Genomic DNA, 253,793 nt, shown 5'->3' on the forward strand with positions numbered 1-253,793 from the left:
AACAAGCCCTGTCCGTGCAGGTGGGGCTGGCCGTACCTGCCAATCTCAAACTCTGATCTTACAGAAAAGGAAACAGGCTCAGCGAGAGGGGGTGACTTATGTGACACCAGGGAGATCTCTCTTGCCAAGGAAGCCGTGACCTGCAACCTTGCTGTATTATGCAGAGGAGACTAAGCCAGTTCTCACATCAGGTTTTACTTAAAGAACCCTGTTTTTCTAGACCTGGAGTCACAGGGAAGTTTGGTTACAGCTGGAAAAATAACAGGTGCACTGGGTAACACATTCATTTATGTAATAAAATTGATGTCTTTGCCCGAGATTTTATGTAGAGGGAACAAGGGTGGAGTATATGAAAATACTTGGAGTCACTTGACAGATGTTGGAAGGGGGAAAGCAGAAGCAGAGTAAAGCATGTCCAGGCCAGCCTCTCCAGGTCCACCTGCACTGGGCCCTCCAGGCCTGGCCCGGGGGGGCGGCGCTGCACCCTCCACTCCAGCCCTCCCCAAGGCCTTTCCCGCAGCGTGCCCTTCTCCAGAGCCACCTCCTTGAGCAGCTGCCCCTCTTCCTACCCCTTCACTGGGTAACGTCCACTCTCCCTGCAGGACGTAGCCTCATTCGTCCCCCACCCCACCCCCAGAAGCCTGGGCACACGCCTGCACTGCGTTCCCATGGCAACCGGAATTTACTACCCCTCCCAGCATCTGTCCCTTCGGGTCTGGGTTCAGCTCCCTGTTTCCCCCGAGGGCTGGGCCTTGCCGATTCACCCCGTCCCCAGTGCTGGGCACCTGGCCTGGCACACGGTGAGCGCTGAAGGGAGGCAGAACTAGCCGGGAAGGGGCGAGGAGAGCCCTCTTCCACTGGGTCCTGGGTGAGCTAGCTGCCCTGTAGGGCCTTCAGTGTGTAGAACGGGGACCCTCGATGTCGCCCACCTCTTCTGCAGGGCGCTGGAGGGGCCGAGCACAGATACCCGGCCAGAGCGCGGCAGGGGCTGGACGGCCGGGTCACCCCGGGGGCCGCGTCTCCTCCTGCTGCTCCGCCCGGGCGCATGGGGCCGCGCTCGAGCGCACCGGGACTCCACAAAGCGAAATTCGCGGCATCGGGACGCCGGGGTCTGCTCACCTGGAGGTGACGAGCACCGGTGGGGACTGCATGACGGCCGCGGCTGGGGCGGGGCGCGCTGTCACGGGACCCGCGGGCGCCGGCGTCGCCGCGTCCCCGCCCTGCGCGCACAGCGGCTCGGCACGGGCCCGCCCCCTAGTGGCCACCGCGCTGGCCCGGAGGCGGACGTTCACTCACAGGCCCCTGACCGCCCCGCCCTGTGCTCCCGCGCCTGGGGCTGGCCCAGCGTCCGGAGTCCACAGAGTGGCCAGGGGGTGCGCAAGGGCAGGGAGCCTGTGGGCCACGCAAAGTCTTGATTTGCACCTGTTGTCCTGGCGTTACTAGTAATGTGATTGACCAGAGTCCCTTCACCCTGGGAGCGGGCAGCGCCAAACGTTAAACACGGAGAAATGCAGTGAAGAAAGATTGGCTATTTTATTATGAGTGGCGCCACCCAGGAGAATGGAAGGTTAATGCTCAAAGGCCTGAACTCCCTCACGGCCTGTAGGTTACAGATTATATAGGGCAAAATCACAGGACACTGTGGTTAGGGGGTTGCGGTCTTGGGGTCCTGCTAGGAGCTAAGTGGTGGGAGGTGCAGTAAGGGTAATGCATAGTTTCCTTAGGTCTCGAGGTCAGTTTTGACTGTCTCAGCATCTCTCTGCCTGGTTTCATGGGAACTCTGGGGGGTGGGGGGTGGCCTGGGAGTCTTTTCACCTTAGGGTCCAGAGTTGAAACATAATTTAGGTCAAGATGTTAATCTTGCCCTGGACGGTTTGGCTCAGCGTTTAGAGCGTTGGCCTGCGGTCCAGAGAGACCCGGGTTCGGTTCCTGCTAAGGGCACGTACCTCAGTTGCAGTTTATCCCCAGCCCTGGTTGGGTCGTGTGGGTGGCGACCACTCTATGTGTCCCTTTCACGTCCATGTTTCTCTCTCTGTCTCCTCCTCTCTATCTGAACAATAAATGAAAAAATGTCCTCGGATGTTACTCTTGCCCTAGCCAGGTTCTCAGTTGGTTAGAGCATCTTCCCCGTACTCCAAGGCTGCAGGTTCGATCCCTGGTCAGGGCAGAAGCAACCAATCAATGCATAAATAAATGAAACAACAAATTGATGATGAAAGAAAGAGAGAGAGAGAGAGAGAGAGAGAGAAAGAAAGAAAGTTATCTTTAGCTTGCCAGAGGTCTAGACCTTGCAATCATTAGTCAGATCCAGGCCACCGTCTTCTGCTGCCTCGGGGGGTTGCTGCTTATCCAGGAGAAAGGCTAGGTCTCTGAGGGATATATGTATTGAGCTAGGATTTCTAGAGCTAGGATTTAAAGCTAAATTTAATCAAAGCCATAAGTTTGTTGGTTTCACGTGTAAGAGTGCCCAGAGTGTCCTGGTTCAAAGGGTAAATTATTTGGTCCCCCTGCCTGGGGCATAGTGTTGGGGAAACAATGTAACCAGTGCTCATGACAAGGGATGGTTGGAGAGATGTTTGGAGGGTCAAATGGGTAACATATTACCCAGCAAACAAGATAAACTAGACCTCTTTGTGGGGGGTCAGCTAAAGAAACAACAGCCCGACTCCAGAGGCCTTCCAGTGAGTGGCTTTCCTGAAAGAGGCCAACAGGGACTTCCCAACAAAAGCTCTGAAAACTGTGTCTTTCTTCTCCTCTGCTTAAAAAAAAAAGTTATGTTGACACTTGTTAAAAAGGTGAGGAAGACTGTATTCAAGACTATTGCAGTAGGAGAGAGAGAAGGCCCGACTCTGAACATAGCAAGGACAAGAGGAGACAGAGCTTCTGCTTGACTGCATTTTCCCGAAGACACACAGACACAGCGACAGGTGGACAAACACACACACCCATCAGCGTGGCTTGACCTTCGGTGTGAAGAGCTGAGCCTGCCCCTCCCTCTACCTCTACTCTGCCCACCTGTTTTTCAGCCTCATACATTTGGGGCATTTTTCTGTGCCAGGCACCCAGCCTAATTCAACCTTATACTAGGGGAAAAGCAACCCATGTGAGGGTGTATCATAATTTGTTTCATCATTACCCTGTTAAATGCCAGTTTGATCATTTTCAGTTGTCACAATTACCTCCATTTTCACAATCCTTGTATATCTTTATCTTCACTTGCATGAATATATCTATAACAAATTAAATTTATGTAAGTGAAAATGCCTAATCAAAGGATTTCTTTCCTTAAAATGATGCTGTCACATTGCTCTTGGAAAATCTCTATGGACTTACATTCCTACCAAGGGTATATAGAATAGCCATTTGTCCATTCTTTCACCAAACATGCATTTATCTCCTCTGGTTTTACTAACCTGAGAGGTAAAGAAAAATGGTATCTTATTTCTTTCTTCCTTTCTTTTATCCTTACCTGAGGACATTTTTCCATTTTTTGTTCAGATAGAGTGGAAGGGAGAGAGAGAGAAACATCGAGTGGCTGCCACCCACACGACCAACCAGGGCCAGGGACAAACTGCAACCGAGGTACGTGCCCTTAGCGGGAACCAAACCCGGGTCTCTCTGGACCGCAGGCCGATGCTCTAACTGCTGAGCCAAACCGGTCAGGGCTCTTATTTCTTTTTATTTGCACTGGTTTACTGGTGGCTTTTGGGGTGGATTGTCCCCTAATGTTTTCATGCATTCTTTCAGATGTGCGCCCCCAGCAATCAGGATCAGCATTTCTATCAGAGCCCTCCAACTCTTATCCAATCCAGGAAGGAGGTGTGGGAGGACAGAACCCAGCTGGGGCATTGCCCTACGTAAGCATATCATTTAGAGGTGGATCAGCTACCTAGGAAAGTGGGGAACACTTGGGGGTTCCCATGGCTTAGGGCCAAGTATCTGGCTTTGTAGGTACCCTCATGCTTTACAGGGCAGCCTCAGAGACTGGCTCCTGCAGTCAAATCTCATGGGTGCCTTTGCCATGTGGGACAGGAGACCTGAGGCCGTCACCCAATCCCATGACACCAGACTCTCTGTGATGCTCTTGCTTGGTGCTCTGCTGTGTGAGTTGAGACTTTCGATCCAAAGTCCCCATCTTCAGGGGTGGCTGCAAGGTCTCCATCCTGCACTGGGGGGCACACTTCGTGTTCCTTCTTCCCTGTGAGCCTCTGTCTTCCCAGGGGAAGACAGTCTGGCCCCCTATTCACTGTGCCTAGAACAAAGCTTCTGTCTCACCAGGATTTCACATTCTAAGAGTTACCAGTTTTTATTCCAAAAGGAGGGGTTTAAAAGAATCTTCTGAGTCAATAGGGGTCTCCCAGAAAATCTAATGGAGACATAATTCTAGAACATTCAGACTACTGATATTCACAACGGACACTTCAACAGAGGGGCCATGCCTCGAAGACAGTGGCCATACAGAGGTAACTGGGTGGACAAGTTAGGTTAATGAACCTTCCAACGGGCTAACTGGGACTTACCCAGAAAACAATAAATGCCACCGTTTACTGAGCCAGGTGCTGTGGTAAGAACGTCACCTGTTTCAAAGTCTCTTCTGCACACCCTGACCGGCAGATGGAGGCTGACAGGTTAATGACCTTAGCTTAATCAAGGTCACAAAGCATGGCAAGGGTGGTTTGGAAGACAGATCTTTACCATGACCTCTACTGTAGTCTCTTTCTTGACTTCAGTGGTGGTGTGTGGTCCTAGTCCCCTAACTTCTCACCTCTAACAACACCTTACAGCTCCAGGTAAACTGGTTCAGCCTGAGCAGTCCAGGTGCAAGAGTTCAGGAGTCTTCTCCCAGGCTTGCCGGGTCTTTGTAAATCCCGGCAGGTCGGGAATTCAGCCACATTGTGATACAACTGTCTCAACCAGTGACCAGCAGATGGCAGTGTTCGTCAGCCCTCTGCATTTATCCCAAACACACCGGCTCCCAGAGGTCCCTGTGTAACTTCAGGGAAAGAACCCACCCTGCTCCCCTCTGTGTCCCCTCTCCACCCCTCCCCCATGCAAAGGCCCAGAGTCCAATGACAGGTTGAGCCAGTGGCCTGCAGCCAACTGGGTGTGGATGCCTGAGCTGTTGCCCAGGTAACCTGGGGCAAGGCTGCCCTGGGTTGAGCATGGGAAATTTCTTGGACCCCAAGGAAACCCAGCCTGAGCATCAGACAGGAAGTGGAGCCAGAGCACTGCTGGAATCTTCCCACACCTGCGACCCAGGCCACCCATCCAGGCCTTTCTGGGACGTTTGCAGCACCTCTTAGCTGAGTGGAGATCAGTACCACCAGATGTAGTGGGGGCCAGCAGGGGTCATCACCATCTCCCCTCTTCTGCCCTCCCAGGGATAACATCCTTAGGGTCGAGCTCCAGGCTACCCTCTCTCCAGCTCTGAGTTACAAAGGCCAGGGACCATGGTGGGTCACAGAGAGAGGGCAGGCTCCTGGCTGGGTGCCTGGCAGTGGCCACATGCCCACATGCCCTCCACCTCTTACAGGTGAACCCTCAGTGGGCATTTGATTGTCAGCCTCACTGTGTATTTGAGGATCTAAAGTCAAGAAGGACTGAGGGACTTGCAGCCCGAGGCTAGAGGCAAGATTTAAATTCTAGTCACTTGACTCTCAGGAGCACCAACGAGTCACAGCCAGGGGGCATCTGTTCTATCTTCCAAAATAGTGCTTTTTTGCAGGGATCCAGACCCCCAAAAGTAGACAAGGCAGAGGCTGAGCCCTCATTACGCCTCACCTACAGGGTGCCCAGGGCAGAGCTGTGGTGAGACACTCTGAGCTGTGTGGAGAGCGAAGGCACAGGAAGGACCACAGAGGGGACCCATCATCCCAGAGGGCTGTGATGCCTAGTAACTGGGTGCTGATCACTTCCTCTCTTTGGGGACGCGGCTTCCTTATAACAAATGCAGGCTGTCTCTAAGGTACCTCCTTGTGCTCATGTCATCAGACACGAGGGGCTGGTGTCTGGATGTGGCAGGAGATGCTTGCTTGAAGCTGAGTAGGCTGCCCCTCAAGCTGATCCAAGTTCTGGTGCCTGAAGGTCACCACACGGTGACTCTAGCTGGCAGAATCCAAGACTAACTTCCTAAGTGGCATCAACTCATACTCCAGACTCATGTTCCCAGGTGGCATGTACAGTCCCACTGCAAAGCTGCCTGCGACACACATTGTGGCTCTCATGGGTCCAATAGACAACGAAAACATCTCACATTCAGAGCTATTAGAAGACTGCCTGGGGTAAGGAGCTCCCTGGACCTGCAAGTATGCAAGCACCACCCACGTAGCAATTTATTATGATTCAGGCATGGCATGGAAAGTTGCCCTAGATAACCCAAAAGTTTCTTTCAGATCCTGGAATCCTGTGACCTGAGTCAGAAACCAAATGCTAGGAGAAAGTGAACAGCTTCTGCAGGGGAAAGTGTTCTCCAAGGTAAGGATCTGGGGTGAGAAGGTGGGGACCACCCCTCCCCACCCCAGTCAAGAAATACCCCCCCACACACACACACCCCACATTCCCCACCCCTGGGGCTTTTCCCCTCTTCCCCTATTGGAGCCAAACTCACCTCCTCTCTCTGAGACAGCTGGAGTCTGGAACTCCGGAGGTTGGGGGCAGTCATCAGATTGATTCAGAAGTTAGAACTCTGTCCCCGGTTCTCTCAGCCTTCTCTGAACTTCTTGCACCTGCCTCTGGGCCTCACCAGCAGCTACCCAGTGACTAGTGACAGCTGGGGCACCACAGAGGCCAGAGAAATTTCCCTTCAAAGTGCTCTTAGCAGCACTTAGAGCACAACTCCCAGGTCTCCTTGCCACCTGGCCCACCTACCACAGGCTCCCTGCAGCCCCCAAGAGGAAGCCTCACCTGAGTCTTGGTAAGCCTGACCAGTGGTTCCTGATTTGTATGGGGGAACCTGTGGGGACGCCTGGTTGCCTGCTTTCTAACCCCGGCCCAAAGACAGCCCTGGTCATGCCAGGCCCATACCACCCTTGCTGCCCAGACTTCCCAAGCTGATCTCGGGCCTTTCTTCTCCACCCACCTGATCGGCCTGGGGTCCCCGAGGAGTGGCCCCTCACCAGGCCTCCCCTCCTGCCCCTAACATGGCCCTGTTTCGCAGTGGCCCTGTCTCCGCATTGTCCGGGACGATAGCCAGGAGTTCGCTTGGGAGGAAGCAGCCGGTGCAGGGAACTCGGGGACCTGGCCCGAGTCACCCAGGACTCCTCCGTGGAACAGTGCGGGCACCGGTGAGACTCGCAACTCCCTGGGCTTTGGATCCTGTGACGTCACACTGGCGCTGATCACCCACTCAAAGTGACCCTGACGCACCGCCCCCTTCTAGATTTGGAGTTGGGTAGCAAATGCAATATTCAAGGAAAAGGACGCGCCTGCCTGCTTCGGGGGTATACTCGGCCCAGCCCCTCACTATTGCCCGCTCCCGCACTTGGGGACGTCCGGGTTGCGAGTGGAGCTGAGCCAACACCGCCTACGACCACCCTCCCCAGCTCCTGCCTTTGAGCTGTGGCCTCAGGAACCTCCCGCTGCTGGCTGTGGACACAAGTGCCCTGCGCCCGCGTGAGTGCGCTCCGGGCGCTCCCGCCGCTGGGCGCCCCTCCAGCTACCCGGCCCCCGTAGCCGCGGGGGGAGAAGGGCAGCGGCACCGCACCCCCGGGGCTCTTCGCTGCCGCCCTCCCCGCCCCCGGCTTCTGGCTGCACCCCAATACACCCGGTAGCCCGTTTCCCTGCGCTCGGCCCCTAGAGGGCGGGCAGGTCGTCACTGTGGACGTACAGATGAACTTGAGGCGCCGCTCCCGCGCGAGTCTCCTCCTCATCCCGGCGCTGCCTTCGCGGGGTCTGTGCTCCTTCAAGATGAGCTTCCACTTACGCGCACGTTCTGCGCCCAGACCTTTGCTCTCCGGATGTCGGTCCAAGTCCATCTGTCTTGCTGGCCTTCCAGTTGGTCACTCTCATCCCTAGGGGTCCCCTTCCCGGCTCCGGCCACCAGGTCCGACCTTTGGGGGCTGTGGCAGGGTGGGGGACTGCCGAATTGGTGATAAAAAACACACATTTGTGGCAGCCCTGAGCACCCTCGTGGCCTCCGTGCGTCCCTGTGGCCTCTGTGCGCGCTGGCCACCGGGTCGCGGCGCCGTCGGGCGGGGCCGAGCCATTCCCCCGCCCCACCTCTGGCGGCTCGGGCATTCGCGGGGCAGGAGCGAGGAGAGGCGAGTGGTTCTACGCAGGACAGCAGGGAAGAAGCTGGGCGGTGGCGGGCCTGCGAGACTCCCCGGAGTCTCTAAGTCCGGAGGGCACGTTTGGCTCGGGTGCAGCGTGGGCGGAGGGAGGGTGGTGTCGAAAGGCCGTGGGGAAGGGAGGCGGGGCCCGACTTTGTGCGGGAGCCACCGGCCGGTATCACTCGCGTGTCCGGAGTAGGGACGCCGCGATCGGGGCGGGGCTGGGGGAGTGGGGCGCGAGCCTCCAGCCCTGGACTCGGCGCTAGGCAGTAGTAGGGGGCGCGGCGCTGCCACTCAAGTGTTCAGCAGGGGGCGCTGCTCCGGGCGCTGGGCGGGGGTGGGGTGGAAGAGGAGGGGGGGCCGCTGCTTGCTGCGCACACTTCCCCCATTATTAAACACTATGTTCAAAAGGCGCCGGGGGACTTCCCGGAGCCACGGAGCTCGCGCCGCCCGCCCGCCTGGCCCACGGAGCCCATGGACCTGAGCGCGGCCGCCGCGCTGTGCCTCTGGCTGCTGAGCGCCTGCCGCCCCCGCGACGGGCTCGAAGCAGCGGCGGTGCTGCGAGCGGCGGGGGCAGGGCCGGCCGAGAGTCCGGGGGGCGGCGGCGACGGGCGGACCCTCGCCGCGGCCGCGGGCACCTCTGCTGCCCCGGCCGCCGCGGCTCCCGGGGCCCGCGCTTCGCGCCACGCCACCGGCTCCGGCTTCAGGAACGGCTCGGTGGTGCCGCACCAGTTCATGATGTCGCTTTACCGGAGTCTGGCCGGGAGGGCTCCGGCCGGGGCAGCCGCCGCCTCCACCTCGGGCTCTGGCCGCCACGGCCGCGCGGACACAATCACCGGCTTCGCAGACCGGGCAACCCAAGGTACTCACGCCTCTCCTGCGCCCGTCCATCCTGTCCGGTCCTAGGCGGAGACCGCCGCCAGAGCCGGCCCCTGCTCCATTTCATTCGGGGCGCTGCCCCCGCCCCAGCCTCAGGTGTTAGAAAGAAACTTCACTGAGGCCCACGCTCCCGAACCTACTGCGCCTGGACTGTGGCGAGAGACGCGACCGCTCGCGGGGCCGGGCCCCAGGGGCTGAGTCGGCCCCTCCGTGGCGTTGCCCTGGCCCTGCGGCCGGCGGGTCCCTGGAGGAGACAGGCTGAGTCGGAGATCCAGAGAAGCCAGGAGAGTGGGTCTGGCCGAGAGGGACTGCCTAGTGGTAGTGGCGGTCTCTGCCTCTTCGTTGCAGCAACGTTAGCGGCAGCTCCTAGTCTCATGGGGGCCGTACAAATTGGGGGTAACTCAGGGGCTTGCTAGACAGAGGCAGGTTTCAGACTAAAGCAAATGGCATCCCAGAAGCTGGTGGCATCACCAGGTACGAAGAGGGCCCTTCTTGGCCGGCTGCAGGTAGGTAGTTATGTGTGCCTGTGCCTTGTGCTGGGCCCCTGGGCCAGCTGGAGGTGGAGGACTCAGGTTGGTGGGGAGGAAAGAGGGCCAACGACAGTGCAGGAATGCAGGCCTCTCCCGGACCAAGCGCCCCACCTCACTCCCCACCAGGCCCTCCAAAGGTAGGACGTGGGTGAGGCCGTGGTGATTGCTGTGTCATCTGGATTTTATTAATCTCTATTGATGCCATTAAAGCAGACAGATAGGGTAGGTTTAAATAATTTCGGCCTTAATTCTAAACAGCCAGAGGCTCAGCATGGAAGGCAGGAGAGAAAGGAAGGCAAATGGGGCTGGAAAGTAAGTGTTGCTGCAGATGGGCCGTGCCTGGGAGCAGTGATCAAATCACTCAGCCCCTCCAACACACACACACACGCACACACACACACACAGTGCCTATACACAGACTGCTTTACTTTGGGTGCAGGGATATCCTTGGCCCAATGGCCTTATAGTCCAGTGGGAACTTTTAAGCATCCTGTTAAGGGCCTGGTGTGCCCCCTAGACTGGGTGCTGGGGTACTCATAGGAAGGCTGTGTCCTGGCATACAGGCGCAGGGAAGCCCCAGCCCTAATGCTGCTGTGTGGGCTGCCACGTTATGGGAGAACTGGGGTGTGCAGGGCCCTTGGGTGACAGAAGCACCAGATGCCCGTTCTTTGGTTGAGTTAGGCCTACCTTAGCCTCAGCCGGAACTAGATCCTTTCCTGGGGGCCAGCTTGGCTGTTAGGCTGGTAAGGCTGTCTTTCCTTCCTCTCTCTGGAGGGAGGGGATGCAGTAGCAGGACCTTGAAGCAGGGAAAAACTGCAGGGCAAACGCAGTGAAAACGTTCCAGCAAGGGAGCCCAGGGGAGAGAGCAGTGCAGTTTCTGTGTGTGTTGCATGTTTGCAGGAGGGGGGTGCCTTTGCTACTGCTTCCCTCTCTATCCTGAGCCTCAGTTTGGAGCAGGGCTGCTTGAGGTCCCAGGAGGCCACTAGCAGCACCCAGACTTCGGACCTCAAGAGCCCAGGGCTTGGCGTCAGTGGTTGGTGAGCAAGAATCTCCACTGGTGGTGGGAGTCTGCAGTCTCTGTGTTTGGGGCAAAACGAAACCATATGACCCTCTTCAAAGGGAGCTCCTTATCTGCTGCTTGGTGGAATTTCAACTCTTTTTTTTCCCTGAGCCCCCAAAGCGTGCCTACGACTAGAAATAAAATTCGAAAGCCTGAGATAAGTCATATCGGAGAGAAAGAATAAGCCAGTGAAGGGACTGGTGGGTCCTGGAGGCGAGGGACTTTATTTGGCCCACCCTCACTGAGGCAAGGCAGCCACGCTGCCCCCAAACCCTTCTGAGAAGGTCCCTTGCGCTCTTTTGCGGTCTTTCCCCTCCACTGGAGACGGAGGAAACGCGGGCAGAAGCTGAGCGTGGAATTCCTGATCCCCACCAGCAGCGCTCATGCTCTGAGACTCTGGGTCCAGCTGGACCTCTGTTCTCTGGGTCTCAGTTTCCCTTGGGCAAAGCGAGGAGGCTGTGTGCACCAGAGGGTCCCTGGAGCCCTGCTGATGCGTCCCCTTCTGTGGACAGCGGACAGACGCTCTTACCGCTGATCCAAACGGGCCAGGGTATGATGCGTCCCTTCTGGAGGAATTGCAGGGCCCCAGCCAACAGGGGAGTCATGGCCGGCTGGAATGTTCAGGCTGGGCTGGGGGAGTGAAGGAGCCCTTTGCAGGGGACTCGGTGGGGCAATAATGAGCAGCCCCTGTATCGTGCGGGACCCTGGGCAAACAGTAGACCCGGGCTCCGGGGCTTAGAAGAGGCACAGACTTCCGATGCGCCCACCAGGCCTTCTGTCTGCCTCCAGCTGAAGGCCCGGCGTCGGATCTAGTCCCGGCAAATCCGCGGTTCTGGGGCAGGTAACGGAACAGAAGTGGCCTTAAGTCTTGGTTTCGGCTTCGAGGCTGCGCTCCTGGCTCCGCAGCTCAGCAATAAGCGGATGTGGGTGGGTTGTCGCGGTAGAGGGACTTTGGGCTCAGTGAACCAAAACCTGGTCTCGATAGTCGGGGCGAGGGCTTCCCTTCCTCTGGACCAGGTGGCAGCAGTCCGGCGGGGCCGAGACGCGGAGGCGGGCGCCAGATCGAGCGGGCCTCACTCCCGCATCCTGGTTGGGTCATTTGCAGTTAGGAGGCCCCGCGGCCAAAAGTGCGAACTTTGTTCTCATTCGGCTCTTTTTCTCTCTGTCTCTGCCCGTCCCCTGCAGACGAATCGGCGGCCGAGACCGGCCAGAGTTTCCTGTTCGACCTGTCCAGCCTTTCGGACGCCGACGAGGTGGTAGGCGCGGAGCTGCGCGTGCTGCGCCGGGAGTCACCGGAGCCCGGCCTTGGTGTCACGGTTACCCCACCGCTGCTGCTGCTGTCCACGTGCCCCGATGCCGCACGCGCGCAGAGCCTGTTGCACTCTCGGTCCGCCGAGCCCCTGAACGGGGAGCGCTGGGAGGTGTTCGATGTGGCAGACGCCGTCCGGGGCCACCGCCGGGAGCCGCGCGCGGTCCGCACGTTCTGCCTGCTGCTGCGCGCGGTGGCGGGTCCGGCGCGGGGACCGCTGGCGCTGAGACGGCTAGGCTTCGGCTCCCGGGGCGGCGGCAGCGCGGCGGCGGAGGATCGCGCGCTGCTGGTCGTCTCCTCTCGAACGCAGAGGAAGGAGAGCCTGTTTCGGGAGATCCGCGCCCAGGCCCGCGCGCTCGGGGCCGCACTGGCCGCGGAGCAGCCGCCCGACCCGGGTCTGGGCGCCGGGTCACCGACTGCTGTCATCGGCGGTCGCAGGAGGCGGCGGACCGCGCTGGCCGGGGCTCGGGCCGCGCAGGGCAGCGGCGGGGGCGCGGGCCGGGGCCACGGGCGCAGGGGCCGGAGCCGCTGTAGCCGCAAGCCGCTGCATGTGGACTTTAAGGAGCTGGGCTGGGATGACTGGATCATCGCGCCGCTGGACTACCAGGCATACCACTGCGAGGGCGTTTGTGACTTCCCGCTGCGCTCGCACCTTGAGCCCACCAACCACGCCATCATTCAGACGCTGCTCAACTCCATGGCGCCCGATGCGGCGCCGGCCTCCTGCTGCGTGCCCGCGCGCCTCAGCCCCATCAGCATCCTCTACATCGACGCTGCCAACAACGTGGTCTACAAGCAGTACGAGGACATGGTGGTGGAGGCGTGCGGCTGCAGGTAGCATGCGGGCTGGGCCAGGGAGGGGGCAGCCGCGCCGCCGCCGACCCCCTGCTGGAGAGCAGCTGCGGACCAGGTCTGTCGCCGAGAGCGGGTGCAGGTCGGACTCTGGCCCCGCGCCCGCACAGAGGAGAGAGCGCGCAGGTTCACACTCACACCCACACACTCGTTCACTCGTGCACCCATTTACTGTGACTGCACCCGAAAGCCCTGGGTAGAGATGACTCGACGCTACGGACTGTCACAGCCATGTGTACTCTGCAAACAGATTATTACCACTTCACCCATCGCCTCCTCTGGGGGAGGATGGTGTTTGTGTTAACGTTAAAACAGACACTAAATCCGGTAGAAACAGGTTAGGGAATTGCCGACTCCAGGGTGGGTGAACTAAAGGGGGTATTTGCTTAAGTTTTATCTCACCCCTTTATGTTTCTGGCCGAGTGTGGGGCAAGGTTGCTGGGTGGCTGAGTTCCGGGTGTTGCGCCCCAGGGACCGAGAGGCCGCAGTGAGGTTTGCAGAGCACGGAGGCCACTCTCTCTGGGGAGGAGCAGCTGCAAAGAAAGGCCTTATCTCTTTTCTGTGACTTGTACAAGGGAATGTGTCCCCTCAGTTTGGAAAGGGAGCATTTGCCCGAAAGAACACATTGTGGAGCTTCCTAGATCTCTGCACAGGTCAGCACCACTCTCTCTTTAAAAAAAAAAAAAAAAATCAGTTCCTACTGGGGATGACCTAGAAAGCAGAAAACATATTTTTCTCTGGGAAGGGAAGTGAAATACAGGCAAGTCTGATCTGACATGAAACTGGGTGGGGTGCATCTGCCAGTTTCTGCCCAAGCTCTTAAGTTGGGCAGCCTGGGGTGGTCGCAGTGCCTTGGGGGGCGCTCAGGAGGAAGCTAGTACAGTGTCTGGGAATGGGGGAGGGGGAACTTTGGCTTTTCCTAGAAACCTGTCAGGAGGTTTTCCTGGGGAGCTGTGCAGAGGCTGGTAGGGCTTGGGAGGGGCCGGAGCTCCTGGGCGGCTCCTGCCCCACTGAGGACTCGGGCTCTGTGCCGGGTGGGTGCAGCCCCTCCAATGGCACATGCCCAGGGCGGGCAGACGTGTGCTTGTGTTAGCTATCAAGTCTGTGTCGGCTTTTACACGCGTTCACTGTGTTGTTGCTGTAGTTTTTGGCAGTGTGATAGTAATGGGAAATGAAGCCACACAAATGTGCTTTTGTGAGCTTGCAGCTCCCTGAAGCCCAGTGGTTCAGAGCAGGAGGACAGTCCATTTCTCCCTTCCTGCTCTGTTCAGGGGCATTGCAGGGTGGCTGCTTTGGCCCCTTCAGAAGGTGGGAAGCAGAGGGGAAGTCTACATACAGGCCCTGCATTTTGGCCCAGAGAGTTTTGTCGATGGTAGGACTGTCTGTCCTTGTAAAAGGGAGTTCGAACACGGCGGCCTTCATTGTTTGATTTGGTTCATTTCTGCCTGGGGGTCCTTTGTGGCCTGTGTAAATGGTTGGGAGAGGGAAGAGACATAAATTGGGAAGAGTCCTTTGAAAACCCCCGCAGTCCTCCTGACTGCTCCTGTTTAAGGCTGTCCCGGGCGGGCGTTCTTCGGGGTCCCTGAGGGGCACTCATTCCAGCCCGCTCGTCATGGGTGCTGAGGTCCAGGAACAGTCATACAAACTCATGCTCAGTTATTACATTCTTAAGGGAGAGAGCGAGAGGAAAGATTTAGCTACAGTCATTTAAGGGCCCCACCTCAGTCTTTTTTATCTTGTAAAATTCCCCCAAAGGAAAAGAAAACAATGTATAATCTGAATTTATATTCTGTGGCTATATGGGTAGCTATAAATAACCAGAAAACGCACCATCTCTCTAGGTTAAAACTGAAGCACTCTCAAAGTGGCTGCTGCACTGTGCCTGCACCCAGTTCCAGTGGCTGGGCCAAGACATCACATGTATGGATTTTGCCAGAGAAGCCTCACTCTGTTTTCTTAGACTATGATTTTCATAACAATTGCTTGGTGATTACTCCAATACCTGTTGTCATGGAGAATAAAAGTTGTGGTGTTAGGAGTTTTAGAAAGGGAGTTAATGAAAAACTATAGCTAAATATTTTGAAGAAATTCTAGGGTATTTAATATCTTTGGACAAAAGCAAATATTTTGAAACTTTTTTAGGGACTAGAAAAAATTGTCGGGGTGGGAGGATGTAGAAGAAATGTCGTGATTTAGCCTTCGATCTTTCTGGCAGGAAAAAAACCCTCCATTTTCTCCATTTCCTCCTGATGATCTCCTTCTGCAAAGATGTGACACAGGAGGAGGTGTCTTCCTTCATCTTGAGTCCAGGCTGCACTCGGGGTGGGTGTCTGGAGTGTTGTCCTTGGCTGGTGACAGTTCTTTCCAGGGCCCTGATGACTTCAGTGTGTTCTTGGCTTACCTAACAAAAGAAGTGCCTCCGGATTCCCTCTGGGGCTGTGTGTGACTACCAGGGACCCCAGTCCCACTGCAGCTCTGCACAGCCTCTGACAGCTGAGCTAACAGCAGGTGAACGGAGAGGATGTCCCAGGGGGCGGACAGGTTCTGGCTGCTGAGGTGCAGTAGACCAGCTTTGCCAAGACAGGAGGAGCGATTCTGCCAGCGCAGGTGGTGGTGCCCGGACTGTCTGTCTTCCAGGCAGTGGGGAGCGGGGCCGGATCACCAGCTGGGAGCTCCCGGCCTCACCCCCGGGGTGCTGGCTGCTGGCAAGCAGAGTAAAGTATGTCAGGACCCAGTAAAGGCAGCCCCGCCTCCCCGGTCACCCAAGTGTTCTTCTGGAAGGAAATCAAACCTTTCATTTTGTTGGGGAGAACTGTGCACTACCTGTGGGATCCTTTGAACCACTCTTCCTGCTGGAGAGGGAGGTTGGGCGTCCCAGGGCAGGCCAGCTGGGGCCCGAGGGCTGGTGCTGTCTGCCGAGCACCAGGGCAGTGTGGTCGCTGCTGCCGGAAGCCGGCCTCCAGCGAAGGGAGACCCCTAGGCTGGCAGCAGCCATGCCCACCGATGCCAGAATGCTTCCCTGGGGGAGTTCTGGTTTCCTGAGCATCGGGCTGGGTCCTCCGAGAGGGTGGCGGGCTTCGTCCCCTTCGCTTGGGAAGCAGGCTTGGGCTCTGGCTCTCTAACACGCACACACGGCCCTTCGCTCCGCAGCCCTGGCTTCTTGTTGCCAACGTGCCCGGGAAAGGGGAGAGCGTGGGCTGTGACCGCGGCGTCGCCCGCCAAGCCCGGTGCAGTAGCTTCGTGGAGCTGTGGGCAGCGGGAGCCTTGTCCAGTGCCCGAGGGGCACCGACCACCCTGTGGCTGTCGTCGGAGAATCATTCAAATCCTTTATCCGTTACAGTTTCATGCACACTCATAGCAACGGCTAACGGGACTGTAGTCTGGTTTCCTCCTTAAAGCGGAGTGAACAATTCTTTCCACGAGCAGCTTGTGCACAGAGAGGTCGGATTCTTCCCGGTCAGAATCTGGTCTCCAGAAAACTGTGACAGGGACAGAGAGACGATACCTGGCTCTGGGCCACAAATGTCACTGTGGCCTCGCGGATTCCCGAAGGGCATGTCATCGGGGATCCAGAACCTTCCCCAGGCCGAGAGCAGGGCCCTCTCGGTGGGCTGCAGGCCGGGCGGGCTGGGCTGCCGAGGCTCTGGAAAGAGGGGTCGGTCTGTGGGAGACAGGCCGGGCCTCGGGGTCCTCTGAGAAAGCGCCTGCACTGGGAGGGAAGGAGTCAGCAGACAAGTGAACCCAGCACTCAGAAAGGGGCAGCAGTGAGCGAGAGGTAACTAGATCGCTCTGAGGGGTCCGGGTGGCACCACAGCCGGTTCCACGGGGGCTCCTGTGTGCCCAGGAGCGAACTGCCCGCCTCAGAGCTCCACAGGTGCCCCCTGGGAGGCCCAGGCCCGCGTGGACAGTCAGCTCCCTCTGCGGCTTCGTGCAGGGCTCTGGATCGCACCCCGTCACCCGCACAGTTCCGAGCAGAGCTGAGGGGACTCTGGCAGAGGTGCCCCGACCCCAGCCCCAGAGACGCCTCTCAGTGTCGCAGCTCTTGCCTGCGTGTGTCCATCGCTCCCTTGGGCTCTTTGGTGCTTCATGGATGCTGCTTTGATTTCCACCTCGGGCAAGGCAGGTGCAGGGGAGGCCAGGACCTCAGGGGTGGGGCTCAGCTCACCAAAGCCAGGACCCTTTCTGTGTCCCTGCAGAGGGGCACAGCTGGCCCCGCTCGCGTTCCCCTGTGCTCACACAGTTATGGGCAGAGCCACACTCCAGCTGGGATTGTCCTGTGACCAAGTCCTGGGACAGCTCCTACCGGCCGGGGTGCCGCCCTGCGCGCAGCAGAGGGAAGACTAGGCTGTGCCTTTTCGGCAGCCCAGGCAGCCCCCTGGGGCTGTCCCACAGTCCCTGGATGACGCAAGCCAGCCTGCGCAAGGGGAGACTGCTTCACCAGGTCCCCAGCAGGTCCCCAGCCCCTGCTCAGCCACCTCACTGCCATGGCCATGTCTGGTGCAGCTTGCTGGGCAGTGAACCAGGGGCAGGCATCAGAGGAGCTCCTCCTGTTCTTTCTTATGGCCTGGAAATGGGAGGCAGAGTCTACCATTAAGAAACACTAGGAAGGTGAAGTGAAAAAGATGGTATTTCTAATTTCTCGGGCAGCTGGGCCTTTTGCACCTGGCGCAGACTCTCCCTTTGTGCTGGGCTTTCTTCCGGGCCCAGAACGTGGAAATGCACCAGCAGGCAACTCCCAAAGAGGGTCACCCTGCCCACTGCATCACCCACGTGGACGTGGCTGCCAGGGGAGGGGTGGGAGTGGGCCTTGGCATCTGCTGTGTGGGCTTCACTTGTTCAGGGCTATTTCCTGCTCACGATTCTCAAGCACCAGCCTCACCATAACCGTGGGAGCCGGTGCGTGCCTTCAGCGGGCCCGGGCCCAGGCGTAGCATCTTCTGGCCAGGGAATGTTTGGGTTGGGGCTTTGCGGCCACAGCAGTGGTTGTAGCAGAGCAACCTGGATGGTGCAGTTGCAGAGTGTGAGGTCACTGAAAATTAGTTTGCATTTCAGGTCATATGCATCGCACTTGGAAGTGCGTGGTCAGTGGCGATGGTCGAGTCCTCCTGCCGTGCACACGTGGCGGAGGTCACGGCCGCTTCCTGGGAGCTGCCTCTGCAGTCAGGCGGGCGTGTGGCAGGACGGCTCAGCGTCTGAACCACAGTTCGCACTTTGGTTTTTTTGCCTGACAAACTCCCTTCTGCCGAAACTTTTATCCCTTTTGTTCCCCCTAACTAGTCAAATAAGTTGTCTAGAAAAGCAAGGACAAGCTTCTGACAGTCCAATCCCCAGCGACTTGAGGCCTGGCGGTGCAGGAGGTGGCCAGCTGCATGCTTTTGCATTTCTGGTCTCCTTCACCCTGAGTGGCGGGCAAACAGGAGTGAAGTGAGGCAGTGGCGGGGGCTGGGCCGGCCGGTGGTGGGTCAGGGGCTGTCTGCGCAGCATCATCTGTGCTGCTCCACCTGGCCGGCCGGGGCGACCACTACACTCGCTTGCCCCATCTAGAAACAGGGGCGAGGTGCCTGTTCTGGGCCTAGACCCCACGCGGACTGGACCCCTGCTGCACCTCCAGGGCTGAGGTGTGCTCGGGGCTGACAAAGATCAGACTCCCCGTGAGGCTCGTCCATGGGTTTCCTGCTGAATTAGAGGTGAGCACACCGATCCAAGGCACACCGGCCACGCTTCCCTGGAGGATGCTCCCCGGGCCACAAGCTGGGAAGGGCGGCACCCAGGCCAGTGAGCCTGTGGTTGGGGCAGCTGCACACGGTGTGCACCTGTTGTACCTCCTGTCTCACCATCGAGACTGGCTTCTCTCAGACCTCACCCACGTGGGCAGCCCCTGGCCTGGACTTTTCAGCAGGGCGAGTCTGAGAAGCGGTGATGAGGTGAGTCAGAGGACTTTCCTTGTCTGCAGTTTGTCTCTGAGGGGCGGACGGCAGCCAAGGGCAGAAGAGGTACCCATGTCTGGTTTCCCCGGGGCTCGAGGCAGCAGCCGCTCGGCTCAGGTGAGCAAGGCTGACTGAGGAAGGGCTGTGCCCACAAGCAGGGTTATTTCTTTGCAACATCCATTTCTGGGTCAGGGCTGGCAGAGTCAGAGCAGAGTCAGCCATCCGACATTCTGTTTAGAAAATGACGACCCCGCTCAGGAAGCTCGGGCTGAAACTTGCTTTCTGGCTGGGAAGTCCCCAAGGGTTCCAAGCCAGGGCCAGGGACCCTGGAAGGGGGAACGTCTCTGGCTTTCTCCACCTCAGACACATCACAGATTGAACACCAGCATCCTGAGAGTCTTTTTTGTTTTTTTTGCATTTATACTGCAGCACAACAGCTTTCATGTTTTCTTTGACAAAGAATCATATTAGCATCACGTTCGGTCTTTTAGCTAGAAGTATTTTACCCCAAATGAAAAGTTGATGCATTTTTTACAAGGATTAAGATGTTGGCCCTGGTCGGTGTGGCTCAGTTGGTTGGGCATTGTCCCGTGCACCGAAAGGTTGCCAGTTCGATTCCCAGTCAGGGCACATGCCTGAGTTTCGGGCCTTGATCCCTGCTGGGGGGCATGCAGGAGGCAGGTGATCCATGTTTCGCTCTCACATGGATGTTTCTCTCTCTCTCTAAAAATCAATAAATAGATCTTTAAAAAAAAGTTGACCGTAACTTGCCCTTCAGCAGATGACAACAGGGGACTCTGATGTTTTTTTCTAAACAATATATAAAGAAGCAGCTCTTCTCACTGTGAAGGTTTCTGCAGAACCCCGCGCCCTGGGTGGGCGGCAGCCGCTGACGTGAGGGGCCTGCCTCTTAAAGGCATACGGACTCTGACCCCAAAACTGGGATTTTAAGGAAATGGGCAAAACTGGAAGTAACGCAGTGCACTCAGCTCGGCCACATGCCACTCCCTCAGCTGCTGTGGGCGAAAGTCAATAATGTGGGTGGTTAGAAGTCCCTTTCATTTCACAGTGCCACTCAGCTTCTCAGCGTGGCTTGGGGAGTAGGAAGAGGAAGGGGTGTGGTTTTTAAACCCTCATTTAACTCCAGCCGAAATCTCCTTTGTGGGCAGTCTTCCAGAACTGGATGCCAGAGCAGAACTCCAAGGCTTGGGGGCTGCAGATGGGTTGTCGCCCTGCTCCCCAGCCTGGCCCCGTGGGCAGCAGGAGCTGGCGTTGTGAACGCTGCCTGTGCCCAGGCCAGCCAGCAGGGCGTCTTCAAGGGCAGGTACAGATCCACTGTGTATATGTATTCTCAAGTTTACATAGATTGTACATATGGACATGTAAATGAACTGTAACACAGCAATCTCTATTTTTCATGAAATTATATAGCAGTATATATTTGTTACACATGCTTGTATACTCTTCATTAACCATTTTGATATTTTGTACAGATAAGTTGATTAAATATTTTATTGATGAAAAGGCTCCTGTCCGGTCTCTGGAGAAGTACTTTGACGTGTTGTTCTGTGTTCGACTCCGCAGCACGTCAGCCGTCAGCCAGGCGTGAGGATGACTGCAGTACCAGGGGGCTGCCTGGTGCTCCGGGTCCACTGGTCTTTACACTTGTCATTGCCCCCGAAACACGTCAGGCATGGGGCTGCTGCTCCCTGGGTCTTGTGACTCGTGTGACACTGCACAGGACGTATGTGCAGCCCCACTCTGTGGGACATCACTGCATCCGAAGGTAACATGTTAATCCTTGTAAAAAAGCATTAACTTTTCATTGGGGTGAAACACTTCTGGCGAAAAGACCTAAAGTGATGCAAATATGATTTTTTGTCACAGAAGCTTGGATTCAGGGGAGAAGGGGCTAAAACACAGTGGAAAACACTTTCTCTTTGGAAAAGGAGCACCGTCACCTGTAAGGAGAGAGTGTTGCCGTTGCCAGCAGTTGGGTGCAGAGCTTCTCCATTTTCACATACAGCTGCTGCTGTGGGACCTGTATTAGTGCAGGAGAGGAGCAGCATCAGGAGCAGGAGAAGAGCAGGAGCAGCATCAAGAGCAGGAGAAGAGCAGGAGCAGCATCAAGATCAGGAGAAGAGCAGGAGAAGAAGCAGGAGAGGAGTAGGAACAGGAACAGGAGAAGCAGCAGGAGAGGAGCAGGAGCAGGAGAGGAGCAGGAGAGGAGCAGGAGCAGGAGCAGGAGAGGAACAGGAGAGGAGCAGGAGCAGGAGAAGAGCAGGAGAAGAAGCAGGAGAGGAGTAGGAACAGGAAAGGAACAGGAGAAGCAGCAGGAGAGGAGCAGGAGCAGGAGAGGAGCAGGAGCAGGAGAGGAACAGGAGCAGGAGAGGAGCAGGAGCAGGAGAAGAGCAGGAGAAGAAGCAGGAGAGGAGTAGGAACAGGAGAAGCAGCAGGAGAGGAGCAGGAGCAGGAGAGGAGCAGGAGCAGGAGCAGGAGCGGAGCAGGAGAGGAGCAGGAGCAGGAGAGGAACAGGAGCAGGAGAGGAGCAGGAGAGGAGCAGGAGAGGAGCAGGAGAGGAGCAGGAGCAGGACAGGAGCAGGAGCAGGAGAGGAGCAGGAGAGGAGCAGGAGCAGGAGAGGAGCAGGAGAGGAGCAGGAGCAGGAGAGGAGCAGGAGAGGAGCAGGAGCAGGAGAGGAGCAGGAGAGGAGCAGGAGCAGGAACAGGAGAGGAGCAGGAGAGGAGCAGGAGCAGGAACAGGAGAGGAGCAGGAGAGGAGCAGGAGAGGAACAGGAGCAGGAGAGGAGCAGGAGCAGGAAGAAGCAGGAGCATGCACAGAACAGGAGCATGCACAGAACAGGAGCATGCACAGAACAGGAGCATGCACAGAACAGGAGCAGCAGCACACCCGCTCCCTAGGCTGCGTGCCCGATCATGCCTCTGAATCCAAAGCAGAAGTTCCGGCTGTGGCCACCTCCTCTAAAAGGCCAATGGCAGAGTTTAGGGACACCAAGTCCCATTGCAGATTCTGCAGGGCCCTTGTGCTCAGTATGTTTCTGGACAAGTACAAAGATCTGTGCTCAGTGACATGGCCCAGGGTCCTTCAGCATCACTCCCAGACCGGGCAGGCGGCAGATGACCCACCACACAGCTTCCTCCCACTATCCGGCCCTCACAGTGACTTTTCAGAGCACGGAGAAAGCTTCCCTCTGTTCCCTAAGTGACAGAGCAGCAGTTGTGGGAAGGGGATGGGGACTTGCCCTCACAATGACCTGTTACCAGGATTAGCTCCTGTGGGGTGTGGGTCAGCCTGTGTGACCCTGCCCTTCACAGTGGCAGCAGCACGGCCCGTCCAGTGTGCTCCCATGTCCCCGAGTGTTAATGCCAGTCCCTGTGGCCATGTGTCTTTCACCAGAGAAAAGCCCAACAAAGTCTCCTCCCTTGTCGCTCCTTCATTTCATCACTAGTAATTAAAGGAGTCTCTTTCTTTGGAATAAAAATTACACTCACCTTGAACCAAGTCCTTCGGGAGGAAGGACAGCTGTGGGCCTTGTGCGCCTGCGTCGGGAAGTGTGGTCTTGCCATCTTTGTTTATAACATCCTTGGTCAGTTCTTCCTTTTCTTATTTTCCAGTCTCTACTTGACCTCATCGGCATTCTGTGCAGAGGACTGCACGTCTCAGCAGACAAGGGTAGTTACGGGGGCAGAGAAGGTCGGGTGCCATTCAAAATTTTATCCTGTTTCCCAAACACTCATAGCGCATGTCCAAAGGCCCAGCAATGCCCGATGCTGCAAGGAGGCGAGCCTGGCTTCTCCGCCCCTGGTCGGTCCTGGTGCCCGAGCCTGCCCACTTGCCAGCAGGCCCAGGCAAGGATGAGTGCCACCGAGGGCAGGCTGCCCGGCCTGGTCCCGGGGCTCCGTTCCCTGCGTGCTGCTCACTCCCCTGCGCAGGAGGACGCGTCACTGCCAGGCTGTGGGCGTCTGCTGAGCCCTAATCACATGCAGGTGTGTGGCCCTTCAGCCACGGCCTTCGGAGGAGGCCCAGATGTCTTTGGAGCCTGAGCAGGGCGGATGTGCAGAGGCGGAACCCTGTCCCTCCGTGAGGGAGGGCGGTGCAGTCGCACTCACACCCCAGGCTGCAGTGGCCGCCCAGTCACGGTCACATTCCCCTCCCAGGGAAGAGGGATTTTCCCACAGACCTACCCAGCAAGAGGCTGCGATGTGGGGTCAGCGCAGGCTGAGGAACCGACGGAGATGAAAACGCAGCGCTGCCCCAGCACCGCCTTCCGAGTTGCCCGGACTCCCCCTGGGCGTGCTGCATGGGGCTAGCGCTCAGCAGGTGAGAAGCACATACTTGGTAGTTGCTAATCCCCAGCTCCAGAGGTTTTCTAGCCACAGGAGAATGGAAGTAACATTTGCAGCTGGAAGGGACGAGAATGGGCCATGAGGGACAGTGGCCTTGTTTTCCTGTCGCCCCCGGTGCCAGAGGGCGCCTGTCCACGTCCGACCTACCTGCCCCAGCTGCGCGAGCTCCCTGGGAGGACCCCGAGGAGCTAACAGCAGGCTCTTCTCACACCTGCACTTACATATTCAGTTGTGAGGATGGAGTCCCTGGGGTGAGACCCCGGCCAGTCCGACTGCCTGAGAGAATCCTGTTCCCTGAGAGCTTGCCCATTAGGCATGGCAGAAACTTTTCTTAACTTAGATAACAAAATGTATTGACTATTCCATGCGGCGGGCCAATCCTACAAGCTCCGAGGATACAGGGGTGACTGAGACCCAGGTCCATCTCCCAGGAGGCTCCTTTTAGGGGCAGGGAGGAGTGTTGATGGCGGGGTGGGGAGGAGCAATAATGCTAACTGCTTCACAGACACAGGGCCGAGACCACGAGGGCTCGGGGGAGGGGGGGAGGGCTCTGGGAGGCAGGAGCAGCTGGTATTTTGGGCCAAGTCTCTGGGGTTGGCACGGGCACCCTGGAAGCTGGAGCACTTGACGCAGAGGTCTTGGGGCTCAGGGCATCTTCAGAGCCGACAGCAGTGGCCGCACCTGGGCACCTGGGCTATGGCGGGCTGCAGAGGGTCAGAGCGTGACTGTCCCCTCAGCACCCAACCCCTGTCCGCAGGCTTTCTTCTCCAAATTCACTGCCCGAGGCATTGCTCCCACCCTAAAACGGTCGGTTGTATCCTTCGTTCTTTTAAAACGACTCCCTTCTTTCCCACCATCTACTCTTCACTTCCTGGCCAACCTGGCCCCCGTCTGCCCCTCCAGACGCCCTTCCCACCCCTCCAGGCTGCCCGGCCGCCCTCTGTGGCCTCCAGGAGGCAGCATGAGGCCGCGGAAGGGATGAAGGCTGGCTCTGGAGCAGCGGCCTACACTACAATCCCAGCCGTCACTCAGCAGCTGTGAGGTCTTGAGCAAGTCGTTACCTCTGCACCTTCGTGGTGATCTGTGAAGTGAGTATGTAACCTTGCAGGGCAGAGGCCCAGAGACCTGACAGTGTAGGGCGAGCAGCGGCTTCTTTCTCTGCCTCGCTCCCCTTCCCCAAGCCCAGCCAAGCTCCACCTGTCCGGGCCCGAGAAGTGGCTTCTCCGCTCTCCCTCTAGGAGTGGGCTCTTTACAGACCCCAGCAACCCCGAGCCTTCTCTGACCTCGGCAGCCCTGCCCGCGGCACAGGGCCCCTCCCCGGACAGTGCACAGACATCACGATGAATCCGACCTCACAGACGACAGGGAGGCAGGGGGCGATGGAGTCGCCTACATGTCACAGATGGTAAGGCCTCCAGAGCTCACCGCCTCATCACTCACACACACGCACGGAAGCATTATCTTTTGTGTAATTCCTAATGAAACAAAATGAACTTAAATCTCCTGAAATCTGATCCTTCCCTAAAAGAAATATCGAGACAAGGGACTTTTCCATTTCACAGAGAGATTCTGACTCAGGAGAACTGCTCAGCTTGCACCCCTGCTCCCCCAAGGAGACCAGGCCAGGCAAGCTCGTGAGTGCTGGTAAAAGATTTATTTCAAAAATGTATTTGGTACTTAGATGGTAAACAGGAAATAAGAGCCAGCAATATTTTATTTTTTACCATATTTTTAAGCTCTGAAAAACAAAATGGTATAATTTTATATACGTGGACTTTTGAAACATGGAATGATGTTGTAAAATAACACAGAAACGCTGGGGACGTTAGTCTTGATTTCAGTAGCATGATTCGCCCTGGACCGGCCCAAGTGCGCGAGTTGGTACACTGAGCCTCTCCTGCACGAGGCCCGCCAGCCGTGGGTCCAGCTGCCAGCACCGATTTCTAGGCCTACCCGCGCGGATGCCAGAGCAACAGGGTGCAGGCCTGTGCCGAGGGCCATGTGCGGACTGGCTCCCCTCTGGCCAAGAGCGCTCCTTGCCTGGAGCTTGGATCTTTCCCTCCAAAGTACTGCTCTGACGCAGAAGCCCTGCCTGCAAGCAACGTGCTCAGCTCACCGCGGGGTTGGCAGCCTATCAGGGCTGAACCTGTCGCCAGCGGGCTTTAGGTTTTACAGGAAGGCCAATACCCCATGTCCGTAAGCCCGAGGCACTGCTGCAGGAGAGTGCATGTTTCTCAGGTCCGTGGGATTTACCAGCCCGGCCCGGGGCTGTCAGTCTGGGGAAGGCAGCGGCACTGTTAGCTCATCCGGCCAGGGAACGGCTGCTTCTCTACTGGATCTCAAGGTGTCCTGAGAAGATCAGTCTACATAATGGAATGACTTGTTTTGGTTCATTAGCAAAATGATTTCTCTCCAACTAATATGCTAATGCAGAAATAGAACAATCATTTATGGCAATTCTCTATTCAGCAATTAAAGACACGCTGGAAAATTACTTACTAGCAGACTGTCAGAAGAAAACAATCACAATACAGCTCAGACTATCCACAGCGCCTAGCGCCGGATGAGGCTCACTGCGTGGCCCTCCACGGACTCCAGTGGGGAAGCATCCACAGACGGGGCGCGCACAGGGCAGGTCCAGGACGACTGGGAACTGCACGGCCGCTCCGCCAGGAGAGCAGGGCTGCAGGGAGCCCCCAGCCCGGCGGGCCGAGGCTCGGCACGCGGCTCGCTGGCTGTCTTGTGGCGGGAGGCACAGCGAGGATCCTTCAGCTCCTGTCCGGTGTGGATCAGAGGGATGTCGGTGAACTCTGTTCTCTAATGCACGTAGACCAGGAAGTCACACTCCTCCAGAAAGCTTCTCAGAGATGGACGCCGGCCAGTGCCGCCTCTGAGGCAGCGCTGCTTGGCTGTGCCCTGGTGGCCAAACGGTTGACTTGGTGTTGTGACATCGGTCTGCGGGCTGTCTGGGTACTGGATCTGATTCTGCCGGTCTCAGCCAAGACCTCTGTGAAGTTAGTTTGGGCTGATCTTCGCCCTCTGTCCCTAAGGGCGATTCAGGTCCACTGGCGAGATGCACTGCCCGTCACTCCTGCTGCTGGAACACGAGTGTCCTTCTCCTGACCTGATGCCCCTCCGAGCTCACTGTACACCGACGTTTCCTGGCCTCATGTTTCCTAATCCCCAGGACAGCCTTCCTACACTGTGACTCAAGGAAATACACTACATTTAGACCTCCTCTGGTCTGCAAGGGTCCTGCTTACCGAGGAAAGGGTATGGTGCCCCAGGCACCTCATGCAAGCATCAGACAGACACCTGCTTAGGTCACTGTGTCCCTGAGTCTTGGAAAGTGTGGCGGAACCTATGGAGCATTTCATCCACTGGGTTTACTTCGGCCTGTAGCACGAGAAGGTGGTAGTTTTAAGCCAAAAGGTTTTCACTTTTTTCCCTCTTCCAACATCAAACATTGCTAAGCACTTATCTACTAAGTCTACTAGTCACTACTAGGAGTCAGCACCCTGCTGCCTCCATGTCCCTCCCAGCTGTCAGCCCGTTTCTTTATGTCGTCATTTCTACTTTGGACAGGTCGTCCTTCAGCCAGTCGGCGACCATGCCAGCCATTTCCTGGTAAGAGTGGAGGACGAAAGCATGAGGAAGATTTTTCTCACAGAGCCGAATATCTCCGTCTGGGAAACTGTTCTTCATGTCTTCATAGTACTCTACTGGACACCAAGAATCTCTAGTTCCGTAGTAAAATATAAGCTAAAAGACAAGACAAAAACAGTTCATTAGAACACACCTTCCTCTCCCGATACAGACGACGACGCCAGCACCCTGAAAGCACCCTGCTCTGAAAACAGCCCCGTGCCTGGCCCTGTGCGCGTCCAAGGCTCCGTCCAGACGGTGGCGCTGCCGAGGCAGCGAGCCTTCACGGTTTGTGCGAGTGAATTAAGAGGCATCTGATGGGGAGACCCATGTAGGGAGAGCCGTGTGTGACAGACCGCCCACGAGTCACTAAAAGGACTCGCCAGCAAAGCTGTGTTGAGGCTGGGATGGCCATGGAGAGAGAGCCGAGGAGAACAGGATGAGCTCCTGAGACAGAAGTCACCGCTGAGCGACGAGTGGCCGTCCGTGACACGTCTAGGGGGTTTCATGCAGCCCCGTGGCAGGCACGTGGGGCATGTCTGTTGATTGCACACAAAGAGGAATCAGACAGACTCCAGCTTCTCAATGAGGCAGACGAAACGTGATCCGAGCCCTGAGCATGTCTATTTTTTCTACAAATAGCTCATGTGGCGGGAGAGATGCTGAGTCAGTGGGGAGGTGTTATAATCATACTTCAGGGGACAGAACCTCCTTTGAGGCATCATTAAGACTGATCTGCCCTGGCTGATTTGGCTCAGCAGTTAGAACATCGACCCATGAACCAAAGAGTCACGGGTTCGATTCTGGTCAAGGGTATGTGTGGATTAAAAAAAAAAAAAGATTGCCCTGGCCGGTTTGGTTCAGCGGTTAGAGCGTCGGCCTGCGGTCCTGAGAGACCTGGGTTCAGTTCCTGCTAAGGGCGCGTACCTCGGTTGCAGTTTGTCCCCGGCCCTGGTCGGTTGTGCGGGTGGCAGCCACTCGATGTGTTCCTTTCACATCGATGTTTCTCTCTCTCTCTGTTCCTCTCTCTTCCTCCCACTCTACCTGAACAAAAAATGGAAAAATGTCCTCGGGTGAGGATAAAAAAAAAATAAATAAATAAAAAAAAGATTGATCTATACCTGCCCATCATTCACACATACATATATGTATATATGTACATATATATGTGTCCAGCTCTAGGCTGTTCTTAACTAAAAACTATGTTCTGGTTCTTTTGTAGTTCTAAAACAAAAAGGCAAAAAAAGTGGAATCTTATTCAGAGTGGTACCTAGTGGTAATTTCTACAAAGAAGTAAGAACTAAGCTTTAAGGCCCCAGGACACCTGTTCTCACTGAAGAAGAGCTATGCCTGGCTCCTGCCCTTACGTGGCCAGTCACCCTCACTGGGGGTCTCCACAGACACCAGATCCGTCACTCACTCAGCCCTCGTTCACGGTCCTGTTCAGCAAATACTGAATGGGCACCTGCCCTGCATTAGGAACCTGGAAACCAGATACCAACGTACAGTTTCTGGGGGGAGCCTAGAGGCACCATGTACACAAGACAACCACAGAGCCGGGTGAGGGGCAGCTGGCAGGAACCAGTGGCAGGGAAGAGGTTCCCGGAGAGCTGAGTCTTCAGGTCAGGCAGCACACTGGGGAGCAGGCCACACAGAGCAGAGTGAAACGTCGGAAGGAACACGCGTGTTTGGGGATGCGAAGTCCATGTGGCTGGCTGTAAGGTGACTGCTCTGGCCACTTGTAGAGAAGTAAGTTTCCCAGACGCTGAGCAGCCACCCGGCTGCGGCTTCCCGTGGCCTACCGTGGGGAGGACAGCTGTCTGCAGGCTTAGTTATGTCAGTGGGGACAATGCCTTCAGTGCTCTCGAAACCAATGCCCACTCCTACCACCAAGAGCTCTTGAACTCTATCAGGAGACAGCGCACGGACAGTCACTGCACAACTGCCCGGCACTTCCTCAGGGTACGAAAAAGATTAAACGTGTTGAGAAATCTGGAAACTCAGACTTGGGCACAAGTCCATCAGTGTCCCTCTGCTCCAGGGCACTCTCTTGCCTGAGGACACTTGGATATGGAGAACGGCCCTCTGGGAGCCCTCCCACCAGGACGAAATACAGCAGCGAAGTCTTGGGAGAAACCCAAACAAGAGGGTCAACCAGGAGGAAAGCACGGCGGAGACCGCCGTCGAGTCCTCGGACGAGAACATATCACTGCGTGCACCTCCTGACGCTCTTCCCTGACATTTCAGACCATTTCTGTGGAGACTTCGCATTTACTATTTTTTATCGGAACTTACTGGAGTGACATTGGTTAATAAAATGATAGATTTCAGGGTTACAAGTTTACAACTTTATAACCCATCATCTGTATATTACATTGTGTTCGCCACTCCAAGTCAAGTCTCTTCCATCACCATTGATCCCCCCTTTACCCTCTCCTACCTCCCCACCCCCTTTCCCTCTGGTAATCACCATGCTGTTGTCTGTGTGTGAGATTACCCCCTAATTCCTTCACCGGTTTCACCCAGGCCCCTACCCACTCCCCCGACAGCCGTCAGTGTTCTCTGCGTGGGTACCTTCCAGGATCAACAGGCAAGCTGTTACGGGCACTGCCCACAGCAGGTCGAGGGTCCTCAGCAGGAGATGTGTGTGTGAGGCAGCGGCAGCCAGGAGTCTGGATTCCCAGGATTTTAGTTCCTGATCCTCCTTGACCAGTAACCACTTGGAGCGGGCCGTGCTGGTTACATCTCGAAGTTCTGTGGGGTCATATCTTTTTGTTTTTCAAGCTCTCCATCAGGCTGTATTCACTAAAGGGTTCTGTGGGAATCTTGGCTTACAAGTAAAACACGTGGTTGTTCCTAGTGCCTTTGCATACACTGGCTGGGGATACTTCCTGTTCCCTGACTGTGAGTCACCGGCAGTAGATCTGAGGAGGGGTCTGCGTCTGTAACCCTACACAGGAAACTAGAGAAGTGGGGGGCCTGGAGCTAGGGGACAGGGCGGGCAGGTGAGGGAGGGAGAACTGGACACGGAGGCACAGCTGTTAGGAGTGCGTGCTCTTCGGTCGATGTGTAGGGATGAGTCACAGGTGACAGTGACCTGGAAATGTGCCAGGCGCTGTGCTCGGCTCCGTGCTCCTGGGTCCTTATGACAGCACTGGGGAAGATGCTTTACACAAAGGGAAACTGAGGCTTGGAGAGACCAACTTGCTTACGTTGACACAACAGTGAGTTGTAAAGCTGGGTCACACATCCAGAGACAACACCCCTATCGGTACCTTTCATTACTCTTTACGGTCAACAATGAACTGACCATGTCATTATAACACCAAACCTGAAGACTGGGAGGTCTTAACCTGGATATGAGAACTGAGTAAGACAACCAAGGGCAGGCACAAACCCAACTGCCTTCACTTAAGGTCTCCTTAGGTTGTCGCATGTCTCAGGGGTGAAAACTACTGTGAAAATGCTGGAAACGTTAACTAGGAATCTCAGGCTACCAGCAGAATGTTTCCATTCAAAGGCTCGTAAGAAACAAAATTATTCCCTGCAGGTTATTTCTCCTTGGCACCTGCTTTGATGTGTATGAGAATGGACAACAACACACATTACTGAGATGGAAATTATCCCGTGTTCCCAAACTGTCCTCATGTTAAGCGATCCATTTCTCCACTGAACACACAGCTGAATTTTCTCAGTCCTCGATTCTGATTTCCCAGGACGTGCTTCTGCATTCCCTTGCGTGTTTTCCGCAGCAGGGTGGGGCAGACGTCGTTCTCCGTTCCCTTCAGGATGCGCAGCCTCCACTGGACGGAACCCACACCTGTCATCCCTCCACGTCTGTTTTCTTCCTTTGTTAACAATTTATCTTTATTGTTGAAAGTATTATAGATGTCCCTCCTTTTCACCCACATTGACCCCCTCTCCTGCCCCCACACCCTGCCTGTGTTCATTGGTTATGCATACAGGCAAATACGTTCTGTGTTTATCTCTTCCCTGTCTCTGGATCTATTTTGTTTGTCAGCTTGTCTTGTTCATTATATTCCACAAATAAGAGATCATGTGATACTTGTCTTTCTCTGACTGGCTTATTTCACTTAGCACAATATTTCCTTTTTCTTTTGACTTTTTGCTCCTAAAACTGCCAGAGTCACCGATGACTCCAGGCTTGTCTCCCATCTGGTACTGGCCAAATAGCTGAAATTCAGAAGTAAGACAGTCTTGCCCGGGAGAAGCTCCCAGAGGAGGGAAAAACACAGGCGTGTGCACACTGGCCCGCAGACACAGCAGGCAGAGAGGTGTGAGCAAGGGGTAGGAGCCCAAAGCAGGAAACCTGGATTCTAAAGAGTCAACAGAGCTTTGTTATTATACATTCTGAGTTGCTGGCTTTTATGCATTAATAACAGAGAATTTATTATAAGAACTAAAAAAATATTAGAAACCATCTTGTGACCCAAGTTTATAAATTCGATTTTGCTAGTAACTAATAAAAATCACTTCTAATGATATACTAACATCTTAAATATTAAACATGAAAAAGCTATATACAAATATCTCTAGTGATATATATAATATTCAGCCATAAAAAGTGAAAGAGTCCTGGCCAGTCTGGCTCAGCAGTTAGAGCGCTGGCCCATGGACCGAAGGGTTGAGGGTTCGATTCTGATCAAGGGCACATGCCAGGGTTGCAGGTTTGATCCCCAGCCCTGGTTGGGGTTGTGCGGGAGACAACCAATCAATGTGTCTCTCTCACACCGATGTTTCTCTCTCTCCCTCCCTCCCTCCCTTCCATTCTCTCTAAAAATCAATGGAAAAATATCCTTGGGTGGGATCAACAACAACCACAACAACAACAGGAAAGAAATGCTGCCATTTGAGATAACGGGGATGGACTTGGGGGCGTCTGTAACCTCACGTCTATGTGGAATCCTAGCAAAGCGAACTCAGAGTAACGAGAACAGATCTGTGGTGGCCAGAGGCAGGGGTGGGAGTAGGGGACTGGGTGAAGGTCAAAAGGTATCAACTTCCATTTATAAGATGAGTTAAGTCCTGAGAATATAATGGTGATTATACCTAACAGTACATACTGTAAAAGCTGTTGAGAGAGTAGGCCTTAAGAGTTCTCATCACAAGAAAAAAAATGTGCTGACTATGTGAGGTGATAGAGGTTAACTAGACTTATCGTGGCGATCACTTTACAATATACACATCAGATCATTATGTTGTACACTTTAAACTAATACAATGTTATATATCAATTATGTCTCGGTAAAACTAGAAAAAAGCTCTTAATTGAATTAATTCTCTCTATTCAGCAGTCCAGTAGGATCACAGGCATTGTAGGAGCTGCAGGGCTAATAAAAGAAAGCTTTTCGTCATCTTAGCATTTTATCTAATTATTTACTTTTCTTTTGTTAACTTTATGGATAAAGTGAACTTTAGAAGTTCCTCACAGTATAATTCACGGTGTGGCCAAGTTCGGTATAAACTAGTTCTTTTCAGTAGTTAAGCCAATTGGGCTTTACCCTTCCACGTCCTCCAGTCTGGTCCACGACAGTGCAGGGCTGAGCAGAGTGGGGAAGGGTGTTTCTGGGGCGACCATGCTCGGAGCGGAGGGCTCCTCACACAGCCTGCTCGGCTCTGGTACCACAGCGGGAGAACTCGGCCCAGGCTGATGGCGCACTGCAGGGAGAGCCTGCTGCAGCAGGGCACAGTCAAGCCCCGGGCACCTCGGTTCTCCGGGCTACGAGCATTGTGACCTTCGTCCAGTTGCTCGGCCTCTCTGTGTCGTTTCCTTCTCTTTAAAGTGGGGACAGAAGCAGCGCCCCGTGGGCTGGCGGGGAGCACCTGGCATGCAGGAAGCACTCTTGAAGAGTAGGTGCTATTACAGAGGCGATGACGACGCAGACAAGGGGACCTCTAGACCTAGACAGGCAAAGATGGGGGCAGATCTGTCTCGATTCTTCCCCACGGTGGGAGCTATGCCCAGGTCAGAGGGAAAAACAGCCACAGGACCTGAAACTAGTTATTTTCTGCTGATAAATTGCTTTTGATATAAGTTAGGCTCAGAAAATGTAAAAATACTAAACATTTTTTTAAAGCTTAAAGCAAAGTATTTTATTATGTATATTATTCATTCTCTCTCCCACTCTCTCTCTCTCTCTCTTACACACACACACGCTGAATTACCCTGAAATGACAGGGGAGAAAGACACTGGATGGAAGAGAAGTCATCAGCCCATGAACAGTGAGACACACCCCATCTTCAAGCCGCTGCGCACACTCAGCCTGCTCAGGGGCTCCTCACCAGCCTGTGCTCGTGAGCCCTGGAACAAGGTTGCAGTGCCCGGGGGTACTCTTCATTGTGCATCTTCCAGAACAAAGGAAGACACCAGCATTCTGAGACCGTGACCTCCCCTCCGGGTAGGGCTCACCGGATGAACTCCTGGGTTCTTCCAGCAGCAGGGATAAGGCCCCTGCTTTCCTGGGCCATGTGAGGCTTCCTGTTAACAGTTCACCGAGTCACAGCAGCCTGGGTGCTAAATGAACAGACTTCCCAGCGGAGGTCACATGCTGATTTCTTCAGGGTGCCCTGAACTGTCACTCTGTGTCACAGCAGAACAGCCAGACCGAGAAAGTAACCAAACAGCATGGTGCAGATGCTCAGGGGAGGTACATTTTCTCTGCCTTACTTTGAGAAGTCAAGAGAAATTATGTCATACTTGCTTTCACTAATTTTTCTTTCCTTTCCGGAAAGAACTCCCACCTGTCCAGTTTTGTTTGTTTTTTTAATTCAAGAAGCAAAAGATCAGATATAAAGCAGCCAGTTGCTTACCAAAGGGTCAAATTAATATTCACACACCTAGGCCTCCTGCCTCCCAGCTAGATGACCCTATTCCCATCCCCCTGGCTTTGCCGGGCCCAGGTACAAGCTGTCAGGGCCCAGCGCACGTACCTGCGGGGCGAACCCAGAGCAGCTGGACGACAGAACGGCCTCAGCCCCTCTCCTCCCCTCAAAGTAGCACAGTTAAGCCTCGACCCACAACCTTAAAGAAAACCTGTTCTGTAGCATAAGCAGCTCTTTCCAGTTATTTAATCCTCACCCAAGGATACTTTTTTCTATTTATCTTCAGATAGAGTAGGAAGGAGAGAGGGAGGGAGGGAGAGAGAGAAACATTGATGTGAGAGACACATGGACTGGTGCCTCTTGCGCGACCCCAACCAGGGGCTGGGATGAACCGCAACTGAGGTACGTGCCCTTGACCAGAATTGAACCCGCAACTCATTGGTCCATGGGCCGACACTCTAACCACTAAGTCAAACTGGCCAGGGCCAAATAATCTTTTTAAAGTACTCAGGGGCATATCTAGGCTATAATTAATAATAATAATAATGATAATAACCTTTTATTGAATGTTTAGCACATGCCACATACTCTTGTGCCATATTTATATGAATTATGGTATTATATTTCTGGAACAACTGTATGAGAATGGAAACATTAAACCATTTTGTTGATGAAAACTGGAGGCAGGTAACGTAACCAAGGCCCCGTGCGTAGCAAGTGGCAGAGATGGAGTCTGGGCTTGGGCTGCGGCTCTGAGGGCTCTGTCCCGATGTTCCCCTTCAATGGCGCCCAGGAGAGAATCCAGGGGTGCTCACACAGGTTTCAGGACAGCTCTCCAGGTCAAAATGACTTGGATGAAAGCAAACATACCTATTCCAGGACAACTGTGACATTTGGAGCAGGCTGCACATTAAACAGGCAGAACCAACGCAATCAGTTTCAGAGCGAGGCTGGCGGCAGGCAGCCCTGGTTCAGGGACAGCGCCTTGCGCTCTGCTAAGCAGGACCTGGGCATGTCGGAAGGGTTCGATGCCTGGATCTGCAAGCACTGCGGGGGTTTGTTCCCAGAGACACATGCACTTCTGGGCCCAGGTGGGCTGAGCAGGACGGGGGACAGCTGCAGCAGAGGCGTTTGGGTTCCTGGGGACATGCTGCCCCGTTCCCAGACCACCTCTCCAGTGCTGCCTACTTTCGTCAGAGAGCTGTGTCGCCTAGGGAACAGGTACAGGGCCCTACGGGCTGACAGCGCTGCTCAGGTTCAGTCTGGCAGAAGCACAGGCTGTTTCCATGAGCCTAGGCCAAAGATGGTGACGGCAGTTCAGAATTTCCCTCCTGAGTTTTAAATGAAAACTTCAAGTTTCTAAATCAAATGCTAATTCACTTTCCTGTAAATGAGACACACCCCCCCGTATAGTTCAAGACAATGACAGAACACAGGGATGCTGACCCCCTACGCTGCTCAGACACCCCAGGTGCCTCATAAAACAGCGCATACCCCAGAGGCCCCCACGAGGATTGGGGCTGGGTGGCGAAAATGTGCAGGTGACTCTCTCCCTTGGGTTTATTCCATCCTGGTTCTCATTCCTGCCCCTCCCCCTCCACTTCCATCTTATTCATTAGCTCCTCTCCTTCCTCCCAACCTTCAAGCTGTTTCTCCAGATCAGCCTTCCTTGTACTGCATACTTCGTAGGTCACTACTGCCCAAGCTCGGGGCTTCGGAGACATCCTCTTCGCTCCCAAATCAAACCCAGTCCACTCTCCCAAGCCTCATGCCCACATATCCAGCTCCTGCCCACTTGATGTCCCACAGGTATCACAAGCAGGTACCCAATGACTACTTTATCCACCATCTCCCACCACTTGCTTCTCCTCCCATATTCCCTATCTTGTCACCAAGTCTAACACAGAGAATTAACCTTAGACTCCTCTGTTACCCTTCTCATACCCCATCAATACTAAGTGCCTTTGATTCCACAGGTCTATAGGTCCATGACGGTCAATGGTTAGAGGCGGGGGGGGGTGCGTGTGGTGTAATGTAAACTTGGATGGAAAAAATATTACATGTTTATTTTTGCTAACTTCTAACTATAATTTAGTATTTCCTTCAATTGTGAATACAGGCAACAAACCACAGTAGTATTAGTAATACTTATATTTTGTCATCTATAAAATTATGGACATTTTAAAATGACAGTCAAGTTGTTGGAGATAACAGAAAGTAACTTATGCTCATCACTACAAATTTACAATACTAATTCTGACTGCTATTATATCTTATTATTTAATGTGTTAATAAAGATGTACATATTATATATATCACAATTTTAAGATATTTCGATAACTATAATATAATTGTTTTGTACTCTCATTCATTTATTTTATGCAGTCAAAACCATTATTCAGAGAAGGGGTCCACACATGACAGGCCCAGAGACCCATGTCACAGTAAAGGCGCGGGGTCCATCCTCTCCGGGCTTCCCCACCCATCTGCCTAGGGCACATGTACTGACCGCTCACCAGGTACCACGCACTGTGCTAGGCCCTGGGGATGGTGAGATGAGAAACACACAGCTCCTTCCCTCAAGGCGGGGGAGGGGGAGAGCTGACCATTTAAAGACTGTGTGATGAATGCAACACCATAACTTGACATAGGGAGCCATGGCAACCAAGGGGAGGGACAAAACCATAGCCCCGGGAAGGCCTCTTGGAGATGACAAAGGAGCCAAGTCTTAAAGGACAGGTGGGATTCAGTCAGGCGAAGCAGAAAAGACCGTGAGGACGCTCTTCTGGAAACGAGTCTGAAATATTTGCTCCAGGAAAGGGATGCGACTTTATGCAGAGTCGAGGCACTGAAAATAAACATAGTTTGATACTGTGCACAAAGTCTCTAGACCCAGAAAGGAAGGAAGGAAGGAAAGGAGGAAGGGAAGGAGGGAGGGAGGAAGACAATCAGCCAGTACATTCTTCGGAGTTAAAAAGGCCAATTTTCCTCAAGAAGATCGAAGGTTCTCTTCATGTGGACGATGAAAATCCAGAGGCAGAAATCTTAATTTAGAACCAAAGCCTACTGATGACAGTCTGATAATTTTGTTGGGGGGCTGGGAGTGGGGGACTCAAAAGCCACCCACATCAGGTACTAGAGAGACTATTTAGACTGCCTGTGGCTTCCTGACTGAATGGCACAAAGATGCATTTTTCAGAATTACTTTGAACATTGAATAACTGAGATATATTGAGTGATTTTTGCAATAAAATATATGGTTCAAAACGCCTTCACCCTGGACAGCCCGGGGAGGTGCGCAGTTTCTGAACGCCCATGTTCGGCTGCACACACAGAGGACCCTTGCCGGGACACCTGGAGCAGGGACGTCCCGAGTCCTGGGGAGCGGCTCCCAAGCGCGATGCATGGCCGGGGCTTGGGAAGGCGGGAGGCCGTGGCCACTGTCCTCCAGGAACTACGCGCCCTTGCCGGTCCCTTATTTTCTCAAGCAGATGGGGACCTGTGTTGGTTCAACTTTCCCCAATATTAAATTACAGCGTGTTTCCTTTTTTTTTTTTCCCCATTATAGAAACAAAAAGTTCCTGTCTCTGTACCTCGTTTCACTTAGGGGTGGGATTGCATTATTCTGGGGGGAGCTCCAGCTTCGCTGGGACAAAGGATACGCGATACAAGGCGAGGTAGCCTCGTCCCCCGAACTAAACAACAGCCACTTCCCTCACTTCCATGGGGACAGCGCTCTCTGAAGAGCAAAACAGAGCCAGTGCCTGGAGTTGGGCAAGTTTACTTCTCCGACTGCATGTTACTATCAACCTCGGAACGCCTGCCACCAAGCACCGTCTCCACGTTTCTCCCATAGAAGTTTCAGTGAACGAGCAGCCCCGGTCTGGGAATGATTACGTCTGCACATGGATTCAGCTCCGGGCAGGAACGAGTTAGCACCTTCCTCTGACCTCCTGAGCACAACATGCACCCGGAATCCAGGATGATGAGCATTTTACAGCAGCTGGCTCCCGCAGGTGTAGGATGGGCTTGGACACACCAGGGGTCTAGTCAGTCAGCAAGTGTGAGTTTTGGAAGTGAGCATCTGCCAGTCTTATTATGAACCGGGGAGCTGAGTTGTTTTTTCATGAACTTCCAGCCTTGGGAACTAAAATGCATTTTTGAAACAAATTCACTTATAATTTAACTGAAAAGCAAGATATTGTTTTTCTTGTATTTTCACATCCTTCAACAACTGAAAAAAAATGGAAAACCCTGGAGACAGGGTCCTTCTGAGGCCCCGAACTACCCCATTCAGCTAGCGAGGGTTTCTTCTGGATCCAAAATTTCAATCTCTAGCCAATTTGAGAAATATAGTGACCACTACGACCACAGATCAACACAAACTGGCATTTTCTAAAGTCCTCTCTGGGTGAAGCTACTACAGATTCATATCGTGAAAATATTTTTTATAAATTTTTTTTTTTTTATCCTTACCCGAGGACACCCTTTCATTTTTTTTTTTTTTTTAATTCAGAGAGAGCTGGAGGGAGAAAGAGGAAGAGAGAGAGAGAGAAACATCGACGTGAAAGGGACACATCCATCGAGTGGCTGCCACCCGCACAACCCAACCAGGGCCGGGGACAAACTGCAACTGAAGTACATGCCCTTAGTGGGAACCGAACCCGGGTCTCTCTGCAGGCTGTGGCTCTAACCGCTGAGCAAAACCGGCCAGGGAGTGAAAATATTTTTTAAAGAACACATACACTTCTTGCTTTAAGATAACTGTACTGGGAGGTAATAGAAATGTAAACTGACACCATGGGCCAGTTTAAGGGCAATGTCTCAAAGTCCATGAGGAGATTATAAACCCAGGAGTTCTGCTTGCAGACCACAGGTCCCTGGCCACTCAGCAGATGTCACAGGTCAGCACTGACCGTAAAGCTTGAAATTAGTGCAGGCCAATGGAAAGATAAAAGCACACATGGAATTAAAAATTTTCTAGTAGCCACATTAAAAAAAGTATAAATGAATGGATAAAATTATTTTTTAAAAAAATATGTTTTTAGCGATTTTAGAGAGATAGGGACTGAGAGAGAGAGAAACATCAATGCGAGAGAGAAATATTGATCAGCTGCTTCCTGAACACCCCTACTAGGGATTAAGCCTGCAACCAGGGCATGTGCCCAACCAGGAATCAAACCTGCGACTTCTTGGTGTATGGGATGACACTCAACCAACTGAGCCATACTGGCAAGGGCAGGATGAAATTGTTTTTAATAATATATTTTACTTAACACAATATATCTTAAAATATTATCATTTCAACATGTAATCAATACAAAAATAATAAAAAAAATTTTACTTTCTTTGGTACTAAGTTTCTGAAATCCAACGTGGTTTGCACACTTACGGTGCATCTCAATTCAGACTAGCCACAACAACCACGCGTGGACAGATGGTGTAGCTCTATCCTAGTCTAGATGAACAGACAGACAAATGATGCCACAGGAGTATGAGAGCCACCTAAATTCTAGGGTGCTTAGACCTCACAGTTGCAGAGATTGTGCATCTACATATTTGAGTAAGATTCTAGCATTTGCCCTGGCCAGCTTGGCTCAGGGGTTAAAGCGTTGGCTTGTAGACCGAAGGGTCTTGGGTTTGATTCCCAGTCAAGGGCACGTGCCTGTGTTGCTGGTTTGATCCCTGGCCCTAGTGGGGGTTGTGCAGGAGGCAACCAAATGATGTGTCTCTCCCTCTCTTCCTTCCACTCTGTCTAAAAATCAATGGAAAATGTCCTAGAATGAGGATTAACCATAAAAAAAAAAAAGATTCTAGCATTTGCAGCAGAAACTCACAAAGGATAAATATTTCAATCGTTGCCTTTCTGCACCTGCTTGTATAGAACACTGGTCTTGGTGTCAGCTGGACATCCCTACTCTAATGCACTGGAGAATAAGACAGGTCACTGAGTCATTGGGTTGTAGTAATGTTAGTTCTTTTCCAATGTTTTCCCTACATTTTAATATAACTCATTTATTCTATAATTATTATTGAGAACCTTCTCAGTACAAGGCCCTAGAAAGAAGTAGGATTTTAAAGATAAACTCAACAAAAAAAGGTGGTTAAATATATTTAGTCATGCAATCAGCTTTACTTACTTTCTATGCAACATTCGAGCACAGCGTTAGTTTTAGCTAGAAGTAGAAAACTCTATCTGAATCTACTAACCCTTGAGGTCTTACAGATTCTAACCAATTCCAGCCTTTCATCTTCAGTCAACATTTCTGCCTATCTACTTACTCCCTTAGAGCACTGAATGGATTACCTTAGATAAATGTTCCTTTATGATTTCGTCGTCTCTCTTCACCACGTCCATCATTTCCTGGCCCCCAAGGTATAAAGCATTAGCTACATTAAAAAAAAAAAAAAAGCCAAAGCCTTAGAATAGACAGGACAAACACAACTGTCAAATGAACTGCGGTAAATTCCCATCCCCCTTTCCCTCTGGCAAGTGCTGGCTGACGTGAGTGCGAGGCTGACGGCGGAGCTGGGAGGCACGCGTGTCTGGAAACAAGAGCACGTCCTATGAAGAACCCGCGCTCACCCTCACCTGGCCCTCACGGCAGCAGCGTTCGGCAGGATGATGGCCCGATGTCACGTGTGTAATTGTACCTGGTCAACGTGTTGTTATGACTTCAGGATTAAAGCACAAATTTTTACAAATAATAATTAGAGACACACATTTTTATAGGTCTTTGACAAAGGTAGCATTTCAAAAGAGCAGAAGACAGATGGTCCGTGGTAGGCAGAATTCTAAGATGACACCATTACTTCTAGAATCCCCTCCCTTCTGGGTGTGGTTGGAACCAAGAATATGATGACAGTGTGCTCCCAGACCAAGGTATGCTGCACGGTGAAGATGACTCCAAGGAAGAGCACCCTGGTGGGCTCAACCGAGTCACACGAGTCCTCCAAAAGCTGAGTCTCTCTGGCTGGTGGCAGAAGGGGAAGTCAGAGGCTCAAAGCACTGAAGACTGAAACACACTACTGTTGGTTTGAAGGTGAAGCTCATGTAGAAAGGACCCAAGTGTGACCTCTAGGAGCTGAGAGGGACCCCTGACTGACTGCCAGCAAGAAAATGGGGACCTCAGTCATAAAGCCACAGGAACTGGATTTTGCCAACCACCTACCTGACTGAGCTCAGAAGTGGATTTCTGGATATGCAGGGGAACAAGAGAGGCTTCTGAGAGGCAGGCAATATACTTCTTGAGCTGGGTGAGAGTTAGGTGGGAGGTTGGCTTTATGCTCATTTACGGGGGTAAACATTTACGTTTTAAACACTTGTCTGTAATGTCATTGTTGAATTAGAAAAAGTTTAAAAATTCAAATAACTTGTAAGGAATTGCATTTTTTAAAAGTAAATTTTTCATCAAGGAATGTATCTCACCCCATCTTTATTCCTACTTTTTCCCCCTGATAATTTCTCATCTAAGTATACTTTTAAAAATAAAAGACAGCAGAATACCAGTTAACCTTTCCAAAGATTGCCTCAAAGAAGTCATCTTTTTCATTCCTCAGCATTGCTCATAACACAACACAGTGATCAAAAAGAATAATACCAAGCAGAAGTGTAATTTCCTAAGGGGAAACACATTTCTCTTGGCAGAGACTGTCTACAGCATTCCTGGAAACCAGCAGAATTCAGAGTTTCAAGCACTGCAGTGAAGGAAATATCTAGAAGCAGGAGTAATGGAAACAAAAATATGAAAGAGAATGATTTAGAAGACCCTTAATTGTTTACTTTTGTTTCATTACAAATCTAAATACAGGTGCTAAAAAAAGCTCACCGAGGAGTCTAATATTCTATTTTATTCATTATTATCAGCTTCTGCAATCTGAGTGGGGCAAGTTATAATTAAGTCCATGAAAGATAAGTCCCAGGACGAACTTGGTGATGTAGTAGATACTATGTACCTACCCAACAATTAATTTTAAAAAATCCTTATTTTCTCTACTAGAGCCATGAGAAAGTCAAAACATACAACTTCATGTCCCTTACAGCTAAGGTGGTTGATAGTTCTGGCTAACAGTCTACTGTGTCCAAGTTCTTGGGGGGAGGACTTCTCTTTCTAAGCAAGCCAGAGCCTCATCAGGAATAAGCCTTTGCTTTTACCCTCCTTCCCCTTCATCTGTCTGAATGTCAGACAGGAGGCCTAGACGGGCCGAAGTCATCATGTGATCACGAGATGACAACATGTAAATAAAGGTCTAGGTGCAAAGGACAAAGGAGTGAAGATCTAGAAAGAACCCACGTCCCCGATGGCACCATTTAGATGTTATTTACCTCTAGACTGTCTACCTCTAGATTTCCTGGTGCATGAGAAAAAGAGGTTCCTGTTTAGGCCACGGTAATATGGCTTTCTGTTATCTACAGCTAAACTCAATCCCAGCTGATTGAAGAAAGTAAAGATGGGTTCTTTGAATTTCTTGGATGCTCTTGGTCGTTGCACAGGGGCTGAGGCTGTCCCATCAGATTCTGGAGTTGGCTGGGGCAGAATGGGGCAGCAGCCCTCCATGTCTATACTGCTAGGACTCCCTGGCAGGGGCAGGTAGGAGCTGACTGGAAAGGAACCTTGCCAGGGACAGCCCTCCTAGCGCATCTTCGGACTGGTCATGAGGCTGGCAAGATGTTGCTGAATGCAGGGGAGGTAGGGACGTGCCGGCCAAGCAGGCCTGCATGGTAGCAAAGTTCTTGGGGTTGAGGACAGACTGTGGAACTGGATGGCCCTGAGACGTGTGTCCCCCACTCCAGCAGAGTTCCACCCAGACAGATCTGCTCGGCTGACCAAGGCTGGGCACTCCGAGGGCACAAACGAGGAAAGTCTGTCAGGAGATGAAGCAGGACTAGATATGTTCAGAAACCAGGGGAAGTCTTCTTACAGGGGAGTTCTTTGGTGTTCTTTATTTGTCTCCAGATTGTATGCCATCTTTTCCTAATGGTGCCCAATGTGGCTTTTAGCAATCTGAGAGCCAAACTTGAAAACGTAATTCTCCTATTCTAAAATTTCTGTAGAACTTGGAGAAAAGTTTATTATTTACACAATGTATTATGTTTCTCCATAAGCCAAGAGTTTGGTTATTATAAACATCCATTTAGTCTGCAAGTAGAGCATCTTATCTATGTGACAAAGAGTGAAAAACACAACTCAGTTATTATTATTTTTTTTTAAAGTACATTTTTTAAAGTGGTGGATAATTTAAATATATATATATATGTAAAAATGTCTTCAGAAAAAAATAATAAAACCTCGAGTCATTTAATTCTACAACCAAGATAATATTCTAGTGCCATATCAGATTACTTTTTGTCCTTAATCCTGACCACATACACACAGAAAACCTTTTCCTTCATTGTTAAATTTTAGGCTAAACTTCCATGAACCATGAAGGTTGCAGCTGACTTTCATAAATGAATTTTCCTCAGCTACACACATAAAGGAGAGAATAGCTAACATGGAAGTCTAGTTTGTGTTACTCAAAAATTATTCTGGGATTGAGTGAGACATATTCTGAGAAGAAATGTGTGGTTCTTTAGTGAAGCTTATGTGTCAGTTCATTGAACAGTTTGGTTCCTTTCATAGCACTGTACATGTTTTCAAAAGTCACCTCCATATTGGTTAAAGAAAGGAGAGATTATGAAAGTCCCTCTTACGAGAACGGACGCACAGACTGACGTAGCCTGCCAGGCATGCCCTTTGTCTCTGCACTGGTTTTCTAGTTAGGTAACTGAAAGGAATTAAAACATCAATTTGACCTAACTAACAAAAAGGCCCTAGAATATTTTTTAAAGTTAATTATCTTGACCTGTGATACTGCTAAGCTAAAATATATTTGCTTTTAGCTTTGATCAGAAAATCCAATTTAGCTGTCTCAGTGAAAAGTCTACTTCTCCTGAAACAGAAGAACATGTAAAGAAAATATGTAGTAGCAAACATTCCAGAATTAAAATTAAAGAAAAAAACCCCCTATGTATTTTCTTTAAAAAGAACGTTTGAAACAACCCAGCTGCATAAGGTGAACAAAGGAGCACGAGTGAAGTTTCTAAGATATGCTAACTGAACACGGGCTACTCTCCTCTGAGCGCTGGATGGGAAAAGAGGGGTCAAGACTCAGGCTGGTGAAGAAGGCCAAGGCCCAGAATCTCAGCCTGCAGGAAGGGACATGCCATCTCTGCCAAAGGGCAACAGTGTTTGAAACACTTGAATATTTTGATTCCTTGAATTTTTTAGACCTTACAGCAACAACAACAACAAAATATGTGTATGCAGTAAAGGATACAGAAAATCAGTTTCTATCTAGACAGGGCAGGATTTATTATCCACTCCTTGGACTGGCAAACTTCCTCCATTTGTTTCCGTAAGATTTCTCCTGAAGCAGACGTTACATAATGTGCAAACACTGCAAGGCCTGAAAGTCAAGCTGGCCTGTTAAAGGTCATTGTCTGGATGACAGGCCACTGAGAAGCAGGTCTGCAGAGGGAATGTCCAGAGGGTACAGTGAGAATGGCCACTGAGGATGATCTTGACCTGGTCTCCCTTCCTCTGAATATCCCCTTTGTGCACCCTGAAAACCATGCCACCGACTCAAGAAGCTGGTTTGAATATTGATGACCTTCACCATTTACAAGATACAAGCTCAGGAAGAGTCCACTAATCATCTGCAAGGGCCAGTGTCTTATAAGTATTCTTCCCTCTCAGCTTCTCAGCTGGGACCTTCTTCTATGTGTAGTAAGCAAGGTAACAGGAACCACTGAAGGGATGGCCAGGGCAAGTCTGGGCAAAGGTGGCTTCTGTGGTCGTTGTTGTAAGAGGAGGCAACGGAGGCATGGGATTCAAAGGGGACAGGTGGGAAGTAGCTGGCTAGGATGATTGAGATGCTTGGTTTAAGGACCATCCGAGAGTCACTACTAGGAGACTGAACCAAGAACCCTAAGAAGAAAGAAGCCAGGTATTTTTGCCTCCCTTCTCTTTACCTGAGACCATATAGACTGGCTGGCTAATGGGGAACAAAAACCTCGGACATCAGAAGGCGAGCTCTAGAATGAAGAGAAGAAAGGGGATGTCAAAAATAGGAGGGCTGTGCTCCACACATTTCTTTGCAGGTTGGTTGTCTGGAACAGAGAAGAAATGTGTCTGAGTGTTCGATTTGGTTTGAAGAGTCTATTTTACACAGTATATCTCTACTATGGTTGTGTGGGAAAGGAATCCCAGGTCCTCCAAGCAACAATGCATTTCGCTGGAAGGCTCTGGTTCCCTGACTCATGGAGAGGAATGTGTCCTGTGTTCAAACTGTCCTGTTGCTCGATGCCTGACTTGGGGCTGCTGGAAGATGCAGGAGGTCCATCACTGCAGCTGAAAGGAAGATTTCTTTCTCTCAAGTGGAACTTATCAGGACTACTTTAAGAAGGTGTTTATAATTCTGCTATAGAAAACCTGGAAAACACCTTTAATAATTACCTGTTTTAATAAAAAACATTAAACACTTATTATTTGTTATATGTAATATATTACATACAGCCCTCTGTATCCACGGGTTTCACACCAGCAGATTCAACCAGCCTTGGATTGAGAATATTAAGGAAAAAAAATTACAGAAAGTTCCAAAAAGCAAAACTTGAATTTGCTATGTGCTGAATGGTATGCTGAATCCAGTCAAATGAATTAAGGTGTAGGCATACCCTGCTGTAGTCTATATGCAAATATTATACCATTTTATATAAGGGACTCGAACATCTTGAATTTTGGTAGGTCCTGGAATCAATCCCCTGTGGATACTGAAAGACGACTGTATATAAGGTCATTACACATAGAAAAACAAGTACAACTTTCTTATATCCCATGTTCTGATTTGGGTTTAGAAAATATTTGTAAGGAGGCATAAGGAAAGTACAGGTAGTTGCCTATGGAATACCTATAAGAAACCCTGATGCTTTGGGTAGAGTGTTCTATAAATGTCTATTAAATCCTGTTGGTTGATACTATTATTGAGTTCTTCTTATTCTACCTTGTTCTACCAGTTGCCGAGAGGGGTGTTTAAGTATGGACCTGTGTTTGTAGATCTGTCTATTACTCCTTTCAGTTCTGTCGGTTTTTGCTTCACATATGTTGTAGCAATCTTGTTTGGTGCACACACATTTAGGACTGCTGTATCTTGGTGATAGATTGACCCTTTTGTTACTATTATGAAATGTCCCTCTTTGTCTCTGATCATTTCCTTTGCTCTGGAGTCTACTATCTGATGCACGTTTCCTCTGCTATCCGAGAGTAGAGCCCCCTATGAAACCTTTCATGCGAGCAGTATCTCCTGCTGTCCAAAAGCTGTGTCACGCCACTTCGCTCGTATGGAAAACCATTAGTAAGGTAACTTTTTCTTTTTAAGTGAAAATCCTCTTTGGATTTCTTCTGGTTAGTGAAAACAGGTAACAATATAAGTATTTTGTAAAAGTGAAGTGGTATAACACGAACTTTTGGAAAGTGGGGGACACCTGTATTAACAGTCATTCCTGGTTCCTTTTGATCAATGTTTGCATGATATATATTTCCCCATTCTTTTACTTTCAAGCTACATAAATAATTTTATTTGAATTGAATTTTCTGATGATAGTATACAGTTACGTTTTTTAATCCACTCTGCTAATCTTTGTCTTGTAATTGTATTTATGCCATTTATATTTAATGTAATTATTGCCATGTTAGAGTTTGTACGGCAATGTATTAGTTGTTTTCTGGTTTTTATTTCTCTGTGTTCTTTATTTTGTCTTCTTATGTGTTACTGAATATGTTTCAGAATTCCATTTTTATTTACCTGTGGTGTTGAGTATCTCTTTGTGTAGATTTTATTTTATTTATTTTATGTTTTTTTTTTATCCTCACCCAAGGATATTTTTTCATTAATATTCAGATGGAGTGGGGTGGAGGGTAGAGAGGGAGAGAAACATCAATGTGAGAGAAACACATTGATTGGCTGCCTCCCACACCAATTCAACCTGGGCTGGGGATCAAACCTCAACTGAGGTATGTGCCCTTGACCGGATTCAAACCCAAGACTCTTCTGTCGACGGGCCAATGCTCCAACCACTGAGCCAAACCAGCCAGGGCTCTTTGTATAGATTTTAAAGTGGTTATTCTAGGTATTACATTATATATAGTGTCTATTGGTATTGACTTCTTACCAGTTCAAGCAAAATGTAGAAACCTTACTTCCCGTTTTTGTTCCTTTACCCTCCCCTATTTATAATTGTCTTAAATACTTCTTTTGTATACATTTAGAACCATATCAGTGTTATAATTTTTGCTTCAACTGTTAAACATAATTTAGAAATTTCCAGAAGAAAAGAAAAATGTAATTCCTTATTTTTTTCTATCTGTTGCTTTTTTCTCTCTTAATGTTTCAAGATTCCTTCTTTTTATCATTTCCTGTATGATTAGAGAAATTCTTACAGTGATTCTTTTATGATACATCTGATGGTTATAGATTGCCTTAGTTTTCCTTCATTGGAGAATGTCTTAATTTCCTCTTTTTTCCCTGAAGGATATTTTTTGCTGAATATACAATTCTGTATTTACAGTTCTTTTCTTTTTGCACTTGAAATACACGTGTTATTTCTTTTGGCCTCTAAAAACTGATGAGAAACCAGTTGTCACCCAAATAGATTTTTCTCTATAATTAATGTATCATTTCTCTCTGGCTACTTTCAAGACATTTCCTTTGTTTTAGCTTTCAAAAGTTTGGTTATAATGTGTTGTGTGGTGTGGTTTTCTTTGGGTTATTCCATTTTTGGAGTTCATCCAGCTTCTTGAATCTGTATGTTTATGTCTTTTGCCAAATTTGAGAAATTTCTATTTATACTGTTCTATCCTCATGTTTATGGATTCTTTACTCTGTCCCCTCCACTTTACTGTTGAACCTATCAACAGTAATTTTTAATTTTTAAAATTATTTCAGTTATTGCATTTTCAGTTCTAAAATTTCAAGTTTTTCTTTAAATCTCTTTCTTGACACTTTCTATTTTTTTCATTCATTTCAAACATGTTTACTATTTGCTCAATTGAAGCATTTTATAATGGATGCATTAAAATCTTTGCCAGATAATTCTACAACCTAGTCATTTTGGTGTTGGTATCTATTGTCTTTTGTGATTCAACTTGAAATTTTCTGGGTTCTTGGTATGACAAGAATTTTAACCAAACTATGGGCATTTTGGGTATTATGTCATGATACTCTACATCTTATTTAAACTTTCTGTTATAGCTTTTTTCTCACCTTCCCCCCAACTTCTCCAGAAGACGAAGTGGGATGAGGGGAGTTCCACCTCATACCTCCAGATAGGGTAGAAATCTAAGTTCTCCACCTGGCCTGTTGACACTCAAAGGATGGACGGGGTCCTCATTATTGCTTGGCAGGGGTAGGAATTCTGACTCCCCATTGGTCTTCCACTGTTACTACTCTGGCTGGCAGGGCTGGGGGTGTCTTGCTACTTCTCATATGACCCCCACTGATGTCACGGGGTGGTGGTAGCCCCGTTACTACTAAGCAGTGGTGAAAGTCCTGATGCCCCACTCATTCTCTTCCAGACACCTCCCTAGTAGGGAGAGAGAGAAATGCCTCATTACTGCTGAGTGGGGGAATCAGTCCAGGCTTTCCACTTGGCCTTTGTTGGCATGGGTGGGAATAAGACCAGTTTTTACTATGGTTCTTGGCTAGTTTAGAACAGTTATCTAAAAGTTTCTTTTAGAAAGTTTGCCATTTTCCTGGTCCTTTGGCTGCTGTCGGGACTTTTTTGGGTCTGCACCCATTTGTGTTTCTAGGTTCTGGCTCCAAATCTAGACTATATGTGGTAGAAAAAGAAAACCCAAAAGCACTCTCCATTGTGTTGTTCCTTGGCTCCAGGGTCCCTACAATCTGTTTTCTTCTTTACCTTTCAGAGTCTACTTATGTTTGTTTTACATATAATATACAGGGCTTTTAGTACATAGTAGGAGAAACAGGGCAAAATACATCTATGACATCTTCTCAGGAGCAGAAGTCCTTGAGAAAAAATGGAGTCCCTAATAGAGAAGGCTTTTTGAAAGCCTTTCTATAGAGTAAAAAGAAAAATATCAAAGAAGAAAAAAAATTTAATGGGAAATAAGATGAGTTATTGAAGTACGTATAAGTAGAGTAATCGTATATGTTTGCCAGAATTTCAAGTGATTTCTGTTTGGTCTCGAATAATTTCCAAAGGTGCACAGGCCCTCAGAGATGATCTAGTCTACTCTTGATCTGACCAATGATCAAGAACCAGAAAGGGGAAAGGACTAAATTGAGGCTACAGAGTGAGTCTGGGGCAAAACCAAATGAGAGTTGAAGGTTTCTGACTTGTAGTTAGTGCCATTTTCACAGATGGGGCTGTCTCTTTCTTTGCTATAATCTGAGGGAAAGATGAGGGGCTGGACCAGAAGTTCTTTTTTTTTGGTTCGTGCCCCTAGCGGGAACCGAACCTAGCACTCTTTGGTCCGCAGGCCGACGCTCCAACCACTGAGCCAAACCGGCCAGGGCTGGACCAGAGGTCTTTAAAGGACATCTCCAACTTTAGTCTTTGGTGATTTTTATGACTGTCCTGAACCTTGCATCCATTCTCCCTATCTTATCTTCTTCTACTGCTATGTTAAGGCTGAGCATACACAATGGGGGTTGGGTAGAAAATGAAGGGGAAAAAAAAAATCTACAAATACAGAAAATGTATTAAATTTCTATTTGTGATGACTGCTTCTTGCTACATATTTGGAAAAACACCTCCCATACAATGTGTAGCCTGTACAATCATGAAGGCAGGACTGTGACTTGGTCCTGGATTCTAATGCACATGACCTTGTGGCACTCGTAATGCAAGGTGAACGTGGTAATTTTACTCGGGAGTCCCGCATTTAAGATGAACCGGGACAAGCGACAATGGCAGCAGCTGTGGTGAAAGGAGGCCGACTGCCCGAGCTGGGACACCACTGACTAGCTGTGCGACTCGGGGCGAATCCCTGTACTGCTATGGACAGAGACATAACTTTTCTGTCCCTCAGTATCTTTACCTGTAAAACAGAACATTCACAATAATTAACCTTATTAGTGCTTCTGAGAAATATGGGTAAAATCTTAGAATGGTGTCATTAGCTGCTACCGCAACCATTGTTATTCATTGGAGGCCTCTTATAAATAAAAGACTAGAAAGACAATGTGCATATATTATACTTAATCCTAGAATAATCTTTAAGTAAGGATATTATCATCCTCATTTTATAGATTAAGAAAGTAGAATTATTTTATTATGAAAATCATTTATAAATACAGTACAGATTAGTATTAACTAAAAACACACGTTACATTTAATAAAAGTTTGAAGCCAAAAGTAGCAAAAACATTTCCTGGCACATTTAGAAAATATAATCAGCAAAGCAGTTATATTATCTGTGTTATATTACCACGACTAATATTTATTACTTTTTAAATTTAACCCTCTCTAAAAACATTTAAGGAGGAAAATTAAAGCAGAGACTGTTCACTCTACATGGATATTGGGCCTGGTTTCCTTGGGCTGGTTTTGCAAAGTTCTTAACAGGACTCTCAGGGTACACCCTGAGTCCCTGTGCAGAAGAATTCTTTCTCACCGTTCTGCAGCCAGAGTGGACAAATAGCAGGATAAGGTTTAAAATTAAAGCTGGAAGAGCCTTTTCTGTCTAACAGAACTCCCCTCACTCTAGTCTCATTTTATTTCTAGTTTTAAACTTCTGGAAGGAAAAAAATCCAACAATAATTCCTTGATTGAATTCATCCACCATCTGAGATTATTCTCTTAACACTTTCTGATACAAGAATAAACCCATACATTTTAAATGTGCTTACCAATGCAGAAAGGTTCCAACACATTCTGAACCAAAAATTCACCCCGCAGGTTCATCCTCTGAAGGATCATTCTCACAAACCAGGACTTGACTGTCTCCGGACATGGTTTAAGCAGTAAGTAGCTAGAAGCATAGAGAGCATATCGAAGCCAGCACAACAACGGAGTGGCGATCCTGCCGTTCGGTGACTCGGACATTCGCTCAATTGTTGGGAAGAGCAGAATGGAGCGAATTATCTGCAAAAGAAAGCATGTGTTATGAGAAGTTTCTTAAGGGATAACCTATTGCTTTATTGTTTCTTCTACATAGTATCGACAAATGACTGGATTTTGGGAATATGACTAAAGATCTGTTCAGACTAAGAATCAGCATCCACTGCCGTCTCCGCCCACAGTCAATCTGGGTAGGATATAAGGATGTCCCATGAATTGTTGGGGTTAATTTTCAAGGCGAAGAGGAAATCAAGATCCTACGTAACTTCTTGACTATGACAGCAATTCATAATCTCTTTGAAGATTTGATGAAAGTAGAAATTAATATACCATTTTAGTAGTTAACAACTTGATTCACTAAATGATATCATAAGAAAGTAGAGCCACATAAAAACTCTATTTCTAGCCTTGGTTGGTTTGGCTCAGCAGTTAGAGCATTGGCCTGTGGACCAATGAGTTGTGGGTTCGATTCTGGTCAAGGGCACGTAACTAGGTTCCAGTTCGTCCCTGGCCCTCGTTGGGGTCATGCAGGAGGCAACCAGTTGATGTGTTTCTCTCACATCAATGTTTCTCTCTCTCTCCCTCTCTCCCTCTCTCCCTCCCTCCCTCCCTCTCTCCCTCCCTCCCTCTCTCCCTCTCTCTCCCTCCCTCCCTCCCATTCCATCTGAAGATAAATGGAAAAAAATCTTCAGGTAAGGATTAAAAAGCAAAACAAAAACAACAACTCTATTTCTAGTCAGTATTTCTTTTATTGATTATATTTGGAGATTTTGAAAAGCTCCTCTATTCCTTAATCTTACTAGCCAAAGATAATCTTTATATTTCTTACAACTGATTCAACCTGAATAAAGTGCAAACCAGGGACAAGTGAAGCTAGAAATCTCTACCTACATGGGAAAGTGTTTAAAGACAAAATATCATTTCAACTCAATTCCTCAGAATATCAGGAAATGTATTTTAATAATACTTCAGAAGAAAAGAGAGCATCACAAAACATTTTAAACTTACCATTATTTACCATATTAATATTAAAATTAATACATAAAAATAATTTCTATGGGGCATTAGAAGTCAAATCAGTTAAGCACAATCTATCAATAACAGAGTAACAAAGATAAAGCACCAATGTTAACAGACTGTAGAGCAGGAAATGAGAATGAACGCAATGGTTTTGCTTTTTTTTTTTTTTAAATAAAAAACCTTTTAAATTGTTAAGTATCACAAAGTATACAAAATTTAAATGTGACATTTAACAAATAATCTGTAAAATGAATAGCTATGTGGGTCAAGAAACAAAACACAGCCAGCATGGCATCTTCCAATCACAACACCTCCTCCACTCACATGTCAGGTAACCTTTATCCTGACTTCCTTACTTTGCTTTATATCAATACTTATCCCTTAATATTATAATCACTTCCTTGTTTTGCTTTACATTAATACTTTCATCCTGTCACGGAATGAACTGTATCTCCCCCAAATATAGATGGTGAAGCCCTAACTTTCAATGTGACTGTATCTAGAGACAGGTAATTAAGGTTAAATAAAATCGTCAGGGTGGGGCTGATAGGATTAGTTGTCTTTATAAGGAGAGATCCTGGAGAGCTGGCTCTCTCTTCGCACACACACAGAGGTCTGGTGGTCTGGTGAACACACACAGGGAGTGGGGGCCACCTACAAGCCAGGAAGAAGTCCTGCCAGAAACTAGCCATGCTGGCTTGCTGATTTTAGACTTCAGACTCCAGGGAAAATCAATGTCTGTTGTTTAAGCAATATAGTCGATGGTTTTGTTACGGCAGTTCCAGCAGACTAATATATATCCCTTATACTATAGCCAATTTTTGTCTGTTAATGAACTTCATATAAATGAAGGCATGCAGTATGTTTTCATGTTTTACTCCCTTGACTCAATATTGTCTATAAGATTCATCCATGTTGATATACATAGCAATAGATTATCTTAGCTATATAGTTTTCCATTGTATGAACATACCTCAACTTATTTTACTGATAGATCTTTGAGTTTTTTCAATCCAGAGATACTATAAACATACTGCTATGAACATTTTTATACACAGCTCTTGGTACATATGTATATGTATTTCTATTGACTAATCAGCTCGAAGTAGAAATGTTGGGTCGTATGGTATCCATATGTTCAGCTTTACTACATAATTCCAAATAGTTTTCCAAATTATGTAGTTGTACCAATTTACCCCCTAACAACAGACATGAGAGTTCATATTGTTACATATCTTCACCACATCTGGTACTGGAAAACTTAGTAATTTTGACTAACCTGGTGTATATTGGTATTCCACTGTGGCTTTACTGTGTGTTTCTGATGACTAATTAGGTTGAATAGCTTTTACTGGACATTTTCTATACCCTCTTAAGTGCTTCTTCAAGTCTCTTGCACATTTTTCTATCTGGCTGCCTGTCTTTTTTCTTACTGATTTGTAGGTGTTGTTTTTATTCCACATACCAGTCCTTCCTTTAACTTGTGGCAGTCCTTGGCTTTCCTGTTCAACTCTTATTATTCTTATTTTTTTCATAATAGAGATAAGTTCTTAAGTTTGATGCAGTTGAGTTTAACAGTTTTTTTTTCTTTTATAGTTACTGTTCTTTGTGCCTGATTCAAGAAATTCTTCTTTATCCTCAAATCATGAAGATACTATACTTTCATTCAAAATGTTTTAGGAATTAGATAATGTTACCTCTTATCTGTTCGACAGTGTGGGCTTAACTTCAGTGTGAGTCTGTTCCTGTGATTTCAGGTATCAGTCAGTTGCCTTTTCCCTTACGTATTACAGTCCTTCTGGATGAGCTGAGTGCACCTTCCCGTCGGGACCTGAGAGTAAAGGTGGGTTTTTGTGGACTCGGTCTCTTTTCCTCTTTGACATTCCTTTTTCATACTAACCTGTTGGATGGCACTGCCTAGATGTTCAAGTTGATCAGGCAGCACCTGTAATTCTGCCTGCATCTCTCTTATTACCAGAGAAAAGGGATTTGAGGGTGAAAACTGTGGAGGACTCTTGTCTTTCTAGCCACATCCTCTTGTTTCCCCTTGGTTATATCTGTCAGCTAAATGCTCAGCCATTTCCGGTAGACCCTTCCTCTGCTCTCAACAAGGACTGATATTTTAGCTGTTTCTTTTTTAGGGTCACAATCATTCGACCTCTAGTAGATCTCCTCCTCTGTTACATAAGTAAGAATGTACTGTTGTTCCCTGAATACTTCGACGGCTTCGATGGGGAATAAAAGACATTATTTGGGAGCAGGGAGTCACAACCTTTTCAGATTACTTTAAAATGCTGGATCGGCAACAACAGATTGCAAAGTGCTCGTAATATGCTTTTCAAATGAATGCAGAGTCTCAGCCTGAATGCAGGAGTCTGCCACCTTGGCATCTTCTCAAGTACAAAGCAGAGATGCTGAATGGACTATGCTTAATAAAGGCCTTATGAGGCATTCATGGGTATTTGTAATAAGATCACTTCCACTGTCATTTGCTCCAGAATAGCAGGGATGACCCAGAATCCTCTAATCAGAGCCGGCTGCCTATATTGCAATGGGCTTATACAAAGGTCATATACAGTTGACCCCGTTCAGTAAAAAATTCACATGTAACTACTGACTCCTCCAAAACTCAGTCATCCTTTGGTATCTGCAGGAGACTGATTCCAGAATCCCTGTGGATGCCAAAATCTGCAGATGTTCACATCCCTATGAAAAATGGTGTAGAACAATGTATACAGTCAGCTCTCTGCATCCAAGGTTTCCCAACTATGGATCAAAAATACTGTTTTTGATCTACGGTTAGTTGAAATCTCAAATGCAAAATGCGGAGTTCACTAATCATTAGCTGTTCCTCCTGTTTTTGCAAATACAATCAAGCTAGTGGGTGTCTGGAGCTCACACAGAAAGTGAATTTTCATCACAGTGTTTAACGTTAGCAGTTTAATTCAGGGCGCTGGCATTCCGCTTGGACACCAAGCAGCATGCTTTAAGAATCTGAGCGGTGGAAATGATGAAAAAACTTAGCATCTGGAGTGCTGCCCCAACTAAGCATTAATTCTACACCTTCAACTTCAGAATGCTTCCACTGTCGTTTGTGTAGTTCAAATATCGTGAGTCCTTTTATTCCTGTAAGTGCTATTGGACTCAACAGAACTTGAGAGATTTCAAATAGGGGTGGATTCATGACAAGCAGGGTTTCTCACTGCCCTGCCGAGGCCTCCCAGCTGGAGAGCTAAGGAGCCACCTTTCCTGCCCCACAGGAAGAGTTCTACCGCAAGGCTGATGGCAGGTTTCTTGACAGCAGCGGCAGTGGCAGCAAAAAAAAAAAGAAAAAAAAGACGGAGAAACTGACTTCTCAGCCAAGCTCAGGCCCACCTGGATCTATATGCCACAGTAAGGTAGCCAGGTGGGTCACAGTCCAGTCACTGCAGGCTCAATGACACCTCTAAAAGCTCTATGGCCTAGTCTTGCACATTTAGGTTCATAATCTACCTGAAGCACACTGTGTGTGTGGTATGAAATATGGGTCTCATTTAACTTTTTCCATAGGGAGACAACTGTCCCAGCACTGCGAAGTGCCGTGCTGCCCTTCCCTGCTTCTCTGCAGTGGTCTTCTGTTGTAAATCCCGCGTGTATGTGAATGTTCCGGGCTCTCGAATCTGTTCTACTGGTCTACCTGTCTACTTCTGTGCCAAGACCACAGGTCTTATTTACCAAAGCTTTATAAGAGACTTTGATATTTGGTAGAGTAAATTAAACCCCATCTTGTTCTTCAGAAATGCCTTGGGGCCCAGCTGGTGTGGCTCAGCAGTTGAGCTTATGCACCAAGAGGTCGCCAGTTTGATTCCCAGTCAGGGCACATGCCTGGGTGGTGAGCTTAATTCCTAGTGGGGGGCGTTAATTCCCAGTGCAGGAGGCAGCCGATCCATGTTGACGTTTTTCCCTCTCTCCCTCTCCTGCTGAAGTCAATAAAAATATATTTGAAAAAATGCCTTGAGTATTTTGGCTCTCTGCATTTCCATAAACATTTTGCAATTGGCTATTCCAGTTCCACAAACATCTTTTTGAGATTCTGATTGGGATTGGACTAAATTTATAAATTAATTTGAGGAGAATATCTTTACAATATTGAGTTTCCCAACTCATGAACATGGCATAGTTCTCCTTTTATTATAAATCTGTACTGTCTCTAAAAATGTTTTATACATTTTACAGGTAGTCATTTTGTACAACTTTTGTCAGCTAACTAGAAACTTATTATTTTTATGCTTTTGTAAATAGAATATTTAAAAAATATTTTCGGAGTGGTTGTTGCTTATATGACATAAAAGGTATTTGCTTGTAGATTCTGTGTCCAGCAAGCTTACTAAACTTTATTAATTTTAATAACTTGTCTGTAAATTCTTTTGGATTTTCTAAGTACATACTCATATCATCTACAGAGTGTTGTTTCTTCCTTTCAAATCCCTGTATCTTTTAATTATTTTTCTTACCTTATTGAGTTAGCCAAAATCTTAATATAGTGCTCAATAGACAGAATTTTTGCTCCTGAACACAAATAAATTTTTTCAGTATAATCACCAAAAAGCATGAAGTTTGCTGAAGGTTTTCTAGAGATATACTTTGTCAGATTGAAAATTAATGAAAAGTAATTTTAATTAATTACTTTTTAAAATCATAAATGGTTGCTGAATTTTATTAAATATCTTTTCTGCACCTACTGAAATGATTATGTAATTTTTCTCATTTATTTATTAATGTGGTAAACTATCCACTGATTTTCAAACATGAAAGTAACTTCCATTCTTGGGATATACCCAGCTTGGTCATGATCCATCCTTTTTATATGTTACTGTATTTGGTTTTTAATATTTTTGTATAGGGCTTTTGCATGTCGATGCGTGAGCCTGGCTGGTCATTTTCTTATATTATTTTTTTTCCCCAGGTTTGGATATAAAGGTTTTGCTACTTTGAGAAATCTGAGTTGGGAAAGTATGTTCTCCTTTTCATTATCCAGAAGATTCGCTAAAATAATAGAATGATTTATTTTCTAAATAAATAATCTATTTGATAGAACTTACCAGTAAAGCCTGGAGTTTCATTTTTAGAATGTTTTGACTATTGACTGATTCAGTTTCTTTAATGACTTAGGACCGTCCAGGTTTTCTATTTCTTCCTGAATCTGCTTTGATGTTATATTTTTCTAGGAATTTGTCCATTTCATCGAAACTTCCAATTTATTGGCATAAAGTTAATTTATAATATCATGCTATTACACTTCAATTTCTGGACCACCAGTGGTGATGTTACCTCTTGCATTCCTGATATTGACTATAACTACCTGATAGAGTAAACCTTTAATAACTATGAAGGAAATATCTTCATCTATACTAATGCTTTTTCTTTACGACTTATTTTGTTTAATATTAACATAGCTATCAGCATTCTTTTGGTTAGAATTTGCTAGATAGAACTTTCCCTTTTTTTACTTCCTACCTTTATATAACCTTATATTTAGAGGATACAGTTAAGAATTTTTATCTAATCCCACAGTCTTTGCCTTTTAAGTAATATGACTAGTATGTTTACTACATTTTCATTAAATAATTGCTAATATTTTGGAGCTAAAACTGTATAAATCTAAAATCTTATCTTGTGCTTGTTATTTTTTGTATGCTTTTACCCCATTTTATTATTTCTTAATACTTTTTGCTTGAGAAAGATATAAATAAAACATAATTGCCAGTAAATAATAAATAACTGAATAAATGATATAAAAATGAGTAAAACATGCATGCTGATTAGTCATAATAAATGATTACTAATTTAAAAATAATTACATATGACAATTTAAGTAACAAATAATAAGTTAATAATTGAGTAAAACATATAGAATGTTAGTCAGTCTCAAGTCCTAAGTGGGGCAGGGCAGAATGACATAATGAAAGAATACTAGGAGTTACGGGAGGTGGTGGTGCAGCTGTAATTGGGTGCTTGGGAAGGCTTCAGGAAAAGGCTGAGCAAAGGCAGTATGGAATGAGTGGAAGATCTGGAAATAGAGCTTTTCTGAGAGAGAGAAGCGAAGTGCAAAGGCCACATGAAGAACCTACTGGCATGCCTGCGTAGAAGCAGGGGACATGCTGAGCTGCTGTTTCTCAGAGTGCGAAAGGACAGCAGCTCAGGTTGTGATCACAGCAGAAGCAGGGAGAACAGGGGGCATAGCAGGACTTTGGGTTTCGGTCTGAGTAGCCGAGAAGCCTTCGAAGGGGTCTGAAAATAGGAGTGACCATGTCTGACTTCCATTTTAATAAGATTACTCTGTATTATTAATACTGCCCCGGAAGCACTAAACCAATGAAATTAGAGAAAATTAAAAAAGGAGTTACAAATAGGGAAAGCAAAATTACCAATATTTATGGCTTACATTTTAAAAATTCATGTATACAAATAAAAGCTAAATACAAATGTAAAAAGTAACATATAGCACTGATCTAAAGAAAACTTTAAAATCCAAAGGAACATTTCTTTAGTTTTCTCCTGCAAAAGAGATCATTCTTCCCCTAAATTAATTTAGCAATTCAATGAATTCAATCCCAATCAAATTACTAAAAGATGATCCCTAGTTTAAAATTTAAGCTATTATATTAATGTTAATCTGAAAAATGAAATGCACTAATAACCCAGGAATTCTGAAAAAGAAGAAAAAGGAGGGATTAGCTCTCGTAGGTATTATACATATTAGAAGCTACAATAATTAAAACTACATGACAGAAAAGGATCGCAGAGCTCAATGGAACAAAAAAAAAGAGTCTGGAAACTACAAACCTGAATATACACAGGAATTAAATTTATGATAAGTGTCATTGAAGAAAAAAAAAGAGTTGTTCAATAAATGCAGTTGGGAAAACTAGAAGGCAATTATTAGGAATAGTAAGACTGGAGACGAGTGTCCACAGTTAGGAATGGTTACATAAATGACCATGTACCCAGTACAAGAGACACTATGCTACAATGAAACATTAGATTTGCATGTGTGGATAATGAAGATACCCAAATCCTATTTCTTCTTCTAAACCAGTTGGTTGGAATTGCGGATAAACAGGAGTTAGCAATCTTCAAATGAAACATTCTAAGCCTTGGGGCTCTTCTGTTCTTTGGGCTTTTTTATTCCAAAAGTACATAAGTACTTTTGCTTATTTTTAGGTTCCTCAACTATGTCCTATAAGAGACACCAGGAAAATGAGATGTAGTCTCCCCTAACTGGAATTCAACTAATCAATTCTCAATCTCATTTTTTCCTCCAGGCTGCTTTGAACCATATCAGTAAATAACCAACAAACTACTATCAGGGATTTGGTTAAAAAATAATTCCAGGGAATACTGTGAGGTCAGTACATATTATCCCAATTCCTTACATCTGCATTTACAATAGCACTACAGATGACAAGAGAAATTATTCAGACTAGGGCTCTCAGGTACTACAAATTCTTCACTGGAAAATAAAACTAAATTATGTTCTATTGTACTCTGTTTATAAAAGCAGAAAAATATGCCAAAACATATTACAAACATTTTAAATGGGAAAGTTAGAAATAAATGTTTTTGTCCCCCCACCCCCCACCGTGGCCAACTGATAGTTAACCAGAACAATCAACTAAGGAAAATGATCTGTTTTCCAAAAAGTCTGGTAAATTAGCCTTTTATGGTAATTCACTGCTCAATTTAGTTTCAAATTTATTCGCTTCAAAATAAGGCTTCCTTGTGTTTATTAAAATATCCTCAAAGATTTCAGAACATAAATGGTTAATACAGTTACTGTCCTACTAATAAATGGACCATACGGATTCCATACTGGTTATGTAACCCACAGTACATACGGAACTTCAGACTGATCAAATCAGCTGGCAGAAAGAGGAAGCAATCCATTACTTCGTATAAATGATCCATTACGGTGACCCATGTTAAATGAAATTGCATGCAAGGGAAACTCTAAAGATACATGAGCAACTACAGGGTTACATTTGGTTGATCTATATCAATAACAAATTGAGAATTAAAGTGCACTCTGGAATCATGGGAATGTACCAAAACAATAAGGAAGTTCTAATATGTACTCTGAATGCATCATTGCCTCTCAAAAATATAAGAAGACCAAATATTGTTTATCACAACTAATATTTAGTTGACGAGACTGGTTTTCCTCTTTTGTCTTTGGAGAACAAGTTATTACCTGTTGGGTGAAACGTATACTTTTCCTAGATATCACAGTAATAATCTCAGTGAAATTTATAGTCCAAATTTGATAGGATAAGGCATAGCAATAAAAATTTTTTTTATTCATATAGCAACCTATTGGCCAAAAAATCACCGAGGTCAAGAAGTATACCCAATTTTATAACACAGCTGTGCAGAGAAGGTTTCCAAATCTGTGTACATGACAAAACATTTTCTTATGTTACTGTCTCATTAAAGAAAGAACTTCCAGACTGGCCAATTCATTCTACTCTAAGGAAACATTTTCTTATATTTCACATTCTCATCTGAAATCTACCAGAGTCAACTTTTGATAATGAAGCACACCACGTTCTCTTGAATAGTACAGGAAAATAAATATACACACTGGGACTTTTTGTAGAGGACACCTTTTTGGGGACTAGACACAGTACTTTGTTGTTTATTTTTTTTTCCTGAAATTATTATTATTATTATTAATCAGCTTTCAGAAAGGAAATTAGAAAATGATTTAAAGGTAAAGTATATGATGTTCAGGTGTGGTTTGTATGCAATCTGTTTCATAAAATAGGCCTGTAAAAAAAGAACAACAAAGAGTAAAATCTAAAAAATCACCAGTAAACTTTACTATTCAGATCATTTATTACACGTGCATCCATTTTGTCTGGGGCACAGCAATGATGCCTGTGTTTCAAAGCCATGATAAACAGTGCTTCGGCATCTTCAAAAGCACAGCATTGCTGCAACCTTCCCTATGTGGATTAGCTGAGCCCACTTGCTGCAGAACGGCTGGGTTACTCCCCACTGCACAAGTTGGAAACAAGAAAACAAAGCACACAGTTTTTCCTTTTATATGATTGCTAACACTGTGAAGACATATTAGAGAATGTGCACTATAAACTAGACCGTCTTCAAAGAAACAGTTGTTAGTAGTCAAAGCACAGACCTAGAAGTAATCCTAGTTTAGTTTATTTCTTCTCCCCATAAGGACATGTTTTCCTCTTGTTAGGATAAGACTCTTAGCTTATTTAATCATATGAATGCAGTTTATAAACTGTAAATACAATTCTATTTTAATGGTCAAGAGCTTGCTTTTTGAGATCTTATATTCTGTCTGAACAATTTCATCCATGAGTAAGACAGGAAAATGCCCCACAGTAGAGAAGTGCTTAGAATAACAGCAGTAGTGACAGCTTACTATCTTCTAGGAATTACACTAATACGCCTTACACACGTTATCTCATTCAATACACTTAACTTTACCCTTAACCCTAACCCCCACATATAAAAATCCACAGATGCTCAAGTCCCTTATATAGTGTTTTTGCATATAACCTATGTACATCCTCCTATATACATTAAATTATCTCTAGATTACTTATACCTAATACAATGTAAATGCCATGCAAATACTTGTTATACTGTTCTGTTTAGGGATCAACCTCTGGAATATTTTTGATCTGCTGTTGGTTGAATCCATGAATGTGGAACCCACAGATGAAGGCCAACTGTGTATACATTTGCTCTCCCTCCCTTCCTCCTTGTGTGTGTGTATGAGAGGGAGGGAAGGAGGGAGGGAGGGAGAGATAGAGACCCATAGGGTGGGGCAGAGGCGGAGCAAGTGAGGTTAAGTATTAACAATAGAACCTGGGTTAAGTATATATGGTGTCTATGTACTATTCGTATTCTTGCAACTCTTCTGTAGGTTTGAAATTATTTCCAAATAAAAGGTTAAAAAGTAAAGTGCAGTCCACCACTGCCCTCTGTCCCCCAGCCATGGCATTTCTAATTCCTGTCTTGCTTCCACTCTTTTTACCGAGGTGGTATCACCTTTGAACATCTTTCTATATTTGTGACCATCCTTAGCAGCCTGAGCTCTGACAGGGCACAGCTTCTTTTGTGCCTTTAAGTCCATCACAGGTGCTGGATGGGCACAGCCCACAGAGGGCGGACTGAAAGTCCGGCTGCGGGCTCGAGTCCCCAGGGCGCCGGTCTCATCCGACACCTCCAAGTGACCCAGCCCAGCTCAGGGTTGGAAGGTTATGCTGGGTAAAAGCTGGAGAGAGGTTTGTGAGCGGGGCTCACCGGGCCTGGAGAGAGGCAGGGAGAAGGGCGGCCATGGGACACGTGAGAGCCCAAGCACTGGGTACTGACTCCCTCCCATGGGACACGCGAGAGCCCAAGCACTGGGTACTGACTCCCTCCCATGGGACACGCGAGAGCCCAAGCACTGGATCTGACTCCCTCCCATGGGACACGCGAGAGCCCAAGCACTGGATCTGACTCCCTCCCATGGGACACGCGAGAGCCCAAGCACTGGATCTGACTCCCTCCCATGGGACACGCGAGAGCCCAAGCACTGGGTACTGGCTCCCTCCCATGGGACACGCGAGAGCCCAAGCACTGGGTACTGACTCCCTCCCATGGGACACGCGAGAGCCCAAGCACTGGGTACTGACTCCCTCCCATGGGACACGCGAGAGCCCAAGCACTGGGTACTGACTCCCTCATGCGACCCAGCCTCTTGCGCTGCTGCTTTGATGATGCTGCCCTCAGGCAGGAGACACTGAGTTGTTTTTTTTCTTGAGAAACTGAATAACTCCAGAGAAAACACCCTGAGAATGACATCGGGAACACCCCAGCACATCAGGACACCTGCCCACGCACCCTATAGTGAAGCTGACCAGGCTCACTCCCACGTTTCCTGCTCAATATAAAGAGATGACAGGAATGTCAGGCCCTGGAGGAAAGCTTCCATTACAGTAGTCAGATCAACACAAACAAAACATGAAAAAAGGGATCCAGATGACTAGAGACAATGCAAGAGTTCAACAAAACTCCCCAAATCTGCTGTCCTCAAAGTGTGAGCCACGAAATGGTATAAAGGATACCACAAAAAGGGAGCAAAAGTAAGAAATTATCTCAGAAATTATTTGCATGAAGGCTGAAATCCAAAGTTCAATTAGATGAATTGCAAGATGAACTTGGGAAAACACCCCATATTTCTCATCATATACAACTAAAAAAAGAAAAAGAAAAACAAACAGAGATGGACAATGGAAACTAAAATAAATGAAGAGAATCATTTCTGGAGGCTTAACGCATGAAACGAGAAAACAGAGAGAAAAAATACAAGAGAAGTTTTCAGTATGTTAGCATGCCAGTTTCCAGACTAAAAAAAATAAACAGTCCCAAAAATATCATCGTAAAACATAATAATGGGGATCAAGATTTCAAACTGTCCAGAGGAAACACAGGCCACAGAAAGAATGCGAATGGCCGACTTCTCAAGGGCAAAGCTCGAAGGACCTGAAGCGCGGCGACACCGCTGGGAACACGCTGGGAACACCGCTGGGAACGGTGAGGCTGCGGAGTGGGGACAGCAGACTGGCTCACGGCAGAGCAGTCTGCCCGCCAAGAACACCAGAAAAGGCTGGGAAAGTATTTTTTTAAAGAGCCTTTGGAAGCATCAAAGGCAGAGGTGCTTTGAAAGGCCAAAATGCTAGAGAAACGTGGGACTCTGAGAGGTGTGCTGAAATAGCTCTTCTTCGTTCTTGACCAATTTGCGAGAATAGAGAAAAAAGCGAGAAGCTGAACCATTTCTAGAAATGTTCTTTGGCTCAAGTGTTACCATTTGGGTGTTTGTGCCCATTAAAAAGGAAGCCCCCTAGGCTCTCAGTGGGACCTACTGAAGGGCTATCCCCTAGAAACAGCAATGAACTGGAAACAGACCAGTCCTCACAGAGGTAGCTCTGATTTCGCCCAGTTCCTGGTGGCCTTCAAGTCACTGGTCTTTACTATAACTGCTGGTCAAAAGCAAAAGTAAGTCCTTCCTGGAGGAAAATAGGAGCCTATTACCTTAACAATTGTTTTGTATATAATGATAGGCATTCAATAAAAAAACAACAACAAAAAACAAAAAACCTAACAAACCATGATGGCCAATTTTCTGTGTCAATTTGACAAGCCATGAGGTAGCCAGACATTGGTCAAACATTCTGAGGTGCCTGCAAGGGTGTTTTGGATGAGACTAACCTCTGAATCAAGAGGCCGTGTAGAGCAGAGTGCCCTCCCCAGTGTCAGGGCTCATCCAATCAGTTGAAGGCCTGCACACAACAGGAAGGCCACATCAGAGAGAATTCCCTCTGCAGACTGCCTCTGATCTGGAACACTGTTCCTGCCTGTGGACTCAGACCGAAACATCAGCTCTTCCTGGGCCTGCAGCTCACCTGCTTTCGGACCAGAACTTACACCGCCAGTGCTTGGGGTCTCTAGTTTTCTGACTAGAGCTTGGCACCCGTCAGCTTCCATAAGTGTCAGCCACTTCCTTCTAGATCATTCTTTTCTGTATATGTACACACATCCTGTTGGTTCTGTTTCTCTGGAGAACCCCGACTAATACAATCACTTACTGAGGGACAAAGCATCATGTCCAGAAACAAAGAAGGAAAAACACAGAAAAGAAATGCAACTCCCTGAGACTCAGACAGATACTAGAATGATCAGACACAATCTTTATTTATTTTTATTTCAAACAAGTCATCTCTGAATTTTTATATTTTAGAGATAAAAGTAATTATACTCTTAAAAAACTACTGACAGTACAAAGGAGAATAAAGTCAGACATAAATTTAAAATAACTGTGATTAATATAATCAAATTAAGTGACAAGATGTAGAATTTCAGAAACTGCTAACTATAAAAATAACAAAATGAAAATTCTATAAGCAAAAAATGAGTAACTGAAATTGAGAATGTAACAGACGGGTTTAAAAGCAGTTCGGACATAGCTGACATGAGAATGTGTGAACTAGAAAATAGGTCAGAAGAAAATCTACATTGAAGCAGGGAGAGAAAAAAAGAGTTGTTGTAAGTTATACCTCAATTTAAGAAACAAAACCTTGAAAATCTAATAGGAAAATCTAAATCTAATCAATGCCTACAATAGAAGTGGAATATGTAAGAATTATGAGAAAAGGGGCTACAAAGGAAGGATCGTAAAAATGGGAAGAACTGGGAAAGAGTTCATGTAGAAGTTTGCTTTTGAGATCACGGATTTTAAAGATGGACAGAGACATCTGTTCGGTGGTGGTAGAAAAAAGCAGAAAGTGGACAACAAGAAGTAAGAATACTGAGGTATGTCTAGGGCAGGCACAGGGACTGTGACCGAAGGAGACACTGAGTCTGGCTCCCTCAGAGGATCTTGAGAATTCCCTGGCACCGAGAAATCGGAATCTGTCCCTAAGTTTTTATGAAATCAACATTCATATAATATTACTGAAGCCCTCAGAGCCTTTCTCCTCTGCAATGGGGCACAAGGAACTCCTAGTGTGTGTGAGGGTGGGAGGTTATGAGAGAGGAAAAGGCACAATCTCCATCACCCGACTTGGTTTACTTACTACAGAAGCTCCCATAACTATACTGGTGAGGAGATAAGATTGTTGAGATGGAGCTTCTGAACTTGTCGACAGACTTCACTGGCCTGTACTCCCTCTGGTCTTTGTGGGGCTGATACTGGGAAGTGATTTACTGTCCAGTTTCCCAGGGACAAGCTGCCAGAAATGATGCTGGCTTCAGTCTTGATCCATTCTTCAATACACCTCTCTGATACCTGATAATCTGGTTCCCCCCAACCAAACCCAATCAGTCTGAACTGGCTTGGAGTGCAAGATCTCAAAGCGACCACATTTTATTATTGTGAAGCATCTTTCATTTAGTGCCTGCGAGGCTTTTTCCACTTCAGGGAATTTTTTTGTGGCCTACATTGCATATTGTTCACAGATTTTCCACCCAAGCAAGAAAGGAGGGTTAAACAGCCTCATACACACTAGGTAACCATATTAGAGAGCCTTTCCTGTCCTTAAAGATCACATTCATGGCCTTGGCCAGTTTGGCTCAGCCGTTAGAGCATCGGCCTGTGGACCGAAGGGTCGGGGGTTTGATTTCCCGTCAAGGGCACACACCTGGGTTGCAGGTGTGAACCTCGGCCCTGGTGGGGGTCGTACAGGGGCGGGAAATCGATGTGTCTCTCTCTCCTCTCCTCCCACTCTATTTAAAAAGCAATAAAAAAATATCCTCATGTGATAAAAAAAAAAAAAAAATCACATTTATAGTTCTCATCTCTACTAACTGATAGACCTAAAAAGAATCTTCTCACTGGAATAAACAACAGCCACCAAATAACAATTTCACAGAATGTTTTCACCTGTTTCCACTCTCTTCCATGTTATCTCTCCTCTGCTATGCTCTGTTCATGAGACTCTGTGAACACCTAGTTCACTCGCATAACAGGTAGCAAGGTACAAGCTATGTTTTCCAGACCTGTATCCATCCTGCTGCTAGGGTATTCAAAAAGACAACACTTCTGCCTCACCATGGGCCACCTACTCACACCCCAGAGCCTCTTAAAGTCCTCACCACTCTGAACCCCACGCTCTGATGAGATGTGAATGTGCCTGTATTTTGAATAAGGTCTGCTTTGGTCCAGTGGCGAGATGAATGATGATGTTAATCCCAACCTCTGATTTTGTTACCACACTCACGTAACAATCAGAAGGCGTGCCTACCAACAACCCACATTACTTTGGGAGGGGGGCAGGATCTAATACATCACCTGGTGATTATCTGTTCAGACTGTCTACAGAAATATACATACACAACACTGAACTTTTAAATACTGTAATAGTGACAGTTCATTTTGATAACTGTTGAGGGACATTCATTAAACATTAGTAAGTACGACTACACTTAATAAACAGACATTAAGTACTACCATACACTAATTTATTAAGTACTATCTCACACATTGTGCTGCCTACATATTTTCTGATAGATTTTATTAGATAGTTCTTCAGTGAATCACCTTTTCATGTTCTCTGCACCTTAATCAAAGAAGCTGTTCTAGTAAGTTCATGTTAGACTAGTGGCTAAGAATATGGACTCTGGAGTTAAACACACATGGGTTCAAATCCTAGCACAAACACCTGACTAGCTGTCTAACCCTGAGCAGGTTACTTTTGTACTTTCTAGGTCACAGTTTCCTAACATACTGTGGGAATAGTAACAGCCCCCTCAGAGTTGTTGAAAGGATTAAATAAGGTCCATAAATTTTAATTATAGTAATATAATAAGTAATAATCATAGGAAATCAGCTAATAATTTAATTTTCAATTACTTTAAGTATCTATAAGAGAATTAGGTATCTTAAATAAGATTTTAAAATATACTTTATTGATTTTTTAGAGAGAGAGAAAGGGAGAGAGAGAGAGAAACATCAATGCGAGACAGAAACATTAATCAGCTGCCTTCTGCATGCCCCCTACTGGGGATTGATCAAACCCACAACCCGGGCATGTGCCCTGACCGGGAATCGAATCAGGACCTCTCAGTCCATGGGAAGATGCTCAATTCACTAAGTCACACTGGTTGGTCTTAAAATAAATTTTTAATTTTAATAAATAACAGTACAAAAGCAGCTTAAATTTTCACCCCTTTCTTATTAAATAAAAACAATACTGAGGGGGATGCTGCATTATTTTCTCTGGTCTAAACATGGAAACCCAAGGGACAGGTTTTAAAATGACCTATATAAAATCATGAAAGCTCACACCACGTTCTTCTATAACAAATACCATTCTCTACACAATTTCACATTCTGTTTTAAGAAGCTACTTGTTGAGTTATAAAAGCAATCTGTGTTACATTTAGTATGTTAAGTTTCTCTGAATACTACACCAAATCTTCAAAGGCACATTTACTTTTTGAAATTTTACAAATACATTAACTTTTATAATCAGAAAGAAAACCCTTTAATTTAAAGAAAGATCTTACAAACCAACTGTAAAAAGACACACTGGAGACAAGGCATCTATATGGGCCACACCAGATGATGTCAAAGCACTGCCATCGATCTTGTCAGCTGTGATAACGGCATGCTGGTTATGTGAGAAAAGGCTCATTTTATTTATTTATTTTAATTTTTTTTCTTTATTGATTTGAGAGAGAGAGAGAGAGAGGAAGAGAGAGGGAGAGAGAGAGATAGAAACATTGATGAGAGAGAACATCGACTGGCCGCCTCCTGCATGCCCCACGCTGGGGATTTGGCCCACAACCTGGGCACGTGCCCAGAGACCTCTTAGTGCATGGGTTTATGCTCAACCACTGAGCCAGATGCATATGAAGTATTTAAGCATGAAATATTGTTACCTGAAAGTCTTCAAGAAAAAAATGAGGTGACGACAAAAAAATATTAGAAGCTATATTAATCTGGATAATGGGTATACAATTATTGTTATTTTTTTGTTTGAAATTTTTCTTAATAAAAATATTAAACGGTTAATTAAAAAAGGTGTCTTTTTCCTTTCCATCTTAGCTTAGATAGATGTGTTTATGCTTCACCAGGATGGGCTGAGACTGAATACACCTTTAAATGGCTTCAACATCTCTCCTAGGCTCCGCCTGGGTTCCCCATCCTCACGTCAATCCAGGGTACCAGCCATTAGTTAAAGGCTCACGTACAAAAGAATGATCACTTCCATCATGAGAAGAAATTCTCAAAATCTGTTACAATGCCACACACACCACTACGTCGGTGCCTCACGACACACTGGCTAGACAGCGTGTCCGCTGGAATGCTGGAGGCCGCCGCAAGACGAAGCTGAGAGCTTGCGCACAAAGCCCGGCTTACACGGGCTTCTGCCGACACACCTCTGCTATCTTGCCACTTAGATCTGGGAACTTAAGACTTCAAAGAAATGAAAATGAAATATATGGTCCCATTCAGGTTTCACCGTGATAACACAAAGATATGAGAGAATACATCTTTGTAGTGCTGTTTCCCTGAACAAGCGGGTATCGGCACCTTTGTTTGAGGGGTCGCTGTGCTTGGGGAGAAGGTCGAAGGCAGAAAGAGCTAGAAAACATGAAATATGGAAGAAAAAACAAAAAACCCGCCTATAGAGGACTTGATTGGTATCCTCCTCCTTCCAAGGGATGATACAAGACAGAACTGGCTCGTTCTGGAAGGATCAGGACAGACTGAACTGTCCGTTGATCTCAATACGTCCCATGTTCCGAGCTTCAGGAGAGCCCAGGCTGGTGGGTCTCAAACCTGAGCATCCACCAGAGTCGCCAGCAGCACTTTAAGACACTGACCGGTGTTCCCAGCCGCCGGAGTGGAGCCCGATAATTTACATTGCTAACAAGTTCCCGAGGGACCCGAGGCTGCTCCGAGTGCCATGGCTGGGACAGCTGCAGGAGTGCCGGGTGTCATCGACTTCAGTCCACTCACTGCCACTCCCGGGCCAGCACGGTTTTCTCTGGCTGGCGGCCACGTCACTTCACTGGCCCTACCTGTCCCTTTAAACACATCTTACAAACTCCCAATATACTGCACCTCTGAGAGGAGGGGAATTTTCCATATCTGACAGTATCATGGATACACAAATATTAAAATGGTTTGATGTTTAAATCTGAAAAGTGTTCAGAAATTCTCAGATGAAATGCATTAGATAAAGTACTAAGTATTAACATGCATGAAGAATGTTCTATTATAAACCCCTGTTTTCACTTTCTTGCAGCTTTCCAAAAAATTAGCCCTTTGTGGTGAAATTTTCCATGCTTGGTTTCAGCCCAAAGGTGATTTTTATTTTTTTTGCAAACTTTGAGAAAAATATATTAAATCGTTTTCTGAGTTATGAAAAGATGAAAAAAGCCCACACAATTTTTCCACTTTGAATGCAATTTCAGGATTTTGAAAAGCATGTAGATAACTAAAAATGGCTGAAGTTGAAAAGTTGAAACTTTCCATGTGTCCAGTTTTCAGCAAGGCAGTCTCCTGGGTGGTTCGGAGAAGATAATGTGTGCACACTCCTAAACATAACTACATATTTAAATAAATTCATAAGTGATTGAAGAGCATTTTATCACACTCAGTACAAACTGTCCTCAGAGCAGGGGGTTTATTGTTTTCTGAAATAGAGAGCCTTTTCACAAACCAGAGTGTGTAGTTAGCTGTTGACTGCCTAACCCCGGTGGTTTTCACACACCAGGGGTCACCGACGGGCCACGTGGACACGACTGGAACTACTATGCGCTGTCTTGCAGAAGAATCCAGTTCCCTTCACACTCTAGCTCCCTTTCAGCCCCAACTCAACTCTAGGGTTCTGAGCACTGTCCACTGAGTTCAAGTTCTGCCCTCGGCCCACGCCTCAACACCAACTCCCTTTATCTTCTCCGCTCCAGCTCGCTCATGTTTGCATCCCTCCCAATTCTCTCTGATATCTCCCAAAAGCATTCCCCTGCTTCCCACTAAATCCCCTACCCCACCTCATGTATTTGAAGAGCTCAACTATTAAAGAAACAGCAGCAGAAATACTACGTTTAGGTCAAATAGGTTTTGATGGTTTGTCAAGGTAACTTATTCTAGCCCTCTATAATCATCACCTTCCTAACTACGACTCCACCTAAAGGCAGAGAATGGGAGGTCAGGAAACAGAACAGAGCCCCAGTTCTGCCATTTACGCTAAGTGGCCCATGGGCTAGACACACACCTCCTTGCAACTTCAGTCTCCTTTTCTGTGAAACGGGAAAAATTAGGTTGTTAAATGACCTTGTTACATGTTAACATATTTTATAAATTTCAAATGAATGTTGGGTATAACTCTTAGTAATGACAACACATCAAATTTAAAAACTACTTGAGGTCTCTAGACTCAAAAGAAAAACCAAGTATAAGGCATAAAAAACACTTTGGCAAGGATGCAGTCAAAGATTAAGAAAAATTCAATTTTCAATAGTAAAGATCAGAACAGAAATAAATAACATAGAGACCAAAAAAACAATTCAAAGGATCAATGAAACAAAGAGCTGGTTTTACGAAAAGATAAACAAGATAGATGGACCCTTAGCTAGACTCACCAAGAAACAAAGAGAGAGAACCCAAATACACAAAATCAGAAATGAAAGAGGAGAAGTAACAACCAACACCACGGAAATACAAAAGATCGTTAACAACTACTATGAACAACTATATGGCAACAAATTCGACAATCTCAGCGAAATGGACAAATTTCTAGAAACACACAGTCTCCCAATACTATTCCCGGAAGAGATAGAAAACTTGAACAGACCAATAACAACTAAGGAAATTGAAGAGGTAATCAAGACTCTCCCAGCAAACAAAAGCCCAGGCCCAGATGGTTTCACGGGGGAGTTTTACCGAACATTCAAAAAAGAACTAACACCTATTCTCCTCAAACTATTTCAAAAAATTCAAGAAGAAGGAAGACTTCCAACCACATTCTATGAGGCCAGCATAATTCTAATTCCAAAACCAGAAAAAGACACTACGAAGAAAGAAAACTACAGGCCAATATCCCTGGTGAACATAGACGCCAAAATCCTGAACAAAATACTAGCAAATCGGATCCAGAAATACATCAAAAAAATTATTCACCACGACCAAGTGGGATTCATTCAAGGGATGCAAGGCTGGTACAATATTCGCAAATCAATAAACGTGATACACCACATAAACAAAATGAAGAATAAAAACCACATGATCATATCAATAGATGCTGAAAAAGCATTCGACAAAATCCAGCATCCATTTCTGATAAAAACACTCAGCAATGTAGGAATAGAGGGATCATATCTCAACTTAATAAAGGCCATATATGAAAGACCTACAGCCAACATCATACTCAATGGACAGAAACTAAAAACATTTCCATTAAGAACAGGAACAAGACAGGGATGTCCACTTTCGCCACTCTTATTTAACATTGTACTGGAAGTCTTAGCCACAGCAATCAGACATGAAGAAAAAATAAAAGGGATCCAAATTGGAAAGGAGGAAGTGAAACTGGCATTATATATGCAGATGACATGATATTGTACATAGAAAACCCTAAAGACTCCATCAAAAATCTATTAGACTTAATAAATGAATTTGGCAAAGTAGCAGGATACAAATTTAACGTCAAGAAATCGACGGCATTCTTGTACATCAATGATGAACTCACAGAAAGAGAAACTGAAAAAACAATCCCATTTACCATCGCTCCAAAAAAATTACGATACCTAGGAATAAACTTAACCAAAGAAGTAAAGGACCTATTTGCAGAAAACTACAGGTCATTGAAAAAAGAAATAGAGGAAGATATAAAGAAGTGGAAGCACATACCCTGTTCATGGATTGGAAGAATTAACATAATTAAAATGTCCATACTACCCAAAGCAATCTATAGATTCAATGCAATCCCCATCAAAATACCAACGACATATTTCATAGAACTAGAACAAATACTTCAAAAGTTCATATGGAACCAAAAAAGACCCCGAATAGCCACAGCAATCTTGAAAAAGAAGAACAAAGTTGGAGGGATCACAATACCAGATATCAGGTTATACTACAAAGCGACTGTAACCAAAACAGCCTGGTACTGGCACAAGAACAGGCATATAGACCAGTGGAACAGAACTGAAAACCCAGAAATGGACCCAAGGCAATACGCTCAATTAATATTTGACAAAGGTGGCAAGAGCATACAGTGGAGTAAAGACAGCCTCTTTAATAAATGGTGTTGGGAAAATTGGACAGCTACATGCAAAAAAATGAAACTAGACCATCAACTTACACCATACACAAAAATAAACTCAAAATGGATAAAAGACTTAAATGTGACCCGTGAATCCATAAAAATTCTAGAAGAAAATGTAGGCAACAAAATTTCGGACATCATACGGAGCAGAATTTTCACTGATACATCACCTAAGGCAACAGAAATAAAGGAGAAAATGAACACATGGGACTACATCAAACTAAAAAGCTTCTGCACAGCAAAAGAAACAATCATCAAAATAAAAAGGCAACCCACTGTATGGGAGAACATCATTGCCAATGATGTATCAGATAAGGGGTTAATTTCCAATATATACAGAGTGCTCATACAACTCCACAAAAGGAAGACAAAGAACCCAATTAAAAAATGGGCAGAGGAGCTGAATAGACACCTCTCCAAACAGGACATACAAATGGCCAAGAGACATATGAAGAAATGCTCAACATCACTAATCATCAGAGAGATGCAAATTAAAACAACAATGAGGTATCACCTCACACCTGTCAGAATGGCCGCCATCAACAAATCATCAAACAACAAGTGTTGGCGAGGGTGTGGAGAAAAGGGGACTCTAATACACTGCTGGTGGGAATGCAGACTGGTGCAGCCGCTATGGAAAACAATATGGTGCTACCTCAAAAAATTAAAAATTGAACTTCCATTTGACCCAGTGATCCCACTGCTGGGAATATACCCTAGGAAGCCTGAAACACCAATCAGGAAGAATATATGTACCCCCATGTTCATAGCAGCACTATTTACAATAGCTAAGATCTGGAAACAGCCCAAGGGTCCACCAGTAGATGAATGGATCAAAAAGCTGTGGTACATATACACAATGGAATACTATGCAGCGGTAAGAAAGAAAGATCTCTTATCCTTTGAGACGACATGGAGGGACCTGGAAAGTATTATCCTAAGTGAAAGAAGCCAAGCAGAGAAGGACAAATACCACATGATCTCACTTATATACGGAATATAATGAACATAACAGTCTGAGGAATACAGTAGACCCAGACACATGGAAGTGGGGCACAGACTGACATCCCTTAGAAGAGGGGATGGGGGGTGGGGGGGGTGGGAAGAGATAAACCACAGAACTTATATGCATGTATGCATGACCAATGGACATGGACAACTAAGCCGGGGACAGGGTGGAGGGGGGTGGGGTGGGTGGGGGGTGCCAATGGGGTACAAAGGTAAAATTTCTGTAACAAAAAAATAAATAAAAAAATAATAATTAAAAAAAAAAAAAAAAAGAAAAATTCAATTTTCCTAGTTTTCAAGTGTGCTTAAAAGACAAATAGAAAGAAACCTGCTCCAACAAATGTCCTAACACCTCTCTCCGCATGGGCTATTTGCCTCAGCATATGTTAAATTATCTTCCACGTAAGGACAAAAATATTTTCTTCACCAGCTTCTTCCTTATCATTTTGTCTTCTCCCCTTTACTGTCCAATTCCTGGATAACTACCCATTTATCACCTGCAACTTCCTCCCATTATTTCACTAAACATGTTTTCTTTGAGGTCATAATCAGTGACCTTCTGATTGCTGATATCAGAGGACTTAAATTCCCTTTCTCGTTAATCTTTGTAACATTCAACTCTGCAACTGTTTCAGCTTCCTACTGCTACATAACATACCGCCCCCCACCACCAATTATGGTTTAAAACCACAATGTTTATTCTTTCTGATTTTGTGGGGTCAAGAATTCAAACAGGGCTCAACTGGATTTCTGCTCTATGTGGGTCATTCCCTTGGCTGTATTTAGGAACAGAGGTGACAGGCTGGAAGGTCCGAGGCTTCACTCATGATAGTGTCTCCTGTTATGTTGGACTTCTTACATGGCAGCTGGCTTCCAAGAGGGAGGAAACAGAAGGTCACAGTACCCTGCAGGCCTGGGCTTGGACGAACCAGAACATTACTTCCAGTGTATCTCATTAGTGAAACCTAGACACATCTTCAGCCCAAGCACAAAGGGGAAGGAAAAGAGACTTCACCTCTTGAGAGAGAAATGGCAAAGAATCCATGGCCATCTTTAATCTACCACATATCCACAACTTTCTTGATATTTTCTTTCTCCCTTCTTAGCTTCTGTGGTATATTCCAGTCTATTCAATTTTGTTTTACCTTGACCCATAGAAAGATATAAATTCTACGTTCTAATCAAGCCATCAACACACACTCACAAAAAGTGAAACAAACATTTCACAATACCCATCTTTATTACAATCCAAACACTCTAATATTTTCTATTCTTGTTTACTCTATTTTATTATATATATATATATTTTCAAATGCTGTTTTATTGCTTGCAAACGCATGCTTTCCTTCTCTGAAGAGGATCATACTTCGCAGCCTCATCGGTGGCAGACTTGGTCATGTAAGTTGCTCTGTCCAAGCAGAGGTTTGAAAATGCAGGGTGTGGTTCACTACTTCCTTTTTATCCTCTGCCATGAGACTGGAATATTGCAGTTAACAGTTACCCCATCAGCCTGGGTTCTGGAATAGTGTATGGAGAGACTGCATGGGGGCAGCCTACCCTCAAAAGGCTTATATCATGAGCAATAAACAAATTGTTGTTGTTAAAAGCCACTGACACTGTGTAACTGGTGCAGTCTTCCCTGAACCACTGGTGGCAACCCACTGAGATGCTTCCAGGATCCACTAAAGGACTGCAGCCAATAGTCTGGAAAATTATGATACCTTCTGCCTTTTCCTCTTCTTCAGTCTCCTTTCCACCAACAGTCATTCCCATAACATGTATCTATGACCTATTTCTTTAGTCTCTTAACAACTCCCCTTGGCAAATCCCATATACTGTTTTCATTATTTCTCACTGGACTAGTAAACTTGCCTATCACCTGGATGTTCACTTTTTATTCTACACTCTCTTCCCATTTCATTCTTCTTTTCAATAAAGATGACTTTATGTGATACAGGACTATTATCATCACAGGTCCTTCAATGGCTCCTTGCTGAGTAGAAAACCGAGTCCAAAGCACCTAGACCAAACTTCCTTGTCCCTGAACTTCTACTGGCCCAGGTTCTCACACTCCGCCGCACCCTTCATGCACACTTGGCTGCATCCAAATCAGACCACTTACTGCTGTGTTCACATGCCCAGTGACAAAACCCATTTCTTCTCTTTCATATGTTTCCACTGCTCACAATACATAGCAACCCCCATCACCAAAACACCAAGTTCTCTACACTCTGACCCACCCTTTCCCTGTTCAAGTGCCAGCTCTTTCATCAGGCTTTTTCTGATATTCCCTGCTAGGAGCCACCTCTCTCTTCAAAACACTCCAAGCCTACGGTACTTCCTCAGTTGCCTTCCGTTTCTGATCACTTAGTGTAGGGAGAGGACTCTGACAACAGCTATTTTGACAAAAGAATGATCTTACTCTTCCCCCTATCTTTAGATTACCTTGACTTGAACAGAACTTAGTGATGTTATCTGTTCTCACAAGCATGTCTCTGTAGACACGAAGGTTCATCAGAATGGCGACAGCACTACAGTCTCAATAACCTCATTATCTGCGGAATATTTGAACTTACATTTTTCCCTAATGTAGATGAGATGTACTCCTGAATCAGCACTTACATCATCTAACATGCTATTTTAACTCTTTCAGTAATGTTTTCCAAGCTTTTCAGCTATGCTTGTGGTGTACTTTGAGTCTCTAAAATTTTGAATAAGAACACCAATGGGGGTTCCCAAAAGAAACAAAAGACAAAAGGGCTCTGAGCAATAACAAATCCATGTACTTAATTTTGTCAATTTTACTCTTTAAGTCTTCATTTAAGACATGTTCATTTAGAGAAGCTATAGCAGCCATTTGTAATCATGAGTCCTCAAACATTACGACAGAAAACCAACAAATGGAAGATGGTGGAGAAAAAAAGACAGAAAGAGGTAGCTCTTGGATCCCATCACTGAGCTGCTCATACAGCTCTGGTCTGCATTCCACCAGACTTCTCATTGAGAGAGAAAAAATGGCGGCAGAGTGAATGGAAGCTACACAGACAATCTCCCAGGACCAAACGAGAATTACAACTAAAATAAAGAGAAATCATTGGAAAAAAGCAACAGAAAAGCAGCAGGACAGGACCATATGACCAGGGACACTGGTAGGATCTGTGGAGGCATGAGAGGGTGGCGGGCTGGGAGCCCACAGACAGCAGTGGTCTTAGCTGTGAGCAGCGCCCTCGGGGATAAAATACCAAGCCCGCTCCACAGCGCAGAGGGTCGGAAAAGAGCACTGAATTGGCCACAGCCATTCACCTGGGGCTCCAGCAGAGTGAGGGCAAACTGGACTGGAACTCTGTGGGAACACCTGGGATTTGGAGGGCGCTCAGAGTTTTTGCTGAGTCGCAGCCACAAAGGACGACGGCCAGCTTGCTCCTTCCTAGAGCTGTGGGGGAAAGCAGCAGCCCCTGCCTCAGAGATTCAGCCCCTTGCAGGTGAGGCAAAGAAATGCACACTGAGGCTCATTAATAACCAGCATCTGTCCCACCCTCTGGAAATCTTCCTATACAGAACACCAGGGCTACATTCCAAGGCCCTGGGTAACTGAGACTAATAGCCTCCAGGCAAAAAGCTAGAGGATAACTGAACCTTTCCTGGGCTTGAAAATCTACTCAGGAAAGTACGAATTGACAGTGGTGTTTAACGTGGGCCCACCCGTACGAATTGACAGTGGTGTTTAACGTGGGCCCACCCAGGCTCATCCAAATCCAGTAGAAGGAGCCACAATCAGCAGAACACCAATACCCACAGGGAAAATTTGGCAGTCTCCAAAACACACTGAGATAGCCAAAATGGTGAAACAAAGACACAAAACCCAAATGAAACAAGAGAACTCTACTGAAGATGAGATAAATAAAAAGCAGTTAAGCAAGTTATCAGAGGTAGAGTTCAGAGCCATGATCTTGAGGAAGCTCAACAGCATGAGTAAGGACAGCAACACCATAAGTAAAGACATAGAAACACTGAAAACCAACCAAGTAGAAATGAAGAATGACATAGCAGAAATAAAGAGCACATTGGAAGGACTAACCCGCAGAGTAGAGGAAGCTGAGGACTGGATCAGTGAATTAGAAGACAGAGTAGAAAAAACACACAAAACAATCAGAAAACCAAAAGGAAAAAACAATTAAATAGAAAGACAGCTTAAGAGAACTGTGGGACAACTGGAAATATAATAACATTTGCATCATAGGAGTCCCTGAAGAAGGAGAAAATGAGCAAGGGTTAGAGAATATATTTGAAGAAATAGTGACAGAAAACTTTCCTAAATTGGTGAAGGAAGAAGGCATTTAAGTTCAAGCAGCACAGAGAGCCGTAAGTAAGAAGAACCCAAACAAGCCCCCACCAAGACACATAATAATTAAAATGCCAAAAATTAAAGACAAAAAGAGAATCCTAAAGGCAGCAAGAGATAAGCAACAGTTACCTACAAAGGAACCCTCATAAGACTATCATCTGACTTCTCAGCAGAAACACTACAGGCCAGAAGGGAATGGCCTGAAGTAATCATGGTCATGAAAAACAAGGATCTGAATCCAAGACTACTCTACCCAGCAAGGCTATCATTCAAAATAGAAGGTCAAATAAAGAGCTTTCCAGACAAAAAAGGCTAAGGGAATATATTAGCACCAAACCAGCACTGCAAGAAATGTTAAAAGGACTGCTATAATTAGTAGAAGAAACAGGAAGAAAAATAGAACCACACTAAACAAAAATGGTAATAAATAAGTACGTATCAATAATCACCTTAAATGTAAGTGGATTGAATGCTCCAATAAAAAGACACAGAGTAGCTGACTAGATAAGAAAGCATGACTCACATATATGTTTTTTACAAGAGACACACCTCACAACAAAAAACTCACATAAGTGAAATTGAAGGGATGGAAAAAAATCTTCCAAGCAAACGGAAAGGAAAAAAAAGCTGGGGTAGCAATATGCATATCTGATAAAATAGATTTTCAAAATGAAGGCCATAATTAGAGAGAAAGAAGGGCACTGCATAATATTGAAAGGATCTATCCAACAGGAAGATATAACCTTGGTAAATATATATGCACCCAATATAGGAGCACCAACATATATTAAAATTCTTCTAGAGGACTTCAAAAGAGAAATCGACAGCAACACAATCATAGCAGGGGACTTCAACACCCCGCTGACATCACTGGATAGATCCTCTAGACAAAAAATTAACAAGGAAACACAGACTCTAAATGAAGCACTAGATCAAATGAATTTAATAGATATCTACAGAGAATTACACCCTAAAACTGCAGAATTCACATTCTTCTCAAGTGCACATGGGACATTATCAAAGATAGACCACATATTAGGGCACAAACTAAGTCTCTACAAGTTCAAGAAGACTGAAATCATATCAAGCATCTTCTCAGATCACAATGGCATGAAACTAGAAATCAACTTCAACAAGAACATGCAAAGACATTTGAAAACATGGAGGCTAAATAGCATGTTATTGAACAATGAATGGGTTACCATGGAGATCAAGGAAGAAATTAAAAACTTCCTGGCAACCAATGAAAATGAACACACAACAACACAAAATCTATGGGATGCAGCAAAAGCAGTTCTGAGAGGGAGGTTCATAGCACTACAGGCCTACCTAAAAAACCAGAACAATTTCTAATAGACTAACCTCACAACTTAAAGAACTACAAAGCAAACAAAACCTCAGAGCAAGTAGAATGAAGGAAACAGTAAAGATCAGAGCAGAAATAAATGACATGGAGACCAAAAAAACAATTCAAAGGATCAATGAAACAAAGAGCTGGTTCTTTGAAAAGATAAACAAGATTGATGGAGCCTTAGCTAGACTCACCAAGAAACAAAGAGAGAGAACCCAAATACACAAAATCAGAAATGAAAGAGGAGAACAACTGACACCACAGAGATACAAAGATCTTTAACAAATATTATGAACAATTATACAGCAACAAATTCGACAATCTAAGCAAAATGGAAAATTTCTAGAAACACAGTCTCCCAAAACCGAACTGGGAAGAGATAGAAAACTTGAACAGACCAATAACAATGAAGGAAATTGAAGATGTAATCAAGACTCTCCCAGCAAACAAAAACCCAGGCCCAGATGGCTTCATGGGGGAGTTTTACCGAACATTCAAAGAAGAACTAACACCCATTCTCCTCAAACAATTTCAAAAAATTCAAGAAGAAGGACGACTTCCAAACTCGTTTTATGAGGCCAGCATAATTCTAATTCCGAAACCAGAAAAAGACACCACAAAGGAAGAAAACTACAGGCCAATATCCCTGATGAACATAGATGCCAAAATCCTCAACAAAATACTAGCAAGTCGGATCCAGCAATACATCCCAAAATTATTCACCATGACCAAGTGGGATTCATCCCAGGGATGCAAGGCTGGTACAAAATTCTCAAATCAATAAATGTGATATACCACATAAACAAAATGAAAGATAAAAATCATATGATCATATCAATAGATGCTGAAAAAGCATTTGACAAAATCCAGCACCCATTCTGATAAAAACGCTCAGCAATTTGGGAATAGAAGGATCATATCTTGACATAATAAAGGCCATATATGAAGGACCTACAGCCAACATCATACTCAATGGGCAGAAACTAAAAGCATTTCCCTTAAGAACAGGAACAAGACAAGGATGCCCACTTTCGCCACTCTTATTTAAGATAGTACTGGAAGTCTTAGCCACAGCAATCAGACATGAAGAAAAAATAAAAGGGATCCAAATTGGAAAGGAGAAAGTGGAACTGTCATTATTTGCAGATGACATGATATTATACATAGAAAACCCTAAAGACTCCATCAAAAATCTACTAGACTTAATAAATGAATTTAGCCCTGGCCAGTTTGGCTCAGCGGTTGAGCGTCAGCCTGAGGATCAGAGAGTCCCAGGTTCAGTTCCCACTAGGGGCACGTACCACACAAACACACACACAAAAAATTTGGCAAAGTAGCAGGATACAAATTTAACGTCAAGAAATCAACAGCATTCTTATACACCAATGATGAACTCACAGAAAGAGAAGCTAAGAAAACAATCCCATTTACCATCACAGCAAAAAAATTAGGATACCTAGGAATAAACTTAACGGAAGAAATAAAGGACCTATTTGCAGAAAACTACAGGTCATTGAAAAAAGAAATAGAGGAAGATATAAAAAAAATGAAGCACATACCTTGTTCATGGATTGGAAGAATTAACATCATTAAAATGTCCATTCTACCCAAAGCAATCTATAGATTCAATGCAATCCCCATCAAAATTCCAACGGCATACTTCACAGAATTAGAACAAGTACTTCAAATGTTCATATAGAACCAAAAAAGACCCCGAATATCCACAGCAATCTTGAAAAAGAAGGACAAAGTAGTATAACCGGGTATCAGGTTATACTACAAAGCTACTGTAATCAAAACAGCCTGGTATTGGCACAAGAACAAGCACATAGATCAATGGAATAGAACAGAGAACCCAGAAATTGTTCCAAAACATTATGTTTAATTAACATTCAACAAAGGTGGCAAGAGCGTACAATGAAGTAAAAACAGCTTCTTTAACAAATGATGTTGGTAAAATTGGACAGCTACATGCAAAAAAATGAAACTAGACCATCAACTTACACCATACACAAGAATAAACTCAAAATGGATAAAAGACTTAAATGTGACTCGTGAATCCATAAAAATCCTAGAAGAAAATTAGGCAACAAAATTTCAGACATCATACGCAGCACAACTTTCACTGATACATCACCTAAGGCAACAGAAACAAAGGAAAAAATGAACACATGGGAATACATCAAACTCAAAGGCTTCTGCACAGCAAAAAAAACCACCACCAAAATGGAAAGGCAACCCACTGTATGGGAGAGCATCATTGCCAATGATATATCAGATAAGGGGTTAATTTCCAAAATATATAGAGTGCTCATACAACTCAACAAACAAAAGACAACCCAATTAAAAAATGGGCAGAGGAACTAAATAGACACCTCTCCAAACAGGACATACAAATGGCCAAGAGACATATGAAGAAATGCTCAACATCACTAATCATCAGAGAGATACAAATTAAAAGAACAATGAGGTATCACCTCACACCTGTCAGAATGGCCACCATCAACAAATCATCAAACAACAAGTGTTGGTGAGGGTGTGGAGAAAAGGCGACTCTAGTATACTGCTGGTGGTAATGCAGACTGGTGCAGGCACTGTGGAAAACAATATGGTGTTACCTCAATAAATTAAAAGTTGAATTGCCATTTGACCCAGTGATCCCACTTCTAGGAATATACCCTAATAAGTCTGAAACACCAATCAGAAAAAATATATGTACCCCCATGTTCATAACAGCACTATTTACAATAGCTCCGATCTGGAAACAGCCCGAATGTCCATCAGTAGATGAATGGATTAAAAAGCTGTGGTACATATACACAATGGAGTACTATGCAGCTGTAAGAAAGAAAGATCTCTTATCCTTTGAGACAACATGGAGGGACCTTGAAATTATTATCCTAAGTGAAACAAGCCAAGCAGAGAAAGACGAGTACCACATGATCTCACTTATTTGTGGAGTATAATGATCATAACAGTCTGAAGAAAAGCGTAGTCCCAGAGACATGGAAGTGGGGTACAGACTGACAATCCCCAGAAGAGGGAGTGGTGGGGGAGAGATAAACCACAGAACTTATACACATGTGTGCATGAACAATGGACATGGACAACAAAGCTGGGGACAGGGCGGGGAGGGAGAGGGAGGAGGGTGTCAATGGGGGAAAAAGAAGAAACATCTGTAACAAAAATAAATGAATAAAAAAAAAAATAGACCTGTTCATTCTTAGTTGAGACAAATTCTAAGAGTTATCTGTTTTCTTTACTCACAGCAATTTAGTGGCAGCAATTTAATGGCAACAAATTCTATGCAGGAAACAGAAGTGGCAACTAGCACTAAGGGAGGAGATGGAAAAACTATAAAATAAACAGACATGAGAAATATATATTTCTTAAAAGCACCATCGGGTAAGAAATTTCAGGACACAGGCAAAATCCCCGTAGTTGTATTTTACTTGTACTTGTATTTTAGTGGTAGTTGATAGTATAACTACACTATCAAAATGGTGTTCTTGCATCACTAATTCCTCCAAAATTAATATGCATTGTTGAAGAAGACAGATCAGTAAATATTGTATTTTAGAAAAATTTATCCAACTGGATATAATAGTCTGATGCTTAAAAGTGAGTTTAAGTAATCTGGAAATTTCACTTAGAGAGGATATTTTTGCCAACCGGGCAGAGAAAGGAAGCTCTATGTTATTGTGCCTTTCACCCAAAGGATGGCCAAATAAAAAAAATTAAGTTTTGAAGGATCTGATACCCCTGGAAGGAGGGGAAGTATTAGCATTAAATATTACAGAAATTCTTAGAGGAAAATAAAAGTGAAATTACTTGAAGTTCACCTCATGACTCAGTGTCAAGCCCAGTTAAGAATCAATGGCTTTCAACTTCCAACCTTGAACTTTACACAATTTATTGGCCAAATCAGATGGTACATTTTAAACATACAGAGAATTGATGTTGAGAGGAAAAAGACTCTAGACAGAAGGATGGCACTACTATTTTTTTATTCCCATGTTACCCTCCACCCCCAAATTGCTAGAGCAATGTCCATGGGTTCTCTTATTCCTTGAGCTGAAACATAATGAGTCGCATACGTATACTCTAGAAACATTTGTAGGCTCTGCTATCACCCAAAGGTTAAAAGACCTACTAAATATCTTCTTAGACTTTCTTTACACCCACAGCTAATATGACTGTGCCCCACCCCTGGAGTCAGAGAGCCAAGGCTGGGCCCTGGCAAGGCCCTTTTCTCGCCGTCCCATCTACAACATGAAAGACGGGACGGGATTGTCACTGAGCCCATCTCAGTTCTAAGATCCTGATTCTAAAATTGTGTTTATTATTATAAGTCACAACAGCCATCTAATTACAATTTTCTAATTACCGGTTTTCTCAGGCTCTTCTTAAATTCTTTATTCTGGAATTCACAGTAAAAATATATGAAGAATTTCTATAATTCTATGTACCAAATCTGTTTAAAGAAAAAATATTTTAATACCAGATTTTTAAAAGAGCTAATTTTTTAGTATATTAAAATACAGGTCATACTATGTTTAAAATATGCACTAAGTCTCTTATAGTTAGTTTAAGACCAACGTTTCTTATAATTAGTTACAAAAATATGGTAAAGAACTGAACCAAAATAAAACCAAATAAACCAGCTACTAAACTACACATATGTCCTTAAAATCTTATGGGAGGCAAATATTCCAGTAAAAATAACAGAAGAGATGGAAACACAAGTTTCTTATTATCACACTTCATATGTTATAAAACATAACAGCAAACTTATTTTTGGCAAAATGATTAGGGATTGCAACACTCTGGCTTATACAAACGTATTTGATTGTCAAATGCATCTTAAATGGAGCGTGTCATGCTAACTTCAGGCATGCAGGCACTGTGCCTTCTTAGAGTAGCCTAGAGACACTGAAATTTCAACACTTCAGCAGGGATCATACCACCAAAATTAACTGGGCCAGGTGTTTAAAGAAGGGTGGGGGGGGGGGACTTCAACAATGTAGTTAACTGAAACCAGATAAAGCTTTTGAATAATAAAAAAAATCATACAGATGTTCACCCTCCTCCCTGGATGACCTTTATGGACAATTTATTGCACACGTTATTTTCTAAAATATACCCTTTTTAGAGAAAATACAGTTTTGCATGTCTCTGAAAACTCTATAATCACAGTATGAGTTATGTGTCCGCAAGCAGACCAGGCTAAGCTCATGTTGTATCTTCCTTTTCCCTTTCACCACTATTCCTATGAGGACAAGAGCGATAATTAGGAGGTTCTAAAGCTGAAGAAGGTACAAGAAGCGACATTCACCTTAAGATGCACTGCACTTCTTTCCCAGCAGACACTGTGAGCGCACACCGAAAAGGAGATGGGTTCGAAACAAATAACTCTTTTCACAGATGCGTGAGAGAAACGATACAACGATACATATATGCAGAAAGGATGTGGAGCAAGCAAACAAAACTCCCAAGGACAGATCTGCAATTAAGTTAATAAACTGAGGGACAAAGAAGTGCATGTTTTCTTCCTGATAGTTACATAATGGAGAAATCATCGGGGTTCTCCAGAGAAATGGAAGCAACAGATGATATATGGAGCTTTAGTAGAGGAACTGACTCATGCAATTGTGGAGGCTGAGAAGTAGGGAAGCCAGTGATATAATCAGCCTGAGGCTTCAGACCTGGGGGTGCCAATGGTGTGACTCCTGGAGTTTGAAAGGTTGGGAACCCAGAGATCCAGTGTCCCAGGGCAGAAGGTGGGTGCCCCAGCTCAAGAACTGAGGAAGAAAGAATTCAGGGTTTTTGTTCTGTCTGGGCCCTCAAAGGACTGCATGGTGCCAGAGCACGGTGGTGAGGACGGGTCTTCTGTTCTCGGTCTACAGATTCAAAAGCTAATCTCTTCTGGAAACACCCTCACAGACAAACTCAGAAGTAATGTTTTACCAGCTATCTGGGTGTCCCTCAACCCAGTCAAGTTGACACATAAAATTAGCCATCATAGCCCTGGCCAGTTTGGCTCAGTGATTAGAGCGTCGGCCCGCAGACCAGAGAGTCCCAGGCTGGGTTTCTGCTAAGGGCATGTATCTCGGTTGCGGTTTGTCCCAGGCCCCGGTTGGGGTCGTGTGGGTGGCAGCCACTCGGTGCGTTTCTCTCACATCGATATTTCTCTCTCTCTTCCTCCCATTCTATCTGAGGATAGATGCAAAAATATCCTCAGGTGAGGATAAAAAAAAAATCAGCCATCACAAATAGTAATGCTATTATTTCAAATACGCAAATACTCTTTAAAAAATGTTTTCATGCTTTTAAAACACCTGGAACAACTAATAACCAAACTTACATGAACTATTTTTTTTTTTAAAAAAGGACCAAGTCACTTCCTACACTGAGAAATTGTGTGTGTGTGTGTGAGTGTGTCTACATGCTTGACTGTACACCACACAAGTGAAATCCTAGCTGTGGGAGGGGTGGACTAAGCAGCCTCTGACATGGCCCCCAGTGATCCTCGTCTTCGAATCTTTATGCTCTAGTGTAAGCCACTCCTCCTCAGTGAGGGCTGGGCCTAGCGATTTGCTTCCAACAAACAGAATACTGTAAAGTAACAGGATGGGCACTTCTGCAATGAGGTTACGGCTGTGTCTTCATCGTGCCCAGATTCCTTCTCTGGCTCTTCTCCCACACTTGCTCCCACGAGGCAAGTTAGAAAGGCCCACATGCTAGGGAACTGAAGGTGTTGCGAGCTCAGTGAAACAACCTTCGAGGCACTAGTCCGGCCAACAACCATCCGAATGAACTTGTAAGCAGGTCCTTCTCAATTCAAACTTCCAGAAGAGACTTTTATTTACATAAAAAAAAAAAAAATTTTTTTTTCTTTATTGATTTTGGAGAGAAAGAAAGGGGGAGGGAGCAAGAGACAGAAACATCGATGAGAGAGAACACTGACTGGCCGCCTCCTGAATGACGCCCCCACACACACACTGGGGATCTGGCCCACAACCTGGGCACGTGCCCTGACCGGGAATCGAACTGGCGACCTTTTGGTGCATGGGTTGATGCTCAAGCACTGAGCCACACCGGCTGGGCTCAGATGAGACCTTTAGATGAAAGTCTTATGAAAGACCCTGAAGCTGAGGACCCAGCTAAGTCATGGCCAGGTCCCAGACACACGGAAATTGTGAGAGAATAAATGTTTTATACTGTTAAGTTTTGGAGCAGTTTGTTACCCAGCTGTAGATAACTAACACGGCAGTTAATCTACTGACTGAGTCAATGATTCCACTGTCATTTCCATAGTAATAGTCACTAATACCTAGAACAAATTTTTAAGTTCTAGGCACCATTTCTAATTCTTTATATCATTCCTAAAAAAAAAAAAAAAAAAAAAAAATCCTTTGAAGAACATACTATTATCTTCATTTTACAGATGAAGAAACAGACGTACAGACTCAATAAGTTGTCCAAAGTCACACTGACAAAATGACAGAGCAAGTATCTGTATATATTTGAACCTAGGTGTTGGGCCTCTACAGCCAGGGCACAGACAACTGTGCAAACGGAACCCCACGGCACAGGGCTTGTGCAGATGGCAACCTGGTCATTCAGCGCTAGGGAGAGTCAGAAGGCGCATAAGAGATAAGAAGCCATGCACAATGAAGGAGTCGCTTTCCACTGTGCGCTCAGATGGCCAGGTTCAGTGGCGCTCCTTCACGCTCCCACGCGCCCTGAGGTCACTTAGCAGCTATCACACCTCTGGCTCAGTGTGTCTCCTCCGTTAGACTTCACACTCTCTTACCTCAAGGACTGTCTTATTCATTGGCATGTCCTCAAAACACAGCACAGGGCCTGACATAAAGCAAGTATTTAATACGTCTGTTGAATGAAGACATATTTATGTTGTGAATTGCATCCATTCAATGGGCTATTTCAATGGTATGTTAGTGAAAGTATGAGGTCTGCTTGTGTTTTGAAGTCTCTTGTAGTTCATTGCCTTTCCAGGGCACTTCAGGTCCTGATGTGTCCAGTGTCTCTGGCACACACTGGCACCTAATAAGTACTTTTGAATGAATCAGTGAATCGACAAGTGTCTCAAAAAGCCTACCAAGCTACAGAACTGATAAGAATTCATACTTAGGACTAAAGATTTCGTGTTCCATAAAGACAGTTGTTTGTCTATCAATAATGATGATACATTTTCTTCCTTTTAAAAGGAGACATGAACATTTGCAAAATACTTCCCATTAAAGATAGATTCTTATCTAGGTCTTACCTAGTGACTGCTCTTAAATATTCTGTTATAAAAGACAAGTTACATGTAAGTTAAGAATTCCAGGTGACCCCAGATTAAAAGGCATTCAGTTGGGAAATTCCTACCTCCTTCAGCATTATTTCTGGAAATGTTATGGAAACTGCATGAACATACACTTACCCAGGCCCACAGTACTATGGGAAAAAGGGTAAAGGCAGCTGCCAAGTACCCTCTGTCTGTCCTACCTGTCGGTTAAACAAGAGACACAGAATGAAGGAAAGCTGGGGACCTGTGCAAGGGCAGCAGCAGGCACCGTGGTCGCCTCCAGAGGATACTCACTGGGAGCTCAGGCGCGTGCTTCAGAATCTGAAGGGAAATATAGCAGCCTACTGAATGGCCAATGAGCACCAGTTTCGTTTCTTTTGGCACATGGGTTCTCAGGAAAGCTAGTTTATGTTCTACTTGACCACGGAGTCCATAGATGTCCTCAATTTCTTGAGCATTTGGATCTAAAACAAAAAAAAGGGAGCATGTTTGTATTCAATAAGTGAAAGTATTAAGTTCATTGGTAAAAATATTTTTTAAAAACCCAGTAATAATAATAGTAGTTACCATTTCTTTAACGCCCACAATGTGCTAGCTACAGTGTCAGGCATTATTGAAACTGTATCAACCAATCCTCACAACAACCCCAGAAAGGAAGTAGTATGTTCATTTTATAGAAGCTCACAGACACCAGGTGATAGGGTGACAGTCACATGCTTATTAAGTAAGAGGGGGAGATTCGAATCCGGGTCTCTGTCCTCACAGCTCATGAAACTTCAAACAGTCCATGAACTGCTACTACAAGCTTAGGCCAGTGGTCCACAGACTTGGGCATGCATCAGAACCCTCTGCAAGGTTTGTTATGACACTGACTGCTGGGTCCACCACCACCGCCCCTGGATTAATAGGTCTGGGTTGGAGCCTGAGAATCTGCATTTCTGTTTCCAGGAGACGTGGAAGTTGCTCGTCCTAGGACCACACATTGAGAACCATTGGCTAGGCTAACTTATATTATCAATAAACAACTACAAAGAAAAAAAAAAATCCATGACACTGCTTCCTTATTTTAGACAATCTTTGTTTGAAGAACTCCGACTGAAAACTTCAGTGGAAATGGTGTAAGCTGTTTCTTTTAACCAGCACAGTCCTGGCCTGAGACACCCTCTTTTCCTTTCACAAATGAACTGTCTTCTAGATTCTTCAAGACTAGTTAACACTTTATCTAGCTAATCTTCAAGAAAAACAATGAGCCTTCCTTTGTTTAATCAGTACTCCACTCCTCCTATGGCCCTTTCCACCCTGTATGGCTGTCCGTCCAGCTCCTCTCATAGGTTGTGAGCTCCTTGAAGGTGAGGTCCAGCTTTTCATCTGTGTCCTCTGTGACGAGCACACAGCAAGTATTAGTGCTGAGTGAAAATATGAACTGACTAGAGGAGCCTGAGGATGCTGCCAACTCTGATATTCTATGCAGAACCCTCCAAAGGTCTCCCCTGTGAACATACATATAACCCCAATGTCAGAGTGCAATATTTCAAAATATCACAAGGTAGTCTATTGCCTCCTAAAATTTGCATCAATGGAATACTAAATGTCTTGCCTTCAAGACTCCTCAAGGTACTGATGAAAACTGATGAGCCACAAAGAGGCTTATTCAAAAGGTGCCCAGAACTCAGGAGGAAGGACTGCTCTTCAGTGTTATCTGTACTTGCTGTTTCCATCTCCTTAGTGCGCGGCCCCTTGTTCACTTAACTCCTCTTCATGCTTCACATTCTCAACAAGTGTCATCTCCTCTGCGAAGCCTTTTTACAATTCAGTGGGTGAGAAGTAAAGCTATCTTCTTTGCAGCTTCCAACACCCCATGCTCATCTGACCACGGTACTCGTGACCTACCCCGACTGGACAGTTCAGTCTTGCTCATCCCTGTTCCCCAATGCCTCACATACAAGTTTTTAGTTTTTTTCTGTCGAATCAATGAGAATCAATTCTGCACTAATCCTTCTTCCAGGCCAGCTTAGAATTCAATCTCCATTTAACAAGGAAGTTCAGCATAACACACAATCAAGAAGAGATAGAATCTGGATATCTGATTCGGTAGGACTCCTGATGACTCCAATCCAAATGTTTATTTAATATTATTTTTAAGTTTGAGTAGCTTATACTCCCCTACTCTCAGAGTACCTTCTCTGATCGCTCAACCCACAAGTGATCATTATTTTCGGATACCCCAAACCTAACACCTATAACATGTGCAACCCAAGGTTTTATTTTTCACGATACACATTTAAAAACGTCAGTCTTCCTTGCACTGGGATGGTAGGATGTTTACAAAGATCATGAGCAGAAGAAACAAGATGAATCTGGGCTTAACTCCCAGCTGCACACCTTACTGTATGACTCAGGCAAATCCCTCAACCTGGCTTCAGTCTCCTCATATATACAATGGAGATAATAATTCTAGCCTCCTGAGAATGTCATTTGCATAACACTCTGAAAGCACACAGTACAGAGTATATGGTATAAACTGTCTGAGAAATGCAAGTTATGACTTCTTTCATTTCAATTCTGTCATTTAAATCCTCTCCCAAATATAACATGGTTAGATCAAAGAGAAAGAAAATGAGCAATGAACATTTCAAAACTTCATTGAAACCAGAAATAAGGTCCTAAAGTATTATATTTCAGATGAAATTTAATGAACATTATAATTCAAACAATTTATTCAAATGAATATTTCAGAGATAAATCTAACTTTACCTTTTGAAACTGCTCAGATTTCTAAGATAAACACACTATTATTAGTGTTTACTGCAGTAATGAGATTAACTGGGAAAGTACTTTCTTTAAATAAATAATTAATGATAGAAAATTTAAATGTGCTAGTTGGAAGTTATTTTTCCAGCAAAAACTAAAGGTTAAAAGACTATCTATATACTTAACTATATGTTTCCATGCCTATTATTATTTCGATATGCTCTGAAAAACTTAGGAACCATTAACTTATTCTCCACAAAATGCAGTGAAAAGTTACAATCAATTGCCCCGGCCGGTGTGGCTCAGTGGTTGAGCATCGACCCATGCACCAAGAGGTCGCTGGTCCGATTCCCGGTCAGGGCACGTGCCCAGATTGTGGGCTAAATCCCCAGTGGGGGGCATGCAGGAGGTGGCCAATCGATGTTCTCTCTCATCGAGGTTTCTTCCTCTCTCTCTCTCTCTCTCTCTCTCCCTCCCTTCCTCTCTTAAAAAAAAAAAATTAATAAAGAAAAAAATTTACAATCAATTGCATCAAAATCAGAAGAATGATAATAGAGAAATGAATTATAATATTCTTTCCATTGGGAAAATGTACTCCAAGTTATAGTCAACTATGTTCCTTTGGAACTTAACCTGTTTCTAGGCTGAGAACTGCTTGAATCGACGGATGTTAATCCAATTCCCCACATGGTCCTGGATGATACTGACCTCTCCCTTTTAGAACCTGACCCTGTTTCTTAGACACATCTCTATGAATTCATTTTACAGCTCAATTATTGATTCTGGAGTTTACTTCCAAAGGCACCTCTAATCTGTACATAGAGGAATTAAGCAATATCAGTACTTCACACTTTTCATGTAGTTGTTCAAATTGGTTGATCCAGTTATTAAAATTCTGTCAACTTTGGATCAAAATATCATGCATACCTTACAGCTTAAGGACACAGGTAAACCCGGTAACTATTATTTTCTTCCATTTCACATGAACTAAATTGGCTAGTCTCATAGAAAACTGGGACTAACTGGCCATGGCAATATTGAAAGTACAGATATAAATACAACATGCTCTCCTGTCTTCAAGGCCTTCACAGTCTAATAAGAGGAAACAGAAATAAATAAAACACAATTATAAAACACTGAAGTAAGAACATCTAAAGCATTTCTTTGAGAACAGAAGAGGGTTTTCTGGATCACAAGAGAGAGGTAATGTCCCTTTGGGTTCATAAGAAGTACTGTGTCTTTCTCCAAGTTACCCAAATAAATACCAAGAAAATATTCTTTTAAGACATGCATATTACTATAAATGTGTAATTTTACATATCTGGATGCAATCATTATGGTCTAAATTTAACAATATATATTTAACTTTACACACACATATGTATGTCTAGCTACACATTGAAGATAAATGCATAAGAGTTGCTACATATTGTCACACATGCAATATTTACAAGTCAACTAACTATGACCGCAGAACTAGCAAGACTGGGGCTGGCTCCACACAAGCCTTTTGCTGGACTGAGTCTGTAGATAGTAATCTCTAAATCTCACCAGCACTTTCTCACCTAGTAAACTCTCCCATCCTGCCCTGACCACTCCTCCAAAGCTGTATCTTAATAATAACTTTAATTAAACAACTTACATGTGGAGATTAAAAGGCTAAAAATAGCACTTTATATTTTAAAGAATGCTTTGAGCAAGATGAAAATATATAGTTTACTCATTAGGTAAACTTTAAAAAACACACAAAATATCATATGTTGCTTATCACTATATATGTAACTAACAATATAAAAAGAGACATAAAATTTACTCTGAATTCATGAGAGTAGAATTTGAGATAGGATACAAAATAGATGGAACTTCTGTATTGTTTAATTTCATTTATTTAATTAACAAAAATACGCAAGTATGGCAAAGTGTTAACTATCAAAAGAGTAGTGAATAACAGAATTTTAGACTGTCTGCCATTGTTTGTACTTCTTTATAGTTTAAAAATTTCTCAAAATAAAAGAAACATTTAAAATTAAGAATTCTCTGCCATGCCGTTCCTAGCTATCCCACATTCACTGTATAGGGAAACCACCATTCACTTCTTCCTTACTCCCAACAGAAACAAAAGCTCCTAAGGACTTTATCTAGGTTCAAGCTGAACACCAGTGGGGCAGAGGATGAGAACTCTCTCCAATTCTTTACGCTTACTTAATTCACTGATCCAAAGGTCTTCCTTTCACAACTGTCCCGAGTTTACTAAGCTGGTGGGAAAGTACATCTCAGAGTTTAGGCCTCGCCTGTCCCCGGCTCCCTAAGTATTTTGTAAGCTCCCTGTATCTAAACATTGGTGCGACTCTGTTAGCCTTCAAGGTATGCCACACAGAGAGGGACGGTCAGTACGCACTCCATTTAAAACTGCTACCTTACTTAAAAAACAAACAAAAAAACTTTGTAAACTCCATACATTTCTTACAGTTTTTAGTTATTATTCTCCAAACAAATGGTGAAATCCAGGGGATTCAAATTATGCTTTCCACTTGGCTAAAACCAATGATCTGGAATTTCAGTGGGGAAAATTTGGGGGCAGGGAAGAGAGAGAAAGACAGTGAGAGACTGACTGACTCAGCAAGGAGAACATAACGTTAGAGACTTAGCAAATATAAAAGCAAGAAGCATAAAAATGTGAGGTGTAATTCTGGACACAGCTAGGAGGTCTGTGGCTGCTTGTGGTTACAGGGAGGTAGAACAAACACGGTTAGAAGGGAAGGCAGAGACCAGATCGAGGAGGTCACTGAACATCACCAAGGAGTGCGGACCACACTGTGTGAGCAGTGAGGAGATGTCTGAGGATCATGATGGGAGGGGCAGGGATCTGGCCTGTGTCACAGGACCTGACGGGCAATGCTTCTCCTTCATCCTGCTGTGCTCCCTCCTCTGTGACTCTAACAATTTGCTTATTTTCACTTCTTTCCTTGCTCTGCCCTTTGTTTTTCGGAGTCTTCCCACCTACCTGGAGCTCTCCTTGCTTATTTCTATTGACTGTGAGCCCCACAACTTGATTGTCTGACTGTCCCTGCCTGGGGCTCATCTGGTCATTCCATTTTACCTCCATGCTCCTCTGCCAATCACAGTCCTGGCAAGAAAGAAAGTTCTACTGGGTTTTTCTCTCTTTCAGTTTTGGGTACTAGAACAGGAGTGGTTTAATGTTTCTTTGGTTAAGCATGACCCAAATTCATCATTAGCTGAAAGATTGTATAACTTTTTAAGATAATGTTTTATCAGCTGAAACTAAACCACTATGATTTCCAGCTTTTATGTTATACATTTTGAACAAATGACTTAAAATAGTTGATAATGAATCTGCCATCAAGGAAGCGGACTCTATAGTAAATCAAAGCCAGAAAGAGTTTATACTTCTAATTCCTCAAATTTTCTTTTCACACTTTTTTTTTGAATCATCCCCTTCTGACATTGGTGAACATCTGTTCTCCCAATTATACTCAATTTATGACTGTGATAATGTGGTGCAATGAGAATATTATTTCCAACTGTTCATAATTTTAACATGTGCTAAAATGAAGCAAGACATCCTTTTAACACTTGATGTGTGGTTATAGCTTATGTCCTTTCTCTCAATGATTACATACTTTTCACACAATATTTTGCATGTCAGAAAACCTGTACTTTAGAATAATAATCTTGGATGATGAATAATATATCTGTCCTGCCTATCCAAAGCAATCTACTACAGCATGCGTTTGCAGACATAACCTCCAACATGTAAAACATGAAAGGAGTGTATGGGGTGCTAGTGAGGCCCAGAGCCCCATCTGCCTTCCACAGAACTTTGGGCTACTCAGAACACAGATGGAAAGTCACTAACCTAAAAGGCAGCATCTCTATTTCCTTGAAGACCTCTGCAGCTCCACACAAAATAACCTAGTAGGTTGTCAATAAATCCTTGATGATGATGATGAGTCACCCTTTCACCCCTTCTAGAAACCACAGCTCCCTTTGGCCCTCTGGTGGCCCTTTGGGCTAATGCCTCTAGATGGCACTATTCTCATTAGGTAGCAAGGACCGAGGCTCTAATTACTGTTACTACCTCAGTAGTACATAAGCAGTAAGCATACTCAAAATAAAGTTATAAATAACAAGATGTCAATTTAAAACAAGAAAGAAAGACATTTCCCAGAAATTCAGGCACACAACAGGTACTTTTTACTGGTTTTCCTCACCAGCGTTTACTGGTGAAGATCTATGGCAGTGGTCTGAAGATGTGGTCCCAGGACCACAGCATCCACACTACTTGGGAACTTGTTAGAAATGCAAGTGATAGGTCTTACCGCACACCAACGAATCAACACCTCAGAGGCCAGTGCCCAGCAATGTGCGTTCTAACAAATCACCTCCAAGGGATTCTGCCCTACGCTTACGTCTGAGAGCCCCCAAGCTAAGGTTACCCTTCAGGAGTCCATTTTCAACTTTCAAAATTGCTGTCACATTCTGCTCAAATGTTTGCTTTATTGAACATAAAACTTTCTTTGGGCATAGATGAAAACATAACCTAAAAACAATAAAAATGTATCTTTTAAAATATTTCAGAGCAGAGCAAATATTTGATATACATTTTACTCACTTTCAATCACATTTCAATATGATGGTTGTTGAAAGAGATGTTTTTAATTACGGCAATAACTGAATATTCAGTTTCATGTCACTACTGCTTTTTAAATCATTCACTGTTACATAACCACTATTTACTTACTTTTCAAAGTATACCTTAGTCTTTAAGCCAAGTGTAAAAGTCTCTCAAGCTGCATCCCTAGGGAGATGCACACACGCACGCACACACGCAGAGAGAAGAGGACACTTTGAATGAGGCACTTCGTGGTGCCTACGTGAGCATTCGCCAGGAGTTCCTGGTTTCACCTGCACTCCATTAACCCTGTCCCCCTTATCAGTCACAGCGGGGGGGGGGGGGGGGGGGGAAGGGTCACAGACCACAGAAGGTCTAATCTAAGAATTAGCTCACAGAGTACCTACACCTGAAAACCCAGTCTCATTAGCACTTGGCAGCAGCCGACTGAGATGACCTACCAAGAGCACTAGCACTGGCTGAGCTACATGTTAATGTGCTGGCTTCTTGCTGAGGTTCTGCCACTCACAGCAGGAGACCATGTAGCCCTGTGGGTCTTTCCTTCCTTGAAAAATAAGGTACAAGGTGGGATTTGATGTAGACGCTTTTAGGTCTAAGATTCTATACTTTTTTTCTATCTTTGAAGGTTTTTCCCCCCAATAGTGGAAGCTTTCCAACATACACAAAAGTACAAAGAATGGTATAGTAACCCCCATGTACCCATTGTCCCCTTACTACAATTATTTTTTTCTCTTTTTCCAGCTTTCCTGAAGTATGATCGACAAATAAAAATTATATATATTTAGGTTGTACATGTGATGGTTTTTAAAGGTGTACAATGTGATGATTTAATAACATATGCACTGTGAAATGATGACCACAATCCAGTTGATTAATGGTCCATCACCTCACAGAGCAGTGTGAGTGCCTGCCATTGAGACTTTGATCAAGGAGGCTCCCACTTCCAGACACCCATCTTGAATAAACATACAGCCAGGTGTATGTCACAACTACTAGCAAATTACCAGATAAAGAAGTAGGCCACCCCACCCATGAAGGTCCCTATTCCACAAAGTCTTCTGAAACCCATTCGTGGTCTCTCTTTTGCTTACTCCTTCAGCATCCACATGATGAGCAGGCCTATCACTCAGTTGTTCTCTAAAAGTGAGAGAGAGCATCTTAGAGTAAGGACCATGGCTGGAGACCACTGTTTATAACTTTTCTCCGCCATTCCTCTTAGTACAACCTTGGACATGTAGTGCATGATCGGTAAATATATAGTTGATTACTAGTTTGTAATAGAAAAGAGAAGTCCTAGACAAACTGTTTAATATGCCCACATTTTTATAGAAAGCTACCTGTAGAAGAATGAAAATGACTCTAAAAATCCTAAAATTACCGAAATGCGGCATCATGGGCCCAATGCCAGGTTTCCACTGGTGTAGTGTAACTCTTAACCTTAGCGGGCTTTCTAGAAACATGAACACTCACTCCCTGTAAAGGAAAGCAGATATTGATAAAGACATACCATCTGAGGCTGCAAGAATCTTCTTGTCTTTGGGGGCTAGAACATGCCCAGCATGACTGATAACCCAAACCGGAAAGCGCCTGTTTATTGAAGAGTATAAAGCCTTTACAAATGGCGCATAAAAGGCAGAAAATCCTGGGTTACCTAAGAAAAGAAGCACAGACCTTAGATTAACCAAAGCAATAATGTGCAGAAAAGGATTTTTTTCTCCTCAACAAATCTAGTAATGTTTACACATACACTTCAACTTTAATATCCTTTATACCTTAAGTCTGGGAATGATCACTTAGAAAATTTCTGTTCCTGCTTTGTTCTCCAACTGTTTCAAATAAATTCTTCCTCCCCAATTCTCAACTTAATAAATAAAACCACCAATCATAACCCAAATACTCAAGTCCTAATACCAGGAGTCATTCTTGGTTTCTCCCTGTTTTTCACATCCAGTTTACCAGTAAGCCCTGTCAACTTCACATCCAAAATACATTTTAACTTTGTCTGCTTCTCTCCATTCTTATGATCACTTTCAACTGCGTTTCCTAAACAGCTTTCTAAATGGGTCTTCTGTCTTGTCCCTCTGAAATCCATTCTTCAGAGTACGCAGAGAGATATCGTCAAACCTCAAATCAAATCACAGCAGTACCCTCTTTAACCACCTTTCAGTGGCTTCCCATTGTCATCCAAATAGTCTAAAATCATTAATGATGCCTGTAAATCCCTTCAAAATTTGACTATGCAGAGTTGCCAAGCTGCATGAAAACAAATTAGTGTAAGAATCATTCACAAAGAAAACTTTAAGGAGGCTACGCGGTGTTTCCTTGTCATTTATCACAAGTATTCATCTGTATTGTACAGATGTATAGCTTGATCTTTTGAGGAAAAGACCACCAAGTAATACAAGTGGATTTTTCTTGTGTATGTACAGAGGTATTTTTGACATGGGTTTGCTATAAAGAAAGAATGAATAAATGGTCTTTTTAAAAGAGTCAAACTGATACATTTTTACAGGGAAAAGGCAGCAAAATGGAGTTTTCATCTCGGGATCATCATCTGTATGTCTTCATAGATACTAGTCCATTTCCATCAATATCTATTTCTCCAATCAATTTATCTGTTCTTTATCCTATTAGGTTTTCTCCTCTTTGCAGTTACATGACATGGTTTTGCTGCACCGATTTCTTCTTCATTGTCTGTATCTTTTAGTTTCCTAGACAGGTAATGTAGCAAAGTGGATCAGGGCACAGACTCTGGAGCCAGAATGCCTAGGTTGGAATCCCGGCTTTGCCACTTGCTATGTGTTTGACCTTTGGCAAGTTATTTAACCTCTCTAGGCCTTAGTTTCCTTGTCCATAAAACAAGGATAATAATCACACTATCTCATGTGAGAAATAAGTGAATTAATATATGTAAAATACTTAAATGCTGTTTGATACATGAATGCTGTATACATGTTAGCTATTCATACTCATCATCACTGTCTAGCCATGATGGTAATATATGATGGCCTTACTATCCATACTGTTATTTTGTTTCTGTCACATTCTGACCTAATGACCCTATTTCCAAATTCCTTTTTGAGATGGTGCCAATATGATCTTTGTTAAACAGGGTGAAAACATCCTTAGGTGCAATAACATGCTCTTTGCTCAGCTGACTGGCCACGTGCAGCTGCGGGGGAAAGAAGGGAGGAGGGGTGTATCAGGATGGGGCTGTACCACATACAGCAGATGTGGATGACACTGTTTCATGTTTTATATTTAAATCTTCAGTAAGTGTGGAATATTTTTTAGTATAAAGTACAAAGTAGCAATCCAACTTCTTTCCAAGTGATTAGCCAAGTGTCCCAAGTCCATTTATAACATAATTCATTCTTTCTGCATTGATTGGAAATGTCTTCTGATCCAATACTGAGTTCTTACATTAGCTTGCTAATTCTGGTAAATTTATATCTTTCCTTTTCTCTTCTGCCAGCACCATACTGTCTCAATTACTACATTGTGTTTTTAAGGTAGGGCAAATCCCTTCTCTTTAGTTTTTTTTGTCTAAATTTTCTAGGCTGGTCTCATAATCTTTGAAATTATTTTCACCAGTTTCAATTTTTAAAAATCTCTTTGGAATTCAGATGGAAATTTCATCTCATTTATACATGAATTTAGAAAGATTTTTTTTTTTTTTTTACATTACTGATTATAACCTCAGAATGTACGTCTTATATTTAAATGTTTTGTTTCTCAGCAAAGTTCTATAGTTTCTTTCATATATCTAGAAAATAATAACAGTCAATAGTTTTAAAAGTATAACTTATTATATAACAGGCAGTAAAGTGCTTTTCATATATTAACTCATTATCCTCACATGAGGTAGTACTATTATTTCTATTTTATAGATAAAGTGAAGTATAGAGAGGTTAAGTAATTTGCCCAAGGTCACACAGATCATATGTGCTCAATAAATATTTGATGACTGAAAGCATATATAAAATAAAATATTAACACTGAATTTAAAAAAGAACACAAATGACCTGATCTAGGATCTTTTGCATATCCCGTTTTAGTTCATTTTATGACAGCTCTACAAAGTAGCTGGCATTAGCATTAGAGATAATAAATGGGCAGTCACTTGTACATTACCGGGCACATAATAGGTCCTGAATAAATGGTAGCCATTATTACTATAATTATTATATTTTTAAATTTTTTTATTGAATAAATTTGACATGTGACATTCTGTAAGTGTAAGGTGTATAGCATGTTAAAACTGGTCTAACATTGAGGAGAATCCAAGATAACTACATAATTTAGATGCAATAGCCACAATGACAGGATATATAAAACCAATGAACACTAGATAATGGAGCTGCTATAAAACAATATTCTTTTCGTTATCAATTATTCACTGACCACTTACTATGTAGAAGTCACTGTGTTAGGCACATGATAGAGGGGGCCTCTTTGCAACTCATATTCTCGTGGGAGAATATATCCACACAACTAAGTAAGTGAATAAAATAATTCAAGAGTGTGATAACTTCTATGAAAGAAATAGGATCATGTGATAGAAAATGGAAGACAGTAGACTGGCCTGAGAAAAATGTCCACGAAGGTGGCCACTAGCTAAGACCCAAAGGGTGAGAAGAAATCAACCTTGTAAGGATTTGAGAGAAAAGCATACAAGGACAGGAGAAGAACACATGCAAAGCCCTTGACAAATAGTTTGCTCTTGAACAAAAAGAGTCCACCATGGCCAGTAACATGACGATCCAACTTATAACAGAAGTGGACAGTGTAATGGGAAATGTTTAAGTGTCACTGCTTACTTCGTCACTTCCATGTTATGGCTTATGTTACCCTTTATGAACCATGAACTAAACTTCCTGACCAGGAAACCACAGAGAAAATTAAAAGGGTTTGTTTATACAACCAAAATCATCATATATATATAAAACTCCAAGTGTAAGGATGTTTGAAAACATTCCAATACAGAACACAAGTAAAACATTTTGTCAAAGGATATCAAAATGTTACAAACATGCTTGAACATACTCAGTCAAATGCCCAAGCAATGTATGACAGGGCCTGTGGCGATCAGCTAGATCCTGATTGCCAATAAACTTGTAACTATTCAACATTGCAATTATACACTTAATGCCTTCCAGTTAATCCTGTAGGGGACAAAAACTTCCATATATCAAGTTAATGTGGCATAGCATCTATATGGAAGGTGGTCACATGGACAGAATTTTGGACTTGTCCTTGGAGCCTTCTGCTCCATCTCCAATCAGTGTACTCACAACACAAGACATGTCACATGGTTCTATTATCCCCTTATGAGATTTATAATGACCCAATACATTCTCCGGTGAGTTCTCAAATTGCCTTCCTTTGCTCATTTCACTCCTTACTGGAAAAGATGAAACTAAATGAAAAGTTCTTCAATATGTGGATTCACTCCTCATTACCATTGCTAATTTAAAAGTGATGAATTAATTTTGCTAGCTGCAAAAGCAAAGTAATTTAAAATGAAATGTTATGTCATTCCATCAGAGATGGATTAAACACAATGTCTATAGCGGTTAACAATCCTTGAAATACTGTCATCCTAATTTCCCCACAGTATAAATAGATTAGGCCCCAAATGAAAAAAACAATTCTGAATCCCACCGACTACTGAGCAACACCAGCCTATTGCTCCCAAGAACACCAAGGAAAGGGCCAAAGACAATGATGAGAATAGAAGGACAAACATAAAAGAACACTAGGACACTAAATGTGACCTGAAAATGTCCAAACGGAGAGACTATAAAATCACAAATGTTTTCGGCTTCCCTTTCTCCATGTCCTAAATCTGGCGCTCCCCTGTGATGGGCTCTTCCTCTGGAGCCTCTGCAGGGGAGACCTCACTAGACCCTGACACCTCCTACACCTCCGTGAGAGCAAAGGCTTTTGCAACACAGTATTCCTATCACCTAGCATAAATGCGTACCTGACGAATGCCTCTGAGTGGGGAGTAGAGTGAGCTGTCTGCTCCACTTACCAGTTCATCTTATTATAACAACTGCTCCTCCACTAAGACTGAAGCCATCTACTTCTATCAACCAAACTTTTTATTTTTTATTTATTTATTTTTTATCTTCACCAAAGGACATTTTTCCATTTTTTTGTTCAGATAAGAGTGGGAGGAAGGGAGGTAGGGAGGGAGGAGGGGGAGAGGAAGGGGAGAGGAGAGGGAGAGGGAGGGGAGAGGAGAGGGAGAGGGAGGGAGAGGGAGGGAGAGGGGGAGGGGGGAGGGGGAGAGAGGGGGAGAGAGAGAGAGAAACATCGATGTGAAAGGGACACATCGAGTGGCTGCCACCCACATGACCAACCAGGGCGGGGGACAAACTGCAACCGAGGTACACGCCCTTAGTGGGAACCGAACCTGGGTCTCTCTGGACCGCAGGCTGACGCTCTAACCACTGAGTCAAACCGGCCAGGGCTCAACTTTTTAGTTATTCGCACACATTTCCTGAAAACCTTGATCCTTGAATTAAAGTTTCACTTGCCATTTCATGATCAAGGTGATTTCAAAATCTGAATGGACTGACTAAACCAACACCTTTGACCCATAATCAAAATCATTTCAAAAGTCACACCCTAAATCAGTGGTATGCATATCAGTCTCCTGTTAGGTCGGTTATACACAGACTGCCCCACCCCAAGAGTTTCTGGTTCAGAAGGTCTGGGATGGGGGCCAAGAACTTGTATTTCTAACAAGCCTGCAGATGATACTGCTGGTCCTGACACCAAGTTTAAGAACCACAGTCCTAGAACTTTCCATTAGCCAGAAATGGTTAACATCCAAAGCATCTGACCTCAGATAGCTCTTCGGTTTAATCTTCTTCCGTTTTAGACCTCACTCCCAATACACCTGCTATTTGATCACGGTGCTGCTCAAACTCTATCTACTTGTTTTTGATTGATAATTCCCTTCATCCTGCATATCTACTATTCTCAGCACTGACCACTTTCCTCAAAGCCCCAATCCACCCTCTGCTATCCTTACTATCAAGATCACCTCAACTTTTATGTATGTATGTATGTATGTATTTAGAGAAAAAGGAAGGAGGAAGGGGGAAGGAGAAAAAGGAAAGGGAAAGGAGAGAAAGGGAAGCATCAATTTGTTGTTACACTTATTTGCGCATTCATTGGTTGATTCTTGTATGTATCCTGACTGGAGATGGAACCCGCAGCCTTGGCACATTGGGATGACACTCTAACCAACGGAACTACCCAGCCAGGGCCTCATCTCTTAATTGACAGAGAAAACAGAGGTCAGGAGGCAGGAACTACTTCGAAGACTCCCTTCACCCATCTCCATTTCACAAACCAACTTCATCTTTTTTATTCTAGCCTCAGGGGGAGATCCCTTCTCCAGTCCAGGATAATGCTTCTACTTATTTTCTCAATCCTGTATTCGGCCATGGCCTCCAAATCTCTGCTCCATCAAATAGCACCTGTCATGCCTAAAATTTCAAACTCTCTCTCACTATTGGCAGAGCACACATATTTTCAATTTCAATTGATACCAACAGAGTGCTCTCCAAAAAGACTGTCACATCATGGAAGAAGACTGAATGTTTATTTCCAAAAGAGGTTAAAATGAAGAGAGATGTGGTATCAAGACGCTCAGCCCCACTGAGAACAAAGCCGACTGTGAAGACGGTAGATTACACGTTATCAAACACTGAGACTCTCAACCTCCTTTCCCTGCTCAGCAGGAACGTTAGCAGACAGGTCTTTCCCACTCCTCAAACGGGACACTGGGACGTTTCTTCCTAGGAAAATGGCACAATCCAAGAAACAGTTACAGACACTGAAAGGTGGAAATTCTCCACTGAAATGCTTGGTCCCTATCCAATCATCCCAAGCTGAGGATTAATTAGGGTGACCAACCATTCTGTTTTGCCCAGGACTATTGTGGTTTTAGTTCCAAAAGTCCCATGTCCAGGAATACCACTCAGACCAAGAAGGCAGGTCACCCTAGGCACACCTGCTGACAAGTCCCACCCCTAAATACAGAGCTGCTAACCATTTTTTGTGTCTTCCTTTTAAAAATGATAGGGCAGTCAGGGATTACCAAACATTTAAAAAACAAAACAAAACACAAACAAACACTTAAGGCAGACAAAAAGAAAAAGCAACACAGCAAACCTAACAAATGCAAGAAGCCAAAGAAAATGAGAATATACCTGCAGAGTAGGAGACTATAAAAAATGAAGAAAGAGAACAGAACTCTTAGAATTGACGTATATGAGTTTCTGGTTTAAAGGAGTCCACTAAAACCCAAATACAATGTATGAAAAAGCATTCATAACATGGTCTTTCACTGAAAAATATCAGAATCTTAGAACAAAGAAAAGATCTAAAAGTTTTTTCGGGGGTGAAGGAGCTTCATATACAAAAGATAAAAAATCAGAATGATATCAAGGCTCCCAAAAGCAGCTCTGAGTCCTGGCAAACAATAAAAATGCCCTCCAAATTTTAAGGAAACATTATCTCTAACCTGGAAGTCTAAGATATTTTCTGACATGTTAGATCTTTAAAAGATTACTTCCCACGTATCTCTTTTCATGAAACTACTGGAAGATGTGCTCCACCAAAAATATGGCAATAAACCAAGATAGAAGAAAACACGGGATCCAGGGAACAGGGAACCCAACCCAGAGAGAAGGGAAAGAATCCCCAGGTCGTCTGTGCTGCAGGCCTGGAGAGCAATCGGTCCAGATGGGGGCAAAAGAACAGAGCTCTCGGAGGGAGATCAGATCACCCCCCAAAAAACAAAAAATGACTGATTACTGAAATGTATTGAGAGAATTTTTTTTCACTCTTAGAGAATAATTTTAGAATAAATTAATGATTACAACACAGAAAACTAAGCAAATGAAAGAGATAATCATTAATCCAGAGAAAACAAATAAAGAAAAGAATGTAATCATTATACCCTACAGATTTAGCTATATAATATATGATCAATACAACATAATATGTTATAGCACATATTTACACAATTTCACTTTTTAATATTTAAGGCTGCTGTGTGTGTGTGTGTGTGTGTATTTATATATGTGTATATATGTATATGTGTATATATACATATATTCATTCAATTCATTTACAATTCAAAAAGTGCTTTGAATACCTACAATCAAGCATCTACCTCTAACATTCTATTGACAGTGATCCAGCAAAAGTCACAAATGACCCAGAATAAGTAAACATTCTACAATTAACTTATAATGATCTTGAAATGAAACAAAAAAGTTATTTAGAAAACTTTGAAAAATATTTGACAAAGTTCTAATTATTCTAAAAATTTTTTAATTTAAAAACATTACAAAATTATACATATGTATACTTAAAATTGTGATATATACATATATGTAATAAACATAACATATTAAAAAAACACATAGAAGGAAAAAAGCCCAGCCACCCTACTAAGAGTGGTTGTCGTCAATAGTTTGAGTGATTTTATTTCCTTCTGTAAGGCTTTTCATATTTACCAAATTATCTCTGAGATAAGAAATAGTTATAAGTATCTATACAGTCTCCTTATCCAGAGTTTTAAACTTACCAGTAATAACGAAAATAAGCAGCTTAGGCTTGTGGGCACTTTCATCATTAAAGAGGTCAGTCCAGGGCCCACATTTTAGAACTTGGGTTTCAACTCCGCCACATAAAATGTATTCCTCATGCAGAGGAATTTCTTCCTTGATTTCTGAGTCCATTTCTAAATAAAGGAAGAAAAACAATATCAAAAGTCACTAAAACGTAAAACCTTGAGCCAAAGACAATATTCAAGAATAAAAATGGCAAATTTCAACATACCTAGAAGGAATGCTACAAGGAAATTTGGGAGATAGATGACCCCTCAGCTATTATGGATTATAAGATTGAAAAAAAAATCAAAGCAAACCACAAGACTAGGAAGAAACAGGGAAGCATTTCTTGGTGAGATGAAAGGCTACAGAGGAGTGTGGAGCACAGTCAGATCAGCCTTTTGCATGACTCTCCTCTCCAGTCTGAAAGGACAACAACCGGCTCACCTGTGCTTTCCCGCCACCCGACTTCTCTTCGAACCTCAGCTTTAGCAGTGAGACCCCCCTGCCTTCACCTGGTGGAGAGTGGTGAAAGACACAGAGGCTGTGGCTGGCCCTTTTACCCTCCCAGACAGAACTATAAAGAGGCTCAGTGAACTTGATGATCTCTGTGTTTTCCTCTATGAATCCTCTCATCCCAACTGGAAGCATATTTGTACAGCATTATTCAAGCACTAGGTTATTAAATCCTAAAATGGGTAGGTGGAAAACAACAGGATGCGATAATATCATGATCGATTTCCTGAGTCCTCAAAGTATGTGGAAAAATGCAGTCCCAGGTGACTGACATCACTCCTCCATCTCTGCTCCGCCTCCCCGGTGTCAATCAACAGGACCATGTCTCAGGCATTCCATGGTCTTCCTATCCTCCTCTTCAGCTAGCCTCCATTCATTCAAAGTCATCCAGAATCCAGATTCCCAGACCCCAGAACTTTTTCTCCTGTTACCACTTTTCACTGACCCTGCTCTCTCATCGTCTTGTCCCTGCATTTCCTGTGTCCTCAGGCTTCTGTCTCCCATCTGCTAATCTTTAATCCTCAGCCACTTCAGGAATGCTTCCTCACTTGTACCAGTTATTAACCTACTGCCTCAGCTCCAAATTCACTCTTCACTGCCTTCTCTGGAAAAATGGATCTGGGCCTTTCAAATATTTTTCCTCTGCCAGCTGACACAATGTTAAGCTTTGTTGGGAGAGTGCCCCAGAGACACTACAGGCTACAGGGGAAGGTTTTTTTCTCTTCCTGGTTTCAATGTATCTCACAGCAGGTTTATGGAGCACTAACCGCACCCGCACCCCCACCCCCACCCCCACCCCCACCCCCACCCCCACCCCCAGGCTGTGGTCTCTCTAGTGCAATGATTTGCAATTGGAGACAACTGTGCCCCCAGAAGACATATGACAATACCTAGAAAGAGGTCCCACTGTCACAACTGGGGGAGGGGGCACTACCGGGCATCTAGTGAGTAGAGGTCAGGAATGCTGCTAACCACCTACAGTGCCCAGGGCAGCTCCTACAACAAAGAATTATCTAGCCCTCAGGGTTAACAGTGTCAAGGTTCAGAAACCTGCTCTAGAGCTAAGTGCCTAGGGGCACAGCTTTCTTCAGCATCTGGCCAGCTGGTACATACATGCCCTCTCTTTCTCCAGCTCTATACTCAGGTGACAGCAGCAATGTAGCAAGAGTCCGAGGAGTAGACTTATGTCCCAGACCTGGTGGCTGCTCCCTACACCCTCTCCTTGGCCCACACTCACATGCTGGAGGCACTGCCAAGCTGGCTTTCTAAAGGGCCCGCCACCTGACGTTTGTCCCCCACAGCAGCCTGGAACTTGCCAGTCGTGCTCTAGGTTGCTGCAGAGTAAGGCCTCACCATATCCCCACTGCAGCAGTAGCCAAAGCAGTGCCCCGAATTCCTCTGTACCCACCACCTGCCTCCACTCATTTGCACCTGAGGTTTATTACTGTGGTCCTTCCAACACAGGCACCACACACTCCAGGGCTCACATTTGCAGCAGCACCATGAATGACTGTACACCCTCCCTCTGGTGTTGGTTCACCTGCTGAAAAAGTCACTGTGGACCAGCTCTAGCCCAGGCAACACACCAGATTCATCCAATGGGCTGCAACCACACCTTCTCCAATGAGATCTAAACCCACGTTCCCAGTTTGTCCTTCCTAGGGTACTTTCTCTCAGCCCTAGGGTACCTTTTAGAGTTCTCTTTATACAGTAACTGTGTAGTTTCTCTCCTACCATAGCTTAGTAATTCTTTTTTAAACTGAATTTATTGGGGTGAGATTGGTTAATAAAATTATACAGGTTTAAGTATACAACTCTATAATATATCACCTGTATCACTACCTGAAGTCAAGTCTTCTGTCAGCATTTATCCCCCTTTACCCTCTTCTACTACCTTGAACTAATCATTTAAGTTTCTGTGGTTTCCGTCTCCTTGTTGGATCAAGACTGGCATATCCCCATGTATCTACCCAAATAGTTCTCTTCAACTCTTTCCCATCTTAGATTCACCTCTAATCCTACCTCCTAGTTGAGGTCTTCCCTGAAAACACCAAGGAAGGAATCTCTTTCTCTAAACTGGCAGCATCCATCTTTACTCCAGGTGGCAAAGGTAAAGGTCGCCAGGTAAGCATTCCCTAGTAATCTACACGCGTGTTTACTTACATTACGCCACACTCTCGTAATACAACAGCCAAGAATTCCCTACAAACACCACTGATCCTTCCTCTGACTGAACACTTTACGGTAAATGAATGGTGGCTAGGATGTAGTGAAATGGAAGATTCTATTAATTGATGTTAATAATGAAAATGACCTTTAGAAAACAACCTGGCACAATAATATAATAATCCATAAGGCATAAACTTTGATTCAGTAATTTTGGGAAATCAATTCTAAACAGGAAATCAAATTAAAAAATGCATAGAATGCTATTTATAACAATGAAGAACTGAAGAACCTAAATGGTCATTAATGGAAGAGTTGTTAGGTACATTATTATAAATTATTACATATTAAGTTCCATCAAAATTGCTCTGCTCTGCTAAATTGGTTATAATTTATCCATCTGCTTTTTAACATTTCTAAAATCTCACTTTTTTAGTCTGATGTTATGTTGCCTCTTCCATTTTCTTCACTTATATCTTTATTACTTTTACTGTCATTTTAGCAGACTTAGGAAGGGAGAAGAAACAAACATATATGTTTCAACCTCTATGTCTAACTAAAATTTCAAAACGGATTTTCTTAAATAAAGCTACTTAGAAAATAAAAAATTCCCACTTAGAAAGTGGGGACTCCTCTCCATTCAAAATACAGTGACTAAGTGAAAGGATCATCTCATCTTTTCATATGGACCGATTTTTAATTCGCTAGTAAGTCACTGTAGCCCAATCTCTAAAACTATCACAAAACATAGTATAATTGTGAAGATCATATGACATTTATAAAGTTAGAAACAATATCAGATTTAGCTGTTACACACAGAATTAAATTAGAAAACTGACAGAGAAGACACCAACTGAACTTAATTCGTGCACCTGAAGAGAAACCAGAATTATTAACTATATTCAACTTACAAACACTTAACTTCAAGTAAATGACATCTTGGGAATTTGACTAGCCACAACATTGATGAGAAATCAAGTAGATAAGAAACTTAAACCCAGTCTATAAAAGTTGGGAAACAAAAAAGTAACTACAACTCTAAAACATCTCAATTAAATATAACTAAGAAACATGGACTTGAAATTTATAAAGTATCTATTTCTTTTATATCACTCTTATGCTTCTGAATGCTACAGAGTCAAATAAGAAAGCAAAGTAAAACAAAGTGTGAGAATTCAAAATCCTCTGTACCTAAGAATCCAAGGCAATTTAGTTCAGCAAACAAGTGTCAGAAGCGGAGGTGCTTTAATCACATGCTTTTAAAGGCCAAGGGCCCCGCCTCCAGCCACAGCCTGCAAGCAATCGTTAAAGGAATCAGGTTTGATAGGCAGCAAGACCGAGGTTGGATGAAACAAGTGTGGGCACAATCTGTACAACTTACGCAAGTTACCTGCCTAAATACAGGTGTTCAGAGGCTTATATGAATGGGTTTCTAATTTTATTTGGTAAAGTGATTTTTCCAATTATATCTTACACAAACCTAAACAACATATAAAACTAAAAAGCAGACTCTGATCTGTATAAATTTTAGAGATTCAAATTTACACTATTTATTATAAAGCCAGCCAACAAGAACAATGAGACTGCACAAATGAACAAAAATATTTGAAAGAGAAGTTATAAATAAGTCTTATTTTACTTCAGCATGCAGATGATCTGTATTTTATGGCTACTCAGCTTTATCATCCATGTATGAACTGCAAATGATAAAAGCTTTTTAAAAATTCATTTCAATGTCCAGACAGTTTTCAATTAAACTACATTACATCTGAGAGATAGTAAGCTAGTTTTCGTTCAAAGTTATAGCACTAACAGTATCTAACAATAACTTGTATTATCTATTATATATATGAGGCAAATAAAAAGCTCCTGAAACTTCTTCTAATGATGAGAACTTTACATGTAATATTATGAAATGTGAGTTGTGGGCTGGGTTATTGCTCCATTCTTACGGAGAGCAGAGTATACACTTGGTGTGTGTCTGAGCCTTGACCAGCAAGTAATTCGTGCTATTCCTAGGCACTAGTACTAAACCTACTTGTAAAATAGTTAGTGACTGGACAACTGAAGATTACGTTTTTATTTTTATTTATTTTTTATCCTCACTCAAGGACATTTTTGCATTTATTTTCAGATAGAGTGGGAAGGAGAGAGGGAGGAAGAGAGAAACATCGATGTGGGAGAGACACACTGAGTGGTCGCCACTCACACAACCCCAACCAGAGACAAACTGCAACCGAGGTACGTGCCCTTAGTGGGAACTGAACCCGGGACTCTCTGGTCCACTGGCCAATGCTCTAACTGCTGAGCCAAACTGGCCACGGCAAAGTTTACATTTTTAAAGGGAACAGACACAAAATTTGTAACTGCTATCAAAACACAATATAAGATGTACAGATATATACAACAATGGCAGTGGAAACCTTGTTTCAAGTTCTGTTTTTAAAAAATTAGCCTAGTAGCAAACATTAACATGCTGATGATCTCTGCATATTCAATGTTGGTTATATAACAGAGGTGAGTCTGGGAATTGTTTTAAATTAGAGGGCTTTTTGTTGTTTAAAATGTACATACGTTAAAATTAAGTTTAATCCAACTTTAACATGGAGAGTCTGGCTTGTTTCAAAACAACCTTCCATTGAGAACAATCTGAAAAGCCAGAGAAAATATTGAAAAATCTGTTTTAAAAAATCAGTAACTAGCCCTGGCCAGTTTGCTCAGTGGTTAGAGCACCTGCCTGCAAACTGGAGAGACCCGGATTCGGTTCCCACTAAGGGCATGTACCTCGGTTGCAGTTTGTCCCTGGCCCTGGTTGGGGTTGTGTGGGTGGCAACCACTTGGTGTGTCTCTCTCACATCGATGTTTCTCTATCCCCCTCCCCCATCTGAAGATAAATGCAAAAATCTCCTCAGGTGAGGATAAAAAAAAATCAGTTAACTATTAAGAAAATTGGACCAGAATGTATAATAACAAGTTGATAAAAGAGGAAATAGAAAATATAATATAAAAATGAGAAGAAAGCAGAAAAGTAATACTGATAGGTACGACAAATAAATAACAAACAGTAAAATAGTATATTTAAACCCAAACATACCAGTAATAAGTTAAATGTGAATGGACTAATTATGCTAATTATATAAAGGTAAAGAGGGTCAGATTAGATAAAAATAAAACAAGTAACTCTATGCTACTTATAAAGGATACACATTAAGAATAAGGACACCCATCCAAGCTGTTTCCAAAGGCTTTACCATAGGATTGGCCTGTCTGGATCCTGCTTAGGCCACCCTATGAAGCCTAGGAGATGTAGCAGCTCTACCTAATACATAGAAACAATCACAGGGAAGCAGCAAAAATGAGGGACAAAGAAACATGTCTCAAATGAAAGAAAAGAACAAGACTCCAGAAAAATAATTTACCAAAATGGAGATAAGCAATCAATCAGATGCAGAGTTCAGAAAACAGGTTATAAGGTTGCTCAAGGAACTTGGTGAGACATTCAAGGGACTTAGTGAGACTTTCAGGGAACATAAGGAGACCAAGGAACTTAGTAAGAACATCAACAACATAAAAAAGGACCAGTCAGAAACAAAGGCTACACTAACTGAAATACAGAATAATTTACAGGGAATCAGTAGTAGAGTAGGTAAAGCCAAGAAGCAAACCATAAATTTGGAATATAAGGAAGCAAAAAACAGCCAATCAGAATAACAAAAAGAAAAAAAGAATCCGAAAAAAAGAATCCAAAAAAATGAGGATAGTTAAAGAGCCTGTGGGACAGCTTCTGGCGGGCCAACAGTCACATCATAGGGGTGCCAGAAGGAGAAGAGAGAAAGAAATTGAAAACCTATTTGAAATAATAAAGACAGAAAACTTCCCTAACTTGGTGAAGGAAACAGACATACAAGTCCAGGAAGCACAGACAGTTCCAAACAAGATTAACCCAAAGAGGCCCACACCAAGACACATCATCATCAAAATGCTAAAGGTTAAATATAAAGTGAGAATCTTTAAAGGAGCAAGAAAAAAGCAGTCTGTAACCTACAAAGGAGCTCCCATAAGACTGTCAGCTGATTTCTCAAAAGAAACTTTGCAGGCCAGAAAGGAGTGGCAAGAGATATTCAAGGTGATGAAAAGCAATGACCTACAACCAAACTACTCTATCCTGCAAAGCTGTCATTTAGAATTGATGGACATATCAAGAGTTTCCCAGAGAAGAAAAAGCTAAAGGAGTTCATCACCACCAAACCAGTATTATATGAAATGTTGAAAGGTCTTCTTGAAGTAGAACAACAACAAAAATATGAACAATAAAATGGCAAGTAATACATAACTATCAACAATTGAATCTACAAACAAAATGAGCAAGCAGAACAGAAACAGACTCATAGATACTGAGAACTTTTTTGTTGCTTGCCAGATTGTTAGGGGCTGGGTGTGTGTGTGTGTGTGTGTGTGAAAAAGATGAAGGAATTAAGAAGCACAAAATGGTTGTTAGACTGATGAACCTGGAAGGGGAGAGGGAGGATGGGATTAGATAAACCAAAAAACTTCTATGCATATATGTATGAACAATGGATACTGACAATCATGTGGGGAAGGTTGGAGGGGGTTGGGGCTGGAGAGAAGGGGGTTACTGGGGGATGAAGGGGGGGTCATCTGTAATACATTCAACAATAAAGATGAGTTAAAAAAAAGAATAAGGACACACATCCTGGCCAGTTTGCTCAGTGGTTAGAGCGTCGGCCTGTGGACCAGAAAACCTGAGTTTGGTTCCTGCTAAGGGCACGTACATCGGTTGCAGTTTGTCCCCGGCCCGGTTGGGGTAGTGTGGGTGGCAACCAGTAGATGTGTCTCTGTCACACAAATGTTTCTTTTTCTCTCTCTCTTCCTCCCTCTTTCCCTCCCACTCTATCTGAAGATGAATGCAAAAATGTCCTTGGGTGAGGATTAAAAAAAAAAAAGAAGAAGAAGGACACACAAAGAAATAAAGTGAATGAATGAATATAAAATAATATACCATACAAATATTTTAAAGGATTACTAACATTTTAAAGGGTAAAGGTAAAAGCTTGGAAAAGGCGGAAACTATGAAAAATGTGTTATTTGCATGACCTTCGCTCAGCCTTCTGTTAAGTACAAATTTGACTTTTGCTCAGCCTTCTGCTGAGTATGGATTTTCCAGATTATCTGCAAGACAATGACTCACCCAGCAGGTGCAGGACGAGATACCAGACCAGTACAACCGCAAAGGGGACAATGGGCCATGCACAGTATGTCAGCAGGATCTGCTGGAAGCTAGAAGCTGAGTATATAACCTACACCCCAACTGTTATTCAAGGCTGACTCATTTTTTGGGTTCAGCCTGTCTGTACCCAGGTGCATGAAATAAAATAGTTTTGCTCTACACTGGCCTTACATTGTGGTTGTGATCTCACACTGGCTCAGACCTTCTAATACTAGTCAAAGGAAAGATGGTATAGCTATACTGAAATCAGATTTAAAAGGTAATCTTTAAAGTCAGAAGTATACAGAGGTAAACAGAGGCACTTCATAATGACAAAAAGTCAATCCATCAGGAGACTATAGCAATTCTAAATGAGCATGCACCTAATATTTTAGCTTCCAAAGACACAAATTAAAAACTGACAGAAGTAAAATGAGAAATAAATAAAACCATAATCTATAGTGGAGGATTTAGTGCATCTCTTAGTATCTGATAGAAGAAGCAAGGAAACAATATCAACAAAAATAAAAACAATAACAAAATAAAAATCATCTTGTTTCAAAAATCAACCCTACCAACCTGTACAGCCTGACTTGGGTTGCCTCACAGAACACCATTATCCTTCCAGTCACCCAACTCAAAGCTTCTTTGACAGTTCCTGCTGTATTTTGGGGAAATGCCCATATGCAAGAAAAAAGAAGCCAGCGAAAGAGTGAAAAGAAACAATTAAAAGTGGGCATGACTAAGATATATCATGTCATGTACGCCAGAAGAAATGTTTCAGGAAAGTTAGGGGCTGGTAACAAAAAATTTAAAATATATAAATGTCAAAAAGAGCAAGAGAACCGAGGCAACAGTAAGAACTCATGTTTTAAGAGTACTTTCTGTAATACAGGCACTGTGCTAACGCATTATGAATGCTGTATTGTTTAATCCTGACAACAATCCTATAAGATGGGTACTATTATCTCTACCCCAACAGAACATGTAAGGAGAAACTTGACTGAAAGACACTGCCTAAGGTCACGCAATTAGTAAGGTGGAATGTGGTAAAGCCAGAATTTGAACCCAGATGTCTGAATGAGCTCCTGATCTTTGTTTTAAAAATTTCATTTAAATGGATAAATAAAATATACTAGAATTTTTTAAATGGTTAATTTTAAAAAATATGTTTTGATTTTTTTTTTTAGAAAGAGAGGCAGGGAGAGAAAGAAACACCGATGTGAGAGAGATACACTGATCAGCTGCCTCCTGCACACCCCATACTGGTGATCAAGCCCGAAACCCAGGCTTGTGCCCTGACCTGGAATTGAACGGGACCTCTCAGTCCATGAGACGATGCTCAATCCACTGAGCCACAACAGCCAGGCAAACAGTTAATTATTTAATCTTTTGTGTGCTTCATCTCTACCTCTCCTCACCTCCATCACTTCTAAACCCATGTTATTAACTCAGTATAAAGTCTTCCATATTTTTCTATAATCACATACAAATATACATGAGTATATACATTTTAATAAATATGAGTTGTCAGTGTTTGAGAAATAGGAGCATATTATACACATTTCTATGCATTTGTTTTTATACTTAAGAACACAAGGGCCCTGGCCAGTTTGGCTCAGCGGTTAGAGCGTCGGCCTGCGGTCCGGAGAGACCCGGGTTCGGTTCCCGCTAAGGGCACGTACTTCGGTTGCAATTTGTCCCTGGCCCTGGTTGGTTGTGTGGGTGGCAGCCACTCGATGTGTCCCTTCACGTCGATGTTTCTCTCTCTCTCTCCCTTCCTCTCTCTCCCTCCCACTCTATCTGTACAAAAAATGGAAAAATATCCTCGGGTGAGGATAAAAAAAAAAAAAAAAAAAAAAAAGAACACAAGGAAATCCTGCCAACTCAAATAGTATAACTCTAAGTCACTATTTTAATGGTTGTTGCATAATGTGGATACACCATAGTTCATATGGCCATCTCCCTGTTGACAGGCACTCAGTTCTCAGTGTCTTGAAACAATGTTCCAATAAACACTCTTAAATCCCCATGTTCTTACATATATCTACATAGAACACTTCTTTTGTTTCTAATGGCCAGATTCCCAAGTGTGGAATTACTGGATTGAATTTTAATAGGCGTTGCTAGATTGCTTTCCACAAACAGTGTAAGAATCACATTTTCTCTAGCAATCCTAGCAAAGTATCTTTCCCTACAACTCTACCATCAATAAGTATTATTATTTTTAATTCCTGTAGTGTTTAGGTATATATCCTCTCATTCTTTAATTTGCATTTCTCTGACCACCAGTGTACATGAACATCTTTTCATGTTTGCTGGTCTTTTGGACTTTCTTTTCTGTCCATTGTCTATCAATATCCTTTGCCTGGTTTCCAAGTGGGTTATTTATATTTTTCTTATTGGTTTGTAAGGAAACTTTGTATACTGCTGATATTAACCATGTTCTGGGCTCTTATTCTTTCCTTCTTTTTAAATTTATTGGGATGACACTGGTTAATAAAATTATATAGGTTTCAAGTGTACAATTCTATAACACAATAACTATATATTGTATTGTGTGTCCACTATCCTAAGTCAAGTCTCTTTCCATCACCATTTATACTCCTTTACCCTCCTCTACTTCCCCCACACCTTTCTCTCTTGTAATCACCATACTGTTGTCCATGTCCGAGTTTTTTCTTTAATCCCTTCACCATTCCCATCCAGCTTCCAATCCCCCTCCCCTCTGACAACTGCCAGTCTGTTTTCTGTATCAATGAGACTGTTTCCATTTTATTATATTTCACATATAAGTGAAATCATATGGTATTTGTCTTTCTCTGATTGGCTTATTTCACTTAGCATAATACTCTCCAGGTCCATCCATGCTGTTGCAAAAGGTAAGATTTCCTTCTATTTCACTGCGAAGTAGTATTACAATGTGTAAATGTACCACAGCTTTTTTATCTACTCACCTACTGATGGGCACTTGGTCTGCTTCCAAATCTTGGCTATTGTAAATAACACTGCAATGAACATAAGGGTGCATATATATTTCTGAATCAGTGTCTTGGGTTTCTTTGGCTATATTTCCAGAAGTGGAATTGCTGGGTCCATTTTCAAAACATTAAAAATGGAAATGCCTTAACTCAAAACATTTCCACAGTGGCTGCATCAACCTGCATTCCCACAAACAGTGCATGATGGTTCCCTTTTCTTCACATTCTCACCAACACTTGTTCTTTGTTAATTTATTGATTATTGATTGCCGTTCTGACAGCTATGAGGTGATAATCTCATGTGGTTTCAATTTGCATTTCTCTGATGATTAGTGATGTTGAGCACCTTTTCAGTGCCTATTGGCCATCTGCATGTTCTCTTTGGAGAAGTGTCTATTCAAGATCCTTTGCCCATATTTTAAATTGGATTGTGTTTTTTTTGGTGTTGAGTTGTAAAAGTTCTTCATAAATTTTGGATATTAACCCCTTCTCAGATGTATCACTGGCGAATATGTTCTCTCATTCAGTGGGTTGTCTTTTCATTTCGTTGATGGTTTCCTTTGCTGTGCAAAAACATTTTAGTTTGATGTAGTCCTATTGGTTTTTTTGTTTCCCTTGCCCGAGGAAATATATCAGAAAAAATATTGCTATAAGAAATGTCTGCGATTTTACTGCCTATGTTTTCTTCTAGGATTTTTATGGTTTTGAGTCTTACATTTAAGTCTTTAATCCATTGTGAGTTTATTCTTGTGCATGGTGTAAGGTGTCTAGTTTCATTTTTTACATGTGTCAATCCAATTCTCCCAACACCACTTATTGAATAGAATGTCTTTTCTCTATTGTATGTTCTTGCCTCCTTGGTAGAATATTAATTGACCACAAAGGCATGGGTTTATTTCTGGGCTCTCTATTCTGTTCCATTGATCTATATGTCTGTTTTTATGCCAGAACCATACTGTTTTGATTATTATGGCCTTGTACTAGAGTTTGATATCAGGTTGCATAATTCCTCCAACTTTGTTATTCTTTCTCAAGATTGCTGTGGCTCTTTGGGGTTTTTTGTGGTTTCATACAAATTTCTGTAATATCTATTCTAGTTCTGTGAAATACATCATTGGTATCTTGATAGAAATTGCATTAAATCTATAGATTGCTTTGGGTAGTTTGGACATTTTAATGATGTTAATTCTTCCTATCCATTAACACAGTATATGCTTCCACTTATTTGTATCTTCTTCAATGCCTTATACATTTCTGTGTATAGGTCTTCTACATCCTTGGTTAAATTTATTCCTAGGTATTCTTTTTATGCAATTGTAAATAAGATTGTTTTCCTTTCAGATAGTTCATTATTGGTGTATAAAAATGCAACAGATTTCTGGATATTTTGTATCCTGCTACTTTACTGAATTTACTTATCAGTTCTAGTAGAACTTATATAGAGAATCCTAAAGATTCTCTATATAAGTATCATATCATCTTCAAATAGTGAGTTTTACTTCTTCCTTTCCAATTTGGATGCCTATTATTTCTTTCTCTTGTCTGATTGCTGTATCTAGGACTTCCAGTACTATGATGAATAAGGGTGGTGAAAGTGGACATACCTGTCTTGTTCCTGATCTTAAGGAAAACACTTTTGGTTTCTGACCATTGAGTATGATGTGGGCTACATGGGCTCCTACACTTTAGATAAAGCTCCTAGATTCCTAGATGTTCATTTTATTTATTAGTCTAGTTTTTACATTTAAACCTAAATCCACCTAGATAAAGATCCAACTTCGGTTTCCTTCAGATAGAGAGCTACTTGTGCTAATACCATTTAATTAAATAACCATCTTTTTCCCACTGAATTAAAATACAATCTTTTTCATATATTAAATTTTTATAATTACTGGAAGAGAGCTTCTTTTTTTAAATCCTTATATGAGGACATTTTCATTGATTTTTAGGGAGAGGGCAAAGGACACAGAGAGAGAGACATCACATAAGAGAGAAACATCAATTGGGTGGCCTCCCACATGCGCCCGGACCAGAGCCGGGAATCAAACCCGAAACCTAGGTATGTGCCCTGAATCTAACTAGCGATCTTTCGGTGTACAGGATGATGCTCCTACCAACTAAGCTGCACTAGCCAGGGCTGGAAGAGAGCTTCTTAACCACAGTGCTCTACTGTCAATGAAGCTGACAAATGGGTTCGTGTTTAATTTTTAATTATTTGTAAGGGTAGAAATCACACTGATAAAACTAAGAGTCAGTATTACCTAAATCTCAAATATGGCCACTAGAAAAACCTGTTCTACTTAAAATTGTCAGTATTATTCAAGTGGAAAAGGAGTAAAGGAGGGATTTTCTGAATCTGGAACTATGTCACAAAACTCCTTTAAAGTTTTAATGAGCACATATAAATTTTTAATTTAATTTTTGATTCCTAGTTTCTTTTTTCTAGAAACTAGTTTCAAAATTCCCACTCCACTTGCCAGTGAGATACTACAATTTTCCATTTACCAAGTTCTAAGCTATCATGGTCATTTCCCTTTTATTAGGGTTTCAAACAAGGAACTGCCTAAAATAAGGACAGAAAATTTATACCTGTCCATTTTGCTTCTGATTATTACAGAGACAATTTTGAAGAGGTTTAAAATCTTGAGTAAGATGATTAATTTCTATACACAAATAATCTAAAGCTATCATTACTTTTGCCTAGAAATTCCATGAGTAAAGTAGCTCTCCTTGAAGGATAAAATGCTTTGCAAAAATAAGAACCAAATGTAATTATAGAATTTGAAAATATAATTAAAAATTTGCTGATACACTCACTAGTAAAATTAAACTGACAAAATAGAAATGGTGAACTCGAAGACAGAGCAACAGAATTTATTCAATTGGAACAAGAAGTAAACAGTCTTAAAAAAAAAAGCAGAATCTTAGGGACTTGTAGAAAAATAACAAATGATCTACCATTTGCATGAGAGTGTCTGAGTGATAGGAGAAAGAGTGTGGGGCTGAAAATTATTTAAAAAAAAAATTAATAAGAACTTCTAAAATGTGGCAAAAGACATACACCTAGAGATTCAATAAGCCAAGTTAACCCCAAACAGGGAAACCCAAAGAAATACAAAACACATCATAGTCAAACTTCAGAAAACTAGTAAGAAAATAATCTTAAAAGCAGCCAGAGAGCAATGACACATTAGCTATATGGGAACAATAACTCAAACATCAGCAGATTTCTCACCGGAAACCCTAGAGACCAGAAAGACGTGGTACATTTTTCAAGTGCTGAAGGAAAAGGACTGTAAACTCCAAATTTAATATCAGACAAAAGTATCCTTCAGAAATTGAAGGGGAAAGAAAGACATTCTCAGATGAAGAAAAGCTAAAGGTATTTGTCACCAACAGATCTATCCTTAGGAAGTTCTCCTAAAGACAGTTCTCCAAACAGAAATGAAGTAAGTGAGTAAGGCTTAACTTTAGCAAAGGAAGAACAATGGAATGGGTAAAGGTAGTGGTGAATATAATGGACTATCCTTCTCCTCATGAGTTTCTTAAATCATATTTGATGGCTAAAGCAAAGTTATGGCATCATTTGATGTGGTGCTCAGTGTATGTAGAGGAAGTATGACAATTATATTTAAAAAGTATAGCGGTTAAAAGGACCTAAATATAAGTAAGGTTTCTACACTTCACTTGAGGTAATAAAATGTCAATACAAGTAGGCTGGGTGATATGTATGTATACTGTTATACCTAGCACAACTAGTGAAGAAAAAAAAAAGTGTACTAGGTGATGTATTGAAAACATTATAAATAAGTCAAATAGGATCCTAAAAAAATTCAAGTAACCTATAAGAAGGCAAGATGAGAACAGAAAAGTAGAAGGCAGAGGAAACACACAGAAAAGAAATACTAAAATGGCTGACTTAAGCCCTAATACATCAATAATTATTTTAAGTACAAATAGTCTGATTATACCAATTAAAAGGCAGAGATAGATAGAAATGTATTTAAAAAGAAACATGATCCAATAAAAAAATAAACAAATAAAAAGAAATACTACCCAACTATATGTTGTCTACAAAAAAGTCACTTCAAACATACCAAGATTGGTTGGTTGAAAATAAAAGAATAAAAAAAGTATACCACGCTAATATTTTTTTTAAAAAAGAAAGATGGGATATATTACTATCAGATAAAATAGAAGTCAGAGCAAAGAAAATGACTGTACAAAAAGTACATTTTATACTGATAAAAGGATTAATCCACCAACAAGATACCCTAAATTGACACGCACCACACAGAGACTCAAAATGCATAAAGCAAAAGCCAATAGAGCTGAAAAGAGAAAGAGAAAAATCCACAATTATAGTTGGAGACTTTTAGCAATGAGAACTACTAGATAAACAACAACATATGCAAGAACTGAAGGACACCATTAACCAACAGAATGCAATTGACATGTATTGAGCCCTCCACCGAAAGGCAGCAGCATACACATTTTTTTCAAGTACACATGGAATATTCACCAAGCTACACCATATCTTAGGTCATAAAACAAACAGAATCTTAAAAGAATTAAAATAACACAGCTTATGTCTTCCAACCATTATGCAAAAACTAGAAATCAATAACATGAAGACAACAGGTAAATATCCAAACACTTGGAAACTAAATACTCACTTCTAAGTAATCCATGGACCAAAGAGGAGGTTTCAGAGGAAATTTTAAGAATACAAAGAACTCAATGAAAATACTAAATTTTGTAATATGCAACAAAAGCAATTCTGAGAGGTAAATTTAGAGCACCATATGCTTACATTAGAAATGAGACAAGTTCTCAAATCAATAATCAAGAAACTAGAAAAAGAAGAGCAAAATAAACCAAAAATGAGCAGAATGAAGAAAATGATAAATATCAAAGCAAAAATCAATACAACTGAAAAAAGAGAAAAATCAATTAAACAGCAATTTCTTTGAAAAAGATCAATAGAATTAATAAACCTCCACTGGAAAGAATAAAAAGAGAGAAGACACAAATGACTAATATCAGGAATAACAGGGGTTATCACCAAAGACTTCACAAAATACTATTACCCTAACACCAAAACCAAAGGCGGTACAAAAAAGAAAACTACACATCAATACCTCTCATATCTATACCTTAGCCAAATATTAGCAAATAGATTCCAGCAACGTATTAAAAAGATTCATATACCACAATACAGTGGGAGCTAGTCCAAGTATGTGCAACATTCGAAAATCAATCCTATCAAGATACTATAAGAAGAAAAATAATACGAATTAACTAAATACAAACCATCTGACCCTGTGTTGTACTCTGGGGCATTTATCCCAGAGAAATAAAAACATTCACACAAAACCTTCACACAAAGGTTCATAGTAGTTCTACTTGTAAGAGCCCATAACTGGACACAACCCAAATGTCCTTCAACAAGTGAATGGTTAAACAAACTGTGGCATAGTCATACACCATAGAATACTACTCAGCAATAAAAAGGAACAAACTACTGACTCGTGAAACAACTTGGATGCATCTCAAAGGAGTTAATGCTGAGTGAAGAAAGTCAATCTCAAATAGTTACATACTATGTGATTATATTTATACTACATTTCTTGAAATAGACAAAATTATAGATATGGAGAACAGATTGGTGGTTGCCAGGGTTAGAGAATAGGGTAGGAGATGGCTGTGGCAGCATGAGGGGATGCTGTGCTGATGGAACAGTTCTGTATCTGGAATATACTGGTGGTTATATGAAGCTATAGACTTGAATATAGACAAGAATATGGTGTAGCTTGTAAAACTGGTGAAATCTCAATAAACTCTTTAGATCACATTGATGACACAGTTATGCAAGATGTTATAGAGGGAGGTTAGTTGAACTGTACAAGGGGACCTCTTTGTAGTTTTTTTTTTTTTTTTTTGGCATTTCCCTGTGCATCATAATAATTTCAAAAGAAGAGTTTTTAAACACAAATAACACTATTATTTAATTGCAATTTGTATAAGAAGAATAAAAGAGGGAAAGTGGGAATTTGACCACATAGCCCTTTATAAGCCTCAAAACATACAGCTGAAGTCAACATATAAAACAGATGCATAAACAGAACATCTGCACCCTTCCATTAAATTTATGTCTCTCCCATCTTTCTCCAGAATAATGTCAGAGAAGTAATCATTTGCTATATCCTGACTTGATGATAATCTCACCACCCACAACAAAACCACCTTCTTTTTCTGTAGTTCTTTCATTTGTGAAGTACATTCTCATCTGGCTTTAACAGCACTGCCAAATAGGCAGTACAATTAACAGAGTAAGAAATTGCAAGTCAAAATTGTTATATCATCATCATTATTATTATTAAATGGCTTCTTTCTTTAAAAAAATGTTTTTATTGATTTTAGAGAGGAAGGGAAGGGAGGAGAGGGGGAGAGAGAAACACTGATGTAAGAGAGAAACATCGATCGTTTACCTCCCATATGCACCCCAACTGGGGGACCAAACCCAAAATTTGGGCATGTGCCCTGACCAGCAATTGAACAGTCAGCCTTTTGGTGTAGAGGAGGATGCTCAATCAACTGAGCCACACCGGCCAGGGCTAAAATTTTTATATTATTTGTCTGTGGTTATAGGGCTTTAAAATGTCACAATCAATTCAACCATCTTCTGACTCCTACTCTAGGAATTTCTAGTCACATACTACTCTGAAATTTTATGCAATACAACAGAATCTAAAAAGAAATACCATAATATTGTAGAATGGGAATAAGTATGATGCACTTTACACCAAGATTCTGTGAAACGGTCTCTTGCTGCTGCTTAATAAGTGGTCATGAAATTAGTAATTTTACAACTTTTACATTTTGTCTAACTTTGCTAGTTTAATGACAACATAATGACTTCCAGTAAGATTCTTCTCAAACTTGTACAACTGGGTCAGAAGAACAAGTTTATGTGATGAACATAAAAGTCATTACCACTCCGGAGAAAATATCAAAACTAAAGCACATACTATATTCATGATAAATGTACTGAATTATCTTTACCTGATAAAGGGAACCCCTTCCCCCCCATAACTCCTTTGCTTTCTTCTAAGCTTGGGAATCAAGGAATCAAGGGTCCCAATCTGCATCCTGTCTTTTGCGGAAAAATAAAAACCCAAGGGTGAGAATTTACAGTTAAGTTGTTAAGGGTAAATGAAAGGCAGTGTGAGCACTAAATGCCTGCTGAAAAAAAAGGCATCAAGAGAGCTGTGAAGTGTGTGGGGGTCATTCTATGAATACTTGTGTGTAAACCACTGTTCTAAATGCAGATGAATAATCTGTTGATACAGCAGCCTTATGTAGTGGATACGAATGTACCCCTATGTTACAGATGAGAAAAATGGAGGCACAAGACTACTTCAGTAAAATACCAAGATGCACTATAAGGGGTATAGGCATCAGAAAGCCTCAATGGTTTCCCCAAAATGCTGTGCTCTAAATTCAAGGGCGCAAGCTCCGTTTTGACCTTGGCGCCACAGAGAAGTATTAAAGCTACTGCTGCTGAACCTCACACACGCGGTTAGGGAGTGTCAAGTTCAGAGACTGGCCCAAAGGTCAATTTTCAAGGGGACCTGGTGTTAACAAATTTAGGAGAGGTGTGGGGGAAGCTCATCCTTCTGAGAACCCTGAGTCCAAACCAAACGCTTCCAGACCCCGCAGATGGACAAGTGGGGAAATGGAGACCCACGGAGGAAGAGTGACTCCAGGGCTAGTTGGAGGCTTCACTGGTAAAAGAACTCAGCTCTGGGCAGTGCCCAGCTCGGATGTGGCCTCCCCAGTCACTTCCTCCCGGGCAGGGGCCCCACGCCCTGGCCTCTACTCCCCAGGTCCCCCACATGCGGACTGCATTTAAGTACTGGGTCAGAACTACAAATGGTACGTTCCCGCGCTCAGAGGAGCGACTGCTGGGCCGGCAGCAAAGGGGGTCCCGGCCAAGGGCTCCGAGCCCCCTGGTCGCAGCACTGTCACTTGTGCCCGGCGGCCCGCCCGGCCCAGGGCAGCAGAGACAGGACGGGCTCCGGCTCCCGCGCCTCGTCCTCCGGCAAAGTCACCCCAACAAGGGACCAGAACCTCACCTGTCCGCCTACAAGGCAGCCTGCTCTGCAGTGACGATCCCGGGAAGGCGTCGCCGGGTCCGGAAGTCCCCGCCCTCTGACGTCACAGCCCCGCGACGCGCGCAGCCGCAGGGAGCCGGCGCCTTCGGGACGCGCCGCCGAGGCTGGGAAGGTGCTTGGCCCTGGCCTTGGCCTGGGGTCCAGAGGCAGGAGACCGCTGGGAGGCTGTAGGAGCTTTCTCTTCCCTTCCGTTTGAATGCCATCCCTCTCTTATTTCAGCCATTTATAACATACTTCTGGCTTCCCTTCCTGTTTTCTCCATTTCTCACCTTTTAACCCCCTCTGCCCACTTTCTCTCGTTTACTGGTCGCTTCTCTTCCGACCCCACAGACACGGGGAAGTTGGTTCTCACCTGACTTCATTAGCATTGATATAGCCAGCCTGTGCTGCTCCACAATTTAGCAAAAGGCTGTCCATTCCAGAGGTGTTTCAAATTTGCCATACCCAGACTCCGTGAAGGCAAAGGTCGTATTTGTCTTGTTGGAAGTAGACTGGTCCTCTTCTTCATAGCCTCTCCCCCTTTTCAGTTTTACTTTCTAAATATAATACATAACACCACGAGTTTAGAAAAAGCCATTCACCGTGCTAAGAAGATTTTTTTTTTAAATCCTCACCGGAGGACATTTTTGCATTTATCTTGAGATAGAGCAGGAGGGAGAGAGAGAGACATCTATGTGAGAGAGACACATCGAGTAGTTGCCACCCACACAGCCCCAGGTTGGGGTTGGGGACAAACTGCAACCAAGGTACACACCCTTAGTGGGAACCAAACCAGGGCCTCTCTGGTCCACTGGCCGACGCTCTAACTGCTGAGCCAAACCAGCCAGGGCTGTGGTAAGAGCTTTTCATGAATTAACTCAGTTGTCCTCACAGCAAACCCTTGAAGTCAGAATTAATATGTGACTATAGACTCTGGAAACATAGACAAATACACAAAATAAATGAGTGATTACATTACACGATATGTTCAAGGTGTTGTCCCTCATTACTAAGGCACAGTTCAGTGTGCAAAAATTCCAGTGAGTGTGGTTCACAAATGCAACATTTCTTTCAATCCTTGCATATGCATTTGTGATGTGTTGTCTCAAGTGATTTATGTCTCTGATTTCATTACGTAAACCTATGCCAGAAAAATTAACCAAGAAGCTTCAGTGTTAGAAAGTTCAGCCTAGCTGGGAGAATCTAGCTTATAGTCTTTCATGGTTGCAACCAAGTTGGTTGGTCAGGGTTGTAGACATCTCAGAGTTCCACTGCTAAGCTCAATCATGTAATTATTGCCTAGACACTCTTTCTCACTAGCTGTTGGTCAGAGGCTGACCTATTTCAGGGGCATCTGGAGACTCATTATAAAAGCATTCAGGAGCTGATTCCACATTCCATTGATCTAGCAATGTCCAAAGGAAGATGCAATTTATGTTTTTTGATTATTTAACTTCATGACTGGGTGGCAATGAGTAATGTATGGAAAGAAAACTTCAAAATCTAAGTTGAAGCTTGTGTAGAACAGGAATGTAAATGACCAGAAGGAGAGAGAGAGTTTTGTCAAAAAATAGTAATAGGTAATATTTATTGAGCATTTGCTGTGTGCCAACTTTTGTGCTAAATGTTTTACATAAGCCTAGAAGGGAAGAGAAGCTTAAGAACAGAGTTCAGGACCAAAAATGGTTCCCCTTTTGCCCAATCGGTATAGACGTATGTCTGAGTCCTAGGGAAAAAACGATTATATCAGGAAGCAGAAAGAAGTAATTTCCCCACAAAATCTATGAGAGATTTTGGGATACCAAGGCAGTGCTCCTTAGGAACCACTGTGACAGAGTATAGTGCCGAAGAAACCTGCCTCTTGTTGATAAGAGAAGCCTTATGCAGAGTCCCGTGGATGTGAAATGATTTCAGGGGACTGTCAACCCCATGCAGCACATACAGGGAGGACGTTACAGTGGAGGTAGTGTCAGAGCCTTCTACCTTTTCATGGGAAACACCATTGAAAAGGAAGAGAAGAAAAATGGTTGCATTTCTGATATGGCCCAGATAACTCTGCAGAATCTTGAAGATGATTTCTAGAAACTGCTGCAATTGTTAGGGACCATTTAATGAAGGTAAGAGAGTAATTGGGGCCACTTTGCAGAAGAGATGGAAAGCCCACAATAGCAATGAGAGTGAGACAGAAAAATGGGTAACACTTAGATCTTTGTGATAGGAAAGAATATTTCTGGTGGATGTTATAAGAATGTTAGAAGGTCCTGCACTTATTAATAAAATATGTTCCCACCTTCCTTAACTATTCTACTACACAGAAAGTTCAAATTATTGTTTTAGACACCCTTTGAACTAAGATTTGTAGATTGGAGAGTGTGTAAAAAAGAACAAGAGAAAAAAAAGAACAAAGAAATAAGAAAAAAAAAAGAATGCTTTTAAAAAAAGACTTTCAGGGTCATTCACCATATATAATGTAACTGCATTCCAAATGTTTTGTTTTAATACACAAATATGATCCATAAGCCTCCCTCAATAAAACCACACCATAAAAGGAGCTTTTAGTGGCAGGGCAGGGTACAGATAAGAAAAATGTGGAAGATGTCATTCAACTATCTCTATAAACTAAAAACAAAGTACATAAAGGTTGGGACTAACTACAGATGAATGTTCCTTTAGAGGACAGTATGTTCCAATTTTATTGGATTCCTCAGAAACTAATTGCTCTGTTCAGCAATGTTTTTGTGAGCTAATTACACTGCTATATGACTTTTACAAATCATTCTGTCATATTTTTTAGTGGAAACTTTATATTCCCCAGTAAAATAAGAATGGAATTTTTTATAAATCAAAATGTCTTTCCATATCGTTCACCTCTTATAGACTGAATAATGGCCACTCATGTCTGAATCCCTGGAACCTGTGAATATGCTACATTACATGACAAAAATAACTTTGCAGATGTGATTAAAATGTGGTAAGGATCTTGGGATGGGAAGATTATTCTGGATTATCTCAGTGGGCCCAATGTAATCAAAGGGGTCCATATAAGTGAGAAATGGGAAGCTAAAGTAAGAGACCACAATGTGACAATGGAAGCAGAGGGAGAGGAAAAATATGATGGTAGAAGCAACAATCATAGTCAGAGAGATCGGAAGGTGCTATGCTGCTGGCTTGACGCTGGAGGAAAGGGCCAGAAACCAAGGGATGCAGGCAGCCAGCCAACTGCTGGAAAACGGGAGGAAATGGATTCTTCCGTAGATCTTCCAGAAGGAACACAGACCTGCCACCATGACTTTAGCTCAGTGAGGCTGATTTTGAAGTTATGACCTCCCGAAATTTAAGATAATACATTCATGTTGTTTTTAAGTCACTACATTTTTTGTAATTTGCTGTATGAGCAATAGGTAACTAATATACCAAGTGAATAAAAGCTTTGACCATTTCTGTTTTGCAAACAAGTGAAGAATATTAGCTAGAAGTTTAACTTCATTTTATTTTCTGTGCTCTGGAATAATATAAATAGTATTGGAACTATCAATAATTTATATTTTCCTAAAAATCATCTTCTTAATTCAGGTTCTCACATTTATTTGTTTTGACTTGAGCAAAGTAGTTGCTTCTGAATTTTTCAGTTTCCTCTGTATTTGTGGTCATTCCATTCTTTCCAACTTTGTACTTTTGTAGTATCTCTCATTTCCCCACTTGATCGGATGACTTAAAGGTTTATGTTTATATATTTTAAAGCTTTTTTGGGAAGAAACAGTTCTTGGAGTTACATAAGCGTTTTACTTTTTTTTTTTTTTTAATCATTATTGAATGCTTTTTGAAATTTATGATTCTTCCCTTCTGCTTTTCTTGGTATTCCTTTTTTCCCCCAACTTGAGTCTTATTTGTAAATAGAAAATTTCTAGCTATGAATTTTGCTCTTTTTCTTTGCTTGTATCCCATGTTTCTGATGTACTGATGAGCAAAGTCATTTGATAATAAGCAAGCAGATTTTCCCAGTGAAGAGATCTGTTGTCCTGTGAAGGAAATAGTTGAATGATCTGTTGTTTGCATAAATATGTTTTCAGAAAGTTTCTCAAGCAATAAAGTTATTTCTAATAATTTCTTTCCTTCCCACTGAGAGATTGTATTTTGTGCCCTACTGGTATCAAGCTTGACTATGTGGCTTGTTTTGGACAATGAAATGTTAACAGTTGTCCATTGTGGAATTCTGTCAGTCCTCTTTCTCTCTGCCCTAAGAGCAGTGTGTCCCAGATTGGGGTTTCCCCTTGTCCAGGGTCCCAGGAGGAAGATGTGCAGTAGGGCTGGAACCAACAAGTGACGGACATGCACTGGAAACAAGAAATCAATCTTTGTTGTTGTCAACTGCTGAGATCTTTGCATTGTTTGTTATGCAGCATAAGCTAGCAAAATTGATACTGCGTGCATTGAATAAATAAATATATATGTACATATATTCCTTTATATACTATATTATATACATATTACATATATGATACATACACAATATACATGTATAATATAACATATAAACCTAACCATGATATAATAACATCTTTTGAACATATAATGTATAAGTACATTTTTGGGGACTTGAGATATAATGTTTGCTAATTAAATTATTACAAACTTTGGAGTTGTGTGTTTGCTTTATGACACATTTGTGGTCGTAGTCAAGATTTGTTTGTTGCCAACTCTTAGGTCAAAAACATTTCTGCATTACAACTTTGTTTCTTTGAGAAAATCCCATTACTCTATATCCATCAGCTTTCGGACATGGTTCTAGAAATTTGCTTAGATGTCTGCAGTTTTAATTCTGGGATTTTGTTACTTAAAACCAGTGAAAATGACTTATAATAATAGTGACATAGTATATCTGTATAAATATTGTCTCTTATAGAAGAAAAATATATAATCTCCTGTAACCATCAGACATATAGACTGTATGAGATATGAGGAAAGTTTTAGAAAAAAAAAGAAAATGTTCTAATTGTTTCTATAAAGCATCATCAAGAAGGCAAGTGGTTTTAGATCCCAAAATATGCATCTTATTTTTACACCATAGATTAAGAGTTGTGCCTTTGACTTAACAAGTGCTCTTATAATTTTGCAATTATTTTAATATTATGTCTTATGGGACACTATTTATTGGTAGATATAAGCAAAAACATAAGATACCCCAAATAGTTGGAAATAGTATTTTTGGTTCAATACCCTCTGCCTTGCATTGTTATTATTTTTTTGTAGCAAAGCGGGCATTAGTGGAAGTTTGGTTGTCTAATTTTGTTCTTATAAACCCCAGTTCTCTGTATGTTAGGACAAATCTGAGTTTTAGTATGCTAATCTCTGAGTAATCAAACATGCCTAGGAAAAAATAATCTGCAGGGAAAATACAACTACAGACCATATGATTTGCATTATTAGTATTTTCCATGTAATAATTCTACACATTGTTATCATTAGCAACACTATTTCAATCATGAATATCACCAAGTTCAGAAGAAATCATTTCTGAATTGTCTCTATTAGACCATGATCAAGAGGAAAAAATACAAGACCGAGTTTTCCTTTAGTGTTGTATCTGACATTTTTAAATAGACTCATTTTCTGTGGTTTCATGTAACCTATTACATTTGTCACTGGATGGCAAGGAGGCCTGTCTCTCATTAGCACTTCCGCTAGTACTTGAGAAAAATATCCTGGAAGAAGAAAGATTCAATTTTCCTCCCCCGATTTGGAGGCATTTGACTTTTTTTTTTTTGAGAATTTCAGTGAATATCATCTCTAATTTTAGTTGAATACCCCTCACCATATGATGTTACAAGATATAACTAACATACTATCCGCCTAGAAATATATTTCTCTTTGATCCTAAAAATGGCTTTTGATTAAAAAATTGGCTCTCCATTATGTTAAGAGTGAGATAGCATTTAAGGGGTGCTGGGGGAGACTGATCTATAAAAGACAGAACAAAAGAATAGATCAGAATTAAATCTGTATCTAAGCCCCAAGATTCCCAGAAAACTTCCATAAATTTGGAATGTGTTTATACCGGGTTTGTCGTGTGTGTGTGTGTTGTTGTCTTTGCAGGGAGTTTGGGGAAGTGTTTTTAGCGTAGTTATTTGTCTTGCTCTTCCTTCCTATTTCTCCTATCATCAGGAATATTCTTAGCATCTTCTAGTGACTCTCTATTGTCATGAGCCATTTAGGACGAGACAGTATTCCCCTCACCACTCATTGATGAACATTTCCTAGTGTAAGTGCTGAATGATCTTTCAGTTGTGAAAATCAGATGTGTCTCTCATGCAGAAAATTGTTCATTGGTTCCCTCTTGACAGCCACACTCCTCTCTTCAGCATACAAGGTCTTCATAATCGTGCCTGAATCTTCCACTTTGCCATTATCTCCCCTCTCCAGGAGTCAAAACTATCTAGAGTTTCCCTACAAGCTATTCTCTGATCCTTCTGTCTTTGAGCATCCCATTTGTGTGGTCTGGGAGGCTAATTAATTCCTTTTGTTCCATTTCTCTAGCTCAAATGTTAAACCTTTTCAGTGAGGCCTTTCTTGCCTGCCTCAGAGAGGGACGCTGTGAGGCTGCCTAAACAGCCACGACTATGTGCCTCTGAACTTCTTTAACTTGAGATATACAAGGTTATTTATTGTGACTAATCTGCCCTTATTTGAGTTTCTCTTACATGCATCAACTCGAATCTTGACTAATACATCTGCGTTATAGCAATTACCAAAATAATACTAGTATCTATCTATCTATCTATCTATCTATCTATCTATCTATCTATCTATCCATCCATCCATCCTCCATTCTTCCATCTATCTAAAATATTCCCGTCCTGGCCGGTTTGGCTCAGCGGTTAGAGCGTCGGCCTGCAGTCCAGAGAGACCCAGGTTCGGTTCCCACTAAGGGCACGTACCTCGGTTGCAGTTTGTCCCCGACCCTGGTTGGTCGTGCAGGTGGCAGCCACTCGATGTGTCCCTTTCACGTCAATGTTTCTCTCTCTCTTCCTCTCTCTCCCTCCCACTCTGTCTGAACAAAAACGGAAAAATGTCCTTGGGTGAGGATAAAAAAAAAAAATAATAAAATATTCCCTACTGTATTATTTCCCAGTAGGAGATAGGGGGTTACTTGTGTTCTAATATAATATAAGCATCATACTGAGTCCTGCCAGGGCATGACTCTTGAATTGATGGTGGCGATGAGGGTAAGAGTGTGGTCTTCCCCAAAGGTTATTCTTGGTGTCTCTCATAATAGATAAGAGGCAAACTTAGGCCAGAACGACTGTAAGAGGAAACTCAGTTGATAAAAGAAATAACTGGGCCTTTCTTACCCTCAATGAACCAGAACTATAAGGAGTCTATGTTTCTCCACAAGGACACTTTCAGGTAAGGAGTGTTCAAGGTTGCCTTTTTATCCCTGGATGCATATGGGGAGGACCTAAACTAAGTGGGACATAGTAGAACGCAATGAAAATGAACAAGTCATAGCTTATAAGTCAATTTATTGCTCTCCGTGTGTTTTAAGTGTTTCAGCTGCACCTAAGCATTATTAGGAGAGCGAAGGCAAGAGCCTGTGTCTATTCTGGGCCAGTGGGTATGCAAAGTCCTTCGGAAGTCAGCATGATGGTAACTGCAAGAATCAACCACGCACCACAGGAGTAAGGGGAAACGCAGGAGGGAAGAGCGAGTTAAAGGGCAAGCCATTCCTTGCACCAAGAGTGCCTGCTTCCAAGGCAAGAGTCTCCAATAAGGAATACTGAAATTTTCCACAATTATGAACACATAAGATGTTAGCTCTAGAAGGGCACACAGAGAGCGTGTGGTCCAGCCCTCTCAGTTTACAGATGAGGAACTGAGATCTACAGACTTGCATGAGCTCACCTATGTCAGAGGCAGAGCCAATGCAATGTTCTTTCTACTGTGCAATATCAATACCAGGTTATGGGACAAATCAATTTCCAATTAAACACAATGCAGCTTTTAAAAAATCACATGTTTGTGTATTTTTGTGGAGAGGAAATTCACAGTGTTTTAAAATCAAATTTTCAAGGGCATCGTGAGCTATGGCATAAATATTAAACATCAGGAGAATGGCAGGTCTCATGACAACTTCTCCTGTTTTTTCAAGTTCCTATGAATGAGACTCCAGTGAGTAAGTCCCTCTCACCCACCAACTCTATCTACACACTGATTTTCTCCTGAAGGAAAGTAGCTTTTATTCTCACTGAAAACTTCTTTTGGTATATCACCTTACTTGTACTTAAGGCTTTGATGAAAAAATATCCTTACTACAAGTGACCCAGTGATCCCACTTCTGAGAATAAACCTGTAACACTAATTTGAAAGAATACACGCACCCTTATGTTCATTGTAGTGTTATTTACAATAGCCAAGATTTGGAAGCAGCCCGAGTGCCCATCAGTAGGTGAGTGGATAAAAACGCTGTGGTACATTTACACAATGGAATACTACTCACCCGTAAAAAAGGAGGAACTCTTACCATTTGCGACAGCATGAATGGACCTGGAGAGTATTATTCTAGGTGAAATAAGCCAGTCAGAGAAAGACAAATACCATTTGATTTCACTTATATGTGGAATCTAATGACAAAATAAACAAACTAGAAACAGACTCATATATATAAAAAACAAACTGACAAATATCAGAGGGGAGGGATTGGGGTGGTTGGGTGGAAAAGGTAAAGGGATTAATTAGGAAAAAACCCTCAGACACAGACAACAGTGTGATAATTACAAGAGGGAAAGGGGATGGGGGAAGATAGAAGAGGGTACAAGGGGAAAAATGGTGACAGAAAGAATTGACCTTGGATGGTTAACACCATACAATATACAGATGATGTGTTACAGAATCATACACTTGAAACCTTGATAATTTTAGTAACCAATGTCAGCCCCACAAGTTAAAAAAAAGATAAAAATATTAGTTTAACAAAGAATTGAAATCCAAATGATTTTATCAATAAGTTAGTGATGCCCTGGCCAATTTGGGTCAGTGGTTGGAGCATCAGCCCATGGACCAAAGAGTCACGGGTTCAATTCTGGTCAAGGGCATGTACCTTGATTGTAGTTCGTTCTCTGGCCCTGGTCAGGGTCGTGAGGGAGGCAACCAATTGATGACTCTCTCACATTCATGTTTCTCTCTCTCTCTCTCTCTCTCTCTCTCTCTCTCTCTCTCTCTCTCTCCATTTCACTCTATCTGAAGATGGATGGAAAAATATCCTCAGGTAAGGATTAAAAAAATAAATAAATAAGTTAGAGGTGATTGGATTGTCCTTATCAATGTACAAATATATTCAGTAGGCTCTGGCCAGTTTGGCTCAGCAGTTACAGCATCGGCCTGCAGACCAGAGAGTCCTGGGTTCAGTTTTCACTAAGGGCACATACCTAGGTTGCAGTTTGTCCCCACCCTAGTTGGGGTAGTGTGGGTGGCAACCAGTTGATGTGTCTCTATCACATCGATGTTTCTCTCCCTCTCTCCCTCCTGCTCTATCTGAAGATAAATGCAAAAATGTCCTCGGGTGAGGATTAAAAAAAAAAAAGTATTCATTAGGAGATAATTATCTATTAGAAGGTACTTCTATAATGCTTGCATTGTGATGTATAATTAACAAGACATAGTAGCCTATATTCACTGTATAGTTATTGTATTCATGGCTGTTTTATGAACCAAAAAAGTGCCAGGAAATTGCCAGCATTTCCACTTTTTAGCAATATTGGAGAAGAAAACAAAACTCAGACCTTTGGAAAATCCCCCTTTCTAGTCTCAATATATGTTCCTGGACCCCATCTAGTGCAATTGTTGTTCCTGGCACACAGAGATTTTGAATCGACTCCACAGACATTACTCTGAGCAGTTCTACACACAAGTGCAAAAGATTTTACGCAGACTCCATCCAAGAAAAGCTTAGTTTTCTATCAGCTGATTTTTGGTTTCCTACCCTCCAAACTTCATTTTAAGTTCTCTTATGTTCTGGATTAGCTAAAAGGTTTTAGATGAGCTGTTGGTTAAGAGAGAAAGCTGCTAGGATTTTTACCAGACCAGACATAATCTCCTTTGCCAAAGACACATTTTGAAAACCATCGTAATTTTTAATGATGAAGTGTGGAAACCTGAAAAGAAGTTTGGCTTAAAAAAAAGGAAAAATTTCCCCACAACATCCTCCAAAAATTCACAATCTATAAAGTGTGTTCCCCCTTAATTTACTTCTCACTCACTTCCTACTTCCCACCGGCTGCGTGGTCTCTGCTGTGTTTGCTACATCGGCATCGCTGGACTGAGAGTAATCCAGTGGTAATTGATAGGACATGAGGGCATGTTGGTACATTTCTCAGATCTGGGATGGTTTCAATGATGGTTTGATCCTCAATAGCTTAAATCAATTTTCATATGGCATAATAACCATGAAAGTCTTTTGTTGCTAGGTGAGAAAATTGTCTTCGTATTTGGCTGTAAAAACGACAGGAAGTACACGTAGCGGTCAGATTACTATCGAATTAATTCTAAGAATGGGAACTATCGGAGGGTCAAAGCTATGGATACCACCAAAGGAAACTAAGCACTATATGATGTTTGATGTGAAGTACCCATGGAAAAGGTGAACTCCCTTTCCTTGCTTTAGCTCGCGGTGGGTTTTCGATTGCTTTCACAGACCCGGTTCCGTCTGAAGCTCACGACAGCCTCTTGGGGCCAGTGGCTCAGCAGGTGTGCCCTTTGAGGGGCGAAGAAGTGGAATGTCAGGACATTAACTGACCTTCCAAGGTTTCCAACGTTACTGGCAGTGTCCAGACTGAAGGACAGACCTCTGGACTCTTCACCTGCTGCTCTTTCCTGCGATAACATCAGGAGGAAATAAAACTTAAAGCATAGGAAGAAAGAAAAAATGAAAATGAGTTTAATTTCAGAGGTTGTTACAAATGATAGGTTTATAGTAAACATATTTTCAGTTGTAATAAACTTGGTGAACATTGAAAAGTACTTCCTGGGGAGAAAATGTCTTGATTTTTATATAAAACAATTCAGATGTAAGGGGAAAATAAGCTTTGTGGAATAATAAAGCCCTTAGGGGGAGTAAATGGTAACACTGACCCTATTGGTTCGGTGGGTCTATTTTTATCTCTTACTAGGGAGACCCTTAGCATATAGTATTCTCATATGCAGGGAATGTCAGATACTTTCAGACTTGGCTGGGAGTTTTCCTAGTGGCTTGGTGGCAGTGCTCTGGATAGGCAATGTGGGTTTCTGCTCACCAGGAAATCTCAGAAGCCTCCCTCTGGGGCTATAGTTGTGGACCAGGGGAGAAGAGATGCTGAGACTAAGGAAGCCTTTGATGGGACTCAGAAGGCACACACTTGGCTCTCATCATTGTTGGAAAACCTCCTGATGCAGATCCTGACCTAACACCATCATCCACTGTGGCGTGGGAATCACTTGCCAAGGTCCAGCCTGAGTATGCATGTTTATTCTCAGAGAGAAAATGAACAGGTAGAAGAAGTTTCCCAGGGCAGCAGATGACAGCCCTCTCCGTGGCTTGTCTGTTTCCGGGCGTGCTAAGGCGTGTGCAGCTTGAACTGTAGAATAAAATCCCCATTCTTATTTCTTGGCTCTTAAGAAATTACTGTAGTCTCTCGTTCATTTGGTTACATATGGGCAAAATGCTTAGAGCACATGTGTGAAAGGCCGTGAAATACAACAGCAATTAAATCAGCACTTTAAAAAATGGTTTTGGATAGTTAAATCTCTTGAATCTTGCTGAAGCGATTAAACCATATTCCAAGATACAATTTAGGGACTGTATTGGGCCATACGCGTTCTTTGAAAATCCCACTTGAATTTCATAGCAGGATGGTCTGTGTTAACAGAGTTGTTACAATGCAAGTTGCTCAGAGCGAAGCCCAGGGAGAGAAGCGGTGCCAAGTAGAGGCACTCCTCCTCTGGGTCCGTGGAAGTTAAGAGAGCTTTGCATTTCCCTTGTACTCGGGGCTGGGAATAGGGCTGGGGCTGGAGCCAGGGCCAGCGCTGACACATAAAGCAAACCCTTTTGAAACACAGAAGGGGCGTTAGGAAGTTAAGTGTAAACCGAATAATGATGGAAAGAAACCTTATGTTAAATCAACACCGGTAAGCACAAATCAGAACACATCACGGAGCTGCTTTTCTGAGCAGCATTCTTTTTATTCTCTTCAACCCCGTATCTGTACCCTCCCTGCACTCCGCTGGCCGCAGAGGCGTTTCTGCAGACACTTAGGTTTACAACGTAGTCTAATGGTTCCATCCATTTACAAATGTCAGTCTGCAGAATCCAACCATCCTGAGGCCTTTGCAAGGCAGACGAGAGGATGGAAGGGAAGAAATCTTTTCACTAAGCTCTCTGTTCAGGCATCATTGCAGGCTCTCATCCAACGTTCACACCAGCTGACAGAAGGGTCTTCCCCAAGCACAAATCTAGTCATGCCACACTCATTAAAAACCCTTCTGGGGTGCTGCTCCAGCTGCGTCACCCACCTTTTCAAAGAGTCTACATGCAAGCACTCCGTGTCTCATCATCTTTGCTTTTGTGGCCCCTTCTGCTTGGAAAAGCAAGACAAAACAAAAAAACACCCCCCCCCCAAAAACCTATTTAGCTTTCAAGGCTCTGTCTTTGTATCTTTTCTCATGTGAAGACTTCTATGATCTTCCATCTATACCTCTACTGTTAAGACAGAATTAGTCTCGCTCTTCTGTGTGTGTCCAGATTATGTTATAGCTAAATATTCACTGACATGCATGCACACACACACGCACATTTTCATTGTATGTTGAGCTTCTTGTGGGTTCAGCCGTGTCTTCTTCCCTCATGCTGTATAGTGCCAGCTCTTAGAAAATGATGACTCAATCAATCAAATGAACAAATGCAACAGTCCCAGAAGAACCACAAGGTGTCTGGTTATATGAGAATTCTCTTTATGGAACAAAATGTTAAGAGGGCCCCAAGTTCCAAGGATTTTCATTTTGCTTTGACGCCTTAAGTGGAGATTAAACACAAAAACGTCGTGAGCAGGGGAGAGTCCAAGGGAAGGCATGGGGGTTGCAGACATTGCAAAAACCAAAGTCACTCTAAAACTGGACTTTTAAGCTTTGCGAAGCTTTGGGCACCATTATTTCATTATTTTAAAGGAGAAACCACAAGGAAAGCCTGTATATATCTGGCAGATGCTTGGCACTCAACAAAGGTAATTTTTTATTTCTGTCCATTCCTCTGATGAAGTGTGGTCTACCTGCCCCTTAAATTGTCATTCTGTTACTCAACTCACATTTATTGAGTATCTGCTCCTTTGCCAGGACTGTGCTAGGCTCTGGAGATACGGTGGGAATAATGGTGTGCACAATGAGTTGACTTCACAAAGCATGCTGTCCAGCACCAAATACTGATGTTCCCTAAGGATCCTCCTTTGTCTTTGTTCTTTTCTTTACATTCTTTTTAGAAGGTATCATTTATTTTTGTTGTTTCACCTATGCTCTAAAAACTGATGACCAGACACTAAGCCTGAGCTCTTGAGTAAGCTACTTGAATGGCAGGGATAGAGGAGCATATCACCTCTCCTGAGCTCCCGATTCGATGCCCAATGCTAATTAGTCATCTCTACCTGGATGTCTCCAAAGCACCTCAAATACAACATGTCCATGCTCTTCCTCCAAAGGCCCAGTTTTATTCTCCTGATTCTAGCAAATGTCATCACCAACCCCTTATACTCCAAATCCTGGAGCCAGAAACTTCAATGAGTATGTGTTGACTGCCTTCCTTGGACCTTGTACTGGGAGAATATTTTGATATACATTGTCTAATCTTTGGCTTTTTCTTCTTCTTCATACCAGCCCTTCACCCCTACTTTCCCATATCCAACCTGACTTCAGTTTGGTCGGTTTGATTGTCACAAAGCTTCTTTCCCCTCCTCTTCCTTTCAGCAGCCGGTACCCTAATTATTAATTCCTAAAACCTCTCACTTTTATCGTTGGAATCTACCCAGAACAAGGTCCATGCCCGTCTTGCCACCCCAAATCCTCCATGATCTGGCTGTGACCCAATTACTTAGCTTTCCCTGCTTCTGTGCCCCACCCAAGAAACTCAATCTCCACCAACACAGACTAAATTTTATTTTTGTTTCTCATTGGCCTTTCTCTACCATGGTGTCTTGCTCAAGAAGTTCCATTTCCTTGGAGGGCTTTTTCTTGTTCTAAACTTATTGAAATCCTATCTAGCCTTATAGGTCCAGCTCTGTCCCCTATCTTTCCAGTCTTTGGTATCGCAGATTGCAGTCATCTGCCTCTCCTGTACGTCCAGAGTGTTTGCTTTGTACTGTGACAGTCACAGCCACCCCAGAAAAGCAGTGTGATGTGCCAGAGGGGCGAGGTTCTATGTAGAGTATGTCTGGTTCCACCACTAATTAAAAATAGGGCAATACATCATTGATCACAATCCCCACCATCTTGGGTTATCATGCCCTGAATCTGGGTAGAGAGCATCCCAAAGCAATATAACCCGAGGAGCTTTGCTGCTTGATTTAGCTAAAAAGAAAAAAGTTATTTGGAGCACATAAATGTTCTGTTAAAACAAAACAAAGCAAAACCTTGGGCTAAGTATGGTGAGATCGTTGAGAGTTCAAAGGGCAAGGTCAGGGAGCAGGTGAGTAGGTGAAGGAGGTTTTGCTGGGGAGGGCGATGAAAAGAGATGACTACAGCAGTGATAACATGAAGGCAGGTCCTCAAACATTCCTCACATAGTTTGTTGGGCTGCATTAGGCAATCCTCCTACTTTGCACAGCTGTTGTGAAATGAAGTAACCTGGCCAAGATTTCTATGCAGAAGCATGATGGCATGTGAGGCAATGATGGTCATAGGTGGTGGCAGAATTTTACCTGGACTCAGATGACATTTAATCCATGGTAAAGAACGACAGAGCGAAATAGCACAGAAAGAAAAATGTGGATCAAAGCAACACCACCACCCACAGCAAAAACGTGATACTTTCTCAATTATGTTTGACCTCTTGAATTACATGGAAAATCGCTTCAGATCTTTAATTTTCTAGTAAAGCAATGTTGCATATGAAGCAATACTGACATTGGAAGTCAGTGACATGACAGGAGATAAAACCGGTCACTAAACCAGTGGTGCCATTGAAACAGGCGATGTTTTTTAGTTCTGGGGATACCTCTGTGAAGGTGTCCCTACCTCCCCCACCACCCTGCCCGGGAGTCTCCCCCTCCTCTGGTCCCCCTGCACCAGTTACAGCACTTCTCAGACTGTGTTTACGTTTTAAGTGCTTTTTGTTTGTTTCTGCCCTGGACAAGGGCTCCTTAGGGATTCTCAGGCCACTCCTTAAATGTCTGTGCATTTTTGCCTGACAATGAAATTCTCAGTTTTGCTTTGCCTTTTGATAGTTACCATTCCTTAGTGAGGCCAGAGAGCAGAGTGAGGACCAGGAGGAAGAATGGGGGCCCTTCCAACCGGAGTCGTCCCAGGCCAGAGGCAACGAGGGAAGTGTAGGGTCAGACCGGAGAAGGCTTGCCAGTCCTTCCTGAGGGGCAGGGCCCTGCTGAGGATCATTTGCAGGGAGGAGGCTGCCGACTGCACGCTTCTATGTCAGGGTTTAATGAGAGCGAGCGCGAGAGTGAGCGCTGTTGTTCAGGACTCTGAACTGCATCAAAGCGTGTTCATCGCCGAGGCCCAGGAAACCGGAGGGCAAAAAGAGCAAAGCCTTTCCCAAGGTGGAGAACAGGAGTCCCCTCCTGGGCTGCCGAGCTGGCCACCGTGTGAGCAGAAGAGGGGCACACAGGTAGCCAAGAGCCCCCACCCCTGCCAAGGCAGCACCGGGACTGAAGAGACCAGGCTGTGTCTGCAGCCCTGTGCTGCAAGCAGGCGCCCCCAGCAGGCACCTGGATCACCTGGAGCGCTGAGCATGTCTTCTCGTTGTCCTACTGGGCAAAGGAATCCCTTGCTCTCTTAATCTCAGAGCAGAGGTTTGAAAGCCAACGAGGCAAAGGAAGGGAAAGCACTTTCTGTGAGCCATTCTGACCCCCACCATCAGCCCTCCACTCCTTGTTGTAAGGCAGCTTTGCCTGGAAAGGGTTAGATGTTCATTATCCATCATTCACTTTTTGACTCTTTCTTGAGTGATCCTATCTGAGGAGGGGGCTTAAACAGAAGTTGGAAAGAGACGAGTCCTGAGGTCTGGACACCTGGTGGGGCAGGCGTGCCGGGCAGCGGGGGAGGGATTCCCGCTTGTCTGAAGGATGAGTGCAGGGAGGCAGACTAGGAAGACCGGAGACACTGGAGAGCACGGTGTTGGAAAGCCAGGAGGAAAGGAGCAGAAAGTGCCCCTGCTGGCCGGTACCTGGGCTGGCCTTGGCCTGAAAGGGATAGAGTGAGCCAGAGACGCCGGCCCTCTGCCTGCCCTGGGAGCAGGGACCACAATGGCCTTCCTCTCCCCTGAGAGCAAGAGTCAAGCTCATAAAGAGAGTTGGTGGAGAGGGGACTGTGCCAGAGAAAACAGACAAGCAAAACAGAGCCTCGCCCAAGACCCCAGGCCTAGAAGAGGAATACAGGAACTCGGAGGTCTTTCGGAAACAGGGGCTTGCCTGTAAACGGCAAAACATGTGAAGGCCCTGTTGGGGAAATAGATTATGGTGTGGAGAAGACTATTCCTTTCAAGGTCCGTGCTCCTCTTCAGTGCACCCTGTTGGTGCCTCCTGAAACAAGCAGCCCTGAAAACAGGGTTTGTCAACTCACCAGCTGCTGACATTTCAGGACAGACAGTTCTTTACCATGGGGGGCACTGAGAGATGTTTAGTAGCACCCCTGGCCTCCCCCCATTAGATGTCAGTAGCAACCTCTCCCCAGTGTGACAATTTAAAAAGACCAAAAGTGAGGAAAGAAGGAGGGAGAGAGAGAAAAACATTGATGTCAGAGAGACACATTGATCAGTTGCCTCCCTTCATGAACCCGACTGGGGCTGTGGATCAAAAATGCAACCCAGGTACATGCCCTTGACCGGGATCAAACCTCTTACCCTTAAGTCCATGGGTTGACACTCCAACCACTGAGCCAAACTGTCCAGGGCTCAGCTGACAGTCTATGGGAGTTCCATTGTAGGTTCTCGAGTCCTTGCTGTTTTGCTTTGCCTCCTAGTACCCCAATGATGTGGATATTGCTGCACTTCATATTGTCCCAAAGGCCCCTTAAACTATCTTTATTTTTTGGAATGGATTCCAAAATGGCAGTGGAGTGAATGGAAGCTGCACAGACCATCTCCCAGGACCAAGCTGAAATTACAACTAAAATAAGTGCAGGTCGTCGGGAAGAAGCAACAGAGGGGCAGCTTGCGAGGACCATATAACCAGGGACACTGACTCAATCCTGGTAGGATTGCGGAAGCGTGAGAGGGAGGCTAGGAGCCCACGGACAGCAGCATCCTTGGTTGTGAGCAGCACCCTCAGGGTTTTATTCCCAAGAAGCTCCTCAGCGCAGAGCTGGGACAGACGCTAAAATAGCCACAGTCACTCGCCTTGGGCTCCGGCAGAGGGAGGGCAGACTGGATTGGAACTATGTGGGGACACTTGGGATTTGGAGGGCACTCAGAGCTTCTGCTGAGTTGCAGCCACGCAAGACAGTGGCCATCTTGCTCCTTCCCAGGGCTCTGGGGAGAGGCGGCAGGCCCTCCCTCGGAGATTCAACCCTACCCTGTGGGCCATTGAAATGCAAATTGAGGCTCATTAACAACCAGTATCTGCCCCACCCTCGGGAAATCCTTATGCTGAGCACATGAAGGAGTTTTTCATTCAACTGAGAAGCCAAGGCTCTTCAAGTAACCACGACAAATAGCCTCCAGGCCAAAAGCTAGAAGATAACCGAACCTTTCCTGGGCTTGCAACTCTGCCCAGGAAACTAAGACTTGACAGTGGTGTTTAAAGTGGGTCCTCCCATGCTCATCCAAACCCAGGAGAGGGAGCCACAAATAGCAGAATTGTAACATCCACAGGGAAAATTTGGCAGGCTCCAAAGCCCACTTTGATAGCCAAAATGGTGAAACAAAAAAACAAATGCCAAATGAAAGAACAATACTGAAGATGAGATAAATGAGGAGCAGTTAAGCAAGTTAACAGAGCTACAATTCAGACCCATGATCTTGAGGAAGCTCAATAGCATGAGTAAGGACATCAAAACCATGAGTAAAGACATAGAAATGTTGAAAATCAACCAATTGGAAATTAAAACCACCAAGAAGAAATGAAGAAGGACATATCAGAAATAAAGAACACATTGGAAGGTCTAAACAGCAGAGTAGAGAAAGCTGAGGACCAGATCAGTGAATTAGAAGACAGGGTAGAAAAAAAAAATCAACCAATCAGAAAACCAAAAGGAAAACACAATTAAAAAACAGGAAGACAGCTTAAGAGAACTGTGGGACAACTGGAAACATAATAATATTCGCATCATAGGAGTCCCCGAAGAAGAAGAAAATTAGCAAGGGTTAGAGAATATATTTGAAGAAATAGTGACAGAAATCTTCCATAATTCGGTGAAGGAAGGAGGCATTCAAGTTCAAGAAGCACAAAGAGCCACAAGTAAGAAGATCCCAAACAGGCCCATGCCAAGACACAAGTAATTAAAATGCCAAGAATTGCCCTGGCCAATTTGGCTCAGCAGTTAGAGCATCGGCTTGCAGTTCAGAGAGACCCAGGTTCAGTTCCCTCTAAGGGCATGTACCTCGGTTGCAGTTTGTCCCTAGCTCTGGTTGGGTTGTGTGGGTGGCAGCCACTCGATGTGTCCCTTTCACGATGATGTTTCTCTCTCGCGCGCTTCCTATCTCTCCCTCCCACTCTATCTGAACAAAAAATGAAAAAATGTCCTCGGGTGAGGATAAAAAAAAATAATGATAATAAAATAAAATGCCAAAAATTAAAGACAAAGAGAGAATCCTAAAAGCAGCAAGAGATAAGCAACAGGTTACCTACAAAGGAATCCCCATAAGGCTCTCAGATGACTTCTCAACAGAAACACTACAGGTCAGAAGGGAATGCCATGAAATAATCAAGGTCATGAAAAACAAGGATCTGAATCCAAGACTACTCTACACAGCAAGGCTATCATTCAAAATAGAAGGTCAAATAAAGAGCTTCCCAGACAAAAAAGGCTAAGGGAATATATTAGCACCAAACCAGCACTGCAAGAAATGTTAAAAGGACTGCTGTAATTAGTAGAAGAAACAGGAAGAAAAATATAACCACACTAAACTAAAATGGCAATAAATAAGTACATACCAATAATCACCTTAAATGTAAATGGACTGAATGCTCCGATAAAAAGAAACAGAGTAGCTGACTAGATAAGAAAGCATGACTTACAAATATGTTGTTTCCAAGAGACCCACCTGACAACAAAAGACTCACATAGGTTGAAACTGAAGGAATGGAAAAAACTCTTTCAAGCAAACAGAAAGGAAAAAAAAGCTGGGGTAGCAATACTCATATCTGATAAAATAGATTTCAAAATGAAGGCCATAACTAGAGACAAAGAAGGCCACTACATAATGTTGAAAGGATCTATTCAACAGAAAGATATAACCTTGATAAACATATATGTGCGCAATAGAGGAGCACCAAAATATATTAAAAATCTTCTGGAGGACTTCAAAGGATAAATCAACAGCAATACAATCATAGCAGAGAACATCAACACCCTACTGACATCACTGAATAGATCCTCTAGACAAAAAATTAACAAGGAAACAGATACTCTAAATGAAGCACTAGAGCAAATGGATTTAATAGATATCTACAAAGAATTACACCCCAAAACTAGAGAATTCACATTTTTCTCTAGTGCACATGGGACATTCACAAAGATAGACCACATGTTAGGACACAAACTAAATCTCTACAGGTTCAAGAAGATTGAAATCATATCAAGCATCTTCTCAGATCACAATGGCTTGAAATTAGAAATCAATTGCAACAGAACATGCAAAGACATTTGAAAACTTGGAGGCTAAATAACATGTTATTAAATAATGAATGGGTTACCGAGGAGATCAAGGAAGAAATTAAAGACTTCCTGGCAACCAATGAAAATGAACACACAACAACACAAAATCTATGGGACGCAGCAAAAGCAATTCTGAGAGGGAAATTCATAGCACTACAGGCCTACCTCAAAAAACAAGAAAAATTTCTAATTGACAGTTTAACCTCACAACTTAAAGAATTAGAAAGCAAACAAAAAGAAAACCCCAGAACAAGTAGAAGGAAGGAAATAGTAAAGATTAGAGCAAAAATAAATGACATGGAGACCAAGAAAACAATTCAAAGGATCAATGAAACAAAGAGCTGGTTTTTTGAAAAGATAAACAAGATTGATGGACCCTTAGCTAGATTCACCAAGAAACAAGAGAGAGAACCCAAATACACAAAATCAGAAATGAAAAAGGAGAAGTAACAGCCGACACCACAGAGATACAAAAGATTGTTAACAGCTACTATGAACAATAATATTGCAACAAATTTGACAATCTAAGCAAAATAGACAAATTTCTAGAAACACACAGTCTCCCAAAACTGGACTGGGAAGAGATAGAAAACTTGAACAGACCAAAAACAATGAAGGAAATTGAAGAGGTAATCAAGACTCTCCCAGCAAACAAAAGCCCAGGCCCAGATAGCTTCACGGCGGAGTTTTACTGAACATTCAAAAAAGAACGAACACCCATTCTCCTCAAACTATTTCAAAAAATTCAAGAAGAAAGAAGACTTCCAAACTCGTTTTATGAGGCCAGCATGATTCTAATTCCAAAACCAGAAAAAGACACCACAAAGAAAGAAAACTACAGGCCAATATCCCTGATGAATATAGATGCCAAAATCCTCAACAAAATACTAGCAAATTGGATCCAGCAACACATCAAAAAAACTTATTCAGCATGAGCAAGTGCGATTGATCCCAGGGATGCAAGGCTGGTACAATATTCACAAATCAATAAATGTGATACACCACATAAACAAAATGAAGAACAAAAACCACATGATCATATCAATAGGTGCTGAAAAAGCATTTGACAAAATCCAGCATCCATTTCTGATAAAAACGCTCAGTAATGTGGGAATAGAGTGATCATATCTGGACATAATAAAGGCCATATATGAAAAACCTACAGTCAACATCATACTCAATGGGCAGAAACTAAAAGCATTTCCCTTAAGAACAGGAAGAAGACAAGGATGCCCACTTTCACCACTTTTATTTAACATAGTACTGGAAGTCTTAGCCACAGTAATCAGACATGAAGAAAAAATAAAAGGGATCCAAATTGGAAAGGAGGAAGTGAAACTGTTATTATTTGCAGATGACCTGATATTATACATAGAAAACCCTAAAGACCCCATTAAAAATCTTCTAGACTTAATAAATGCATTTGGCAAAGGAGCAGGATACAAAATTAATGTCAAGAAATCAACAGCATTCTTATACACCAATGATGAACTCGCAGAAAGAGAAACTAAAAAAAAATTCCATTTACCACCGTGGCCAAAAAAATTAAGATATCTAGGAATAAACTTAACCAAAGAGGTAAAAGACCTATTTGCAGAAAACTACAGGGCATTGAAAAAAAGAAATAGAGAAAGATATAAAAAAGTGGAAGCACATACCTTGTTCATGGATTGGAAGAATTAACATCATTAAAATGTCCATGTCACCCAAAGCAATCTATAGATTCAATGCAATTCCCATCAAAATACCAACAACATATTTCACAGACCTAGAACAAATACTTCAAAAGGTTATATGGAACCAAAAAAGACCCCGAATAACCACTACAATCTTGAAAAAAAAAAGGACAAAGTAGGTGGGATCACAATACCAGATATCAGGTTATACTACAAAGCTATTGTAATCAAAACAGCCTGGTACTGGCACAAGAACAGGCATATAGACCAGTGGAACAGAACAGAGAACCCAGAAATGGATCCAAGGCAATATGCTCAATTAATATTTGACAAAGGAGGCAAGAGCATACAGTGGAGTAAAGACAGCCTCTTTAATAAATGGTGTTGGGAAATTGGACAGCTACATGCAAAAAAAAGAAACTAGACCATCAACTTACCCCATACACAAAAATAAACTCAAAATGGATAAATGACTTAAATGTGACCCATGAATCCATAAAAGTCCTAGAGGAAAATGTAGGCAGCAAAATTTCGGACATCATATGCAGCAGAATTTTCACTGATACATCACCTAAGGCAACAGAAACAAAGGAAAAAATTAATAAATGAGACTACATCAAACTAAAAAGCTTCTGCACAGCAAAAGAAACAAGCATCAAAATGAAAAAGAAATCCACTCTATGGGAGAACATATTTGCCAATGATACATCAGATAAGGGATTAATTTCCAAAATATATAGAGTACTCATGCAACTCAACAAAGGAAGGCAAACAACGCAATTAATAACTGAGCAGAGGACCTGATAGGCACCCCTCCAAACAGGACATACAAATGGCCAAGAGACATATGAAAAAATGTTCAACGTCACTAATCATCAGAAAGATACAAATTAAAATTACTATGAGGTATCACATAACACCTACCAGAATGGCTGCCATCAACAAATCATCAAACAACAAGTGCTGGCGAGGGTGTGGAGAAAGGGGACTCTAGTACACTGCTGGTGAGAATGCAGACTGGGGCAGCCACTGTGGAAAACAATATGGTGTTTCGTCAAAAGTTAAAAATGAAACTGCCATTTGACCCAGTGATCCCACTTCTAGGAATATATCCTAAGAAGCCTGAAACACCAATCAGGAAAAATATATGCATCCCTATGTTCATAGGAGCACTATTTATAATAGATAAGATCTGGAAATAGCCCAAGTGTCCATCAGTAGATGAATGGATAAAAAGCTATGGTACATTTACACAATGGAGTACTATGCAGCTGTAAGAAAGAAATATCTTTTACCATGGATCTTATTATGTTAAGTGAAATAAGCCAATCAAAGAAAGACAAATATCGCTTATTTATGGAATATAATGAATAAAATAAGCTGATGAACAAAATAGATCCAGACACATGGAAGTAGGAAACAGACTGACAAACCTCAAAGGGAAGGGAAGGGCGGGAAGAGATAAACCAAAGAACTTATATGCATATATGCATAACCAGTGGACACAGACAACAGTATGGTGAAGGTGGGGAGGGGGAAGGGTGCGGGGACAGTGGGAAGAGGGTGTCAAAGGGGGGAAAAGGAGGGACATCTGTAATAAAAATAAATTAATTAATAAAAAAAGAAACATAAAATTAATCAATCATATATTTAATCCAATACATCCAAAATATTATTTCAACATGCTATCAGTATAAAAATGAGTAAATTTTAAATTAATTTAAGTACACTAAAATTTAACATTCAGTTCCTCACTTGCTCCAGCCACATTTCAAGTGTTCCGTAGTCACGTGTGGCTGGTGACTGGCGATGGCCTGATGCTGGAGATGTGTTTGGTGCTGGTGGCCATTAGAAGGAGGTGTCTCATGGGGCTCTGGCATGGCAGCTCAGAGGGTCAGAGTCCTGGCTGACAGAGTGGCGCAGTGTCCAAAAGCAGGGCAGAAGCTGCATGCGTTTTGTGACCCCTGAAATCCCATTGGGTCACTTCTGCTGTATTCTGTTGTTCATAAACAAAGCTTGACTGGAACATGGTCACGCTCATACTGCCTGTGATTTCCTTTGCACTACAATGGCAATAGTTGGTGCAAAACCTAAAATATTTATTGTTAGGAAAAAGTCTGCCGACTCCTGCTATAGAATACCAACGTTTTAGATGGTGTGGTGCATACTCTCAGTTTTTAAATGGCTGAGTAAAGCGAAGAAGATCTTACCTTCTCATGTTGGACGTCACCTCTAAGCAACAAAGAGAACCAAAATCAGACGTATAAACCATCTTCAACAAAAAAGCAAAGGCGTATAGCTTTGAACCACAATTCACTAAGGAATGTAGTGGAGATAAATCAGGCCATAGGAAAAACCTAAACATGATTCTTGTGTCTGGATATCTCAGAGAGAGCTGGCTGAGCACAGTGCTCTGAAGTGAATGTCTCATCTTGAGGGACAAAATCCCCCATCCTTACTTGGAGCAATGGGAATGTCATGAACAGAGTGATGGCAAAAGCACCCTTGAACTTGATTTGACACCAAGGACGGTTAGAGATGACAGGGCTGAATCACAGAGACCCTGACACATTATGAGAAAGGTGGAGGAGAGAGATTCCTCAATCTCTACTGGCTGGGAAAAAGTAAAAGCTAAAAACTTACACCCACAACTGTATATTCCTTTGGGGGCGTATTAGTTCCTTAAGGCTGCCATGATACATCTTCAAAAACTTGGCGACATAACAGAAATGTATTTTATCACAGTTCAGGGGGCCAGAAGTTCAAAGCAAGGTGTCAGCAGGGCCTCATTCGCTCTGCAGTCCCTGGGGAGAGTCACACAGTACTCTTCCTTGCTTCTTCCAGCCTCTGGGAACCCTGGCGTTCCTGGCCTTGTCTTAGCTCTAGTCCCTGTTTTCAACTTCACTTTCTTCCCTGTGTCTCTATATCTGTGTGTCTCAACTTTTCCTCTCCTTTCTCTAATAAGGGCACCAGTTATTGGGTTTAGGGCCCAATATATAGGATAATATATTGAGATCCTTACCTTAATCAGGTCTGCAAAGACCATGATCCCAAATAAGGCCACATTTACAGTGTCAAGGGGTTAGAACTTGGACATTTTGGAGGGGGACACAGTTCAACTGACTACAAAGTTGTCGGTGGTTTTAAACCACGGCCCCAAATTCTTTGATATTTCTTTCATGAAGAGGGAAGTCCATGGCTTACCCCTTGGAATCTGGGTGACCCACCCATTAAGCAATAACTACTGATTATTTATTTACCAGATCCTGGTAAACTTTAATCTATTTTCCATCTCTATGAATTTGCCTCTTCTGAATATTTCATATAAGTATAGTTACACAGTACTCGTTCTCTTGTGTCTGGCTAATTTCATTTAGCAGAATGTTTTTGGGGTCCATCAACATTGCAGCATGCACCGGAGCTGCATTCCTTTTTATGGAGGGACAATATTTTGTCCTGTGCATATACTGCATTTTGTTTCTCTTTTTGTCTATGGACACTTGGGCTATTTTTACCTTTCGGCTATTGTGAATCATGCTTCTGTGAACATTGGCACATAAGTATGTTTGAGTCCCTGTTTTCAATTCTCTTGGGCATGTACCTATGAGTGAAATTGCTCAATCGAATGTACTCTCTGTATTTTATATATTCTAAAAATTTCTGGTTCAGAAATAATAATTCTATGCTTAGTTTTTCTGAGGTACCAACCATTTTCCAGTGGCTCTGCACTGTTTTACATTCCCAGCAACAACGCAAAAGGGTTCCAATTTCTCCGCATCCTCACCAACACCTGCTGTTTTCTGTTTTATTATTTTTTAATTATGGCAATCTCGTTGTGATTTTGGTTTGCATTTCCCTAACGACTAGTGACATTGAGTATCTTTTCGCATGCTTATTGCTCATTTGTATATTTTCTTTGGAGACATATCTATTCAAGTCCTATGCCCATTTTCAATTAGGTTTTGTCTTTTGGTTGTGAATTGTAGGAGTTTCTTATGTATTCTAGATATTAAGCTTTTATCAGATAGATGATTTGCAAATATTTTCTCCCATTCTGTGGGTTGTCTTTTCATTCTGTTGACAGTGTTCTTTGATGCACAAAAGTTTAGTCCAATGTATCTATTTTTCCCTTTTGTTGCCTGAGTGAGTGTTGGTTTTGACTTTTCGAGAGATTATTTGTTGATGTTAGGTAAGCAGGGTGGGTTTTGCTGAACATTTAGAACTTTGATCATGACTAGACCAGACTAGAAATAAACTTGTTTATGGAGCTGTTTATGGACCTACAGCATAGATGTTCACTCTGGATGGCAGAAGGGTCTGGAGAGTCCAGATGTCACCTTTGTCTCATCAAGGAATGCTGTTTGGGACTATTATTCTTTCAATGAGTCCCAAATGGCCTCAGCTGATCTAAGGGGCTGACTCATTCATGGGGGAAAATGATCTGCAGTCTGTTTTAAATTTCTTTTAAGACTCCCTCTTATCCTGTACTTTTTACCTTTTCAGAGATGTGCACAGAGAGAATAAACAATGACTAGCTTCCATTTTACTTCTCACAGTTAAGTTCAATACTCCAAGTACCTTATTAATTCACTTACACCTGCTATTTTCTGTATCATCAAGAGGATATAATCTGAGCTGTATAAACTGTGATGTCATTTCAGCTGAATTGCCCTTAATATTCTAATGCCTATAGGAGGCATAATGTTACCAGTTCCAGTTTTACAGTTGACTTTTCTCCTAGAGATTTTTTTTCCTGTCTCTGAAGGGGACAATAAGCATGGGCAATAATATGCATGTATGTGTGCACGTGTGTATGTGTGTGCATGTGTGTGTGTGCATTCAGATAAAAGCATTTGACTCTGTGTGTGCAGGTGGATTTCCCCAAGTACCCGAGAAACACAGAAACTCATCTTTGCCCTTTCTGGACTTCAAATATAACTTCTTGCCATGTTTAGGAAGCAAAATCACAAAGTGCATCCAAGAACCTGTGGAAAGATTTTGGGGCCGATTCCAGATACCCTTTTCTTTCATAGCAGATTCAGTCTGTGGAAACCGCTGGCACAGTGACTTCATCAGTACAACAGTTTAAAGACAAACCTGACACAGGCCACATGATTTCACTACGTCCATATTCTCATGCGAGTGATAGCCATGAGGAAGAAGTGGCCTGGACAAGCAGAACTGGAAAATATTTAAATAAGCCATTAGTCCTGCCAACTCAACACCAGGGCATCCTGACCGCACACTTGGAACTACAAGAAACAAGTCATAAACCTCTGAACTCTGGGAATGATTATGTCTGGCAGGAGGAGAGGCGGGTGGGGCCTATCAAGCCAGCCACAGCTGATCCTGGGGTGCTTTTCCAGCCTCGCTGGGAGCAGGACAAGTGGAGCCAAGGAGCCTGGACAGACATTTATCACCAGGAAGAGAAGGGCAAGGGCCACAAGAAAATGGGAAAGAACAGGCCCAGAACCGAAATTCTGCCCAGGGCAGCTTCGTGCAGGTGAAGTTGTCGAAGGAGCATAAAGAAGGAACAGAGCTTTTTTTTTTTAACACCCCCCAAGAGCCACCCAGCTAAAAATAAGTGTGGGTGTGAATAGCTGGAGTGAGGGAATCCAGAAATTTTATAAATTGGTACCTCTCCCCATGGATGTGTTTCAGAATAACCTGAGGGTCTCATGAAAATGCAGAATCTGATGACGGTGAGCTGGGGTAGGTCTGAGTTTCTACATTTCTAACAGATGCCCAGGTCATGTGATCTTCTGGACTCCCTTTGAGTAGCGAGGCTGTAGGTTAAAGATAAGGAAGAAAAAGAATGAAGAGGGAAATGGAGGCATGAGGCTCATAACCCCCAAACTGTCCCTGTGGCTCACGCCATGGGGACACTCCTGGAGGTCATCCTTTGGATTCTTCTGCAGCAGTATCTCCTTAGTAAGGTCCATGACAGAATTCTCACTTGTGAGAGTTGTAGCCACTTACTTCTCTTGGATCTGTATGACAAAGGGTGACACAGTGTTGGAGTGGTCCATCCTCCCCATTTTGGGGAGGAATACATCACCACTGTAGGGTAGCAAACCCTCACAACAGAGATGTCAGTGTTCCAGGGAAAGGGTTGGGACAGAAGAAGTCACACAAAATCAAAATATATAAGTGAGCATACATAAGACATTCCTGGGAATACCTATGACTTTTTTTGGTGTGATGAATCTGATAACAGTTAGAGGGATACATATCCCTCTGAGGGATGTTGTGTGGCTCAGGAGAGCCAGCATTGGCTTGCCTGTCCCAACAACTCACAGAGAAGAGAGTGCAGCATCCATCTGCTTCTTCCTCCTTCTTCCTCTTCCCTCCCCAAAGCTGGAGGACCTAGACGTAGGCAGCTATGAGAGTATCTGAAAGCCAGACTATACCCTCTTTCCATTTCTCTCTTTGATCTTACATACTTCCAAAACGTGCTTTTACATATAGTATTTCTTTTATTTTTTACTTTCTTTTATTTATTTGTTTATTTTTATTAATTAATTTATTTTTGTTTCAGATGTTTCTTCTTTTCCCCCTACTGATTCCCCCCCTCCCCACTCCCCGCCCTGTCCCCAGCTTTGTTGTCCATGTCCATTGTTCATGCATACATGCACATAAGTTCTGTGGTTTATCTCTCCCCACCAGCCCCTCTTCTGGGGATTGTCAGTCTGTACCCCACTTCCACATCTCTGGGACTACCCCATTCCTCAGACTGTTATGTTCATTATATTCCACAAATAAGTGAGATCATATGACACTTGTCTTTCTCTGTTTGGCTTGTTTCACTTAGGATAATACTCTCCAGGTCCCTCCATGTCGTCTCAAAGGATAAGAGATCTTTCTTTATTACAGCTGCATAGTACTCCATTGTGTATATGTACCACAGCTTTTTTATCCATTCATCTACTGATGAACATTTGGGATTTTCCCAGATCTTAGCTATTGTAAATAGTGCTGCTACGAACATGGGGGTACATATAGTCTTTCTGGTTGGTGTTTCAGGCTTCTTAGGGTATATTCCTAAAAGTGGGATCACTGGGTCCAATGGAAGTTCAATTTTTAATTTTTTGAGGTAACACCATATTGTTTTCCATAGAGGCTGCACCAGTCTGCATTCCCACCAGCAGTGTACTAGAGTCCCCTTTTCTCCACACCCTCGCCAACACTTGTTGTTTGATGATTTGTTGATGGCAGCCATTCTAACAGGTATGAGGTACCTCATTGTTGTTATACATATATTTCTTTTACTGTGAATTAGCATGTTAATGACTTTTGCCAATTTTTAAAATTGTGTTTATAATTTCTTATTGATTTGTAAGAACACTTTATATATTAATATAATCAGGCCTTTCCTGTATGTGTGTGGCTAAAGTTTTAGAGGCATATGGCCTTCAAAGATGCAGATACTACTTCTGCTCTTTGGATATCAGTTCTGTGGGTCACCAGAGTTCCACAAATACTATTGCTGCATAACAAGCACCCCAAACTAAGTTGTGTGTTGAGAACAAGTGGAGGTCAAATGGGTATCATCAACAAGTAGTTAAATATCTCATAAATATCTAGTGCCTCATGAAAATTTGATGTATCATATGCCTCATGAATATTCAGTGCCTACTTGGTTCTTCCATCCATTCCAATCTGTTTAGCATATGTATATTCTACATCTTTTTTGCCAGAATTTCTCACATGATACCTATTTCTAAACTTAGGTTTATCTTTCTCGTTTATTTGTTTCTCTACTTTTTACTGTAGAGCTGAATATTATTTTTTAAATCGCAACCATTCATTCCTTTCCCCAAGGCAATTGGCAAAAGATTTGGCATGTAATAAAGAAGGCACATCAGATGCCTTCTTTCTTAAACTGAACTTTGTCTTCCAATCTCGACCAGGTCTCTTGTGTTGGGCACCAGATAGCCTGGCTGGGGAGAGGGGCAGCATTCCTTCCTGTCAAGGCCTGGTGAAGCCCATGCTGTGAGATACCAGGAGAATTTGTATGTTCTGACAGCAAGGTCGGAGCCCCTCAGAGGCCATTCTGGCACAGAAATGGGCACGGTTGTTAATGGCATGAGATTCTCACTGCACATACCTGCACTCTAGAGGTGGTGAAAGGGGAGGTGGTGGCAGTCATGTGTTAAGTCTGTATAAAGCAAGAACTGTGATTGAGATAAAAATTGGAAACATAAACAAATCCCATCTTCCAACATTTGTGACATCTCATATAATTAATGGGCAAAAGTGAAAACCTAAATTGCCCCCATAAAATGAAAATAGTTATTGAAATAAACTTTATTCCTCCCATTTAATAGGAATCATTAGACTTTTATTTTACATGGACAAGGGGGATCAAAGACATTAAAGACCCATTATTTAATGTCAAAGCAATGTTTTATTGGGTTTTCATGAATTAAAATAGGTCATAGTCTTTTCAAAGTTCAGAAATAAAAGTGAATAAATGTAGGAAGAGGATGTAACATGGAAGAGAAGAAAGTTAAAATACTAGAAGTTCTATTACTTAAAATAATAGTTCTTTGCCCCTCCTCCAACTCTTGTGTTTGATAGAAAAACAGAGATGAATCGTTTTCATTAGCTAAGCTTATTCTAATGTTCTATTAGCTAAATGGAAATCTTATTATAGTCCCTAGTGGAATAATTTAAGCTAGTATTCTTTATGTGGCTCTGCATATAAATATCTAACTTCAGACTTTTAACCAAGGTCCAAATCAAACAAAATTAGTTAATGTCATCTTTCAGTAAGACATTGTTCAACTAACACACAGGTGTACTCTTTGGAAAGAAGCCAGCCAGAAAATACTTGAAACTGACTACAGAGAAATTGCTAGAATTTACTAAAGACCATAGGCTACAGTTTAATTACTTAAAGAAGAATTTATTCAAATAGCCAGGAGGGGTTTAATCTCAGCTGAAAATGTCTGGGTAAGTTCCATGTTACTTTCACCTTATTCTAGAATCTAAATCTTATAGTTTTTTTTTCCTTCCCAAAGTACCATATTGCTTTTTGGCTGATGCCAATAAATACAAAGTTCTTATTAGTTGAAATATGGGCAAACAAAAAATACTCACTCACTGTCTAGATACTCTTGATCTACATGTCTAAAGTACTTAGGATAAATGATACCCATGTTTCTTTGTTCTGCAAAGAGAGCCGAAAATCTCCAAAGATTAGATTTTCTTGCAGAGCTTCCAATAATAATACTTGATTACACAAGCAATTGATGTAGTAATAGTTTCAGATAATAATAACGCTTAGCACTTAAGCATTTGTCATCTTCAAAGTGTTTTAACTGTTTAACCCTCATAAAAATCCCGTGAAGTAAGGAAGTTAGCAAGCAGTCCATTATTCTCACTGTTCTTAGTCTTCAACTCAAACAACCAAAGTGTGTTTGCTTCCTCCTGGATCACTTGGATCCAGCCAGGGTAGATGAGTTGTGAAAAATATTTGTTTCATCATTTCATTTTGTCTCACTTATTCATGAAGTTGGCAGGGCGCTGCTCTGTTTTTATTCTTATGTGGGTTTTTTTGTTGTTGTTCTTGTTTTTTACATTATAAACATTAGCTTAATTATCTTAATGTCACAAAAATATCTGGTGAGTATCTTCTGTAATACAAGTGAAACACACCTTCAAGGCCTCTGCCTCCTAATTCTGGAAAACTAGATTTGGGAGTGTCCTCAGTTGTTATGGGAAGTTCCTCTGCTTGAAAGACAGTTGAGAAATAAGAGGAATTTGAAGGCTTGAAAGCATTTAAACCTCATCTAGGTGAAACAGTTTGAGATTTTTAACAAAATTAGGCAGATTTAAGAGGAACATTCTTAAATGTCTTTAGTAAAATGGAATTACTGATTTTAACATCAATTTGAGAAAAGAGTAATAGAATACAATCATGGTTCCTAAAGCCCACTACTCTGTCTCTGGGTTTGAAGCTCTAGTTGAGGCTTGGTTTAGAGAATTCCAAGAAATAGTTTCTATATCAACCAGGACAGAATAGAATTTACTGTGTAAGAAATTAATTGCAGGAGCCCAGTGGCTTAACACAACAAAGGCTTACCTCTGGCGCTACCTGTCCATTGTGAGTCAGCAAAGGATGGAAGGGGAACTCTGCTCTTGGGATCCAGCTAGTGGATGTTCCACCATGAGGTAGCTACACCCGTTTGGAACACCCCTCATTTACCAATGCAAAGGAAAAGAGAAGCACAGAAAAATCATAAGTGTTATTCTATGATTAGATCTAAATGAGACAGGTATCATTTCTCCAGACCACAGGCCGATGATCTAACGCTGAGCCAAACCAGCCAGGGCGAGACAGGTATCATTTCTGACGAGAATTCATTGACCAGAAGTAGGATAGAAAGGGAGCAAATGAACCACGTGGTAAGCATTATTGCCTCTGCCATAGTTACTATAAAATCTTTGTAATATTTTATATATACATAATATTTTATGTAGATATGCAATATATAATGTTATCATTTATAGACATATCATTTATATATATATAATGCACATTGCATGCATATTGACCTTATTTTACTTATACTTAAATACAAAGTAAAAATGTATATTTCCTTTCTAATTTCCATGACCATTTTAGAGGAGCAATCCCATCAGGAAAACCATTTGCCCCAATAAAAATACAAAGACCAGTGAAGAACTGATTTTAATGTCTATGCTGTGGAACATTTGCCTTCATCACTGTAAGCCAATTGAATACAGAGCTCATCCCATGTTCTTTGCATCTTCAACCAAAATCTACACTGCACACTATCCCACTGAGATATTCAGACAATGGAATTTAATGATAGCGATGCTAGAGAACAGAGAGCAAATGCTATGTCCCAGACATTCACCACATTTAATTGTGAGACAAGCCAGGATTCATTGATATTTTGGCTGCAGCATGGCATTCACAAGCTCAGAGTCCTGTATCAAGAAAGTCTGTGCTAAAAAAATAACCTAATTTAATGGTGGGGGGGGGGGGCAGTGAGATCTATTTTCAGGCTATTTTAGGGTTGGTCGAACCACTGTGAGGACACATGACTGAACATCAATAGATGCTAGACTGGCCTTTGGCCTGGCTTTTAAATTTACTCTAATTTTTAAGCTGTCGCTGACATTTTGCTCCAGGAAACATAATTAAATGCAAGAAATCCAGATGAATAAGTAGAATGACCACATTTATGAAGGTTTTACTGTATGTCAGGTGTATTACTAGGTATGTATAACATTATCTTATTTAATGTAGATCCTACAATGATTATATGTATTAGATATTAGATACATTTTATTGATGAAGAAATTAAGATCCAGACAGTTTAAATAAACTTGCCCCAAGTCACAAGGCTATAAGTTACAGAAATATGACATGAACTCACATGCATTTATTAAGCAACTAGATGAAGCAATCTGGTCTGAGATGGTGGAGTCCAAGACTTGACCCCAACCTCACCATTTCTCAGTGTTATCAGCTTCCTCGGGGGCACATACTCAAGGAAGCCTGGATGACCCTCCTCAATCTTGGCCTGTCAAACAGGCCCAGGTCTCAGAGGAGACTAGATGTTCTCCATTAGTCATTTCTTCATTTATAGCATCATCCATATAATTTCTCTTCATGTTTAATATTTTGCTTCCATTTTTCTTCTTTTCACTCCTTCCTTCTGATTTTATACATATATGTCTTCCATATAAAGGCTGTTCCTCTCATTCCTGTCTTTTTTTCTTGTGAGTAACCAATTTCTAACCCTTTCTAGGATGTCTCAGTAACGTTCAGCTACTCCAAGGACAGGGCAATTCTTTTCCACAAACTGAGCCTGGAAGGCAAGGGTCTATCTGGCTCGATTTCCACCCTGTTCATTTCTGAGAACTTTCTAATTCCAGCTCACCTTCTAAGCACACCCAGTGGGTATACATATCTCCCACGATAACCAAGGAATGCCGGCTGTCCCAGGAGCCATCCCGAGGGAGCAGGTAAGAGGGAAGGAAATCGGAGGGCATATGCTTTGGAACCAGGGCATCCTGAGTTAGAATCCTGGCCCCAGGATTCCAGCTCAGCATGGCCTCCGGAAAGCTGGAGTGGAAAGTGTTCTCCAACTGTCCTCTGGTCTGCTATGAGGTCAAAGGGATTTTGCCCACGAGAAGTTCATCACATCTTTGAACCTGGTAGACAAGGCCCCATTCTGTTCTGAGCTCTCTGCCTATTAGAGACCTGAAACTCATTCCCAGTGTGAAAGGGGTACTCAGAATTCCATCTCTTTAGGGGTCTTGTGTTTTAAGCAGGTGAGTGTGAGAATTCAATATATATATTTTATTAAATGGATGAACATTTCTCACAAGGGATTGTTCCACGAAGAGGATCTTTCAGTGTAGTCTTCTGAGAGCATGTGGGGAAGTGAGGAGGGCCAGGGGTGTCCAACTTTCAACTCCAGAGCGGAGCCACAGGCACCCTGGATCTGCCGAGGGGCCCCGGGGAGGCGGCATAGTTCCCCGGGGAGAAAGCTCGGAGTGGGCACTTGTGTTCCTCTTCTCAGGAGCTTATCGCTGCTGGTCGAGCCCAGACCGTGGTGATGGCTCTCGCCGCCTTGCGTTTCTTCCCCCACTGCTCCCCTCGTGGGCCAGCACAGATGCCTGCAGCCTGAAGAACTGGGGGGACTGTGCACCAAGCCCAGCCTACTCCTCAAAACTAGCCCTTCTCCCCTCCCTTAGGGAAGGCCCCTTAACTTCTTTCTCTTGCTTCTTGGGTTTTTGACCCTCAGAGTCTTGCCCGGGGTCTGAGGTTCGAGCTGTGTTCACTGGGAAGCAGAGGTTAGGAGCCCATGGCTGCAGGTCTGAAGAGTTTTAATTAGAGGCTTCTCCAGACCACCCGCCTGCCAGCCTCTCCAAGCCCCTGTCTGCATCCCAGAGGGCCCTCGCCGCTGTGGGTGGCAAACCACAGCAGGACGCCTGAAGGTAGTCAAGTGGGTCTGAGGAGGCCTTCAGACCTCAGCTGGTTTTAATCCTATAAAACTGAAACTTAACATATGAGGCAGGCAAGATAAAAAGTGCTTTGGGGCTGCATCAGTGTTCCATGTTGGACTCCGAGTCCCATCGGGTCGCATTCAACTACAGAACTAAGGATGATGATAACGGTAATGCGAGCAGTCATAACGGCTGCGTGATGATGAAAGAGAACAAGCAGAAGCCCAGGGGAGAATCCTGATACTTGTCTGGTGCTGCTGCTGCATGGGTGTTGTCTTTGCTGATTACACAGGAAGCCCAAGTGAGGGTGCCCAGGCACAGGAGGCCCTCTGGGTGCCGGCGCTTCTCCTGGCTCAGGTCCGTGTCTGGGTGCCCAACGCTGAGCCTGGGCGTCCAGCGACATTCCGCTTCTCCCCAGCAGAGCTGGCCTGAGGTTCCTGGAGGCCCGGAGAGCTGAGGAACGTTTGTCCGGGTTCCCTCCCGAGGAGACCTTGGCAGCAAAAGTCAGGACGACCAATTTACGACTGAGAGCCAGTGACCAAAAGCAGACAGATAAGGCACCAGAAAAAGCATTTTCTCATTCCTTTTTGTTACTTGATAAAGTCGGTACAAAAAACACGGACCTCTCTCCTAGCTGGAGTGAACACCAGCCCCGGTGCAGCCCCGAGCGTGCCTCCTGCCCCACGCAGGCTGCCTCACGGGGACTGTCTCAGTGCCGGGCACCTTCTTGCCCTGCTCACTCCTCAAAGCTGTTTTCTCCCCTCCGCACCCTCCTCTCTCCCACTCTGGGCTCAGAGGACCAGGTGGGTCCTCTTCCTCCCCAAGCCAGTCGCTTTGCCCTGGGCTTCAATGTCCCCCCTTTTTGAGCCATCCAGTCTTGTGCCCTGTATTTGTATCAGCTCCATCCACTTGACCTATGAACATGCTCAGTCTCTTGTCTTGAAACAGACATTCATTGCCCTGGCCGGTTTGGCTCAGCGGTTGGAGTGTCGACCTGTGGACCAGAGAGTCCCGGGTTCGGTTCCTGCTAGGGGCACGTACCAAAACAAACAAACAAACAAACAAACAAACAAAAAACCCGAAAAACAGACATTCGTGACATCATATCTCTCCCATCTCCATCCTCTCCTTTCCTTGCCTCTGAGTTACGTTCTAGCTGCCCAGTTTTCTGACCTGGCTGTCACCTATACCCGCTCTTGGGGAGCTCATCAGCAGCCTCCCGACCAGCAGCTGAATCCGTGGGCAGTCATTTTCGTCCTGTCTACCTGACCTCTCTGAGGCACGGGCCACTGTAAGAGGCATTGCCTTCTTTTGGAATGACTGCAGCCCGGCACTGCGGCCTTGGACTCCTCTCTTCCCTCCACCCGTCTGACCACGCCCACTCCGCCGGGGGTCCTCTGCTGCCTCAGATGCTGCGGCTCCTTGGGAACGCATCCCCAGCTCCCTGTGCTTCGTGCCACATGCCAATGGTCTCTTAGTGCTTTGGCTGGGTCCCTCCAGGGAAGGGCCTAATGGGACACCCCTGAGCTGAGGCTGAATGTCTAAGCCCAAGGCCTTTTTCAGCAGAGAGATGCTGCAGAGAATATTCTGGAACACCCCCCCCCCCCACACACACACACACCTCAAATGAGCTTCTCCAGGATTCATAAGCCAGTAGCAGCAGGTAACTGAAGGGTGTCTGGTGGGTAGAGGAACTGGACACGTTGGGAGATTTGGTGACTGACAAGTTAATTTCGTAGTTCTTATGAAGCAAAGACGAAATCCCCAACTCACTGCAGGCAAAACAGATGGCGTGCAGATGTGGGAAACACGCTGACCTCCCGTCTTTGCACCATCCCCAGGACCCTCCCCGATCCCGGGGAGCGAGCTCGCTGCGCAGCCGGAGCCTGGCAGTCCGCTGTTTCGGAAGGCGGGAGGAGGGGTCCCTGTGCTCGGGGAGCACAGTGTGAAAGCAGAGGCTTTCGACACCCTGGAGGGGAGAGAAGAGAGGACTAGGAGTAGGCGTGGGCAAGAACACGAGCTGGTGAAAGGCCCACAGGGACCCACTTGCGTCTTTTCTAAATTTAACAATAACTGACAGTAACCCAGGAATACACAGGCCCGTCACACCGGGGCTGGAAGTCTTTGTAGAATGAGAGGGACCTGGGAGAGTTTTCCGTTGGGCTTGGCTGACTCAGCCTGGGGATCGCAGAACCAGCATTCCGTGTCAGCCCTGGCAGTAACTGTTGGCATCTAAGAGAAGAGTTTTCAAGGGTTCAATATAGTTATAATTGCAAACTGTTGTATGGTCGCTTCCCATGGGGACCAGGAAAATCAAAACCCCTGGGAATGATCGATGATCCTGTGTAGGGAGCATCCTCCACTTTCTCTCTCTGGACAATTCCTGTTGGTCTTTCAAGACTCAACTTGTGTGTCCACCCGCCCCCCCCCCCCCCCCCCCCGCCTCTGTGAGGTCTTCCCATTCCCGACAACGAATTTCACAGCCTTTCCTCTGGGTTTCCCTGTACACCCTTCTGCCGTATAGTTTTTTACGTGTCATAATCATCTGCTAACCTCTCGGTCTCATCCACTGGACCACATAGTCCCTGAGGGCAGGACACCTGTTCCTGATGCCTATAGAAAGTCCTCAGGAAATCCTGGATAAATGAATGAGTGATTAGTGAATGAATAAAGATTTGAGGTGACTGGCTTTCAAGAGCCAGACTGGGAAATTGTTCCCTCACAATGGTTGGGTGTGTGAAGCTGTAGACGGTTAAGGAGCATCAGGAGCTTACTAAGCAAGAGAGACCTCAGGACCGTGTCACCAGGACCTCTGAGCACCGGAGCCCTGGCTATCCCACCACATGTTCCCCGTGAAATATCCGGGCAACGTAAATCCTGGCACTTACTAGGTGAACACCTGCTTCTCATGTATGGCCTAGACTTACCTAGCATTAAGCTGGACAGGCAAACTTGTATTTGTTTTGTTCTGTGTTGTTCTGAATAATTTTATTTTTTTTCTCCCCAGTGATGAATTTAAGGAGTGTGTCTCTGATAAAGGCATCTTTATAACCTAGTGAATTCACACACAAAAAAATTACAGGTCTTTGTCAATAAGTATGGCCAGTGTTGGTTCACTTACCCTGGACCACACCATGACTTGGTTTGAGATAGAGCACAGGACAGCCAAGGTAACACCCCCTCCATCGTGCCAAAGGGTCAGAGTGTAGGCCCATGGACAGAACAAACATTAGGCCTTCCCATTGCTATCAAACCAGTTGTTTTTATACTTTTAAAAAGCCCTTTTTCTCACCCTGTAATGATAGGAAAGTTGGATTTTCTACATAAAAGAAGGAAGCCCCAGCAAAGGGGAGAGACATTCAAGTTCTGCACGTGCTGGGGCAGAAGGAGGAAGAGATCAAGGGGAGAAGGCCACGTCCTCCTGAAGCAAAGCCCTATCCTCCTGGCTCTGAGACTTGAAGGCTTGTCTGGAACAGGGGAAGGACACACACCCCAGCTCCCTCAAGCCTGGTTGTTACTTAGCACCCCAAGTTGGAAGATCCAGGGCTGGAATATTCTCACTGCTTTTGTGTTATTTCATTAGGCTGTTGACAAACACATAGAAACAATCCACAGCTGGGCACTGATTACATTTTCCTCTAAGGCATGGCAGGCCTTGGGTCTTCTGTGAAAGATTACCTTAATCCCTCCTTGACCTACCCTCGCATTTTCCAAAATTTCTTAGTCATGCTTCTCAGAGGGGTGTGACTGCTGTTTCTCCTGCATGACTTTACACACACACAGAGTTCACTTCTCTTTCCTTCTGTCCTGGAGTCACTCGAAGTAGGATGATAGCTGAGCTGACCTCCAGAGTGTCTTTGACATAGAAGACAACCTCTCTGTGGTAACCCCAACATCCAGTAGCCCCAATATCCAGGAGCCATTTTTTCCAGAAGCAGAGTTAGCTCTCTTTTATTGGTTATGTGTGTGAAACCAAGAGTCTTCTCAGTCAGAATGTAAACACTTAGGGTATCAACATTCTGTATGTCCCATCCTCCCTAACATGTTGCTGGCCACATCATGGGCTCATTCATTGACTGAGGGTGTAGCAGCCTCAGTTGTATATAATAAACGAATTTCTGCTGTATGCACCTAGAATGATACTTGTTGTGTACCCTCCTTAGGAGAATAGGAGACTGGTCATTATAATAATTTTCTGAGTTCTGTGGTTCAGCTGAGCAACCTTGGTTGAGAAAGGCAAGCAGACGTTGGGGTAACCAGTAGCAGAATGAGTGTTGAACCATGGGACATCATTCTGTCCTCACGGATGGCAATTAAACTCCTTCCTTGCACAAGGCAGAGCAGGAATCACCAAGCAGCTAATCAAGCGTAGGCATCATGGTTCCTCACTTGCACAGGGGCTCCTTCGAGGGCACTGTACTTCATCTGATATTTCTAATTTAAAAATATTTTTCTAAAAGGGACCTTTACTCCCCCTCCAATTGAAAAAGCTTCAGTCCTCACAGACCTGGATCTCTCCCATTCCCTGTGCTGTGCTATACGGGGTGGAAGTCTAAGAAACGTTGATGCAGGGTCTGCCTCTCCTAGGAAAGAGAAGGGACATGAACATCGAAGATGAATAATCACCATAGAGTAACTCCCAGGTGTTTTGATGATGCCTTTTCTACCCAGGATAGGTCTAGGACCAGCTGTTTCTGTTCTAGCAACTATTTGACTTCTTAGAATTGGACATCCTCATCTGGTACAGCCATTGCGGGCAGTGTTCAGAGGACAGCTGGAGGGAAAACTTCAATCACCTTGGCTGAGCCAGTAAAAACTATTGATCTTGGGAAGTCATTGAATTTGTCAATGTAGCCGTCACTAACATTTATAACAAAAGATCCTACCGACTCAGTTGCTTAACCCAATACAGGTTCATTTCTTGCTCACTGAGTCTGATGTGGATCAGATGGCTCCTCTTGCCTGTACTCTTCCATGCAGTGACTCAGGGATCCTGGGTTCCTTCATATCATGATGCTGCCATCTTCAATATGTGGAAAGAGAGAACCCTGGTGAAGGCACACCAGCCCTTAACTGCCTTAACCCAGAAGTGACTCAGACCTCTTTTGCTCCATTGGACAAACTCAATCAGATGCCTCCACCTAACTGCAGAGGAGGCTGGGAAATTTTATCTTCTTGTATGCTCTGGCAGAGAAAAATGAAATCGTATCTGGCAGATGTAGAAACAGTTGTTTCTCTGCAACAGTTGCCTTGAGAATGGTGATGGGTGGCTCTTCTCGTGGTCTGCAGAGGAGTGAGCTGGAACTGAGGAAAGAGGATGCGGCCTGCCCAGGGCTGGGTCTTGAGAAAGACTGGGAAACCAGGGAGCCCTTTGTCCAACTGAGATGAGATTCGTGGGCTTTGCCCCAGATAATCTCCCTGAAATCAAACCATCTCTCTGGCATATGAATCTCAGAGAGCTTCAAACTTGGATCTTCACAGACATGACCCAGGGCATGTCCTTGGCAGTGTCTAGAGTCCCAGGGCCATGTCATTGGTGCCTCTCAGAGCTGATCGTGGAAAGCTCCTCAGGTTGAACTGTTCGCTTCTTTTTTGTTGTTTGTTTATTTGATTTTTTCTGTGTTTTTAAAAATATATATGTATTTTTTTTATTAATTAATTAATTTATTTATTTATTTTTGTTATAGATGTTTCTCCTTTTCTCCCCCACTGATTCCCCCCTCCCCACTCCCCGCCCTGTCCCCAGCTTTGTTGTCCATGTCCATTGTTCATGTGTACATGCATGTGAGTTCTGTGGTTTATCCAGCCCCTCTTCTGGGGATTGTCAGTCTGTACCCCACTTCCACATCTCTGGGACTACCCCATTCCTCAGACTGTTAGGTTCATTATATTCCACAAATAAGTGAGATCATATGATACTTGTCTTTCTCTGTTTGGCTTGTTTCGCTTAGGATAATACTCTCCAGGTCCCTCCATGTTGTCTCAAAGAATAAGAGCTCTTTCTTTCTTACAGCTGCATAGTACTCCATTGTGTACATGTACCCTAGCTTTTTAATCCATTTGTCTACTGATGGACATTTGGGCTGTTTCCAGATCTTAGCTACTGTAAATAGTGCTGCTATGAACATGGGGGTACATATATTCTTTCTGATTGGTGTTTCAAGCTTCTTAGGGTATATTCCTAGAAGTGGGATCACTGGGTCCAATGGAAGTTCAATTTTTAATTTTTTAGGTGACACCATATTGTTTTCCATAGTGGCTGCACCAGTCTGCATTCCCACCAGCAGTGTACTAGAGTCCCCTTTTCTGCACACCCTCGCCAACCCTTGTTGTTTGATGATTTGTTGATGGCGGCCATTCTGACAGGTGTGAGGTGATACCTCAGTGTTTTAATTTGCATCTCTCTGATGATTAGTGATGTTGAACATTTCTTCATATGTCTCTTGGCCATTCGTGTGTCCTGTTTGGAGAGGTGTCTATTTAGTTCCTCTGCCCATTTTTTAATTGGGTTCTTTGTCTTTTGTTTGTTGAGTTGTATGAGCACTCTATATATATTGGAAATTAACCCCTTATCTGCCTTATCTGATATATCATTGGCAATTATGCTCTCCCATACAGTGATTGTATCTTTTGCTGTGCAGAAGCTTTTGAGTTTGATGTAGTCCTATGTGTTCATTTTCTCCTTTGTTTCTGTTGCCTTAATGATGTATCAGTGAAAATTCTGCCATGTATGTTTCTGAAATTTTGTTGCCTAGAGTTTCTTCTAGGATTTTTATGGATCCATGAGTCACATTTAAGTCTTTTATCCATTTTGAGTTTATTCTTGTGTATGGTGTAAGTTGATGGTCTAGTTTCATTTTTTTGCATGTAGCTGTCCAATTTTCCCAACACCATTTATTAAAGAGGCTGTCTTTACTCCACTGTATGCTCTTGCCTCCTTTGTCAAATATTAATTAAGCATATTGCCTTGGGTCCATTTCTGGGTTCTCTGTTCTGTTCCACTGGTCTATATGTCTGTTTTTGTGCCAGTAAGAGGCTGGTTTGATTACAGTGGCTTTGTAGTATAACCTGAAATCTGGTAATGTGATCCCTCCAACTTTGTTCTTCTTTTTCAAGATTGCTGTGGCTATTCGAGGTCTTTTTTGGTTCCATATAAACTTTTGAAGTATTTGTTCTAGTTCTGTGAAGTATGTCATTGGTATTTTGATGGGGATTGCATTGAATCTATAGATTGGTTTGGGTAGTATGGACATTTTATTTATTTTTAAAAAATCTTTATTGTTGAATATAGAATGTATTACAGATGTTCCACATTTTTCCTCCATTGGTTATGCATATAAGTTCTTTGGTTTATTTCTCCCCCCCCCCCCAACCCCTTTCCTTTTGAGGTTTGTCAGTCTAGCAATGAATTTGTACTTCTTAATTCCTTCACCTTTTTCACCCATTCCCCCAACCCCCCTCCCAACTGGCAACCAACAAAATGTTCTCTGTATCTATGAGAATGTTTCTGTTCTACCTGTTCATTTTGTTTGTAGATTCCATTGTTGATAGATATGTATTCATTGCCATTTTGTGTGTTCATATATTTTATCTTTTTCTTCAAAAAGACCCTTCATCATTTCATATAATAACAGTTTGCTGGTGATGAACTCCTTTAACTTTTTCTTGTTTGGGAAACTCTTTATATGTCCATCAATTCTAAATGACAGCTTTGCAGGATAGAGTAATCTTGGTTGTAGGTTCTTGCTTTTCATCACTGTGAATATTTCTTGCCACTCCCTTCTGGCCTGCAAAGTTTCTTTTGAGAAATCAGCTGACAGCCTTATGGGAACTCCCTTGTAGGTAACTAGCTGCCTTTTTCTTGCTGCTTTTAAGATTCTCTCTTTGTCTTAAACCTTTTGCATTTTGATTATGATGTGTCTTGGTGTGGGCCTCTTGAGGTTCATCTTGTTTGGGACTCTCTGTGCTTCCTGGACTTGTATGTCTGTTTCCTTCACCAAGTTAGGAAAGTTTTTTGCCATTATTGTTTCAAACAGGTTTTCAATTGCTTGTTCTCTCTCGTCTCCTTCTGGCACCCCCAAGATGCGAATGTTGGCATGCTTGAAGTTGTCCCAGAGGCTCCTTACACTCTCCTCAATTTTTTGGATTCTTTTTTCTTTTTGCTGTTCTGATTGGGCGTTTTTTGCTTCCTTATATTCCAAATCGATGGTTTGCTTCTTGGATTTACCTACTCTACTATTGAATCTGTGCAAATCATTCTTTATTTCAGTTAATGCCTCTTTCAATTCTGACTGTGCATCCATCATTTCTGACTGGTCCTTTTTTATGCTCTTGAGGCCCTCCCTAAGTTCACTGAGGTTCTCACTAAGTTCATTGAGCATCCTTATAAGCAGTATTTTGAACTCAGCATCTGTTAGGTTGCTTATCTCCATTTCGCTTAGTTGTTTGCTTGGGGTTTGGTTCTGTTCTTTCATTTGGGACCCGTTTCTTTGTCTCTTCATTTTGGCTGCCTCCCTGTGTTTGTTTCTGTGTATTACTTAACGAGAGGTATGGGGCTCGCTGAGACCAGATGCTGCTTGTTTAAAAGAATTTAGGAAAACCTGAAGCAAGATCCAAGACAGGCCAATCCTATGGTTAAGCAACTGGCAACAGCTTGGGTGGGCCTGATAGTTGGGTGGGGTGGGGCTTCAGGGAATCACCAGGGCGGGGCTACCAGTGTGAGCCAGGTTGCTGGAGTCCCCGATATGACGGCTCTCTGCTGCCCCAGGGAAGGGCTCACCAAAGGAACAAAGGCCCCTGACAGCACATTTGTCCCGGAGAAAGCCCCCTCTCCAGCCCTCGCTCCAGTGCCAAAGAGCTCAGTTCTTCCCTGTATGTCTCTGGTGCCCCTCGAGCTGCCTCCCCTCCAAGCTTAGAGGGAGAGAGTCTGATAAGTTAGTGCGCAGGGCCTTTAAGGAGCTGCCTGGGGCTCCAGACGCCTCGGCCTCCCTGAGCCTCAGTTCCCGCTGGTTTTTCCAGCCAGAAGTGATGGGGATTCTCTTCCTGGCACTGGGACCCTGAGGTGGGCACCTGGTGTGGGACGGGGACCCCTCAGTCCTCAGGGAGGACCTTCCCAGCCGAGATGTCCTCCTGATTTTTATCCGCTACCCGTGGGTGTGGACAAGCCCGTCCCCTCTGCCCTCCTACCGGTCTGGATGTGGCTGCTGCTTTAATTCCGTAGTTGTAGGACTTCCGTTCAGCTCGATTTCAGGTAGTTCTGAATGATGGTTGTTCTGTAGTTTAGTTGTAACTTTGATGTGGTTGTGGGAGGATGTGATACCGCGTTTACCTACCCACCGTCTTGACCGGAAGTCAGTATGGACATTTTAATGATGTTAATTCTCCCAATCCATGAACAGGGCATGTGCTTCCACTTTTTTATATCTTCCTCTATTTCTTTTTTCAATGACCTGTAGTTTTCTGCGAATAGGTACTTCATTTCTTTGGTTAAGTTTATTCCTAGGTATCTCATTTTTTTTGCCCTGATTGTAAATGGGATAAAATATATATGTATGTTTTTTATTTTTGAAAGTATTATAGATGTCCCCCTTCTCCCCCATTGACCCCATCCTTTCTACTCCCACCCCCCTCCTGCTTTCCCCAATTTAATGTCTGTGTTCATTGGTTGTACATATATGCATATAAGTTCTTTGGTTTATCTCTTCCCACCCCTCTCTCCCCCATCCCTCTGAGGTTTGTCAGTCTGTTCCCCATGTCCATGACTCTGGATCTCTTGGTCGACAGCATATTTTGTTCATTATATTCCATAAACAAGTGAGATCCTGTGGTACTTGTCTTTCTCTGACTGGCTTATTTTGCTCAGCATAATACTCTCCAGGTCCCTCCATGTCGTCTCAAAGAGTAAGAGATCTTTCTTTGTCACAGCTGCATAGTATTCTACTGTGTACATGTACCATAGCATTTTTTATCCACTCATCTACTGATGGACACTTGGGCTGTTTCCAGATCTTAGCTATTGTAAATAATGCTGCTATGAACATGGGATACATATATTCTTTTTTATTGGTGTTTCAGGCTTCTTAGGATACATTCCTAGAAGTAGGATCACTGGGTCAAATGGCAGTTCCATTTTTAATTTTTTGAGGAAACACCATATTGTTTTCCACAGTGGCTGCGCCAGTCTGCATTCCCACCAGCAGTGTGCTGAACGGTTCATTTCTATAGTGTGAACAGCAGCCTAGAATCAGGTTAACTTGACAACTTGCCCAGTCGTTTTCCACCGGGTCCTTGTGCGTGGGGCGGCAGGGCTGGGGTGCAGGAGGTGTTCTTGGAGGTTCATCATTCCATATGTTTGCACAGGCTTTCCTGTGAGAGAGCATACCTCTTCGACCTGGCGCTCTATTTACGCACAGGCTTCCTGATACACTGTGCACTAGTTAAAATGTCCAATGTGGAAAGTATTATAACAGCTATGCAACCACCTTTGATTAGAAGCAGCTATTGCTTCAGATATGATCTGGGTTACCAGAAAATTGGGCATGGGGCTGACTTAACAACTTTATTCTTTTCTCCGCTCTTGTTTATAATTTTTAAACCTTGGGAAGTGAATTCTAAAGTTCTTTGTTCCCCACAGAGTGTCCTATGGCATTGACATCGGGGAGCAGAGATACATGGACACACAAGAACCATTTGTGGCAGCAACTAAGCCTTTGAGCATTGAACTTTCAAAATATTTCATTCTCAGGCTTTGGCTCGTTACTTGAGAGGTGGAGATTCCTTTGACAAAAACAACAAAGCAAAGCTAACTGAGTATTCCGACAGCCAAATGTCTGATGACCTTGGCATTGTGTGTTTTCAGTTTCTTAACTATCCATGATTATTGAGTATGGGACCGTGGCCTCCCACAGTTTTCTTTGTAATCTTATCTTACAATACAACATGGTTTTGAAATGAAAGGTAGTCGGGTTCCCACTTAGGGTCCTACAGTTTGTGTGGAGCATAAAAGTGGGGGCCAAGGGGGATTGCCAGGCTGGAATGCAGCCCTCCCTGCTCTCTGGCCCTGGCTGGGTCAGCTCAGAGGAGGGGACATCTTTCTGTAATTCAGAAAGGAGCACCCTTTAGCCCAGAAGCACTGCACAGTGTGTCTGCCACATCCCTCACCATGCCGGGGTTTCCAGTGCCTCGCTTCCAGCTGACATCCAGGTTTCTGTAAGGACACCCAATGAGACGAGTCAACAGGTGGAGGAATTTCTCCCCAAGTACACATTCTCCCAAGTTTCTGATCTCCCCTATTTCCTTTCAACTTCTTGGGTGACATTCCTGCCCACAAATATTCAGCACACATGACCCTCTTGCACATCCACGCCCTATAGGAATGTGACAGGAAACATGGTAACACTTTGTGATATTAACTTCTGTCCTCCCCCAGTTAAATATCTTCTTCTCCTTCTCCACTCAGCCAACAACCAGGGTGTTCTGTGCTCAGCTCCCCAGCAAAGGGATGGGACAAGTATGCAGCAGAGAAAATGAAGAGTTTTCTTGATGTGTGTTTCCAGAAGCTGATACTTTGAGGGCAGTGGGGAGGACTCTGTGGGTGGTCAAGGTGGGCGGGACACCCTGAGTAGAGCAGAGATTCCCACTCCTGCCCTCTTTGGAGAGGGTCCCTCTGGGTGAAGGAGGGTTGGTAGACAGCTCGGTAGTCTACCTGTTGGTAATTCTGTTTGGGAGGATTCTCCTGTCCCAACATGGTATCAAATAAGCCCTAAACCCTCAGGGGTAGCACAGAGAAGCTAAGAGAATAGTCATATCTAAAGGATCTTTGGAATGAGGATGTTCTGAGGACTTGGTGAACTGAAAACTGATGGGCACTTCAGCAATGCCTACCTGGGCACAATGCTGCCTTCCACCCAGTCTCTTAGCACCGTGTAAGCTTCCCAGAATACAGACACAATCCTGAGCAAGACAGAGGTGCTTGAGATTAAACTTTTGTCCCCCCAGGGGAGTGACACTCCAAATAATGTTATAGACAGACGGGTGAGTTGCGCACTCAACGCTGGGCAGGGATTAAAGCCCGCGTGGTAGCTGTATAAATCCGACCCTTCCCACCTTCCCCACCTTGCTCCCTCCATCCCTCCGCCCTCATCTCTCCAGCCTCCTTTCTGTATTTCTACCACGTACCCACACTCTGTGAAGGAAGCAAGGAATGCTGTGGGGCTGCTGGGGTGGCAGGTGAGAGTGAGGGGCAGTGGGGTTGAGCCCAGACGTTACTGGATGTGAAACGAGTTTGAGGAAAAGCATCTGGCAGTGTCAGCTGGTGCGGGTCTTCCCACACGCCCAGACCTGGAGCAGAGCAAGATGTGGGCGCACCTTCCAGCATAAAGTGTGTTCTCTGGCCCCTACTATCTCAGGTAACTGTCTGCGGAGATTTTTTTCTGGTTCTTCATTCTTTCCTTCTCTGTTGGTTCTTTTTTTGCGGTCTGTAAACATGCCCAAATTTCTGCTATCTTAAACAAACCCACAAAACTCCACACAAATAAAGCAAGAACCCTGAAGGCCTCCTTTCACAGTTTGACTTTTAATTAGCATTCGCTCTCCTTTCTCCCCTTCTCATTCCAATGTTTCCAAGGATTGCTGACACCCTCCATTTCTTCACCTCCCCCACATTTTTTTTTTTTCTTTTTTTGGTAGGTGCCCCTAGCAGGAACCGAACCCGGGACTCTCTGGTCCGCAGGCCAATGCTCCAGCCGCTGAGCCAAACCGGCCAGGGTCCACATTTCTTAATGTACAGCATTTCTGCTTTACCAGTCCACTAACACTACTCTTGCTAAAGTCATCATTAACTTTCTAATTCCCTCAACCAACGAACAACCTTTTGTCCTTATCCTACTAGACTCTCCTTCCTTCCTCCCTTCCTTCCTCCCTTCCTTCCTTCCTTCCCTCCTTCCTTCCTTCCTTCCTTCCTTCCTTCCTTCCTTCCTTCCTTCCCTCCCTCCCTCCCTCCCTCCCTCCCTCCCTCCCTCCCTCCCTCCCTCCCTCCCTCCCTCCCTCCTTCCTTCCTTCCTTCCTTCCTTCCTTCCTTCCTTCCTTCCTTTTCTTCTTTCTTTCTTTCTTTCTTTCTTTCTTTCTTTCTTTCTTTCTTTCTTTCTTTCTTTCCTTCTTCATTCTTTCCTTCTCTCTCTCTCCCCCTGCATTTGACAATGCCCTTCATTCCCTCATTCCTTCTTGAGGCCCATTTTTATTCATGACACCTTCTGAGGTCTTCCCCATGAGCCCAGCTTCCTCCGTTCTTCGGTTTCCTCGAGTTCTGTCTCAGGCTGCCTTCTCTTCGGACAATAAACGCACATTTTGGACAACCTTGTCCCATAGTTTCGGCTGCCACCTATACTGATGGCCTTTTTCTTTTTCTTTTTCTTTCTTTCTTTCTTTTTTTAATCCTCACCCGAGGACATTTTTCCATTTTTTGTTCAGATAGAGCAGGAGGGAGAGAGAGAAAGAGAGAGAGAGAAAAATTGACGTGAAAGGGACACATCGAGTGGCTGCCCTCCGCATGGCCCAACCAGGGCCGGGGACAAACTGCAACCGAGGTACATGCCCTTAGCAGGAACCAAACCCGGGTCTCTCTGGACCACAGGCCAATGCTCCAACTGCTGAGCCAAACCGGCCAGGGCTTCTTTCTTTCTTTTTAAAAAACCTTTAGTCCATACTTTTTTGAGGTTTAGATGTCCATCACCTGCTGGACATTTCTATTTAGATGCTCTGTGGGCATCTCGTTGTCAGCGTAAGTGAGTCTTCATGATCTTTCTGCCTCTCCACAGGTGGTGAAGGTGCTATTCCAGCTCTCTTGCTGGACCTGGGAGTCGTCCTCATTCCTCCTTTCCCCTCACTGATAGAGTCAGTCAGTCACCAAGTCCTGTGTGTTATTCTCTTCGCTATTCCCGAGGCCAGGTCAGGCCCGCCTCTCATCTGGTTGCTGTGACACCTCTTTCCTGGCCTCCGCGTGTGCACTTTCCACAGCAAATTCATCTTCCCTGTTGCAGCCAAAACTTCTGTTTTTAAAAAGAGGCCTTTGTTTTTATTATTATATTTTGCTTTTAAAAATTGTGGTAAAATATACCCAACATAAAATTTACCATCTTAAGCATTTTGTTTTTTTACTTTATTGATGTTAGAAAGAGAGGAATAGAGAGGGAGAGAGGGAGAGGGAAACATCGATGAGAGAGAACATCAATTGACCACCTCCTGCATGCCCCTCACTGGGGATTTGGCCCACAACCTGGGCATGTGCCCTGACTAGGACTTGAACCGGCGACCTCTTGGTGCATGAGTTGATGCTCAACCACTGAGCCACACCGGCCGGGCCCATCTTAAGCATTTTTAAGGGTACAGTTCAGCAGCATGAATTACATTCACATTGTTGTGCAACCATCACCACCATCCATTTCGCCAACATTCAACTGAGGATCTCCTATGTTACAGAGGCTCAATATGCATTTGCTGAATAAATGACAGATGTGACAAAATTTCTCTAGAGGAACAGTTCTCAAACATTGTGGTCTTGGGAGTCCCTTGCACACTTCAAAGTTATTGAGGACCCTGAAGGCTTTTCTTTATCTATTAATATCTAGCATGTTAGATATAAAACTGAGAAGTAAAAAAAATGTTAATTCACTAAAAATACCAATCATAAAAATTTGCAAGTTAACAAAAATAGCATATTTTTGTGAGTGTGTGTGAAAAATAATTCTACTTTCCTACACAGTAAGTGAGAAGGGTGGTGTTGTTTTATGTTTTTACAAATCCTTTTAGATGATGACCGGTGGAAGACTGCTCAGTTTTCTTATCTGCTTCTCCAGTCAGACTGTTGAGTCATCGTGTTCTGGTTGAGGTAAATGAAGGAAATTCAGCCTCACACAGGAATGAGTATTTTAATGTTTTTTTTTTAGATAATTATGAATACTCTCCTGTGAGTCTACACCAAAACTCAACCAGCAGTGGCTTCTTAAAAGCTAGCAACCACATGGAAGCTGAAATCACATTAAGGAATTTTTGCACTCTGTTATACTCTTCTATTGATCTGTCTTGCCCTTTAGACAGAAATTCCATACACGTACAATTTTGTAACCTGCTGTTTACTACATCGGTCATTTGGAAATCGCTGATTCACCGAGTTAAGCCAATCTTCCATGTGTTTATGGAGACATTTTGTTACACAATCAAAAGTCACATTCACTAATATCATCACCCAGCTCATCAGAAAGGTGTTTAAGTATTGGGAAGCTTCCAATTTAATGACAGCAGGTACAAGATTGCCCAAAGTCTAATTTTCATTTAGAAGCTTGAATTTTATCATTGGCTGCAAAAGCTGTGAGTTCTCCCTGAAGTGATAGGCTCACTTCACTCATTTTCAAGAACGTATCTGCCAAGTACTGAAGTCTGAATGACCATAGTCAGCTTTTTCTGTCAAGTAGAAGTGATGTTCTTTGGGAAAAAGGCATATTCATCTTGCAGCTCAGACAGCAGTACAAGTGTTTTTCCTTGAGCCGACCACAGCCTCGAAGTATATAGCGGAAGTCCTAGAAGAATACCTCCCACTTCATCACATGGGATATTGAAAAGATCAGCTTTAATTTTTTTTCTTTATTAATTTTAGAGAGAAAGGAAGGGAGAGGGAGAGAGAGAGAGAGAAACATCGATGAAAGAGAACATCGATTGGCCACCTCCTGCAAGCCCCCAACTGGGGATCGGGCCCTGACCGGGAATTGAACTGGTGACCTCTTGGTGCGTGGGCCAACGCTCAACCCCTGAGCCACATTGGCCGGGCGAAAAGATCAGCTTTAATAAAACTAGTAAGTATCACTAGTTCATCAAGAACATTTTTTTATAGCATGTTTTATTTAACCCAGTATTTCCAAAATACTATTTCAACATATAATCAATATAAAGTAATTATTGAGGTCTTTTCTTGTGCCAAGTCTTTGAAATCTGGTGTATATTTTACACTCAGCACTTCTCGATTCAGACTAGAACAAGTGTGCAGTGGGAGAGGACTACTGTATTAGCACAGGCATAGAGCTTTTCCAGAACATTCCTAATTAGGACTGTACCTTCACCCCCCCATGAGTGTGTGTAGGTGAAGATACAATGGCCGATAGCATATTTACCACCACCTGCCTGCATGCCTAGTCGTCAGCAGTCTTACACCATTGCCATTGCACAATCTACACAAATATACAAACGTCAACAGGCAACTGCTGTCTTGGTATCAGTATGAAAATTGTCTAGAAAGTTCCTGGGGACTCCAGGGCTCCAAGGACCACACTTTGGGAACCGCTGGGCTGGAATAAATTAGGATCAGTAGAATCTGACTCTGGCCCTTGGCATTGGCATTTTGCTGCCTAAGTGGGAGAAACATAATCTGGAACATAGTTCAAGCATAGTGTGCACATCCAATCGTTTTGGACACAGCTACGTCTGAGTTATGTCCATGACCCTGTAGAATAAACGTAACTGGGCCACTTCCCGAGAGCAGCCTTGAGAGCTGGTTTCGAAAGCGGTTTTGTTTTATGGAGTCTCCGCACACCCGCTGAAGGGAGACACGGCGGAGCTGGTCAGAGGCTCAGGAAACAGTCAGGGGCATTGACGCAGCCTCCACATCAAAGCAGAGAGCGAGCGGGACAAATGTCTGTCAGCTCCAGAGCCAAGGACATCAGCGCAGCGCGTGGGTCAGCGGAAGGCGTCCTCTGAAGAAAATGTGTCCATGTGGATGGGGCCGGGTGGCAGCCCTCCCCAAGGGCAGGAGGGGAGCCTCGGGCTCTCGTCTGAACAAGCAGCACAACTATTCTTGCCTCAATTTCCACGAGGAGCCCACACAGAGGAGTTTGCGGCTGCAGCCTGCACTGCCCTTTCCAGGTTCGCCTCACCCATGGTCCCATCCGACTTGTCGCCCCGCAGTGAGAGATGGGGGCTGGAACCGAGACTTCTTCCAGCGGTCAGGTCTCTGAGGGCTCTCTCCCCAAGCCCCCTGGGGCAGGTGTGTCTGCTCTGAGGGATCCTTAGTCCGCTGTTGGATGCGATAGTGTGTGTGTGTGTGTGTGTGTGTGTGTGAGAGAGAGAGAGAGAGAGATCTGAACAAAGTCCTCCTCTGGGGCCTTGGAGGGCTTTCCTGCTCAGTGTGCCCCTGGCGTGTCTGGAGACGGTGGCTGGAGGTAGGGGGCCACTTATCTCTGGCTGGGGGATGCCCTGGATGGGGAAGCTGGCTTCAATATGAGGGCAGAGATCTGTGGGTGCAGCAGGTTGACCTCGGCTCCTGCCGGATTTCCGACGGGTGGTATGACAGCACAGAGGTGCGCAGCCGTCTGTGACTTTTCTCTCCCCCGCCCCACACCCGTGAGGAGGCCCGGGAGCTGTCTGTCGTGGCTGGTCTCAGCCTGTCCCCATTGCAGTTTCTGTCTGAAAAGTCCTACCATCTAGAAGCTCCATGATTCTAACCCGCCTCATTATATTTTATTAGGTGCCCAGGTCTTCTCATTGCTCCCTGGGGACTCCGGAAGGGGACTCTAATGCTTTTCGTGGGGAAAGTGTCTGAGTGACAGAGAAACAGGGTTTCAGCCGTGCTGTGGCCCCAGCTGACCGCCTCCGCCCCGCTCTGGTCACACATGGAGCAGCCTGCCTCACCACCCAATTGGGTTAGCTCAGCCATTAAACTCTGTTTGAAGTTTTATTTCCCTCTCTTGCTATCTCAGTGGGCAATCGCTCCCAGGACATTTTGTAACAAATAGCATTTTCTGTTCTGCTGAGAACACAGGCCTGCAGCCGGGTCGGATTTGAGAGCCTAGCCCACCCCTACCCCCGATCATCTGAACCTCATTCTTTCCTGCTCTTTGCTTGTTTTTTTCTTTAACAATATTATTTACTCCTGAGGGTTTACATATGCCTCAGTCCAGGTCACACCACCATCAAGGTTTGTCTTTTGTATGTTTATCCTGCCTCTGCAGGCACCCACTTGCATTGAAAGGCCGAGATGCCATGTGCTGCCCTGGCACTTCGGATGCTCACGGGACCCCAAAGGCCAAGCTGTGGGTCCCCCTGCTCTCACCAAGTATGCCCCCACCTAGCAGGAAAGGCTCTCCTCCCGGCTAGCTCCCTTGTCAGCTGAACTAGCTGCACCCCTCCTGGTCCTCACCGGGCAGGCAGGTTCCCCTCTGTGACAGCCCAGCGCGTTCTCTGTGGGAACCAGCGGCAGCCGGCCCTCCTGCTCCCACGGCCTCGGGCTCACTGTGCTCCCGAGCACAGCCCTGGGCGGCCCTGCAGGTTTGTGGTGTCCGGCCCCAGGCTGTGAGTATGTGCCACTAATAAGTGCCCTCAGCCTCAGCATCTGAGCAGGGTCGGGGAGCCTCCTTCAGCAAAGGGCTGAACAGTAGATGATGGGAACAGCACCCCAGTGCATTCAGTGCGCGTACTTCCAAACCAGCTTCCACAGTTTGGTTTGGACGTATGCACAGCCATTCGAAATCCAGGCGTGAAGCTGTAACTCTCTGTAGTACGTGCTCTCAGGGCCGCACCTTGTCCCGTTGTCACTCACTGATTACTGCGCCTCTTGTGACTTTTTGAGGGCTCCCTCTGTTGTAAGAGTGGGTGGGGCAGGCTGGGAGTGCGGGGTGATCACCCATTATCCATCATCACCCCCAATCAACAAGGATGCTAACACCCAGCTTTCTTACCACTCAGGCACGCGCTGGGCAGTTCCCCTGAAGGCACCCCAGTTGCCCACAGTGGTTCCCTGCTCATGAACCAACGCTCTCTTACTCCCCCTTCCTTCCCCTCCCCTTCCCTGCTGTCTCCCTTCCCCAATCACCCACCAGTGCTTCTGTGATCCCCACCCGAGCAACTGATCGCCCTCACACCCTTGTCTGAGGTTCAGCTTCTGTTTCTCACTCCACGCTGTGTTTGAGAGCTCTGCATGAACACACTCGGCTGCCGCAGGTTGCTGCATGTAGACACATTCTGCTGCATGGAATCCCACCGTGGCATTCACCCATGTCGCCTGTCCTCTTCCCTGGGAGCGTGATTGGTCGGGGCCTTTTAGCTTTATATGATGGATAAAAATATCAGTGTTTCCCACCAAAAAAGGAAGTTTATAGATGGTTTAGTTGTCTAGAACTGCGAGCTTTTGGGTCTAAGCATTTAAAAAACATAAAAAATGAATTCATATTTTATATTACTAAAATTGTTTTTGCATCATAGTACTCTGAAATGGTTGCCTTCATTGTTTTACATTACATTTTTATTTATTTATTTTATCCTCACCTGAGGACGTATTTCCATTTTTTTTTTGTTCAGATAGAGTGTGGGGGGGTGGGGAGAGAAACATTGATGTGAAAGGGACACATCGAGTGGTTGCCACTACCACGACCCAACCAGGGCCGGGGACAAACTGCAACCGAGGTACGTGCCCTTAGCGGGAACTGAACCCGGGTCTCTCTGGACCACAGGCCGACGTCTAACCGCTGAGCCAAACCGACCAGGGCTGTTTTACATGTTTGATGTCCATAGTGCTGGATTTTGTTTTGGTTTTTTAAAAATCTGCCAATAAAAATGAGAGTTTGAAATTAAAAAAGAAGACGCTCTTCGTTGTCCATCACATAACATCCCTTAACCCAGCACACAAGCCCCTCCCTCAGCTGGCTCCAAACTCCATCCCATGCAGCCACACCCCTCTTCCCCACCCCCCCACCTCCCCTCTGTCTGCCCTCCATGCCCAGAAGAGCCCTAGGGCTTCCATGCCTCTGTGCCTTCGCTCCTGGGGTCCATTTGCCTTGAATGGTCCCCTTAGGGGACAATTACAAGAGGCTCCCCCACTGGGCTTTCCCAACAGGTGGGACCTGAGATCAAGGTTAAGAAATGAACCAGGCGAAGAAAAGGGAGAACAGAGAAGGGTGTCCCAGGCAGAGAAGCCTGAGCCAAAGCCTGGGGTGGGAGGGAGCGCAGAGGATTTGTGCACCAGCAGGCGGTAGGTGGTTCAAGAGGTCCAGAGAGAAGAGCTGGTGTTGTGAATGGTTGGGGAATTCGTGAGGGTGGCCAGGACTGAGATCAAAGAGATAGGCAGGGCCTTCGCAGTCCCAGTGTGACATCCCTCTGGCCATGGGGAGCCACGGGTGCATTAAGCAGGTAGAAACCAGCCAGCTCTTGATTGGGTTCTACCAGCCTCATTCTGTGGCCCAGCTCAGCAGCCTGCCCGGCTGGGGCTTTTCTCCAGACTCCTGCGTCCTGGTGTGCTCCCAGCGGGCAGGGGGATTGGCCTTCTCGGCTCCTGGCAACGGGCTGCTTTGCTGATGGGGTTGTTGCAAAGGTCCTGGGACATCTGGTTTTAGGATAGCTGAGCACAGGTAAAGCCTGGACTCGCTCTTGAGGCTTCAGCCCTTCTGCAAGTTGGCCCTCGTCTGCGTGGAGTGGTCTCTGGCGGGCAAGGAGTGGGTAAGGAAACCCCATGGCCGGGGGGAGCTCAGCAGTGAAGGTGAGGCCCACTGCCTTTTGCACATCTAACAAATGCCGTTGCTTTCATGGTTTTGCAAATTCAGGCCCTAACCAAGAGCATGGAGGTGCGCCCAGGACGGAGGAAAAGGGGACAGTGCCCAGCCTGAGCCAAAAGAGCCCCAGAGGGGAAGAGCCGGTGCCAAGGGGCCCCACAGAAGCCTGTGTTTTCATTACTAAGCAACTTTAGGAGTTCGTTGGGTAAAGAAGGACGGTGGGGTAATAAGTCTGTAATAATGGCTGCCATGTGGAGGGGAGGCAGTGTTACCCAGCTCAGAACTAGAAAACATGGTTTATATTTTCAACAGTTGGAGAGAGAAATGAAAACTGAATATTTGCTGCACCTGTGAAAACATATTTGATCATGATGGCAAGTCCAGCATTCTTAGTATGGGATTCATATTTCATAACTCGTGTTCAAACAAGAAAAATGATTATAATGTTAAGTATTTCCTGAGTTTATTTTGATGGATGACAGAATAAGTACTGTATCTTTCACTCATTAAAATACAGATTGGTGTAATTTAATAAATGAACTTAATACACAGATGTTCCAGGCTGTTTTAGCAGGGTGTATATTAATCAACTTCTTTATATATGATCCTCTTTTATATTTTTTAAAGAAACTTGCAGGAGCCAAGAATTTATTAGATTTGCATGCTCTAGGATGAGGATCCGATGTCAGGTACATGCAGGAGTGTATTAAGATGAAACGGAGCCAGACTCTGCAGAAGGCCAGCCGCCCCTCCCCCCCCCAGGGTCGTCCCCAGGCTCCTGGCTGGCTCTCTGGGTTGTCTCGGAGCCTGTCCTGCACCAGGTCTCAGGGCCCTGCTGTTTGCTAGCTGCTGCCACTGCCCCACGGCCCAAAAGAGTTGCTTCTGGAGACCCGGGTGGTAGGTGGTGGCCTTGGAGACTTTGGTGGCCCAGACTGGACAGTGGCGCTGCCTGCAGAAAAGGCCTGCAGCTCCTGGGGGGCCTCGAGGGCCCTTCTCAGGTTCCCTGGCCACCGCCAGTGGCCTCTCAAGCCCACGCCACTCTCCCTTTCCTCCCTCTCGGCAGCAGGCTTGGGCTGGTGCTTTGTTCTCTGCGTGCTGGGTTCACGGGAGGGAAGCTTGTCCTGCAGACTGAAGACGGGAGCTGTGCCTTCTCCAGCCCCCACACTCTGCGCTCAGCGGATCTGTCTGGTCTGTACTGAACCCATGTGTCCGAGACGGGTCCTGCCTCCCGACTGAGGAGGCTTCGGCAGCGCACGTGGAAACCCCGGCTCGGCCATTCCAGAGGGTGCAGGCTGGGACAGGAGGCCGTGCGGACGCACTGGCAAAGGACAGAGAAAGGATGGGAGCAGAAACCTCCTTTCAGCCACCCTCTGCCGTTCTTTGCAGTTCCTGTTGGCAAGTGACAGAGGTCAGGGAAGTTATCTCTGATGGTGGGGAGGGCTGGGGGAGGTGTCTCCGGCCAGGTAGCTCTATTTTTCAACCTGCTCTGTCCACACAGAGTGCTCAGTTGTGTCTCAAAACTCCTTTTACCCTCTCTGTAGTTCTGGAACTAGTTACATTGTTTGATGCACCCACTGAATAGGGACCCCTGCAAGGTCAGGGGTCACATCTCACCCACGTCACTTAGACTTCTCTCCCCTCACTCGAGTTTCATCCAGGCCTCCCACGCCCGTCCCCATCACCCAGGTAGATAGTCAGTGCAGGTTGGTTTGTATGGCATACACGACATGAGCCCGCCACCCGCAATGTGGGCACTGGCATCCCCGCAGCTCCCCCCAAGGATGGGTGCTCCCTGGCAGCTGCAGGCTGAGCCGGCCTGCTTCCCCTGCAGCCCCTCTGCACCCCTCGGTGCTCATCAATCACACGGCAGGTCCTGCGGTGGGTAGTGGCTCTGCTGTCATATGCCTGTTTGCAATAACCCCTGGCCATAATCATTAATCATTCATCGAGGCTGTGGTTAGCGGCCCTCAGTCAAGTGGATGGTTTCAGGTTTTCCAGGCTAAGTGCCTCTCCAGCATCCTCCTCAGCCCTTTCATGTGCAGCCATTTGATGTTTGGTGCATGCCGGGCTGGCCACCGAGACCAGGCTTTGTTTTGGAGCGTTGGTCTGAAAGCTTCCCTCAGGGCCAGTGGAAGAGTTCTGGGCCCCAGCTCCGCGTCCGCACAGGAAACAGCTGGGAGGACCAGTCTGTCCTGAGCACTTGCCCAGTGCCCCGTTCTCCGCCAGGCCACGGGGATGTGCGAGAAGGGTCAGGTACCACTGTGTCCTCCAGCCCCCGTGTAGGGGCAGAGATCATGTAAGACAGTTGGCCAGCGAGACTGGATCAGTCTGGGTTAGGAGGACTGCAACAGGCCTTCAGTGCGTGGTTTTCTCGCGAGAATAGATGCTCAGAGACTGGGCCGCTGGGGGAGGAGGGAATCATGGGAACAGGGTCCACAGGTGGGGATAGCTCTGCGTGCCTGTGCCGTGCTGCTGTGTGGTCCTACTGTGTGGTCTGAGCTGGCCCTGAGTGCAGACTGAAGCCATTGGATAATGGCCTAGGAACAGTGGCAACGATAAAAATCTTTTTTTTTTTTTTCTGGAAGAAATGGGAAAAAGCTAATTTACCTCTACTCTGAAGACGACTGTTTTCTGCAAGTTACTAATGTGGTCCCAGTGAGGGGTTGCTGAGTGACTGGAAGGGAAGCGTAGTTCATGGCGATGGGTGGACCTGGGGGAGGCGGGACTGGAGGGCAGCTGGGTTCAACGACCCTTCCCGAGTGCCTCCCAGGTGCTAGGACCTCTGGCACGGGAGGGGAAGTGCCCTGACCACAGGGCCAGAACACTGTCCACCTGGGCCTGCCCCACTCCTCAGCTCCCCGGGTAGGGGTGCCAATGTCCGGGCCATGCATGTCAGCCCTGTTGAAATGTGAAGTGTGGACATTTCATTTCAGTCAGATGTTACAGAGGTGAATACCCCAGCCTCCATTTCAGTATTTTTCCCAGAAAATGTTTCTTGCCAAGAAGTATATTTACTTCATGTTCATCATCCATTGAGGTCCTACTCTGAACAAATAAAAGAATGCTGGGTGTTCAGCCCTGGCCAGTTTGGCTCAGCGGTTAGAGCATCGGCCTGCAGTCTGGAGAGACCCGGGTTCGGTTCCCGCTAAGGGCACGTACTTCGGTTGCAGTTTGTCCCCGGCCCTGGTTGGTCGTGTGGGTGGCAGCCACTCGATGTGTCCCTTCACGTCGATGTTTCTCTCTCTCCCTCCCACTCTATCTGTACAAAAAATGGAAAAATATCCTCGGGTGAGGATGAAAAAAAAAAAAGAATGCTGGGTGTTCAGAGTCAAGGGGACTGTAGCTGGCTGAGGGGCTCAGAAATGGCTGCATGTAGCAGGTGGGATTTGGCTGCATCTGGAAGGACTGGGAAACTTTCCCAGGCAGCAGTGGGGCCGGGAGAGCTCGCCAGGTGGATGGTGCAGGGGGCATCAAGGCACAGAGGACAGTCTGAATCGTTGGTGGCCAGAGTCCTGTGTAGGACAGAGGGTGAGAGACTGGGTGGGGAGCGCAGGGCGGTGGGGAGCACAGGGTGGTGGGGAGCCTGGTGTGCCAGGCTGAGTCTCTAGCACTAGGGAGCCATGCTCTGCTCGCAGATCACCACCCTGCCTGCTTCATTCCTGTGCCACCCACACCTCTCATTCCTGCTGCACAAGACATTCTCTGCCACCTGGACAGCCAATCTCCTAAGCATTTCTCTCTGTGCCTGTCTCACATTGCCTGCTCCACGTGGGAAACGTGTTTTCTCTTTGCCTCCTGGAGGATTTTTCCCCATCCTTCAAGATCCAGCTCAAATGCCACCTCCTCCATGCAGCCTTCTCTGATTGCCACAGTCTGCACGGATTCTCTCTCCCTCTGGACTCCCACCCCAGGGAGCTGGTATTGCTGTTCACCACTTACTGAAAGCAAGTTTGGGGGTGGGAGCTGGTGAAGAGACCTGTTTCTGCCATGCAATGCCTGGGTAACCACCGCGATGTCCTCAACTGGAAGAGGAAAACTATTACAAAGAGTTTTGAGTAGCAACAAGTGGAAGACATCGAATGATGTGTGTAATGCCTGCTACAGAGCCTGGCCCGGAGTAGCCGCTCAGACCAGGTCAGGCTCCTTCTTGCTGCCTGACCACATTCTGTCTCCATCACCATCAGCCACTTACAGGTACACAGCTAGGCTGTGAAACCCAGGGGGCGGACCCCGTGTTTCCGGAACCTTCCGCATCTGGCACAGTAACTGGCAGCCTGCTTTAGCTGCGCTCCTTCCCACGGAGAAGGACAGAAGCTGCTCGGGGGGTTTGTAGATGTGAGAATCAAGTTTGTTTGTTTGTTTTTCTTATGACTGTTCTGATTAAGCCAGAAACTTCCTGAAGTCATACAATTCTCCTGTCCCCAGAGAAGGATTAGAATAAAGTATCCTCTTGCTGCAAGGAAAATTAGAGATAATTAGGCCGGTGGTTTTCAAAATCTGCAAAGGACTGAAACCATTTTGTTCAAATGAAATTGTATAGGGAAGCTTAAGCTACACAAGCAGACGAAGCATTATTTATGCATATGTTGATATTTATTATTGATTAATGATAAATTAATTAAGTCACCTTGACAAATGTACTTATTTTATAATTTTAAGCACATAAAAATATGAAAGCTCAATGAGATCGTTTCGATTTGCACGAAAATGAGAAATTAGGCCTTATGGTGATCTTCTCAGAATCCAATTCATTTCCACATTGTATTTTGTTTTCACAGTCTGGAAGAAAACTTAATTCACAGTTATGAGTAGATCCAAATGATTACCGTGCGGTGACAGTCTGTCTTGGCATTTCAATGCCCTCCCGGCCCTCAGACGGGTCGCAGGAGGAGCTGTGCTTTGAGACTTCACGAGGACGAGCTAACCTGGTCACATGAATTGTTGCCAGCCTGCACGGTGTTCAAACTGGCTGTCCTATCTCTCGCACTTACGCCATGGCTAACAGTACTGTTTACATGTAACATTTTAAAATAAAACATTTCTGAGACCCGTAAGGTAACGTCCTGGGTCTCTAGGGCTCAGGGCGTGTTATAGGAAGTCGCTGATGGAGACCACCCCTGTTGTTACAGACGAGTAAACTGGGGCCTGGGGTACCTGGGGTGTGACAAGGACAGGTCGAGTCCACACAGGGCATCGGTGGCAGGCTGGCGTGAGAGCCTAGGCCTCCTGCCTCACCCAGGGCTCTTCCAACTCCGTTCTTTCTCTTTCCTAATTCGTATTAGTAAAACAGTGTTTATGTTGCTACTTGTGTTTGAACAAGCGAGATACCCCAACTCTAGAGCTTGATGTACATCGGAGGTTCTTAGATTCAGCAGTGAGCCCGAAACAGGCTGCTTTCCGGACTCGCTGGTCCAACCGGAAATCCCTGCGTGTCTTCTCCGCCGGCCCGGAGGATCCCGCCCTGGGATGGAGCCTCCGAGTGCGTTTGGCCAGCCGGGCCTACGCAGTAATGTATATTTTGTGTTTGGTCATCTGTCAGAAAAGTAAAAGGCAAAGCTGGTAATTTGTGTTAACTAAGCTCTTTCATTACAAGAACTCGAGGGAAAGGGTGGGGAACGCCGCATTTTTCCCTACAGCTGTCCCGGATCCTGAGGATGATTGGTGTCGTTAAGGAGAAATTCTAATAATGTGGCGCGTATGGAAAAGTTTAAGGCAAAGATGATGGGTCATTTTCCAAGTGTTCGGGTTGGATATCAAGAGCTGTGCAGTTTCTTTTCCCAACTCTGGCTTTTCCTGGCCAGGCCACCTCCCACTGTGCCTCCCGCACGGCGGTCACGGCCTCCGAATTCCCAGGGAGGGAGAGAGTGTCACGGAGGGACCCCACATTTTCCGCTCTTCACCCGAGAAAAGGCCTTGCTCTGGAATGTGTTGGGTGTCCGCTCACAGCTGCTACCGTCTCTTCTTCAACCTCTCACTCCTGACCTCGGGTTCTGATGGGCAGATACTGAGCACCCAATTCCAGGCAGCATTGTAAGGGTGACCTCTCTTGTCTTAAGGCAGCCCTTTCTGGGTGGTTTGTGCCTGTAGGGAGAACAGGCTAATGGTCCCCATCAGACTCCTTATCCCCAGGCGTGCTTTCTCCTCCTGCTCATCCAAGGAGGCTTGGAACCCTTCCCAGGAAACAGAGCTGCGATGGAGTTTGGGGATGCTGACACCCTGAAGAGGGGGCGAAGGGTCTGGTTGTCACGATGGGGTAAGTGGCTGGCATTGCCTCTTCCTTGAGAGCAGACGTTTCTATGGTGTCTAGAAATCACGGGGGCCCTGAGAGGCCAGCATCGTGGGACAGGATCACCGAGAAGAGAGGAGAGGAAGTAGCAGGGAAGTCTGAGGTCGTCGGATGGACGAGGCCTCCTGACCTACTTTGCCCCAGGAAAAAGCAGGTGGAGAAAGAGCCCCGTGCTGTGGGGCATTGTGACGTGAAGTGGTGTTCTGCCCCTTGGGACAAAGATAGCCCTGGATCAGACCGTCCTTAACTAATAAGGGTGACGTTGATTCTTCAACTTCCGGCAGAAATCCTCTTTATAAAAAGGCTTTGAACTGAGCTTTCCTAGCAAATTGCAGATGGGATTTGAGTCACGTACACAGAAAGTGACTTAGCCTCATACCTCCAAGAACAACAAAGTTCAAATTGGGCCTCAGGAGTAAACAAAGAAGAACAGAGATTTCTTTTCCTTGTTAGAGAGTAAGACGTTTCTTCCATGTCAATAACCTTTGTTAATCGGAGTGATGGTGCATCTATCTCGTAGCTGCAGGAAACTGTAGAGGAAGAGGGTGAGAGAAACGTCAACTTACAGGTCTTCAACACGGGCATCCCACTGACCCGGAGTTTCAGCTGGTCCAATATGGCTAACGTTCAACTTGGGGTGATGAACTGTAATCACACTTAGAGGAAAATGCCATCCTTTGAGACCAATAGGTGCAACATTATGGCTGCTGCTGATCACAGCTGTGGATGACCCCCACCCCCCCACACACACACACTTTTCTTGGCTAATCGGGAATATCTCAGTATGGCCAAGTCTCTCGGGCATTTGGAGCCAAGGGAAAGCTGAAAGCCTCCTCCTATATTGGATTCAAATCATCTTTCTGAGGAGGTTGTACATGGAGAGTTAAAGGCAAGCCTACCTGACAAAATACACCGGGATCCAAATGTTTGCCAGTGAGTCTTTAAAAAAGACTTGCTCTCGCTCTTGGAGCCTTGGTTGACCTTCACGTGTGAGGGGTGGAAATGCCCCCAGGAAATCTCAGAAACCTCAGAGGAAGCTGTCGACAAGCCTCCAGCGAACTGAGTTTGTGTTCATGTTCTGCAGGCAGAGAGGAACAGATGGGCTTTGACAAACCTCAGGCAGATGAGGACAGTCTTCAAAAAATAGGTTTCTTATATTCTGTTTTTTTTCCCCCCCCGCTGGTGGAATGACAAGCCATACTGCAGTGTTTCTGGGCACCATGGTGGGGATTGATGGCCGTTTTAAAGAAATTATAAAGAGCAGCCGGTGGGAGTCAGGAGCCCCGTGTATGTAGGCAATTCACACAGCCTCGCAGCCATGGTTCTCTCCTTCGTAAATAGGGGTAACCGAAAAGCCCTATCTACACCTCTGGGCTGTTGTGAAAACTGGATGGGACTCTGAAGATGTGAACCACTTTGAAAATAAATCAGAGGCTATGCTGACCCAGCTGCAGGAACTCGGTGGGACTGTAATAGAGAGGGCAGGCTAGAATGGGCTCCATCTCAGGAAGCCAAGGCGAATGCGGAGCCATTGCATTGACTCTGGAGAGCAAAGATGTTTTCTGTGACTCCAGATATACACCATCTTCACTGCGAGATTTACTCTGCCTTTGCATTCCAGCCTTAGAGGTCTTCTGGTTCAACAGGAACACTGGAGATAGGCCCAGTGTACTAATCTCCCAAAGGTTCCCTGAGCATGTAACAAAGTCAACACCTCCTTCCTGAAATGTGTAGGGTCCTGACCATTGAACCAGAGGTCAGTGGAAACCCTCCCATCCCTGAGGTCTTTGCTTCCCAGTTCCTCCTATGGCCCTGGGGCCCTGGGGCTAGAACATCCACAGTGAGAACTGCAGGGGTGGGTAGGAGTCCAGAAAACAAAATGGCTTGTCTTCTCATTGACAATTAACCAAATGAAATCATGAAAGTTGCTAAATTCTGTACAGTCTGGGAGCACTCATCTTTAGTGTTCAGCTGGCTTGGCCATGAGCCAGGATCATAAACACTAACTCTTGTGGATCATCTGAGCAGAGGTTGTGGAGCCCTGAAACCCAAATCTGGGGCAACTTTGGGGCCATGCATACATTTGAGATACCTGAAATCGCTGGGCTGGGTATCTGGCTAATGGAGGTGGTCAGCATCAACCCTTTTCTCTCCTCGCCACCACCCTCTGAAGAATCCAGGACTCCAGTCCAGTTAGCTCCCCAACAGAGGTCAGAGTTGGAGCTCTCCAAGGTGCTGATGGCCCAGGCCAACTCCCCAGAGGGCACATTACACCGCAAATGTGCCTTGGAGCCCACCTAAGTCAGCTGGGGACCTTTCTTTGCCTCCATTCTTATGACATGGAGGGCAGTCTGGTACCCTTGAGTGGAAGAAGATGGGAATATTGGCCAAATATTCCTGAGAATATTTGAGTCCTGAGAATATAAGAGTGATGCATCTCTAAGATACTTGGAGGGGCATGGCTCAGAAAATACTTTGGAAGTAGCTACCTTTGAGCCACATTTGTCCACACTAGTATATTCTCATATCATCAGAGAAGTAGAAAAATGCTTCTTTTAGCAAGAGTCTAACATGAGGAGGCAACTTGGGCATCCTCTTGATTGACTATGGATGTGACCACTGAAACCAGTTGGGGACTCTTTGAGTAGTTAGGCCAGAGACACATTCTGAATTAGGGCCATGACTTTAATCACTGGGAGAATCCTAAGAGGCAATGTCAACAGGACTTGTTGACTATGGAATGTGGTGGGGAGAGGGGGCGGGAGAGAGGAGAGGTGTGATCCTTGAGTCTCAAATTAGTGGCTTGGGAATCTGGGTAGATGGTAATGCCATCCACCAGAAGAACTATCAGGGTTTTGGGGGAGGGGATGATGAGCTCAGTTTGTACATGTTGAGTGCGAGGTGTAGTGGTACTTCCCGGTGGGTTGTCCAGAAGGAGCTGGGTGCATAGTTCTGGTGCTCAGCAGAGAGGTCAAGGCCAAAGGTAAAGATTTGGGAATCATCCAGAAGAGGCCATGAAAGATGGGGTCAGATTAAATCAATCAAGTGAGAGGAGAGGAGGCATGAGAACAGGACCGTGGTGGAATACCCATGTCTTCAGGGTGTGTGGAGGCAGAGGTGCTGATAGTGAGTCTGCCTCAGGGTTCTCGTCACCTGCTCACATACTATTTCATCACCAACCCAGCACTGTTCCAACCACCTCCTTTCCACTCTGCTCTGATATGCATACGCTCTTTGCGGTATAATAATGTTTTGGTCAATAACAGATCGCATACTTGACGGTGGTCCTATAGGATTATAATGGAGCTGAATTTCCTGTAAGAAATGGAAGGATCTGTGATCCAGGGGGAATTCTTTTTTTCTCTGATGGCGGCAATATCTGTGGGGCTTGGCTGTAGATTCTATTTCACTCACAGCAACTCAATTTTGAGTGTACAGGGTACACCCCAATCAGTCAGCCTCTGACCTGTTCCAGCACCGAGGAGCATGTCCCCCAGGGCTGCATCTTCAGAGGGTGATCCAGCCCTCCCAGATCTAGCCTGATGGTCTTCAGGGAACATTGCTGTAAATTGTTCGTTCAGGACCTAAGGTCCTGTACAAGGACACAGGTCCATGGAGCTACCTTCGCAGGTAGTAAGTGCCACTGCCGCTTTCGTCAAAGGTTTCTGAGGCAGTGTGGGCCAGCCTGTCCTTGTACTTTGAAAATATTTTCAGACTCTAATGAGGTAAAGCATAGGTAAGTTTTATTTCTTGCATCAATTCAATGTGGATAAGAACACTTTGTGCTAGATAGGATCTGTGGAACCAAAACCAAAGAGGCCAAGTGTGGGGGAGTGTTTATACAGTCCGCACCAGGCTGCCGCAAGATTCTAGGCTTCCACGTCCAATCGCTGACTCACTGACTCACCCAGGACAACCTCCAGTCCTGCCAGCTCCATTCACAGGTACACCATTTTTTATCTTTTATACTATGTTTTTACTGAACCTTTTCTATGTTTAAATATGTTTAGATACACAAATCTTACCACGGTGCTACAATTGCTTATAGTACTCAGTACAGTAACATGCTGTATAGACTTGTAGCTTGGGAGCAGTAAGCTCTACCATGTAGCCCAGGTGTGCAGAGGCCAACTACCTGAGTCTGAGGAAGTGCACTCTAAGATGGTCATACAACGATGGAATCACTGAATAACTCATCCCGCAAAATTTCTCATCTCTGTTGATAAGTGCTGTGTGCCTGTATATAGATATATAGATTCAGCTCTATAGAGATAGATCTATTTTAATAAATTGGCTCATGTGATTATGGAGGTTGGCAAACCCCAAATCTGTATGGTTGGCCAACAGGCTGGAGGTCCAGGAAAGAGTTGATGTGAAAGTCTCGAGTCTGCGAGAAGTCTGGAAGCAGAATTCCTTCTTTTTTGGGGGATGTTAATCTTTTTTTCCCCCCTCTGAAGTCTCTTTGCTGATTGAGTGAGTCCCACTCACATTATGGAGGGTAATCTGATTTATTCAAAGTCTACTGAGTCCAGTGTTAACGTGACCTAAAACATACCTTCCCAGCAGCATCTAGACTAATGTTTCACTAGATATCTGGGTACTGTAGCCTACTCCAGTGGATACAGAAGAGTAATCATTGCCAGACAGGACACCCAGTGGGAGCCTAATACCCAGGTGAGATGAGGTTAAACAAATAACCATAAAGAAGCACCTGTTCCTTCCCAGTTGCTGTAATGGCCCAGAGACCTCTTCTTCTCACTTGGCTCACCACACACACGCACCCAGCATGTGGAGGAGCAGGGCCGTTGAGAACTTGTCCCTATTACTATCTAATCACATTTGCTCATTCCAGCCTAGATTCTTCTAGATCATTCTAGATTCTTCAACCTAGTTCTCACTTCAGGCCCCCTTTCTTCCGACACCCCATTCTGGACAATCCTCTTTGTCCTCCACCCAGAGACTCTTCACATTTGATTCCGGTGTTTGACGCATTGCACCTTCCAGAAGCAGGTAACGGAAGCCTCGGCTCCCACTCTGTCCCACCCAGCCGCACAGGTTTAGAAAGGTTGTAAGACAAAAGAACATTCTCATTTCCATTTCAAAGTTGGAAAATGTGAGATGGAGAGGAATTGAATTACTAACCCCAAAACATCTTTCAGAGAAAACCGAGTGCTGCCAACAATGGGGTTTTCTGCATAGTCACACCATTCCCCATCTGTGTCGAAATCCTCGGTGCATTTTTCAAGCTTAGTGTCCAAGACATCTCCAGCCTAATAAGAATAAGGTGCCCTGGGCTGGTTCCCAGCCAGGGCGGGAGTGAGCAGATGCACATTCCTTTGAAGCTGGTTTCAGATTCTGGAATGCTTTCCTGGAAACCACACAGTCTCAGGAGAGATTCATCACCTCCCGAAGCTGCCTTAGGACTGGGTCAGCACAGGGGCCCGGGACCCCTGAATGAGACAGTGTCTGCCCGGATTAGCAGCTTCCTGTGTGGTGACTGCAGGATTTACTCAGAGCCAGCCTGGGCAGCTCTGGCTGAGGTTCAGAGTGAGCCCCCCATCTCTCCCCTCACCCTCCTCTCTCCTCGTCCCAAGCCTGAGGGTGGGGATTTAGGCATCAAGACAGAAGCGCGGGAACAGAGGCACCAGCAGAGACCCTTCTCTAGGCGCGGACCTGGAGACATTCTGCGTCCTGGAGCGGAGGCGGGGCTTCGGCTGCCCTTGTATAATGATGCCGAGAGGTTCTAGGAAGGCTGATGTGGGGCAGTCCTGGGAGCCCTGGAAAAGGTGTCAGGGACCTTGAGACCATGTCCTAATTATGCTGTCCCCTTCCTGCTACCCTTAGGCAACTCACAAAGTCAGAGACAGTGATGCCCGATGTGTCGGGATCATCTTTCTATTTCTCTCACTTTACAGATGGGGAGGCTCTCTAGGAAGTCACAGCAGTGGCGTAAGGTCCCCAACTGAGGTGGTGTCAGAAGCAGAAATGAAGCATCCCAAGCGATACATTTTCCATTATTGCCTCCGTCCTTCCTTAATTTCTCTGGGCCTCAGATGTTCTCACCTGTCCAACGGGGGCCAGTAACACCTGCCTCTCAGGGCCATTGTAATGATCGAATGCAATCACGGAGAGAAAAAGGTTCTAAACAGGTGCAGGCGATGGTCCTCAGGGGACCTTGGATCCCAGGAGTGGCACCTACTTACGTGTCCTGATCTGGGTGTATCTGCCTTCCCGCATCTGGCCCGGCAAGAATGGAGGTGTGAGTTCCAGGCTGAGGGAGCACGGGGAGGAGCCCCAACTGGAGCTCATGAGCAAGTCCCAACTGGTCTAAAATACCGAGACACTTGCCCCGACCTCCCTGTGGCCTCTCCCCAGGAACTGCTGCACCTCGGCACAACCCACAAATTCAGGGTAGACACTGGCGGAGCAGGAGGTCTCTGAGGACCCTGCTCCAGCCCTTCCCAGTCGGCATCCATTCTGATCGGTCAGTGCTCATGCCATACCAGGTATTTTGGTTATCGATTGATATGCAGCACACCTCTCTGAAACTTAGCAGCTTAAGACAAGTTTTTTATTATCCGTCCAAGTTCTGTAGGTTGCCCAGGCTTGGCTGCAGGGATCCCCCTCAGGGTCTCTCCTGCGACCGCAGCCAGGTGAGCTTGGGGCTGACGTTATCTGAAGGCGCACTGGACTGGGCATCTCACATGGTTCATTTCCGTGGCTGGCAGTCAGCGGGGAGCTTAGTGGGGCTGCCACTGAGCGGGGCACCTACATTTGGCCTCAGTGGCTTGGGCTTCTCTCAGCAGGGTGGCTGATTTCTAAGAGGGAGAATCCCACAGCCAGCGTGTCCAAGGCAGGAAGCAGAACTAACCTAGTGCCTTCTCCACCATAGTCTACTCGTGGAGGCTTTGGGGTCCTCCTAGATTCAAGGGGGCGGCGAGTGCCTAGATCACCTTGTGGAAAGGCATGTGGGTAGGATTGAGAGATGGTTGCATCCCTCTTTGGAAAATACAACCCATCCCAATCACTAGGAGCAGCTCGCCAGGTTGGCCTTCAGTCTTCCTGATGCCCCTGCCCCTCCTTTTACAGCCCTTCCTCCCTCCCTCCCAGCCAGGCCTCCGTCAGTGCGTGGGCGCCACTGCCCCCCTCCGGGCCCCTCCGCTCTCTTCTCAAGGGTCCACCAGAGAAAAGAGCTGGTGGCTGTTCTTCACCTCTCACAGTCAAGCCCGCCCTCCGCAGGTTCTTTTGACCACATTTGCATCAGCTATGATATGATGCTCCATTTTCTGGCCAAACCAGAGGGTGGTGTTGACCTCAGGGGTGCGAAAGCAACCAGGGTCACATCTCACCCCCCGGGGGGGGTTGCCCAGCAGGGGCTGTGCCATGGCAGGAACCATTGCTGTCAGGTCTTCGGGAAACCTTTGGCCCCTGCCAGAGTCGGTGGTGTGTCATGAACGAGCCGCCGGAAAGGGCTTGGCCTCCCCTGACCGAGTCCAAACTCCATGTCCGTGACATCAGACCCTGACTGCTGCCTGCAGGCCCCTGTCCACCTGAGCCGGGTCCTGGGTCTGGATCATTCCTGCTGCTGCTCAGAACGGCTGTACTTGAAATCACTCTGGACCATCATCATCACGGTCGAGGGTGTTCCACCCGCCGGGGTTCCTTCCCCCACTGCGCAGTGTGGGTGTGTCTGCACCCCGCGCCTCTGCCCCGTGCTTCTCCCCCACGCCGCTCTCGGTGGAAACCTTGCCAAGCCGTCTCGGGGAGAAGAATCCGGATGGCCTTCGGTCCATGGAGGGAAAACAAGTGGCTCTCGGTCCTGCTCCCATCCAGCCAAAGCCCGATGTGCTTTTTCACGGAGGGAAAAAATCTGTTCTTCATAAAGAAAAACAAAGGATGATAAATTATAGGACCTCGTAAAATATATTAACATGAATCCACACTTTCTTCTGGATAATTGAATTTGGAGTGACATCAGCCAGACGCTGCTGCTTATGCAGGAATGCCAGCCTCCCGGGCCGTTTTTCATTCTTTCATTGTGATCCCACAGCGGCCTGGCCGAGCCGGGCCTCCATTGTCTCCCGGCCGGCACGTGTTGTCATGTCCACAATCTCATGACTTGCTCTCAATTAGGAGCTTCATTAAAATGATATGTCTCTCTCTGCGTTGTGACAAGTGACCTTCTAGCCAAATGTGGCCTCATTAGACGACAGGAAAGAATTAAATGTCAGGATGCAGGATGGTAACGTTTGGGTATTTATGAAGGTCAAGTGAAGGGTGAGCAGTATCGCAGAGCCGTCCAATGAAGTCAGGCTGGTGTTCCCGCAAGTGACTGCCACGCTGCTCTCTGGTGCCACCGGAAGAGGGTTTTCTGTCGACTTTGCTTGTATTGCAAGGCTGTGGACTGTCCGTGGTTTGCAGGAAGCCGCTGCCATAGTTTAATTATGATTGGAAGACTGGTTTGAGGGAAAATGGGAAAATGTCCAGAAATAACTTATTTCTGCCAACTGTCACAATCTTGCACTCCGACCAAGTATTCCCTGGTTAATTGACGCTTTGCCAGAAGAGGTCTCAGGAGACAGGCAGCCTTGCTCGTCCGAGGACCCCTGTGATCTGGCTCCGCTGGACTTCCTGTCTCTGCAGACCTCGTCTTTATCTCTTCAAGTAATAGAAGAAGTCTGGTTTCCAAAGCCACGCTCAGTGAGTTTCATTGACTCGGGGCTACTCGAGGGAACGAGGAAGGGGCTTTGGGCCTCTAGGAGTTGGCACCCTGATTGGTGTGACCCCAAGATCCGGAGGCTGTTGGAGCAGGAGGTGTTGGTGGGGGGTGGAAGGATGCTGAGACTCACTGGGGTGGTCCATTCCAGGTCCGAGAAGTTTGTGCCCTTAGGTCCCCAGCATCTTGGGGACTCAGGGGACAGGCTCACTGGGTAGGACTGTGCAGGTTTGGCACAAGGATACCTAGTCAAAGGGATGGGCAATGGATGAGCTTTAGCTTATGTTCCATTTGCCAAGCTGTCGATGCCGGGCTGCATGCCCCTGGAGGACGGGTAGTCAGGTCCACTGCCGGACTTTACAAACGAGAAGAGTTTGGATCGGCCACACCCCTTTGTGGATGTGTCACCTGTGGCAGCTTTCGTGTGACAAGGGCAGAGGAGTGGTTGTGACAGAGCCCTCAAGGCTTGCAAAGCCTAGAATATGTACCGTCTGGCCCTCGATACAGAAGGTTTGCAGAGCACCGATCTAGAGGTGGGGCACCTTTTTCTAATTTGCAGGAGGCTCTGTCTGCCTGCCAAGCCCGAGTTGCATCTGAAAGATAGGGGCCGTCTTTTTCTAATTTGCACAGAGGTGCCTTGTGGGCTAGCAAGGCTCTAAGGAGGAGCTCCCAGTCATGAGAGGAGGGTAGGGGCTCCGGGGAGCCTGGGCTCACGCACACGGCCTCCCCTGGCCTGCCGCAGGCTGCCAGCGGACCCCGGAGCCGGTCCGGGAAGAAGAGCTACAGACTTGTTGCTCAGAAAGGCTGTTCGGGGCGGGGGCGGGTGGTTGTAGCAGCTCCCAGAGGTAAAACAAATGCTTTCCTTGTTGTTTTTCCAAATAACCGTGAAAGAGAAGGTTTGTTTTTGGATCTCTGTCGCTGGCCACTCCATAAAGAAATGCAAACTGTCTCCTGGGTTATCAAGCACTTGTTTACACAGCAGGACTGATTGACACGGTTTATTTTTCTGTGGTTTTTCTTCTAAACTAAAGTGAAACATGAACTGGAGAACTCATGGAGTTTCCTCCTCCTTTTGCAGCCCAGAACCTGCAAAGGAGGTGACTGTTTTCACTTGTGCGAATATCAGATGCCCCATGGAGCTCTGGCCACACTCATGTGAAGGAGCTGGTCAGCTACATCTGAAAACCTGCGGGAGCCCTCGTCCTCCCCAGGGACTCGGTGGACAAACGAAGGCCACTGGTTGGTAGAACGGAGGGCTGGAAGGGAACACAGAGTTGTCTTGTCTTCTGACACCCCTGGCATCCTTCCATTGAGAATGTGGGAATCGGCCTCGGTGAGGTGCACCAAGGCCTCCTGGGACCAGGTGCTACCTTCTCTGATCAACCTCAAGGGGGCAGGATTTGGGGTCCCTGGCAGGAAAGAGTGCCCATGGAGGTCCAGATCGCAGGGAGCTGGGGCCTAGTGGGAACAATCGTGTCAACAATGTCTGTACACCCAACCCATGATCATTTTCAAGGTTCTTCTCACTCCTGACCTCATTACTCCTCCCCACTCTCCCAGGAGGTCGACACGGTTTTCCCACATCCATTAGCCGTTCTGTATAGTTTAGACATCATCTCGAAACGATCTGGCTCCGTGGGATGGCATGATAACTCTAATGGCCCACACAGGTTAAAGGACAACGCAATGGATGCTCGTTGCTTTTCTTTATAACAGCAAAAAATTTTTTAAAAATCACTTCTGGACTTGTTAACTGCGCAACCACTTATTTTTTAAAAGTTGACCACACAAAATCCAAACAGGAACGGCCTGGGTAGCGGAAAGGCCACGGGGACAGACCTGGAGGGCGCTTGAATCACAGGTGCGGAGATGCCCCGAGATGGCAAGGCCAGGGAAGCTGCATTGCGGGAGACACAGAGCCCGGAGCTGCTAGCTGCCAGCCCCTGGAGGAGAGCAAGGTGCGCAGGATCCTGACCCCCGTGGGCTACTTCAGGGCTGCAGCCTCCCTTGCCAGACCCCAAGGGGACACGTTCCTCACTTCCTTTCCTAGAGAAGGTCTCCTCTCTTCTATGGCACCAGCTCATTGCCCACACCCTGGGGGAGATTGTGGGAACCCTCGAATGTGGCCCAGGTGTGCTATACATGACATATGCAACCCCAAGGTTTGTGTGGATCCCGCTTCTCTCAGGACTGCATGCCATATTACCCTCTGCACCCCTACGTGCCCACACGTCTCCATACGTCTATGTGTGGCATTATTCAGGGTATCAGGATACTCAGTACTGGCTATGGGATCTTTGGTGGGAAGGTGGTTGGGTCTGTTTCACTCAACATCTTCCTCACGGGTAAGACATATCCGATAGTCTTATTCAGCAAGTGAATTACTTCCCCTGCAGTAAGTGGGGGAGTTGTAATGCTCTTAGGACCCACAGAGCTGGGAGTGTGTGCAATGTGTGTGTGCATGTGTGTATGCATGCATGCGTGTGTGTGTGCATGTGTGTATGCATGCACGCGTGAGTGTGCGTGTGTGTGTGCATGGGTGTGACCCATGAGGACGTTGTGGGCCCTCTCTGCCTTCACTGAGGGGACTTGCGTGCAGCGAGCAGCATGACATCTAAACGGAAACGAGGTGGGGTTTGAAGCCTGGGAGAGAGTGGGAACATTGGAACGTTTCCCTGAAGCCACCTGCTGTGCTGTATGCGTGGCAGGGGAGGAATCCGAAGCTCCATCACGGTCTAGAAGGGAACAAAGCCCCTACACTCAGGTTGTCTATGTAATCAGTAATCAGAGCAAAGCGAACACTGTCCTAAGCAGCTCAGGACTATGCCTCCAGTCAGAGCCACTCTGGAAGGAAACTGTCTTTGTAAGGCGAGGGGTTGATTCGTGCCTGAGCAGTTCTTGCCTAAACACCCCTCCCTCTTCCCGGGAGTTGGTGAACCAGCTGGCTTTGGCGGAGGCCACTTTAGTCAGGGCTCCAAAGCACCAGAGCTGCAGTTTCTGGAGTCCAAGAGACAAAATTACAGTTGTGTTGCTCTTTGTAAGGAAAGACCCCAGTTCTTGGATTGTATCAGCTGGAAGAAGGACGGGTTTCCCTTGAAGTCAGAGCCAAGCACTCTGCGGGTGCCGCCCTGTGCCGAGACGGCGAGGCGTGAGCGCTGGTGCATGGTGGAGAGATGAAAACAGACTCCAGCCTTGGGGGGCAGGGGGCAAGTGTTTCTAAGGCACTGGAGTTCTGCACCACGGACTCAGCCTATGCAAAGCATCGATGTTCACACGTACCCAGATCTTTCCCCAGTCAGACAGTTTTGCACAATAAACTTGACCTGTCCGCCCTCTGCACACAGGCTGTTGACGTCCTCATATTCCCATTCCTCCAGAATGAAGTTCCCAGATTCCCACCCCCAGCGCTGCCTCTTCAGCCCCTCTCCCTCCCCAGGCGGTCTTCCCTGGCCCCCTCAGGTCAGAGACCACCCTCGGGTAGTCCAGAGCATCCTTGGTCTTTGCCAGGAGTAGGCCAGCTTGGCTTCCAGACTTTTCCACAGAAGATCTCCTCTCTTCTAAGGCACTATAATCTATAATGTTGGATCATATTGGACGTATATCCAGGAGCCTAACTAGGTAGGTGAGGCCCATGACCGAGGACGTGGATAATCAGGACGCGTACCAGGAGTGTGATGAGGACTGAGTGCCCACGGTGTGGTGGGATCCAGGACCCAGGAGCGTGATGGATGAGTCTCTACTCTTCCCAGAGTCCCTGGGCCTCCTGTCTTGCCCTGAGTGTAATGGAAAGTTTTAGGTCCCAGGGCTATGTCTTTGTTAAAATCATTAGTATTTTAAAGAGATTGTTTGTGCCAACAACTATTCATCTGTTTCCTTAAATGACCTGAGGCAATGGCCACAGTTGCTGTTACATCTGCCTCCTTTTGGTCTCTGAGATTTTGGGGGCTGGAGAGAGCTTCCTGACACTTAGAGGTCTTTGAGCACCAAGTACAAATCAAGGAGGTAAGGGGCTCATGGGGAGTTCTGGGGTACGGGGCATCTGTTTCTCTAGAGACCACATGGATGGTTCTAAAATGCGATACTCAGACTGCACTGTCTCGTTCCGCTGGATGTCACCAAACACTGGCCAACAAGAGCGGGAGCGTGTCTGTCTCTTACATCTGGTACAGTTTCCCTTCTTTCCTCGGCTTCAATGTCTGCTGCCCCCGACAGTGTCTGGGTATCAAGAGACATCTGACTGATAAACAGTACTTCTCCCTGAGCCCAAAGAGTTCAGGGATGGCCTTGGCCAAGAGCACCTGCCTGCGTCACGGCTGGCACACATGACAAGTCCTTCGTAGTCTCACTGTCGGGATCCCATCACTCTGAGGCAGACGCTGAGGAATGAAGCCGACACTCATCTGAACCCACTCAGAGCGTGGGAGGCTCCAGGACACATGGCCCGGGAAGAATGATTTTAGGGGGCTAGCGTGGTCCTCAAATTGCTCAAAGGAAAGAAGGAGAGGAAATAGACTGCGTGGCCCCAGAGGCAGAGGGAGAACCTGCGATGTAGCAGCCTTGCAGAGAGACTAATCTGAGGCCAACAGGAGGCAGAACTTTCTAACAAAGAGTTGCCTCCATTTCCAGGGAAAGGTGGCCGAGGGTGCGCGGATACCCCCAGTGACGCTGCTAAAGACCTTTCCTACAGTGCACGAGACCTAGGAAGCCAACGGTAGAATAAGAACATGCCATCTGGTGGTCCTTAACCCCCCCCCTCAAACAAAACGATGATTAAAGACATGGCCTTTAAAAACGAGCAAAATTGCTCATTTTTAGTGCCAAAGTAATAAGGCAGGAGGATGGAGGAAAGAATGGTACACATTTAGAAATTTACAAGACATTTGATTATCATGTATCTTATAAAAGAAGTGGTTGTTCATCCAAGATTAGGGTGATACCGGTGACCGTGGTCAGGGCTTTACTCTCCTCCTCGGCGCGAAGGAGAACAGCCCTGATGTGTTGGAGGGAAGGGTCCGCTGGGAAGGTCCCTCTGGGAGATGAGGATGGCGTAGGTGCCCTCCACACCTGCCATCCGCCCACAGCCCATCCCAACGCATGTGACGGCGGCCAGGCCAAGGAAGGCCCCAAGTGCCTCACTGCAGGGCAAACCGCACAGGCCGGCGGTGTCCTGCATCCCCCGCCCCTCCCCCGCCCTGCGTGTCCTCATCTCTGAGATAAGCCGCTTGCGAGCCGCGGTCCCACCGTCCGCTGCAGCACAAAGGGCACACTCCGGCAACCCGGCCATAAAAGCCAGTCGAAGGAAGGCCAGCTGTACTTATAAACATCCCAAGCACATTAATCTGCTAAAGGTTTTTATGAGGGGAAACATAAAATTTCAAATAAAGGGCTAATGGGAAATATGTCCGAAATGTTGGAACTGCTGGGACTGTACAGTAGGGAACTGCCCAGAAAGACGCATAAAACAAAATGTAACCAACAACCGACTCGGTCTGAAGGCCCCGGCCCCCTCACTCCCACACCTGAATTGTATATTCGATGTGAAGGGCTGTTTCATGTTCCAGAACCGGCTCTGTTTGCTACGAGCTGTCACATTTTATGGCCTCGACTTTAAAGAGCAGGACATTGCTTTCTTGGAGAAGAAGACTAATAAGAGGTAAAATGCAGGGATTATGGGCTCTCCCACAAATCCAGGCTAGCAGATGCGCCTCTTTTCTGTAATCAAAATGAATATTTTCTTTGGACCCAGCGAGGAAGGCCCCTTAAAACGTCCCGGGAACAGGAGAAATGTGCCAGGCCAGACAAATTGGAAGCAGACGGTGAGGAGAGCAGGTGTCCAGATCTTTGGGGTACCTGCTCCTCTCCCCCTGTAGAACAGGGAACTTAAAACATGACAAGGTGATTTTCTTTTTTTAAGTGAAATAATGGGAGATGGCACAGGGTTAGCATTGCTCTCTGGGCAGCCCGTCACCTCCGGGGCGCGGTCTGCCTTCTTCCCTGCGGGGGCTCTGGGGGGCTCTGTTATGCATTTTCCAGCCTTACTTTGTGCCAGGCCACTCTGGGCTACAGGGGAGGATAACGCCCCAAGTAAGAACCTGTGGAACCATGGAAAGGGCTTGGACTGGGGAATTCGAATGGGTTCAAATCCTGTCACTCACCAGATTTGTTGGACTTCGGCAAGTGACTTGGTTTTCATTTTCTCACCGGGACAGAGGAGAAGCACCACTATTACAGGTGCACCGGGCAGAGTCCGAAGGCCAGGGGTCATAGTTAACTGTTGATCATGAACAGACACCTTTCCCTCTCTGAGCCTCAGTTTGCTCATTTATAAAATGGGGGTGATAGCCCCACACAGGGCTGCAGGAGGATGAAACAGGATACGCACCGGAGTGCTCAGCAGAGTCCCTGCCTCGCAGTGGGCTCTCGGTGACGCTGTACTGTCCCGATGTTGTTTAGGCAGAGATCGGGCAGCTTGACAGCCAGTCTGACGCACCCAAACACCACAAAGCTGAAAGTCCAAGAAGGGCACCACCGGGCACTGCATGCCCTGCACCCCTTGCCCACGGTGGAACCCTTGTTTGAGTCCAGTTCTAGCCCGTCTCTGGCCCTTGGCTGCTTCTCAAACTCAGGCCAGGCCATAGGCTTCGGGCTCATCATAGGAGCTTGGTTGGCCAAGCTGGGGGATGCTCAGTACTGTCTAGGGATTTGGCTTGGGCCCTCCTTGGGCCATGTCAGCACCCGACGCCTTAGGCAGGACTCCTGTGCTGGTTCTGGTCCCTGCAGCCCAAACAGCAGCTCCCTCAGCTGGGTCAACCTCAAGAACAAATGATTAGTGTGGGGCAAGGTGGGTCCTTAAAAACACCCGGAGGACCGTGCTGTACAGTTCATGGTTGTCTGACCACGCTGCTGTACATCTGAAACTGACACAGAAGAATCCGACCGTCCGCGGTGACTGGAAAACAAGGACTGAAGGACGGAAGGGGCACGAGGAACGAGATCAGCCTAGAGCTCTCTCCCCCTGCGCTGGGGGCCGAGCAGGACTTTCCCCACGGCTGTACTCACCCCAGCCGACAGCTAAACAGAACAAAAGGAACACAAACACCCTAGCTGAGCAGCGGGAAGGTTGGCAGCACCGCCGATGGCGCCGGTCCTGCCAAGTGCCTGCCGCTCCCCGGGTGTGGTCCTGGTGGTCGCCCCTTCCCTGGGCCAGAGCAACTCAGCGGGTCCTCTTTGCCCACACCGCCTGCCCCAAGCTGCCGCCGGCGGCTCTCTAGTTTTTTTAATTTGTTGTTTTTGTTACCATCTCCCAAGGGAGACCGGATTTGTGGAAGGTGGATACCATGGCCTTCAGCTCCTTGTTCCCTCATATTGCCCATCACAGGGCAGAACCTTAATGAAGACTGAAGTGAGGAAGGCCGGGCCACACAGAGACATGCTGCAGGTGTTCAGCTGAGGGCCAGGCTGTTCCACTGCTGGGCATGTGAGGGAGGAAGCTCCGGACTGCTCCTGCCCGAGCCACCAGCTGGATGAGTGCAGCTGAGCCCAGGCATCCTCGAGAATCATGAAATTAATAACAATAATAACGGGTCATAGTTTAATACCACTGGGTTGGATCGGCTTGTTCAGCAGCACTAGATAGCTACGTCACTGATCACTTAAACCTCTCCTTTGGCTGTTTGTGTGGTCATGACAGCCATGAGCCTGCCCCTTGGAGAAGCTTAAAGTGCCACCACCAGCTGGTAGTGGGTGGTGGCTCCAGGTTGCAGCAGCATCCTGCCCGACCTGCATGCCAGGCCTCAGGACTGCCAGGACCTTGGGCTATGGGGGTCTTCTGGCTGGACCTCGTGCCTCGGGAGGGCCTTGGCTGCCTGGCCCTTGGGGAGTGACCTGCCCTTCCTTCCTCGGCGGAGCTGGGAAGATGTCCAGGGCCAGCTGTGTGCTTTGGAAAGCTACTTCTCTGGTTCTGCAGCTCTCTCCTGTGCAGAAGTATACGATTAACCTCCAGTTCTACACCCTGGAAATCCAAGTGCCATATAAGATTCAGTGTTTTTCAGGTGCAAGTTCTTTATTTGGCTTTTAGCGAATGAGTTACAATAACAAACTCAAATATGCAGGTCCTCAGGGGGTGAATCTGGGAACCACAAGAGTAAAGGGGTGTCCAGTTACCCTCTGGCTTGTGCTCAAAGTCCTCACACTCCCTGAAGAATGGGTGTGAAGGCTCAAGCTACACAATGGTCTGGGAATGGAGACTTGGAAGAGAGGACAGAGGTTCCCCAGAATTACAATGCACGCCATCAGCTCGCGAGCAGGTGGTCAGAGAGAGAGGAAGCGGGGAGGGCTGTAGCGAGGGTGTGTGGTAAGCACCGTGCACTCTTTCAAGATACGTGTTCAGCAGCTGTCCCCATTTACCAGCCCTGCTAGGACTGTGTCCCTCTGAAAGTCACCATTTGAAGCCTAGTCCCCAAAGTGATGGTATTTGTAGATGGGGGATAACTAGGTTTACGTGAGGTCATGTGGCTGGAGCCCCCCTGATGGGTTAGTGCCCTTCTAAGAAGAAGGAGAGATCAGAACCCTCTCTGCTGTGTGAGGACAGAGCAAGGAGGTGGCCGCTACAAACCAGACAGAGGTTTTGACACTAAATCTGCCCGGACACCAAATCTGCCAGAACCTTGATCTTGAGCTTACCAGTTTGCAGAACTGTGAGAGATAAAGGTGTGTTGTTTAAGCCACCCAGTTGATGGCATTTTGTTACTTGTCTCACTCAGACAAGCTCTAATAGCCTATTTTTAACTTCGTCTTGTGGGCCCGGATGAATCTAAAGATTATCTCCCCAGCCGATCCATTTACAAGTGAAGGCCCTTGTGTCTTGGGGACTTGCCCAGGGTCACACAGCTGTGTGGAGAATTGCCCTCCACGATGTGGGTGGTCTGCCACGGGAGGCCGTGGCTTTCACGTCAGAAAGGCATTGGCTTTTCTTGTTCACTGTCCATCTGCGCTGCGGCAAGTAGAGAAAGACAGTTATCCAGGGAGCACACCAAGCAACACCCCAGAGAAAAGAGGGAATTTCTTGGCAGAGATTTGTTCTAGGTAGGGATTGGCAACCCCTCATGTGCACTCAGGATTCCAGGCCACTCCGTAGGGGTAAGTCACAGACATAAATAACCGTGCCCCGCATAGAGCAGAGCCCAGTGCCCTTGTAGCTCTGGGGTTCACAAGAAGCCCAATTTCAGGGACTCTGCAGACAGACTACTGAATTTCAAGTTCGAACTGTGAACTACTAGGCTGTGTGACCTTAGGTAAGCTACTTAACCTCTCTGTGCCTCCGTTTTCTTTACTGCAAAATGTAGTAGTAGCTCCCTGATGAAATGGTTGTAAGAATTTTTATTTCACTTTCTTTCTATCTTAGAAGAGTTCCTGGGTATTCTTTACAGTGCTATCAACTGTCACTATTTTTATCTGAACTTTAGTTTTCATTGCACAGACGTCAAGCAGTGGTGTGTTTTATTTTGACAGCATGGTGTTGAATAACAATTGACTTTGAATGGCTTGATGGGGGACACACTCTGCAGCTTGGCCCAGCCTCCACGAATCATATTTCAGACATTTATGTTACCTGCTAGGCCCTTGGATTTGTGACTTATGGTCTATTGAGGAGGTAAAATGGACAGCTTGGGACATAGCATTCATGGGTGCAAGAACCTCTGGTAAGGGAGGTGATGTCTGAAGTCAGCGAAAGCACGCTTGGGGTGAGCGGTGGCAGCGGTAAAGCCACAACCCTCCCTCTGCTGCTGCTGGACCACGCCCAAGGCGGAAGTGATAAAAGCCAGAAGAGCTAAAACAGTGACTGCCTACGAACAGATACGCAAATGTGCAATCAATATTTCAGCCCTAGTCTGCAGGCTGGGAAAGACCAATGTTCCAGCTCAAGCTGTGGGACAGGAGGAATCCCCCTTACCGAAGAAAGCATCCGCCTTTCTGCTGCATTCATAAAGCCGTCAACTGATTAGACAAAGACCACCCACACTGAGGAGGGCAATCTGCTTTATCAGTCTACTGATCCGAATGTTAATCTCATCCAGAAATACCCTCACAGAGACACCCAGAGCCATGTTTGGCCAAGTGTCGAGGACCCCATGGCCCAATCAAGGTGACACATAAAATCAACCATCACACATACCCTCACAGATGCACCCCCAGTACGGAGCTGGACCAGGCTGTCCCGTGACCGGTGTATGCTGTGTGGCTTCTTTAGCAGCCTCGCCGACTCCTTGGCAGTGTTGGATATTCCTGCTCCTGGGAAGGGTCGTGCACCGTCACACTCACTGTTTGGAGGCAGCTGTCAGCTCCAGGAGTGGAGTTCTGATACATGGCCCGCAGTGAACAGTTTCTCTTTGCTGTGGTTTCCTCGCAGGAAGGTTTTCCCGGATTCGAGTGGGGTGGAAGGGTAATTTCAGCACCTGTCACAGTAGCTAGGAGGTGGAGGCTGTGGGCTTAAAGGCCCTTTGTCTTCCTTCTGACCTCCGAACCGTGCCCTGAGCAGTGGGTAGGCATTTCCCTGACCTCAGACACATCTGTGGACTGTGAGAACGCCACCGGCCCAGCCTTGAGCTGGCAAGATCGGTCCTCGTCTCTGATCCCTCTTTTTCCCTCGTCTCTCTTGTGTGTTTATTTTGGCCTCTGGCTGCTCAAAACCCACCATCCTGATGGCCCACAGGCCTGCTTCTGTCTGGGTCCAGCATTAACAGGCCCAAGGTTCGCACACTTGCGGTGCATTCTCCAAACTCTCCGTCTGTAACAAAGCTGACCAGAGGTCTTCAATCGCCTGTCCCTGTGTCCACTGCAGGTTGGTTTGAAATTCTGGTAGGAAAAGAGATGTGTTTTGATTAGATCCTTCGAACTCCAAATGAGCTTTGTAAGTGTTAAGGAAATTAATCTGTTGTCTATGAGTTCTAGAAATTTTTTCCTAGGTTTTATGTGTTGTTTAGGGTTTTCCTTCTTTATATGGGAATCAGGTCGAATTTAACCATCTCATATTTTATGGATATTGGGTTTGGTGTCATGCTGAAAAAGGCCTTTCCTTGTTTTGGATGATCAGATATATTTTCCTGGGTTTTCTTCGGGGACATACCTGCTTTCATTTTTCACGTTCAACACTTGTGAGGTTCTACCTGGTACAGCTTGCTACCGGGAGTCTGGATGGACCCTGAGGGACTGGGACTTTGGGAGGTGGTCAAGGAAACAGGCCCCCGTGTCTGCGTCTGGGTTGGTGCCGTTTGGCGTGTGTCGTGCTGTGTCAGACGTCAGTGCCGGTGTTGTGAGCACCTCGGCAGCCACAGTGGCGGGTGGGAGAGCTGGAGTAGCCCCTGGGAGACCAGAGAGGAGCTCCTGACCACAAGGGCTTCTCTGGACTCAGAGGTCTAAGCCTAGCTTGGTTCCAGTTGAACCAGAATGCTCAGGGGACAGCACGCCCAGCTCCCAGGCTGATGGGCCCCGCGTCCCTGAGCCCGCGCTGCAAGTCCCAGAGGTCTGCTGCTAGGCCTGGGCCTGCCCAGGCTCGGACCCTGCTCTGGACGCCGGGCCTGCAGGATGAGCAGACAACCATGGCAGGCTTACAACCACGCCTCAGACGGAAGCGGTGATTTGCCTCCTCTCTCCTGAGTAAAATCAACACCAGGCCGCAAAGATGGGATCACTTCGAGACCAAAGTCTTCCTGCCTCCGGTACTTGTTACTCTGTTGAGTTCCTTTCACATATTAGAAAGGAACATGCCTTTGGGGGAGCTGTGCTTCTTCCTCTCAGCCCAGTGACTCAGCAGCCTGAAGAACAAACAGGTGACAAGTAGCTCAGTGTCCTTGCACTGTCTGCCAGCTGTCCCTCCCCGTCCCACCAGCCCATCCGTGGATAATAAAACACTCCCTAACTTTTTGTTTTTCATAAGCATAATTAAAGACGTTCTCTGGTTCTTCTCTGATCCTTTTATATGCATTCGGGTGAGTCAGGATGAGTGTGAAGACGCCTTCTTGCAGGTGTCTGTGGGCTGTATACTTACATTTTACATATTAAATCTTGGGCTATCACTTGTCCCAGTGATGCACTTAATCCCATGTGATCTTTGGTTGATGTTGCTCCTTCGTTCTCTCCCCCGTCTGCTGGGTACCACTGAGTTTTCAGTCTAGATGCTGAAAGGCACCCCTGGACTTGTGGACTCCGTCTGTCCTGAAGTCACAATTTACACAGGCAATTCTAATTCCTTTGTACAATTAGTGACTCATGTGCTGTATCCCAGAGCCACTTGGAAATATCTCTTGGGTTACTTGCTGTTTTGGATTACCCATGCTTAACTCTTCCATTCACGCATGTGGTTAAGAATTGCTCCCACTCTTCTAGTTCGACTGACTCCAAGGGATAAGAGGAGCATGTCAGACCAGACTGACCCACAACGAGATGGGAGTCATTGACACAGCACCGAGCCCTGGAGAGGTTGGGGGAGGCTACTTCGTTTAGAGAGGGGGCATATTGACCAAAGGAAGACCTCAGTTGTGAAACCACAGCGAGGTGGGCGAGGAGGGAAGAACTGTTGTCAGGGTGGGAGGAGATTTGAGGGCAGGGCTCTTTAAGGCCCACACTCTCCTCTGCTCCCCAGGACCAGTGAATTCAGTAGCCTACAGGCCGAGCAGCGGCTTTCTGAAGTGGGCACTGTCAGTATCTCATCTGCTTGGGAAATGCGGGCAGGCCTGAGAATTCTTCTTTGCCACCCTGACCGCTGGGGTTGCAGTTATTTGACTTGAAGTCAGTCGATCAAACGCATCCATTTAGAGCTGGAACAATGGATGCCAAGAAGCAGGTTCCATTTAGAATTCTTTCTGGCAGGAGGGGGAAGCGCCCGGGCCCAGGTCCTATGCCCAGTGGCAGTGGGGACGGAGACGAGGGTCCAGCCGCCGGTGACGAGCCTCCTGTCGTCTGGTCTGCCATCCTCCACCTTGCTGCCCTCGTTTCCAGCCTGTTCCTGGTCTCACGTCTCCAGACTCCCTGTGGATTCTGTTCCTCCCTGATACCACTCCTAAAAATCCCATTTCTGCTTACCAGCATCCGCTTCTGTTGCTTGCAACCACAAATCCTAAGAGAGAGCCCTTCAGTTCGCCAAGATCCGAGTGATTTTCCCTGGCAAGAAGTCATGTGCTGATACACCGTCTCCTTAGGGGAAAAACGTCCCTGATTTGTGACATTTGTTGATTTACATGGCATATGTATCCCCACCATGGCCAGTTTTTAAATGCTAGCCTCTAAGCACCTGACTAGCAGTATTCCTGAATATTTAGCCAGGATGGGCCAACTTTGGCACAACACCGCTAAGTCTTAGAACCAAATGGCTGAACATCTGGACATGAAGAATGCCATCAGAGTGTGGCTTCAACGGTCCAGGTTACGGGTTTGCCAGACTCGGACTGGGTGCAGTGTAATAAGGGGAGTGGGGAGCAGTGGTTTGCCCCTAAATTGGACCAGAGAGGTGAGGCAGAAACAGTCAGGCTAGGAAGAGCCCCTGTGGGTAGGAGAACATCCTGTCTTCGCTTTTACCCTACACCTTAGCTGACTGCTACACAGGATTCAACGCCTTTGGGCCAGCTGCTTCTTCCATCTGGGCCTCCATTTCTCCAAACAAACAATGGGGTGTCACTTGTCATGCTAATGTCAGAAAGCCCTCTGTTCCAATGAGGCGTTTTGTGTTGAGAGTTGTGGTGGGTCAGCTCTGCAGGGACGGATAAGACTCCTGGGCCGGCGGCTGAGGGAGGGAGGCTCCGCGGAGGCTCCTGGCTCCACATATGCAACATCCGTGCGATGCACGGCCTGCCTGGTGTGTGTCTGTGTGTACCGTGTGTGATGTGGTAGGACTGGGCCCTGGGGACATCCAGCCCACGGTGGCTCCAGACATATGTCTTCGATCACTGGTGATCAGTGGGTGAGCAGATGACAGAACCCTGGTTTGGAGGACACAAAGAGAATGTGAATGTTTAGCAAGTAAAGGATGGACAAAACATGCTATAAAAAATCCGCAAACGGTCCCTGGCATGGGTGGGCCTGCCCCCTGTGGCGTGTGTTGACAGCATCTCGTAAATAGTCTGATTAATCCGCGTCCTCTTGGGACCTGGCCGTTCATGATTTGAGCTTTGGCTTGTTCCTGGGATTCAATGTGTTGTCCAGTTGCAGAGAGAAACAAAGGGGGGGAGGCATGAAATCCGGCCCCCCATCGGAAACGCCCTGGAAACGGCTCACGGCCTTCAGGGGGCTCTGGTCCCCACGCGCCAGCTCAGCTTCTGACTCAGAGGTTCTGGGGCGCCTGGCGCTTCTGCCCTGCCGGGGCCCAGCCGCCCTATTGCGCAGCCTGTGATTAGGGTCAAGTGTAAAACTCCGAAGGTCGTGGGCAAGGCCACGGGCCCTACTAAGGGACCGAGTCCACTGGCATGCCTGTCCCCTGCATCGCTTGTTGAGACATTTTCTCAACACGAAATGCCAAAACGGCTGGGTGGAGACTGAGGTCCTTGGTAGCAATGTCTCACATGCACGGACCACGTTAATCCAAGACTCTATTTTGCATTAACTTTACCCCCCAGAAGGACTGTCGTTTAGCTCACGTCTGCTGGGACCAGCTGTTTCGGGCACTCTCGCCTCTGGCCTCCCCTGCCTGGCATCCATCTGGTCTTAAAGCCGATGGGACCGAGGTGAGGCCCAACAGGTTAAAAGACCAGCGGTCGCCACTTGGCCCCAAACAGCTGAGAAGTTTGCACGTCAGGAGTCCTCGGAGCCCGAAGCTCCCCAGGGCCCCGGGCGCCAGCGCCCTGGAGCGAAGCGCAGTCCCAGGCCGAGTGCAGGCCCTGGCTGGACGTCAGTTTTTCTGTCTGCAGACCCACTCACTGCCCGTTTGACCACCTGCTGGCCCCGGGCCTGTCCCTGAGACCTGTGGGCATCTGCATGAGCGAGGAGGGGTTCCCCGGGCCTGTCCCCCTGGTCTGAAAAGAAGTGCAAGGTTCCATTTTAGACATAAAGCAGAGAAAGAAAGTCTGCTCAAAACACACCCTAAGGGGGACAGGAAAGTCCCCAAACCATTCTCTTTTCCCTGCAGAAAGCCCACCATGGGGGGGAGGGGCAGGGTTCTGGACTCTGGAAGCTGGAAGGGAGGCTCCTTGCCTGGAGCCAAGACGAAAGGTCAGGCCTGGGAGAGCCCAGGCTCCACCACCCTTCTAACACGACCTGGTGGAGGAGGCGTCTTCCAGGTGACTGCTCCAAGCCTTTGGTCACAGACTGGGAGAGGCCCCTGTGAGCCTGAGGGGAGGTGGTCTCTAGGTCTCTAGATTTCTCTGCCACGTGGGACGCCCACGGGCATGGCCTGGACCGTGGCAGGGAACAGCTCATGGCAGTAAACAGGGTACTTATCATTTGTCCCCAGGACCAGAGAGGAGACAGGCTCCTCCAGGAAGCAAAGGCTCCATGCATTTCTGCCATCCGAGCCTTTGCAGATTATCCCCAGCAGATGCCAATGGCCAGCTGGGCAAGAAAAGCATCCCCCGTAGGGGCAGGCTGTCCCTTTGAGGTGACACTTTCTGGGCAAGGCCAGGAAAGCCCAGTGAGGACATAGGGAACGCCCCTCTTCCACCTCAGGACAGACCCCCCGCCCCCTGGGCATCCGCCGTGTCCCTGAAGAACTCTGCACTGGGTGAGCCACACGCAGGGCAAGGGGACTTCGCTCGGCCCTGGAGGGCACCTCACAGTGTGACGGGAACATCCGACGGAGGGGCACATTGCTGTGGCATAAAAAATACCCCGTAAAATGCTCAGCTTTTTCTTTGTTCTTTTAATGACTAAGCCATGTGGGTAAACGCGCTCCGCTGTGCCCAGCTGTGCCCACGGGTCGCCGGGCTGGAGGCTGGGAAGCAGACAGGGGTATGGGTCACATGTGGCAAAAACACAACAAAAAGGGAAAAGGCAGACTTCTGTGTGTGGAAGGGAAGGCACAAAATGTCCCTGGTGACGCTGTTGCATCTAGATATCTTGCTTCAGGCTCCGGGTTCCCGGCAGCCCCGGGGCAGTCCTGCCTCTCTGCACCCCACAGACCCCCTTCCTGGAGCATGTGTCTACGATGGGCTGAACGATGTCACCCTAAACTTCAATCGTGGCAGTCCTAACCCCCAGTACCCCAGAACATGACTGTATTCGGAGAATTTAAATACCTTTGAAGAGGTGATCACGTTAGAACGAGACCCTTAGGTGGGCTGTCCATCTGATATGTTGGTTCCCATGTTGGGACACACCGAGGAACACACTGTGAGGACACAGCGAGAAGGTGTTCATCCACAAGCCAGGGAGAGAGGCCTCAGGAGAATCCAAACCTGCCCACACCTTGGTCTCGGACTTCCACCCACCAGAACTGAGACCGTAGATGTATGTCACCTAAGTGCCCGGTGTGGTCTTGGGTGTGGCAGCCCCAGAAGACTAATTCACCGCGCCAGTCACTGCTCCCCAGAGGTACCCGGGACCCAGGCTCCAGTCCATAATTTTGTGCCCACTTCCATCCTCCTGAGATGCAATTCTCCTATCCTTCAGGGCTCTGCCACTGTCTTTTTTTTTAATTAATTTTTTAAATTTTATTTCTGTTACAGATGTTTCTCCTTTTTTACCCCATTGGCACCCTCCTCCCCATCCCCCCGCCCCATCCCCAGCTTCGTTGTCTATGTCCATTGGTTATGCGTACATGCATATAAGTTCTGTGGTTTATCTCTTCCCACCCCACCACCCCCTCTTCTGAGGGTTGTCAGTCTGTACTCTACTTCCATGTTTCTGTGTCTACCGTATTCCTCAGACTGTTATGTTCATTATATTCCATATATAAGTGGGATCATGTGGTATTTGTCTTTTTCTGCTGGTCTTGTTTGACTTAGAATAATACTTTCCAGGTCTCTCCATGTCGTCTCAAAGGATAGGAGATCTTTCTTTCTTACAGCTGCATAGTACTCCATTGTGTATATGTACCACTGCTTTTTTATCCATTCGTCTACTGATGGACACTTGGGCTGTTTCCAGATCTTAACTATTGTAAATAGTGCTGCTATGAACATGGGGGTACATATATTCTTCCTGATTGGTGTTTCAGGCTTCTTTGGGTATATTCCTAGAAGCGGGATCACTGGGTCAAATGGAAGTTCAATTTTTAATTTTTTGAGGTAACACCATATTGTTTTCCAAAGTGGCTGCACCAGTCTGCATTCCCACCAACAGTGCACTAGAGTCCCCTTTTCTCCACATCCTTGCCAACACTTGTTGTTTGATGATTTGTTGATGGTAGCCATTCTGACAGGTGTGAGGTGATACCTCATTGTTGTTTTAATTTGCATCTCTCTGATGATTAGTGATGTTGAGCATTTTTTCATATGTCTCTTGGCCATTTGTATGTCCTGTTTGGAGAGGTGTTTATTCAGCTCCTCTGCCCATTTTTTAATTGGGTTCTTTGTCTTCCTTTTGTTGAGTTGTATGAGTACTCTATATATTTTGGAAATTAACCTCTTATCTGATGTATCATTGGCAATAATGTTCTCCCATACAGTAGGTTGCCTTTCCATTTTGATGATTGTTTCTTTTGCTGTGAAGAATTTTGAGTTTGATGTAGTCCCATGTGTTCATTTTTCCTTTGTTTCTGTTGCCTTAGTGATGTATCAGTAAAAATTCAGCTGCGTATGATGTCCGCAACTTTGCTGCCTACATTTTCTTCTAGAATTTTTATGGATTCATGGATCACATTTAACTCTTTTATCCATTTTGAGTTTCTTCTTGTGTATGGTGTAAGTTGGTGGTCTAGTTTCATTTTTTTGCATGTAGCTGTCCAATTTCCCAACACCATTTATTAAAGAGGCTGTCTTTACTCCACTGTATGCTCTTGCCTCCTTTGTCAAATATTAATTGAGTATATTGCCTTGGGTCCATTTCTGGGTTCTCTGTTCTGTTCCACTGGTCTATATGCCTGTTCTTGTGCCAGTGCCAGGCTGTTTTGATTACAGTGGCTTGGTAGTATAACCTGAAATCTGGTAATGTGATTCCCACCTATTTTTTCCTTCTTTTTCAAAATTGCTGTGGCTATTCGGGGACTTTTTTTGTTCCATATGAACTTTTGAAGTATTTGTTCTAGTTCTGTGAAATATGTCGTTGGTATTTTGATGGGGATTTCATTGAATCTATAGATTTCTTTGGATATTATGGACATTTTAATGATGTTAATTCTTCTAATCCATGAACAAGGTATGTGCTTCCACTTTTTTATATCTTCCTCTATTTCTTTTTTCAATGTCCTGTAGTTTTCTGCAAATAGGTCCTTTACTTCTTTGGTTAAGTTTATTTCTAGGTATCTTAATTTTTTTTGCCGCGATGGTAAAAGGGAATGTTTCTTCAGTTTCTCTTTCTGTGAGTTCATCATTGGTGTATACAAATGCCGTCGATTTCTTGACATTAATTTTGTATCCTACTCCTTTGCCAAATGCATTTATTAAGTCTAGTAGATTTTTAATGGAGTCTTTAGGGTTTTCTATGTATAATATCATGTCATCTGCAAATAATGACAGTTTCACTTCCTCCTTTCCAATTTGGATCCCGTTTATTTTTTCTTCATGTCTGATTGCTGTGGCTAAGACTTCCAGTACAATGTAAAATAAGAGTGGTGAATGTGGACATCCCTGTATTGTTCCTGATTTTAAGAGAAGTGTTTTTAGTTTCTGCCCATTGAGTATGATGTTGGCTGTAGGTCTTTCATATATGGCCTTTATTATGTTAAGATATGATCCCTCTATTCCCACATTGCTGAGCGTTTTTATTAGAAATGGATGCTGGATTTTGTCAAATGCTTTTTCAGTGTCTATTGATACGATCATGTGGTTTTTATTCTTCATTTTGTTTATTTGGTGTATCACATTTATTGATTTGCGAATATTGTACCAGCCTTGCATACCTGGGATGAATCCCACTTGGTCATGGTGAATAGGCGAATAATTTTTTGATGTATTGCTGGGTCTGATTTGCTAGTATTTTGTTCAGGATTTTGGCGTCTATGTTCATCAGGGATATTGGCCTGTAGTTTTCTTTCTTCGTAGTGTCTTTTTCTGGTTTTGGAATTAGAATTATGCTGGCCTCATAGAACGTGTTTGAAAGTCTTCCTTCTTCTTGAATTTTTTGAAATAGTTTGAGGAGAATGGGTGTTAGTTCTTTTTTGAATGTTTGGTAAATTCCCCCATGAAGCCATCTGGGCCTGGGCTTTTGTTTGCTGGGAGAGTCTTGATTACCTCTTCAATTTCCTTAGTTGTTATTGGTCTGTTCAAGTTTTCTATCTCTTCCCAGTCCAGTTTTGGGAGACTGTGTGTTTCTAGAATTTTGTCCATTTCGTTTAGATTGTCGAATTTGTTGCCATATAGTTGTTCATAGTAGCTATTAACGATCTTTTGTATTTTTGTGGTGTCGGTTGTTACTTCTCCTCTTTCATTTCTAATTTTGTGTATTTGGGTTCTCTCTCTTTGTTTCTTGGTGAGTCTAGCTAAGGGTCCATCAATCTTGTTTATCTTTTTGAAAAACCAGCTCTTTGTTTTACTGATCCTTTGAATAGTTAGTTTGTTTGTTTTTTGTTTTTTTTTTGGTCTCTATGTCATTTATTTCTGCTCTGATCTTCACTATTTCCTTCCTTCTACTTGCTCTGGGGTTTTCTTTTTGTTTGATTTCTAATTCTTTAAGTTGTGAGATTAGACAGTCAATTAAAAATTTTTCTTGTTTCTTGAGGTAGGCCTGTAGTGCTATGAACTTCCCTCTCAGAACTGCTTATTGCTACATCCCATAGATTTTGTGTTGTTGTGTGTCCATTTTCACTGGTTTCCAGGAAGTTTTTAATTTTTTCCTTGATCTCCTTGGTAACCCATTCATTGTTTAATAACATGCTATTTAGCCTCCATGTGTTGAAATGTCTTTGCATGTTCTTGTTGCAATCGATTTCTAGTTTCATGCCATTGTGATCTGAGAAGATGCTTGATATGATTTCAATCTTCTTGAACTTGTAGAGATTTAGTTTGTGTCCTATCATGTGGTCTATCTTTGATAATGTCCCATGTGCACTTGAGAAGAATGTGAATTCTGTAGTTTTGGGGTATAATTCTCTGTAGATATGTATTAAATCCATTTGGTCTAGTGCTTCATTTAGAGTCTCTGTTTCCTTGCTAATTTTTTGTCTAGAGGATCTATCCAGTGATGTCAGCGGGGTGTTGAAGTCCCCTGCTATAATTGTATTGGTGTCGATTTCTCCTTTGAAGTCCTCCAGAAGATTTTTAAATATATTTTGGTGCTCCTCTATTGGGTGTATATATGTTTATCAAGGTTATATCTTCCTGATGGATAGATCCTTTCAATATTATGTAGTGGCCTTCTTTTTCTCTAGTTATGGTCTTCATTTTGAAATCTATTTTATCAGATATGAGTATTGCTACCCAGCTTTTTTTTTTTTTTTTTTTCTTTCCGTTTGCCTTTTTTTTTTGTCTGGGAAGCTCTTTATTTGACCTCCTATTTTGAATGATAGCCTTGCTGGGTAGAGTAGTCTTGGATTCAGATCCTTGTTTTTCATGACCTTGATTACTTCATGCCATTCCCTTCTGGCCTGTAGTGTTTTTTGTGAGAAGTCAGCTGAGAGCCTTATGGGGTTCCCTTTGTAGGTAACCTGTTGCTTATCTCTTGCTGCTTTTAGGATTCCCTCTTTGTCTTTAATTTTTGGCATTTAATTACTATGTGTCTTGGTGTGGGCCTGTTTGGGTTCTTCTTACTTGGGGCTCTCTGTGCTTCTTGAACTTGAATGCTTCTTCCTTCACCAAATTAGGGAAGTTTTCTGTCACTATTTCTTCGAATATATTCTCTAACTCTTGCTCATTTTCTTCTTCTTCGGGGACTCCTATGATGCGAATATTATTACATTTCCAGTTGTCCCACAGTTCTCTTAAACTGTCTTTCTGTTTTTTAATCGTTTTTTTCCTTTTGTTTTTTTCTGATTGGTTGATTTTTTCTACCCTGTCTTCTAATTCACTGATCCGGTTCTCAGCTTCCTCTACTGCTTTTTAGACCTTCCAGTGTGTTCTTTACTTCTGATATGTCATTTTTGATCTCTTCTCGGTGGTTTTTAATTTCCAATTGGTTTATTTTCAGCATCTCTATGTCCTTACTCATGCTGTTGAGCTTCCTCAAGATCATGGCTCTGAATTCTAGCTCTGTTAACTTGCCTAACTGTTCCACATTGATCTCATCTTCAGTGGAGGTCTCTTATTCTGTCATTCGACTTTTGTTTCTGTGTTTTACCATTTTGGCTATCACAGTGGGCTTTGGAGCCTGTCAAGATTTCCCTGTGGGTGTTGGTGTTCTGCTGTTTGTGGCTCCCTCTCCTGGGTTTGGATGAGCGAGGGAGGACCCACGTTAAACACCACTGTCAAGTCTTACTTTCCTGGTTAAAGTTGCCAGCCCAGGAAAGGTACTGTTATCCTCTAGCTTTTTGCCTAGAGGCTAGCAGTCGAGGTTACTTGAAGAGTTTTGGGTTGTTAGTTGATTGAAAAACTCCCTTAGGTGCTCAGTGTAAGATTTCCCAAGGGTGGGGCAGATGCTAGGTGTCAGTGAGCCTTAATTAGCATTTCAATGGCCCAAAGGGTGGGTTTGGATCTCCGAGGGAGGGGCTGGTGCCTCTCCCCAGAGCCCTGGGAAGGAGCAAGAAGGCCACTGTCCTGCATGCCACTGTCTTTTTTTTTTTTTTTTTTTTAGCCAAAAGCAAAAACAAAAACAAAAGAAAATGAAATTCTGTCTGTGTTGTATGGTCTCCCTGGAAAAAGGCTCATCCTAACTGTTCCGCTGGAGTGAGCCCCTCCCCCTCTGCCCTCCCGCACCGGCTGGAACTCCAGCTTGGCTTCCCCTGCACTCTGCCTTCTCTTAGGACGAGATGGGTACACGTATCCCCCCCACTGCATTGTTGGGTCTCTGGGGACGGAAACCTGCCCCGTGTCCCCATATCTAGCACAGTGCTTGGCACAGAACAGGCTCTCAGTGATGATGTTCCAGATGGGGTGAAAACGATGTCTCTGCACCCACCAGGTGGAGAGGACATGTGAGTATCTGCTGTCTGCCTGGTACCCCCACCTCTGGGGATGCTGGGACCAAAACCGCAGTCTCTGCTTCGGTTCAGGGAGGGCGTGTGGAGAGGGAGCCTTTGAGGTGAGCCTTGAGAGATAACGTAAGAGCTGAAGTCATGCGTCTGGGAGAGCCAGGGAGCAGAGAGCTACTGTATCCGAGTTTCCGAATGATCTCATGAGTGTCTGACGCGCACACGCAGGAACCCTGGGACCTGCACTCTGCAACCAGGATGAGGACGGAGACTGGCCATAGCCAGTACGCGGGCTGTGGGCTCTGCTCCCTGGGGAGTTCCTTCCAGGGATCTCAGGGGGGCTGGGAGGCACAGATTGTGCTGCAGGCCTAACCTGGGACCTTCCTCAGGGGGCCGGTGACAGTCGTCTTGCATGCCAGACCACCCGTGCCTGTGTCACCGGCCGTCCCCTGGGGTTTGTCAAGCATGGCGGCATGGGGTGTCCTCGGGGAGAAGGGCCCCTGTGGAAGGGGAGCTTTGACACCCTCCACTCTGATCTGAACACAGGTTTTTAATTTCCCTGTAATTTGCCCTTTCTCCCTCCCCCGGGCCGGCTTCCCTGTCATTTCATTTCCTGCAGGGTTCTCTCCTTACAGCAGAGGTGAGGAGAGCTGACCTCTCCTTGCCCCAAAGCTGAATAAAATACAGAACAGATTTTTGTGAATAAAAATAGGCCGGAATACCAGCAGCAGTCACTTTGGCCTGCGCTCAGCCCATCTGGCCTCGTTCTCTCCCACCAACCAGCCACAGGTCAGGGCTGCAGGGAGAGCGTGTTGGGCCCCTGGCCGAAGCCCAAGAGGAAGGTGTCAGGAAGGAGGTGAGTGGGCAGGACAGAGCCAGGGGGGCCCGTCTGGGTGGCGTTTGGACAACGTCATGCTCTCCCGTGGGGGCTGGCTGCAGGGACAGAAAACTCCTCACGGGTTGTCCTAGCCAGGAGACCAAGGAGGAAAGATGGAAATGTCAACACCTAGTGGGAAAGAAATTTCTGTCTGGAACACTTGGGGAAATTCCAAGAGGGATGCAAATGGAGCCCATCCCAGCAGAGTGCAAGGGGCTGTGGCTTTAGAGCCAGCCAGACGCACGGCCGTCTGCCCCGGCTCCCTGAGGGCGGCTGTGTGATCCCAGTCAAGGAACCTAACCTCTGCGGACCTCAGTTTCCTCATCTGTAACAGGGGGAAGGTGCTCCTGCAGATTCGGTAGGTGGTCTGCGAGAATGAAGTAAAGCAGCCGTGGAAAGTTCTCGGCACATGAACCCTGATCTGTGTCTTCCTTGTCACTGAGCTCTGACTTAGAGGTCAGAGGGGGCGTCTGTGACCCTGTCTCCTCCCATCCAGTGCACAGCTCTGGTCCAGCCAGCGCCCATTCTCTGCAGAGCCTGACCCTTCCTGGTTTCTTTGTTTTGAGCTCACTCTGGCTCCTGGAGGGAACCCCGTGAGAGCAGGGGCCCAGCACCCACCATCCTCACGTCCCGCAGCACTGGGTCAGGAGTCATTAAGTAAATGGATGCGAGAGTGATGGCTATTATTTTTACTGTGTCAGGGTAACTTTTTAACATATTAATTTGTTTCTATCTCCATGAATTAGCATATTGCTTTCTGTGTTTTCCTCCACTTCTCATCCCTTTGGAAGTCACCAGGCTGTGGGCTTCCTTACCTCGGGGGAGATTTGTGGCTAAAAGCAGTAGTTGTCTGAACAGCCGCTCCTTCCTGGATCTGCTTCCAAAAAGTCTAAAACCATTGAAGAGATTAGTGTCTGGAGGGCTTTCGGAGAGGACAAGAGAGAGGACGAGAGAGAGAGAGAGAGAGAGAGAGAGAGAAGGAGAGGGAGGGAGGGAGGGAGAAGGAGGCAGAGGGGGAAGGAGAGGAAAGATACAGAGAGAGAGACAGAGAGACATTCTGGAAGAGACCTAAGAAAAGAGGGGCTCCCCGTTCTTCAGCCAAGTCCGGAAGGAGGTTTCTGGAGACGATGCGACAGGAGGGAGCTATGGGGTGGGGGTGGCAGTGGATGCTCCCGGACCCTGAGGCCCCTGAGGAGGTGGTCAGCACCCAGAGGGGTGGCTGTGAGGTGCCCCAGGGAGGCAGGAATCTGGCATCAGGGTTCTCCAGTGCCAGCCATGAGTGTCTGGGCAAAGTGGGGGGCTCTGGACTGCTGCCCACAGGGGCCTCTCTGTGCCCTGAGGCTGCAATCCCAGAGGCGTAAGCCCAGGTGTTCCCCTCCTCCGCATTATTGTCACCCAGTTCTTTGAGCTTGATGGCACGCCCTGTGCCCATGCTTGGAGGAAGCGGTTGGTAGGTGTGAGCAGTGCCATTCCTGGTCCTGCACATGGCAAGAGCGTACCACCCATGTACTGTCACCCCTGTCTCTGCTTGGTCCAGGTCATCATGTGTGGCAAAGGTCAGAGGAGACTGTGTCTGGTATATGACAAAGGTCATACTACTTTATTTCCCTACAACCCAATTAGATCCAGTGGGCACCTTGTACATTGTCGGGGTATCGTATCTGTCCCATTTCATGGCTCCCTCTCCCTCCCTGTGTTAAATCAGAACCTCAGGGCTTTGCCGGCCAGAAGGCGCGTGGAACGTCAGGTGTGAGCAGCGGCCACTGCGACGGCTTCTGGCCCAGGGACAGGCATTCATGAGAAGGTGGCCAGCTCCCCAGTCACCGCAGGCCTGCTCTGCCCTGATCAACGTCCTGTCCGTGTCTCCACGGCACCCCCAGCCGACCCGCCGCTCCTGGGCTCTGTGTGGGGCCGGGCCCCGTCCACCCTCCAGCCTTAGAACTGAGCTCCCCCGGGCAGGCTGCTTCCGCCGCCCCTCACAGAGCCAGCCCGATTCCTTCCCGCGAAGACAAAGCCACCTCGTGCCCCGTGCACGGCTTTCGAGAGAATGTGCTTGTGTCAGCTGACATCTCACCTGCTCTGAGACAGGAAACCTGCTCAGAGTCCCGGCTCCAACATCAAGGGCCAAAAGCTGCACCAGCTCCCCGTTGCTGCTGTCGCCCTCCCCCCCCTTCCCAGCTTTACACGTAGCCGGTCAGTACTGTTCCCTGTGGGAGTCACACGGCTGCAGCGAGGCCTGCAGGCTGCCTTCTGCTCCGTCCTCTAGGGGAGGTGCATCCTCCGGCCTTCCTGCCCCCTGATGCCACCTGTGCTCCTTGGCTCCTTCCTCCAGTTTCAAAGCCAGCAGGGTAGCCTCCCCTGGACCTGCTCACGGGACATCTGTTTGAGTGACAGGTGAGCCGATCATGCAGCCTTGCCTGGTAGGAGAAGAGTGGTTTCAGGGGGGAGCAGGGCACGAGCCCCTCCCAGGGGGTTCCCCAGGCCAGGGCTTACCTCCTCCCTGACTGTGGAACCCTGAGGGCGGGGACTGGGTCTCACTCATCCTCTGCCTCCCCTCCAACCGAAGTCCACCGCTTTGCACCGTGTAGACACCCAATCAATATCACTTACAAGGAACGGATTCAATCCCCTCGAAGTCATGTTTCTCTCTGGGGCCGTGGTTGCTGAGCTGTGATGCGATGGGAACCAGGGGCTGAGCCACCTCCTCAGGGCTGAGCCCTGGGTCTGAAAGACTTTTATTGTGACGCATTTTCCCCATCGCAGGTGGATACAGGATTGAAGCTGGAAGCTCTATTACCCATGGGGGAGGGGGGGCGTGCCACCAGGAACTCCCCCACTTATCCCCCAGACATCAGGGACCTGGATTTGAGAACTGCCCTTGGGTTCAGTCGAACTTCAGGGTCCCTTGGGGGATGATCAGTGATAGATGTCTCCTCCTTTAAATATCTCCATGAAGTAGCATGCTGGGAGCAGAGGGGTGAAATTGAGCAAGTGAAATACTTGGCAGAGTGTCAGGAAGGACTTTCGGGGCAGATCTATTAGCTGTGCCCCGGGAGGAGGGGCTGCTGCCTGAGTCTGGGGGCTGCGGGGGTGGCTGCAGGAGGGAGCATCCTGGGGGCTCTGCCTCTGGGCCTCGGCTCTGAGATTCTGGCCTCTGGTCAAAACACACCCTTGGCAGCTTCTGCCTCGCAAGGCCCCTGGGCTGTGACCATCTTCTGCCCTGGAGCCTCAGATGGTTCTCCTTCATTCCTACCTTTGTCTTCTTCACAAAGAGTTTCAGAATGGGGACCCTCCAAGGGTTCTAGGACCCACAGGCTGCAGGGGAAGGCTGATCAAGGGATATGTGAAGCCAGAAATGACCTCCTAATGGACCCCTAGGGGTGACAATGTTTGTGGCGGGAAGAATGAAGGCTGACACAGAAGCTGAGTGGTGAATCAAGGTACTTCCCCTGTGCCGTTACCTCCCCTCAGACCGGGAAGTTCAGCATCCGCAGCTGCTCCTGAGCTCTTGCGGGACCCAGGAAGTACAGGGGCAGCCACACCTGGGACTAGACTAGCCTCCATTCCTGGGGGGGCCAATCTCCAGGCCAGCCTTCACACCAGGGCTGGCCACCGATTGGTGTGTTGTACAACCAATGCAGTGGATGGAGACCCACCCAGCATTAAAAAAAAGATATAGAATCAAGCACCATTGAAAAAATATCAAAGTGTACCTCAGGGATAAGGGTATTAATTTGTGAAGATGTATTTCACTTTCGTGCGTGACATATAGTCTGTTATATGTTGGCTGCAGTGTGCAAGGCCTTTCTTACCTGGAGTTGAGGTAAACAAGGTTAGAGCACAGGAATTGTGGGGGATCCTATGTCTCCTGGAGGAGGTGCTGCATCTCGGAGCAGGCAATTCCTTAACTAAATAAAGATGCATAAACCACCAAAAAAGCCCTTTTAATTTCTTGGGGGCAAGTGGAGGAGCATTGGCTGGGAGTTAGGAGACCAGGGTTCTGAGCCTGGATCTGTGGAGTACTAACTATGAGTTGTGGGTGCATTGCTAACCCTCCTGTGACCTCAGTTTTCTCCTCTCTCAAATGGGGAGGTTCCATTGTGTCTGTGTGCACTGCTGCCCTCTGGTGGTGAGCTCTGTAACTGACTTCCAATTTGGGTTTGTTCCGCAGGGATTGTCCAGACTCTGGGTTTTCTTGGGAGAAGGGGCAAGATGAGCCCCCTTGCTAGGTGGAGTGTACAGCACCCCGTGTGTGTTATGAGGTCTCTGCAAAGACTCCTGCATCAAGTATCCTTCCTGGAGAATACTCTCATGTGATACTGTACAGCTTAGACCTTTCCCTCAAAGAGCCATTTGTCAGTGAATACTGAGTAACCCTTTCCAGGTGTGTGAAGTTTGGCTACGGGAAGCTTCAGCCATGCGATTAAGGTCGCAGCCTTCACCAGGCTTGTCAGCTGCTGGCTTTCCGTAGCATGGGAGTTCATTGTGGGGACACTGCCTGGCATTGCCAGGTTGAAGGTCAACACCTCTGGGGTGGCAGCTGTGAGGCCTCCGAGTCCCTAGATGGTAATGTTTCTCCGTGGTCTTGGCCCACAGTGGCCTCCTTCCCTGGAGACGTTACCAAACGCTCAAAGTACTGATCAGGTCCCAGGGCCGAGGCTTCCTCTCAGGGGACCCACCTTGTAGCTAACGGTATGATGAGGTTCACCTGCTTTGGGGGACTTAGCTGGATGCCGGGCCCCTGGACACAACTTCTGGGTCTGAAGAGTGGTTTCTGAAGGTGTGATAATGAGATCAGATGTTTAGGATGTGGAGCTTATCTGCCTAGACACTTTCTTCAACCTCTTCCCTTTTCCGTGGTATCAGAACCTATTTGTATCTCCAGTTAAAGCTTGACTTAGACTCCCTTCCGTCTTTGACTAAATCCCTTGCAACAAAAGTGATTTTCAAAAAAAATTCTTACTTCAATAGCCTGCTGCATTGTTCTGAGATTTATTTCTAATATATTAAAAGAAGACTGAGTGTTCCCAGCACTCTCTGTGGATTAAAAAGGTCAGTTGTCTGCAGCAGTCTTGCATCTTCAAAACCCCAAAGTAAACACCAGGGATCACCGCGTGCCATGGGTGCTTAATAATTGTTCAGCAAAAGCTGGCATAAACAAAGGAGTGGGTGGAGTCTCAGCAATGACTTCAGATGAAGCTTCTGAGCTACGAGGTCACAGTGCTGCGTGAATCCACTGTTACATGACAGGACAGGGTGGCCTGGAGCCAAGTCAGGGTATTTAATCCATGAGGTTGAAAGACCCAAGTAAACATTTGGCAAAACGGCGTCGAAGCACTCTTTAAAACAATCACAGATTATTAAACTGCTATCTTATGGGGCCTGGAACAGGAGTGTTTTATTTTTAAACAATTCACTTCCCTTCTGACTTCAGGAATCCCCAAGATGGTTTTGGTTTTGAGGACATTACCAGTCAACCGCAGCCAAGAAGCGATTAGCAAATGCCTGCTCCATAGACACGGGTCTGACTTCTGGGCTGAGTTCAAAGCAGAGTTCTTAGTTTAATAATAATACAGGATTAGCTTTCCTTTCAAACTTCCCATGCTGGAACCATTTTGAAGAAAACACAGACATATCCATGGAAGTTTGGGGGCACAAGTGAAGACTTTGAGAAAATGTTAAATGCTCATTTACGTTCTTATCTATTTCCTCTCGGCACGAATCTTGGAGAGCATGTCCCTCCCTGACTCTGGATGGGGAATGGTGGTTGCTCCCGATGGGTCGAACAAAGCAGGGACTTGAATTCCCCCCTCGCCAGTCCGTTTGCCGAACGTTGGCCCCAGTGCCTGTGGAACTAGGGCTGATAAGCTTTGCAGAGCATTTATGGCCATGATGACTGAAGGGATCTGATTCAAGGTTTGGAAGAGACACTAGAATTCTATGAACAAATTCAGACTCGAATTTTCCAAAGTGGCTCCTGGTACCATGTGAGAAGATTTTAACCATGTCTTGGATAAATATTTTATTCTAATGGTATATATTAGTTTTAACTCAGATAAAAAGATATACAGCTAATACATGTTACCTATGTTTTCATGAATGTTCTAGGGAAAGACTGAAGAAGCCATGTAAGTAAAAACTGGAAGAGAGAGAGAGAGAGCGAGAGAGAGAGAGAGAGAAAAGAAAGAGAGAGAAAGAAGACGGAAGGAAGGAAGGAAGGAAGGAAGGAAGGAAGGAAGGAAGGAAGGAAGGAAGGAAGGAAGGAAGGAAGGAATACAAGGAGGCATGTTAATTTAAAGAAAACTAAAATAGTAAAAGTTGTGGGGCTGGAAATTCAACAGCGAAGTTTGGGGGGCAGATCTGGAGGGAGCACGGTGTGCTGCGCTCCCAGAAGCCATGTTCAGAGGGTGCTGTCCCGGGGCTATCACTTGGAACACACTCAGGACCCTCCATCGGGTCCTGTCGCTCAGGTACTGTAATTGTATTGCAGGAAGCCTCAAGGGCAGGGCTGAGTTGTGGGGAACTCAACTCTCTTCCGTTGTGGGGAACCCAGCGACCCCAGGATCTTTCTAGATCAAGTCTCTCTCTCTGAGTCCACCCCGAAGACCCTCAGCAGGCGGTGAGGCCCGCTCAGGAGAGTGGACCTTCGCGCAGACTGAGGCTCGAACTCAGAAGGAAGCTGATAGCTCCAGAGTCTCCCCCTCTGCCCACCCATCAGGGACGTCAGTGCCTAGTCCTCGGAGAACCTTCCTCCAGGGCCAGCAGCCTCGCGGAGGATCTGAGCAGAGATAGGATCAGAGCTAACAGGCAAGTCTGCCGGACGCAGGCTCCGCCGCCGAACCTCACGGCATCTCCTTCAGGGTACAGCCAGGGGAATGGGCTGCAGCCTACTCACTGTCCCGAGTACACTTACGAGGACAGCTTGGCTGCCAAGGTGCCTTTTGTGTGGAACGTCATCTCGCCCGGAGAATCCACTCCGGGACGGCCTCGCTCGGGACCCGGCGCTCTCAGAGAAGAAACCCGTCAAGTGCCCAGAGCTGGTGCTGGGGGTGCCATTTGGTGGTCTGGGACTTGCTGATTGCTTTCTCTGTCACAAGCCTTTGATTTCCACCGGCTCATGTGTACACATGTGGGTATTCTTGGTGGCCTGACCATTGAGCATAATTAAAAGAAATGATTGGCTTTCTCTTGATGCAAACATCTGGTTTTACTTGAAACAAGATGACTTAGCTGTTTCAGAAACATTCTTGTAACCCTGGATTCACATTTTCTTCTTAAAATATATATTTTCTCTGTTAGGGCAGCATGTTAATGTAAACACTCCGGGTAACTGACAACCGACAGTTTCAGAAGTATGTGGGGCTCCAAGCACCGGAGGAACCGCAAGAATGATTGCGTTTTTGATTTGATCACTGGAAATCTGTTTCAACAGTCACTCTGATTTAAACAATTACTCTGATTTATACTCCAAACGCTGTAATTTGCAGAAAATGTAACCATGTGAGGACATTTTTGTAGAGTATGTCTTGGCAACTTTGTTTTGTTGTGATGTCATTCTCTTCGGCTTCAAGGGAGCACGGAGCGACTGGGAGAAGGCAAACAGGTCCTTTCTGATGGGCTTTCCTGACCACCAGGGGGAACGTTCTCCAGTCTTCCCAGCCCCCAAGGCCAGCTCTGCAGGGCTAAGAATGACATCCAGGACAGAAACAAGACCCCAAGTTTCCCGAAGCTCCAAGAACGAAGGGCCCGGACCGGGGTGCTTGGTTGTCATCACCTTGCTGCGACAGTTCGGGAGGGCGGCGGGCAGCTGCTGTGGCGTTGCACTCATTCTTCGAGGAAGACCCATAGAAAGTGTAAGGGGTGCTCCCTGCGCTGCCTGCAAAGGAAGACCCGGCGAGGTCAGAACACGCCCGGTTCTAGAGCGGGGGCGGAGCCCAGGCAGGGACCAGGTGCCTGGGGTTCTGATTTACTGCAAGATCAAAACGTAGGCATGGAGTTTCAAGTTGGTCCCATTTATGTCCAGAGAAGGCGTCTCACTGAAATGAGAATCTGGAGTCGGCGATCAAAGAAAAGTGTGCAGTCCGTGTTTTGTAGGGAGCAGCTTAAGAGAACTAGTGTTCAAGATATTAGCTGTGTGTGCTCCCCACGCCCCCACCCCCAGCCCCCCGTCCGGTGACCCCGGCGGGCCAGTGCTGCTGGGGATGGCCTTGGAGGGTGAGTCGTGCGCCTGGCTCTGCCTGCTGCCTTGGCGACAGCCCAGCTGCCACCGGCACTGAAGGGCGCTTCTTACACGAGGCAGTACTGTGCCCGGGGCTTATCGGTTACATTTACTTTGGTGTGGTTTCTGCCATGTTGGCCCAAGAGTAGACTCTGAAGTGAAATGAAGCCAGAGCCCCAACTGCCTCTTCCCTCCAGTTGTCCAAATCGACTCCTGCCTCCCCTGCAGGTCCCCCCCACTCCTCTTCACCCCTCAGGACAGGCAGGTAGACTTCTGTCTGCTCCTTCATTGACAGACTGCCTGCCTCAGCCGGTCTCATGCCCTGTCTACACTACAAGATTCGTATTCTGGATTTCTTCAGCTCCCTCCCCGATTTATACTCCCCTCCTGCCCGGATCTCTACTCGGGACTCCAGATTTGCATTTCCAGTCACCTTTGCAATTTCTACACTTGGATGTCTAAAAAAATCTTAACACAGTCAATACCAAAACTATTTGGCTGCGCTGTGCCCCTCCCCCACACCTACCTTGGTGACCAGCACCTGCCATCTATTCAGTTGCCCAGGCCAGCTGTTTAAGAGGCGCCTAGACATTTCTTTCTCTCACGCCCCACATCCTATTCATCAGCAAATTCCACTGGCTCTACTTTCAAGGTAGATCTTGGACCCCAAACACTTCTCACCATCTCCACTGTGACTATGGGCATCTGAGCTACCGCCTCTCTCACTTGGACCAGCCACCGCCTTCTCACTGGGAGCCTGCTTCTGTTAGTGTCCCAGGGAGCAGAGGTTCTCATCTGGGGGTGATGTTGCCCCCAGTGGGCATTTGGCAATGTTGGAAAACATTATTGGTTGCCACTACTGGGAAGGGTATGTTTTGGCATATAGTGGATAGAAGCCGGGGATGCTGCGGAAAGTTCTGAAGACACAGGACATTCCAGAACAAAGAATTACCTGGCCCAAAGTGTCAAGAGCAACGAGGACGAGAAACCCTGCCATGGAGTTGGTTCTCCTAACACAGTAGTCCGAGTGATCTTTCTAAAGTATAAATTGGATCATATCACTCCCAGGATTAAAACAAGATTGCTCTCTGGTGCAATAAGAATAAAATTTAAATTATTTCTCATCTTCAAGGCTCCACAGAACCTGCTCCCTGTACACCTCTCCCATTTCCTGTTTCTCCATTCTGCTCACTCACAACAACCCGGCAGCAACGAGCCTTTGTCTTTCTCTCCACTTTTCTAAACTTGTTCCTGTCTCGGGGCTTTGAACTTGTTACTTCTGCTGGGAACAGTGTTCTCGAGTTCTCTGCGTGGTTGTTATCTAATCACTCAGGTCTCAGATTAAATGTCACCATGTCAAGGAGGATTTCTTGACCTCCTCAAGGCCCTTCTGCCAACCCGTGTAACACACACACACACACACGCATGCACACACACGCATGCACACCCCTCCCCCCCATTATCCAACTTGATCTCCATAGCACTGTCAATCTCTAATACTATTTCTTTTGTTAGTTTATTGGTGCTCTGTCTCTTTCCTCTATGTTTCTTGAGGATAACACCGCTCTTCTGGAATAATGCAGACAAGGGGCTCAATAAATACTGCTGCCCCCCCGCCCGATTTTCAATATGGGGAATAGAAGCTGGAGTGATTTAGAGCATCCTTTCTTCTCTTGTCAATGCCTGGCTTTCAGCCCATTGTCTCACTGTGAAATCGTATTTCAATAATATGAGCTGAATATTAACTCTTTCTCTCTGCATTCCTGCTGGAACAATATTAGGCACCCTCACCCCGCCCCACCCCGCCAGTATACACCTTAGCTGGATAAGGCGCAGGCCATCTGTAAGGAAAAGAAAGAGAAACACAATGATTGATTTGTTCTCACAATATTACGCTGTTACAAATATAAACAAAGTGTTCAATGTATTATTAAAACACCACTTCTTTACAAACCCTACTTCTTCCAGGAGGGAAACTCCATCCTTCCTTCTCTCCCGGTGAGCAAGGACGTGCCCCGGCTGGTTGGCCTGTCTGAGCTGGTCCCCGGAACTGAGCACCGGTTGGCCTGTCTGCGCTGGTCCCTGTAACTGAGCACCGGTCAGCTGGCCTCTCCCTATGGCACAGTCATTACCCAAGGCTGCTTCTGGGTTGGTGAGAAGAAGGTGTGTTCTTGCGTATTAGCAGAGAAGGATACATGCAAACGTTCTGGGCTTTCAGGAGCCATTTCAAATAACGGCTCCCCGTTGCCAGTGGAGAGCCGGAAATGTCATCTACGCAGTAGGCGAGGTGGCGGGAGTGTGTATTGTGAGCATGCGTGTGTATTGTGAGTGCGTATGCACAGGTCTGTGTGTGCACATCAGGTATGTCTCTGTGCCTCTGCTACCCCAGAGGTCAAAGATCAAGACTGAGAAAGGCTACACTGTGCATTAACCCAGGAAACGGTGATGGGATGAGCATTCTCGTTTCACGTGAGCTACGCATTTGGACAGGTGGCAGCTATGTGTAGCTTTTTATCACTTATTTGCAAAGGACCTGGGTTTATATGCATTTAGTAGCTTGTTTTGGAAAAGTTATTAATTCTTCTGCGCATCAGTTTCCTAACCTGTACATTGTAGCTGACCATTCTTTCTGATGGTCCAAAAAGGACCACAAGCTCAGTCTGTACCCCAATCACATGCCTTCTCCCAGCCCTCGCCTTGTTGTCTGTGGAACAGCTGCTGTCCTTGCCTCACAGTATTGGGGTGTTCGGGACACAGATTGGGGGTGTGGGCGAAAGGGGAACATGGAAGCTTATAGGATTTGAGTGGCGGCGCTGCTGGCCGAAGAGCAAGGATGGGCCAGAGGGAAAGGCGAGCAGGAGGTGGGGCGTCTGCAGCGTGGTTGGGGACAGTTTTCTTGCCCATGAGGGAAGAGGGAGAGAGAGGACTTGGGGACATCTGTCATGCAGGTGAGACGTGGTAAGGGAGCGGATAGGGAAAGATGATCTTTGACAAGGTTCTCTGCGTGTGAGGCTGGGGATGCCACCTCGGTGTTTCCCACGGGACCACAGTCTGATGGAGTCTGTTCTTCTGCCACTCGGGTTAGTCCATGGAGCTTCCTTTGAATGTGACGTCTTGCTGAGACAGTCCTCTCTCGAGTGGAGCCAGAAAACCAGGCTTTATTCAAGTTAGAAGCAACGTCTACTATTGTTGTGAGGATTAAATGTGCATTAAATATGATTTTTACGCGTAAGTCTTCAGCATAAAGTCTTGTAAATATTAAGCACTGAATAACATGTAGCTACAGTTAGCATGCTAGTCTCTGTCCGTCTTAGCTCTCAAAAGACTGACTCGACCCTCAAGAATTCAGTCTCTCTTATTCAGCACTAACCATGTGCCACTTGTTTTACCTGCTATGGATGTTCAGCAGGGGCTGAAGTATCAGGACACGTTTTAAAAAGGCGACTTAAACCACCACCGTTTAACTCATGAAGCTGCGGGTCAGCAATGCAGGCTGGGTCATTGGGGCAGAGCCAGGCTTGGCTGCGTGGGGGTTGTCTCATGCATCTGTGATGAGCTTCTGGGTTTGCTTAGAGGCTGGTGGGTCTGCAGTGGCTCACTGGGATGGCTCGTCTCCACCCCATGTGGTGCCTCATCCTCTAGCAGGGGAAGCTAGACTGATGACGTGGTGACCATGGCAGGTCCCAGGAGAGCCTGTGGACGTGTGCAGACCTGGGAGGTCCAGGCTTGGACTCATAAAATGTCCTGTGTCTGAGTTCTCTTATCCAAACCAAATCACAAGATCAACATGTACATTCCCCCTCTTGATGGGAGGACCTGCAAAGAATTGTGGCATTTTTGTAGCTGGCCACAGGGGTCCTCAGTGCTTCTGTTGGCTTGAAGGGTTTGCATCCAGCCCTGTGCAGTCCACCAGACCACGCTGAAAGGGGGAAGTCTGAGAAGAACCCCACTGTTTGAAAATCCCAAGAATTGCTTTTTAAAAAATTTTATTTTTGTTTTTTTTTATCTTTATTGTTGAAAGTATTAAAGATGAACGTCAAAAAGTTTAAAAAACCCCACAGAAGAGTTGATGGACTTCCACTGTCTAGTGTTTGAAAAATCACTTAATAACTAAAAGTTACTGTACATTTGAGACAGTTTTGAAATAAATTTGTATCTTTAAATCATAGCAACATTAATATGCATTAAAAGGTGTTAAAACTATTAAAGTTTATATGAAATAAGACATATGAAACCACTTCAGGTCAGGATGGCGGGTAGGTAACCGCACTATCGCCTCCTCCTATAACCACACCCAAAGTACAACTAAACTACAACATGACCATCATGCAGAACTGCCTGACACTGAGCTGAATGGAAGTCCTACAACTACAGAGTTAAGAAAGAGCCACATGAAGACTGGTAGGAGGGGTGGAGGTGGACGGGCTGGTCCCACACCCACGTGTGATGAATAAAAATCAGGAGGACACCTCGGCTGGGAAGGTCCTCCCTGAGGACTGAGGGGTCCCTGTCCCACACCAGGCCCCCGGCTCAGGGTTCCAGTGCCAGGAAGAGAAGTCCCCATACCTTCTGGCTGTAAGACCAGTGGGAACTGAGGCTCAGGGAGGCCGAGGCTGCTGGAGCCCCAGGCAGCTCCTCTTAGAAGGCCCGCGCACAGACTTACTCAGACCTGCTCCCTCCAGGCTCCAGTGTTGGGGAGGCAGCTCAAAAGGCACCAGAGACATACGGGGAAGAACTGAGCTGTTTGGCAGTGGGCAGGAGAGGCAGCTTTCTCCTCGACAGATGTGCTGGGGAGGCCATTGTTTCTTTGGTGAGCCCTTCCCCCACAGGGCAGGCAGACGGCTGCCATAGCTGGAACTCCAGCAACCTGTCTCTCACTGTTTGCCCCGCCCTGGTGATTCCCTGACCCCACCCCACCTGTTTCCAAAGGCTTTACCATAGGATTGGCCTGTCTTGGCTGCTGCTTCAGAGTTTCCTAAATTCTTTCAAACAAACAGCGTCTGACCTTAGTGAGCCCCATATCTCTAGCTACCTGGCCCCAGGCCTGGCACTAGCAGCAGCCAGCCTTGGTTCACAACTTGGCTTTGCCTGGGCAATTCCAAGCCCAGCACAAGAAGCAGCCATCTGCAGATTGCTATGTAGCTTATGCCTGGTGGCCCCAGGTAGAACACAGGCAGTGGCTGACCTTGCCCCAGAGCAGGCTGACCTTGCCCCAGAGCAAGCACACCCAGTGGACAGCTTCAGACTATGTTGAAACACCACCACCCAACCACCTCCACAAGTGACACACTCAAAGAGTGAACTCAGTGGGTACTAGAGCCCTGCTGAAGTAAGTCTCACTCTGTGTGGTAAGCTGCTGCACAGCTGACCTTCCAAGTAGTCAGAGGTCAGTGGTTAGTGTGCACAGCCAGTCCTTGCAGCTGATCGGCCTGAGTAAATCCCTCCTATTGATGTGCCAACAGCAATCAAGACTCAGTTACAACAGAAGGGTGTACAGCCCACACAAAGCATTCACCTCGAGGGCACAGCTGGGGTGATCAGGGAGGCAGTGCTACTGGTCTCTACAGGACACCTACTATAATAGGCCACCCTAGGAAGCCTAGAAGACATAGCAACTCTACCTAATACATAGAAACAAACAGCCAAAATGAGAATAGGCAGCCAAAATGAGAATAGAAAGAAACATGTCCCAAATGAAAGAACAGAACAAAACTCCAAGAAAGAACTAAACAAAATGGAGATAAGCAATCTAACAGATGCAGAGTTCAAAACACTGCTTATAAGGATGCTCAATGAACTTAGCGAGGGCCTCAAGAACATAAAAAAGGACCAGTCAGAAATGAAGAAAGCACTAACTGAAATAAAGAATAACTTACAGGAAATCAACAGTAGAGTAGGTAAAGCCAAGAAGCAAACCATCGATTTGGAATATAAAGAAGCAAAAAACACCTAATCAGAACAGCAAAAATAAAAAAGAATTAAAAAAAAATGAGGACAGAGTAAGGAGCCTCTGGGACAACTTTAAGTGGACTAACATTCACATCATGGAGGTGCCAGAAGGAGAAGAGAGCAAGCAAGAAATAGAAAACCTATTTGAAAAAATAATGAGAGAAAACTTCCCTAACTTGGTGAAGGAGACAATGAGTCTCAAACAAGATGAACCCAAAGAGGTCTACACCAAGAAACATCATCATCAAAACACAAAAGGTTAAAGACAATGAGAGAATCTTAAAAGCAGCAAGAGAAAAGCAGTTAGTTACCTACAAGGGAGCTCCCATAAGACTTTCAGCTGATTTTTCAAAAGAAACTTTGCAGGTCAGAAGGGAATGGCAAGAAATATTCAAAGTGATGAAAAAGCAAGAACTTACAACCAAGATTACTTTATCCTGCAAAGCTATCATTTAGAATTGGTGGACATATAAAGAGTTTTCCAGACAAGAAAAAGCTAAAGGAGTTCATCACCACCAAACCAGTATTATATGAAATGTTGAAGGGTCTTCTTGAAGAAAGAGATGATAAAAATATGAACAGTAAAATAGCAATAAACACATATTTATCAACAATCGAATCTACAAACCCAATGAACAAGCACAACAGAAACAGACTCATAGATACAGAGAACTTTTAGTTGGTTGCCAGATGGGAATGGGTGAAAAAGGTGAAGGGATTAAGAAGTACAAATTGTTAGGTGACAAACCTCAAAGGGAAAGGGTGGGGAGGGGCAGGAAGAGATAAACCAAAGAACCTGTATACATATATACATAACCAATGGACACAGACGATAGTGTGGGGATGGAAGGAGGGGGGCAGAAACAGGGAGGAGGAGGTCAATAAGGGAAAAAAGAGGGGCATTTGTAATACATTCAACAAGAAAGATAAGTTTAAATAAAAAACAAACAAACCTGTAGGGATTGCTTAATATGCAAACAGCCTCTTGGGCCCCTTATAATTGGTCTGATGTCTGACAAAGATCCAGGTCCATAGGGTGAGGGCTACCGTTCTACACGAAATGAATAACTGGCCTCGTGATTTTGTTCTGCCTCCTCTGACGCATGGACTGTGTACTTACAGATAGTGACCGTGTATTGAGAGACTGCACTGGAGGCTCCCCTAGGCCCTTTATAGCTACTGTCTTTCCCTGAAGCTTATCAGTGCGGTCTGAAGCTCCACCATGGAGAAGGCACCTCCCGAGGTCATGCTTCCCAGGGCTAACATGCAGTTCTCCTCGGAGGGGACGCAGCATGTGGCCACCATCGGTGGCTTGCTCTGCAGTTTTCTGCCCTGGGCTGGGGCAGGTGGGAGCAGCCCTCAGCCACCAAACAATGCCAGCTGTTGGAAGTCCTCTTCCATCTTCTAGACTTCTGTTTTTCTCAAGCAGAAAGCGAAACCCTCTTTTAAGTAGGTCAAGAATGAAATGGGTGGCAAAGAGAAGGTGGGTTTTTCAGGCCAAGCACACACACACACACACACACACACACTGCACATCGTTTTCCTCTTATCTTTCTGTTTGTTCTCACCCCGCCCCCTCGCTCTGTGCCAGGACCCACTCACTGCAACTGCACAGCCACCTTCTCAGGGGGGAAAACCTTAACTTTAAGAGGTGATGTTTTCTGTGGCTCGTGCATTTCTGCTTCCCACTTGGGTTTTGACAGGGCTTAATGCACAGGGAACCTGTCACTCTGGCACAGGACACCCTGGCGGGGGCCCAAGGACTAGTCATTCTGTGGTCAGAGCTCCTCCCACACGCAGAGAGAAGAGACACGAGATGCAGGAAGGAGGGGGGAGGGGAGCAGGAGAGGGCCAGGCTGTGGTTTCTAGGGCTTTCTTTTGCTCGGTTGGGTTTCTTGGAGGCCTGGCTATATTTCTGCCCTTTGGTACCACAAGGTCCCCCATTCCCTTCCAATGTACCCCTTCTGACCTAGGCCAGTTCGAGTGGGGTTTTTATTACTAGCAATCTTTTTTTTTTTGGTACGTACCCCTAGCGGGAACCGAACCCAGGACTCTCTGGTCCGCAGGCCAACGCTCCAACCGCTGAGCCAAACTGGCCAGGGAAATTTACTAGCAATCTTGAGAATGTTGATTAAGACAGATTTCACAGATGAAGACACATTCATTTGTTTGTGCTGGGTGCTGGCAGCGTTGACGTTCAGGTCATGCCTCTGTTCTTCCAACACAAAGCCCGGCACAGGGGAACTCTGCATGAATATAGAGTTAAGGTACAGGGCGAAAAGCGCAATGCAAAATGCATCTATGGAAGTCATAAGTTCACAAAGAGGAGGTGCCGGGAATGCTGGGTGTTGAAGGATTAGTAGAAGCTCAATAGCAGCAAGACTAAAGGCAAGGAGATGTGGACTAGGATGTTGGCAGGGCTCCGGGGTGTCAGAGTCGGTGTTGCTCTGGTGTGGAATGAGGGCAGACGAGGCCAGGACAGAGCGAGGTCACACGTACTGCGCAGCACTGCTCAGAGCTCTTCCAAGCTTGTCCAGGGCTCTTGGCTGTTGAATTGTGGAGACCTGGACAGGTATAACTTCATTTTCCCTCGTTTCAGCAAAGGTATGGTAACGGCTTCTGAGCTGACAGAAGACCATCGCCAATTTAGAAGCCAGAATACTTTAAAATATCCCTACTGTTCTCAACATTGAACTCAAAGATTTCACAACTGAGGCTAGGTGGGACAAGTCTCCTTAGAAAAGGCTCCCCCCCCCCCCCGCCTCCTCTCCCCACCACCACAGCCATCCCTTGCTTTGTGAGCAGAGACAAATGTTCAGAAACAAGAATGTTCCTCAGTTAGCACACTGTCATCATCCAACTCTGGCTTGTCTGGTTTGCTGTCAAATATTTAGGGCAGCAGTGGGGACATGAGCTGGGCTCCGCCGCACTTCCAAAGCACACTCATTTCTGAAGACACACGGGGAACGTGGGGACTGGATCCTGTCCAGCCCCCCCAGAGTCCCAGTGCCACCTCTCTTAGCCAAGTTCATGCTACCACCACTTGTAAGGGAAAATAAGGAGCAGCCTGGAACTCTCATTTTTCTCTTTCAACGTGGGATGTAAAAGAAGCTTTAACATTTCCTCCAAAAATGTATGTCAGGGTTCGCATTTCCTCCCAGGGGGCTGCTTTGGCTGAGGACTCCTCAGTTGAAGACTGAGTTAATCCAGGAAGTGCTGGGAATCAGGCAGTGCCGGCCACAGCCAGCAAGCTCCAAACGGTGTGTCTGCTGCCACCCTTGTGCAGTGAAGTCAGGAGGTCTGCCCACAGGTGGCTCCTGAATGCTTCATTTCCACGAGCATCTGTGCATCCACTGTCCCCGCCTCCACCACCTCCTCCAGCACCTTCCCTACCATCACGAATGTCACCATCACCAACAGGGTTTCCACCCTAGGCGCCACAAGCCCCATTTGGGGGCCTGTCCCATCGAGGGAGGGTCTGCAGGTTAGCCATCTCTCCCCTCCCCTGGTCCTCCTGCAAAAACAAGAGCAGCAGAGGTTGACCTAGCAGCTTGCTCTAGTAGAAGTTGGAATGAGCTTCTTGCACCTGTCCCTCTGGGAGGGGACTGCAGGTCCCATCATGCAAATGAGAGAGATTAACCGGCACCATGTGCTGTGCAGCAGCTCCTGGTTGTCTGGCATTGTCATGGGTACAAAAATCATGTTTCCTGGGTCACATATGTGATGACACATGTTCATTGATGAGATCAACAGAAGACCCTGGTGGCTGAAGGCTGAAGGCTTACATGAGACTTCTCAGCCTTTGGGCCTGAATAGGTTACTGGTGGCAGGTGCTCCAGAGAATATTCAGAGGAGGCCCCTGGGATGACTCCTGGAGTCTCACTGGAAATAAAGATGTTCACCTTGTAGAGCCTGAGTCTGGCCCAGGAGATGGTGAGCTTCTGTCTCTCCAAAGCAGTAGTTCTCGTCTGGTGTGATTTTGCTCGCCAAGGAACATTGGCAATGTCTGGAGATATTTTTGTTGTCATTACTGGGAGAAAGGTGCTACTGGCACGAAGTGGGCAGAGACCAGGGATGTTGCTACACATCTTTGAATAGGACTACAAGGAGTTATCCAGCCCCAAATGTCCACGGCTGGAGTTGAGAAAACCCCTATTTGAGGGGAAGGTTCAGAAAAGCTGTGGTGACCAAGGTCTGGGCTCAATGGAAAGTAAGACCAGGCATGAGAAGTGGGGATAGTTCAGCAAAGGAAGATGCAAGAATAATGTCACAAATGCATGTTGAATGAATGAGAGGAAGTCCTAGGAGTTGTGACTGACTGATGACATGTGGGAGGACTCTGAAGTGACAACCCCAGAGATGAGGAGCATGAAGAGAGTGCGATGTTATTTAGATTTGCTGGTTGGCATTTGGGGGACGATGAGAAAATTGACTTTAGATTCAATGAGCTTGACAGCTTGGAATAGGCAGGTCAGCCAAGCTCACGAAGGTGCAGAAGTTGCATTCATGCCCCCCTCTAGGGGACACTAACATACAAAGGCAGGTTCTGCAGGACAGACACCTGGGACAGATAGGCCACTAGTTTGCTTTGGGAGCCCCACAAGGGCCCTACTCATTCGAAGGTCTTTCGAAGTTTGGCCAGAAGCTGAGCTCATAGTTGGGAAAGCCCGTTTCAAGGCTAGTTCGGAGGCAAGAGGGTAACCACAGGGAAGAAGTCCAAGAAGCACCTGGAGAGAGCAGCAGGGCAGGTGTACAAGCACGAAGGAGAGCATATGGGCGCCAGGGCCCAGGAGACGGGGGAGGCTTAGGGGCTTCAAATCCCAGCAACTTTCCAGGATGGAAACCTAGGGTCAAAGGCACCAGCATTGTTCTCTATAGACTAGGTGTCCTCAAGACCAAGGAAAGTGGGAAGGAAGACAAGCCTATGGCCTTCCAGAAATGGTCCATGGGGAACTTTGCCCTGCACCCAAAGAATCCAGTGTAACTCAGAAAACGTATTCAGGGCTGAATTGATATCCCAGAAGAGAAAAGCTACCCTTCTTCTCGCATATGGACTCCATAATGGCACAATGAGAAGCTGCCTGTCCCATGGAAAAGCTATTCGACCCAGGTGACAATACTGAGGAGGACAGAACAGACGTCAGCCCTTCCACTGGCCTGGAAGTTCTTGGGCGCCCAGCTCCGAGGTGCCTGCACAGACAGCTGCCCCGCCCCCTCTCTGGCCCGGGCCCTGGAGCTCCAGAGGAAGCTGGAACGAAATCAACCGCAGCTGGAAATGCCTGCCAGTGGCAATGGGTACACCTGGAGGGTGGAGGTGAGCCCTTCACGGAGATCCCTGACCCATTTCTGTATGCCATTATTTTATCTGTGTTTGAAAGTCATTATCCTTGTGACAGAGACGTATGTTCAAAGTAGGATTTCCGCTGGGCCTGGACAAGCTGTTTGGCTGAGGCGGTGGCACATGGTCAGTGGCCTGCAGTTTGGCCTTCACGTGGCATTTCCTTTCCCGATGGTAAGCAATGCCTCCTCTCGGCCTGCTCCATGGCTCGTCGGAAACAGTCCCGCCTCACACTGGGGCCGCGGTCATTCTGCCGAGGCCACACGGGGCACTCAGGCCCCTGCGCTTTGCTGGCCCGTCAGAGGCCCCACCTGGAGAACAGGCCCCCAAACGCTCTGGGAGAAGAACAGATAGGACTTTTGATTCGTTGAGAATCTTTGAACTACCGTGACCCAAATAAATGCTTGTTGTCAGGATGACCAGCTTCAACCAGGACCCTGCTGCCATGGGGTGGCCAGCAGCGGGGGGGACGTAGAATCCATAGGCGTAGGCTCTAGCAATCCAGGCCACAGCTTTTGGAGTTAGTGCTGGGTTCAAATCCCTGCTGCGGCACCAACTAGCTGTGTCTCTTTGGGTAATTTGCTTAACTTCACTGAGCCTTGGTTTCCTCACTTGAAAAATGGGGATAATACTATCAGTTTCAGAGGGCTGCCGTCAGGATTAAGGGAGAAAACACAGGCCACATGCTTCTCCCAGTGACTGCTACCTGGTAGGTACTCGAAAAGCATTAGCTTTGTGAGTGCCGATGTTGCTGGTGCGGTGTTTGCTCTGAGCCCGCAAGTCGGGTGCGGGCAGCACATCGAGGCAGGAAACGCCTGTCACACGCTTTAAATAGCATCTGGGAAGAATCTCTCTCGTTTTGGAGATGCCAGCCAAAGAACATCTCATTTCCAGCCAACCAGCTTGTTTGTCCAGCTACGGACTGTGGCCTATTTATCTGAGACAAAGACACCCCAGCCCCAGTTTTCATATTTACTTCCCAAGAAGTGCAGCCAGAGGAGGAAATTAAGTTGTGGCTTGGTTGCAGCCCAAGATGCAGACGGTTTTCCTTTTCGATAGGCGCCTCTGCCCTTCCCGTGGCCCCGTGAAATAGGCAGGAACTGAGAATCACTTACGGTCATCGGAGGAACTGATACCCTTTGAAAGGGGGTTGGGAGTAAGGCAAATGTCACGTGATATCGGCCGTGCACAGCAGAGAAGGAACAAACCAATTAACCGGTGGAATGTGGCGCGTCCGGGAAACTGCAGGCAGGGCTCTGCAAGGCCAGGGAGGCGGCCCAGTGCACCTCGCGCTGATGGCAGGCGACCGGGCGAAGTCCAGTCTAGTGGCTGCGACCGGCCCTGGGTCCTCCTCCCAAGTTCTCTGGATCCTTGCTTTCTTTTCAGGTGGGTACGCCTTTCTGTGAACTTGTAAGTGTCGACATCAGAGCCCAAACAGCAAGCCCAATAAACAGCCCGGTTCCGGAACCTGGAGTCCGTACTCACCCGGGGCTTTGTGCTGCCTCGCGGGCAGGTGTGCCCGGATCGGCCTCGTCTGTTTTCTCTCTGTGAGAGGGCGAGGGGGTCTGCCTCGCTTTTGGAGTCACCAGGTCAGGCTGAGGACACTAAGTCTTACTCAGCTTTGACTACCAAAGGTTACCCTTCTTGGCACAGGAGGCAGGAGTCGTTTTTCTTTTTTCTTCATTGATTTTAGAGAGAGAGGAAGGGAGAGGGAGAGAGAGAGAAACATCGATGAGTGAGAACATTGGCCTCCTCCTGCATGCCCCCCACTGGGGATCGGGCCCACAACCTGGGCATGTGCCCTGGACGGGAATCGAACAGGCGACCACTTGGTGCACGGGTCGACGCTCAACCACTGAGCCACACTGGCTGGGCAGCAGTGTGGAGGATCTTTGGGAAAGTGTGCAGTCATCGACTCGTAATGTCTGCTGTAAATAAGGGCACACTCGGCAGAGGCCAACCAGGGACTAGTGCACAGGAAGGGATTTAGAAATGTCCTTAAAGTGAATTGCCAAAGGAAGAGTGACCGGAACAGAGAGGCGACGTGTCTTCCTGAAGGTCGCTTGGGCAGTGTGTTGTCGAGTGTGGACTAGCGAGCTCTCTTTTGATTGGCAGCTCTGATTTCTTCCTTCACACATCATTTCCTCTGCCCTTGGTTCAAAGCATGGGGGCGTGGGAGATCACTAACGAGCGGGGAGGGGGTCTGATAAAGGCCAGAGCTCCTTCTCCAGCTCCTGTTTGATCTGGTCTGACACAGGAGCACCTGGAGCCTGGGGCCCAGCCCTCAGCCGCAGAGAGGCCCACTAGCCAGGGAGACCCACTCTCAGAACCTGATGTAAGTTTCAGCTGCGAATCTCTAGTCACATGTATTCTCCATCCAGAAATCATTTGTTAATCAATGAGGGTGCCTTTTTTTTTTTTTTTTTGGTATGTACAATCACATCTGGAAATGATCTACCCCCCAAAATTGATGCTCAGGAAGATGATTAAAAAATTCTGATTGTGCCCAAATGAGTATGGAAATGTTTAATAAGAAGTTGGGGCCTAGGGATGCCTGTGAGGCACATTTTTGAATCCTCGTGGCCTGGGCTTCCCTCGGGGCAAAGGGACCAAAGAGAGGGTGAGGGAGGTGCTGGTTCGGTTTGCTTCGCCGTCTGTGGTGAGCGAGCGCGCCCTTCTCCGCTGTTCACTCTTCCCTGTCGCTCTGGTGCCTGCGTTTCCACGGCTTGATTTGCAGAGACATCAGCAGCCTTGTTTCCCAGGCAGGAGAATGTGGTTGTTACAGTGTTGCCATCTCACAGAAACACCAAGTGGATCCTGGGACGTGGGGATTACCATCCATTTTCACCCGTGCAGTGGTTATGGTGATCCGAGGTCTTTTCCAGCCTAAAATCCCACAGCTGGCTCAGGGCGGGCGGGCTGGCTGGGCCTCCGCCCAGTAGAAGCCTGAGTGCAAATGCTGGGTGGAAAAGCGAGGGCCGTGTGTCGCCCGGGTCACCGCTCTGGGGACTTGACTATGTGCAGTGACTTGGGAAGTTTGCCACGTACCCCAGAGTTGGGAGGAAGGGCCCCACTGGGCTGTCCTGCCTCTCATTTCCCCGTGTCTTCCCTGAGGGTCTAGGGAGCCTGACGGTGTGGTTCTGAAGGCCAAGGGCCTTGCCCTCAGCCAGCTCTCCAGGCCCCTCAGAGAGTTTCTGCTTTGGGTCTCCCTCTAAAGAAACTAAGGCAGCTGAAGACTAGAAGGAGGTAGACACTTTCCCAAGATTCCATGCGACGTTGGGGACAGAGCTCAGACTCCTGACCACGCTCCAGTTCCATCATTTCCCAATGCCCTTCTACTTGCCACATGGTGAGTGGGCTCTTTCTTAAGACTCCAGACAGCTGATAAATTTAGTGGTGCCTGACTTTTTCATCCTACAGAAGGTTATTTCATCCCCCCAGGCAATAATTACAGAAGACATACTTGAATGAAAAGCTAGAAGTAGGAAGAACCTCACATACAGAGAGAGCTAAGCCACAGAAACAAGCAGGCCAGAGGCCTCGGGGAGGGAGAGGAAGTCACGCCCACCCCTCTCGGAGCTGGTGGGGTGCAGCGCCCTCGGTGCAGGTCTGCGTTTAGTCCTGCGGATTTCCCACGAATCTGGTTCTCCCCGGCCCACGGCACCTGCCTTCGTGGCAGGGATGGAGATCTAGAGTTTCTTTGCGTGGCATAAACACAACATGGTGAGAGTCCTAAGAGGGAGAGATGTTAGCACGGACAAAACCGAAACCAAAGAAACAAACTGGTTGCTGTCCTTCACCAGAGAACACTGGAACGATGCTCATGAGCACTGCAGAGGGTGGTCCCGCTACAACCAGGCAGTAAAGAGCCAAATGACCACCTTGTTCTGGGCACTGAGGTCAGAGCACAAAGCTCAGGCCTCCGTATAGCTGTCACTTCAACGGGCACACTTCATATTTTGCAAAGTCTTGATGCTACTGAGTGGGCTGAATTTTCTTAAGTATGTTTGCGAGGGAGGAAATGGTCATTATCACCAAGGTGAGCCAAAGCAACATTTTGTCCCTATCCTCCCCACCCCGGTTCCGTTTCTGCTGAGGACGGGGAGAGAGCAAGCGTGCAGGTCTGTCCGGCAGCTGCCTGGCGAGGCTTCCTCCCACTGGCCTTGCCTGAGGCTCTCTGTGTCCAGCTGGCTGTCAGGGTGGCGAGGCCAGGGGAGAAGATCCCCATTCTAGACAGCAGCCCCAGGTCTCCTGCCCCCGAGTCTTGCCCCAGTGAGGAATGCACAGTCAGCCGACACGCAGGGATTGGGCGGCGCCTAAATTCCTGTCTTGGGCTGAGCGACTTTGGCACATTTGGAGCTTGAGCTCAGTTTTGAAGGTCGGCTTGGAGCCATTCGTGGGCCTTCCCGTACCTCAGGTTGTGTATGAGGGACCCGTCTCCTCGGGTCAGGGACAGCCGGTACGCAGATGCTCCCTCCTCGGCCCTGAGCGGCTGCGGGTGCAGAGGGAGGCTGCAGGAGGGCCGCGGGGACTGTCGAGTCAACTCCTCGGAGGAAGGAGCTCTTTATCCAGCAAACTGGCCGCCCGCCTTGACCCGTTCAGCGGATGTGGACCTGGGGCGAGGTGGCACAGGAGCCAGGTGATGGCTGGCAGGAAGGGGAGATGGACAGGATACATGGGGTGCAGGGAAAGGTCTGAAGCAAAGACCTTGCCTTGGTTGAACTGATCCTGCTGGAGGCAAATGCAACAGTACGTTCATGCGGCTACTACCCCACCTGGCCCTGAGCTGGCGTTGAAGATGTTACGGGATGTAACCCTTGCAAGCTGGGAAGAGCGGAATCTCTCTTAGGCTGTACGCAGGCAGGTGGCCCAGTCGAGAGGAGCTTAGTCCAGGGGCAGCAGCCCTGGAGAGAGACCCCAGAGCGAGAAATTTGGCTGGAAGTGTCTCCAAACAGCCCTGTTGGTCTGGCAGTCAGGCCCTGCGGGTTCCATTCATCAGTGTCACCTCTGAAATTCCCCAGGTCCTCCTACCTGGCATGAAACAGAGACAGCACGTGTGTGCCTGGAAGTGTATATCCCCAGCAGTCAGGACCCCGGTCGGCAGGAATTCGTTCTCGAGGGGAGTTTAATTTCAGCGGCATCGTACTCAGATGAGAGTCCCTGGAGAAACTCGAGCCACAGCGCGGGCTGGAGGGAGCACCCGCGCCTGCAGTGGCCGTGGCGGCTGCGCCCACCACGCTCGGACCCCGCGGGCCTGCGTTCGAGGCTCGGCTGTTCTCCTGGCCGCGAGAGATTCGAGGTCCCTGGAAGTTACCCTGATACAAGTCCAAGCTGGAAGGGACAGGACAGGTCCTGAGACCCAAATACCTCAAAGAACACAAGAGTCTGTGGCCCAGTAGGCCAACCACTGGGGAGTTACTGACTTGGTTGGCTCCGGGCAGAACCAGATCGGCGTTTGGTTCTCTCCCCGAAGAGAACCTGGCACACAGCAGGTGCTCATTGGAAGTTTGTTGACTGAAAGAGGAGAGACCGTCTCCACTTCGGGGCCTGTCTCAGCACCAGGACACGGGCTGGAGTGACAGGCAGGGAGCTGAGGGACCCCGCGTTTGTGCTCAGGCCGGGGGAGGTGGCTGGTGCGCACAGGCGTTCACTGTGACGCACTCTCGTGAGCATTTCTCTAGCGGTGCCGGGAAGGCCCCCCACGGAGAGCAGCAGGCTGTGTGGATCTGTGTGCACGCGTGTGCCTGGTGTCTTTGTACAGGTGGTAAGAGGTGAGCTGAGGCATATTCAACATTTTAACGGTATATTTGAGCGTGTGAGGGCCTGCGAAAGCAGCTACATACCAACCGGTTCAGATGTCTTTCAACAATTTAATAGCTGGCATGGCCTTCCTTGGGCCAGTGGGGAGAATAGAAGTTCTGCTGTCGCTGAAAATGAACTTGGAATTCCTAATTAGGAAACTATGTTCTGGCTAAAGTGACAGCGTTTCAATCAAGGGAGTGACAGGATCGGACTTGCATGTTGAAAAGGGTACTCTGTTGCCTCTAGACGAATTACTTAATCCCCTGTGAAACTGGGTGACCTCACACACCGTTATGTCAGGCGGGTGTGGAGACGAAGCGGGGTTACACTGTGCAGTACACTGTGCCCGCCGCGGGGCAGCGTTAACACTGGTGTCCTCATTCGTGTTAGAGTACACTGTGCCCGCCGCCGGGCAGCGTTAACACTGGTGTCCTCATTCGTGTTAGAGTACACTGTGCCCGCCGCGGGGCAGCGTTAACACTGGTGTCATCATTCGTGTTATAGTACACTGTGCCCGCCGCCGGGCAGCGTTAACACTGGTGTCCTCATTCGTGTTAGAGTACACTGTGCCCGCCGCCGGGCAGCGTTAACACTGGTGTCCTCATTCGTGTTAGAGTACACTGTGCCCGCCGCCGGGCAGCGTTAACACTGGTGTCCTCATTCGTGTTAGAGTACACTGTGCCCGCCGCCGGGCAGCGTTAACACTGGTGTCATCATTCGTGTTATAGTACACTGTGCCCGCCGCCGGGCAGCGTTAACACTGGTGTCATCATTTGTGTTAGAGTACACTGTGCCCGCCGCTGGGCAGCGTTAACACTGGTGTCATCATTCGTGTTATAAACTGCGCACTGTGTGTTTCCAGGCATGGTTCTGGAGATCACCCAGAGCGAGATTTTAAGCTCAGTGTGCCATGAATACGTTGTAAAAGTGAAGCTTTTCAACCTCTTTGAGCCTCAGTTTCCCGATCTGTAAAGTAAAGATCACAGTACATTACTCCAGGTTGGTTGTAACACTATTAACACTGCCTGGCACACAGGGACTAATCTATACGTGAGTCCTATTATTATTATTCCTGATGATGGCGATGATGACAGGAGCAGGAGGGACCAGTCTATCAGAACCTGAGGGCCTTCAGAAATCACCTCGTTCGATGGTTTCACTGTACAGACGGGACTGCTGTGGTCTGGAGATGTGTGACATGGGACTGACTTCTGGCCCCCCTGGGGCTGGGGCCTGAGGGGCCCATGAAAGCCGGAGGACACCAGCAGGCCTCCAGCTGGAACGGCCTGCCTCGCTTTGCCAAGTCCTGGGCCCCACAGCTGACTTTGGGACTTTGGGCCACGCACACCTTGCACCACTGTTGATAAAGTTGTAAACTGCAGCTCACCACTGACCCCTTGCTCCCATTCTGCATGCGCTGTCCCTGGAACCTGGGCTCCTGGTGACCTGGGGAGTGGAGGGGGCATCACTGAGCTCCTTCCGGGGTGCATGCAGCAGCGGCCTGGCTGGCTTACTTGGATCGGTCGGCTACAGGGCCCGTCTCCCGAGAAACTTCCCTCCGCACCGTGAGGCCTGCGCACACGCTGCCTTGGAATTGCTGGTACAGGCAGAAATCCAGTCCAAACAAAGTCTCCCAGTACCACGGGGAACAATGTTACAGAAACTCACGGCCGCTTCGGAGATGGTGAGGGAGGTAGGGGCTGCTCAGGGAATAGCAGGTTTCTGAATCCAGATCATCAGAGAATAAAAATAGCAATTCCTTACATAGCATTTCCATTGTGTGAGACACTAACGCGTCTGTAACTGACACCGATTGATGTCTGTAATTTTCACAAGAGCCCGCCGAGGTGGGTGCAGTCTCCCCTTCCCCACGGTTTTGCTCTCCGTGGTTTCGGTTACCTCTGTGAACTGTGGTCTGAAGATATTAAATGAACACTCGTAGGAGTGAGCAGTTCGTGTTTTAGGTTGTGTGCCATTCTGGGTAGCAAGAACTCTTGCCCTGTTACACTGCATCCCATCTAGGACAAGAATCATCCTTTTGTCCAGGTCGTCCGGCCCTTTGTCACTTGTGGTCAGGGAATCCTTATTGTACTTGACAATGGTCCCAAAGCACAAGAGTAGTGATGCTGGCAATCTGGATACTCCAAAGAGGAGCTGGAAAGTGTATGTGTGTAAGAAAAACCATAGTATATGGTTTACATTGTATATACTGTCTGAGGGGTCTTAGAACATATCCCTAGTGGATAAGGGGAGGCTAATATTGTATATACTGTCTGAGGGGTCTTAGAACATATCCCTAGTGGATAAGGGGAGGCTAATATTGTATATACTGTCTGAGGGGTCTTAGAACATATCCCTAGTGGATAAGGGGAGGCTACTGTTTTATTATTGCCCCGATTTTACATATGACCAAATGAAGATACAGAATGGCCCTGTGACTTCCCAAGGCCACCCACTGGCTCACGAGGGAGCTGGCGTTAGATCCAGGAGCCAGGCCCCGGAGTCTGTTCCTTCTGGGTCCCCTGTTGGAGGATGGGACCGAAGGCCAGAGATCTCTTTTCCCTTTGGAGATCTAGGCTGAGCACGGACACTGCCCCCAGCAAGAGCGGCCGGGCACTGGGAAAGGCGGCTCGCTCTGCATTCCACGCGGCCTCGTGCAGTTGCTTGGGAGCCTCTGGGAGCATCGTTAATCACGGTGTGGCCCCTCGCGGGGACTGGCCCCACCTCGCCCGCTTCTGCTCTGTCACTGCTGGATTGTCACCCAGAAAGGGAGCATGGCTTTCCCTTGGAGGGTGGGCTTATGGCACCTCCGAGCGTGTAGTTGAGACCAACTAGGCCCCAAAGTGGATCTACAGAGTTTTGCGGCACCCTTGCGGTGACCTGGGCCTGGTGGGTTCAGAGGGGATGAGGTGTGAGAAACCCACGCCTGCCAGGAGGGAGTGACAGGCCACAGGGCCAGGAGAGCAGAGGGCTGATGCCAGAGAGGGACGGGGTGGTCCCTGGGGGGTGGGGAGCTGGATCAGAGAAGGCTTCCCAGATGTGGGGGACTCCGGGAGGTGGGCAGACAAGGGGTGGCATGTCACTGGGGAAGGGGGGGAGTAGGACGGGCTCTTCTGGCAAAGCCCTGGGGACCATATTTTCTGAACCCCTTCCTCACGTGTGAGGACGTCCTGGTGCTGGGCTGCGGAGACTCTGTGAAGGCTCCCGTGTGCAGCGTCCCCCTGGCCCTCTGGAATCCCAGGGGGCAGGCCCCCAAGGCACAGGAGAGTCACTGGAGAGAACAAAAGAACTCAGGAGGCGTGAGCAGGTGGTTCCCTGCCCAGCCCTTGGAGCCCAGCCCAGCACCTGGAGCGGAAGGGCTGGGCACGCCTGAGGGCGGAGGTGTAGCCTTGACCTGCCCTACGCGGTGTGCCCCACAGCCCACAGTCTCCGCATTCCCGGGGGCCTGGTCCACGGCCACGGGGAGCCCTCGGCACCCTCCTCCCACAGCCTCCACCAGGGGCACTCGGAGAGACGCCCCGACAAGTGCCACCCACTCCAGCTGCCAGGGCGCCCCCAGCCCCGCTTTGGTTTAAAGTGACCTCGAAGCAAACACTGTGCTATTTCGGGAGCCAGACTGGGGAATGAAGCAGCCTTGTCCCTCTTCCGCCCTCTCTCCCCTTCCGCTCCAGAATGGGGAATGTCTGAGGGGTTTGCATATACAGAAGAATTTTAAGTTGGATTTTCTATCTGTGTGCAGCTGGGAGAGCCAGCGGCAAGTGCATGTCCCCGGGCGTGGGCTCCTTCCTCCCTGCCCCTGAGCAGGTCTCAGTCCGCCAGAGGTCTGCCCAGCCGGGGGCGGGATGGGAGGCAAGTGGCTGGATCCCAAGGGCTCCGCGGGGCTTGAAACTTACCCTCCCTTGGGGCTGTTTCCTATCCTCACCCCCAGCTTTACACATTGTTCAGAACCGATCACATTCTACGTTAGCACTTAATTCCACAGCCACAGAAAACGCGCTCTTTTTATTTTTTTCGTCTTTTTGACCTAAGATCATGTTGGTGCCAATTTCCTTGAAAATAATTCATTACCTGTGGGCCACTGGCGTGAAATCCCAGCGGTAGCCCCGGGACCCTCTCTCTGTAATTCGTGGCCTCCCCGGGCTCACCCTCCCCTCGGGGAGCCTTGGCCTTCTGTGTTTATACACTAATGTTTTTTCTCACACATTCATTGTGCGGCTTTCCTTAATTTGGTGTCCCGCCGGGCACCAGCGGGAGGCCACTCAAACATTATGTCAGTGATCTCAAAATTGAACCCCCAGGCTTTCTTCTGCCAGCGGCCAGAGCAGATGTGTGGCACACTTTATTAACTCAAGTACCCACGAGTTGAAAATTTCATTAGTTTGAGGGGAGGGCTAAGTCCCATCCAGAGACCTGGTCTGGACAGATTCTTTGTGTCAACCTGACCCCTAGCAAAACGGATTATTGTTCTAAGTGAGACAAGTGACCTAATGTTCTGCCTGTTACGCACACATGGTCTGTAACCTTTTAAAATACGAGTGTGGGAAAACAGCGCATTCTGCCACATCCCGGACCGCAAATTCCTGACAGGTGGCAGCCGGGCTCTTAGCAACGGCAGAAGGAGCCTGGAATTATCCAGGGGCCACAGTGGTTTCCCTAGGCCAGGTATGGGCCCGGTCGGGGAAGGCCTGTGGTGGGGAAGGAGCCCACGGGAGCAGGGCCTCAGCCCCCGGGGCTGCCCTGCACCAGGCCAGGGCATGTCCTTGGCCACCCAGCGGTGAGCCGGGGAGGGTCTAGGAGCAGCCCACTTCTGCACCCCATCAGCGTGGGTCCTGGCCTTTCAGCAGCTTTGGGGGAGCGTGGCCGCAAAACCCTGGAGGCCTACAGGGAAGCGCTGGCTTGTGTTTTGAGTAAGGAGAGTTTACCAAGGCTCCATTCTAGGTGTCGGTGCCACCACATCTGCTGGGAACTCTTTGCCCATGGCCACTTGCTCCCCTGTTTTCCTGGGCATCTTCCCTCCCTACTGAGACTCCCTGTTCCAAACACATGGTCTGTAACCTTTCAAAACAGCACATTCTGTCACATCTCTGACCACAGACTCCCGCCCCGTGGCCGTGGGCTCTGTGGGGAGAAGGAAGGACATGCTGTTGACCTTGTCACCCCTGAGGCCTCCCCAGCAAAGCCCTGAGCTGGGCCCCGAGCACGAAATGGGTGCCCCAGCTGTGGCCAGGATGTATGTCCTGTTGGGGATGAGAGGTGGATAAAGGGCCAGGTCAGGCAGGAGGTACAGTCAGCATGTGGGTGTGGGTGGAGGAGGGAAGCAGCTCTGATGAGGGTGGGGAGCCTCAGGGGAGACGGGGTTGAGCAAGGCTTGAAGAGGCCAGAGGCGTGGGCTAAGGAGGGGTCCTGGGAACGGAAGGGATCAGGTGTGGGTCTTGACAGGAGATTTGGGGTGCTAACAGGTGGTATGACTGTCCACAGAATATCTGCCCTGGGCCATGTGTTTGTGGCTCGGACGCAGGGTAGTTCCTGGGCTGGGAGACATTTCCACCTGAGGGCTCAGGCAGCCGTACTGGGGGCCCCGAGGCCTCCAGGGGGGCCTGTTGGAGGTCCACCCTTGGGCAATCCAAGACCTTGTGGCTGCATAAGAATGCCCAAGACCTAGGGATGAGGCCCCTGGGCCTGGGCTCACCTCTCCCCAGAGTCCATGACCTGGCCTCCCAGAGACCTGAGGAGAGGGCTGCCCTGGCCCCTACCTTCTGGCAGACACAAAGCAGAGCTGGTTGTAAAAACTTAATTAAATAAAAAATTTTAACAAGAAATTCCAAGAACAGAATGCCCTGCTCGCAAGCAAGCCCTCACAGAAATAAAAGCGGATGGGAAATGTGTGTTCTGTCCGACGAGAGAAAGTTTCTGCAATAATAAGATAGTGCAGAGAGCTGGCTTGAGCTGGACAGGCCGGTGGGCCAGGCTGGTTCTTGAGTCAGAGCCGGGCAGGGGGGCAGGGCTCCTGACCTGCCTTCACCTTTCCTGAGCATCACTGCAGGCAGCAAGCAGGGCTGCGTGTGCAGTACCTACAGCAGCCACCAGGGGTTTCTGTGCTCCCGTGAGAGGGAGAGTTGACCAGATGAAGAAACAGAGGCTCAGGGACGTTTTGTGACTTCCTAGACTTAGGTCAAAGGCACAACCGAGGCAGAGATGAGATTAGAACCCGGTCTCCCTGTCCTGACAGAAGCTGAGTGGGAAGGGGAACCTCATCCCCAGGCCGAGGAGAGGGCCTGCAGACTAGCTGACCTGGCTGGCAGTGCTGAGGTGCCCAGCCTGGGTCAGGCACGGAGAGAACTTCAGACCTGGTGGAGAACAGTGGGGCTCCAGCGTGGGCAGACACGTGGTCAAGGCCGACCGAGCTCAGGAGAGGGCTGGTAAGGCTTGAAAGTCTCCCTGGAGGAGATGGGACGTGAGAGGACCCCAAATATTCCACAGAGGGTCTGGGGAGGGTGTTCCAGGCACAGGGGAGGGAGTGAGCAAAGCCTGGAGGGTGAGAGAGCGTGGTGCCAAGGAGCAGGAGGAACCCAGGACTGGAGGGGTGAGAGAGCGTGGTGCCAAGGAGCAGGAGGAACCCAGGACTGGAGGGTGAGAGAGCGTGGTGCCAAGGAGCAGGAGGAACCCAGGACTGGAGGGTGAGAGAGCGTGGTGTCAAGGAGCAGGAGGAACCCAGGACTGGAGGGGTGAGAGAGCGTGGTGCCAAGGAGCAGGAGGAACCCAGGACTGGAGGGTGAGAGAGCGTGGTGCCGAGGAGCAGGAGGAACCCAGGACTGGAGGGGTGAGAGAGCGTGGTGCCGAGGAGCAGGAGGAACCCAGGACTGGAGGGTGAGAGAGCGTGGTGCCAAGGAGCAGGAGGAACCCAGGACTGGAGGGTGAGAGAGCGTGGTGCCAAGGAGCAGGAGGAACCCAGGACTGGAGGGTGAGAGAGCGTGGTGCCAAGGAGCAGGAGGAACCCAGGACTGGAGGGTGAGAGAGCGTGGTGCCAAGGAGCAGGAGGAACCCAGGACTGGAGGGTGAGAGAGCGTGGTGCCAAGGAGCAGGAGGAACCCAGGACTGGAGGGTGAGAGAGCGTGGTGCCAAGGAGCAGGAGGAACCCAGGACTGGAGAGTGAGAGAGCGTGGTGCCGAGGAGCAGGAGGAACCCAGGACTGGAGGGTGAGAGAGCGTGGTGCCGAGGAGCAGGAGGAACCCAGGACTGGAGGGTGAGAGAGCGTGGTGCCAAGGAGCAGGAGGAACCCAGGACTGGAGGGTGAGAGAGCGTGGTGCCAAGGAGCAGGAGGAACCCAGGACTGGAGGGTGAGAGAGCGTGGTGCCGAGGAGCAGGAGGAACCCAGGACTGGAGGGGTGAGAGAGCGTGGTGCCGAGGAGCAGGAGGAACCCAGGACTGGAGGGTGGGAGAGCGTGGTGCCAAGGAGCAGGAGGAACCCAGGACTGGAGGGTGGGAGAGCGTGGTGCCGAGGAGCAGGAGGAACCCAGGACTGGAGGGTGAGAGAGCGTGGTGCCAAGGAGCAGGAGGAACCCAGGACTGGAGGGTGGGAGAGCGTGGTGCCAAGGAGCAGGAGGAACCCAGGACTGGAGGGTGAGAGAGCGTGGTGCCGAGGAGCAGGAGGAACCCAGGACTGGAGGGTGAGAGAGCGTGGTGCCAAGGAGCAGGAGGAACCCAGGACTGGAGGGTGGGAGAGCGTGGTGCCGAGGAGCAGGAGGAACCCAGGACTGGAGGGTGGGAGAGCGTGGTGCCGAGGAGCAGGAGGAACCCAGGACTGGAGGGTGGGAGAGCGTGGTGCCGAGGAGCAGGAGGAACCCAGGACTGGAGGGTGGGAGAGCGTGGTGCCAAGGAGCAGGAGGAACCCAGGACTGGAGGGTGAGAGAGCGTGGTGCCGAGGAGCAGGAGGAACCCAGGACTGGAGGGTGAGAGAGCGTGGTGCCAAGGAGCAGGAGGAACCCAGGACTGGAGGGTGGGAGAGCGTGGTGCCGAGGAGCAGGAGGAACCCAGGACTGGAGGGTGGGAGAGCGTGGTGCCAAGGAGCAGGAGGAACCCAGGACTGGAGGGTGGGAGAGCGTGGTGCCGAGGAGCAGGAGGAACCCAGGACTGGAGGTGCGTGGAAACGTGATCAGCTGACTCCCTAAGGAAACCTCAAGTGTGTCAGCGATAACGAGGTGACAGGAAGCATCTCCTGCCCGCATGTCCATCTGGGGCTCTGTGAGGAAGATGTAGCATATGCACTGTTAAAGAGAAAACCACAGGCCCCAAATGGTGTAACTCGTGCTAACGTCCATGATACCAAATCTAGACATATCTGACCTAGTTGCCATTTCAACCTCTCCCAGAAATAGAATCTTAATCAACTGGTCTGACATTTGCTGGTCAAGTGCTAGCAAAGTAATCAGTCACGGGGGGGGGGGGGGGGGGGGGCTCTCTCCATTCCCTCCACAGGAAGGAGGCGCAATCTGCATAATAAAAACCTTGCATTCTCTTCTGTCCAAAAGATGTCCTGGCCTGAAAATGATCCTTTGTTTTCTTTTGCTAAGATCTCTCTTGCCCACCCTTCTTCCAATGAAAACTTCCATTCTGTTCAGTTTCCTGGAGGGCCCTTCCGGTTGCTTCATGGAATGCGGCCCAGTTCACGACTGTTTGGGGAGCCCTCCTGAGCAGTGGCCCCGGCTTGGACATGGCCAGCTGCCCTGCTGGCCGCATGAAGGGACCCTGGGAGGCCAGGGGTCCACTGGGGTCTCCCGGGACTCAACGGGTGTTTCCAGAAGAGAGGAGCCTTTGAGTCAGCAGACGGAGGCAAGCAGATGGTCCCCACCAGTGTAAGCGGGCACCATCCAATCTGCTGGGGCCTGGCTGGAATGAAAGGTGGGGGAAGGGAGAATTAGCTTTCTCCTTGAGCCGGGGACCCATCTTCTGCCCTGGGATAGTGGCGCTCCTGGTCCTTGGGCCCTCAGGCTCGGACTAGGACTGACACCGTGGGCTCCCAGCTTCTCAGGCTTTCTAATTCGAACACCGCCGGTTTCGCTGGTTCTTCTGGCTGCAGAGAGCAGATCGTGGGACTCCTCAGCCTCCATTTCCCAGACGAGTTCTACGATGAATCTCCTCCTGTCTTCTTGATGTCTTCTCGGTTCTATATCTCTGGAGGACTCCCATCCATCCATCCATCCTTTCTCCTGCTTCTCTCCACCAGATGGGGCTTATCCTGAATCTTGAGTGCATCATTCCCTTTCTTTAAAACTATAATCCTAGAAACAAATTTTGGTTTTCGTTGATTCTAATTTTATTAAAAGGGTATTGGGCTGTGTTTACTTTTCTGGGACTTACCTTTTACTCCATATCATACTGGTAACATTCCTCTATCTAGCTGAGTGTAATTGTAATTGTGCTTCATTCACTTTAACTACTGTCAACAGGATACAATTAATTTATCCAGTGTGTGCAGGCTTGACACATGATTTACTCTTCATTACACCCTGTCACCTAAGAGGGAACCTGCTCAGAGTGTCTCAACCTACCCTTCTCTCATGACCCACATTTTAAAGATGAAACCGAGGGTTAGAAAGATTTGGTGACTTTTCTGCGGTACCTTAGCTCACCGGTGGTGACACTTGAGTTTGGGCTCAGAGCTTAGGTCTTCTTTTGAACAGAGCGACATGCCGGCAGCTCCAGGCCTTCTCGATCTCGGGGGGAGAGCTACCAGCGTGCTCCACCTCCTCCCTATTGTTCTCTCCACAGTCGACCCGCGCAGCTTGGGCTCCAGGTGCTCTAGTGTGCAAGCTCCATGCCAGCTAGCCCGGCCCCAGGACGAGGGCCTTGGGTCTTCTGGACTTGTCCTGGGCCTTCTGCTCCAGAGGGATCTCCATGCCAGCCTGCTTGGGTCTCGCATGATGGACGAGGAGAGGAGGAGTCTACTCGGGTAACAGGAGTGTTGGGGTAGCTGGGCTGCTGACTGAGCTCTCCTTTCCTCGGGCCAGACTCTAGTTTAGAGTCCAGATCCTGGAGGCCTCTGCCAGCATGACTTTTGGTACAGCGGCAGCCCTCGCCATAGCTTAAAAACCAGGATGGGGCACAGATCAACAGCTCGCAGACCAGGCCAACTCCAAGGCTTGAGTTATCCCTCTTACCCCAAACTGGGCCTTGCTGGTAAAACTGACCCAAGGGTCAGAGCTTAGTGCCTAGTGCCCCGTCTCACTGACCCGAAGCACTGCGCAGACCCGAGGCAGGTGTGAATCAGTTTGTGCAGGACAAGAAGGGCAAGGCCTTCTCCTTGCAGAAACATGCGTGGCTACTCCACCAACTTTTATGAGGCCCTGGAATGTTATTTGGTGGTGACCACGCAACCATCCCACCAACACACAGAGTGCTCTGAAGGGAGTTGTAGCTGACGTCTTCATGTGAAACTGCAAGACAAGGAGATGAGCTCGGGCGTAGGATCTGTTTCTGTTTCTGCACATTCGTCTCTGGTAATTAGACACCTTTAGAGGGAACATCTGTTTGTCCACTCTGGCTTCCACGTGGCAGGCCCCACTGGAGGGCCAGCTTGGCCCCTTCTCTGACCGAAAGGGGACTAAGCCATAAATTAGAGCCACAAGAGGGACCTAGAATATAAAGTCAGAGGGGGCTTTGCTCATCTCTCCAAAAAAGGGCAGTTGGGCTCCTCAGCTGACCAGCTGTCAAGTGAAAAGCAAAGGAAATGGAAGTAGTTTTGAGTGTACCCAGTGGTGCCCGCTCCCAGCTGACTCGATCATTCCAGGGGGCATTCTGGGGACAGCGTGACTCGCTCAGGCAGGACTCGGGAGTGGAATCAAAGCACACAACTCGCAAGTCCTCCCAAAGTTCCACGAACCTGGGCTGGGCTCCATGATTTCGTTTCTCCTTCGGTTTTAAACTTTGGATATTTGTTTTACAGGATGAATATCTGTGTTTATAGCAGGACTTTCCACGTCACTGCACAGTATGTTCTTAGGAGATGTACATGTTGGCCAACTCTCAGGACAATGGGCCAATTAACTGTTCAAGAGGAAACGCTCTGTTTCCTTGTGTAGCTTGCAAAGGTCCTTATAAGAACATCAAATCAATACAATCGTTGGTGAAGATATTCCTTTGGATATTGTTTCTCTAGCCCACATTTCCAGTTTAGTAGCCTGCCGGCTATTTCTGCCTGGACATACCACTGACACTCGAAAGTTACCATGTGACCTCATAGTCCCTTTCTGGCTTGGGAGTATAAGAGTCCAGGCCTCACACAAAGCATCTCTGTCTCTCTCACACTCCTCCTGTTTCTGTTGGTGCCCCCCAGCCCTTCCAGTTATGCAGGTTCCCAACGTCACGACTTTGAAGTCCGCTTGACTCAATCTTCGCTCTTGCTCTTCTTGCCAGTTCTAGGCTCCAGTGACTTCCAAGGCGGCTCCCCT

At 46.2% G+C, this 253,793-nt stretch overlaps 3 protein-coding genes across 4 annotated transcripts in view; 1 reads left to right on the forward strand and 2 right to left on the reverse strand.

Annotated features, from left to right (window-relative positions):
- Window positions 1-1,171, reverse strand: part of HS1BP3 (HCLS1 binding protein 3) — a 21,882-nt gene extending 20,711 nt beyond the window's left edge. Inside the window, exon 1 of the mRNA XM_036262958.1 lies at window positions 1,120-1,171. Within this exon, the coding sequence (XP_036118851.1) occupies window positions 1,120-1,151 (32 nt within the window). The 5' untranslated portion in view covers window positions 1,152-1,171. The remainder of the gene's footprint in view (window positions 1-1,119) is intronic.
- A 7,570-nt stretch (window positions 1,172-8,741) lies between these two features.
- GDF7 (growth differentiation factor 7) lies at window positions 8,742-12,883 on the forward strand. The gene is made up of 2 exons (XM_036263604.1): window positions 8,742-9,129; window positions 11,922-12,883. The coding sequence occupies exons 1-2, from the start codon at window positions 8,742-8,744 to the stop codon at window positions 12,881-12,883; spliced, it is 1,350 nt and encodes a 449-aa protein (XP_036119497.1).
- An 11,988-nt stretch (window positions 12,884-24,871) lies between these two features.
- LDAH (lipid droplet associated hydrolase) lies at window positions 24,872-123,799 on the reverse strand. Of its 2 annotated transcripts, none has more exons than XM_036263511.1 (7): window positions 123,750-123,799; window positions 104,697-104,852; window positions 96,588-96,731; window positions 87,970-88,139; window positions 50,593-50,827; window positions 39,986-40,068; window positions 24,872-26,951 (listed from the first exon to the last, which is right to left on the reverse strand). In XM_036263511.1, the coding sequence occupies exons 2-7, from the start codon at window positions 104,848-104,850 to the stop codon at window positions 26,748-26,750; spliced, it is 990 nt and encodes a 329-aa protein (XP_036119404.1). In that variant the 5' UTR covers window positions 104,851-104,852; window positions 123,750-123,799; the 3' UTR covers window positions 24,872-26,747. The 2 variants fall into 2 exon arrangements, with proteins under 2 accessions (XP_036119404.1, XP_036119405.1); XM_036263512.1 differs by lacking the exon at window positions 24,872-26,951 and adding an exon at window positions 44,693-44,755 and having other exon boundaries at window positions 40,014-40,068.
- Between the last annotated feature and the right edge of the window lie 129,994 nt (window positions 123,800-253,793).

This window comes from Molossus molossus, unplaced genomic scaffold (assembly GCF_014108415.1).
Source record: "Molossus molossus isolate mMolMol1 unplaced genomic scaffold, mMolMol1.p scaffold_m16_p_15, whole genome shotgun sequence".
NCBI lineage: Eukaryota > Metazoa > Chordata > Mammalia > Chiroptera > Molossidae > Molossus > Molossus molossus.

Coding starts and splice junctions, on each gene's coding strand:
- GDF7 (XM_036263604.1), top strand. CDS start 8,742: ATGGACCTGAGCGCGGCCGCCGCGCTGTGCCTCTGGCTGCTGAGCGCC. Junction 9,130..11,921: donor CGCAGACCGGGCAACCCAAG/GTACTCACGCCT, acceptor CGTCCCCTGCAG/ACGAATCGGCGGCCGAGACC.
- LDAH (XM_036263511.1), bottom strand. CDS start 104,850: ATGGACTCAGAAATCAAGGAAGAAATTCCTCTGCATGAGGAATACATT. Junction 96,732..104,696: donor GCTTATTTTCGTTATTACTG/GTAAGTTTAAAA, acceptor TTCTTTTCTTAG/GTAACCCAGGATTTTCTGCC. Junction 40,069..50,592: donor GTTGGAACCTTTCTGCATTG/GTAAGCACATTT, acceptor TTTTTAATGTAG/CTAATGCTTTATACCTTGGG.